The sequence below is a fragment of the Lepisosteus oculatus genome, chromosome 12 (genome assembly GCF_040954835.1).
Source record: "Lepisosteus oculatus isolate fLepOcu1 chromosome 12, fLepOcu1.hap2, whole genome shotgun sequence".
In the NCBI taxonomy this organism is placed as follows: domain Eukaryota; kingdom Metazoa; phylum Chordata; class Actinopteri; order Semionotiformes; family Lepisosteidae; genus Lepisosteus; species Lepisosteus oculatus.
Genome location: NC_090707.1, coordinates 16203701 through 16483569, shown reverse-complemented (window position 1 = coordinate 16483569; position 279869 = coordinate 16203701). Strand labels below are relative to the sequence as shown.

Here is a 279869-nt window from a genome sequence, read left to right as displayed (position 1 = left end):
ATAAATATTATGCCGGGGACATGGGTTTTCCTCATATTCACTTAAATCTAGAAATGACATAAAAAACTTAAGGTGTTTTAATAACTTTATAAATAATAAGACTATTATTAAGCAATCCCTATCATTTCAAAGGCTAGTATTGGCTACATTGTGATATTATTATAGCAACTATTTAGCAATCAAAAATATGTTGTAGGAACGGTGATCATAGAAAATACGAGGTTATTGCATACGGAAAGTTTATGAGTCGCAGGGGTCTCTGAATACATATCTTTGTTTTAGGATAGCCTACATGCAAATATGTAGTTAACCTCGGTTTCAAACATTGAATTTTAGATTTAAAAAAAACTAAAATAATGTCTAATTTCGTTCTACAGAAACAAAACGTGTATCGTTTGTGTAAGATGGCACAAGGCCTATTTAACAATGTAGGACGACAGACTGCTTACAAGTAAAAAAACGGGAATGAATTTAATTGATATGACAAATGATATAACACTAACAAATCTTAATGATATCAAATGAAAGAGGAAAAAGTTGCCAATAATTAAGCCGACTGATCCTTGGATGATTTACTTAGCCTAGACTATTGGTTTTGCAAGTACACCTTGTTTAAAGATAAAACGACAAAAAGTGAGTAAATGTATAAAACTATGACCGTGCAGTAGACCATTTGCAGTTTTAGAATAATCTGTGGTCTAAAGTCAGCCACAGTGATTGCTATCGGTTTTCTCCAGAACATGTTGTTACGTTTCCTGTTCTGACCATGTGAGTTCAAAAATACTGCGAATCTTTGTAGCCCACACAGGACGTATGTCAGAATTGGTCAGAATAATTATAGAAAGCCTCACATTCACTTAATATCAATAAAAAGTATTACAATTTGAACAAGCGCACAGGCAACTTAAAAGGCCGAAGTATCAAAAACGAAAATATATCTTTAAACCTGGATTTAACATACTTTAAATGTACCTTTATTTTTTTCTTCAGAAATTATGCAGCAACGACATGTAGGTTTGTTCCTTTTATGAGACCGAGTAAAAATAATGCACCAAGTATATTAACAAGCTTGATTCCAGAAATAAACTCATGTGGAAATTTGTTGGGAGAATTAACGCCCCTCCCCCATCAAATACACACAGCCTTCATTAAGCGTCTACTTAATAGCATATTTCTAAAACAAAAGACGTCTGAACATAGGCCTACGCATTAGCCTGATCACAGCAATAGGTGAGCAACCTCTTTTAAATGAGTTCACGCGGTTTTTCTTTTTCGCAAAACAAACTAACAATTACCAAACGTCTTCATTTATTTAAAGAAAAATCCCTAATGTACTTCATTTTAAACGGTCGGTATTTATCAGTCGCTGTCACATTTTCTCCTGTTGTTCTCTGCTCCTTAAAAAAAAATGCTGAAAAAGCGCAGTTCAGCCATCAGCCCAAACAAGAGCTCATTTGAACTTGTCACTTTTACTGATCCACATTTTAACTTTTTTCTCAACACATCGCTGTCTTTTCCTGCAGCACCTGCTTCTAGCCCAATTATTCACTTAACACACACCAGTGCTTTCCCCGTCATTCAATGATGAAAAGGGGGTTTATTGTAACCACAGAAGAGGAGAAAGGAGCTTATAGCGACTATAAATGAAAATGAAAAGAAACAAGCACCAGACTTGTTATGGGAATAAAGGCACAAACGATAGTGGAGGCACTGCAGGCGAATAAAGAAAGGGTCAGGCTAAATTGAGAAATTCTGTATTAAGAAAACAATTGCGGACAGAAAGACAATCAGACCCTACAGTCTGACAGATAAGCGGACACAGGCACCCTGTCTTGAGAGTGAGAATTCAAACGTGCGAGCAGTTTTCCTAAAACATCTCGAGATAAATTGTACGCGTTTTGTTTTTTGATCGAGTGTTTGCCTGTTTATTTAGTTTTGTGTCCTTGGAGATTTAACACCAACCACTTCACAGCAACTATACGCTATTGAAAGTTGTAGAAATGTATAATGCAGATTAGAATCAAAATTTAATTTACAAATAATCGTATTGTTTATTTTACTTTCAGTTGTGCTTGATTTAAAACTCATTTTTAAAATATTTTACAAATACAGTGCAACGGGGTGCCATTCGAAATTTAATAATAAAAACGTCGATAGTACAAAATCATTTTACCAGACGTGCTTGTAACCGTAAAATGACTCCGGTACCTTTCACGCTGTCCTTTTGAAATCATAGGTGAATTGCGTTCAGATTTTACACATTATGTACAGGGATTTTCTTTTAATGTAAATCAATAAATTAACGTGTTGAATATAAAACTAAACTTTGACATAGAACGCTAAACACATTAATTTTAATTAACACATTTTCAATATTCACAGGTAAAATCCCATTTCACAGTGCGTCAAGTATACAATCACACACACAAAAAAGCTGAATATATTGAGATTTAAATATGCTTATATACATCAGTCTGATCAGTGCACTTCCTCAGGGGAGTAACAGAACATGCTGGAATCTCTTGTCGAATTGAAACTGCTTTTCCTTCTTTAAAGCTGCGAAACCTCATTTCAACAAGATTTTCACATGCATCGATTTGTGGCAAATCCAGGGTTTTTTTTATAAGCCTTTCTTTCATAGGGCGCTAATTTCAGTGTTGTTTGCGTTAATGGAGCAGTACAAGAGCAGAAGTTGTTTTTTTTTTCAGCTGTTGTTGTTTTATTTAATACCTTAAGAACACACTCACGCTTTGTTTTAAAGAAAGCAACCGCACAACTGTTGTGGACATCTGATTTAAATAATTTAAATAAAGTTTAACACACATAAACAAACACAGTCTGTACCCGATATGTAACCTATATGTATACAGACACACATATATATATAGGTTAGAGGGTCATACATCTACTCTTACATATATCAAGAGGTCACGGAAATGGGGTACAGCAGCTTTAACGTACTATTGTTTTCGCTATCCTCTCCCTCTTTTTTGGATTAAGAGGACATAAAAAAGACATTCTTCTTGCCCTTCCGCACGGACGATGCCTGTGCAAGTCTTTCTGCTTCCAGGCTGTTCTCTGAACGGTCTAACGGTGTGGAGGCCGATAGCTCAGCTGTCAGCGTTTGGGAACAAAGCTCCGCATCACATCTGTGCTCGTCTGCAACGGACCAGGGTGCAGTGCATCGCTGGGGAGCTGGCCCAAAATCCCCCCATGGTGGACCGTCCACGGTCTTCGAGGGGGGCGGGGCGGGGTTAACAGTGTCTATTCACATCAACTGCGGCTGCTGCATAGCTTCTTGATGTGCCGAGGGGTACCACGATGTGTAGCCGGGGATGTAGGTGCCCGGGTTACCCGCTGGCGCTTTCCCGGAGGCTGAAGCGTTCCAAACTGGGGCGACAGAAGGCGAGCCTGTGGAGAGACCTCTTCCATTGGCTAACGCGTTTGTGTCTATCGCCCCCCCGCCTTGCTTCATCAATTTCTTGAACTTGGATCGCTTGTTCTGAAACCAGATCTTCACCTGCAAAAGAAAAGACTCTTGTCAGACAAAAGCCGCGGTGTTCACAGTCGCTATCACTAAGCAGTCGGCGCGGTCAATGTTATCGAAGTGTTTAGCTCGATAAATCCTGACAGCTGTGCATGAATCCAAACCGAGTATCCTGATCTTGAAAGAATACGGTCACTAGCCTATTTTGTTTTCACGGAACACAAAACATGATTAAATGTACACATCAACACAAAATAATAAACGGGTTAGTATCTTACGTGTTAATACATTGTGGGATATTAAAAATTAGTCGCCATCACGAAAAATAATGCTGAATCACAATGTGAAAATGAGCCACATAAAAATAAAAAATAAAATATTTTGCGGCTGAGTCAACAACGTGATTAAAAGAAGTCGGCACGCTATTAAACTAGATTATATTTAATATTCTCTTTATCTTTGGTACTGGTACGCATTTATAATCAAGTTCGAAACCTGACAGTTATCTTTGTGTGGTCAAGTAGGTTTGTATCATTGTTGCAAAACCTGATTTAACTTTACAGATCAATTCATAAAATAGCATGACATTTCATCTCCTTTTCCGATGGTGTTCGATTTTTATCTTCATGACAAAAAGACGGACAATATTATTATTATCACCAGCAGTAGCAGTTATTCTGTTGTGAAGTTAAAAGTACATAACGAAAAACCGGTGTGCATTAAAAAACAAACGTACCGACCTGTGTCTGTGTGAGTCCCAGCGAGGCAGCGAGTTCAGCTCTTTCCGGAAGAGCGAGATATTGCGTTTGCTGGAACCGTCTGTTCAAAGCTTGGAGCTGCAAGCTGGAATAAATAGTCCGGGGTTTGCGGATCTTTTTTCCTTTCCCGTTAAACCGAACTTCTCCTCCTTCCACAACTGTGTTTTTCTCTGTCTCCGTTGCTGAGAATCGAACAAACAAACAAAACCAAAAAAGGAGGAAAGAGAAACAAAACGTGTTCAGGAAAAGAGCCTTCACGACCGCTCCAGCAAAGCAGCGAACTTTGCTGTGCAAGTTTGCTATTTTTACCATGCTGCAGTTTAGGTATAATTACCCTTAATTGCATACATTGTTTATAGCATTACGCAATAAATAATTACCAAGACTAATACGTGAACATCTGGGCTGATTTTCCAATTCGGCGTACGTTCACTGGACTGCAAAAGCAAAGCTTCAGCGTCGCCCAGCGCTTTGCAAAAGTAGGAATTCGTCGACAAGAAATTCTGGCGGTCTTACCTGTGTCTTCTAACCGTGTCTGCGTTAAGGTCGAGCTGCTTTGGTAGGACTGTACAGAGCTGATATATGGACTTGAGGAATGACTGCCGACCGAGTTGACATATGGATAACCCAGAGACCTAGGGAAAGATGAGCCTGTGCTGTATGAACTTTCGTGTTGAGAATGACCAGCAGAATGTAAACAGTGCATGGAATAGTGTCCATGAGACATGGAAGAAGGCGACATTTGTTGGCTTGATGGCCCAAATTCCATGAAAACTGCTTTCCCTGAGACAGGGCTATTAAGACTTTCTGGCATTGTAGTCATTGTCATCTCTTCTGGCTGATCCCTTCTCTTCCTTTTTGTTTTCTTCTATGATCTCAGTGAAGGATGGATCCCAATTTAAGCTGATCTGATTTTTTCACTTTCCATTCATAAGAAAATGGAGTTTGTCTCTGTGAAAAGTCTAAGCATGATGCTGTGGATCTACACAAACTCGCCTCAAAGGTTTGAATCAGCGATTCATGAATATTCATCGAAGCCCGGCGCTGATTGGCCCGCCCGTGCCAAGAGCGGCTCCGATTGGCGATCCAGAGGTTGGGTCCGGAGAACCTTCGGAACTCAAGAAAAACAGCAAAGCCGAGACTAAATTTTGTGCATTTCCGAAAACCATAGTAAAAGGTACAGCAGATCTGTTTCGAACAGATGACAGTAAGAGAAAGAAGATCATTTTAAAGCCTACTGCCTGTCTTGAAAGAAGATAGGGATAATTGCTAAAATACACGTTGTAGCATCCTCCAATACCAGGCTGTATACATTCACTGTATGTAGTGTTTCTGCTCAGAACACTCAGGTGCAGTTCCTACTGACATTCTTCCTACTTTGTGCCATAAACCAGTGTGCCATAAACGACAACAACAATACACATATTTTAAAAATATATTTTTTAGGAAAATGGTTCCTTCACATCACGGAATAGGTTTCAGATTTTATGGAAATATATGTTGGTGGCCAATGTGAAATTAAAACGTTACGTTTCTAATTAAATTAATCATTCAATAAAGTGAAGTTTGAGCATTCTAAGAAAGCATTTCAAGATTTTGTCCGTAAAAGGAGAATATGTCAAACCATTGTTATCCGTTGTAAGGTTCTTTAATCGATTCCTCACAATTTGTACATTTATTTTTATTTAAATAAATATTGGCAGTAGAAAAGCACTAATTAGGGATTCAAATAAACGTCATGCCTTATGATACGTTGCCAAATGAACAACATTAAAACGTTTTAATATCTAAGTGCGTGACGTATGAAAAACTATAATGATGTGATACATTAATAATAATTGCAGTAGAAAACATCTACCATTTTCAGACATTTTTATTATGATTACTCATTTAGGACGCTATATGCGGTAATCATCTTTCACTATCAATAATAATTTATTTGACTAACGACTAATCCAAAACAACTTACATTTGCATCGCTTTATACAGCAAGGAAGGAAACTTGAATATGTAAGAAAAGCTTAATTCTGTACAGCTTGAACTGAAATCAGTTCAGGGCGGCTTGTCTCTCCCGGATCTTTAAAAAGACGCTGCCTGTTTTGAGACGGTCTCTTCGTGTGGACACCCACAACACTAATAATAATAGCCAGTGAAAGTAAACAAATTGAGAAAGTTGTAACTGTAACCTGTGTCTCTGGATTTGTGAGAGTTCACACGTGCAGATGTATTACTTACTGATTCATTTGATTAAATGCTGGTCTCGAGTGCTCTGATCCGCAGCTGAAGGCAGTCCTATTAGCATAACACTGATGTTTAATTTTCATACGCATAATTAGCCATATATTTAACACTTCCAGCGACACGCAGTCTGCTTTCATCATTAAACAGCCTGGGGACCTGAAGTGGCCTAGGCTGAACTACAACGGTGGACTACTGAACATTTGGAAATATGCGGGACTGTTCAATGTCAGATTGGCTAATAGCAATAAAACAAAACTGTGGCGTTCAACAGAATTGGGCTATCCTTTCTGCGTCATTTTTTGCTGTAATTAGCATTCCAAGAGAATCAGAAGTCGTTTATACCGGGTAATATTACATCCACTTTCATGGAACCTTTAAAGCAATAAAGCTCTAAATCTAGATTTTTAAAAAATAATATATTACATTTCCCCATTCTACCATCAAAATCGCTAATACACACTTATTCGAAAAGGGTTTATGATTAATGAACTTATACTTTCGGATTTTATGTATGTATTGTAGTTATTATCAAGGGAATGGAACTTAAACGTTAGTTTCACTTAGTAATGTGTACGTGTATGTGCTGTATACTGTACCACAATGTGAATTCTAATGTATAATGAACAGCTTGATATACGGCAGTATTTTTTCATAAATAAGGTCACTATTTATAGATGTAAATGGTTTATTACACCTATAATTTGAATCCTAAATAAAGATAGTCACTATCGTGGAACAATGCTAAGCGCGCCGGAAGCACTAACCTGTTAAAAAGATAACTAAAACGCATAATTGTATCAATAATTATTAGTGAATTAATGTAATGAGCTTAAAGATGTATTAATGTCGTTTTATATTAAAAAATTAATCTTATCACCTGACAATAACAGTATTTTTATCAGTTAAAATACCTTTCAGTTTTTAATCCCTCATAAATTACCGTATAATCAGGACACCGTTTTGAACGAAACACGGGCAGATTCTGTATAATCCTGAGCCCAGTATGCGATTGATTTTGACAGTATTTTTTACGATAATTTGTTTTTTAAACGATGCCATTATAAGCTCCTTTTAACGTTCTCTTTTGTTTTCACTGCAGGTTTCTCTCATATGCCCAGTTGTGACACCTGTTCTTAAATTCTTGCGTATTTTGTTTCTGCTTGTAGCTTCGATTTAACATTGCACAGAATCTAGTCTTATCTGGGGATCTGTAAATATTTTAAAGTAACCTGTTCTGAAACCCACAGGGGAACAGAAGGACAAAGCCGGTTTAAATGTTCTTTCATGCCTGTGATTGTAACCATATGTAAACCCATGTATACTGTGGAAAAAAATACTGAGTTGCTGTTTTTAGATTAGCATTAAAGTAACGGCCTTAAATCCAAAACAAATTCAATGTAATAGAATTCTAAGAAATGAAACATTATCGATGGAATGAGCGCCCCTAGATAGAACATGAATTGTTTAATCATGTTTTAGAATATGCACCATAAATAACATCACCTTACAGTAATTTGCACTACAGACGTCTCGTTACCACAGCAGTTGGTAAATCCTTCAGTCCTAATAAAATTATTCCGGGATAATCGTATGATGCCAACAGACATACAGAACTAATGTAAGAGTAATTGTATGTAATCGAATTGTTCCCGATTAACTGGAAAATGAAATTTCCCCTCTACGCTACGTCATAGAACGGTGTTCACGTTTATATGGGTATCTTACTGGTTTCCATTCCACACTGATATCATTACGTGATTGTTAAAACTCAGCTAGCGAATTACTTCAATTTGGTCTTTTGTAGACTGACATCGCAATAAATGATAATAATTATTATAATAGAAAAATATAGCAAAAGCAAACTATATGATAGTCCTTTTCTGAAATTCTTATCGCATGTGAAGCAGGTAAGTTGAACATAAACCTTACACAAAAAAGAGTTCAAACTCAAAAACAGGCTTGGATTTCATAGAACGCGAATTAAAAGTTTTTAAAAAAGCGTTCAGCTACACACAATCTTTAAAGGAAACCAGTCCTTATCGGCATTTTTAACAAATTCCACATTTTTGGTAGGGTGGAATATAGTACTCTATTATAAATATCTATTATAATATCAATAAATTGCCTGTATTGGTTTTCCTGATTCGGATCTGGCCAAATATTCAAATTCTATATCCTTAATTTTACTAGGCTACATTCCCGGTTAGCAATGGATGTAATAAATTCACAACCATCCATCTGTTCCTCTGCCTGCTCAGAATTTCCAGATGAATAACAAATTAAAGGCAGTTGAATTCCGTCACTGTGATTATCAACCTAATTACATAATTGAACTTCAAGATGCGAAACAGGGAACTTTTATACATGTTTAGCAAATACTTGTAGTGACAACATACGTCCGTAAACTGAATGTTAGACTGACGCACGGTTTCAGGTTTTGTAGTAATTGTGTCGCTAACTACGTAGCATGTTCTCGAATGACCGAATGTATTCCAGAATAATAGTACCCGAATTCAAACAATTTAGAATGGAATTTCCTTTTCTATAATGTGAGCATGTGCATAGCGTGTCACGTGGTTTTCCTGTTCTAAATTCAATGTAATCTTCATTCTATAGATAATAATAATAATAATAATAATAATAATATCTTTATCTTACCTGGAAATACTCAAAACACTATTGTCGACACAGCAGATATCATATTAACGACTTGTTTTTACACTGCGGTTGTGTTGAGATGCAAAAAAAAATAAAATGATGAGGAAAATAAGTCGGATGCGGAAATGAATACGTTACAAAAAAAATCTCGGACACGGGTTCCTATTTGAGCACGCTAATGGTACTTCTGTGACTCTATTAAGGATCCAGATCTTAGTAGGACCAACATACTGGTTTTATTTTAAAATACATTATATTATTAAACAAAATGGTGACTATAGGTTCCATTGGGATCCGGAATTTAGAAGAACATCAAAGCAAGATATTTTTTTTAACAAAGTGCACCCTGTTGCAAAAACAATATTTTCAAATTCGTAAGGTCTAATTCATGTCTTGCAAGATTCTGACAAAACCTCTATTGAAAATTGTGCCGATTGTATATTGCTTCTAGTTTTAAGTTTGCGTGTTCAGTTTTCCTTGACGTTTACTTGATGTGTACCATACCCAGTTCCGTATTTCACCAATCGTGTAATTTCTAACACGTTGAAAAAAAAGAGAGCATTTTTACTACTCGGTAAAAAGACAACGATTTTTTATTTAAATAACATCAAAGACTTCTGTACAGGTTGGGATTGTAAGTCTTGCTTGAGCTTCCCTGACTTTGCTCTGCATCCTTCTCAGTCTTCACAGGGTAGTTTTGTCAGAATCTCTGCTCCTTTTGATGTGATGACTACAGTGTGCTCAAATTGTGCTGATCTAGGAAAAAAGGAAAGTGATACATTAGGCACTGATTAGCAGGAGGGAAAAAAAACCAACAGGAGGATTTATGCAATGGTCTGTTTTAACACTTGTCAAACTTTACTTGATGTCATGTCTGCAAAGGAAAAGGTAGAGCACAATGAAAGGTAGTGAGGTTAAGTAATGTATGAGGCAGTTTTAGTCATCACTGCCTCCCCTATTGCTTGTCACCTAATCTGCCACTAACCAGAGAAAACTGCTCTGTATTATCTATGGAAAAAACACAATGCTTTAGATTTAATGTTCTAAATCATATGAATCTATGAGACTAATGCCATTTTAAACACCACAGAATCCATACAAAAAAGACCACTGGACCAATGCAGATGATTAATTCATGTTGTTAATGGGATCTAACTCACTAGCCACCTCGACCAGTTTTATTTCAACTGACAGGAGTGACTTCATCTTAGTTCATTATACTATATACTGAAAAGCAATGTTAAAATCTGAAATCAAGGCATCAAAGATGGAACTAAATATAATTGAGAAAAATATCTGTTATTAAAAGATCATAAATGATGGTTCCAATTACAGATTTAAATTATTATTATTAAAGTATAATTTCATGTTTCTATTTTGCTTTCCTTTTCAGAAAATACTTGTATTGAAAAGTCTAACTATGGTTGAAAAACAAAGCATAACATAATAACCTGGATATATATGAAAAAATATGTCAAATGCAAAACCCTGTCATCATGCATTAAAAAAGGTAAATGTTTTAATTGCACTTAGCAGAATTGTTAACTCTAGCATATTGTCTTGAACAGCATACAGTACTAGTTTACAGCCCCTAGGGACTATATTATGCAGAATATTTGAATGCAACTACATTTAAACTCCATTGTGATTGCATTGCGATTTTCCACGACTGTAACAGAACAGTGTTTTATATGTCATGACTAAGTACACTCTAAGACATAATCTTCTGAAAGCAACATGATTAAGGAATAGGTCTTAAATTAAGCACACACAGAGTACTAGAAACAAAATGAGCCTCGTCCCTTAATGAGATATTAAACACAAAAAGTGATAATTTCTTAATTTTGCTCATTTAATCATACTGTTATACACACAGTGTAATTAAAGTGCAGCAGAACGAAACTGAAATAAGGGTAGCTGATGAATTTTAAAGGTAGCTGTAGTGTATGGGGATGACCAAGATGCTCAGTGATGCTGTGGTTTGACATGGGACCCAGCATCTCAGGTATACGGGCTCTTGTTGATGAACAGCTTAAGAAATACAACACAAGTCTCTAGGGAGGAGGTCTTTTCTCAATAACCAAGGATTTTTCAGTTTTGCATAATATGTTGATCACTCATCTATTCTTAAGAGGATTTGGAGTCTGAGCGACTGATAGGCAAACGCACCATAAAACACTTACATGACAGGAGGTTTCTCACAGCTTAGACAGTAATCACACATTCAGATTGCTCAATTTCAATTTATGAGAAAAAAAGCCTCCCGAGCTTGAAATCACATGGCCAGTATAAACTGTATATAAAACCCCTTTTACCTTTTATTGTCAACAGAAACTGCAGTCCACTTATCTTCTAGGATTTTAAACTCAGATGACCCTTCCATGAGGATGGGCTCTGTATTTAAATAATAATAATAAAATAATAATAATTATAATCATCATCATCACACAATATTAGATATTATGCTTTGTGCAAAACAGAATAAATGATTTCAGCAACTGCTAAACTGTTAGGAGACATTTTTTATTGAAGTCTCATTGTTCACAATAAAAAAAGGTAAATATTGCTTCACAACATGTCTATGTAAGAATTATAACAAAAATATTGTAACCATTATTTGAGGCCTATACCAGATTTCTAAACAAGCCCATATCAGGAGACTAAATCAAGATATCACATTTTGTGTATTATACACGGAAATGGCCAAATTGCTTTAGAAATGAAAGTTGTGTGAAATTAAAACTATAGTAATTGATTTGTGATCAGGGCCCATTATGAAAACCAACAACTGCTGCAAGATCATTGTATTAATAAAAAGCTGCAATTATTTTCAGTCATCAGCTTTAAAACAGGCTTTGCATTAAATACTGTAGTTTCAGGTGACTAGAAATAACTATTTTATTGTATGGTGCTTTACAATACAGTGATGTGTATTGTAAAGGACTGGTGGCAGTTGTGTAAAATTTTGAATCATGCAGTGCAAGTATACTAAACAAAAAATATTACAGATATTTCTTTAGGCATAACGCTAATAATAGAAATTACTGACCTATTGTGAAAGCCATGCCTTCCTCCATCAAAATGTCATTTTCATTGACTGCAGAAAGAAAGAATATATATCATAAAACAGTTAGCTCTTTCTAAATATAAATGTTTTTCAATGGGCCTCACATTATAGCATGCAGGAAATTGTATTTTAACCTAAATGCATTTGAATGTTTAGGTTACTGCCAGTTTGAAATTTATGGCTTGCCTTTCCTATACTGCATTTGAAACAAAAAAGGCAAAAAGTCATTAATAATGTGTGTGTCATTTTTTTATCCATAGACACAGTGTGAGTATAACCTATACTAACACTTTTCAAGTAATCGTTCTGTAAATCTGTGGTTTTATAATCAACGTCTATTTAGCAATTGTATGTAAATGGCAAAGCTGAAGAAGACTGCAATTTAACTCAAGGGGAGGTAATTCCACAGGTTTGTAGTTATGTACTGTATGCTTGTTGAAAACACCAACTACCATGTCTTGGTAATGTACTGATAACACAGACTTTCTTCCAGGTACAGCCAACTTTGCTAAGACAGCCTAACGAGTTACCTGAACGCAAATGTTTTGTTATTCCCAACTGCAGGTTCTGAGATTTCATTTCTTCACACTTTGGATCAGAGTTTTTAAGTGCACCAGTTTTGTTTCCACAACAAACAGTTTCTGTCTATGTGACCTTCTGTAAAGACTCTTGGATCTGTGCCTATCTAGTAGGAAAATGAGTGATGTGATCACTGACTTTTACCTCCAGGAATAGATCTGATTTTTGACCAGAAACAACAGCCACATGAATTGTGTTCTGGTGGTCTCAACTAATTTCTTCATGGGCGCAAGTATTTTTACAGTTCAGAAAAAACAATGACCGAAAACTGAAACCAAGTGCAGATGTGGTGTTTCTACAATTCTTAAAGGACACTGCTCTTCGATGATGGCTTTACAAAAGAAGCATGATAGAGAAAAAATAAGAATAAAAATTATACTTCAGGTCAAACACATAAACGGTTGTAGTTCAAGTAGGTATCTACATCAGCATGCGTAGGCTGCAAAGGAACAAGTCCAGTTTTATTTCATGCTGAAAAGAGAAGAAAATAAAAACTTTTTGGCTGTGGAACACCCGAAGAAGGCTCCACAGCTGGAACATTGTGTTTCTTTTCTTTTCAGCATGGAATAAACCTGTACATAAACTGTTATGCTGAGCTTCATCGGTATTACCAACTTTGGTAAAATAACAACAGGAAATACATTTAAATAGACGTTTCCAGTCTTTCAAATTATATTTTATAGTAAAAGATGCCATAATGATGGACTATTTTTGGTAAATTTAACAATGAAAACTTGGAGATAACTCAAAGAAAGTGACATAAGACCAATTTTATCCTTATGGGTACAACACAAACTACAATTTAACTGAGTTCTGGCTTCCATAACCAGAACACTTTAAAATTTAAAGTTTAAATTGAACATGTTTTATAAACACTACAGGTCACTGAATTAATACAAGCTTAATGTTTTTCAAATTAAAACTGGCCTCACCATTTAGACTGGATGGTTGTACAAGTTCAAGACATACATACAACATACTGATTCTTGCAAAGGGAGAAAAGGGAGACAAAATATGCTGATAAGTATAAAGCAGAAATTGTTCATTGATTTTAATGTGCACACTGCTCTCACTATTGAATTCTTGAATGTCATGTGGCAATTTGTAAATGCACTGTAGGCCAAACACGTCACAGATCATGTACATCTTACCATGATGCCATATTTCAGGGTGACCATGGAAGTAGGTTCCAATCCCATGACCAATGAAGTATGGGCAGACTTGCAGTCCATAGGAATTAGCTCTCTGACTATGGTTTAAACAGAAAATTAAGAACATAAAAACTTAGTTGTGTAAAAAGCAAAGTACCATGTATATTCTCAAAACAGATAAAAAAAAATAATCAGCTTAGACTTAAACAAATTGGTGCCGTGAGCTACTATTTGTGTATTCAGGAACCATTATTTATAGGTCTGGAGCAGTTTTGCCTGTTTGCCAGATTCAACATTTCATTGTGTTATACTTGGAAACATTCAATTGACTTGATCAAAAGGCTACAAATCTCAAACAAGCCCAAAAGCACTTTTTTTCTACATTCACATTCTTTGGCTTAAACAATATTTATTATAGTACAGAAAACACTGATTGCTGTTCCTACTGTGATGAATTTAAACAGACAAGAAGCAGTTCTCACTCAAGCTAATCGGAAACGCTATAAGGAGACCATGTGATTTATTACTAATAATAACAATAATAAGGAATTACAAGTAGCTACATACATGCTGCAGCATCTTTATGTTATGCTTATTAAAAATAATTTGAATTAAGAGCACATCTTTAAAATTTGTACTTTTTTAAAGTACAAAGCAAATTAAATAAAAAACAAACATCAAATGGACACTAGCACTGCAGCTATAAAGAATCCTGGCAAAATGAAATACCTCTGGGCTTTACCATGTATGTTTTATAGACAAGCAGACTGAAGAATTTCAAAAGGTATTTAGTAGGTCTTATGTTCCTCCTGTGTTTTTAGTTTGTGTATACAGAACCTTTTCCAGCATATAAGATGTGGAACCATTCAAGAATCACAGCAGCTGCTGGTGAAGCAGTGCTACTTGGGGCTAAATTGTGCCAGCACAATGAGAGGGCTGGGTGTATTCTCTACACGAGTATCTCCAATTTCTGTGTTCTTGCAAAAATTAATCATGTTTCTCACCAGACAATTAAATCGCCAAAAAACTGTAGCACAGGCATAGACACTTTTGTCTCAATTTAGAATGTTTGAGCATGTACATGAGCGAAAATCACAGGTAGTCTTCTGATGAATGCCAGCATCTGTCTGTAATATTATTTTAAAATGATTATTGTTAGAATGTGATCCAAGAAGACTATAGATGTATACAAGAGTCTGGCTAGGAAGAATTACTTTTTGTATTTGAACATCTCACAAGCCAGATGTGTGTCCAAAGAGCGAACAAGGTTCAGGATAGTTTGCACCGCATCTCTTATGCCTGGAAGAAGACAAACGAAACCTCTGCCTAATCTTCACTCTGCATCAGAGACTGCTGGATTAAAAAGGATCCAACTGCAAAGCAGATGGACCTACTGAAGGGGGTCTTGAATAGCTGTCCAGAATTAAATTTGTATGTTATTTTGTTCCTATTTTATGTAGTAAAGAATGCTTGTCCTAATAAAGTCTTGAATGAGATGAACTCATACTGGTCCATTACTACTGCCTATGTCTGAATTCAACTTGCACATCAGCACAAGAAATAATATTATGAAAATGTCAATTGTTCGACAGAAGGAAAGGCTGAACATGCAACATTCAAAACACCCTCCTCCCATTTCAAAGAATATACACCAATAATCACAATAAAACAAATGGTGAAAATATATAGGAGTAATACAGTATGTATATTATCAAATGCCCCTTTCTTGTATTGGAATTAAAGTCTTATTAAAGGTAACTTTCAAAGATAACTCAATGGTGACTTTCACCTGGCATATCTCAGTTTCGTTGCGCCCATCTGCATAGCTCAGACAAACACCTGAGCGTTTGAACTGTCATCAGAATAAAGGTTAGTGCAAATTCATCTCAGCACAAGCCCTGTGGATCCCACACTGTGGTTAATCGCAGTTCAATGGGAGTCTGTGAAAGATGCTGCAGTAAAAACCAATACAGTCTACCTATTACAAAACCAGCAGGGGTCAGAGCACACTGGAAACCATAACACCTGCCTGAAATTGGTCTAAAAACGACCAATTACCTTTGAGTTAGACATTGTGGAAAAAGGTGTTTCAATAAATTGCTAGCACTTAATGCATCAACTGCGTATAAAGAAACCAGTTGCAAATATGAGCAAGCTCGGGTTTTCAGTTGCTGCCAGTTAGCAAAACCATCAGAAAGGAAGGTATTGCTTAAAACAAACCTGGCTCCAAATTAAAAAAAGGGGCTGAAAAATGAAATAAACACCGTCTCAAGAAAGGAGTAAAAAATGTAATAAAAGCCATGGCTTTTTTTGTTTCGAGCCAGCCTTTTGGCATAGCGAATGAGCACTGCACAAGGGGAAAAAAGATCCTTACAGGGAAGGCTGTGTCAACTAGGTATTTGGTTTTTTTTTCCCCCGATCTTTGTAACATAGCCTGATTAAATGGAGAACATGTCTCATGAAATGCATTCTCCCCTAAATGAGAAGCATGCAAATTTCCCAATTAAATACTTAGCTGTATTAGGGGCCGACTGGAGTTCAGCTGCATCCACGCCTTCAGAGTGGCACCCTCTTTAGTTTTTTTGTAAAGAGTTAAGTCGCAAACAAAGAGAGGAAGGAGGTCAGCACCCAGTCAACACCTGAATGTGAGTTTTTTTTTGTGTTCCCCTTGATCCACATAGTGCACGGTGTTATTAGCTTTAATGATGGAAAATTGTAATGTTGATACAAGTCTTTTTTTTAAGTAGTAGGCGGAAGCTCCATTTATTACTAAGTTCTTTGTGACTAAAAGCCGTGGACAGTACATTTATGCTGCAGAAAAAAAGGCCTAGATGCTCTTTCCATAGCACAGCTAATTATTCCTACTGTGACCTTAATGATCTGTGCTGTTCCCTCCACATCTCATCCACGCGCCTACCCCTCTATGGAGGATAGTGTCAGGGAATATGAAAAAACCTATAATGAAACCATTTTCATGATGGAGAAAGGCTACTGGAGCTGCACTTGCTACAAAGAAGGCTCAATTATATGAGTAATTGTGATAATTTTCCCCATTCATGGCCCTTTCTGAAAGAAAAAAAAATGAGAGAGACCTAGAAAGGAAAATTACTTGAACAATAAAGGGTGCAGAAAAAAAAAGATGAGACGTTGAAAAGGGGGGAATGCAATGCTATATATATACATATATATTTTACACGCACACACAAACAGTGGAATAACCACAGAGAACAACAAAAACGTGATAAAAGCTGATATGCAGCTGTGTCTCAAAATTAAACATTCTTTTCCCTTCCTATTGATGAATGCATCTCCAGCAAATGTGCCTCAGTAGTTAGCTATCATTTGTTGTTCCATGACAGGAAAAGGATAATTACCTCTCAGAGAGAATCAAAAGGCTGACATGCCCTTTAGACACAGCCATGAATGCAGAGCTTGATAGAATGCTTGAGTAAGAATGTAGTGCTTTCCCCTTTCTTTAGTGGAGAAAAAATTTTGTTAGACAGAATACAAGAACACCACCAGCAAATGCATTAAACCCTGGGTGTTCAAAAATATGAGGTGCCTCTGTCTATCAACTCTTTCCATTTGCAAAACTAAAACTGCATTCAAATTTCAATTCTATTATATTCACGGACAGGGAAGACAGTGAGATATGCATTACTTTTTTTGTTTCACAGTAGGGGTCGGATCCAACACTTCCTATGAAAGAATAGAAAGACGAGATTCCCTTCTCCTAGGAGGACTTAGCCTATAATTTGAATCTCAGAAGAAAAAAAAAAAACCCAATATGCTTCAATAATTGTACCCCACACATGGTCACAAGGGTATATTAACATTCTGCATCGATTGTAAGACTTAATGCTTTTGATGTATGGATTTACAGTATGTATGTGTCTGGATTTGTGGTAAAAATTGATGTGCCTAAATTGAAAGCTAATTGTACCTTCTTGTCAAAAAAAAAAGAAAAAGGCCTTATTAATCAAAACCATATTTTAGACATGCGATGGTCGGTAAAGCTTGTCCCTGAGGCAGAGAGATGGTCAAGACAAGCAAAAACAAAACACTGAATTGCATTTCTTCGTTGTGTATTTCCACTGCATCTCTTGTACAGCTGGATAAAGGCTAAATTACTACCTGTTTTTTACCCAATATATAATCTTAACTGCCTAAGCAATAATCTAGTCATTATATATATATATATTTTATTAGTATTTTGCTTAATAAGTTTCAAATGTAAACCTGCACGTTATCAATTTTGAGCAGAGTGTAAAATAAACATTCCCTGTAAAAGTGATATTTATTTTGACACATCATACGCTATCCTCTCAAATATGTTTGCTGACCCCTTAGGCTTGCAATCTTTCAGAAATCTTTCTGAGCAAGGGAATGACATTACAGCCTGGCAGTTCAAATACTCATATCAGGCTAAAATGATGACTCTCTGTCACAAAACATGTCATCAGCTTTACCCCAAACCACCAATAACTTCTGTCCCATTTGCCAGTCCTTCCAGAGGCTGTCAGACCTCTCGCCTACCTGATTGTGTTTCCAATAATGCAGAGAGGGGCTCCTGGCTCACAGGCTGCGATCGCATCATTTCGGCACCTCCGCGCTGCCTCCACCAGGACTCTGCCCCGCTCATCCACATTACCAACCAGGAACGTCTCGGAGGTGTCACCATGGTAACCATTCAAATAAACCTGCAAGTTCAGGACTGTCTGTCAACAGGGATGTTATGATCAACCCTATCAATGTCTTTAAAACACACAAACACTGGGGAGACTTAAACGCGAGATGTGTCAGTACGATTAAGCAGTCAGAGAGCAGGAAAACAAAATTTCAAAAACAGACCAAGTGAAGGAACTTCACAGCCGACATCATGCTTCTGCTTGGTTTCCAATCAGCAGCAGTTAAAAAGTAAAACAAGTTTTACTTGGTAAACTGCCACCGAGTTGAAATTTTCCAATTAAATCTCTCTAAGACACATGACCATCTGTAAAAATAAGAAGGATCTAAGATCGAATGGCCTTATCTTTAGAACTTAAGGACCTGGTAAGATGGCACTTCATCAGGAACCATGTTGAAATTTCGGTGGTTAAGTTGTCAACGATTGTCACAAATCCATTCACAAACCTAATACAAAATTCATAAATAACTTTCCAATATCTTAAAACCTATCTGGCAACAATAAGGTATAAAAGTAATGATTTCTAGGAGGACAAGGTCAAAAATACATTTTACTCTAAACAGTGAGTTTTTCTAACTATAATCACACAGAATATTAAGAAATGTAGCTGATTAAACTCCTGGGTATTCAACTAAAGTAATAACTGGTACAGTTTTACAGCTACAGTTTTTAATAAAACAAACAGCAGCAACAACAGTAACAAGAATGTTTGTGATATAATAACTACAGCAAATGTTCACACCACATATACAAAGTATATTTGTCACACATGTAAGCATTTTTATTAAATATGTATGCATTTATACATGTAAGTATAACTGTACCTTCTATGTAAATTAATACCATAATTAGATCTTGCTAGTATTTTCTTTCCAGAATACTGCTCAAGTGCATTTAAAGTGTTATCTGAAATCCTGTTCATTCTGCAAAATATTTACTGCAATGTCACCTTAATTTCATACCAGTAGTGCTGTATTCAAAACAGCAATAAAAGCAACTCTACAGATGTGGACATGTCTTGTATGGTTAAAAACTGCTCAGCATCAGATTGCTGTAACAGTGACATTGTCCAGATAGGCTGAAATTTGGTTGATGTGACCACAGACACGACAGTCAGTGAAGTCAGGCTGATTTACATTAAAACATCAATGATTGCAAGTGGCAAAAGCTGCTGAAGAGGTCTTCAATGCAGAGAGTCCTTAACAGAGTCAGGAAATGAGAAGCAACTGATTTGACTTCATGTTGGATGTAAAAAAAAAAGAAAAGAAATTGCCTGTTTTGAACCGACTCAACATTAAAACGTGTAAAGAACCAGAGACTAATTTGCTAATAATACCCTTAAACTAAGATGTTTTACTTCGTTAATATTTAAGTAAAAGAAAAGGACCGTGGTAAAAAGGATGAGTAGTGTTATGATGAAAGACATTTAAACAAAGCAAATAAAACAGATATGTCATTAAAGCTGAGAACCTAACCAGGAAAAGAGGACCAAAAATATCTGGATATATGGATGAAGTCATTTACATTTCCAATATTTTTTTTTATTTTGATTTTTACCTGTATTTGTTTTCAAAACATACTTTTAATAAGGATTAACAATGAGTGTTCTACAAAAGATGAACATGTTACTTTCTTCACCACCAGTACTTTATAATTAAAGATGTTTAATTTATAAATGATTAATGGTTAAACTACTTATCTCTGAAATTTTTCACAGTTTACCATTTAAGATCTATTTAATTAATTTAATCTCCGTATCGCTACACATTTTCACATTCATCTGGGGGTACAAACACTATCCATATCTAACATTATTTCAGGCAACTGTTAGTGACAATGGAATATCTCCTTCTCCATAAATTGAATGAATGCAGAGTGAAAGGAACAGGGTTTTTAAAAACTCATCCTTTTAACCAGAAGCGCACAATTTCTTTGGTAAAAAATACTTCAAGACAGTTGTCAAAATGTAGACTTTTTTTTTTTAAAAAAAAGACATCTTTAGTCAAATTTCTTGGCATTTGTCTTTGGCATTATTAAGCCCCAGAAAATGTTATACCTCTTTCGCAAAGCAGCGAATTTGCCAGTTTTAAATTACTTTCCGCATGAACACAGCGAACACAAAAAAAGCAATTGCTGCAGGAATTTAACTATAAAGGGTTCCGACTTTTTATTTCCCTGTGACTCCATTTCCAGTTGTATACATTATGTGAGTGCTTGACTCAGTGCGTGAGAGAGAGTGGGAGTGGGCGGTTGTGTGAAGCGATGTCCTGTGAGGCAGGTAAAAGCTCATTAGAGGGCTCTTCCCTTCACGGCTTTCACCTCATCGGTGACCTGCAAGGACCACCCCTGTCAGCTGAGAGGGCAGTTCATTCTTCTTAAGCACTCAATCCAGGGCCTCTGTTGAGAAATGATTGCCAATTGTGCCAAACTGTGTAATGGCTTTGTCATGTGGACTAGGGACTCAAGTGAAACACCAGAGCAACTCTAGCTTAACAGTGGAGGAAAAAAAAAAGAAAAAAGAAAAAGAAATTGCTACAACGTTACAGGAAAACACATTTGCCTTCCCCTCCACTCTCGCCCGCTCTTCGGCACTATCTGCCAGCTAAGCACTGCCCAGGACGGGCAAAGGGTTAAGGTGTTCATAACGGACTTTGAACACAGCAAACCGTCACAGATTTTAATAAATGTAGGGAACACTACAAGGGAAAAGTGTTGCTGTCTAAATAGAGTGACACATACAGGCCAAGGCTGTCAATGTAGCCTCTAATGACAGAGTAAGATAATGACAGACCCCACTCAGAATCAGCAGGAAGAGGAAGATCAATCTCGGCAGAGTGAAGGAAAAATGCCGGCTTTTTTCACGTTAGCTCATCTCATACATATCTATCTGCGGCAGCTGCCCGACACTGTGGAGCTCTGCATTAACTACACAGTGGATCAATAACAATTACACCTTCTCCAAAGCATGACACATAGCAGGGATAGGGCTGACATTTCACTCAGGACAGCATTGATCTCAGTGCATCTGATTCCAGACCCAAATTCATGTCAGACCCGGGGTCTGGCTAGAACGAACACAGAATGAAAAGCACAGAACAGAAAGATGTAACCAACTGCTTGGCCTGTACCTCACAAGTAAACAGCACACCCATCTGCACATTCCACATTTTCAATCTACTGTTTTTCCTGTCGCTACCGGCAATTCAAATGGAGATCAAAGATATGTATATACAGTGTGTGTGTGTGTGTGTGTGTGTGTGTGTGTGTGTGTGTGAAATACTCACTGTGACATCGATGTTGATGATATCTCCATCTTGGAGTGGCCGACTGAAATTTCAAAGCCGTGAAAAATAAAGATTTTTAAACCGTGGCGAGAGACAGGGAGTTTCTAAGAAAAAACGAACACCAGATAAACACAAAAACAGCTAGCCGGGCAAAATTAGCCCAGCAATTAAAGTTAATTTTTACAAACTGTCCACTGGGATGAAAGATTTTAATCTTGAGATCAGTCTGTTCACTGATGGTAATCAAATAAAATAGAAGGGGTGGCACTGCTGGAAAAAAATACAAAGTCTGCTTAATCACATGTCTGAGTCAGGGAAACGCCTTGATTTATTTGTGCCACTTTGAAAGCATCTGACTACGTACGTATATACACACATACAGACTCAGCTTTAATTATGCAGCACTCAAATTACCGCTTGCAACATTATTTCAATTCGACAAATATGTGCAATGCTGCCCTCAGTGGTGTGAAAAAATCAAGACAATCCTCGTGACAAACATGCATTCTCCACCTGTCAGTATCACGGATTGCCATGCTTATATGCAAATCATTACAGGAGGTGGGACATGCGATTTTAGATGAATGTGACAGAAAGACAATTCACCAAAGGCAAAGCCAGCATTCTGTTAATTTTAAATACTAAAATATATATGTTCTTAGAAAATATTCCTTTATCCACCCTACCCCCCCGAAAAACAAATAAAAGACAAAATAATAAAACAACTACCGTATAAATACAGATGAACTAAAATTTCAGAAGAACACTAAGCCCTGCGGTCTTTTTCCTTAGCCTTAGATAATTCTGTGTGTTCAGAACAAACGCATAACTATAATGCCTACCATCACGATAACTACTTTTGAATCCACAATGGCAATCCTATCATTATCAGGGGGTTTCCCGGCCAAGCACAGACTGCAGTATTAAAAAGACGTGAATACCTGTCAGGTATACCGTGACATACCACATTGTTCACAGAGGTGCAGACTGATTTTGGAAAGCCTCCATAACCCAAAGGAGAGGGATAGGCATTGTGCCTGATTGTTTCTTGATGAACAATACAGTCTATTTCTTCAGTCGTCATGCCAACCTGAAACCGGGGGAAAATGTTACAGATGACAAAGTTTTCAAATACGACTTTCAAGCAAGGAATCATTTTGCCATCTCAGCTTCTGAAGCATCAGTGCCATTTTTACAGTTGAAAAAAGACACGTAGCGTGTAGCCATCTTTAAGACAAGCAGTCTCGTACCGTGGACATGCAAACGCAAATAAGGGATGTGGAAGAAGTGGTGTCATCTGGCATCAAATGGGTTAATAACACTTAGAAGAAAATAGTGATATTCGAGTCAGACAATGGCCAAATGATAATCTAAAACAGCACCGATTCTTACGAATGTTTATGTTTCACTTCCATGAAGAAAAAAAATCATCCACTTTCACTCGAATGGAGTTTATTTCGTGGACTTCGCAACTGTAGATCATATTACACACCCTTGACTGACAGCTTTCACTTTTTTTTATTTAATTCCACACAAGGCACTTGACTAAAATTGAAATTTAATTTAAATAAAGCACAATAAACAAGCCGACGTCCTACTGCTTCTTAGATATGCTGAAAATGTTTGTCCCAAGTTTATATAATTTGTAAAATTATACAAATTTGTCCATCCAAAATATTTTCTGTATACGATATAATGTACATATAGAGTACAATAACTGTTCAGAAACAAGCACCGTGTTTTAATACTGTAAAGTATAACATAAAGCTTCCCATACAGGTAACATAAAAAAGCACAAGTCTAGTCTAATCTGCTGTAAATTGTAATTGTATGCTGCAGAAAATTAAAAGCAAACAAGGTTAAATTCTAAAAAATTTCGAAGTGATGTATTGGAGTATTACCAAAATATGTTTGCATAATGTGTATAAGATTAAGCGGGCATGCTCAAACCTCATGTTTCTGAGTACACTTGAAAATAAAATTCTGAATTTGCAATAATGTTCAGTTAGCCTTCTAGTTTAACTTCTAGTTAATCGCAATTTAAAAACAGATTAGAATTTCTGACCCTTGCATCATCTAATGAAATCTCTAGATTTTTAAATCTACACACATGTAATAAAACTATGCAAATGTTCCGAGCTGTACATCACTACTACAAATGCATTTAAAGCAGTCTCGTCTCTCAGGCTGCTGCTTTAGCTACAGTATGAGGGAGATTAACGGTTTAACAAAATATTCTCTTGTTTGACATCATCTAGTGGGGATTAACTGGTTTGTTTTTTTCCTCTGTGCGTTTAGCAGCAGACGCACAAACACATAAGCCTTTATGAACGTCTGCAGCGCTCTGAAGAGTACCTTCACGCTCCTCCCAGCCAGAAGCAGGATGTGGCGCGCCAACTGACAGGCCTGTCGAAGCCCCTGAATCTGATCTTCATCTTTAATTTCTATGTAGTCTCCCCAGTCTGGTATAATGCCTGTCGTCACATAGTCTGGCTTCATTATGTGCTTGAAGAAAAAAAAGATTGTACATGAAGATGAGAAAAGGCCAGGCGTGACAAAGGGATCATTTTGTGTGCTGGTGGCTCCTGCTCTGTGGCATCTTGCCCTCTGTGTCCCAGCCTGACCCCAGCTGTGCTTGAAGGCAAGACCCTGGGTTCTCATGATGTTCCGTCACTGGTGTCCCTTCACTGTACTATCTGCGCCGAGAGGCTCTCACATAATGTTAGTTTTGCACAAAATTACTACCCAGAGTCAATTTTGTTCGGTGCGCAATGTTTTTTTTTAAAAAAAATTTGTCCCTGGTACCTAAAATAAGCCGGTGTCAGCCCCATCTGAAAATATTTACTGTTTGCGTAAGGTGGCAGAATTGCTTTCGACTTATCCAGGATGTCACATGAAATCCTCGAAAAAAAATAAACCAAATGTCAAGAGCCCATGCAAGTTCAAGAAAAAAAAAATCAGTTTTATTACTACAGAAATCACACCAACAATAAATAATAAGCAAGTATGACAAGATTAATGAAACATCTCACGGCCAGTCTAAAATACACTTATGACTAGTGTCTTCAGTGACTTTATTGGCCTCTTACATCCTCTAAAGTCTGGAAAAATTACTGTAATTGTCCTGTTCGGCAATTGACTTCAAGTTTTAGGAACTAATATAAAATAGGATGTCGGCTCATGGCTGTTACTTTCTAGGAAAACACCAAATGATTTCACGTTTGTTAACAACAGCTGCAAAAGGGGTAATTTTTAGGCACCTGAGGAACAGGGTGGGCGGGCCCTACAACAGCTGGCTTTACCACGCTGTAAGAGGAGCTCTCCTGTCTTCTCCAGAAGAAACACCTGTGCTGCTGAAGGGAATGCTGGCTCTTCCAGACACTGGCTCCTTTCCGAAAGAGCACAGCACATCCTGAAAGACAAGCAACATCACATCAGAGAGGTTCGCCTTCCCTGTTCAAAGCTCTTCTGCCATTTTGAGGCCAGCTGTACAGGTGACAGTGAGCCTGCTGCTCTTAGGTGCTGTTTCGCATCCTAGAAAGTATGGCGAGTTTTAATGCATTTTCCCTTACCTTGAATTCATTACCGTCTGCAAATTGTGCTCTTTTCCTATTGCTTTCTCTTATAGTATAAAATTCCCATTTCTATGTCTCATCACAACAACCCACAAACATAGAAAAACCTCAGGCAATTCCCCTCTGACGCTATGAAACAACTTTGACAAAAAAGCTTTTTTGATTACCCCACTAAACTGCAGGGGTTAGCTCAAATGTACCAATTTGGTATGCAAGTATTCTGTTTTATAGTGTTAAAATATCAAATAATGCAAACATTCCCATGGAAAACCCTGTTAGCTCATAAACCTTTTTTTTTAAATTAAATGTCCTGTAAACTGACATTAGATCATTACAAAGGATTTAATGACATAAATACAACGGGTGGCGTGTATGCGTACATACAAAACCAAAAAGTTAAAAATCATTAGCACTGGCGGGCGCACGACCAGCCTGACTTGTTTAAACTCCATTTTGCACGAAGACAAACTGCAACGATGGAGCATGAAAAAATACAAAATAATGAGGAAGCAGCCTGCTAGCAAAAAAGCCTCAGTGGTCATAATCAGTATGAGTACATGGGAGCACCCTGGAGGGGAAAAGCCTGTGATCTTACAAGGGCAATCAAGACCTGAATGGAAACCCAGTAACATAGCAGACACAGCTTAACAGCGCAAGGCTGTGCCAGTCAGCATCCTGGACACACTGCAGGCCTCATCATTACTGCTTAACCCCTTCAGTGCCTGGGGCATACTCCTGCACTGTGCATGTCATTACATCACTGGGATTCAATCAGACTTTCGGCAAACAGCAGCAGGAAACGCGCTGAAGCTGGGCTTGTAAAAGCTTTTTTATGTTTTGAGGACAGCAGACATGTACTGTTTCTAAGAATTGCCACTACAGCAAACAGTGAGCGGGGACTACATTTAATCCAGTGGTGATGGTACATTTTGGCTGCCGGTTTAAATACGTGGTTTGCGTTTTACATTGAAGTTTCCAAAAACCAGACTGAAGAATGGAGAAATTCAAGAAGCACACCAGTAAAGACCACATTACTGCTGCAATCAATGCAGTTTGTAATACATCACTATTGTGAGTGAGCTTTGTCGTGGTTTCGTTCACATTTCATCACTTTACTACTACACAGTACTACATTACTGCTACATGTCATATAATACACACGTGTGGATTATACAGAAAGAAAGAGAAAGGAACAATTAAAAAATAGACTGCTGGCTCATGATTTCTTACTTTCTTTTAGATTTTAAGGGTTTTGGTACATAGGGCCGCCGAAGAAAGGAAGAAATAAGCAATACTGTCTTACAACACAGTGAAACGTTTTACCAAGGGTGGCATTGCTCTGACTCCTTCTGGTCAATGTAATCAAGAGCCCTTCACCGCAGGTAGGGTCAGTGTGAAACGTTGACTAGGGACCTTCTGATCACGCACATTCCTGGAGCAGGGCATTGCCCTCTTCAAAGGAAGGCTAAAACAACAACCTGCAGTTGACCACACATTAAAATCAGCGGTTTGCTGGATGAAAAATACAAAGAATGAAAAATGGGTTTAATTTGCCCAGGGGGTCCCTACCCCTCAAGTAAAACTCTATCGGACGCAAAGAGCACTTAGGGTTTACCTGAGGCTGACCTTGGATGCAAACAACAAGCTGTAGACCCTGACAGGGCTGGCCTACAGCTAGGAGAAGTCAATGGGAGAGCCCAGGTTTTATCAAGATGATCAACACTCTGTATTTCCTCCTCCGTGTAAGTCTGTCTTGCAGTTTTGGTAAAAATGCAGGAAATGCAGGGAGAAAGAAACTGCCCGGACCCTAAGCATTTGTACTAGTAAGCTTTTCAAAGACACCCCATGTCTAATCCCCCATCAAAACCTCCTCCAGCTGAACCACACTTTCCTCACCCACTGTATATGCTGTAAAGGTAAATTCAAACACTAAACCAAAGCTTGTTTTTACAATGTCACTCACCACCAAATTTGAAATGCACAGTATTTAAAATTACATTTCCTCTCAAATACTGATGGAGGTTTTAATCCCTTAAGTAAAAAAATACACAGGAGAAAAAGTTTAGCATTCTTTTAAAATAAGTGTTAAAAGGAGATGTGGAGCCCCTGGGATAAAATCCCCAAGGTGGGAAAGATTCTGTAAGTAGCGTTTCCTTTCCACACAAAATCATTTTATCACTGTATTTCTTCAGCAAAACCAAAGAGCTGCATCTTTACAGGCAAGATGATACACCAACATCATCAGTCACATCAGGCGTCCACAACCAAACCCACCCCACAACATTTTGTTTTGTACTGCAGTTTTTAGCCTCACAACTGAGGGAAGCAGGCAATTGAATTAAAAAAAAAATTACTCGGCAAGAAACTGAAAACTGGTTGGAAAATTAGAAGCCAAAAAAAGAATATAAACTTGAAGGAACAAGTAATAGGTTTATTCCATGCTGAAAAAAAGAAGATAAGAAACACAACATTTCAGCCATGGAGCCTTTTTCAGGTGTGAGAGAGACAGGGCAGTAAGCAAAATTAATTACCTTTGCTTACTGCCTCTCTTTCTCACACCTGAAGAAGGCTCCATGGCCGAAACGTTGCGTTTGCTTTCTTCTTTTTTCAGCATGGAATAAACCTATTACTTGTTCCTTTGCAGCCTACACATGCTGACGCAGCTACCCACCTGGACTATAAACCTGAAGGCTGAGGCAGTTGTTGTATTTCTGTCAGACTGATAAATATGAAACAGTTTATTAACACTCCAGATTGTTATCCCCTTCTAAGCTTTCAAAACATATTCAGTAAGTATGTAACATTGTAGAGAAGGATGTGATTTGATTTACAGTGATGTGCAAACCTGAGACTTTACTATATGACATTACAGCAGTGAGGATCCATTCTAAAACACTTTACCCTAACATTGCAAAATTGACAACGTTTGAAAATAGGAAAGGAACGTCCAAGATATATGCCGAGTTAAAACGAGGTGGTGCTAGGAGCTTGACATGCTTCTCATACGAAAGAAGTATGCTTTTGTAAAGATGCCATCAGAAAACAACACGAAAGTCTCCTACTGGTTGCAGTAATGCTAGACCTGGGTAATTTGGGCAGGAATAAAGAATAAAAACCTTTATGGTTATAAAAAGAGAAAGAAAAATGCATGCCTGAGAGCGAAAAAAATTACATTGTCTAAGGAGAAGAGGTTGGTTTAACAGCAGCATGTGAAACACAGAAATGCAGCAGTCCTCATTGGGTTGGCCATTTACAGTGAGAAGGAAAGCTTGACAAAGAAAAATATGGTCAATTTGAGTTTTGGTTGAAAATTCAGATCCACAGGAGGATAAACCTGGATAAGCCGCTGTACGATTCTTAACTTTAAAAAGAAACCATCCAAGGAACAGGCACTTGCAACCTCCTTACCTCCACTTTTTTACCTCCTAGCTGGGTCAGGTCCAAGCCCTCTGTGGAGCTGGGCTCTGAACCGTGGGCAGTGTGGAACAAGAGGGCTTTGAGAGACCACGTCTGAGCAGCGCGGCTGGTCACGGCGCCCCTGCCTCCTCATTCCAGGGGTTAACCTCTCCTGCTGCCAAGTAAAATACTGAGACAGCCGTGTAATTATGGGCACTGTCAAAGGGCAGCCGCAATTTGGAGATCTATTTGCATAGTCAAGAAAAACCCCCGCCACCACCCCCCCACCCAACTCTCCTCGATTTGACAGAGGGGCGATAACTGTGTTCTTCGTACATAACTTCAATCTGTCATACGAGACCGGATTGAAACAGGCAATCAGAAACATTTCAGGTACCACCTGTTCCAGTATGCAGAGCCCAATGGAGGAGAGCAGTAACAGAGAGTGTGTTACTTTAAGCATGGCTAAACGGGGTCTGCCGACTTTACAAACCCTCTGGCCTCATCTTTCCCGTTTCTTAGGCGTTACCCCTCACAAAACAAGACAAATGACAGTTATTGGGGCCTGGCTGATCTGTAAAAACACCTGAAAATGACTTTTAGTCCATATGACACCTTCAATAGATCTTAAAGTGTGAGTGGGAAGCTCTCCTCAATAAGGAACGTGCAGTTTCAATTCTAGTTATTTTAAGCTTTTCCATGGCTGTTTGTTTCTGTCACATGACACGAAAATATACCTTTGTTTTGCTTTAAAAAATATTTCAGGCCACTGCTATCTAAATCCAGCTGCAAAACATCATGAGTGTGTCTGTCTTACTCCATAAGGGCTGTAGCAGGTTGCACATCATAGTTTCTGTACTGTAGTTTTACAGTTTACCACTGCTACTCATAAACTAATCTGACTGGATAGTGTCATAATCACTCCTTGTCATACCTTCGTTACCCCGCAAACGTGTGTCTACGTATATTTATCTGTTCCTTAATAATCCTTGCCTCAACGCATTAGTAATCTTGATCTGAAAACAAAGCCCAAGTCGAGGATTAGGGTGAAATAAACTAGAGGGATATGAGCCAATCAGAAGACACTTTTAAAACGCCAGAAAACCTGATGGTTAACATGCAGTTTCAAAAGGGATAAACATACACAGGAAATTGTACTGCCAGATAGTATTTGGCTAGTAGTTCAGTTTTCTCCAAACACTCTAACGCTAGGGTGTGAACACTAATCACAAAAACATGATACAGTACTCCCAAGCTTTGTTAACTGCCTGTCAGTGTTCTAAAAATACCATTGCTATTTACTGCTGGATAAGGCGGCAGTGAATCGAGGCTCTGTGGATGCCATCCACACAGGCCTGTATAAATAGCCCGAGTTCCCTTCTCCCTCGGCCTCCGCGTCTGTTTCGCACAGCTCTCTCCCCCGGAGTAACGCGAGTGCAGGGGGCCCACCAGCACCCAGCACAGCTGTTCCCCAGCGCCGGAGCCGCAAGAAACCAAAAAAAAAAACCTGCCGGGTGTCTTTTTTGGAGGCTCAGGAAGTTTGCAAGAAGGATGGCAGCCTAGGGGCATGATGCAGTAATAATAACAACATTCAAGCCACAGCGCCCAGGTCATGACAAACCGTGACCCTCCCATCACAGGCCTGGAAGCTGGCCAGGAGCCAGCCTGAGTCCATCACTAATAGGGCTCCAGAACCGTACAAGGAACAGGAGGGGAGGGGGAGGGGGCACAGAGGTCTCCTTTCACTTCCTGCCCTGCTCTTTCTCCTTCCCTCACCAGCTCCAAGTGCTTGAGGGCTCCTCACACAACAGCACCGAGGGATGGAAGCAATGAGCACCTATTCATGGGTGTAAACTGCACATGATCGCCTTGTACCGAGAGCGCAACATGTGACACGCGTGTGTAACGTGCATCGGAATCAAGGTCGATAAGTATTTTTATTACGTGCCACAATTTAAAATCAAACCACGAAAGAGCAGATCTCGGCAAGGACGCTCTCTCTCTGTCCCTCCGAAACACAGAAAAATGATTCCTGGTTGACTATTGCTCGTGATCCCCAATAGATAAAAGCAAAACAAGAAACAAAGAATAAAGGCGTAATGACTGGTTTTCTTACAGGAACTACAATCACAGGTAGTGTGTAGGCAGCTGCTGTGAGGCTCTCTACAAGCAATATTTCGGACAACATCCACCCTGTTTGCAAAAGAGGGTGTGATCTCACATCAGTCTACAAAGGTTCTCCATCAACTAATTTCTTCATCTCTCACTGGCCAATTCAAAACACGTAACAATGGAAAGAGACCTCACAGCCGTTATTATATCTTACATATTAAAGGGAATCTTGGGTATTCCAATACGTTTTAAAAAGCAGCTTGTTTGAAAAGGCAGACAGATTTGTGTTTTCGAGTTGTAAGCTCTGCTGTGAGCAAAGAGAAAGAGAAACAGCTGTACCCTCGTAATGGGCATGTTGGAGTTCCTGGGTCCTTAATTACACGGCTCTGTGAAATGATTATGTAGCCACGCTGACTACAAGTTCTACAGGAGACTGGCCAGAGCCAGGTCATAACTTCCTCACAGGACGTGAGGTCTGGGAGTGATCTGCAGCTGACTGTGTTCCGTCAGCCCGCCAAAGCTGGTGGGCTCCAGGTGCAAAAAAAGGAGATTAGACCAGCGAACCAAGAGATCTCAGTCGCAGGAAGGCCAAAGAACCTTTAACAGCCTGCTGCACATGCACAACGAAAATTAAGATGTAATCAAAACATTTTTACTTTTAAATTCTATGAGCTAGGAGTGTTTCCACATCTGAGTTAAGAAAACAACATGCCATCTGTAGCTAAGGATTATTTTCACACATTTTATGAGTAACGTAAAAACAACTGCTTCACCTTGTTTTCTTTGTGATTGCTCGTGTGTTATTAGCTGCATAACAACCACCATAGGTATTCGATGTGATAACAAAAGTTGTCTCATCCTACTAGAGAGGCATTGTAACCCTAAGACAAGTGAATTTAATACTGCAAGCCTCATGGAGCCCCGTGGAAGGTATCTGTGCTGTGAGTTAGTGCGCTGCAGGAAGCTGAGGGGAGAAAAATGCATAGTTGTGGACGGAACCACCTGAGGAGGCAGCCACTGCTGTCCACCTGCCCCCACCTCAGCAGGGACCTAATGGAGGAACATCATACAGGGTACAGTACACAACAGCAGCAGAAATGCTGCGCACACAATACCATATTGGTTAATACTCCAAAAATGTTCCAGATGTCACATGTTCAGACACATTCATTTTAGCTTGCGTGGGGTGGGGGTTTGCCCCAGTCTGAATCCAATGCCTGAGCTGAACTTTAAAGCTTACTTCCCGTGAAAAACAAACAAACAAAACAATATTATGCAGCACTGTACATCCAAGAAGAAACCATTGTCTAAAATACATATTTACAGCACACCAAAATGACAGATCCTTTCTCTACAATAACATTATGGATTACAATACAAATAACAATTGCTGTTTAGAACATAAACACTGCTGGGCTCAACCAAGTCAGATTCAATACATTGAACACAGGCACATTTATGGTTTCTCACACACTTGATACCAGGGGAATACTTGGCTCTAATTAGCAGATAGCATCTGGCAAATTTCAGCATGTCTCACTGCAGCACAGGCAACATTCCTATTTACTTACTAAGCATTGGTTAAGCTGGAAAATATACTGAAGGTTTCAAAGTCTGAAGCAGCCAGACTGAGAGTGAACTCTTAATACACTGTACATTATACACATAATATGAAAGTATGTGCACTTTAGCCTGCTTTTTAGTCATAATCCTGATTTCTTCTAAAACCAATCCATGGCCATGTTTTTATTATTAGCACATATGTTTAACACTTCGCATTCAAACTTGAATCAAAACCTGCCAGGCGACTTTATGTTGGACATTTGCTTCTGAGTTAACTGGGCTTACTGAAATTATTTGTATTATTTAACTGGCATATACTCTCTCTGCACACAGAAACACCTCATACAAGGACCTGCATTGTTCAGAGGATGAGGGACTTTTGCATAAAGGAAGATTACAATCCACAGAAATGTTTCCTTACAGCCAAACCCATTACTTTCAATAGATTTTGTGGTTCAGACTGACAGTCAGAACTCAAGACTAGAAACTACAAAAAATTGTGATTCAGACTGGCAAAGTATTTAATTCTCTTTTTCTCCTTACACAGTGGTGATTTCACTTGTGAGGCAATATTCCTAATTCTGATAAATGACACCTCCCTTTAAAGCATGATTATTTACTAAAACTATTTAAGAATTATTTGTGTGTCACCTTCAATTCTTAACCTCAGGACAATTTCATTGTTGTATTTAAAGCTGTATCTGAAGAAGCTACCATCTTCTCTCTGGAGTGGGTTATGTCATAAATTCTACTAAGAACATGACTGCTGTCTATTATATTTCCCAAAACACATTAGCCTGATTTATACAGCCCATTGTGACTGAATTCAAATTTTAACTAGGTAAAATGGAATCCATGGTAACAATGTCATACAGTTCATTGCCAGTCAATTTAAAAGTTAAAAATTCAATTCCAGCTTAATTCAATACAATCAAAGCTGTAATACAAGCAAACAGAGAACCCAACCAATGCTGTGGGCTACTTTAAAGTTATCTTTTTTCTTCTTCTGAATCTTGTACAAAACAAACTATTCCAGTATTCTTCTCATAGGTCTTGCTAAAAAGTCTATACAAAAAATAAGAAGATTTTATTATTTTAAAAATTAAAATGAAGTCAGTGAGCTGACATGCACATCATGAGCACCACATCCAGACTTGAAATATTAAAATCTATTTAAAATAATCATTTTAATACTGTATTTGCATAAACATACAACTACAATTTGTTGTGAACACTGTACAGTACAAAACACAGTAAAGTACATACAAAAACAAAATATAACAGATTTGGGGGATTTTTGTAAATCTCTGTCATAGTTTGCAGTCTCTCCTTGATCTAATAAATTGATCCCAGGTATTTATAGATGCACATGCTAAAGTCAAGTCAATTACCAAGAATGTCTACAGAAAAATGTCATGTTTTCTTCCAGTCAAATTGTATCTGAAAATAAAGCTAAACAGCAACAATAATTACAAAATGCACTGGAGCAATGAATTCATTTTTATCAGTACAGTATTCGAAAATCTGCTAAATCTGTTCTTTTCCATTCAGTATGATTGGTATGAGTTTTCATATTTAATGTTTTTAATCTGTGTCCAGAAGACACTGGTAACACCTGGATACCTTTAAGTTTTATGTCACTCATTTCCCCCGCATCTGAAATTCAACAGATGTCAGCTAATAAAATAATCTGCTGAAAACTGGATAATGTATTACTAAAAACAGAAATTCAAAACAGAATGGGCTCACATGGAAATGAGAGGTCCTACCGCACAGATTAGCCACTTGACAAGATTACAAGGGCTTCCTGTCTCAAGACAGCGATGCTATCTCTGTCTGATTCTTCCAGTCCTGCGTTTTAACTGGAACCCCTGACAATTCTACACCAATTACAGCCTAATATCGGAGTTTTAATTAGAAAACAGCACTACGACAGACCGTGCTCCCTTACCTCAGAAGCACGGCTCGTTAAAAAAATGAATGCCTGCTCCTTGACCGCAGGGTTGTCAACTCAGTACAAGGAACGTTTCCTTCCACAGCTCCAAATATAGTTGTCTTTTTTTTCCCTCTCATTTTTAACATCACGTGGCTCGTGCCAGGCTCCAAGTAAATGAAAGCCAAATGCCACTGTAGGTTTGAATCACTATCATTAATGATCACAGATGTTCACTCTAATACAATATGGCCGTTAGCATTTGTTCAAATCAATTTACAAACCCAAAAGTTAAACCAAACAACTTTTATAAATGACCGTATTGGAACACAAAGACAAGAACCTTAAATATTTCACCTGAGCACAGACAAAGTCGGCTTTTGGGTATGAAATTTAAAGTTTATCGAGTTGTGATACAGGAAAGGGCTTGTTTACATTTCCAGCACTACCAACATACATCATTTGTGACAAAAAATAACAAGCACTGCAAAAGGACTGTTCAATCACTGTCAATCACTTACACCAAACTCAATATAAACAATGACTTGTTAAATCATACCTTAAAGATTCTATCTAAAAACTACTTTTAAAGTAATATTTAATAAAGACATATTTTCCCACCAGTAACGCCTTTATTATGTTTTTTTTAAACCTTCAGATTATGATATTCTATTTTATACTTACTGCAAACTAGACAGAAAGTCTGCAGCAAAGTGGAATTTTAATTTTAATGAAAAAGTGTACATATTTCTAGAAATACCTTGCCTATAGCTCACAAATAGTATTAAAGAATTTATAATAATAAAAAATATAATTTTGTTAAATTAATATATCCAGGTCAAATAAGTTGCTTCACTCTTAAAGGCTAAAATGTAGTGTTGCTGTGCCACATTTAGAGACCAGATAACAATAGCCAGTAGCAAAAACACTTTTAGTACTTACAGAATATTCACAAAGCAATACTATAAACTCGACATGTATTCTTGTAATTTGCAAATGCCTGTTACAGAAAAACAATTGTGGAACAGTTCATTTAAAACTATCAATAAAGAAAACACCACTACTTAAGCAAGACCATGACAATTACTGTGTTCTCAATTCTTTTCTGAAGAGACAAAAACTACGAAAAAAAAACTGTGGTAAGAAAATAGCATTAATTAAATAAAGGAGGAAAGCCTCCACTCATAATTACTAGGCTTAGAAACTGAAAACATTTAAACTCAGTACAGTCTGAGCTGCTTTTATTTCTCTGGACGCAAGTTATACCAAGCCAAGGTATAAACAGAACACCCTCTCAATTTAACGGCCCCAACTTTTTACGTAGAAAACCATATCAGCTGTAAGATCGTTGGTGGTTGAAGAAGGGCTGTCAGTCTTTTATAGGCATATGCCATTTAATAGATGTCAAACCAAGTTTTCCTCACAATGTTTGGTTTGACCTGTCAACACATCTAACATTATCTTAAAGAGGCCTCAATTAACAGAAAGACCCAGGGCAGGTTTCACTGAGGCTAAGGCAGGGCTGCCCCTGGGTTTCTGGAGAGCTAGCAGAACAATGGCTGAGAACACGATAAAGCAGGAGCCGGGGCCTGAACACAGCTTTCTTTCAGCCTCCTGGGAATCTGCGGAGCAAGAAGCTGGGATTCCTAGACACCAGTATCATGTTCATTAGTTACTACAGTTCAGCTGGGCCAAGGTCCAAACTGCCTGCTTGTCTAAGCTGTATGATACCACCGGCGCCATCAGGTAACAGTAGCAGATAAAGAACGTGCCAACAGGTGTAACTGGACACCTGAGCTCTGGGGTTTTTTTTTCTGTGCAGTACATAGTAAAATGATTTCCACCCCCACCCCCCCCACCCTAATTATAAGCAGGAAGAATAGTAATAAAAATGTTCCATACCATTTTGTTTCTGAATAGCAGTTTCACTTTCATCCTGATTCAAAAACACTCACTGTCATCAAGGCATTATCCAGTTCTTTTAGTTTTTGATCCCTCAATGTAAATGAAGATGTAAAATGTGAAAGTTTCTCTCTGTGCTGCACACATATTCCACAGTGTAAAGCCAGGATTATCTAGCATAAGAGGATCCTTTCTTCATACTTCCAAAGCAGATATGGTTTTCTGTTCAAGATGTACAACTCCGCCTCTCCGTTTAGGAAAAATACATTTATCTGGCCTACATTCTTCAACTTCCGCACTCTGTGATACATCCTAGAATACAGCTCACGGAATATACAGTATTCTGTGGAGACAGTAAGCAAAAAAATTGTCTCTAAACCAAGCTGTTCTTCTGAGAGGATTATGAGGAATTTCTGTCTTTGAGGAGACCGGTTCACATGTGGTATTAGTTTTGTATGTACAATCAAACCTAAGCAGCAGCATAATAACATAAGCTCATCAGAGAACAAGCTCCAACTAAGAGATGCAAGGCAATACAAACATCATAATATTTGAACTAAACAGAACTGAAAAGCACAGAAGTAAAGTACAAAAAGTACCAAATCCCTGTAATTCAGCTCCTGACTCACATCACTACTTGATGGACAGAGCACATTTTTTTCCATACCGCACACAAAAGGTGTTGTTGGTAAACTGAATCCACCATGATATCTGGAGACAACAGTTATACAAGTATGCAGTGCCCCCTCACAGAGCTACAATTCAATTCAAGTCTGAAAAGATGAATGACTGCAATCCGTGAATAATGTTCTATAACCTGCAACACTCAGCAGACAGTGCTCAAAGGCACTGGAATAAAGAACCTCTGAAAACACACTGGTTGTACTTCACACATTGCTCTGACGGAAACACAATAATAACTTTGACATTCAAAAGGAAAACAGGAGACATAACCAATATATAAAATGTCATATAAGAAAGTTCATAAAACGCTAAAACATAAAAGACATAATCATAAAAGTAAAATCCTGCAGGCCTACTTTTGGATTGGTTATCACTGTTTTCATCCCCTTCTTTTCCCTATTATTAGCTGGAAATAAAAAAAAAGCGGACTGTTTTGAGAACCATGAAAGATCTTAAACATTTACACCCATTATTTCTGGAAAGACAAATCCAAAAACCGGAGACACAGGGACCGACACAACATGCATACAGATCAAATTTATCTCAGCGTCGAAAATGATTAAAATTGGCAAGCTACCATCCACAATTAACCAGTGGCTGATAACTGGTTAACTGCAGCGTGACATAAACATCTTATTTTAAGTAATGCCTTCAGCTAAGAGCAGGTGCAAAGAGAAACTGAATGAGCAATCCCCAATCAAGTCGCTCCAGCATTTGAATAGCAGGAGTCTGAGGAAGTTCTGGCAAGGTTCCAGGAGAGAAATTATACTTTTTTTAAAAAAAAACACAGCACTGTGGACAAAAGTGAGCTGCATGGTCCCACAGCTCTTCAGTTCCAGGAACTAAACCAACACCAGGGTTTAAACCTCCACAGTATCCCGTCCCCTCCCAGCCAGGCAAACTCTGCTTCCCTCCTTCAGATCTGAATTGAAACTCCAAGGGTAGTTCTGAAGAACAGCCTCTCTGTACAAATAAGTATGTTAAAATGGTACAATCAGTGTTAATCTGGTTTTGTACATAAACTGAGCCGGAACTCAAGATTTCATTTGACTCCTGATTAGGTTTAGTTTGGATTTTTTAATTGTTTTCATGTGTTCTCAATTTGGGTATTTTTCCTTTTATCCTTAACAAACTGCAGGACCCATTCGGGATCTGCTGAAGAAGGCCAGCAGCCACCCCCCCACTCAAAAAAACAACAACTACTAAGCGCAACATTTTGATTCACAAATGAATCTGCCCATTAACTCCCAGACTTCAGAATAATGAATACCTGGAAATGAAGTGGACGTGCATTTGAAACTCAGAACCGGAGGCATTTCTTTACACAAAGGGATGTAGGAGATGTAACAAGCCAGCTGTCAAAGCCCATACTCTCTTGAAGGACAAGGGCCTCAGATTCATTAGCTACCAGAAACAAATTAAAAAGATGGGCAAAATGCTCTCCTCTCATTTGCAAACTTTCTTATATTTTTGTAAAGCAATCAAGTTTATCTCAAGGCACTGTAGTGAAAGACAATATTTAAGGTGTTACCCTTATTTTAACAAAGCTTTAGGAGTGCCAGGTGTGTTAATAAAATACTGACAACTCTAAAATTGCCCAAATATATACCCCACAAAAATATACACCCAAAACTGCACCACTGCTGTAAAAATCCCAAAGCTTTTATTCTGTGCACGTTATCAGTGAAAACAGTAAGATTTCAAGTTATTCCTATGTTTCCTTGAGAAATATGATAACGCCTACAGAAAACAATTATTAAAAAATGAGCATCCTGACTGGGCATTGAGACTTTGCTTTCTGGGGCAAAGTAATTAGTCCTGAGACATTTTAACTCCAGCATTCAGAAATGTCAGCAGTTACAACAGCCACAAGAGGGAGCCTATGAAGAATAACTGCAGTAATTGATATAACTCAAACTGACAACAACAATTGAATTAGGGGATATATTCTCTACACTTGAGGTCATTCAAGTCAACTAAAATTAAGTTCTTTACTGCAGTCTGGGCTTTTATTGGTTGTAATATTGTCAAATCAACCTCATTTCCTTATTGTTGTGTTGATAGGATTTTCTGCAAAAGTAGCACAGTAGACACACAATAGGTTTTTCTTCTCAAGTAGTTTAAGTCTTCGGTCCCTCTAAAACATATTCGGCCATCTGATTATGACTTGAGCAGAAAAAGCTGTCTATTTCACATCAATATTTCAATATGCTGATCTTCTAATTAAGATTTTTAATGTCAATCTTACTCACAACATTAGTTTCCTCCCAGTGGTATCTTCAAAATTCTGGAGCTCAACACAAGACATAATCTAGAATTTTAAACCTCACATAAGACTGAGCAGTAATTAACTGCACAACCCACAACACTACCATCATTTTCTCTTCTTTAGATAACCTGTAGTTATATTATAACAAAAACCCCTAGAGCATTTCTATTTCATGATGTTCATTGCTGAGATTAAAAATATTCATAGTGGAAACAATAACCATTTGTGGTTATTCCAATGTGTGGGGTATTTCTGTGCGATTATATCACAAATGCAGACTCACACAAAATAGCAATATTGTATCAGTCTCATATAATGGGTCACGATGCACAGTAGCATGGATTTATTATTATTGTGTACCCCATTATTTTATATCACAGGCCACTACATATGGCCACTCTACACTGAAGGGTCAGATTAGCTTTCCAAGTAGGTCCTTAGTATTTTTGTGTTCTGGGGGTGGGGTCTTGATATTTTTTCACATTTCAACTTGGGGTATTTGGTCATGTTTTAGCATTCAGAGGGGCTTTTCCACCTTCTGTTTTTTTTTCCCCTTATTTTTAAACTTATTATCTGTTTTACTTTTGGGGGCACACCAGCAAAAGATCTATAGGGGTTAGACACCATCTGGGGTTTATTCCTACCCAAAAGATTAACAAATGGTAATATTGTGCAGTCTAAAAAATATTTATTAGTCAATTGTGATATGTTTTTATTTTTTGTGTGCTTCTTATCACACAGAATGCCTACTGTACATAGAAGTAATGGATCACAGAATGAGTACCCAGACAGCTACAAAGTCAGTGCTATAATGCCTAGATAAACTGGCGTCCCTTTACTTCTTTGTGTCTGTTATTAACATCCAACGAGTCCTACTCTGTTTGGATTAAAACCCTGTTAGAAGTTATGCATACGAAGAGTAAAAAGCTAGAATTGTATCACACAAGTTTCAGCACGACCGGGAATTCACATGGAATCGAAAACAAATATATACTGCGCTTTAAGCAAAGCATTAGGAAAAAATGAAGAAATAAATATAAAGTAATATATTTAAAAAATCGTGCTTTTTGTGAGTAAAAAGGGACCTTCCGGACGAAATCCTACCTCTTTTCACAACACACTTCAAAGCAGAGGGCGCCGCCATGTTGGTTTAAAGTGCTGATCACGTGGTCTTTCAGTCTGGTAGGAGATCAGCAGTTCTTTGCACAAGTGCGTCTGTGTTCAGCGGTCTACACCAAGACCAAAAATGTAAAAACAAAGCTTTAAAATCTCTGTCAGAACAAGCCGCAGAGCTTTTTTGATTTAAAGACTAATGAAATAATGCTCCACAGTTCTTTCTTCTCTACAGAATACCTTACTATAACAATAAAGTTACAATGAAACTCCTTTAGATCTGATTTACATTATCAACAATCGCTTATAATCAGAGCTTTTGGTTGAATAAAACCGCAAGGATGTACAAAGGATGTACAATACTGAAAAAAGGATTGCGAATCCCCAGAATAACTATGAGAATTATTAGACCCTTGTTTAATCAAAACCAGTATTTTTTTAAAATACAATTTTTTATTAATTCAACGTTACCAGAGATGCCATGGTGTACGCGGTATTAATGGAATAATAAAGAAAGAGTGTATGGAAAATAATAAGTGAACTCCTAGGTTAATAGCATAGGTAAGTGGGTAATTAGAATCAGGTGATTAAATAAGTGCACTGCTTGTAAACAAGGACTGAGTTTGGGCAGCCCTGACCTAAATAATGGTCACGAACATTGTGTCTTTGGTTAGTTGAAACATGTTCAGCCATGATCAAAACAGATTTCACAGGACCTAGGAAAAAGTAGGTGATACTCATCAGTCAGGAGAGGGTTTGCCATCATTGATGGAATGTCACATTAGATGTTGTGACAGCAAATTCAGGAGAAAGATTTTAGGACATCCAGCTGTGAGCTGAAGGTGGATCATGCAGCATGACCGTCATCTTAAACATACAAGCAGAACTACAACAGATTGATTAAAGAATAAACTTAATATTTTTGATAGGCAAAGTCTGGATCTAAACCTCACTGGAATGTTAAGCCAGCACCTAGAGTGATCTGTTCATGCCAGGAAACTTTCAAATGTCACCAACTTCTTCTGTAGAACAATCGACGTGATCAGCACTCCTGATCAATTCAACAGTTTAAATTCTGGTGCGGTTAGCAAACTCGTTTAATCAATTTGCAGATGATGATGATGCAAAAATAGGTTGAGTGATGAACAGAAAGAGCAGCAAGCAGAGAAATTTACTTAAAGACTTAGATTAAATCATAAACTGGGCAGACATAGAAAAACCAAGCAGAATACCTGGGTATATACTGTAGCAATAAGTCTGTAATTTAAATCCTCGGAATTTATGTTCATGCTTTACAATATGCTAGGAAGACCTCAATCAGAATACTGTGTTCAGTTTTGCTCACCACACCCCAAAATGGATAGTATTTCTTCAGAAAGGGTTCAAAGAGGAGTGTTATTATAAGAATAATTCCTTGGCTCAGGGGAAATTTCATATACCAACAAGTTAATGGAGCTAAATTCTTTCAGTCTAGAACAAAGGAGATTGATCCATGAAGATTGGGTATCCAAATAAACATATCAATTATAACTGCAAGAAATTAACATTATTAGGAATATGGCAATCTTTTAGTGGCAGGTGTGCTGACATTTTATTGAACAGACTTGGAGGCAAACTCATTAAGCTGATTAACATTGTAATCAGCAGGGCTGCGCCACAGGGGGTCTACTGTGAAAGCCGCGGGCTAATGCTGTGTGCGGCCACTGCCTGTAGCCTGCTGGTTGCAGTGCGGGCTGTACATCTGCAATGCGTGCTTTGCGCCAGGTTGGAGATGCCGTCTTGTGGGATTATGTCCGATTCCTTCCTGACCATGGACCTTTTGGCTCTGGATGCCGGACGCCTTCCGTTGCTCATCCCACTAAATGTTCAATGGAGTTCAGATCTGAAGGTCCGTGGAATCACTGTCACATTTGCATCGCAAGAAAAACGTGGTTACACAAGCAGCACGAGGCTGTGTGTTGTCCTGTTAAAGTTAGGTGGAGTCCAAGGACCTCTCAAAGTCAGATTGCCTTGTATCAGTCCAAGTGCAGTTCTGTAGGACAAGACACTCAACCACACGGCGACCCCTTGGAACTTGCCGGTACATCTCCTCCAACTAATAATTAAAATTCCTTACACTTATATAGCGCTTTTCTGGGCACTCCACTCAAAGCGCTTTACAGGTAATGAGGATCCCCTCCACCCCCACCAATGTGTAGCCCCCACCTGGATGATGCGACGGCAGCCATAGTGTGCCAGTACGCTCACCACACACCAGCTATCAGTGGGGAGGAGAACAGAGTGATGAAGCCAATTCATAGAGTGATATGGCTACTGGTACAGAGCTGTGCTGCCTGTGACGTGTTTATAGACAACTGGCTTGAAGGTGTGGCAGCTTGGAGGGGTCTGCATACAGCTCCTCACTCTCCGCCGTAGGGTGATCATAGATGAGATTGGAGGTGTGGGGAGATTTCAGACAGGGTTCTTATATCAAAAATGTTTGGCTCAGAATCAAAACATCAAAAGTCATTCATACCTGATAAATTAACCAAAACGAATACAAAAAACCTTAATAAAAAATCCATGTACTTAGTTAAAAAAATCATACATGCATAAAGCGTTCTGTTTCCTTTGGTGCTTAGTATATATAGACTCCTAACAGGTATAGTGTGGGTCAATCCAGGGAAATAGTTCACACTCAGCAGTGAAGCAAGAACACAATAGAAGAAAAATGGAATTTGTTCAGGTCTGAGACTGAGGCTGGGAAATGGTTCTCTTCTCAAAGGGTTGTGGGTATCTGGGAACAGACGTCTCAGTCAGGTGGTTGAGGTCTAACAGATGAAGTAATCTTAGAGACAGCTGGATGAAGTTATAGATTGATTGGCTACTAAACTAATAAAAGAGTAAGATCTCTTTTGCAACCTCTCATATGCTCTTACCGTACGTCAGAGAGCATTTTGGTTTGGATGTAAAATGAGTAGCGGAAATAAAGATCCTTTCCAGAACAAAACCTAAAAGGGATGTAACCCTAGTGTAGTCAGGGGAGTTAATAACACAAGACAGAAATAAAGCTGACAGAAAAACTGCAGTCTCTTTAGTGAATATGTTCACTAGAAAAAGCTAGCCATGTTTTCTACAAATAACCCCATCAATCTACAGCACCCTTCATTGTAAAACAACAATGCATCCTCCGTTCTGTGAAATGAGGAACTCCTGTTCTGTTAAGTACACGTGACTACTTTAAATGTCTATTGACCACAACAGTATTTTATCTTTTTTTTTCAATTTGTTCATGTTTTCCTTTCTACAAATTCACCAGGTCTGGAGTTATTTTCAACGAGATATCTTTCCAACTTAGAACTGCACAGAGCAGCATTTAACATTGCAGTTTTAGAACCAAGAACTGTCTCTCATCAATTTCATGAAAAACTTACATCAGAGGATGGATGTGTACTGTAATGGTAAATTCTAAGGTATAAAGAACAAGAAAAAGGGGCAAAGATTTAACATTTCATAAACTTTCACTTATCAAAATGCATTAAACTGGCATATTTTCCATTTGTCCCTTTTTAATAGTGGACGGCAGAACAACTTTAGCAATGAATAATCCATGGAGAGTTCTCGTTTATTCTAATTGAGGTCTACAAAGGAAATAATCTAACAAAGTAATCATAGTGACAATTAAGAATTGGTCAAATTACTTTCAGATGTTAACAACCAGTTGTACAAATTAACTCCAAGTCTTGATTTAAGAATGTTCTTTTTGTAAAGGTATTAAAATAAGCTCTACCTATTGTTAAAAGACCTACTAAGTCTATTAGTATGGCTTCAGAAAGGATGGTGCTTTGTGCAGAAAATCATTGTAGAATAATGTATTCCAGTCCTTGTCCTAGGATAACCCTGTGCCTTGTTTCTTGTTCCAACTTAGTTTTAAAGTAAAATTATTGATCTCTTAATTTAACCAGTTGCTTTTAGTCTTCTATTAGTGTATATTCCAAAACATGTGCCAAACAAATCTCTATTTCAGCTTGGTTTAAAATTGGTGCTCTACCATAGTTAGCATAGTTTCTGAACAGTTCCTAATGAGCAATCAATTGAAGATTTAGCTGAAATGACAATGAGGCACACCCCACCAGAAAACATTCTTATTGATCCACAAACTCACTGCTTAATTTCCATCTAGTAATTCAAACAATGATCCTAAATGAGAGCAGTTCTATAACCTAGCTTCCAGCAGAGGTGTCATGCTCATTTCTAACACTTAAAGAGTAAACAAACTTCACTCAGATGCTTAACAAAGTAGAAATGAACATCATGCCTCAAGCAGAAGAAGGAAAAAGTTAAATAATATAAGAGAAAAGGCAAAAGTGTTACAAATACCAGAATTAATCAAATCTTCAGGGACTTATGTTATTCAACCAACTGCTTTTATTGAAATAACATAGTTATTCATAACCCAACATGTTCAGCAAAACACTTTGCTGGGAAAGCAGGGACATTTGCCAGAACCAAGTAATTATAGACCAATAAGTTCTGAGCTTACTAAAAGTTACATTTTGGAAATTAGAATTTAACTGAAATATCATCAGTATGGCAATAGGATTCTAGAGGAAAGTCAAAATGGATTTAGACTTTGCTGAAGTCTTTGCTTAAGGCAAGATCCGTAATGGATATAGAGAATGTATAATCTACGGTATAATATGGATATAGATCATATGTATCTACACTATAATATATTTAGAATTTCAGTAGGCTTTTAATAAAGACCCTCATTAAAGAATTCTCAAACTGCACCCAATAGCAATTAAGGAAATATACTGTATGTATTGAATTAGAAACTGGTTAGAAAACAGAAAACAGTGCCAGTAAAGAGTGAATCCTTATACTCGGGTAATGAAATAAACAGTATACATTAGGACCCCTTATTTTAGTGTTTCTTAATAATAATGGAGATTCTGGATAGCCTGTCAAAGAAGGCTCCACAGATGAAACGTTGTGTTTTCTTTCTTCTCTTTTCAGCATGGAATAAACCTATTACTTGTTCCTTTGCAGCCTACGCGTGCTGACGCAGCTTCCCACCTGGACTAAGTTAGTAGATGATTTCAAAATAGGACAATCTGCAAACCCCTTGAAAGAACATTTGATGGGATTAAGATGTACACTATAGCCAAGCATCACAAATGAAATAGGACTTCATTTGGCCCCTTCTAAATCAATTTGTTTTACTAGGATCTGAGACAACCATTTCTTAAAATCTGCTTTACTACAGTATATCAGCTTCAATCATATAGCTAGATGGCATGCTCCTGAATTTTATGTTCTCAGTCTTAACTATGCCTGATATATTGCCAGTTGTAAAAGAATGTCTTTACTCAGGCAGGCCAAAATAAGTAAAACTTTTGTCTTTAACTAAAGGAATCTGAGGGGAGGAATACAAACATTCCAAATCCTTAAAGGCATTAATTAACAAACATGACCTTACACATTCTTTAAAATGAAAAGTGAAACATTAACCTCATTCTTTACACAAAACATTGTGGGAGTCTGGAACAAGGTACCCAGTGAGATTGTTGTAGACAATATCTTGGCTTCCTTCAAGAAATGGCTGTGACAGATCAATTAGCAGATCAAATTGGATTACTTAGTGACTGTGCCAAATGATTGCCTTTTATCTCTAATCTTTCTTATGTTCTACATCCTATCCTACTTAACTACTTAAGATCTGAAAGCATTTTAACAGAACATGCTTCAAATAAAGGTTCAATACCCTTGAAAAAACAGCTCAGTTGCAAAGAAAACTAGAAGGCAGGGGTACTCCAGGACCTATGCTAGAAAATAAGCATTATGAGAGCTCCATTTTTGCTGTAGTTTTACTGTACCCATCCTTAGCTAATTCTGTGAAAAGTAACTTATCAAGCAACATTTAACATCACACAGAAAAATATTACTTCTCAGATACCAGAGCATGCTGTTTTCTTTATTGGTTTCTCAGCACAAACTGACAGTAATTGGTAATATACATGAGCACCTACTTACAGAAATATAGATAACACTCCAGGAAGTCATGGAGAGAAATTTGATTGCATTGATTGATATTCTTGCGTTTTGCTTCCATGTGGCAATTTTCTGTAAATAACGCCAAGAATGCAGAATTTCAACGACAGTTTAGAGTCCAGTCATTTTGTCATCATATTTGTCTTGAGACATTACTTCAGACGTGGAGTGTGGAAGAGAAATTAGCAGATTTTGTGTTCCAATGAGAGCATTTCAGGAGGCTTTTACCACCAATGCATGAGAAAAATCCATCTTGGAAGGGTAGAAATAGACATGAAAGTGGTGTTGTGAGGCATGTAATGCTTTAATTCGAAGTGGAAAAGGTTTGATTTAACACTTACATAATCTAAGCCAATTAATGCAATTAATATTTTGAAAAAGTACTTGAAAATACCGTGCACATGTATTTTCTTTTTAGACTATTATCTTTTCTCATAATTGATATTAAAATATGTCCAATGTTTAACCGCAAACAGTACCGGAGCCAATTGCTCATCACAAATGCCGGCGCCCTTTCACCTCTGCACACCGGGAGTATATCCATAGTGTTTTTCTATATGACCGCTTTGATGGTATCTCTTTGAAATCAATGATTACCGTCTTAGCCCTCGTTCCCCAGTTGAAAAGAACACAAGCACAATTAAGAATAATTGGCACCTCGTTCGGCAATTCCAGCTCTGAATGGCTAAAAAGTCTGAATGCTGGGAGGAAGAACAAGCAGTTGATGATATGGAGGCTGGGGCACCAGTTTGTCGACAGTAGTGAAGCGCTGCACTGAAACTTAATGAGCCCCAGTCACAAACACAGATCAGATATTTAATTACCACCTGCATTTCATCAAATGTGAAATATGAAAGACAAAAGCTGAAACAGAAGCGGTGGAAGTGCATCGAAAAATGAAGTGTTGAGGGGTTTAGGGGCATTTAAAAAATATGGTATATTTTTTGTATACTTAAGTGTGTTTTAGTCTGTCCCGTACAATGTAAAGTTTACACTCCGAAAAAAAAAAAAAAAAGAACATCCAAAGCTTTGTTATGCAATGTACAAAACTTTTATTAAGTGCTTCCAAACCTTGAATTTCTCAGTAAGAGAAGAACAGCTGAAAATCTACACAGATACCGAAAATTGTCACCCCAAGACACTATTTAGATCCTACCATTACATTAAGCACATTTCAGAAGCTATATTTTCCTCTTACATTTTGGAATTACTGAAACAACAGTAAGTCAATTCAATTAAGAAATATCACATTATACCAGACATGAGAACAAGAGGGAGCTGGATGTCCGCTGTAAATATACAAATGAACAACAGCCAGGAGAAAGTGATTTCTGATTTGATTTCGCACACAACACAGCAATCAGGCTTGAGCCAACCGTTCAATAACTCGTCTGTATTCACTCAGAAGCTCCTGGTAGCTCTTCTCCAGCTCCTCGTGTTGCATCTGAAGGTCCATTTGCCTCATCTGATTGCACAACTCCTCCGGCCTGAGACACCTCCTCATCTTGGCAAGTTCCCTCTGGTTTTTCTAATGATAAACAAGCAATACACAAGTATTAATCGCTTATTAGGAGAAACACTGATGCACCATCACAATAAGGCATCTTCATGATGGGCAGCTGAGATGTTCTGACTGCTAATCTGCCAGGATGTCAGTTTGACCACCACCTCCTTGAAAAACAAGATAACAAAAATAAAGGTTTAAAAACGCACTGTGTGCAATGCAATCCTGCATTAGGATTAGTGCGTGTACTCTTAAAACGGCTCAAGAAAACCATCAAATTCCATATAAAGAAAAAGGTTGAGCTAACCTTTCAAATACGATCATAACAGGCCATGTTGCACATTCACAAAGCATGCTTACATATTTTCCTCAATTATTTTCGTGTTTCATTGATGAGCAATTGCTAAAATTTGCATTCAAGCAACTGCACTGGAAAAAAAGAGGTCTGTTCATTTCTATTTATGAGACAGTTTCCTATAAGTCACATTTAAAAGTCCATTCTATTTGTTCTTTAGTTGATTCCATTACCAATAAGGCCAAAACAGTGGCAACAGTAGTATAGCAAACGAGCACAGTACAGTACTGTCACCTCCAAGCCACTGAAGGAACAAAGCCATGATATTTCACTGTAATACCGAAGCATATGCATTGGTTTCAGGACAGACATTGGTTGACGATTTTCAGAATTCCAAACCCTGTAAGGTTCATGCCAACGTCTGTAATTGAGGCAGTATGTTAGTGGTCACAGACTTTGGCAGCACACCAAGATGCCCTACAATACTTGCACCACAGACACATTTGGGGGTGAACCAGATAAATGCGTACGCTCAGAGAGTGCTGGTAGGGATGAAGGCTAATTCTCCTCAGCTTCCAACGACTGCCATCTCACACTGCCTCAAGCTCCGCCGGAGAACGGTTTCCAACACTAAAGAGCCCATCTGGAACCCAGATCTTTCCTTCCCACTTTCCCAGGGAACTTAAAAAAATGCAGTTAAATTGCTGTCAACAAATGACATGTCTAATGGGGCATCTGGGTGCAGTACTCCAGGTGCAAGCTCCCCCCAACCCATGAAATGCCAGGATGGAAACAGGAAACCTCCTCTTAGTTTTTTCTATCTAGGAATTCACTTCTCTCCTCTCATTTAAGGACACTGAATAGTTTTAGGAACAGCACAATAACACATGATAATAAATAGCAAATAATAATCATTCAAAACAATTCTCAAAAAGTTTTTATGTTGCTGTGAATCAAACTTAATAGCTTTTGCAGTGGGCCTAACTGAAGATCCTTGGAGGACCTCATTTGGGCTTTATCCACGCGTACAAAATTGTGAGTATTTACCGACAGAAATCAAAGATGCAGTATAACATACACGTAAACACACAGTGGTGGGAAAGCTGTAAATTGGTATTCTGTAACATTACCAAAAAGCAATTTTCCTGTAAAACACAAAAATGCTAATGAAACTTCCAAAACACACAGTGTTATCCGTAAATTAAAGTTTGGACAACTATGAAGTACCATCCGCACTGCTGTTACAAACATGACTGTGATCCCATATTGTTGCCATCACACCTCAAATTACTCTCCTGAATGAGATGCAAATCCTACAGATAAGGGAATCAAACGGAGTTGAATCCTAGGGAACTGCATACATTTTCACAGATATACAGCATGAAGCATTGCATTACCATTGATAAGGCCTTATTTCTATAAACGGTCCAGAAAAAAGCTTGGTATTCCTTGTCTAAATATCCTGCCATAACAATTACTGTAAGCCAACAACGTTGAGGTAGTAGGCATCTGCTACATGCAACTGCTGTGATTTTGAATCTATAATAAGTGAAGAAAAACAAAAACCAGATTTAAGTTCTCATTTAAAAACCTGAACGTTATGCATCTGTTATTTGTTGATTTCCTTCACCTTGACAACACACCTGTCCGCAAGATCAATTCTTTTGCAAATGCGGCCATTAAGCTGCCATAAATAACTGCCTGCCAAACACAACTTTTTCCCTTGCCTTCCTACAGCAGCCGCCAGGAAAAGCCTACACAACGGCATTTCTCTGGGACTTGACAGACAGAGAGAGAAAAGAGACGCCTAGACAAAGACATGCAAACCCTGCTGTGGGTACCTCATTAACTAGATTCAGGCAGCACATTCTAATGATAATTTATAATAGGCTGTGTGTCTTTGGGGGGAAAAAAAAAAAGAACAAGCACAAGGATCTTCAACATCCTCAGGGTTAAGCAGGGAAATCCTGGCTTTTCACCGTTACTTGTGGTCTAATTAACCCATGCAGCTTAATGCCACAGCTTTTCATTCATCAACTAAATGTCATCTTGCATGTGGCGCAGTGCATACAGGAAACCTCGCTTAATCGGAAAGAATGTTAATGTCAAACAAGCTGAAGAAAAATTTAAGTCTGCATTTTTCAATGCATGAACATGTGGACCTTCCACTTTTTTTCTTCAGGTCCCCAATTTGGGGCAAATTACACCGCAATGCCCCTCAGATAGGCTAAATGCTCTTTCGGCCCTGGAACGGCACATTCAGAATTTTGGAAATACGAACAACAAGGCCGAACGGGGAGTTCGGTTTCATGCATTCCTTTCAGGACAACTTGAATCCTCCTTTATCACTTAAAATGTTTTAATTCTTGAACGCACCTCGTTTTCAATGGCTGTGCAACATCACACAGTAATTAATGACAAAAAGCTCTGTTGTAAACCCTGGAGCAGTTAACATATTCAACCCTGACTCTAACATTACACAGAAAGTGCATGATCCCTTCCCTTTTTGGTCTTAAATTGTATGCTAATTTATTCAAGTTTGACCGCTCATAATTAGGTGGAAAAAACATATTTTTTGAGGGGGGAAGATGGGGGGGGGGGACTTTTCATGGGCTAAAAAGGCTTCTGCCAACACACATACCTTGTAGGGGCCGATCAGCCTCCTTTTAATTTCCAATCTGTATGTTCTTGCCTTCTCCAGGTCACTCATGTCTGTTGTTCTCAGGCGCATAATCTCATACACTCTCCTTGCATGTTTCTAATGGAAAAAAGCCACCACTTTCATCAGTGCATTTCAAATACCTCTGCAGCACGAAGGTTCAGGCAATTCCCGACTTATTGATTGAAGTCAGGCTGAGATTTATGGCAGAGGAAAAGATGAACTGCACAGAGGGAAGACACAGGCACAGGAGGGCAGGCATCCCCAGGAATTCTGAAATAGTGGTGGTGAAAGTCCTAGCCATTACGACTTCATGCTAAAGGCTCTCGGGCTTTGATAATGCAGAACCAAAGGTGCAACCTGTGTCCAACAGCTAAGAGATATACTAGAAAAAAAGCATTCTACATTCGCCTGCAACCTTTAATTTTTTAATCAAAGATGCAGTGCAAGAGACTGCTTTCTGAAAATCATGAAAATCAGTTTTCGTGTGAGCCCACTGGCAAAATTTAGCGACCTGGGAACACACACCGAACTTCATGTGTCAGAGCCCGGACGTGAAAAAGCAAACAGTTGTTGAAACGGTACGAAAACAAGTGTGATGTCAGCAAAGGTTCAAACTGCTGCCAAAACTCGGCACACAGCAAGCGTTGTAAAACACGACACAACTGTCAAGCTGTTGTGAACGAAGAGTTGTTTCTCCTTGACAAATAATATAAACAGAGACTGTTTTCTTTGCACGCCCTAAAGATCTATGTCTGTCATGAATGGAAATTAATGGGAACATAAACTGTAGGCTAAGTGACCATAAACTGTGCCTTCAACTGGCATACTACCCTGGTAAAATATTATGTTAATCCATGTCCTGTTTCTTCATGAAAGAAACTGTTAACTATACCTATGAACTACAATTCTGAAATTGTGAAAAACTTTGTAACATTCAGGTACAGCTCAGTGATAATAAAACCATCTAAAATGAGAAAATATCAAATAATTCGATTCACAGACAGGACAAATGCACTGGTAAGCAAGGTAGCTATGTAAGGACACTTTCAAGCTCATAAGACAACTTTCAGTTTTCAAATTTACCTTGTTTATCTTTAGCTTTTCCTGTGCCTCTGTTGCCATTTCCTGACTGAAGCCTTGAGCTAAATGTTCTGTGGAAAAGGATGGCAGTGCTTGGCACAGTTTTAACAGGACAAAGTCTCTCAGCCTGATGTAACTCTCAGACGGATCTTCCGCTGAAATGATAAAAAATGGGGTTATCCCACTGTGCTAGGTCACAAGATCTTGCACTCCAATTTGTACAATTTAACACAATCGTTAGGGCAGTTCAGCACAAATAAGAGGAATGCAGACATGTTCAAAAAGTATATGTTTTGTTATACTAAACGTGATACCTAAACACTCATGACACACCATCACAAAAAAAGCTTAGTGTTTCACTTTCAGATGTAATCCAAGTTATGGCTGCCCTGAAACAGGAAAATAATTATGCCGTTGTTTGAAAATGATTGTGCAGCATGTGGCGAACAGATTTCTGTTAAACCTACTTGCAATTTACATACATCCGGACTCAATTTGGCCCTGTGTCGAGGAAGTCAGCACAAAACTGCCTTCTTTACACAAAAAAGAGGGCTTCAATTTAGTATCAACAATACCCCTAAGGGGGATACTGTCACTCCTCCTTCAGAGGGATCACTGACAGTTTCTTCAGTTGTTTGAAATTAAAGGAATTATCTGAGAACACAGCAACACTCTAACTGCTTTAGACATTGGTATAAACTTGAAGACATGTTGAAAACCATTAAACAAGCGTTATTAAATTGCTTATGTTGTTACAACATTTAAAGCAACTTCTGCTAGTGCCCCTCCTTCATGTATGGGGCTCACAAAACCAAGGGCCAGTAGTAAAATATGCATTTGCTGTAAAATCCTCCATTCGCGGCCATTTTTTTACGAAGACATCCTTCAACACTTTACAACAAGGATTGAGATCCTTTAAAAAGGGAATTTAAAATGAAAGGAATTCATATTTTAATTAAACTTATTTAATATACATATTTAACTGCTTGATTTCAGTGTCCTGATCACTTGGAAAGTTTAGTTTTTTCAAGTGCTTAGAACCTTATTAGTCGGTACAAAATGTAATAAACAACCACGTACCAGTAATGTCCAAAACCTCAGGAATTGTGCAATAAAACCTGTGGACAGCTTCGAGCAGCTGAGCACCGTGACCCTCTCCTTGAAATGAGGGGAGGATCAGCATCTGGCTGAATGGAAACAAAGATATCAAAGCATCGTGTTAGATGCAAGAACCGACCTTTCGAGCCCAGCAAAGCAGATTTGAGTTATTTTAATGTGAATACATGAAACGTTTCCAAGACAAAACTGAGAGAGGCTGGTTAAGATTGGTACGACGAGCTAAGCAAAAAACTAAAAATTATTTTGAACAAACACTTTGTCTTTGGTGATTCGACGTTTACACGCCATATGGAATTCTCAAACTCACTTTGGCTATTAAGCATTTAACAGGAGAAAGCTTAACTTGTCATCTTTGACTTGAAATAAAATCGTCCAGTATATGATGGTGGATTTAGAAAACCTCCCTTATTTTCTGTCGGTGGGTAAAGAAGCTGATTTACGTGCTGCTCTATTTTATATAAATATATAAATAAATATAGAAAACATTTACAGTCATGATTATTATCGAAGAACAAGAGTGCAAATTACCTCCTGTGTGAGGAAGGATAAAAAAAAGAAGTACTCAAGACTGAACACAACCAATTTTCAGAAACGGGGTTAAATGAACAACCCACACCCTTCAAACGAAACCGTGCCACACCGTAAAAAGGAAAGGTGAAATAAAAGAGGTAACTGACTCCATGTTTTAGCCATTATTTTCTTTTCAGATTTCTGACCACTTGCTTCCATCTGATGACAAAGTGAGTTTGGTTGGTTAGTTAGTTAAGCCAGTAATTTAGGACAACAGGAAAAAAAAAAAGAGGAGGAAATGTGTAATTTTCTTTTTGTGTGCCCCAATAAAGGAGAGGCACGTGCTATACTACCAATTACCTTACACGTGGCCGGGTTTTGTCTGGGTACACATAGTAATTATAGACTGTCATGTAGCCAACAGTTGCGAAGAGTGTCTCCCCATCCTTATTATACTTCTCAAATCTGCAGATAAAACACACAGGCAAGCAGGTCAATTACAGCCACACTCCCATGCGGCTTCCATTTTCCCTCCATTCTCTGGCCGAGATTTCAGTGTCAGCATGCTGCATCAAGCTGGCGCAATTGGTACACCTGCTACGTTCTGAATGTACAATTCACTTAATTGGTGCACAGCAACTCTAGAAAAAAAAAAATCAGGCCTCTTTACTTCACTTCAGTCCATTTGCCTATTGTTAGGATGAATAGGTGACAAGCCAAAGAAAACACGGGCAGAGCTCATTTTACTATTTCAGCCCTTACATTCAACGTTTCAAAAGACAAAAGTATTCAATTCAACTCAAGCTCTATGAAAAAAAAAAGTCTTCTGAGGCACAAAGGGAGAGGGGAAAAAAAAAAAACTCCTCGGCCCCCGATAAACAATGACTGCCTTCCCTGGGAAAAATATCATTAAACTGGCCTGGTAACTGGCGAAACCACAAAGGAAGTCGTTGGGTTTATTGAGACAATACGGTCTAAATGTTGCTGAAGGGCTGCACTCACATAAGAAAGTAGTCCCATCTCTCATCGTCCACGTCGATGAAGCTGGCCGTTTCAATGAACCACATCAAGAAGGTCTGAAGCCTCTCGTGATACTCTCGAAAGCCAGGGCAGGACATGTCAGCCTATTGGAGGTGGGGGGGGCAGACAAGTAAAGTGGCTCAGTTATCACTTACAAGGGCTGCTGAATAAACCCAGACTCTCCCGGTGGGAAAGAGCCCAGGGCCACCTCTCTCGGGTCTATGATCGCACACGTTTAGTGTGGCAACAATTGCACCCCATAAGAAAGGGACCCTCGGATCGTCGCAGCTGGACTACACCGCTGCAAGACAAAACGAGGCGAGGGGGGGAGGGAGGCAAAACCAGAACAAACTCATACAGATCCGTTTGATACAAAAACGGTATTGTGAGAGATCCCCCTCTTCCCTACACAAAGCTGGAGAGCGAGATGAGACACTTACCTTGTAGATCTGATAGGTAATATCTTCACCGGCCTCTTCATTGTGCACATTGTATGTGTGAAGCAGAGTCCCAAAAGGCTTGAAATTAGCTTCTTTTTCCAACAAAGCAAGAAAGTCGTCCGTGTTGCTACAGAATCCAGCAGGGATCACTTCTCGGATTTTACCTTCAACGTCGTCAGGCTGATGGAAAACACACGCACAAAGAGCGGGGTTTTTACTCTTGCCAGTACAAAGCTGTGAAATCCACCGTTAAGATGCACAAAGTCCATTAAAAAAATTAAATATGCCATAACCAGTATCGCTTAACCTTTTTGATGGGGTATTATATCAGATAGATCGTTTAAGCAGTGAGTTGGTCTCTATTAACTGATTGGGGAAACAGTTATACATGGTGCAGGTCATAATCAATGACCTTCACATTATCAGAAACTTAGTACCACTATGTTGAAATATGTTTTCCTATAAAACATTAATTTCACATATTGAAGCAACCCTGTTACACAGATTTATTCCCCTTCCCAGATTTTGACTCCGGGAATATAGCACATTGAAACAAATGCATTCCAACTTGTAGCTGCATTAAGCTCTGTACACATACAGTTAGTGGATTAAATAAAAATGGACACCCCAATGCAAACTCACTAAATACTGTACAATTAACAGAGGTGAGGTGGAAAACGTCATCTCAGGCATTGTTCAGAATGTCCTGTCAATGATATTTATTTTAGGAATCAGATCTGGTGGCCAGGAAAGCCATGACATGTGAATACCATATCTGGATACCATCAGTGTCACGCTCATCAAACATAGGGGCATTATCGGCAACCCTCCTGGCATGAAAGAAATGCTGCAAGATGGGGTGAAGATGATCACTAAGTACAATTAACACTGACCTTGCCTTCTTAGGGAGTGAGTGTGCCCAAACCATGCCAGGAAAAAGCCCCCCGCAACTTCACAGATGCATCAGCCCATTCATTGCCTGTGCTCTTTGCACCACTGGTCTCACAAACTTCCATTGCCAGGGTTGATGAGCACCGCACTGCAACCCAACCATGCAGAGCTCTTTGCAGACCACTTTTGAGGAAACTGGCTGTTTGCATCCGAGGCTGCAAATCCGCAGACAATTGATCTGCCTGTGCTTGCCTGTTTTGCCTTGGAATGCACAGATATCACAATACTGGAGTAAACACTTCCATTTTTCGTCCATGAACTTTACGTCGCAATGCATAAAGTATTACCTATCTTAGAATTTGGAGCTGAAGTACTTGTATATCATGACAATTAGTGCTTTCGATTCTTACCACAACTTTTGATTATGAGTGTTACAAATACAGTTTGGTTTGGATGAGAAAAAAGCAAGCCTGTTAACCTGAATTAACACCGATCATAAAACCCTATCACAACAACTCAAGGTAGGTACTGTACACTACACATAAGTAATAAAAAAATATATTGTTATAGCAAACAAACCATCACATTCACCAGTTAAATCTAACTGACTTACTGTGAGGAGCTTCTCATCATTAACATCACCTGTTTCAGGTAATATTACCATGAAGCTAACAGGTTACTTTTTGTACTTAAAAGTAGAGATCCATGTGGAATATGGGTTACCTTTAACAAAAAAGGCTACAATTTTAATAGAAGATTGCCACATGTATATAAATACCAGCAATGAATAAGATTCAAATTAGTCTGCTATGAACATCCATTAAAAGTTGTTTTTTTAAAGGCTGACTGTGTTGGACTGTATTTCCCAGTACTTGTATTCAGTATAAACTACAACTGCTTGTGCTTGGAATTCCTGAAGTGGGATCACATATCCTCCAGTCAATTGCTCTTGCTGTAATTGTTTTTATCACACATAGCCACTTGGATTAAACTGCCAATGTTTTGATACCAAAATCGGTCTGCTATCAGCACTGTAAACAAGCGTAAAACAGGAAACGGTTAAAATGGTATGCTTTCACATTTCATTTTTAATTCAAGAATGACCTGCTAAGCAATGACCCATAAGAAGAAGTTGTATTTTCAGCAAAAAAAAACACCAGTATAACAGGAAAACTAATTATCTTTCTGTGGTTTTTTGAGATACTATTTAAATGACGAGATTTTGGAGAACAGTCATTTAAATGCCAAACCAAAACCGAAGAACATACCCATGAAAATTAAATATGGAGAGCAGAGAAAACTCTAGACCAAGACAAGCATCCTAATTCAATGTCATTAAAAATTAATCTTTTAATATCGTCCAACTCCTTACCACAAAGCCTCTGACTGACAATATGCATTTCATTCTTAGATTCAATAACTATATTTATGAATGCATTAAAGTGCTCACGGATTAGTACTGATATATTTTGGAGTTTTTTTGATCTGAAGATTTTTGCATTTTTTGCTCAAGCTTAAAAAACCTAACAGGAGAAAATGCCTAAAAATAAGCCTAAATGGGTTGAATAAACTCCTTGAATATGAAGGCATAACTTTTATTGCTTTTAAAGCATATTCAAAGGTACAAGAAGAACCCCAGATTCATTTGAGTCACCTAGAGGCAAATCAATGTGTTTTTTTTTAAACCTTGGCACCGTCTTGTCACCCAACACCAAAAACACAAAATAACCAAAATGCACCACAAGTGTTTATAAGCATTTAAATACATTTCACCTTAAAATAATCAGAAATATCAGCACAGTCTAAATATACAGTTCACAGACAGCATCTGCTTGCAATTGCTCGATATATTTTGACAGGACAAAAAAAGGGGGATTTTATGGTAATCAGATGTCTAATTAAAATTATGTAGAGGCGAGTTAATTTTTTTGAACTAAGATCTTTTCTATCACACAATCAATAAAGAAACATAATAAAATAAGCTTGCATTGTTCTTTCATTAGGAAATGCTTCATTCCTGATTAACAAAGACCATGTGGAATTAAAAGGAAAGAATACACATTTTTGTATCACAGAAAGGAAAACCATTAAGCATTCAAGGCTGTCAGCTGAGCAGACCTGAAATTCCCTTTTTTATACTCGATTGAAAGACCGCTTAATTGAATACATTTACTACTTATCTTAAACCATGAATATTTGATGAAGTTCCACAATAATGTATTTCTGCTTCTCACCAGGCAATAAAATTTAATGAATTGATCTCGACTTAACAAAACCCTGTACACCAATATGAGCCCCTCTCTAAGCCTGCCAGTGAACTCAATAAAATTAACTTGCCCCCAAATCAAAGATTTAGGGACAATAAGCCCTGGATTTTACTCAGTAGAATTTGTAGTTAGTTCAGCTGTAATGTTTGTATTGTATCCATTTCCACAAAGATTGACATAAGAACACTTTGTATTAACTTGCTAAGCAGCTCTTTCACACCATTTACATGCATGATGGCCATTAGTTCTATACCAAGACTCTTGCTGTTCAGCATTCAAAACAGGGAAATTAAGAAGCCCTGAACAAAATGCACTACAAAAGGCTAATACAACATGCTACTAATTCCTCTCTTTTCAGCCATCACCTCATATCTAAGTGGATGTAATGCACCTGCAGATGAATAGCACTTTACCATTATTATTGTTCAACTGCATTTTTGAGGAATAAGGACTATAAATAGAGGCCAAGGACAAACAAGTTATATTGTCAATGTTCTGCCCATGTACCACTTACAAATTGTTCTCGAGCTTAAAAGGAGCCATTACTTAGTTTAGATATAGCTTAACAATGCTCTTCTAGGGCTTTTTGTGCCTGTCCTAATATATTTTATCTTTGGAACAAAAACTATTAGAATAGTTAATAAGTGCATCTGTGAAAGCAACATCTTTAAATTTAAAAGTCTATTTGTTCTATTCTGTATATTAATGGATTGTTGGAAGATCACCTTTTCAAATAATAAAGAAACAGACTTACAGTTTAACAACAGACATTAAAATGCACAGCCATTCAGATTTAGAGGTATTTACAGGCCTAATCTGTATTCACTTTGCCTGTAAATTATAAACTGTTACTTGAAGTAAAGTCTCATAAATTAAAATTAACCAGCAAATAAAATTAAGATTTTTATTGACTGCCAAATGCAACCATTTTAGTTTCATATGCTTGGCTATGTCACATTTAAGTGGGTACTTTTTTTCTTCCTTACGAGTGTGTAGATACTGCATTTCAGGGTTTACTCCTTTCTAAAAGAGGGGAAAAAAAACTCCCAAGTGAACAGTCATTTTCGATCTCGGCCGCTGAAGTTATGATCCACACCTCCGTCCTCTACACCGATCAAAGACACCGCGAGGAAAAAAAAATTGCCCAGCAAAATCAAAAATCGACACCTCACAAAAGGATCTGCTTTTCTATTTCACCTGGTATGGGGACTGCAGCTTGTTTGTAACCACCACTTAATCTCCTGTGTGCGCTAAACGGGGAACACAAAAGCACAAATCCGCACACACTAAAACTGAACTCCATTATTAAAACATTTGCTTCTTCTGGGGAAAGGTGATCTCTAGTAGGAGCCTCCCCTCTGCATCCCATTAGAGAGGCAGCTGCACTGTGAACTCTGTCCTATTGCTCTACATTCCCAACTCCATCGCGCCAGCTGTATTCAAGTCAGTGGCAGTGCGCACATACAACAGGCACACACTGGAGCACATGGTATTGTGTCAAGACACAAAAATCCCCAAACCCAAATCAAAACACCCATCTGGGTCAACGGACAGTTTTAGTTTGTTTTTCCCCCCCCACATACCTAAAAGTACAGTTTTCATCTTCAAAGACCAAAAATTAACCTTGACAGGAGTCAGGGGGAGGGTGTGCGCTCACTTTCGATAAGAGGGCTGTCAACAACACTCTTTCGCTGATTAAAAGCTCAACACTTGTACGTTTTTCTTTCCCCCATAGTCCCATTATTACACGTCCAAGAGGAGAAGACTGAAACACTCATAAAAGTCTAATCTGCACCAAAAAAAAACAGCTAACAAATGTACTGAGCTTTAGGGTATTTCACATACACTATAAATCTAGCTCTTTAGATCTTTTGCTTTTCTGACCTTTGGACAGTAATCCATTAGCATGTAACCAAACATTTTAATTTAGATTACTACAAGTAATTCATGGCCATAGTCTGAAAGTGCAACATTTACTCCAAAATTGTAAAACAATTAGTACTTAAATAACACCATGAGAAATGGCAGGGAAGTTTTTAAAGGTGGTGTGGTCACAGAAAAAAACATTTTATGGTGCACTGCAATGTAAATCAACACAAAAGCCAATCATTTTATCTGACAGATTCACATAACGAATAGTTCAGTCTCTCAAAATGATAAGGATGTGTTCAAGTATTATGAAGGGAGATGGGTTTCCTTGGCTCCCTGGAAATAAAGCCCAGATTTGTTCCAACAGCTAATTTCTAACCGCAAGAAATGCGGAGTACTCCAACATGACACACCGGTGGTCTCTTTAGACATACAGAGAATTCCAGTTCGTGCTGACTGCTTTGTGGAGCCACTCAATTGAAAGTTTAATCTTGGACCCCCTATCTGAAAAGTGAAAAGCACTTCCCTTTGAGAAGGAAGATTAACGTTCGCCTCAAACAGAAGCCAGACTGAGATTAGCCTGTTACGGCTCGTGGTGCTTTGCATCTCTGCTGCATATCAATCTCCGGAGGTGCGGAGTTCAGCAATGACTCGGGGCCCTCACACTCCTGCGGCACCGGCAGGGACGCTCGGAAAGAGATTATGGAGAAGTCCGCCAATGTTCAGAAAACAATTAAAAATCAGCATTGTCAGCTGCTGCTTTTATTCCACTCTGATGGCGATGTAGCACCCCTGCCAAAAAGTAGCAGCTCTGCAGTTCTCAAAAATACAGTACAGTACACAGCGGACAACTACAACAAAACCACCAAAGAAAAAATGCTTTGGTTTACAGATTGCCCCGAAACCAGTTTGCATTGCAATCTGCGATGCAAAGCATTCCTCTTCTATAGCAACACCCGCATAAATTCTGGGGTTTTTAGATTCAGATTTAAATGTAATTGCTACGAGGAATAAGAGGCCGGGAAATAAAAAATACGTCAACATAAACGCACTATTCCAAATTGAAAATGCAAACCGTACAGCATCTGATAGGTTTCTAAAAAAACTCCCGGTTAATCATTTAAGAAATACAGTTGGCTGGGCTAAAAAACATTTGTCTGACACATTTTACTTTTACACATGATGACCAGCAGTATGGAATGGAGTCATTCGAGATGATGACTGTTTTATACTGAGCATGGTAAAGTGGTTTTTAAAAAGCGAGAACTGGTTCACCTACATGCAAACATTTTTTGAGATACAATTCCAAATAATAAATAGCTAGAGCAAAATATGTTGTTTATGGCGCAGATTTTCCAACAGCAAATGTATTTCTGAAAGTAACATGTCAGGCTTTTAAAGTCTAAAAGAATCCATTGTCGGAGCTTAAAAGATGGAGATTGTTTAATTCGGAAAGATGCAAATGATTATTTCAGTTTTGGTTGTTTTCAGGCAAACAAAGTTCAGGTGTCGTGGGTTCGACTTAAAGCGGAACTGCAGTCCCAATTTCTCAGTCCCGTTATTAAATCTCAGTTGCAGAAAAAATCCACTGATGGTATAAAAACATTTGTCTGGCACATTTTACTTTTACACATCTGAAGACCAGCAGAACGGAATGGAGTCACTGAAAATGATGAGTAATTTACACATTATATGAGACTGAACTATTTACAAATTCCAAATTAAGCTCAAAATCGGGAACTTAGTGAGAATACTTCAAGTCACCACGCTGTTGCAAACCCCTTGCCTTGCCACAGGTGAGAGAGCAAGTTCCCTCCAATTGCGATGTGAAGCGGCCCTTCCTGCTCACTAGTCCCTGTAATGACTAATGTCATGTGACTTACGAGCGAATAAGTACAGGCTGAGCAGCAGATATTTCACCGCAGACATCTTCCAACATGATCTGCTTGCAGAATTAAAAAGTAAGTAGTATTTGTCGGCCAATCAGTCTTAAAATCAAGAGCCATATTTCTATTGCATTAAGAGAAATGTATTCACAAGCTTGCTTGTCTACAATGTAATCAGGCCGCAACACGTCGGCAGACGTTTGGTTGCCTTGTTCTGAATTTCAGAATATGGTGCAGCCCATACCTGGAAATTTGCTCTACTGTGTGACGTAAACTGGAGGTTTTACAAGATACTGTGAACATTATACTTTTATTGTTTTGAAATGTACTCATCAGTGCCGATTCTTTCTCACCCCAAAATATAAAAAAAAATAGCACTGCAGTTCCCTTTTAACTGGGATTCCCTAAAATGGGGCGTTTAGCCAATTGTGCAAAAGTAGGATGGGTTAAGTCTGCTTGGGCTTTCTGGGCTCTCGGTGACACAGCGACCCCTACAGGCCTGCGGTGGGTGAGCAATGTGTTAAAAGACACAGGGGAGGGGTAAGTGGAGTCTGCCCTCACCTCCTCTTTCTCTCATGTGTGAGGTTCAGAACCTGACCCCAGAACTAAAAAACACACAACTGCCCCATTCGAAAATTGGGTGAGCACAGCAGTAATGGAAACACGGGCAAGTCAATAAAACATTTCTTTGAATTCAACTGTAGTAACAGAATTACCTCCACACAGTCAAACTTTTCAGTGACCTTTGCTGTGTACTTGATTTTAAACAGTGAATTCAGGTTCCCAGCAGTGTAGTACAACTGGATCTGAAGGCCTTTGTATCCGAATGCTACTTCACTGAAAGAAGAAAAAAAAAGAAAAGGGAATAGATTTATGCATTTTGATAAACTGTGTTCTAATCAAATTTCTTCACACTGTTTTTTTTAAAGCCCAACATCAGTAAATCTTACCTGTAATGTATTACTAAGCTGTTTTCGCTGTATGTCTAATTTCACTCTCAGATTCACTACCTCTTCATATTCCAAGCTTTAAGTGACAAATCCGTAGATGGTAACATGTTGCAAGATAGACACTATATTTCTGTTAGTGATTGCTTCTACTCAGTACTATAATTACCAATAACTCCTTAAAGCCAAGATCAAATAGTCCAGTTACATTAGTAAAAAAAAAAAAAGATTTTCTTTCTGCAATGGGCAAAGAACTGTCTACAAGTAATACTGCTTATAAAAGTAAAAAACTAATTACATGTAGGGCTCTTTACAAACGAAAATACATAAGAAACAGTCAATGTGTCAATATAAGGAATTATTATGAGTTCTCTAGTATTAATATTATTTATGCATTAAGGTAATAATCACGGTCCCAATATGATTCTGAATCTCCGATCTCTGCCAGAAAGGTCCCAGCAGTTTTCCCTGTTTTCCTTAACTCACACTACATGGTTTCACTCCGACTCCACCCACTTTCATGCTCTTTGTAACTACTCCAGTTCAGGATGTCTTAAAGAAACTCTGACCTACATCACCAGCTCTCCGCCTCCAACGCTACTACTGATCGGATCTGCTTAGCGCTTTCTGAACAATGGCATGAATGCTTTGGAAAAAAATATTTTTCCTCACCCCCCCCCCCCCCAAACAAAAATAAAACATCTTTAAAGGAGATCTTTGTAAAACTGTGATTGCACAGCAAATTGTTACAATAACACCAGATACTGTGGGAAAGCAGGATTGCCAGCAGCTACATTATGCCAGTGACCAGTGCATACAGCAAAATGAAAGGCTTCGAAGACTTGTGCGCTTTATAAATCGAGAAAGGTCAGAGAAAGGACAAGTGAAGACTGAAGCGAAAGAGTGCTGTGCATTTACTACAAATATAGAAAAGACTGATCAATCGGCAAACATTTGATTACCTAATTGACATTTTGACTTAGAAAAACCATCACCGTGTTCCATTAACATTTCTACCTCCTGAACCGCTCTGTCTCCTTTTTAATTACCCAGAAGTTTGATTTTGTGCACTGAAGCGTCCAGTGAAGAACACCATTAATTCCTAATCAATCTCTCTTCTTCCCTGAACTTTAAAAGCCTAATAGAGCAGCCAGGTGAAATTGCACTCATCACTGCTGAGCACAACAACATAATGGTGGCATTACCTATTGATATTGGACACTCTTATACGCTAAACAAGGCCAGGGTTAAGGAAAACTCAAGATGTCTTGCAAATAACCATTTCACCGATGTACTTCTTAACAGATTTCAAAATGAAGGTGTGTCACGGCCCAGTGGGACTAGTTTAATATTCCCCAAAGGGGCAATACATGCTAATGAAAGGGTAGCTACTCACTTGGGCAAAGCAAAAAAAAGAGATGGAAAAAATGCAAACCAACCACAGATCATCTTCAAGATGTTACATGTTCTTCCAAACATTTTACATCTAAATCCAGTTAAGGATGATAATACAACAGAATAATTAAAGAGGCAACGATCCATTTCAGGGGGAAAAACGCCTCTTAAGCTGTTTAAATCAGAGACATAACAAGGACCTAGAAAACCCACTCCAAACAACTATGACACCAAAGGAGAAGAAAGGCCGGCTCTGGACAGAAATCACCAGTTTTGCTTATCATGTCCCACTTAAATCACTCAATCATAAAAAAAATCAAACCAACTGGATGGGAGAGGAGGAGTTTACAAGGACAAGACTCTCGTGTGGATGTTGTGACTTACTCATCCCCGTAAAGTTGGTGACTGTATTCTGGGTGGAAAGTTGTGCCCTCATCTTCCAAGTCTTCTGGAAAGCGTGCTGTGGGACGGCAGGAGAGGGCTGCAATCAGTGGGGCTGCACTACAGAGCACCGTGTCAAAGCAAGCAACAACATGAAGCACTGCCATATTCAAAACAAACAGAACTTCGTCTAAAAGGCCGTTTAAATATTGCTCGCCATGCTTTCCACAGAGCTTCCTCATTTTACGATTGTGCAGGGATATGGTCATAAGAAAAGGAGAGCTTGCTTGCTGAAGACTTCACAGCCTGCTTCATTCTTGAACTGCAATTACGCTCAAAGAGTCTTTTTTTTCAGATGTAATTATTTTAAATTGTTTAAATACTGAAATAAGTGAAGAAATGTGCTGTGAAACATTTGTTCATTTTTCAAATTAGACATTTCCATTTACAAAACAATATATGGGATGGAGTAACAGACGCACCTAGCTTCAGACAAATAGCTTGGTTGGTATCACATTTGTACTCTGCCAGCTTCTTCTCCATAGCATTTATTCCTAGAAAGCAAAGTATTATTAATTAAACGTCACATCTTTAGAAACTTTAAAATGTTACTTCAGTCATGTCACGCTGATTTGAGAAACATTTAAGCACTCACAAGTAAATGCATAAAGACAGGAAGAAAAGATTAATGAAAGCTACTTTGATTTGGAACGCGTTTAATAATGAATTATGATTGATTTTTAAAACAAGGAACTGCGCTTTATTTTATTTATTTTTTTCTGAGACATTAACGTGCCGTTATACAGCTCTCTCCACTGTTACAGCTCATCCTCATCAATACTTCACGGAACATCACACTGCTTTTCTGAAAATGACTGAAAACCTAGACAAGTTACGATGAGGTGCACACTCCCAGCGCAGCAATTGATATTTCGCTGCTCTAATAGAGCGTCTCGTATTCTAATTGCAATTAATTACAACCATTTCTAATTCAAATAGGTGTTTTGCCCAACACAATGACACTCCGACGTTCAAATCGAATATAAACTGCAGTAACACCTAAAAGGAAGGGAATCTTTACATTATAATGAAGTGACACCGTGTTAATTATTTTACTTAAAGATAAGTTCGTGTGTTGTTTTCCCATACAGTGGAAGCTTTGTTTTCTGTTTAATCCGCCCTATACTGCTGCTACACACTGGTACACAAGTTCACTTAATCAATCCTGATGTACCCACACCATTAAGTGATATCGTCTTTACATGCGCACACTGCCTCGCTTGTGCTTATAAAGCTAATCAACACCTTTGTCACAGAAGACCTGTTTTTATTAATTATAAAACTTACCCGCCATTTCGGAACACTGCAGTAGGAGAAACGTAATAGACCCGCGCATAGCACGTTACTTCCTATTTACCCACGTGCTTCCGCTAGCCTGTGTATAGAGGGGTTCGGTTTGTAGTTGTGTGCTGGTGGATATTTTTTCCGCTTTTAAAGTTACATTTGTGCTAAAAATATTACAGCATTTGAATGTGTACGCTCAAGTCAAAATTCTGGGATAGTAACATACAAGGAGAGGATAAACAATATAAACGTACAGTTATGTCAAAATGCAGAAACTCTGGAACTGCAATTTTCCCCTTTAAGCAATTTTTGCTACACACGGCATGCAGTTTGTCAAACGACTTCCGTTTATTGCCTATACACTGTTGGTAACATCCCAGAGGATTTTAGAGCAATTTTGGTAGCAAGTCATTTCAATTGTCATAGAATATATAATTATTCTATTCTGGTATATTGAAACATTGATTGTTTAATTCTTCAATATTGAAAGGGAATTTAATAGGGGGAAAAAACGGTGTGTAATGTATCTGTGAGCAAGCTGAAAAAGAATCCGTGATGTTCCGATCTTTTCTGTAATCCCCAAAGAGACGGATGTGCAGTATACAGTAGACTATTGTTTGCCAATGTGTAAAAGTTCAGTTTTTGTTAAAGTATTTTTAGGACATTTTTTAGGATGTAAGGTTCATGGTGTATGTTACTTGAAAATAATTTATTAATAAAGTTAAAAACAACTTAAATGACTGCATGATTGGAAAACCCATAAGAATAAACTGAACCAATCCACCTTCCTTTCCCAAAGTGTTTTCAGTTACAGTATATCATTCAAATATTCTTGCCTGACCCTTGCACATGTTAACAGTGCCTTGTCTTGTTGTATTTACTTTTTATCGATTCTTCTATCACTTCTTTGTCTTCTGTGCAGTATTTGTGTGAGCTTCCTGGCCAGGTCATCTTTGAAAATGAGAATTTGTTCTCGACTGACTTATTCTATTAGTAAACTAGTCAAGTTTGTAGAATATATCAAAATATAATTACAAACTGCATAGTAGCAGCAATGAGAATTGCTGTATTGATCCAGGGATCTTGTTTTAGATCAAATGTAATGACCTGACAGCTGATGGCTTAATGTAGTCAAGTGCAGTTTATTACATCCAGGAGACAAAAAATATGAACTGTAGATATTAGATGGCAAACACAGAGCTTCAGGAAGCTATAAAAACTGTTTATGTTCATATCTCATCTGTTTTTCTTTTGCTCACCGTGTTACAAATGATATTTAATCTCTGGGATCATTCAGCATTAAAAAGGGCAAACAGAATGTTAGGAAGTATAGTTAAAAGGCACCTGGAGAAGGCTCCACGGCCGAAACGTTGTGTTTTCTTTCTTCTCTTTTCAGCATGGAATAAACCTATTACTTGTTCTGTTAAAAGGCAATGCAATATTTGGTGTTAAGAGTAACTGAGGTACAGTAAATAGACAGTAAAACACATGACATGGTTTATTTAGAACATTAAAAGCATACATAAGCCAATGGTAGAATAGAAACATACAGTAGTACCTAATTAGAGCTTCCACCACAAGTTTTAATACACTTGTCAAATACACCTATGACTGTAATCATTTTTCTACATTTATTTGAGCGTAGAGAAAACTTAACGTCATATTGATATGTAACCCCAAGAACAAGAACAAAGATGATGGTAGTAGTGGTGAGAGTTGGGGAAGTTTTCTCTAAGATCAATATACTCAAACACTATACATTACTGAGAAAGGCATTATAGGGTTGGAAAGAAAAAACATTTTAAAATGCTTTTAATTTGCCCATTCAGACAGAGGCAAACTGCCAAAACACCCTCAAAGAGAACATTGGAATTAATACTTCTGTGTCACTAAGAATCTTGACAGGTAACCTTTTTGGTGATCGATCAGTGACAGTTGTCAAGTGTTACTCACTGGTGATATTTACTGTTTAGAACTGTCTTATCACACTACAGGTGTTTTACAATTATTTAGTGAAGCCTGGCTGGATATACCCTGAACTAATGAAGCATTATATTGCCAATGCATTACTAACCCTGCGGAAGCAGTAGCTGAAATCACAGTAATTTGGTGTTGTCATTTTTGCAAACTGTCACTTGTGTAACAATCAATGCTGTCACGGAAAGTGTTGGTTTCTGCCTCTTGTCTATATTAAATGTAATATCTTGACATTTTGTTGTTTTAATCTGCATTTTTTCTCCCACTGGTAATTCACAATTTGGGTATTTTAGGCTCAACAACAGGTCAGCTACTAAATGAGACTATAGAAGAACAGACTCCTTATTTACTGTATAAAGATGAATATCGCCCCTGGCTTGAGCTAAGGAGCAACAGTATTTTTGTGACATTTTTAGGGCAAATTTTTGACATACTTTTGTACACAACCGCACTGCTGTCACCGATTTTGGCTGGTAATAAGAAACCACTATTATTAAAACTGAGTAAATTGGACATGTTCAACCTATAAACAAAGACAAAATTATGAAGATGAAAATTAGGAAAAAAGAAGACCATTTTAAGGTTCAGGGAAAAAAAATCTCAGCAGCAGATTAATTTTAAACACCCAGCACTTACAGCTGCCAGGCAATAGATTATTCTGCTGGCTAGAATTAGTCAGAGCAGGGAGAGTCTACGTACAGGTATTTTATGTTAAAAAATCTGGAATGAAAAAATGTTGAAAAGAAATCAGGATATTTATCCAAAAGTAGCAGTTTGTGTATACTAACCTAACAAGTAAAAAAGCATTTTTAGAGACAAATCACTGAATGTGTATTGTAGACACTCAATTGTATTGAATAATTGTATCAGACACATAATTGCTATGCTATCTGTCTGTGATTCAGGGTAATACACAGGTTCACTTTTTAAACAGCAATAAAAACATGCAGCCTGTGCTTAAGGGACAAGTGTTAGTCAGATTTTCTCATGTAAATAACCATTTATACTGTTTACATTCAGTGGGTCTTGCCTTCCTTTTCCAGTGACATTCTGTTTGATTTTTTTTAATGTCTGGTTTATTTCTGCACTTTTGGAATTCAGGGTGAGCAGTAATTTATTGTAGACAGAGAACATTTTTCAAAGACCGCAATAATAACACAGCACTTGCATTCATGCCTTGTTATTGCAAATCATATTTTATTTTTTGCCCAGTTTTAGAATGAATGTTTTGTTAGTAGAACGTTGAATTTGCCCTTTGTTACTCCAATTTCTAACACATGTAATGCAAAGCATTATATTAGCGGAATAAACAGAATTAAAAAACTCGGATGTTTATGCCATTAGAATTATTGGATAACAATCTAATTACAGATTGCACATTATTATGTTTATTATGTGGAAACACATATAAAAAAATATTACCAAAAGGCAAGTGTGGAATTTGTCCCAAAATGAAAAGTCAAAAAGCATGTTAAAAAAAACAGTTTGGGCAAATTGTAAGTCAAGAGAAAGTATGAAATTAATGCAGAATGTTTCTTAAATAGTGTCTTGGATTAGGACAGAAGTCAGCTGGAGCTGATTAATAAAAAAGTAACATAACATTATTTATATTTTGCAGATAAAATATTGAGAACCCTGCCTTCATTGAACATTTTATTTCTTTTTCCAAGGGCCTCCATCATATGGATGTGTGATAACCATCTTCTTTACTTCTTTTTGCAGTTTACCGCAGTAACTTCCAACAAAGAGTAACAATTAGTGAGGGCGATCAATATCACCATATCACCTTTTGCAAAGCTATTAAAAGCTTGCCACAAATCCTCTTGAACACTGGGACTACTGAGAAGGAGGGATATGGAATTAGAAACTCTCATAAATGAAAAAGATGAAAAAGTTTAAAAAGTAATTTTGATATCAACCACATTTTGATCAAACCAATATAATGTTTGTTTCTTTTCATGTAAAACATTTTTATTCTGAAGAATTACTGGACACTTGAATTATATGCCTTTCTGTTAGAAATGGTCTTTGCTTTTCTCTGCTCGTGTTCAGGTTCAACTATTAATCATTGCCATGGACCATTTAAAATCAAGGCAGCCTTCCAAAAATAACTGCAAAACACCATTACATCATAATGTAGGTCAGACAGGTGAACTTTGGTTATACTACAGATCAGGGATATTACTGTTGTTATCTCAGAAAAGATAACAAGGTAACTGTGACACATGGGGTATTCCCATGAGCATGGCACACTTTCAAATAATCTGCTGTCAAACACAAAAGAGACCCTTTACGGCCTATTAGCTCACTTCAGTGCAGTGCTGAATAAAGCGTTTAATCTTTAAAAAATGCTTCAAAATTGTGGATTACAGCAGAGTGAAAGCTCAATAAAAATAAATGACTGTGTTGGATTTGACTGCCCATACAGGACTCTATGAACTGTGGTAATGCTGTGTTATTATCTTTGCTATATCTTTGCTATTTCCCGGGAGATGCGCCTACTGTATGTATGACTTACACAACAGTCTAACTCATGATAATTTTACTTCTGCCATTGCTACAACACTAGATTATCCCTCTCCTATGTACAATACCTTGTGATCTCTCACAGTGTTTCTCGGTACATTGACAGTGAGAAAGGCGACACACAGTTTGATCTCTGAACTCTCAAAGTGTTGCTAAAGCTACAGTTCTTTTGGTAAATCAATCATCTGATTTTTGTCAACATTCTAAACAACAGTAACATATTTATACTGATTAAAGAAATCCAGGATGTTGTAGGGAAACAGAAAGGGTGGCAATATTTTATAAATGCTACTCTCCAGGTTCCAAGCTGATTTATATGCAGTCTATATCAATAACATTTTTGGCTTTCATTGATCCGCTACTGAATTAAACCCTCCCATGATTCTTTCACATCTCCTGCTGATAGATGCATGCATTTTAATTACCATTACATAAGATTTTAAATAGTTGAATGAAGTGTTGAATACTGTCTCCCCAGCTCAATAATTCTTTGCTCTGACATTTTGTAATTGTCCTACTATGACTCGGAGCAATCCATATTTGAGTTTTAAATACAAAACTCCATTGACAGAAATCTCACTTTTGTAAGGTTTATGAGTTTAAACACTCGATTTGGATTTTACAAGATGATTTTACAACAAAAGGTGAGAAATTAGTTGGAGAAATTGGGGAAGAGACGTTATGAATGAAAGGCTATAAACTAACAGAACGCTAACACTGTGTTATCTTAGGCTTCTGGTAACAAAACACAGCAGATCCAACCTTTTCCTATTGTACAGAACACAGGGGTTTCCCCCTTAAACAGACAATTGCAAAACCAAGCAAACTCTCTCTTTCGTCTAGAAAGATTTGATAGAATCAATGAACAGATCACCCAAAGTAAACGGGAAACCTTTAATAACATTTTACCCTGTTTTCTTTGGCATACTTATTTAATTTGCTTTGTTTCGTGTTAGGAAGGGCGTAAGAACCGATATGGAAAACGGTACTATATCTGCCCAAGAAAACAGTAAAACGATAAGCAAGAACAAAATTTGTCGAATAAAAAGGGGGTTCATTTACTGTATGTCATAAACCGTCTTATACAGTTTTTTAATCTCTGCAGAAAACATATACATGGAATATACATATACATGTTATATACATGGATTGATGTATGCATTTAAATTGCAACTTGTAACAAGGGAACATTACTCTGTTACATTGTCACAAATCCTGAATGCTTAATCAATTTAGAAATTTTTTAAATTGAGCTTTTTGACTAAACGATTTTCATTGCTTTTCTTGACACCTGTGGAAACGAAAGTATTGCTTTGAAAGCCTTTTTTAGGAGTTTGTAAGGTTATTTCCTTATGAAGGATAAAGAGGCGTTTGTTCCGGTCTTAACCTGAGGCATGCGTGAGGTTTTGAATAACGTTAGGTTTCACTTTTCCATGATACTTAACATACTGCTAACTGATAACCACACCTGAAGGCTCCACAGCCGAAACGTTGCGTTTCCTTTCTTTAATTTCCAGCATAGAATAAACCCATCACCTGTTGCTTTGCAGCCTACACATGCTGACGCAGCTACCTACTTGAACTACTATAATGCTAACTGTACTTGTATTCAAATTGGTATTGATAATAATTATTGTAAAGTCTTTCGATCGTGCTTTTTTTTTGTGAACACACCATTACCTTCCTAATTTATTGGATTCAAATAATTGGTTGAGCAATCTCCCGCGTGTAGCCACATGCCCTTGCAACATTCCTCGTCTTGAGGGCATTTGGAGAAAAGAAATGCAGTCTGCGTTTATCTTTCGAGTACAAGCAGGGTGGAATGCTGTTATTAATGCACGGCTGGAAAAAATAACGAGAGATGCCATGCGGCTTTCTAGTCTGACCTACAGGAACTTCCTGACGAATAAAGCGGCAACGGCAATAACCGAGGGCTCATTGAGCGTCTCAACCAATTTATTCCCACGCTTCTAGGGGGCTCACAGAGCACGGAGGAGCGCCTGCGCGAGTTGCCGTGACGTCACACCCAGCATGGCGGTCAAGGTGACTCTGGCTACTACATTTCACTTCTTGTACATTTTTAATGCTTTTGTTATGGGTTTTACTTTCTGGTATTGTAATATGTGTCATGTTAGAATACATACGCGCATTTAGTGTCATTTTTAATTGCAAAAAGGAATCACTGTAGGCAGGGATGTGAGCATCTCAGCACCTACGTTCGGCCTCTCGTTTGGCCTTGGAATAAGCATTATGTTTATTTTTCGCAGAGTTGCCTTGGTACATCACCTAGTTAATCAGTTATATAGCGGTGTACTGTGATTTTTATAATTCCGACTGCATTGAGAATTGTGCCAAGAGCGATAAGGTGTTTCGTTGAAATGCTGTGTACTGTGGAGCCTAGGGCTTGATGCTAAAGAGTTTGTATCGCAGCTACGGTCTTGCTGTTTCAGGCTTAACGAAAACAGACTTGTTCAGTTTTTTGTTTTTTCACGTATGATCAGATATGAGCAATTTTAGTGATAATTAGCAGACTCAACAGGGCATTTTCAGCTTTAAAACGTGCGGATCTGAAACGGTTTGGGTTGAGAAAACTAGTCGCAAGCTCAAGGATTGTTTAATAAGCAATTTTATCAGCAATATCTGTTCATGTACTAGGTCATGCATCAGAAATGTAATGTAGCAGGTAGGTGTGTATCTGAAAATACCGTACCAAATGAATTCCCTTTCATAAAAAGAGATGTCAGTGCAGATGTAGTTGCGTAATGTTACTTTGAAATTGCTTGAATAGGGATATCCGCTTAGTTGCTTTAGGAAATTTCAGTCTTAACAAAGACGTTAGTTAGTTTGCAGTGCATAGCTTCTGATTTTTGTAATTTCAGTGCAAAGCCTCTTGAATCGCGAGTTTAATTTTTGCCTGAAAATCTTTTTTTTCCAGGTGCAATCCACTAAAAGGGCTGACCCTAATGAACTGAAGGGTATATTTTTAAAGGTAAGTCTGTCCATAGTCGGTGCTCTCTTGTCTTTTATATTTAGTGGAAATTGACTGACATTTCAGTGTTGTGAAACATTTTTCGTGACAGTTTTTATTTTTTCTCATGCCCTTATACTGTTTCCTTTGTCCTTGCTGTAACCTTAAAAGCAAACAGAAGTCTTTCCCCTGTGGTGGAGTGATAAACAAGGAAGTTCGATTGTTGTGAAAGGACGTTGTATAAGGAAAAGGTGAATGTGACAGACGTTCTCTTGCTAAATAAAAGTGATATCCATTTTGCATTATTTGCTAGTAGTTTTCCTTTTATTGCTCTTGGTTCAGCATTTGTCTTTGGTTGGCATCTGTGTACTGTAGCGTTTCAAAGCCCCAAATTATCTGAGGCTCTTCCTTTATACAGTCCATTTTGATTTTTGACAAAGTTGGGGCTCCCTTTTAAAAGTTAATATGTTGAAACACATTCCTTTCACAGAGGAGTGCTGTCCTCTTTTTCCCCTATCGGTCAAAAGGCCCAAAGGCTATTGTTTACTACTAGTTTGACATGCTACTCGTGCTTCCCACGAATTGAGAGACCATGTGGCCCTTCCTGCTCACTAGTCACCAAAATGATGGATGTAATGCACGGTACAAGCTAATACAGGTTGTGCAGCAGAAATGTTCCACTGTGATCCGCATAACAAGTAAGTAATATTTGTCGCCAAAACCATCTCAAAGTCAAGAGCACTATTTCTATTGGGTTAAAAGCATGCATCAGCCTGCTTCTTTTCTGTGTAATAAGGACACTACATGTCACAGAGGTTTTGTTGCCTCATTCTGAATCTTAGAACATGGTGCTGCACATACCTGGAAATTTTGTCTATGTTGTGATGTAAATCGGGGGTTTTACAAGTTACTGTGTACGTTTGACTTTTATCGTGTTTTGAAATGCACTCATCCATGCGGATTCTTTCTAACCCTAAATATGAAAAAAAGTGTTGCAGCTCCCCTTTAATTGCTCAAGGGCAGGTGTTTCATACCGCCGAGAGCTGGTGTTTTTCTTTATTTTATGGAGTCTGCGTCATCTCCTCCCACTTGAGGCCCGCTTGTCTGCTGTCATTCTTCATGGTTCGTTTTTGACTTCAGCTCTTGTGTGTTTTGTTTTGCCACTTTCTGGTGCGCCTGTGCGTTTTCCTAACCTTCAGACAGAAGGGAGCTTGGATCTCTGAATGCTTCACTGCTTTAGTATGACTCTGGGAACCACTGTGTGGTATTGCAAGCTTGAGTTCTGTCAAGGTTGACAAAGGTCACGCTTTGGCATATACAGTTCCACACTAGTGTAGAGAATTGGCACCTTACCATCTCCAGCAGTGTTATCGACTAACTAATTAAGTGCATTAAATATTACTTGATCAGTGACAGTTCTCAAGTTACTGTTTAGCTTAAGGCCTGAGGCCTTCTGCTGATGGGTCTTGTAGCCAGAAAAAAAAAATCTTAAAAGATTAAGTGGAAGCTGGGGGTGTCTTTAGATTTTTTGTGAAAGTTCTTCTTTTCTATTTTTTATTGTTTTGAATAAATGTTTAACTTATCTGACCAAAGTGCTTGTTATTGGTTTGTTGAGCTCTTATTCATAGCTTTAGGACATGCAAACCTGTTTACCTACACAGAAGTCTGGCATTGTAGAAATAAGCATTCAAAACCAGTTTTAATTTCCAGCTTCCACTTTCTGGATCAAGTTTAGCAAACATTGAAGAGTTAATCGGATAAGTATATTTTTAGAACCCGTTTTGATTACAATAAATTATTTTGTTACGTTTCCACTGCTACAAAGCAACAATTATAAGACAACGCCAGATGCTTGATATTTCGGGCCTTTGCCTTTTTTTAAATGGATTTCAGTGGGGTTTTTTTCCCTGCTTCTGTCCAAAGATGCTAGCAAAACCTGAAACGTACCAGGCTGCTATGCAACAGGATCTCTATCTGTGACGCTTAACTCTCCATCTCTCAGTTCTCTTGTTTATCAAGTTGGCCTTTTTTATTTGCCTTAGCTCACTTCTGCAATGATATTTTTGGTGACCTTTACATACACTTTCTTACTGAAGCTGTTGAATACAAGGACAAGTTGAGAAGGAGGTGAAGGAATACCTCTTATTTTAAATAGTAGGCAGCAGTGTTAGAGCACAGTTCTAATTTTGTGTTGTGTAAAACTACTTCCTAAACTGTTGACAAAATATGTTTGTCTTCAGGCATACACTTTAGAATGTGTGAGCCAATTTAAATCCAAATTCCTTAAAACAATTTACTGTTCTATAATCCTTTTGTTCATGCATTGTAGAGGGAAGGGACTAGAACAAGTTGTGGTTGAAAGAAAATGTCCCATCTGTGCGACACAGGGTAGCGACTTGCACTGCAAAGTCCAGGTAGAAGCATTTGATCATTTAAAGACCAGGACAAGAAATGGAGATGGCCGTGCATTGAAGATGGTTTAACAGTTTAACCTACACCTAGAATGCATAGTCCCCTCTAATGAGATACCGGGGAAGGCTGTTACTGTAAGTTGGTCCAAGAGTGTGTGGAGGTGACTAGATTTAGTACCGATCTACTATGTTGCTGTTGTCATGTAGAGTAAAAAAACCTTAAGTGTCACACAACGAAAGGTCACTCACATTCCTGGACTAATTTGGGATCCCCTTGATAAGAGAATTTATCCTTGCGTGACCTGTTAGAAAACTGACCTTAGTGTAGGTCCATGGCTGTTTTTGAGATCTACAGAAAGCATATTGATTGAGGTGTTAAATTGGGAGCCAGAAAGTTTAAAGTTCCATTTAGATGAAGTTTGCTCGTTGAGTGCGTGATGCAGTGGTAGTTTTTCCAGTAGCTGTCGTGTGAAAAAGGCCTGGCTCTGAATTTTTTTAGACATTTAAAATTGTAATGGGAGCACTCGGATTAAGAGAGGAGACTCTTGCAGTGAGAGGAGGTTGCTGATGGTTAAACTCTTAATTTTGATCCTCTTTTAATGATGAGCTGACCCCCTTTTTTCTCTGTCTCTGACACGCTGGAGTTTGTTACCTGGATAGAAGTTCTGTTGGCTTGACCGGGAATTAAAAATGTGATAATGACCGATTAAAATGCCATTTTCATTTTTGTCCCCGTAGGTCATGTTATTGTAGCATAAAATAAATGGTTACAGTACGTTAGAGTACCATTTAGGCCAGTTATGAAAATGACAGTGTGGTTATTTGCTTAATTTAATGATTAACCACTTGAGATATACAGCATTGGGTAAATCATGCACAGTGGCTTAGTAAAGATGTTAATAAATTGGTTGGAATTAATACCTTCACTTAAAACATTAACTCATGACCATACAAATGTAGTGTCTGAAAGCTGTGTTGGTGAAGGGTTTTCCTCCGAGTCTGGCAGTGGACCTAGTGAATGGCCTTTCTTTCCTCCCTTCTGGCTGTGCGTGCTTTCGTTTTATGTGCTGTCTCTGCTAGTAATGTGACACCTTTTCAAATGTCCTCTGATCTTTCGGGTTGCTGCATTGAGGAGTATTTTTAAATCTTATACATGCTTTCGTATCTAATAGAGCAAGAGTTATTGTAATGCAGGGGTTGGAATTGAGGGTTAAAGAAAGTCTGTTTTTGAGGTTCTCCGGCTGACAGTTTGCGGGTTGCTTTTAGAGAAATGGATTTGAGCCAGTAGAATAGATGTTGTTAGATTGGCAGTAGCAGAGGTCACATGATCCTCCTGTAAGGAGGTTATGTTTTTGAAAACCGCTTGTTTTTGTAAAATCAGGCCTGGAAAATATCAAAATATCCTGATACACACATATATATATTAAACTGTAATAAAGCAATTTGTAATGATTCCCCTCACCCCCTCCCACCTTGCAAGATGAAAAGAATAGGAAATAAATTCTATTGAAAGCATTGGATAATTACAACTTTGTGTTTTAGATTTATCTTTCATAGAAACTTCCTGAAGTACAGATGAAGTGATTGATTTCATGTGAAATGAAACATCTAAACATGTTGCGGTCCAAAAATAAAAATCAATGCTATCGACGGCGCTGCACTAGTTGAATAAAGGCATGTAAAAGCAGTCAATTTCTCTCAGAATAAGTGCCTTTAAGCTATAAGCCACTTTCCGTGCAGACAGTGATTTCAGTTTGGGCTCCCTGTGTATTGTTCAGCTGTTGAAATGAATTTGTATTTTCTGATAAACACGGGGGAGACAGTGATACAAAAGAGACTGAGGTTTGACACTGAAGTCTGAAGGCGATAATATTAAAAGATCAGTGCTATTCAGGGTTTGGTCTCTGCTTAATTACCTACCTGCTTTACACCTGACGGTGTGATTTTCCTTATTGATGAGTGTTTTAACTGTTGTGAGAGAGAAACAACAACCAAATCATTTTTTTTCCGGTGTGTGACCTGCTCTGCATTGTGTGATTTCTGTGTGCGTGTATACGCTTTCACAGTAGGCGCGTGTTTGCATATCCACAAAATGTAATTTTGTTTTCAACAGCATGCCAGTGTCGAAAAGGATGGGGAGCGTTACATGACCCCCGGTGATTTTGTGCAGAAGTACCTGGGGCTCCACACACTGCCCCATCACAACCCCAAAACTGTGCAGCTCATAGCTGGAGTGGCTGATACAACTAAAGATGGGTAAGTCTGTTTGGAATTTGTGCGATTTATCTAACTGCTACTAGGTGGAGAAGTTAATCAATGACTCCCCTGCGGATGAGTATTTTTTTTTTTCCCCAGCAGCTTGGCAAAGTGAAAAGGAGTTCTGCTGATTTCTCTTTGAAATGTCTTGTCCCGTAGGGAAGTAATTGATATGTGGCAGGGGTATTCAGTAAGATGTCTGCTTCTTTTAACCATTAAATATCCTGAAGGAAGAATATAACTGAAAGAACACTGATGCAGTCCATTCATTTTAAGAAGCATTGTAATGAGAACCAACAAGATCCTTAGATCTTTCTTTTCCACTATGGGGGGGGGGGGATGTCTGCATCAGAGAAATAGGATGTGCCCATGGGTCTCTGACCAATATAATAGTAACCATGGCCGGAATTTGACGTGTGTCTGCATGTGTTTATTAACATGGTTAACTTGAAAATTTACCTGACCTGCCAATACCGCATTTGACTTTCACATTTTGGTGTGCAGCACATTAAACTCTTGTTGTGGTGGTTTGAAGTTTACATATTCCTTCAGCGTACGATATTGTCATGGGTCACACAGAGTTTAAAATGCCTTAACTGTAGGAAGCTACAATTATTACAACATAAAAAGGGATGCCCTGTCCTATAGTACATTTATGCCACTATCATAAGAAACGGAAATTAATTTACTAGCTTTGATGCATCAGGGGTTCTCTTTAATCATCACTGAGTTCTCAATATTTTTATAGCTATAATTTCCAGTTAAACCAGTGTAATTTTACCTCTGACGTTTTGGAGTGATGTAATCGGAGTTCAGTGAGGTTCAGACCCAGATCTGCTGATTTCGGAGTCTAGTGCGTTAGCCACTAGTGTCAGAATTTCCAGTTTTTTTTTCATGATCATTAATTAATGCTCTTTTGTTGTTTCCTACATACTGTGTCATTGTTATTGTCTTTGTGTTCCTTTATGTTCAATTGTTTCTTTCAGGGATCAGAAGCAAACGCCTGTTGCATTCAGAGCTTCTGTTAAAAAAGTAATGGCTTTCCAAGCTATTTTGACGGCAGTACATTTTAATTGCTAATTCAGTTTAGAACCTGCAATTCGTAGTTTTTGGCCATAAATAACTTTGGTCGCATGATATAGAATTGTATAAATAAAAAAAATGATAATGCTGCATGATTACAGACATTTGTTTCCTAATTTGTTGCGTGTGGAAATAATTATTTCAGATGTTATGAATGTTTTTTTTTGTAATTTTTGCATTAATTATGTTAATTATAACGCCTGTTTACAAATTGGTGGAATTTTATGCTGTCACAGGTCATTGTAATGTTTTTTTTTCTTCCCCTACACAGACTCATCTCCTTCCAAGAGTTTCTGGCCTTTGAGTCTGTCCTTTGTGCCCCTGATGCCATGTATATAGTGGCCTTTCAGTTATTTGACAAGAACGGCACTGGAGATGTGTCCTTTGGTAGGTACAGTGTGCTCTAATGCTAGGCCATTGCCGCGTTAGCTTGACAGGTGCCCTCTCTCATCTGTGGTCCAGATGTTTTTTTTTCTCAGCTCTGGTATTTTTGTACTCTTGAGCATTGATTCTGTTTCGTGGAAACAGATGCAAAAATGTGAGACCAAAGCAGGGTTTGTCTCTTCTAATACTATGTTGTCATGTTTTTTTTTAATCTGTGCTTTTCGTCCCCAAAGGATCCCCAAGCTTTTCACATACAGGTAGCAGTCATCGTGCACCAATAACCAAGCTGCCCAGCATATCAGCTGGAAAAGTAAGAAATGACTTCACGCCAATAAAAAATAGGATGAAGTGTCAGGAGGCCTTATTGTGCACGCCCAGAATGGAGTTTCCTCAGGAGACTGGGGTTAACACCCTTAATCTTTCAAAAAATGTGATTTGGGATCGTTAAACATTTAATGAAGCCAGATAGGCAGGACTTGTTTTGACCACTCTGATCCACCTACATAGCAGCTGCTCTGTAGGTACAGTATTTCCTTGAGGTCTCTTATCCCAGTAATGACCAGGCCCAATCTTGCTTACCAGAAGGGTCACTTCGTTGTTGCGAGCTTTTAGTTACTATTTCAATAGTATTTTTACACTGAATACAATTTTACACTGAAATTATTTTTTCCCCCCAAGATTATCACTACCTCTTACTGCAATCAAATAGCATCAAACGGATGATAAATGGAGATTTTATGTTTGGCCCAGTGTAGGGTGGGATCTGTAGTCGCAAAGATGAATATCTGTTAATGCTAAACCTCTGGAGGACCTGCCAGCTGAAAATGATGGTGGTAATGGAGCACACCTGGTTGTTGAAATCTGCGTTCTAGCATTAAGAACATGAAAAGTGAAATCAATGAAGAATATATATTTTCATAGTTTAGGGGATCCTTATAGTATTCTTGAGAGCTGAAATCTAACCAGTAGTTTGTCTTTTAAAATCAGAATCATTTTGAGACTTCTTGAAAAAGGTAAACCAGGTTTATTTGAAACAATGTCCAAAATAGACGGACTGAGAGAGTTTCAGGATCGTAGTTTCTAAACTGTAAATGTAACACAAAGATGATTGACCCAGCTCCATCTTGGTATATCGGCACTGCTTGCAAGTTACTTTCACTGTAGTGTTTCTTTTTGACTTTGTTTTACTCCTCAAGCTCCATTTTTTCCAGAGGTTCCTTTTGTAACTGTGCCATACATAATCGTTTCATCGTGGACTGGAATGTTGTAATCTCGACATGCTTGAGAGGATTGAAATGAGAACTTTTTATCGCACTCATTCCAGCCATTGAGATGGTGGGGAAAAAATAGGCTGCAAATATATGTAGGTTAAAAGAGAAACTCATTTTCTGGTAAAATGGGTATTTCATTTTTTTAATACCTTTCTCCTTGAGTTGCATTTGAGTTCAGTTCCAAAAGCTGTTCCCTAAGTTGGATTTCATATTTTCTGGTTTTTTATTTTATACTTTGGATGGTAGTATGTGCTGGTTAGCTCACAGCCCAGTGAGTTACATGAACAGTTTGTAATATAATGTATGTCGTATATTCTACAATAAACATCTGTCTAATCGACAGACTCGGTATTAATGGTTTAAATAGTGGAAGTTACTTAAGATATTTAAGAAAGTGTTATGCAAGTAGTCCCCACTTATGTATGCGGATTACAGATTATGAAAAATTTGCGTGAATTGAGATTTTAAAAATGTGCCTTATTTGTAAAATAAATTTGCTTGGTTTGTAAACTGGTGGAAGTGTCCGTATAAAAAAGCATAGCATTTCACTTAGGCATCAATTGTTTTGAGATGAGATGTCCATTTCATTTCAGTTGCATTTTTTCCCCTCTCATTGACTGACTGGCTGTTTTTAATTGATTAAACCGCAGAAATCCCCTTGATCCTGCCCCTGTTGATGTGTTCACACTTCTGCTCATGTGGCCCACTGGAGGGTGGCCATTTGGCATTTCGCTTGGTGTTATCCAAGACCAGATGAGGGGTCAGAGTACAGAAATACCTGTTGCTGTGGGTGGGGGAGCATAGCATACCTCCTCCTAAAAAAAGTCAGGATGCAGACAATGTGCCCAGATTCTTTGAAACCAAACCGTGGAAGGGGAAGAATTTTAAAATAGTTGATTTTACTGTGCAGGTGGGCCTGGGAAAATAAATCCCTGGACTGGCGGAGTGTTTCCAAAATACGGACGTGAAAGCAAAAGAGCAGAAGAAAATCCTCTGAATTTATCGTGCATCATCAGAACTAACCCGCCTGGAGAGTTTGCAGTGCAGTTGGATGTAATATTCCTCCATGTCATATTACTTTTGTGTTTGAATTTTCCTTAGAAAATGTCAGAGATATCTTTGGACAGACCATCATTCACCACCACATCCCTTTCAACTGGGACTGCGAGTTCATTAGGCTTCATTTCGGCCATGACCGAAAGAAGCACCTCAGCTACCCGGAGTTCACTCAGTTCTTGCAGGTAGGTTTTAAATTGGTTCACAAGCTCTCCTTTGGTGTTTTTACTCTTTTATTGCTTTGTTTGTATTATAAATATACATTTACTAGGGTGCTAAGATGTTTTTTTTCATCACTGCTGAGCTGTAAACCTTCTGGAGTTTTCCTTGTCATGGATTCTTGGGTTTTATGTGCATTGTAAACGCAGCAGCAGGAGTTAATCAGTTTTGATGTGTTTCAAGAGGTGCCTTACAGGCAAAGAGGACAGGGTGGTTATTGAGGGTAGTGTGCCAGGTTTAAAATTAATCCTGAGGACCAGCTGAGGGGGTAGGTAAGGCCAGCTGTAATGTGTGGTTTCGTTTTGTGGGACCCTGGTGTAGCACACGATAAGAGCAGCAGTGTTAATCCCGAGAAATTGGAAGCTGCTGTACAATACTTGGACATGTTTCACAGAAGTTGTGCCAGAATCAAACGAGTGTAAAATGCTGGAGTGAAGTTAGCTGGGGGTGGTCGGAGGGGGGTCTTCTTGGCGCACAATGCTGATAGTATTTACCGGTTGCTGTCCAGAAGTGTCTAATATGTTGGTGTTAAAAACAAAAAGTCTTATATATAAAGTGGTTTGGATTTTGGTGCCACAGGAAAAGGTTCTTAAAACCGTCAACCTGCCTCTCCTAGAGTGCTTGTGGATTTGTAAAGTCAGGTCATGTCGGACCAAAGCTAACTGTAGCTGTGACCCCTGGCTGGAAAATGTTGTGACTGCAGGCAACTCAAGACAAATTGCTTGTAACTGCTCTGGATGCACCTGTTTCCTATCCAGCCATTTGCCTGGAGATTGGTGTCCAGTGAAGCCCACTTTTTTTTTGTCCATATCGTTTTGAAATGCTGTGTTTAACTTTGCAACGTTGTCGAACTAGCGTGTGTCTTGTTCTGTCATTTTTATGTGAAGACTTACTACTACAATCAAACCTTGGACTGCGCAGCCTTTTCTTTTTGCGAGATGTGTAACCTCGCTCTGTCGTGGCGATCTGTTTACTAGTAGCACAAGAGCGCTGTCTGTATCTGCAGGAGCTGCAGCTGGAACATGCCAGGCAGGCTTTTGCCCAGAAGGACAAGAACAAAACTGGTGCCATCACAGCCTTAGACTTTAGTGACATCATGGCTACGATCCGCTCGCACATGCTGACTCCCTTTGTGGAAGAGAATCTCGTCTCGGTAAGTGCAGCAAAAAGAGTACCTCTTAAGATGGGGCATTAGGATAATATTCATACTTCAATAATCTTCCTTCTATTTTTTAGCTGCTTTATCCAGTTCAGGGCTATGGTGGTGAGGGGGGGAGACACTCTCACCAGGGCCAGTTTTCCCAGAAGACAATTAACCTACCAGTATGCATAGGGAGAACATGCAAACTCCACACAGATAATGTTAATAATGTTTCTTTATTAGCCCTGTACAATTTCTTGCATTAGGAATTCGTCTTTTCGCATACCCAGCTTTTCTCCATGGAGACACAGACACACAGACAGGGAGAGAAGCTTGCGGTCAGAGCGCAGGGTCTGCCATTGTACGGTGCCCCTGGAGCAGTTGGGGTTAAGGGCCTTGCTCAGGGGCCCAACGGAGTAGGATTCCTCTGCCGGCCGCGGGATTTGAACCGGCAACCTTCCAGTCACAGCCACAGAGCCACCGCTCCGCCAGCACCCCAGTTCCAGATTTGAACCCAGGGTCTCCACGCTGCAAAGCAGCAATGCTATCCACTGCAACACCATACTCCCCTTTAATGATCATGATATTTAGCCTTAATGATAATATTTTAGAGCAATGCTGCCCAGCCCTGATCTTAGCGAAACACATTGTCTTGTGGTTTGTGCTTCAGCTGAGGTCTTAATCCCTGGCTAATTGATTTCATCTGGGGCGTGTCTGTAAATGTCCTTTCAGCTGTAGAAAGGCCAAATGGGATTTGTAATCAAAATCATTCCTCCACCTGTTTCTGAGTTTGAGGACTGTCCTCTTTCAGGTGTGCTGCCTGAATTGTAACCAATTGGATCTCTGGTGAAGGTGAACTTTCTTGTGGGAGTTAATCTGATAACAGCATCATTCCCACCCCTGGGAATGTTCATCAGAAATTGATGGCAAGTATGCCAAGGAGAGGCTGTGTGAATTTCTGTTCGCTGAAGTGTTAGGAACATGTGTGGATTGACTGAAGAACAAGTAGATCAATTAGCACTGGAGACGTGGAGCTCAGCTGAAATGAAGACCAGCGGCGTACCTTCAGGATCAGAGACAGATGTATTATGATGATATTTTTTTTTACGTAAACTGAAACCTTTTAAAAAGAGGATGTTTTTGAATACATTTCATGTATTTGTTAATTTTGGCATTTTAAATTCTTGCTCCTGTTAAGGGCTTACAAGTTCTTAGTATTCAATTCATGTTTTTTCATGGGATGAAAACCCTTGAGATGCGCCATCTTGTTTTCAAGGGGGTCCTGTTAGAATACATAACAGTACAAAAAATAGATAAAATACAATAACAGTATCGCAAATACAAACATTATAGCTGCCATGAGAAGTAGCCTGAAGCCTTCCATCCAACCTAATATACTCAGGGAATCTTAAAATATCTTTGCTCAGATTGTCTTAGAAAATGCCCTATATTTTTCTTTGTTCTTCCACATAGGTATTCTTATAGATATTAACCATTTGTCATTTCTGTGGTTTACAAGTAATGTGCGGTAAACATGCAAATGGTCTTTCTGCAATGAGCTTGACGGGCTGTTACCTACATTTTCCATCTGTAATACTGTACTGGCATCACGCCAGTCAGCCTTTTGGAGTGGTTTTGCTCCAGTTATCCTTCCATAAGCTGCCCTCTGTAGAAGTGCCACCTTCTGCTGTCAGTGCCCATCACAGACTTGGTGAGATACTAAAAGACAACTTGTGCTTATTACATCCTCTTCAGTCACATTGATTTTAGGATCTCTTGCCCACTCCTGAGACAAGTGCTACCTGTCCTTGGTTCTGGTTGTCTTCTGCACCTCGCACAGTTACAGTTGTTACAAGAACAAATAAAATTAAACTTAGACAAAATATGCAGTACACTTTCTAATCTTTTAATGTCTAATACACTACAATATTTTAAAGGGTATTGTTAGGGTGTTGGGGCTTTGGGTTCAGTTCTAGACCTTGGGTGTTAACTCCTAGGGGTTTCTATATTTACTCTTGTGTTTGGGTGGTTTTCCTCGCGCAGTTCGAAGACATGCTGGTAGGTTAATTGGCCTCTGGGTAAACGAGCCCTGGCGTGAGTGTGTATGTGTGCCCTGCAATGAACTGGCATCCCATCCTGGGTGTATCCTGCCTTGTTTCTGTTGGTTGCCAGAATCGGCTCCAGCTCCCCCGCCACCCTGAACTGGAAGAACTGGACAGAAAATGGGTGGATGGATTTCCTAATTCATTTTTTTCTTTTCCCTTCAACAATGATGGTGTATATAGTGGATATCCAATATCTACACACCCTTTTGTTGTTGTGAAGGCTGAAATCAAGGCAAATCATGTCAGAACTTTTTCACATTTAATAAGGTGTTGTCACCAACAATATTTAAGTGAAAAACAAATGGATCATGTTTAAGAAAAATGATTAAGAATTAAAAAAACAACTTTAAATGCCAATACCTTTTCAATAAGGTTGTGTAGACTTTTGATATCCACTGTACATGTTATTCCACAGGAATTTCTGTATATTTCTGTGGGCTTAGGTGTACAGAGTGTTAAAATAGTGCTTCATTAATGGGAAGGATAAATAGTGTTTTGCCCCTTTCTGTGTTTTTTTTTTTTTTTACTCGGTGGTATCGGACTGTTTCTCTTTTCTCATGCAGGCAGCCGGTGGGAGCATCTCTCACCAGGTCAGCTTCTCCTACTTTAATGCATTTAACTCTCTGCTCAACAACATGGAACTGATCCTCAAAATATACAGCACACTAGCAGGCTCGCGGAAGGATATCCAAGTGACTAAAGGTAAAATCGGTCAGCCCCCACTGTACTGGACTGGACTGGTAGAAAATAAAACGTAGGAAGAAAATAATTTGCTTTCGCATGTGAAGTGAGCACAGATGAGCATGTTTTACAGGAAAAACAATAGCAAGGTCTAACTTTGGCTGTAAAATCGAAGGAGATCTTTGGAGCTCAATAATCTTTCATCTTCATGGGATCAGCTGTACCATCTTATGCTTTTCTTTTCTATACACTGTCCAATTTTACATTTCAAATAGACCTCTTATTTTGTTGTTGCTGTTTTGGTGGCTTTGTGTTTTTTCCCCCCTCATGTTTGCTTGGGCTTCAGAACGCTGCTGTAGAGGACACGTGTCGAGCTGTCTGACTTCCATAAAAGGAAACAGTTGGGGGAGGCAGTGTGACTTCACGCCTTCAAAAACAACAACAACAAAACAAGATTGCTAGACAACCATTTAAAGGGGTTTAGAATGCATCAAGAACATTATGCATTTTACATTGCATTGCCAGAGTAGCAATTTTGTCCTGCACAATAGAGTGTTAGGACCACAGGGAAAATAGCAATACTTGTACATGTTGTATGTCAGGCCCACTTTAAGAAATCATAAAGAGCTTGCTTTCCTGTTCTTATTTTCAAAGAGAAATGACAAGGATGAACAGTGATTTTAAAAGATGACGTCTTGAACAGTGTGTTGTAATGGAATGCAAAAGCTAATGTCTCCCTTTTCTTTACATGTCTTCAAAATGCTAAACAGAGGAGTTTGTTCATGTTGCCAATAAATTTGGTCAAATCACACCTTTGGAGATTGACATCCTCTTTCAGCTCTCTGATCTTTACACTCACTCTGGGTAATTATTTAATTTATTGTCCTCCACATCATGAAATTTGTTGCAATAATGGTGTCGTTTTGTTCTGAAGGAACACAAACTAAAATTTTCCGCATATGCATCTCATAAAGAAAAAATGAGGGCTATTATTTTTCCTAACTCATAAATAAAAAAAAATCTTTGAAACAGTGAATACATCTTTAGATTTATGTCTCCCTTTATTGGGTAGTATTGAAAATACATTTTCAGCAACTGCTTGTGGAGTTTTACCACAAAGTCTCTTGCGGTATATTTTTGCTTTGTACCAAACTTCATCACATAATTTGTCTCAAGGCAGCAGCTACGTATTTTGGCTCATTTGGATTTGACTTGATTATTTTTGCTTGCTTGAATTAAAAGAGCCATTTGTTTTAGCTTGTTTGATCGTTGTTGGCTCTTAATAGATTGTACAAGAATTTTGTTCACATTTGTTGTCTGTTGTATATGAGTACACATATTAAAGCAGCAGTAACTTGACAAAAAATGCAATAAAAAGTGTGGAAAATCTGACTTCATTCTCTGTCAGCAATATAGAGTAATAGCTCAGGATTGAGTTTCATTCACCAGTTTCTCTAATGAGATGTTTCTCTCCTGTGGTTTTTGACTGGAGGCGGCTGACTTTGGCTGACATTGAGAGAATAGCACCATTGGAGGAGGGAGCCCTACCCTACAACCTGGCCGAGATCCAGAGACAGGTAGGAGGTGATGACCAGCGATTCAGCTGGAGACAGACGGAGATCTTTCCGGAAGAAATGCAGTGTGCTCTAGAGCGCCCCCTATCTCAGATTCTTGGTATCTGCCCTGCTTTTCTCAACAGGCAGTTGCATGTTTATTTTGTACCTTAACTCAAGGTTTAAGATAAATCTATAATTGAACAAACATAGGTTAAAACTTTGCAGAAGAGCGAAGACCATAAATTGTGTGGCATTTGGACTGTGAAAGCCTTTTTTTCTGTTCATCATGAAATTAAGGTCTGCTTGTTCATTAGCAGCCTGTACACAAAAGAACGTTATAATGGATCCAAATGAAAGAAGGCCATTTGGTAGTTAGTGGCTAATTGATCCAAAGATCTCATCATAAATGTTCTTGAAAGAAGCCAGAGTATCATTTTTATCAACATGGCTGGGTAACTTATGCAAAGGGTTATGAATATATGAATAGCAACGTGCCCCCAGTTCACAGTTTTAAATGCACTTCTGCATGGTTTCCATGTGTCCCCTTTTTTATGGTTTATTCTGAAGATGTCCACAGCGTTAACTTTTTCAAAGCGTTTGCAGATTGATTTAAATAAGGTTCCCTCCTAATCTTTTCTGTTCAGGGGTGAAAAGGGTCAGTTCCTTCAGTCAGTCTGTGAATAATATTCCTTTAAGTCTCTAGATTTGAATTCTTTACTTTTGACTATACTCCTAACATTTTGTCTGCAAGATGTAAACAATGAGAGAAAGCAATAAAAAAGCAGTTTTTTTCCCCATTTATGGCATCTTCTATCTCAGTGTTTCCCTATTTGTTTTTGTAGTTTTTTATGTCTTTATAGTTCTTTATCTGCTAGCAAGATGCTTGTCTAAACTAAGTGTCTTCTACCATGTGTTTGCTCTTCACTTTCATTTGCTTCTTCAATCATCCTATTTTGGTATTATCTGCAGACATGACTAATTTTAGATCATTGATTTAGATTAGGAAGAGCAAGGGCTCTAGTATGGATCCCTGTGGTACTCCACTAATTACATCATCCCCATTTCAGCATTTATTTGTGCTCTCTGCATTCACACTAGTGCTTTTTTCTCATTCAAACCCCCTATAATCCAAACTTGTCACAAAGGTGCCCCCATTTTCTTTTAATTAAACGCCTCTCTGCTCTTTTTTTAAGCAAAAATAAATGTATGTATGTCAGGAATAACCTGACGATCATAATCTTCCTTACTCTTTCAACCCTAATTCAAATTTATAAGGGCATTAATTATAGCAGTGTGTTGTGGAGGTTATAAAGCTTATAGTGCACATAAATTCAAATTTTCACCCCATACCCTAAAAGAGCGGGTTTCTTTAATAGGTTCAGCATCGGTGATATAACAGCCAATGATTTTTTTCAACTTTTCTTAATGTGGAAATTCTGAAACCTAAAATGGGCTTAGCCATATATAAAAGCAATATTAAGAGATGTAGCTATATTACCTTTGTGCCTCGCAGTGAAAACTTTTAAATACTAATCTGTTGGGTAAGTTGGAGAGACAATTTCATACTGTAGGTCTGTAGTCATCCTGTCAGACTGCATCCAACAACATTACCACAAAGACATTACGCATAGTACAGGGAACCAAGTGCAACAATTTTGTTTCTATCTAGGTGTGTGGATTAATTTAATAACTGGGAATCGCCAAAAGTTGTTGTTCAATAAAACTAATTTCCTCATGGATTTATTACAGTAGGAATATATTTACAGGATTTAAACTCTACTGAATAGTCAATATTATTTTGCAATAATGAAATTACACAGACCTGTTTGTGTGAAGATGAACTGTTAGCTAGCATAACTTAACTGTGAAGAGTGCTTAAGCATTTTTATTTTACATTTGTGCGCTTGGCTTGAGGCAATCATTAAAATGCAGCCATCTCTTTTAAAATAGTCTCTTAAATATGTTGATGCTGCCCCTATGTCAAAAGTATATGGATTAGAGTGCATTTTGGAAAGTGGAAATTGCATACCTGAAACCCTGTAATAGTCTGTTAGAGGGTTTTAATGTTTTTAACTCGGAATAGCTTTTAAAAAAAGAAATGTGGAGTGTGCCGCAGCTTTTGGAAAGTCTGGTTCGTTGGAGGGAATGTAGTCTTTTCGGCAGAGGTGGTTTTGGGGTGTTTCCTAATGTACCTGCCTCAAAGATAATCGGGTGTTCTGAGAGTTTAAAAACCTTTCACAGCTCTGCCGAAACCTCCCAGGACATTTTAGAAGGGATTAAGATCAACCCCAGTGACTAAAAGTAGAGTTCTGGTATTTGTCCTTTATTAGGGGTACAAAAAAAACATGGCAATTCTACGGCTTTTTAAAACTGGGGCTTCTCTTAGGAGACTGTAATTGCTCGGGGACTTTGATCCTGCCCAAACTCCCGTTACCATTTTCCCTTTAGTGAAAACAGCTGTGTGCTGAAGATGATTTCTGCCTTGTAAAATGCAGCAGACGGCCTCAGGAGGGTAGACGTTGCTCACTCACACTTGGCCAGTGTAATAATTTATGCTAATGCCAGTCTCAACATCGAAAACGCTTGTACAACAAATTTGTTTAGCAATACAATAAAGCAAAGGAAGCGTGTTTAAACAAATCAGCCTTGCTTATTCAGACCGAGTTGAAAGATTGGAAATGAAAGCTTTATCTGTCACCATAGCAATTAGCTGTATTTAGCACTTTTAAAGGATCTTGTGCCTGTAATGGAGGATATACTCTCAAGCTAGGCCGTGTCAGTAATGTGCAATACCACAATGGGTGGGTTTGTAGACTTCCACAGCTCTCTTCCACATTCCTTGGCTTTCCCTTTGTGCTGAATTGTCTTTCCATTCTGCGTTGGGTACTGTATCTGTTAACACTACGGTTTTATATTAGTTGATTCATATGTCGTATTCTGATCCCCCCCCATCCTTCTCCAGATTCATTTATGTTAAGCTTTTATTTTCCCCCCACCCCACCCCACAGCAAGCTTATGGAGAAGCCAGCAGGCCCATCTGGCTCCAGGCTGCAGAGTCTGCTTACAGGTTCTCTCTGGGCTCAATTGCTGGAGGTGAGTGACATGTCTGTGTCCTGATCTCAGACCTCAGCTTGTGTAATCCTACACTGCCAGACTGCCGCACATCAGCTTAGGTGCGGGGCATTATACTGCAGAGACCGAGCTGGAATGATCTGTGTGCTGCCTTTTATTTCCTCCTGTGATCAGAGGATCCGGCATTGTGCTGCAGTGGCTCTGTGGCTCCAGACTGTCTTCAGGGCAAAACCCTCTGTAATGACACGGATCTTCCGGAACCATGCTGTAGCTGCTGCTAATTACACTTGATGGAAACGATAGCAGAAACGGAGCCTGAATCTTCCAAGTTGAAAGTGTACAGAGTTGCCCCTGAACAGTGCGTCTGTGCGACACTTGCAAACGTGTATGCTTTGGGATTTTTTCCTAAATTCCCATAAACGGACACAAAATCCTTCTGATTCAGTAAGGCACGTTTTTTTTTTAAATGCGGTATGTTTTCGTTTAGACTGAACGAAACCTAGAGCTCAGCATATTCCAAAGTGCTGGAGTCATTACGGACTCCCTTTGATGTCAGGCAAGAAGTGACAAGTCACCCGGGATGAAATCCGTGTTTATGGCTCCTGTTTGGTGCGGCCCTGCGCAGAAGTAAAGTTTTAAAAACAAAATGCTAAGAATACCTGCCACCAAGACGAGAAAAGATTTCAGACAGATTTGAATTGGCGATTTGTTGAAAAGAATTTTAGAAAGTCGAATTTCTATTTTTTCACATTTAGACAGTGAAACTTGTGTTTTGTGTACCGTATACTTTGAAGTGCATTTCCAAAGTGCCATTCCTCTTCCCCCAACCTACCAGCTACGGGGGCCACAGCAGTGTATCCCATTGACCTGGTGAAAACACGGATGCAGAACCAGCGATCCACCGGCTCCTTCGTAGGCGAACTGATGTACAAAAACAGCTTCGACTGCGCCAAGAAGGTTCTGAGATACGAGGGCTTCTTTGGGCTGTATAGAGGTACAGCGCCGTTTTCTTGCAGGCGAACGCTCGTGTTTCTCGTTTTGGGGGGAAAAAGTGGAAGATGCTCTTCCGTGATGCGGGAGGATAAGCCCGGTTAGAAAACACTGAGCAGAACGCAAAGAATTGCTGGAAGTGTAACGTTCGACAGCACTGATTGCAGTTTCACAAATAGCGTTCCTGCGAATGCTGGCTTTCTTGCTGCGCAGATAGTGCAAAATAAATAGAAAGCAAGATGCATCTTGTTGTAATCCCTGGCTTACAATGCAGATCATTTAACGGAGGGGATAATATTCCCCTGTGTATGTGGCTTTAATCAAAGGGCTTGTTCTGAGTGTGAGGCTCCTCGTGGAGGAAGTCAAGACTGCCATCTGCTGATCCTCTTGCCTGCACACTGTCAGTAGAGGATGTTCGTAGCAATTTTCACTCACTGATAAAGAGATCTGATTGAGAGCAACAGGAATGTTTGACGGTTTCCTGGCTGCCTACCATGCAGAGTCACTCAGCAGGCCCTTCTGAAGTTTATCTGATCTGATGAAGGACACGGAAACAGTGCAGTATTTATCGCTGCTCTAATGATTTTGATATCTACTGCTTTAGGCTGCCGTGCAGTTGAAATGCAGAAATGGAAGATGGAAAGACCTGTAAAATATAAGCCCTTTAAACTGTTACAAATTCAGTGGGAAAATGGAAAAACGCAATGTATGTAGTAGTTCTTGAAAGATCTTCATGAAACACAAGCAATAGAGAACACAATCCCTTCTGATGTACCACTGTTATAGTTCCCTCTGCAAACCTGCATTTTGTTGATATCTTTGCGGTATGGACTTCTGAGTGTCCAAGATCTGAAAGAACTGCTGTTTTTATTTCCAGGCTTATCTAAATGCTGTACATATTTTCTTCAGGTCTTTTGCCGCAGCTTGTAGGTGTCGCTCCTGAAAAGGCAATAAAACTTACTGTAAGTATTTTTGTTCAGTTTTTATCAGTGTTCTCGATCCTTTTATTTGTACTGATGTGACTGACTCAATGTGTGTTTTCTAATGCAGGTTAATGACTTTGTCAGAGACAAGTTCACTAAAAAAGATGGTTCCATCCCATTGTTTGCAGAAATCATGGCTGGTGGATGTGTGAGTATTGGGCCAGGGGTTTTCCTTGCTTATTTTCTGTACAGTGAAATCCTTTAGCTTCGGCCTCTTTTCCAACCCGAACAGCACTTGGTCAGGTTTTCCTGGGGGTGAGATGGTAACAGCTGCCACAGCGTGCAGCTGGAGTGTGGCTGACCAGGAGGCCAACATGGTAAAACCGATGCTTCCCGGTTTTTTAGGAAAAAACAATAAGCCTGTGACTTGAATTTTGGGTTAATTAAGATGTCATCGGGTTGAAGACCTCGACATCTACTTTGTTTTACTCGCAGCACAATGCTTGCGGCCCACTCTCTGTATAGCGGCAGCCAGAAGTTCAAGTTTTATTCTTATGTGCAGACATACCACAAACCCATGTAGGTTTTTGTAAAAAAAACCAGGAGGTTTGACTCTGTTTGGTCTCAGAACCCGCTAATTAGGACTGATTTTAAAATAGCAATACGCCCGTGAACGGCCTATTTATAACCTTGCTAATTCGGGTTTCAGAATTTGCCCAATGTTTGGTCACAGAATTGTAGGATTAAGGAAAGCTTATGCTGTTATGCTACCTGAGAGACTTAATAGCTCCCAGTAAACTGAAACTGACAGGCAGCCCTGGAAAACTGTGTCATACACTAGAGGGAACAGGGGCCAGGGGGTTATGACCTCTCCAAAGTTTAATTGAGAGAAGAAGCCCTGGAGGGTCACCGATATGGCTGCTTCCACTTCATTGTGATTAGGTTTGACAGTGCAGTACATACCTGAGCCCTCACCTGTCAATGCACCATGTGTAGCTCCAGAGCGACATTAGAAAGGACCTGTGTTTAGTACCAAGGCAGCAATCAGCGGGGATTACACATCCAACTTTAAAGGGCAACCTTAATTATTTTTGTGCAGACATATTAAGTAACATTATGCTTTCTCTTTTCCTTTAGTTTTAAAGGAACATTTGTTTTCTGTGTTGGAAGACAATTCAATGCCACATGGAAGCCAGAAACTGGGAACAATTCGGCACGTGCTGTGTTCTCTTTTAAATACATGTGGGAATAATGCTGTCTGCTCTACTAAAAATGAGTCATTCATACAATCCCAGGGAATGACAATGGAACGGAATGATGAATCCCTTACAAGAGGATTCCCACATGTGGTTTAGAAGCTCTGGAGCAGGGGCAAAGAAATCGGATGTTTATAGAGCAAAAATGTCTGCCTTGAGTATCACCAGTGGGCTTGATGTTCCTGATTAGATTGTTGCATGATAAATCAGGGCTTAGTCATAAAGGCTGTGCCTTGAGGCTGCACTGCTGAACCTCACGGCAGACAGAGATGGTCATGATTCAGTTCAGTCACTGGAGACTGCTCTGTGGTGTGGCTCCCGATAGGAAGTCAATGGGCAAGGCCAGGGTGGGCCACTCACCCTTCTGCAGGGGGCGCCTGGGGAGGAAGGGGGGTTGCGGAGGGCCGGCAGTGGGGTCAGGGCCTGCAGCCCAGAGCATGTCACATGGTGGGAAGCAGCAGCCTTCTAACCATGAATTGTGCTGCTTCTCAAGCCGAGCCTGACCTCCACAGTCAATGCCCATTTGTTCTTTTGTTTATGAAGGCATTTCCTGATTGCATTGGACTTTTTTTTTTTCCGTAAGCGCTTATTGTAATTTTCTCAGTCGTTTCTTTTGCATAAACTAAAGAAAAGGTCTCTCTCTATATATATATAATATTTCATACTAGTAGTTTTCATACTACTATATCTAAAATAGTGGTAGAACGCAAGACCCTTTTGAAAGTTATTTCTTAACCGTTTAAAAATGTTTTAAGAGGCACTTAGCTACTGAAACATCTTAAGCTTGACAGCATGTAAAATTTAATGTTCTCTAAATCATAGTCGCTTTAAACGTTTATGCTGGCGAATCACGATTAATTAACACACGTTGCTAATTTAACGATCTGCGTCCCTCCGAGGGAATGAAGTGGAGTAGACTGCAGAACTCAAAGGCCACGTTAACACATTGCAAAGAAGTAAAAGCACAGCATTCAAGCTGGGGTCTGTCGACCTCATGGTATTAACCAGTTTAACGCTGCGAGGGAGAATGGAGGAGGAGTCTGTAATTTACAATTCACCATAAATATTTGTACTTTATGAGAGTGTCTGACATTTCCCTAAGGGTAATTCATTGGGAAAGACTGGAGATGATCAATTTTGTGCACCAAAATGTTCCACTTATGATTAGTTCCTTAACCCGTGTTTGTGCTACACGGAGTGGGATTCGAGAGAGCTGTTGTCCCCTTTCCGTTCTGGAATTTTAGCATTGTGACAGTAGCCGTGTCAGTTTTGTAATACAGTATATTTTCTTTCCCCCGTTTTTAACCCTACCCCACCACCTCATGTGAATAATCCTCCAATCCTCCCCGTCTTTCCTGTGCCTGTCCAGGCCGGAGGCTCTCAGGTGATCTTCACTAACCCCCTGGAGATCGTGAAGATCCGGCTGCAGGTGGCGGGAGAGATCACCACCGGTCCCCGCGTCAGTGCCCTCAGTGTGGTGCGGGACCTGGGCTTCTTTGGCCTGTATAAGGTAGGTTTCCTTGTTTCGCAGGCTTTGAGTTTTAAACTTCTGTGTTCTGTCACCAAATATCTATCAAACCTGGTCATAGAATCAGTAGATGATTCTATGTAGAAAGGTCTTGTGCATGTTGAATTGAAAACCTCTTTACGAGCTGGAGTTCTTTAGTGCCTCATGATATATTACTGATATTCTGCTACATACGAGACAACAGAATGTATTGAATGATGTAAGCAAAACAATATTTAGATTACATCGCTTGCTGAACATGGGCCTTTCAGGAAGACGTAAGTCTTTATAATGCAGAGATGACTGCTGGCACAGAGAAACAGTGAATTAAGAAGATTTGCACTTTGACAGCTTGCTACTGCTCCTGTCCAAGTTTTTGTGGTTTTACTACATCTTGCGTAATACTGTTCTCTTGTTCCATATTTTAATGAGTTGCAGACAAAACAGTCCTTGTTCTACAAGCATTTCCTTTCCTTGAATTGATACAATAGACAAGGGCTTAGCATTATTGTGGCCCCAGTGTATCAGAAATACCCAGCACTGTGCTGTCAGGTCCAAAAGCTGTTCTGGGTCGAGCCACAGGGAGTCTTCCTCCTGCAGGCTTACTGTCTCCTGGCATGACCGCATTTTCTTTCTGTGGTTTTTTTAAAAGGCTCTAAGGATTTTTTCCTTGTGTAGCACATGCTGAAGAGCTGTAGTATCAGATTTTAACCAAGATGCATTGCTTTTCCACAGTCGCAGCTCTTTTAGCTTGCTTAAAATGTGATTTGTGGAAAATGCAATAAACATTCGCATCCTGGAGGTTTCATATGAAAGCTAGGCAAAACTGTATGTGGTGAAACCATGTGAATGAGCAAGTCATGTACCCCACCATACACGGGGTAGGTTGAGAAAGAATCAGTGCTTCATGTATAATTCGGCCCGGTGATCCAGTTGTTTAATGACTTTTAAAATATTAAACCCCTTTAATCCTGAATTCTTCTTGTATTTCTGTATTTTGGTTGCAGTGTAGATGGTAAATTAGAAGTGGCCAGGTAAAGCTCCCACAACAGATTTTGTTATGCTTTTCCTATTAGGAAGATTTAACTAACTGGTATCATTGATCTGTATTAGTGATGTAAGTCTACAACTGCCTTGATTTAAATGGAGTTAATGTCAAAGCAAACCTTTGGGGTCATTAGGAAGAACTCAAAAGCATGATTTATTTAAATGCAAGCTTGGGAGGTTTGTTGATCACCTGGCAAAACAAGAGGTTAGAAGAAAAGGGAGGTTAGCCGAGGCCCATGTAGCTCATTTGGTTGCCTGTAGCTTATTGATCCTGAATTGATATGTTCTGTTGCATTTGTGTCACAGGGAGCAAAAGCCTGTTTTCTACGTGACATCCCGTTTTCTGCAATTTACTTCCCTGTCTACGCTCACACCAAGACCAAGTTCGCTGATGAGAGTGGCAGATTGGGTGCCTTACAGCTGCTAGCTGCTGGTGCTATTGCTGGTAATTCCTAACTCTTGCCATTCATAAACAGATCATAAAAAGTGCTACGATTTCTAATCCGGGTTGATCTTTGGAGCATTATTTTGCTGTAAGTACCTAGGGGGCAACCTTGTTGTGAGAGGAGCTATATCAAAATAAATTGAATTATTTTAATTACTAGAACTGCCAGTTCATTTTCTCTTATTCCTTCCTAATTTGGGATTGCCGGTTGTCGCCCAGTTTAAAGCTCTCTGTGCCAGCTCAAAGTGGATTTCCTTTGAACCGCTGCTGATTCCTTTGCTGTTGGACACGCCGCAAACAGCACAGCACTTCATTTGAGCGCTCAGCATCAACTGGAGTAATGATGCACTGATGAATTGCTTTCACGGGTGCCCTTCCGTCTTGTGGCTAGCTGTTGCGTGGCAACCCGAGGATATCCTGACTAATTAGAAACAACTCTCCCCTGGTGGCGCTTTGCCACTTGTGCCCTGCCACCCTAGAAATTGGTAACAGCTGTCAAATGATATAGCCCAGGCTCAAATCAGCAGCGTCTGGTGCTTCCTATTTAAGACTCGTCACAAATGTTGCTTTATGTGTGCAGATGAACTGCTGGCGGTTCAGGTCAGTCCTTGATGTGGTCAAGTCTGATCTTTGCACTGCTGTAGAATCTGAACAGAGTGGAGTTTCTCATAAACCATTGTTTGGCTTGCATGACCATCTACATGAGAAATTTTAACTGATTTTTTTTTTTTAGAACTTGAATATTAGTAAAAAAAGAGAAACCTGTGCCTGCCTATTATTTCCTAGTTGGTAATTTTTTAAAAGTTTCTTTAATTGACCAGTTTAAATTGTTGTTCAGGAACTTCTAATACAACGGTTAATGCAGTCATGATTCTCTGTTGTGTTGTTTGTACCTTTTTCTCTGCTTTTTTTTACACTACCTTAAACAGCAGCAAGTAAACATTTTAAGCTGTGCAGAAAATTTTCAGCTGGTCACTTCAAAACTGGTAATTTCAAACCAATCTGTCCCTGTACAATAGTTAAGTAGGGTGTCATTTATAAAGCGTGAAATACTGTTTCTCAGGATGTTGTTCAAATCGCATGTTTCCAGGTGTGCCAGCTGCCTCTCTGGTAACCCCTGCTGATGTCATTAAGACGAGACTTCAGGTGGCTGCCCGCGCAGGGCAGACAACCTACACCGGAGTCATTGACTGTTTCAGAAAAATCCTCCAGGAAGAAGGTTTCAGAGCTCTTTGGAAAGGAGCGGGAGGTGAGCGACGACCTAAAGATACCATGGGATGATGGAACATAAAAGTTGGGTGTCTTTCGCGCATATTGATTTGTGAGTTAGAGGACTGGGAATTCCAGCGTTGTAATTTCATTCCTGTGGTTACAGCACGCGTCTTCCGCTCATCGCCACAGTTCGGCGTTACTCTGGTGACCTATGAACTTCTGCAGAGGTGGTTCTACGTTGATTTTGGAGGAAGGTTAGTGTTCACACAAACTGTACGCCTAACCAGCGCCCGCTGTTCTTGTCCTTTATTATTTGCTCATTCGTCTTGTTTTTTTTCTTTGAATGGTCCACCAGCCGCCCTGTAGGGTCGGAGCCTACCCCAAAATCCAGGATCCAGGAGCTGCCTCCGGTGAGCCCTGACCACGTGGGAGGATACAAGCTCGCCGCCGCCACCTTTGCCGGGATCGAAAACAAGTTTGGCCTTTATCTGCCGAAATTCAAGTCTTCGGGTGTTGTGTCCATCCATCCGGCAGCATCAAAGGAATCTCAGGGGTCTTAAATGGCAGCAGTGCGGTGTAGTTGAAGATGAGGCTGGGCTTTCATACCAGTACTGTATTGAACTGATTGGGCTGCATGTTTGTTGAGCCGAGATGTCTGCTAACCTTTTCTATATATGATTTTGTTTTGTCTTCAACTGCTTCAATGAAACTTCTGTATCAAGGCCTCATTTCTATGCATTTTTAACTTTATAGTTCTTTTTAAAAAGCTGCATGGATAGAGCTTTTACGATTTGCTTTGCACAGCTTGCACATATGTAACTGTACATATTGTACATCTTTGTACAGAGACATCATGGCGTTGAATGGATCATATGAGGCATTTCTGCAATCATGAGTAGTGGCTTAAAATGATGTACAGATGTTTTGAAAGTGTTTTATTAAAAATCATGACCAGAATATTAGTAAATAATTTAAATTAATCATTTTCTTGTTTTATTGCAATAAAGTATCAATATGGTTTAATTTTTAGCGGTGTGGAAACATACAGCGTTCAGTATGGAAATGAACATTGGACACAATTGTAACAGGTCGGTGTTAGGATGGGATTGTTGTACACACATAAAAGGTTAATTCCAGATCAAATATCATGCCTTTTCCTTCCAGATCTGTGTTATGGGGTGTCTTAAAGCACTGCTGTTTTTTTTTTAAGTTCCTAGAAATGCTTTGCACGGTCTTAGAAAACAATGTAACAAATTCGACATCCGTTGGGGCAAAAGACCTTAGATCCTGCCCATCAGTTTTGCAACGAGGGAATTAAATAATGCGGAGGGAGCTTTTGAACAGTGGGAAATACAGGGTTTGGGAATCTTGCTTTTATAGCTTAATAAAACAGGCTTCTACTATTACTATGGTGTACTTAAAGGAGGTTAACAGTTTAGGTTAGTTGACAAGAGAATACTACAATTATGCTTATAATGAAGAAATTATTAAATTACTATATTTTCATAGGGACTTAGCAGCAAAGGTAGTGAACACATCAATCATGACAGCAATTATGGGCCTGGGTATAATTAAAGCTACCACCAAACAAGGAATGCTAAACATAAGTAGAGTGTGCAGCAGCAGTGTTACATAGTAAGCAACTGAACCCAAAAAGCCATGATAAGTCTAATTTCTTCTAGTCAGCACAATGGATGTTGAATTTAAGGCTTTTGGTTTTTCGAGTGGTAATGTATAGCTGCTTTTTTTCGGCAGCACTGCTGCAAAACCACTTTGAAAAAAGGTAACCTTTGTGCATTTCAATAGCCCTACTCCGACTGTGCTTGGTTAAAACTTGCACAAAATCAGTTCAGCTAGAATTATAAATAACCAGCAGAAAAATAGTAAAAGGCAGAAGTATCTAAGTATACAGGTTATCTATGTTTGATTTATTAGAAAAGATGACCGAACAGTTTGCTGTACTGTTTCAAAAAAATTGGCGTCCACACATGCCTGGATAGTTTGAAATCATGCCTAGTAACCCAGCAGTACGATCTGTGTTTCCGTTTACAAAGGCCAGCTACTGGTCCCTACTCTCTCATGGCGGTTCTCCAGTAATCAGGCTGATAAACGTGCAGCAGCTTCCTCTTCAGCGTCAGCTCTGTTGGCATTAATTTCTGCCAGAGTGCGGGCAAAACGGGTCCATTCGTCATTGCGTGGAACGGCAATTTGCTGTGGAAACAAGGTAAAGCGTGTCATGGAGCAAAAGTGCACAGTAATTGAGGTGTACTATTTACCAAAGTTCTAAACAAAATGGATGTAAAACCATACATTCCCCTTCACTGCACAAAAGCTGAATTTTCTCCTCTCCTGCAGTCCCTTTAATGGTCATGGGATCAAACACAATTTTCTAACCATCACTGAGGTTTGACCCCCCTTACTGTGACAGATCACGATTCACATTTACCTTCTATCTGAAAGCTGGATTGTTAATGGAAGAATAAGTGCCAGAGACATTTGAACTTTTCTAGACTATTCCCCATGAGGTTTCCTTCTGATAAGGGTTAACTGTGCTCAAATGAAAACTGATACAGGATCTACTCTTTTGCTTCAGTACAGACATACAAACCTAGCCCAAGTCCCGCTGTTAAGAATACCAGTACACATGTACAGTGTTTTTTCTGTTATGCAAAGGGAAATATTTGCTTGGAATGACAGGGGGAACTGTTTTTCCATTTAAGTAAGTGTGTATATATATTACTGGACCAAACTAAGAAAAGACACCAAAAATAAAATCATGCATATAAACTGGTATTTTAATACCTTCACAGAGAAATTCTGAAAGTGCAGAAGTGCTTTGAGAACCTGAACTTGTAAATTATTTTTCTTTTGAATCATTTCCTTAAAATATACTGAGCATAAAAAAGAACAGCACTCTGAACTGCAACAAGTTCATAAAGGTGTCGGGAAACCTTTGTATTGGGTGCACTGACATTTTATTATTAATTACAGATAACTGAATTCTGATCAGTATTTGTCATCAACAGGAGTTTACTTTTAGTGCTTTCTGCATCTATAGACTAGATACTCCTACCCTCACAATTGAACCTCCCCATTCATTAGTCAGTGTATAAAACTATTAACAAATCAGTTTGCATGTCCACACTGCACTCATTGATACACAATTTAGCAATCTATTCCAGTAGGTTTTCTACAGAAGTCATCAATAAAAAGAACTATAACCCACTGATGGCGAGTCCACCTGAGGTGTCACTCCAATAAAGCACAGACACAAAGGCATTATTCTAAGTGGGACATATTGATTTCTTTCTGTCTGTTTCAACAGATTTAACATTCAACAGGTTAAATCACCTGTATCTAACCAGCTCTTTCACTAATAAGGTGTTTTAGTGCTTACGCATGTTAGTCACTTCAGTGTATCATGATCAGTCATGAATGATCAATTACCCAAAATCTGTATAGAGTACCTTATTTTTTAAAATGTGTACAAGCATAAAGAGCAATGTTATTTCTGATGTTCAATGTAAGCACTTCATATGATTCTCCTCTTATGAGTCTTGAATTTACATTACTAGACTTTAGCACTTTAAATATCTCACATTGTTAAAGTTAAAAGTTTTTTTTGTATGCATAATCAGAGTTGTAGTTTCATCTCTCGTTAACAATTACTAGGGCACTACTTACCTCTCCAACATCATAAATAAGTATCTGACCATCTGAATCTCCAACAGCAATCTCTCTTCCTGAGTGGGCCCATCTGACACGGTTCAAAGCAGGGTTTCCTTCCACCATTACACTCGCTGTAGGAACCTAAAAACAGGTGGATTTTCACTCATTTCCCTTAGGAAAATAGTGCTAGTGAAAACACCACTGTGACACTAGGATACATGCATCAAAATGCCAAATTCACAAACAACATATCCACATAAGCGTGAAAAGCTAGCACATCATAAACATCTCTCAAATCTGTATAAACTCCTGTGGAACATGGTAACAGTTTACAAAGACTTCATCCTCTGGGCTTTTTAAACTTTTCTCAAAATGCATCTTGCTGATGTTCTAGATTAAATGAATCCTACCCAACGTACTCTCAAATGGACAACCAAAGAAATGTAGAAACCTTAGATAATGTGGAGCTACATCCTTATTATTGGAAACGTATTTGGAAACTCATACTTGGGTGTGAAAAAAGTAAACTAAAACGAATCCCACCTACTTGTTTCCAATAGAGAACCAAAGAAATGTGTAAATCCTAGATAATTTGCAGTATATTCATGAATTTTGGACAAAAAGAAGTAAATGATACATCAGGCTTGTGTAGACTAGAAACTAGTGTTTTTCTCCCTTCGTCAAGGACAGCCATGTCAGCTGCTTTCTTCCAAAGCGTGAATGGATTTTTGTGCCCTGAGCTGGCGGCTTTTTCCTCCAAGCAGGCGCGGAGGGCTCAGCCCTGAACGAGTCACCTGGCCAGGGGCCTGTCCGTGCCCGGGCGAGCGGCGCCGGTTACCTCGGTGTCGTTGTTGAGGTTCCACAGGTCGAGTCGGCCCACACCGTCCACACAGGCAAACAGGGCCGGGTGGGTGGGGGACCACATGACATCATACACGTAGTCCGAGTTGTCCTCGAACGAGTACAATGGCTTGTTGTTCTGCAAGGCAAAAATAAATGCGAGTTGTAAACAAGGGCCGCGGGCAGGAATTACGTCAGCTCTCATTGTTGCTCCCGCAGAGCCCACCAGCATCGAATTAAGAGCCAGATACACCAGCAGCCTCCACATAAGAGCTCTATTTAAAACCTGAAGGGAAAACGCAGCTGGCTCATCCCTGAAATGCAGGGCTGCTTCCAATTTCATATCTGATCATTTGCATTCGCTTCCAGGATCTTTTTTTCTTAATTGATCTTACTGTAATTCTTAGGATTTTACGAGTCGTCCAGAAGCATTCACTATTTCAAGGCAGTTCTAATGCAATGGCTTTTTTCCTGTTTTCCACAGTTCTGATGTTGCTTTACACAGGAACTGGCACAGGGCGATCTTATGAAATACACACTGAATGACATGAGCCTAAAGCATATGTGAGACACACATGTAAAAAACAGATGTCTGAACATCACCCTGTCTTTTCTGATCCATTATTAGCCTGAAACTCTGTGTAATTATTTGTCATCTGTCCTGCATCCGAACACCCGTTAAAGGGAATTTTAAGATTAAGGAGGTATCGTGTGACTTCCTCTGGCTTTGACAATCTCAATCTCTCTATAAATATATATCAGGTTGAAACAAAATCACATTTGAGTTCCCTGGCATCAGAGCTCTCGTACCTTAGTGGTCCACAGTTTCACTGTCCAGTCAAAAGATGAGGTGACAAACAAGTGGGAGAAATCAATGGGTCCTGCTGCAGTGTGACAGTGGATACCTGTGATAGGTCCTTGGTGGCCTTCGAACATCTCACTGATGCCCGCTTTGCTGGAAAATGACAGAAACTGAAAGCTAATTGCGGTCGATCCCATTTTATAAATGCTTACAGTTCTGAACCTGGATTAAGGGTTCCAGGGTTATCCAGCTGAAGGAGATAATGACCTTATATAAGGATTACTGAAACTAGCTGTGTATTTCTTTGGATTCCAGCACTGAAAGAGTATTTTTCTATTCCACACAACATGATGTATGAATTCTTGTTGCTACCAAATTAAGCATACACAGCAATGGTAAAGAGCAGCAAATGAAACATTTTTCCTTCACAAAGTATCAGACCTCACAGAGTAACAAGTTAACGTGCTGTTAAAAGACTCTTACTCATAATATTCCTGAAAGGTAAATACCCCACATGAGTGATGCTTGTGGGTTATTAATCTGGATGAGACTGTTATGCTACTGGAAATGAAGTGGAAAATCACTCCCTCAATTAAGGGAGTTAAACCTGCAATGCAAAACCTAGCAACCATTCCTGAGCCTCAGGCATTAAAAAGGACATTATACTGCCATCAAAGAGAGGACCTGGGAAACTTGGCATCAACACAGGTCACTTTGATTTGAGCCCCTCTAAAATATAATTTACGAAAAAATCCGTGTAGTCCCACCACCACCACCACAACTTTTATTTTTGTGTCCTCTGGGACTTAATCCACTGAAAACATCAGCCGTGACCTGGTTGCCCTAGAAGCGACTGGGTAACAGGAACTTAGGACAGGGCTCCTAAACTATCTCTTGAGGAGACCTTTGCCGCAAACCTAACTTCAGACGCACGGCAAAAAAATAAGAAGACGCTGCAGATGTAGAAGCGATTCGTTTACGTTGCAAGAGAGCACGGCAATTCTCTGTGGCTTTTTAGGATAAAGATGATGACATCACAAATGAGAGACTCTCTTCGTTATTTAAAATGGCATCTCATATGATTACGTGTTTAAAAAATTCTAGCTATCTGAGGAAAGGGAATCAACGTAGTTGAATAGTTGTATTGGCCTGGGTAAAAAACTCAAATAGTTATTTTTCCTGGGCCACCCCTGGCGCTGCAGAGCCCTGCGATATCAGAGGACGTGTCGGTGATGTACCTTCCATGACGGCAGGCTGTGTAAACGGAGCCCTCCTCACTTCCTACCACAAAGTTATTGACGTCTCCAAGTGGGAAAGACATGCTGGTGACAGCCACAGCCTTGGACTGCTTGTGAACGAGCTCCATGCTGTCCTGTCAGAAAGAAGCACAACGAGACGTCAGCCTCCTTACCTGCCAAACATGCTCAGACATCACACCACATAAATTCACTCGACACACTGTTGGGCGTTTGTGCTCAAATGAAATTCAGCTAACCGTTCATAAGCGATTAACATTTGACATGGGACTTTCGTGGCAAGAGATTTGGAATGAAACATGGTACACTTCCTAAGAAACTGACATTCCCTTAATGAAAACCATTATGTGTTCTCATGACAGCAGGAACGTTAAATTAGCTTTTGAAAGGAAACCTAAACAAAAGTCGATTTTACGGGCTTGTGAAAATGCAATTTGTCCAAAAAGCTTATGGATCACAGTTCTTCGGTAATTACATTTTACAGCCCTTTAGCTACAGAGTAAGAACTCGCAGCTCTGCGGCCGCTGGCCAGGCATGTGTAGAAGGAATGCTTATTTTGAATGCCCATACCTGTGGCTGGGACAGCATGTCCAGACTCCAGGAGCACATCTTCCCATCAGTGGAGATGCTGATAAGGTTGTGGGCATTTTGCGTGCCTACCACATTCACACAGTACACTGGGTGCTGCATTCAAACACATTCGATAAAAGGAAAACAAAGTGCAAAGACAGTTAAACAGCAGAAGACGGGGCACAGACAATGGCAGAATACGGGCTTCATGACAAATAACAGCTTGTTCTATAAATCGCACTTTTTCCTTGGACCTCCGTGTCTGTCAGTTCATCTATCTATGATCCCACCATCTAAATCTTTCTGGTGATCACAGCTGGAGTTCATGCAGTATGTACAAGGGATCAGGGAGGAGCAGGAGAAGATGCTGGATTCCCAACAGACTGACGAGTCTGTCCTCAACATACCGTGTGTGCTGCTGCCGACAGCGGAGTCCTCTGCACGGGGGTCCTCTTGCTGCTGCGGTTATCCCACAGCACGATCTGCCCAGAGTAAGTGCCTCCCACCACCAGGTTGGGGTGAAATTTTGCAAAGGCGGCGGACATCACGGCTGACTGTGAGGGGAAAAGCAAACAAACCCAAAAAAAAAACGACCCCAAACCTCAACATGGGGTATTTTTAAAACTGATGACTGCGGAGCGCAGAAGTGACAGGCTTCTGGAAAATGACTTCAGCGAGGCCGTGTACGTTAGTGTCACATCCAATCCGTGCGCTCGGCCGAACGCGTGCGATAACTTGCTAAAAATAATATACAACCCCCTTCGATTCAAAGACATGCTCTTTTCCTTAAAATAGCAGCTGGCATGCTGCTTGTTTTTATTTTATGTTTCGCGCATACATTTCCATGACTCAGACCAGGCCATTCAACACACTTTTCTAGTAGAAGCTGAGTTATGACAGGGTATATCAAGTATGATTTATGTCTACATTACTCATGCACGTTTTCTGCCTGTTGAATTTTTGGGGGCTGCCAGTTTAAAGCAATTACTTAAGACTTAAGCTTCTCGGTAATCTTACAACGTCTGATCATACGTTTGGTTTAATTTACGCAAGTGATTGTTCAAAAAACTGACATTGGGGAAAGAAAAAAAAACTCCTTTCCCCACTTAAAATGAATACTTGGGAGTTCACACTTTTTTTGGTTTTGTCTGAGAAAGACGTTTCTAACTACATCCGTTTTTGAGGGAGCACATATGTTTCTACTCAGTGTCTTGTTCTATGTATCCCGGGGCACGTACTTAAAAAAAAAAAAGAGGCTGCCAACTACAAAGCTACATGTTCTTCATATTTCAAGCAATCATTTTTTTTCCCCTCAGCAGTTAAACTGGGCTCTTGTTATGTTACACAATGGCAAGTTAACTTTTTAAAGCATGTTTAAACATCCTCAGCGCTGGCAGAAAGGCAGCTCAAGGCTTCCTTTTGAACTGCTAGGCTTGAGGTCCTCCATCAGCATGTGTTTGCAAATAGATGTGGTCGAGGCGCATGCCAGCCCAGTGAAATCACTATGCGGAGAAGCTGAAGGAAATGACTGGCAGGGGCCCAAACTCATCAGCTCAAACCACCCATTTGGCGCGACAGGATCTCGCATCATACCTGGCAATGAAAGACATACTCTGGTGTGGTTTTCTTGTACTTCATGTTCCACACAAGGGCCACACCATCTGGCTCATGGGGGGCATCCTCGTTGTTGTTGTATGAGGCAACAAGCAGCTCAGGATACTGGTGACAGAAAAATCAGTAAAAATGAATGTCAAGAGGAAGTCAGGATAGCCTCAAGGCCTGACTCCTAACCAAAAAAAAAACGTTACCCTCTGTGGTGTTAGTGAATGCTTGGCTACAGGCGGCAACCACCCGTACAACAAGATTTATTGCTGAGAAACTCTGTCTCAGCACCAGCCTCTTTCTTGCTCATGTGGTTGCTATGCTAAACCTTAAAGTGACTTTTATGTAGATTCTTTGGTTCTGATTTTATTCACCGTGGCAGGGAAGTGCCTCCATGGCTACTATTTGAAGTCACCTATGATAAAAGGCGTTTGAAACTCAAGACTAGCTTACTTATTATAATGGACATCATATATTTCTGAACTCCTTCCAGGAAAAATTACTCTCTCTCTCTCTCGAAAAAGCTGAATGCTTTTAAACACTTACCTGAGGTAAACAAAAAGGATTAACCTCTATTTCTCTAGTTTGTATCATCATGATATGTTTAGAATTTCTGCCATGAAAAGTCCCTAGAACAAAGACTTTCAATGTTTTAATATTATCTGCAATTCTAAATATTTGACTTTGGTATGCACGTATAAAATACCTAATAGTTAAACAATTTAAAGTGCTAGACAAACATTGAACACTGTCATTTTCTACTTTATTTTGTAACTAAAAACCCTTAAGCTGATATTTAGAAAATTAGGCTGTCTTTCTCAGTTGTACACATAGCTGAAAGAAGCTCATAAGCTGCTTTGTTTTTGGAATTAACCTATACAGCCATTTCTGCTCCAATGCAATAGCTGTAATGCTGAAAAACACCGTTATAGAAAATCAGGCTACAGAATCTACTGGCTCAATGGGAATTAAGGGGCAAAGGGGCAGAGAGTTCAGATTCCCATTAACAAAGGTGTTTATTTTCAATAGTAATTGGCCATATTATTAGTTTGAATGCATTGTTTCGGCATAACATGTTTTTGTGTAACTTTTCAACAGAAAACTGAGAAAATAGATAAAATGAGACATAATACATCGCTAATACATCGTTTTACATCGCTAAGCAGTGCAAAATTCTGCAGCAGAAGAAATTTCGTAAAAAAACACACCACTAAGCCCAGTAGTGTGAATGAAATCACATTTTTTGCTCTTTGGTTTCTTTCGTACCGCTTTATAACATTAAGCTTTTTCTCCCAGAAAAATCGCTGTCTTCTTCACAAGAACCAGACACTGAACGCTTCGTATCTTTGCCATTCATTGTAACGGCAATATTTCTACTACTGCTCCCAAAGAATGAAAAAATACACCCTGTCGCATAGGCAGATGGATGAAGACTGACGCAGATGGGTGAGAGAATATGCCAGTATCCCAAGCTTGTGTCGCTGCGCTGAGGCTGCGCAGACGTTTTTACTCCACGTTTGTGACTAGTTCTAGTACACTTGAATTGCATTAAAGCCCACATGACCCGCGTTAAGGCTAAAGCATTCCTTAATAAATCAATGGCATTATAGCAGCCAAGTTGCCTTAAGGAAACTCACGCTATAGTAGAGATGATTGTACCTGTACTTTCATAGCTCACACATCGATGTGGAATTCCACCCTAACTTCATTCTAAAAACAAAACCCGGCAAATTTAAATTGTGTTTTGTATCGTTTAGATCGGCATCTGTCCATCCACCTGGCAACCAAAAGCTCGTCGGAGCCTCTCTCTAAATGACAGTACGATGTATTTTACCTGAGGAGACCAATCAAGGCAGGTGACAACACGGTGTTTGGACCAACGCTCATCCATGAACTGCCTGTTCAAAGACAGCTTAGTCCCGGCTTGGATCTCTCTGTAAGATAAATGCACAGTCAGACTACTGGCAGGCAGGCTCACTAGCACACAGCGTGTGTCCATCTGTCTCTGTTACGATGTAGAAAACTTTTTTGTAATCAGTTAGATGACCTTCATACAGATTTTATAATCATGTGACCAAATTATGATGTATAATTTGGACATGTTTTAATCTGTCGCATTCACTCTATTTCCAAACAGAGCTTGAATAATTATTTTTCCTTAAGATAATCATTACAAAATACATCTGGATCAGGGACAGGAGACACTTCAAGCCTTAATGCATGCAATGTACTGAGATAAGCACAACATTAAACCCTATAAATTAGGCTCAGTCGTTTTAAAAGCAAACTCTTCAGCTGAAGGCTCAATTTTGTCTGCTTAAGTCATTTTAAAGAGTTTTTGAAGGACTTCGTGTAATTAGCTTTGATCTGACAATGATCAAATGTAAAACAATCTTTTAATGTGATCATGGTTATTCTTAGAATTTTGAACATGCTTCTTTTGTGTGTGTAGAGATTAAAGACAAGACTAATTAGGTGACCATGGCATCCACAAATACACAAAAACCTGGCCTATGAGCATTTCTCCTATCGATATACAGGCATCCAAACATTATAATTCACTTCATTGCATTCTCCTATTCCTTTCGACTATTTCTAGCTCTGCCACAATGTTATGAGTTTATGGACATAAAACGAATTGGTTGAAATCAGCCACCCATGTGCCAGGACAACTTTCCCTTTAATATTCCTATTAAGTAGCTGTCCTAAGGTTTTAATGATTTGGGTATTAAGATCCCCTCTACCCTTCCAGGAAATTCATTCGGAATATGTCTGAGATCATTAAAATAAAAGCAGATGTGGCTAGACTCATCTCCATTACAGGTTAAATTACATGGCAGAAATACGTCCTTGAGTTCATTTGTTATTTTGCATTATCCCCATGTCATTCCTTCTACTGCATTTAGAATAAATGAATTCTATTGTGACTAGTTTTACTCAGAGAATTAAGTAACCAAGAATTTTGCCAGCCTCACTGCAGCACTCCAAAGTTTACGGTAGTCTGGCTCTACCCAATTTTAAACATTACTGATGCCTTCTCGGCTGCGAACATGGTTTCATCTAGGTACACCAGCGTTACGGTACTCGTTTGAGGAGCTGTTAGTGAATCCAGTCAGTACAGGATTCTTTATTTCCTGGGCCTACAAGCTGACCTGGAATATATTCCCTTTTCTGACTGGCTCCCAGCTCTTTATCTGTCCACCCCGGCCTACAATAAGTATTCAGATTCCTGGCAAGATGGCGCCTGCACATAGCAGACTAAAAGGAAACTTCTGAACTCCCTGGTTTTCCCAGTTTACATGTCTCAGACTGCTCGGCCTTTTGCTCTGATGCACATCCAGGGGAACTGCTTTGTCTGTCTCTATAGAAGTTCTTTCTAAGGCCTAAAAGCAGTCCTGGAAAAGAGGACTAGACACAGTGGATGGTAGTCCATTTTAGGATGCAGTCTGAGATAATGTCTTCTCTTCTTCTTCATAAAAAAACATTTTTAGCACACCATTAATTCAATTTAAATTTGTGCACAGATCACATGCAACACCAGACCAGTAATGTCACAGGTGGATCGCACTTGATCCTCTCTACCCTTCACGCACTTAGAAAGTGCTCACCACCTATCTACATGTTTTGGGAATATCCTGAGAAATTGCTCTTGGGTGTACTTAAGAGGTGTGTTTTCACCTATGCCAATAAGCCCCAGACTATTCCTACTCAATGATGATTCCTGGATTACTGTAAATCTTCAGACACAATGTCTCTTGCTGGTAAGGCTTACTGCAGCAAAAAAAAATGATTCTGCAAGGCTGACTAGAGATCGACTTACCCTTCAAACGCACTTGGTGGCATTGTGTGAAAAACACTGTTCTAATGGAAACAGTAAACTGCACTGTGGCTGGGCAAAAGCCTTTTTAATTTTGGTTGAGCCTTTTTGTTTTTCATAACCCACTTTGTTTTTTCTTTGTTTTTATCTTCCTGTAGGCTTCCAGATTATTAAGGTGTATTTTGCACATTCATTGTTTTAGTAGCATTCGCCTTTTTGCTAGAACTGGCGCACTTTCTGAAAACGCGCCGTTAAAAAATCGAAATGCGGCCTCCGCCGGCTCCGTACCCCTCCTTCTCCTCCAGGTCCCGGCCGCTGTAGTCGAAGAAGACGTCCACCCGCTCGGACAGGGCGCGCTCCAGGATGCGGGTGCTGTGATCGAAGAAGGACAGGAACTCCTCAGAGTGCAGGATCTGCAGCTTCTCCTCCTCGGTCAGCTCGTGGGGGGGAGCTGGGAGACACCGCAGAAGCCCGTCACTCAGATGCTCGTGTCCAGGGAGAGCGTCAGTAACAATAATTGCTTACACATCTATAGCGCTTTTCTGGACACTCCACTCAGAGCCCATCACAGGTAATGGGGACTCCCCTCCACCACCACCTCCGCCCCCACCTGGATGATGCACCTGTCTGCTCACCGCACATCAGCTATCGGTGGGGAGGAAAACAGAGTGATGAAGCCAATTCAGAGATGGGGATTATTAGGAGGCCATGATTGGTAAAGGCCAGGGGGAAATTTGGCCAGCACGCCAGTTTAACACCCCTGCTGTTTTCGAGAAACACCCTGGGATTTTTAAAGACCAAAGAGAGTCAAGACATCGGTTTTATGTCTCATCTGAAGGACGGCGTCTTTTTACAGTATAGTGTCCCCGTCACTACAACGGGGCATTAGGACCCACACAGACCACGGGGAGAGCGCCCCCTACCTGCTCCACTAACACCTCTTCCAGCAGCAACCTTAGCTTTCCCAGGAGATCTCCCATCCAAGTACTGACCAGGCTCACACCTACTGAGCTTCAGTGGGTTGCCAGTTGTGAGTTGCAGAGTGATATAGCTGCTGGCTATAACATGGCAGGGCTGCCCTCTGGGGTTTGCATGCAGTTAACGATTTCAGTCTACAAGCAGAGAGCACAGTACCGCAGCTGGATTCATTCTAGAGCCCTGAAGTATTAAAATGGGATTCCCCCACCCAAATTGGCATATACATCTTTCAGTTTTCCTGCAGTCCTTCTGCACCATTTACATGGATATCAGTCCTTGAGAACTGCACAAAGCAGAAAGCCATAAGCTAAACATATGCTTCTTCTGCGTCCGCTACATTTTGTATTTGGACTTTTGTTGTATTAAACAGCAGACAAGCGTTTTACACAAAATATTTGTAGGCAAATTTGTGTATACACGTGTCGGCGTTGAACAAATAAATGCGGGAAATTTCACAGATTCAGATGTGGCGGGGCACATTGTTGAGCCTATAGCACGCTGGTGCTTTCGTGATCGTGTGGCATCACTCTCGATACGGCTCATAAACCGAAAACAAGTACGAAGGCAAAAAAAAATAAGTAGGAAGGGGGAAGGCAAGGCTAGAAAAGTGACTGATATAGAGTTACAATCGAGATTTTGAAGTTGAGGGGAGGGATGATAGTGACCAGTTTGGCACATATATATGGCAAGAATGAATCTTCAATTTGTGCAATTGGAGACAGAGAGAAAGCTATTCAATAGAGCTATGCATCTACTGTTTTCAGTGCATTTTATTATTCAATTTTATTGGATCTACTTTGTATACTGTAGGGCACTGCTTTTGCTGTATTACTCTTTTCATAATACTTTAAACTACATACACACATACTAATACACTTACCATTGGTTTTACTTGTTTAAGGCAGGGAAATAGGAGGGTCTAAGGGCAGTGTTCTGATTATAAGTGATTTTAGGTATACACAATATGTCAGGAAACTAACTACTGCTAACATAACATGTACTTAAAGTTGCTCATTTCAACATGGAAGAGTTCTACAATTACAGAGGGCCCTCAAGAAATTCAGTAGCTGCACCACATATCATAATATGACCTTGTACTGGTCTCAATACAGCTGGAACATATAGATTATAATAAACTATGTGGAACATAATCTATATAGCATGTGATCCCTTAAAGATACATCACAACATTTCTGAAAACTGTAAGTGAAATGTCACTCACAAAAAGATCTAAAGAAACTGATTCTTTGAGACCTAAAAAAATCTAAAGAGTAGAACATATAGTAATATTCAGAAGCATTACTGGATAGCATGTGAATTCATATAGGACGCGTGAAAGAAAAATACTCGGACGTCAATAAATAATCAATCTCATACTTTGCCTCCCAAAAATTTAGAAAACAAGTATCGGAGAGCTAAATGGAGGCTTGAGACTGTGAATGATCTGAAGTCAGAATCTACATTTAGTAAAAGTGAATATGACAAATGGAGAGATGTCTCTTATAGGGTTAGGGTTCTCCCAGTCTAGTACAAGCAGAGGAGTTTGGTCTCACCTTCCTCTTCCTCATTCTGCTGAGGTTTCTCCTCCTGGAGTGCCACCACTGGTTTGGGAGGGGCGATCTCCTCCTCTTCATCTTCTTCTGCACAATATAAGCACACCAGCATCAGAGCTCACATTCACACTGCTTGACGCATCTAGTGTTCGTGTCATTCGGACAATAGCTTAACACCTTAGCATCTTTTAAATCTTGCCCAGTTGATGTCCTAAGTCTTTGGATATTTGTGTGGTATTTTTAAATGTCAGTGTAAATGTGGTGATTTCAGAGCTACTCAACCCTTGGTCCTGTCGATTTTGTTCATCACAGAATGTTGGTCCAAACAGAACATTCATTTTTCAAATGAATCTGACTGTCCCCCCCTAGATACAGGCATTTTGATAAATACATTCCACATACTGACATTCAGCATTTCCAAATACATAACATTATTTGACACTGCACTAGATATCACCATACTGACAAGTTCAAATTCAGTACAATACAGAAAGTCACCTCCTACATACAGTACAGAAGAATCAATCGCGTTAACTGCAAAATATGCCAGGACTATATACTGTATGTGTTCCTACCTGAATGCTAAGTTGTTTTCACAAACTTTAAGCTGCATAATCACAATAAATATATGCTCCTAGCAAAACAGCTCTATATCAGGCAGATCAGGAAAATCACGGCTAACTGATGTGCAGACTTCTGTTCTTCAAAACCAGCAATGAATCACTGTGACTGACAAGCTGCTAGGACCAGAGGTAGTGGAGGAGCTCAGGATTAATAAATGTGTTGGTCCTGATGGTATTCTCCATTGGACTTTAGGCAACAAGAGATATTGCCTATAGACCTGGGCCTTTAACAAATCTTCCAAAGGCCACTCAAAAAGGGGGGTAAAAATTGTACCTTTGCACTTACAAAGGAATGCTGAACATCATAGATAATCATTTAAATTATATTTTTAACAGGTATGGTGTAATTATTCCTGTACCTCCACTAAACTAATCTAAATTGCCATCACTGCTGTATACCCTCATCAAGACACAAGACATATAGACATGATAAAAGGCACCGCACAAGCTGACAGTTTTTGCCAGGTGAATGGCTGACAACAGCTCCTGCAAACATGTAAAAGAAAACACAAAAAAAATCAATGCAGATTCTGTCCTCAAAATCTTAACTCGCAGGATGTGGAGGACAAGTCAGTACTTTATCAGAAAGTCTGTTTAGCTTGCCGCCCGTTACAGGACAAAGCCACAGCTGAGTGGAAGCCAAGGTCAGCTCTCTGAGGCATCATTTCTGAATGACTGTATATCGCATTACAGCAACACATCAAAACAGCAGAAACATTCTGAAAACGTGCATTTCAAACCTAACACGAACATACTTTTAACTACGGGAAGCTCCATTACTAAAACGATGGAATCAGTACTGCCTGCTTCACTTTTGTGGCAAAGAGTGGCACAAATGCATGTGAAGATGATCTTTTCTTGCGCCTCCTTTTAAAAAGCACGGTTTCTGAATACTTTAGAAAGCACCAACCCCACGTTGTTGGCATCAGCGGTCCAGATATAACTGAACAAAAGGGAGCTCATGGACACCGAAATATCAACCGGATAAAAACATTACAGCACTTTTACACGTTTAATATTTAGTTGGAATGGATCGGCAGTCATTTTCACAGCACCATTTCCTTCGTGCGCTCGGAATACTCCTATGGGAGTGATCTTTTCAATTACGCTGTTCCATCCCGGAGAGCCTACAATGTGTAAATTGAATATTGCTGTGTGCCTGCCTTGCATTTGTTTGGCTTGCCTACACAATATCAGTTCCTTGAAAGATCCTGTTCTTAAAGAAGCAAGGCTGTCATTTGTGAAGAGCAGGAACAGCAGGGGTCTGACTCTCAACAACTGCTTCCCTGTGTTTAATAGGACGCCAGCTATTCAACAGGGAGTTCACTTGTTAGTACAGCCATCTCCTCCATGTCCCAGTAACAAGTTGCCCTTCCACATGAGGGGTGATGGGATAGAGGATGGGAACCAGCTGCCTAAGCCTGGTCCCAGCATCCAGGCCAGCTGACAAGACAGCACACACCAGATGGTAGTGCTGGGATTGTCTTTTTCCGCTATGAGGTGGCACTGGGATGGCACAGAGGTTTTCCGCCTGACTGCCTCCAGTCATGTCTCTCCCCAAAACAGTAAGCCTGTGCAATTACCGACCCACTGGGGGGTCTTAAGACAACTATTCAACCCAAGGACTTATAACAAAATACAGCTTGTAGGGCTTACCAGCTGCCCTACCACACACAGGCAGAAAATATCAAATCTTCTCTAACTGCCAAGGATTCAAGAGTTTCTGGACAAAAAAGCACGCATATTTACTTGTACACACACCTATTTTATTAACGCTCTGTATACATCAAACGCGTGCGTGTACAGGTCCGAAAATGGAAAAACGCTTCCTGCGCGAGGAGAACGCCCCTGTTTAAATTAACTTAATCTGGAGCAAACTGTCATCTGCCAATTCATTATGAAAAGGGAACAGTGTTTTTTTTTTTTCCTCTTCTGGGGGGGGTGGTGGTGCTGGTGGGGAGGGGGGCGCATTCTGACAAGTTTACAGAACTGGGTTAATGGCATGAGCGATTTCAATATATGCTCATACTTTCAAACCAAATGGAGAAGGTTAAAATCTTTCCTTTCAAGGGCCTCAATCAGCCTTAAAGGAAAACAGTAATCACTGTCTTTCAGCCAGCCCAGCCGCATTTGTCAGCCCTTTCCCGTCAATGCAGCCAGTGCAATCAACCTGCCAAGCATTCAGAACGGAAAGACAATCTGAAAATAAAGGGTATAATGCACCTGCCAGTGAAAATGGCCATTTCAAGAAAAGCTAGTGATCTTGGTGACCCCGCTGAGGAGGCGGTAGTGCAAAGGGGAAAGAACGCTTAAAAGAATTCTCAGTGATCTCCGATCTCTTGCACGCTGACACTTCCCCACAAAGCGTGCCAATTATAGCTTTTGTGCCACTTAAGAAATGAAAGCTTTTTTTTTTTTGGGGGGGGGGGAGGACGGGAGGGGGAGAAATAATCACATAGAGCAATAGAAAGACGTTCGTTCTTTGTCGCCGGACAATATATTAATGCAAACGCAGCCTCGGCTCGTGGGGGTCTGGCGTTGTTCAAGTACAAAACTCACGTCCTTTACACCCCACTCTGCAGGTGTGTGCGCACCTCCAAAAAATCCGCCTCTGAAGACGCACCAAAAGGCTCCGAAAAATCTGACTTCGACATCTTGATTTCATTTATTAAGAAGACAAAACAGACCCGTAGATAATCTAGGCATCTTTTCGGAATGAATATAATTTGAAACACATGCATGCTGTACGCACACACTCCAAAATACAATCTGCTTGACTAGAGATTCCGTTTTCAAAAAGCAGTTTGGAGGGCTGACATGTTTTTAAGCCAGGGTTTACACGCAGTGCCCCCCGCTTATGAACAAAACTGTTCGTTTCCCATCATGTGTATCATTTCCATTCATGTCATCATGTGTATGGGTTTTTTTGTAATTCATGATTAAATGCTTAATTTCCATAACATTTAAAAGTCATTTACACTGGACCCAGTTTGAAACTAAAATTAGATCATTGAAGGAAAAAATAATTTGCTTGCTATTTGATTTGATTTGCATGTTACCTTTAGACTCGCAGTCTACTAGGATCGCTTTTTTGTTTGATGCTTACAGAATGAATGCAAAAACATTACATGACTGGAGAAATGAAAATAATTTAAATAAACTTAATTGGGCTTTAAAAAGGAAATAAAAACTCCCTCCGAACATCTATACACTTCAAGTTCAATTTAAAGAACGGAAGCTGAAATATATTGGTTTCGAATTCAAAATTACAGTACTGTGCTCCTTACTTGGTGATGCTGTGTGAATTGTCAGCAAATTATCATCAATGAATCTGTGAAAGGTCAAACATATGTGCAGATGGAAGGATATTTTAATTGGTCTTCTGAAAATCTATGAAATGTTTTAAAGCCGCACCATCTGTGATGCTAATTTGGCTAAAGCCATAGTCAGTTATGTAATGGCAATAACCATGAATGACATAAGTATCAAACTTACATGCAAAAAGAAAGTGTCATGGAGCTTTTCATTTGCCTTTGGAGAGTGAAATATAATAGCGCACAAGCTGATATGTGTAACCCACAGGGTGATGGTTGACCCTTTTCATTTAAATAATGACATGAATAAAAAGAATCTACATTTTAATAAAGTTATTGTCAGTTTTGCTCCTACGATACATAGTGCTTTAACGACAGTATGTTATACACTTAACACCTGAATTCTTTGCCGTGAGATTTAGAGTCAGACTGGAAAGCATCACAGATAGTAGTAGTTAGAATTTCCCCACCTCTCACCTCTTTGTCAATGAATGCCAATGACAAGGTTAATGAACCACCAAGGTTTTCTCTTATTCTTTTCGAAAATGTATTTCAACGTCAAAATTGTGACACTGTTGTAGAAAGATGGAAAGAAAAGCTGGGCTGTAAATTAGGATGTACCCAGCAATAACGCTAGAGCCAAGTTCCAGTTGTCTGAGTAATGTGTTTCTGTGAAGCAGGTTAATCAAAGTTAAATCATCTGTGAAATAGGTGGCTTTTGTTAAGCTGAGTTTCCACACTTCCAGTGTTAGTTATGTTTCAGGATAAACTTGGCAGAACAAGGAGACATGTTAAAAAACAACCTCTAGGAGGCAGAGAGAAGTAATGTTTGTAAAACATTTCTCAGTGTGTTTTACGAAACAGAACAAAAGGTCTATATAGCACAACCTGGGATTTGAGAATCTGAAACAAGTTAAATAAATTGTGTTTATCAGTTTTTTAAATTGCTGCATCAGTAATGCCTTTAACGATTGGGCTTCAGAAAGGTTTAGCATTACTGATCAGTGAAGGGGAATTAGGTAGTTTCTGTATGATAGAGGACTGGCACTTCTTTAGGCATTTTGACAATGTGAAGACACTCAGCAGTTAATGGAGTGGTTGAGCTCTTCATCACTGGTACCACAGTACTCCTCCACTCTGACGTGTCCCACACTCACCACATACTTATTTATCTGAAACGGGCTGACAGTGATTCGTGACTTCTTCTTCCAGACAATTCACATGTTCAGGAAACAGTATGGGGCTGGACTCCCATTCAGCGAATGTCAAACATGAAGAGGTGAAAGTGCTCTGCTAAACATATGGTGTAAGACAACAAATTCTTAGTTTGTTTTCACATAACATGATCAGCTCAAACACGTCTTGATGTTAACCAGTGACGCTAGCACACTGCACAAGGCATCTTGCTCCGAACTTCAGTCTACTTTTCTATTTTTTGCAAGTGTAGCCTTTTGTTTTCGTGCATTTTTAAAAAGACATACTCATCAGTAAATCTAATTTTTGCAACCAGACGCTTCACTGTGTCCTGCTGTATATTTAAAAACATGGAAAACTATACACAAGAATATTTTAAAATAGTATTAAAACAAAGGACCCAAAGTATACTTTTTCTACCCCGCAGACCTGATGCAGAATTTCAAAAGAAGAAAAATGCACAGGAATACAGCCTCTGTTTTACATGTTCATCTTTCAGTGCTGTCTTAATAAAAGGAGACTGTCTTGGGCTCTCAAAAGGATGACAAGGAATCAGACCTACTCTGCTACTTGCATGCATCTTGACTGTCTTCAAGGAATCCAAGTTATTTTCCATGGACTGTGTCCTGAAGTATCAGAACTGAGATCAAACTAACACGTCAGTGTACGTAGCATCCTTTTTACTCTGAAGTGACCAATCATCTCTGAAGTGACACTGCGAAGGGCAAAAATCAGCCTTTTGAATTGCGAATTAATACCCCTCAACATTTCCAAAGTTCACGTTTTAATTACCTACACTTTTCGTATCATACTTTGTATACTGTATTTTGGATCCACCAAACCATCAACAGCAACACCTGCAAGAGACATTGTTAGAGTTAAAAATGTATTTTGCTTTCTTTTTCTTTCAGTAGTCTCTTGATTGCTTTTTAAAATGTAATTTATTTTTAAAAATGTCCTTTTTCTCCCTTTCCTTGCTAGAAAAGAAAAGGCTTAGAAGCTCTGGAAATGGCAGTGGTCTCGGTTTTCAAATGACTAGAAAGATATGCTATTTTAAACTAAAAAAACATAAGAAAAATACCATTTCATGAATGTACAGCACAGAAGTGGTGGCATCAATTACTGTACACATCCAAGGAAACAGTGCAGCTACATTTGTATGTATGTCCAGTGACAGATCATTTATTGAAACAATACAGAAATGAGATGTGAGAGCAAAAGGCCAATTAGAACATAAAAAATAGTGATTACATTTAAAGTAAGACACTTGTGACAAGAGGCAATTGAATTCTTTCAATGGTAAAAACTGTATTAACCTCATTTTGAAGTCCAAGTGATTAAAATAATCAAATTTAATTAAATATCAAATTTAAACACTCCACAACCTCTTTTACTCCAGAAATGTATGCAAAACGCTGTTCCATATATTACATAGCCTATCACTTCCTATGATTTCTATTTTTTGCATTTTTTCATTAAAATCTTCGATTCAATCAGCTGGGATATATAAAAAAAACTGCACCACGATATAGCAAATGTTTGAGAACATTCCCGGGTTTGTAGACTTATTGACTGGATGTAGATAATTTTATTTTATTATCTTGTTTTTCTTTTCATTCCCAAATGTCATTGAACTGTGCACCTCATTTTGACAAAACCGACACCGGAATTATTCGACCACAGAAAATTCACTTTTCTTCATCTGTACGTCACAGGCACAACGAGGTGGGATTTATAGCCGCTGCAGAAACATAAAAGGCAAATAAAGGCAAATAATAAGGTGAGCCTGCAGTAGCCCTCCGAAAAAGAGATGCAACCCTACTTTCGCAGAACATATTAATAACAAGAGTCCAAAACAGCTAAACTTTCTGCCTTTTAGATCTCATCTTGACATTTAAATGTACTTGACGAGACTGTTCACTTCCTGACAGAAAAGTCTATTAGAACCAGCCCAGTGAATCTCACATTAACGGTACATCGAACAAGTTCTGCCTTCTGTACACAGTAGCAATTAGGAGCCGTAATCAGCTGTCTGAGCCTTCAGAAGGAAGCCACCTGACTAGACCGCCTCTCCCTCAGTGCAGTCTTTGTCTCACTACATTCTACTCCCCCTGCCGCCTGCTGACCTTGAGAGCTCACCAACGTCTGCTCTACTTGACAATATGATGAATCACTCAACCAGTTGATCTATGTGGTGCCACACAGAATATCAAGCGTGTGCTATGATAATTCATCTTTCTGCGTCTCGTGGAGGATGTCCACAGACCACAACTGCCTGATCTTTCAGTCAGATCAGCTTGAGGGACTGCAAGGCATGAGTTCCAATGTACAGGCCTAAAAAAGTTGGATGCCCTACTTACAGTACTTAACAACGAGTCTGTATGTATGTATATAACAGGGAACAAAGAAAATGGAGCCAGAAAGGGGGATAAAATCAGTCAGTGTTTATATGGACAGGCAACCTGAATGAACTGAAATACTGTTTAAAAAATTCAATGGTATAACAGAATGTGATAGAGACCTACATATAAGATAAGAGATCAGTTTATTATCCATATTCGGTTTCTTGCATTAGGATTTTGTCTTTTCACATACCCCATCTTGCTCTCCATGAGACACACAGAAAGGGAGAGAAGCTTGGGGTCAGAGCACAGGGTCAGCCATTGTACAGCACCCCTGGAGCAGTTGGGGTTCAGGGCCTTGCTCAGGGACCCAACGGAGATTCCTCTGCCGGCCGCGGGATTTGAACCATCAACCTTCGAGCCACAGGCGCAGATCCTTAGCCACAGAACCACCGCTCCACCCCTTTGTGTATTGATGTATCAATTACATATTGATGTAATGGCAAAACCCTTCCAGCTAAAGTTAAACAACTTTTACGGATGTCTTTTGAACACAATAAGGCTAACTTTACTCCAAACACTTCACGACGAGACTGCGGATCCAGCTCCAAAAGCCCTTTCTGCGTGAATACTAGCGCCAGTCTCTATATCTGTGGATTCACTTACAATTTCGATGGAACTGCACTGTGTTTTTGTCCACGGTCTGAATGGAGAAAAGGCAACTCGCATTCCTCAAAGACAGTTTACCACAAACAATCTGGCTGGTTCCGAGTGGAAAAAAAGAATCACAATCTTCAGAAGTCGGAAATGTAAACCCAGCTGAAACGTGTCCAACGTTTCGATGCCAAAAACCTTTCTGAGAGCAAATGTGGTTTAGGACCAGTACCAGAACAGATCTCTACCACAGGATCAGCATTCTGTGGTCAAGGGTACTCTCAAAGTGCAGGGATCAAAACTCACTCAGCAATAGTAATAAACACATTCTTTCAAAACAGGTTTAGCACTCTAAATATTAAGTTTAATTTTAAAAATAATTTGTTTAAATAACATGAAATACAAGAAGACCACAATGCTCCTATCAGTTGATTCTCACTGCATTTGATGGTCGGTCTGCTCAAATTCTGACACATTTCCAAATGACTGTTAACAGAAATGTGCGCTGTCTAAAATATCTGCCATATGACTGTTTCCATCCCTAGTCCCTGGGGTTTTTAAAATCACCTCCTCAGCAACACATTGATGGATATGGAAGTTCATCATACAACAGCCAAACACAGGATCCATAATCACAGCAACAGTCTGTCCTCAAAGTGGAACTGTGCTACACTGTGTTTGCCTTATCACACAAGCAACTGCACCACGCCAGTACAATCCTGACACCGATTCCCTAAGGAATCAGATTTTGAGGAACAAAAACCCCCACAAATCTTCCTATTTCATCTAGGTGTTCAAACATTTTTAACTGCCTTACAGTTTTCTTTACACACAAGTAAAATACTCCTTCGACAACTCCACTACTCTAATAAAATTCCACTCTAAAAAACAGGTTTTTTTAGACGAACATGTCATGAATGGACTCTGAATGAATTAAAAAAGAGTTTTACTAGTTATCAATAGTTATAGTATTAGTTAATAATCTAAGGTCTGCACAGCAATTTATTACGGTAATTTAAAAATTAATTTGCATATAGAATCACAAAGGACGTGTTTTTAACAAAACAATTACAAATATTCACACAAGCATAACAAAGATCTGTATTAGGTTACAGTGAACACTTGAAATTAAAAAGCCAAGTTCCCCTCCCAAACACTCATACATGACACTTATTCCAGTACTGCTCCAAGTATGTACTGAGACTGTGACAGACATTAGCAGAGAATACATACATAAAATTACTAATCACGACCACCTTTCTTTCTAATACTGAAAACTAATTGCATAGTGAGCCACAGGACGCTTCGTCTTTTGGGGGTGGCCGGTAATTGTGGACCTGTGTGCAAATTTAATCTTCCCTTTGCCTTCCTACATATCCCCTGGCCTCCGCAATTTTCTTTAGCTTTCATCTTTCTGTATGGAGAGGGCAGATAATTTCCACTCAATGTATGCTTCCTGCTTCCATTTGTATGATCATATAAAATGGGTAGCCACGACCACAGCAAAGAGCTATAAATATTTAGTTCAAAAACACTGGAGAAAGACAGAGCTGTCCTGATTGTTCTCTGGGTCTCCTACTTTTGCTATTAGATGGCTGGCGTTAGCAGCCGTTCAAAAAAAAATGCAAGTCTGAGAAGAATGTTGAAGTCACCCATGTTTAACGTAAGCCTTAACTAGATGGATACCTACCTTCCTTCTGCTCCGTCATGACGGGTGTTTGAGTTTCTTTGGTGTAGGACACAATTTCACGTGGCGGAAAGTCCACATGAGTGACTTTAGCCATTCCCAGCTTAAGGGGACCTCGCCTAAAACAATGCAGAAATATGAAACAAATATGACAAAGAACACCAAGTGAATAGCATTTAAACATCAATTTGCTTGGAACACAGCAGGACACAAAGTAATGCCAAAAATATGGTACATGGGATACAACAATTAATTCTGTCTTTCTTTGACTTTTACCAAAACTAGGCAAAACAGACATGCTAATAGCAATGCAGAAAAGCTTAGGAAAGTTAGTATTCGCCATGGTCTCAAATGAAACCTCTTTGATGGGCTTCAAACTTGCCCGAAGTGCACGGACTTAACTGACGGAAAAACAAGAGCAGACAAAGACATTGGAGGTCTGAAAAGGAAGGAAGACAGGTACCCCAGATCAGAATCAGAGTGAAGCTGCAGAACTGATGGATCAGTGTCCCAGTGCAGCGTCCTGATTAGAGGCACAGCGACAAGGCAGCGTTAGTAAGACAAGCTGGATATTAGTGAAAAAGGAAAACATTTCACGGATACTTAGAACTAACAGAATCAATTTTTTTCATTGAAGAATATTTAAGTTTAAGTTACAACACCCCATTCAAATGTTAAGAGAAGCTTTTGTCTTTAATCCAAGCGTGTCTAAAATACGTAGAAACAGTCAAAAGTTCATTTTTTCTTTAATAGTGTTACTTATTTGTCTCAAAAAGAGACACGGACACCCCAGCTCACAAATGAATTGATTAAACAGTGTACAGCATTAGAACGACTTGAAAGGGGTTTCCAAACTCATCCGGTTTCGAATGCAAAAAAAGACACAAGACTGGTTTGTTGTGCGCTACATGTATTATATGATTGCCTTGGGCACAAAACATGCACCCATGTGCACAGGAAATTGACATATTGGTAAAGGAAATGAGTCAACACGTAACCCTTTAGGTAAAGGAAGAGCTGTGTGGCCCCGGTGGGACAAAGGGGAGAGCTCGAGTTACCACAGGGGGACGCAACTATAATTATAGGTTAAGCACAGCCCAAGGCATTCATATATATATTTTATTTTTAATTCGTTTAGCACCTTCTGCTAATTCAATAAGCACTTTTTAAAAAGCTTGATCTTAAACCGAAAACGGCAGGTTGTGTACGAAATCTAAAGCCATTAGTAACTAATATTAAACAGAATTTCTTTGCAATTTCAAATCTACATGAGTTTTTAAATGATGCAATCAGTATGGGTATAAGCAGGAAGGTGGGGGGGGGGGGAGAGAAGAATTCTTTAATCGCATAAAATTTAATGCGAAATTCAGCCTTATTTACAAATTTCGCCCATTTATCTCACAGGAGGAAAACTCTCAGGCACCGGGAGGCAGTTACCAATTGTGAACAAAAAAAAACAATGTTGTGGAAAAATGTACTGCATGCAACGCAGGGAGAAACTTGTTGAATATAAAGACACAAGCGGCTACGTTCGTCTTCTGCAATTTGAGATAACCACAATTACTGCCGGCATTACTACACCCATATTTTCTACAATACAAATGTAGTATCAGTATTAAATCAGAAAAAATACTGACATTCATGATTAAATGCTAACTCGTATAAGCACACCGTATTTATTATCATGTCACATACTGCTCTTTTAAGTATTTTTCCAGAGGGAAAAAATCCTATTATACCTCTATAACCTAAACCCTTGATTAAGACCTGCTCAGGAATGTCACTTGAACAGTGTATTTGAGACACTCAGGGATGTGTAAACTTACTGAAACTTCTGTATGATCCATACAAGTGGCAGTACGACTCTGACCCTGCCGTGCCCTGATGTCACGATTAGCAACGACACCGACTCTGAAACAAGCGCTACAGACTTGCCTCCGTGTCAGAAAGTTAGAAAAGGCAAAGGCGACGCCAATCCTTTTTACACGGGGATTATTCTTAAACATAAGCTGCCGGCGTGATGATGGGAGACAAAACTCCGACTTAGTCAGAAAATTAAGCAGGAGGGAAGGGGAGGGGAAGCAAACATAAACGCACATAATCCTTCAGCTTCGTCCAAACTTACAGGGGGGCGTCTTCTTAAACCCGTGTGTGTGTGTGTGTGTGTGGAGGAGGAGGGAGGTCAAAGACATACTGTAAAAGAATAACTTCTCCCTTTTGCGTAAAGACAGTACTGCAATGAGAATACCCCCTGCCTGCCAGTCACGGTGTGGCATGTTGGCTTGCCCTTTGGCACACGCCTCCCTAGAGGAGGAAAGCATTATGTCATTAAAATATTACACCGAGATTACCATACCTAGCTCCAACGGCGCCATCGCCTGAGTCTTGGCTTCCAGTCTCGCTGGGCGTGCTCACAGACTTGGAGGATGGAGACATAGGTGGAGGGACTAAATAGTGAAACAGACAGGTATCCGCTGTTACTACTCGGAGTGGCTGCGCTGTGCGGAAAGTTGCAAACGTAATTTCACATGGGGAGGATCAAATGAGAAGGAGATGAGCCCAACAGGCAAAAGAAAAGGGAAAGAAAAACCATGGAAGGGGAATGAGTAGCAGAAAAGAGAAGGAAAAAGAAACATGGTTATATTCCATGCTGACGTCTCCATGCCAAGTGTGCAGTTAAGGCAATACAGACAACAGGCTTCACTCACAAACAGCTCCGTTAAACAGTCACCGTCTACTTTATAGTTAACAGTTACTATTCACAGAAAAGTAACAAAGAGAGGAAAACAGTCAGCAAGTAAGGGCATTTTAATGCTGGTACTCCAGAGTAAATAACTTATTTGCGTTCAATGGAAGAGAAACTCATGGGAAGTAAATTAAGTTCAGCATTTCTAGATTGTTTAAAAAATTGGTTTTGATGCTGAAGCACAAAACAAAGGAACTCAAAAATACTCTTTAGTACATATCTAATTCAGTAGTATGACTTGCAGGTCAAATAACACATAACTAGTAAAAGGAATCTGCCAAATTTTGTGTACCAGCATTAAACAGAAAGCTGACAAAATGTCACCTGACTTATGTGTGAGGTTTCTATACAGATTCTGATGTAGTGATATGAATGCATGCAGCACTGTGCTTCTCATGCTAAATCATTCACATCTAGCATTTAGAGAAATACTGAACAAAAGCAGGAGATAATTTTTTACAGTAATAATGTCCCACTTCAATGTATTAAATAACCTCTTTGCTTAAAAATCCCAGGTAGAAAAGTGCCATTTCTATATAATGATGTTGTAAAACTGTGGCTTAAATGGTAACCAATGTGCTAAAATAGCAAAACAATAAAAATGCACAAGTGACTGTAAATTAACATGAAAAATAAACCTGTTTTTCAGACAGATATGTAACATGAAGGCAAAAGAGTTTTAAATTTAAAACAAACGTTGCTCCTAATTTACTGTTTTAACACAGTGGTACTACATTGGGCTACTCCTTCTAATCTTACTCTTAAATTCCACTAGTTGTATAATTATAATTCATAAACCTTTGTTTTGCATTTAGTACTACAGCCACTCCAGAGGACTGGACTATAGTGGTACTATGAAGCACTTCTGCCATCTACTGGTGACACTCTAAACTTCTTACTAATGTGATGGAAATGGCAATGATCCCTCAATACATCATTTATTCAGTGTTGCACTAAAGTGAGCAAAAAAGACTACACGATATCCCCGTTTACACTTCTGAGCAATAACCCTCCCATTTTTTAAATAACTTTTATTGAGCAAAAAAACAAACAAACACCAAAATCTGGAAAGAAACAGTTATTTAAAACAGAATTTGCATTACAACACTCCTCGATACGTATGCGCTTACAAGCAAGCCCACAGCTGCTGTGCCCTGGCGAGATAATTAGGCAGATGGGCGCGCAGAACTCTTACCAACTGGCACATCGGGAGTGATGCCCATGCTCTGCAGCAGCGCTTCAGCCTCTCGCCGTTTCTTCTCCAGGTCAGAGTCATCGGGGGGAGGAGCTGCATCCTTCTTCTGATCGGCCTGAGCGGACAGAACAGCGCATCTCAGCACAGCGAGGCGGCGTGGAACAGCGCTCTGCCCTCAGGGTTCCCAGGAGCCACCAGGCGCATTCCACCGAGGGGCAGATTTATCGAGACTACCGACCGTTTTGTTTCTTCCGTAGTGACTAGTAAGGCGCTTACACCTGGGGTGCTGCCTGTGTGGGGTTTGCGTGTTCTCCCCTGTGTTCTGGTGGGTTTCCTCCAGGTGCTCTGGTTTCCTCCCACAGTCCAAAGACATGCTGGCAGGTGAATTTGCTGCCTGGAAAACTGGCCCTGGTGTGAGTGTGTGCCTGTCTGTGTTTGTGTCAGGGGGAGCCCTGTGATGGACTGGTGTCCCATCCAAGGTGTATCCTGCCCTGCTCCCATTGCTCACCGGATTTGGCTCAGGCTATCCTGCAATCCTGAATTGCATGAAGCTGTTAGAAACTGGAGGGCTGGATAGTGACGAGCACAAGGGAAGACAGGAGTTCTTCAAAGAGGAAAAGCCTACTCCAGAAATGACAAAGGAGGTCACAACGCTACAAAGTCAATTATTTCTCTCCGAGTCGGTGACAAAACGCTGACAACACTGAGGTGACGGTATTTCTTTCCCATTCTCACGAACGTCCACCATTCAGACTTTAAAAACTGCCAAAAGGTTTCGTGCCATCAGAAAGGGAAGTCATTAGAGGCACCACCAGTGGTGTGCTGAGTGGGTGCAGTGGCAGCTTGCACCGCAATGCTGTCTTTAATTAACATGAATCACTGCGAAGGACCAGCAGGGCGAAGTGTTCTCCAGGCCGCGGCCCTCTGGGTGGGGGACCCACCTCTTTCTTCTTGCGCTCCTCCTCTTTCCTCTTCTTCTCCTCCCTGATCTGAGCCAGGCGCTGCTTCTTCCGCTCCAGCTCGGCCTTCAGCTCGCTTTTGTCCGACATGGCGCCACACCTGGGAAGGCGACAGCGCACACGGGGGAGAATCAGCGCGAGGATCGGGAGGAACGGCAAAGCACGCCGCCCAAGAGGTTCGTCGTTCTGATCGGCCCAGAAGCCTGAAGCATCTGAGAAGCCCAGATCTGGTTCCATCTGACACGTGTGGCACCAAAAATACTTTCCCACATGAATTCTAAGTCATAATAGGAGGTTTGTTTTAATGACGTACTGGCTAATGAACGGCCCATTCTTCCTTTCTATGCTGGGAACTGCAAGAGATCATCAGACAATCATTCACTCCAATGGGCCAATTTGCTCTGGGTTACTGCACTGCCTAGATCTGAACAGATTTCTGTTCTCGGGCTTAAAGCTCATCCGCAAGGTTAAAGAAGGATCACCGAGAGAAGCATCGTTATATCAGATACGCCCCTCGAAAAAGATACAGGCGAGGTCTACGTCAACCAGCACAGAAATAAAAAAACACTCCGCTTCTTGATTCAGGCAGAGCATTCAGCTCTCTAGCGCTGCAACACACGTCTACATAAGAATTTCTGCTACAAAGAAAAAAAAACATCATAACTCCTGCTGTATTCAGAGAAAAGACTATTCTGTTAACCAGTGAGTTCTCCATCGCTCACATTTAAAAGTTCTCAAGGTGGCTCCTGGGTTCTTGAAATAAAGCGCATCTAGGAAGGCTCAAGAGCGCCCCCTGGTGCCCAAACCATTCCCCTTGCTCCTTCCACTTAGCCCCACTGACAGCGGGCTGAGAGTGCACAGGTGGCCAGAGAAATCACCGCTGAGTTTCCTGTCTTAAATGGCTCCATTCAGATTCTTTTGTCTGCACTGCTTTAGCCTCCAGCTAAATAATATCTCCTTAAGGGATTAGATGCGTATTGTGAACAGAGGCATTGTCTTTTCTCCAACAGAATTTGAACAGCCCAAATCATGAGGCACCATCTGACCTTTTCAGCATCATGTATACTGTCCAGCTCGTTTTAATTGCCAACGTTGCTGAAAACATAATTAATCTGATTCTAACAAACCACTGAATAAATACACTCAAAGAGGTATCATCTGTAAAACCCTATTAAATAAAACTACTACTACTAATAACACATTTTAAGACTTATATTTACTCAAGATTTAGATGACTGTCCCTCCCAGTCATAACACGATAAATATTGCTAAACTACAAACACACCTGTTTGTTTTAAAAATAACGTTACTTATATTACGCAAACACTGTAAGATAAGATTATTAACACAGCAGACAGAACCTAAGCGCTGATGAACCTTTTTTATTCCCCCATTTTAAACCCACAATCCAAATCATCTGGCCTCTGTGAACGACAATCTGTTTAACATATAAGCAAATGATCTTTTTGAGAAATCCCCCAACATGACCATCCACAAATGATGTCCTAATCTCTTTAAACTTCAGTAACAGATCTCTCCAGACCCCTTGAAATACACTTTAAAATCCAACTGTCCCCAAAAGGAGACTGGAGAATGAACAGCAAAGTTAGGATTTCTAAAAGCAGATGGCAAGTGGATTCATTCCAGGGTTTTTTTTCCACGCAGTTTAATTCTCAATTGGCCCCGGTGACTTCTCAAATCAGGGTTTATGCTGCTGTTTAGGAGATTAATTGTGCGATGCAGGATGAGGGCTTTGCCACATTCATCCTCTCTGCAAAGATTTCTTTATTTTTTATCCAAAAAATGTAAATCGGACAAGAAGACAGGCTGTCTGTCATGGACACAAAGGCCAGGCCTGTAGCTCTGCATTTTGGTTTTGGAGAAACTCACTGTGGTCCCTGTACACAAATAAAGCACGACAAGTAGAACAGGTACTGGAAACACCTAAGGCATTCCATGCATCAAAATCAGTTGTGCCATTTTATCATCTGAAGTTGAGTCTGAGAGTTTTCTGTCTTTCAACAACCGTGCAGAATAAGAAACACAAAACAATGTCGATATATGCATTACAGACAGGACATGGACAAACAAATTGAGGTCTTTACTCATTTACTAGCCACAATACAAAAGTCAACCTTAAAAATTAAAAGGTTATACTTTTCTTATCATCATACAAACCCCAGAACAAGAACTAATAACACACACTAGGCTCTGTTATTTACAAACAGAGCTGCAGAAATCTCAAATCACACCGCTATAGTTTACAGCATTTCCACAGTTTGCAGCCCACTGCGATGAATGTCTCTCATTTGACAAAGACATGCTGCTTTCTATTAATGTTGAATGGCAATAGGTTGGCCACAATATGTAATCTATAACAACCACAATAATAACAATGACAATAACAGAATGGTACTCAATACTAAAGTAATGTTACAAACTAATATTGTAGTAAGACCCCCTATCCCCCAAAATGACCATTTTCTTCAAGAAATGGTTGGAATATAATAAACACTGGTGGTAGTAAAGAAATAAGGCTGAAAAACTGTAATTCAGGATAGTTAAAGCAAGTACTGTGCATGCTGAGGTGGAGGAGAGATTGTACTTTCAGGTTTTTCTAAATTACATCCATACAAGTACTGTTATGAATTATTATTTATTAATATCACACAAAAACACAAATAAAAAAACAACAACAACCAGCCAGTCAGCATAGCCCTGGAAGGTGGGAGAGAAACCGGATCAGCTCGAGAAAACCAACACAGACCAGAAGAGACCATGCAAACTCCGCACAGAAGGTGCCTGAGCCCAGATTATAGCTCGGACTCCAGATCAGTGAAGCAGCAGCGTCGTGCCGCCACACAGCGACGCCTTTGGCCAACCTGGCGCGACGCTACATTTGCTTTTCGGGGCGCTCCGTCAGACGGGAGGATTATATTCTCCCGGGCCAGAACGGTTCCCAGACCAGTTTTAAACACATGATGCTCAATGGCGGTTGGATGAGGCCACGGCCGAGCATAACGTACTTGCGTGTCAAGGAACCTTTCAGGTAGCCACCAGCCACGGGGGGATATTAGAGGGTGAGAAATGAAAGAAAACTTATTTCATAAGAAATTCGAAAACGTGGGAACAGGCTGTTCCTACTCTTCCCATCAAAGACGATGAAATAATGACGCAAACACACGAACACTCGCCGAGAGCTAATTTTCCCAAACCAAATTTTCTGACTTGAATTACTGTCATACAATCCTGCACACCCATGCCACCTGCGTGGGGAACAAGCCACAGTCAAGCTGATCGGTGTTACAAACATAAATCCCCAAAATGAACTGGGGTCAATTACTGTCATCACTGGCATCATTTAAGCACTGACTGGGGCGAACTACACGAAAAGGACACGGTCGTAGTTGATCAGACGTTTAAAGCGTGGAGGTCAATTGAAAGTTCATATTATTTCGACGCCGGGAGAAGCGTTTCTGGAGTGCTTCGTGCATGATCAAGTGTGCCCCACCCGTCTCCATCTGACAATACAGAGCAAACTCCGGGACATGTCAGCAACGACCGCTTCCAAACCGGACAAAGAGCGAGCGGCAAGTGCCTTTCTGTGACCACCGCCATCGCCAGGGTGTTGCGGCGGAGACCATCTTAAAGTGCCACTCGTTTTTGACAAGAAAAGGCGAAGGGCTGACTGTCACTGCGACCGCTTTTGTCGTGAAATAAATAATTAAATGCATCCAATCCCGGTGAGCCACCGACCCGGCCTTCTGCGGCTGGGAGTAGATGTCAAATAAAACAGTTCCTACGACAGCAAAGACGCTTATACCATGTGGAGCTTCTTAAGAATAGTTGCAGCCAGATTATGTTAATATTAATATTCGTGGCTGGGCACTAACCTGAAAGAGTTCCCTGGATTTTACCGTCAAAACCCCGTCCAGCTATGAATAAACTGCCTTCCCCTTTACCGTGTACACAAAGATGGAGAAGAACTACGGCCACTGCCGAAGGACATACAGGCTCTGGCGAACTCAAAAGAGGATCCCGTTCAGTGGGATCTGGCGCGCCCCCTTGTGGCCATGAAAACGTCTGACCGCACCCCTATCTCACCTTTTCGAAACCAAAGGGACAAAATTATTTCCATCTGTAGTGAATACATAGCGTGTTATCTAGTCTTCAGGCGTGTGCAGTCCACAGATCAGAGTTGTGTTATAGAATGAGTTTTGGTAAGGAAAGGCAATGGAAAAGGCCATTAAAAGGCGACCCAGAGACAACAATAACAAGTAAGAAACATTGTAAAGTAAGTCATATATAATCATGGAAATTGTTAAATCAAACGAACAAACCAAAGAAGCTGTAAAAGGTTTGTTTTTGTAAATGTTGCTAAAGTCGTACCGTAAAGTATTATTACTGTAGCTATATTATTGCCACCAATCTGGAAGAAAGATGGCGCTTCTCAGAAAACTGAAACACGGACTCAGCCTGTTCCCTCTTCCCAATAACGTATCTTGTCAATTTTTGTTAACATTTTTGTTAGGTTACGCAATGACAGAAAATACCCGAAGACATTAAGGTTTATGTCAGTTCAATAAGCATCATTTTGGCTGCTGTAAAGATGAACAACTTCCAAGACACAAAGCACATCTGAGCCCAAATTTCAATCCTTCTCATCAGCACAACCTTGAAAATCCAGGTATTTAAAACATATAAGGAAGCAACACATTATATTATTTACTTTGTCCACTTGTCAAAAGAGGAAAAAGTCAAGTTAAAAAAAATTACTGCCTGGGAACAGTGTGAAACAAAAAAAGTGCTCTGTCTTAGGAAAGCTCCCTATCACCTTGTCTGTTTGCAGACAACTCTCTAGCAAATAATCCAGAAGGAGCAACACCCCCTCACCCCCATCAAATAAATAGTTAGATTCTGAGATAAGTTTTTTTAGAAACAGTAATTATTCCTTCTAATGAAAAAATAATTGAATTGCTATGTATAAATGTACATATATCATATACAGTATCATACTGTATATATATATATCATATATCATTTATCATATGTTGGATATATTTTGGAATCAAATACTATATAAACCAGCAATAGAACATGCAGGTAGTTGTACAGCCTGTATATATTGTGGCATGGGGTCTACAAGCCTCTGGTGTTCTACAGGAGGGATGTGGCACCACTCTTCCATGGGAAAGTCAGGCTGGGTTGATGGAGGTGGAAAACGTGGAGTCAGGCCTCCTTTCAGAATGTCCCATAAATTCTCAAATGGGTTCAGACCTGTTGACTGAAAAGGGCATGGCAGGTGCATAACATCAAGCCTCCATGCTGCGCAGATGGGAGCATTTATTAATTTCTTAACCGAAGTTACGATCACATGCGTTTTACTACATACGGCATATTCACTACTTGTTTTGCAAAGTCCCAGCCATTTTTTTGCCAATTCACTGCAGGAATTGCTCTTGGTAGATCTGAACTGGACACCAAACCATGGCATCGGGAAACGTGACGCACCCATTCGCTTTGTTAGCCTGAGGCATGGTGATGAGGTGTTCACTGCTGCTAGTTTGCAGGTTCTGCTCATGGGAGAGTGGCTTCCCACTGGTGCTCCGATATCTTACCACCTTCCAGAGACCTCGGAAATAGGCTACTCTAAACCGCACTGTTGTGTGTGTCTGCCCTGAACAAGATGGGTGTCCTATCTAGGACGAAGTCCCTCCTTGCAGTCTGTGCTTCTGGGATAGGCATAGGGTTTCGGCAACTCTTACGAAGTGGCTTTCTGATAATGGATAGATGGATATTTTAAGATTCCATTTGCATAGACAATATGAGCTGCACATCATGTCATGCCTGAATTCAGCAGAAGACTAGTGCACAAAAAGTAGTACCTAAAAAGAGACGAGCCCTTTGTTTAAACAGGTGTAAAATAGAAGAGGATTCCTCAATATCCCTTCTATTCCACCATAATAAAAATGCAAATAGCCAGATGTGGTTTTAAGTATGTCGTCCCACTGGCATTGAAAGAGTCATTACAGAGTTCGCTGAGAAGGCAATTCCTTCATTTAAATTCACTCCAGGATAAACATGCCACAGTATTACAGTGAAGAAGGGGTTCTAGCCTTATAACTGCTTATTGACTGTAACCTTGAGGTTTTGTGACTGATTGAAATCCTAGGTGATTTACCAGACTCTATGATGAACACACGACCGTCTCTCGTTTTTGGAGGGCAAGACAAGCATTTTGGACCCCACTATTTTTTTCTCCTAGGAAAATTTCAATTGAGGGTTTTCATATCCTTTGAGATATTAAATGGACTCATCTGTGTGATTCCCGAATTGTGATATGTTTGACATCCTCTGTCCGTGAGCTAGAGTCGGAGCGATCCTTTCATTTTAATGGAGTCTTTTATACAATATTGAGTTGTACAAAATGAAATCACCACAATTCAGCTCACGGCGAGATATCAAAGGTCATGAATTGAAATCACTTCCTAATATAGACAGCATTCTGTATCTACAGTATAGCTAATTTCTGGAGGACATGTCCACATAGAGTGATTCAAAAACAAGAAAAGTTCCTTAGAAGATGATACTGAAAGGACAGCAACCAGATTATTATTAGTCTACAATTTAAGTAGGAACCAAAACCATATCAAAACAACAAAATATTGCTTACACATGTAAATAAATCTCCAACAGAATTTGCTGATATTAGTGCAGCTGGAGAATATCTAAAAGGAGTAGTATGAGGTTTATCTACAATCAAGACTCCATAATGTTAAAACTAATTGAAAGTGATAAATTCAAACTGTGTGTTGGGATTAGCCAGGCTGAAAGAAAGCCATCGGATAATTTGACAGACTGTGTTCCTTCATTTAGAAATTTCTTACTTGTCAAACAGTAAGTTTTCAGAAAAGCTGCAGAATTAATATTCCTAAAACATTTGTTTTGATCAATTAAGATGGAAAGCAGATGCATTTTAATTCAATTACTCTGTCAGTGCACTTGACAGGAAAATTAAATGGAAATGAGAAAACTCGTGAGTTGAAATCATCTGAGACACAGCCAGTGTGTCTCAGCATGAGAGTCCATGTGCCCCCAGCACAATGAATAGAATTAACGTCGCAAATGTTGAGCTCACCCTTTCTATTCTTATTTTTTTATATTTCACAATGTATCACTTTCTAGAAATGAAAGCTGTATCTTTACTCAAAATATACCACATCCTAGAAGTGAAAGGTGCATCTTTATTTTGGAATCCAGAACATCACAGGGCAATTTTTCCAGGTGATCAGTGATATACGATATACGGAATTACATTTATCTCATCCAGAAATAATAAAGTAGGACCTCACAAGGCAAAATACTCTTTTTCTTCAGTTTTTCAAATGTATGACATTTGAATGCATTACAGACAGTGGTCCTCAGAATGTGTCACGTCAAGCGCCCGTGCTCTTAGCTCACAATTTGATTACTTGAGCTGTCATTCACAACCGAAGAAACCCATTGCATTTGTAGGCTTCTTCCAAACACAGCAAAATCTCTTGTTGCTAAGATAATCAAGCTTTATATTGGAATCGCCGTGTATTGCCGATAATTACTTCCTTATATATTTTTAAGTGAATTTAAAAGAGTTCAAAAGAGTTACCCTGCAACTCACAACTCATTGAAGCTCAGCAGGTGTGAGCCTGGTCAGTACCTGGATGGGAGACTCCTGGGAAAAACTAAGGTTGCTGCTGGTAGTGGTGTTAGTGGGCCAGAAGGGGGTGTTCACCTTGCGGTCCACATGGGTCCTAATGCCCCCAGTATAGTGACGGGGACACTATGTTGTGAACAGGTGGTGTCCTTTGCATTAAACATGAAATCGAGGTCTTGACTGTCTGTGGTCAATAAAAATCTCAGGGCTTTTCTCGAAACGAGAAGGGGAGGTACCCCGCCATCCTGGCCAAATTTCCAATTGGCCTATTCCTTTATCAATCATAGCCTCCTAATAATCCCCTTCTCTGAACTGGCTGCATTACTCTGTTCTCCTCCCCACTGATAGCTGATGTGCGGTGAGCATACTGGCGCACTATGGCTGCCGTCACATCATTCAGGTGGGGGCTACACACTGGTGGTGGTGGTGGAAGGGAGTCCCCATTACCTGTTAAGCACGGAGTGTTTGACTGGAGTGTCCAGAAAAGCGCTATATAAGTGGAAGGATTTTTTTTATTATTCTTATTATTACTATATTACTGTTATTAGTTTTCTACTAATCACTTCACCGTCTCTCTGGAATGAATGTTTGAACCTTTCCTTTACTCTCAGCCCTTTCTGTACCTTTCTAGGTACTCTCTTCTCGTGGTTCCTGCTGTCATTTATCTTATTTAATTTATTCACTCCTGTGTATACTGGTTGACATCGACTACAAGTAAAAGACGGGTGAATCATGCTGTCTGGGGTGCTTAGCCTTCTTCAGGTGTCGCCTGCAGTCAACCCACACTGACGCACCTCCCCATCCAATATCTCCTATAGAAACATCTTTCTGTTAATTCGCACTTAGTGGAAATTGACTCACGACACGGGTTATTTTTCTAATTTATTATTAGATCATGTTATTGTTCACTCCTTCATTTGCTGTATTACACATTCTGCACCTTGTGTTCTGCTGTATTTCTCATTCAGCAGGCTGGACTCCATCACTGTCTTATTCAAAACATGCTATGTATAGCACTATGTAAATCATTCTAATGTTATAAAAATGACCATAAATAAAGCTATCAATTAAGTAATGTTCCCTAAAGGATTCAGACCAGAAAGATACTGTCAAACCCTGAAAAAGCCCAGGACTAGAGCTGTCCTAGTACCCTTTACTATTTGCTTTGCTTTAAAATATCATTGATTATCCATTTACTATTGCAAATACTATTAGTTATCATTTAATATCTGAGATGGTTAATACACCAGTCTTCATCATTAGATTATGTTTGGTAGTGTTGAACACTTCAAAATAAGAACTCTTCTTCTTTCAAAGTAATTATCCTCTCTTCACAGCCCGTATGGCGTGATGAACAATAGGCCGTGATTGCAGAACTATCTACATTATGTTGATTAAGTGTGAGAAGGCCTGAAAGGTGCTGTCATGACAGAAGTGTCTCAGCATTGCAAGCAATCTGTCACTGGAAAATGTGCGCGGGGGTTTTAATTGAATTTGCAGCGTAAGAGATACCTTTGATTCCTTACGCACCACATATGCTCTTGAATGCATTTAAAACCTGTGCTTACAGTCCAAATGGTTTGTCAGCTGCACATGACAGTGTAGGTCTCAGTCCAACATATTTGAATCATCACACAATCAATAAAAGGTTTTCTCTCAATATATACTTTGATTCGGTGTTTAAGATCCTGGCATGAAAGCCCTGTAGTATTGAGGAGTGCAGAGATGGTGACAGGTTTAAAGTTTTAGGGGTGAAGAATAAGAACTGTGGGGGTCAAAGCCTCTCCCACAGTGACAAAGGAGAGAGGAGAGGTCCCCTGAAGTCCTTTTTTGCTGATTTGTCACAAGCGCTGAGCACGGGAACGGGCACTGGCCCAACATCTAGTCTGTTCCTATCCGATGTCAGAAGCTAGCAAAAGTCTGGATCTGGTCAGTACCGAGATGGGAGGACTGTAAGTACAGTAAATACCTGGTACTGGAAATCTAGGCTACTGTATGGCCTTTGTTTAAGATGCAAAAGATGTTGGGAAGACAACATCTGCACCCCTAACCCCAACAACATGGCTCATCCTAAAGCTAGCTCTAGATCTACCCCAGACCCAAATCTAGCTAACCAGAGCTTGATCCCAAACTAACTCTAGCCCTAGTGCTAATCCCAAACCTAAAACCTAAATGCTAACGCTAAACCTAAACAAAATCAAACAAGAACTATCTGTATCCCCTTATCCTTTTAGGCCTTTCTTCCCCCTTAGGAAATGTTTTCCTATAAAACACAGAATGTAAACCTCAGGCTTAACCTAGTCCCAAATGTAACCCTAAGGCTAACCCTAGCACCAGCCCTAACCCTAAAGTTCCAACGATAACCCTAATTTTACAATAGGTCCAAAACTAAGATAAGTTTCAGTCCTAAAACTAACCATACTCCTACCTCCAAAAATAACCCTAACCTAATCCTCATCTTAGCTCCAAAACCTGCAGATATAAGATGGTATTAAATCCTAAACCTATCGCAAACATAAATCTAGCCTAATCTAGTTCTAACTGTAACTATAGCTCAAACCCTAAATAATTAATTTAGTTAAATAATTAACTTTGACATATGTTTCCAGAATGCAAAAATTCCAGGCTCTCACACTAAGCCATCGGTTCCAGTTAACAATCAGTGAACGTTTGCACAACACAAAGAATAAGCAACTTCAAAATGTCTTCTTATTATGACAAAACAACATTAACCATGAATCTTTTTCATGCATCTTGATTGGGTAATGATAAAAAACAAATGCCAATAATGTAGGTTTGGTTTTGTATGATTTAAGTTAAATTAAATACACCTGCAATACGTTTCTAATGGAAGTCATTATTTATATACATAACAAGTTATGAATGGATGTCTGGAATATGTTATTCATTTACCTGATAACTAAACCCTTTTTAGTTAGATATGTGCTTCACTATAAGAACACAAGAAAACATGCCATGCATTTTAATTCATGTTAACAGTGATTTTATGCAGACTCGTTCTAATTGTAATTAGAAAAAACAGATTTTGAAAGCAAAAAATAGGAATTTCAGAGAATTTTCAAAGCACTGCAATAATTGATTATTACATAAGCCTACTTGAAATTTATGAAATCTTGCTCTGAATCTAAAGTAGGTCAAGCATTCTATAATGGTTTTTCACATATCATTATGATCATGTTTAAAATACGGTCTCTAGTATTCTATTAATCCCGAAAAGTTTTATTAGTATCAAAAGAAACACAGAATAATAATTATTTTTTTCTTTGATGTGTTAGTTATATAAACACATATATCAGAACGGCTGTTTAAAAAGAGCCCTTCAGGTGTCAGACTGTCGTAATTTATTTATTAGCACACACAAAACCATACATTTTGATGACTAAATTCTTAGAATTAGAATAAACCTTTTAATTAGCTTCATTTATACTATTGTAGTGAGAAAAATAAGAACATTTCCAATCATATTGATATTATCACTCTTCATTGATATATTCATGTGCATTTGAAACTATATAATGTCATCGTGTGTTCATTCTGTTCTTTATTTTGTATTATTTCAAACATTAAAGTTGTAAACTTACACACAAATACTTCACTTTCCATTCGGAGCCACAGCCTGTCCCAGGAAGCAATGGGCACAAGACAATATACGCCCTGGATGGGACGCCAGTCCATTGCAGGACAGGCACAAACATGCCCACACACACTCAGGCCAATTTTCCCAGAAACCAGCTAATATACCAGTATGTCATTGGACTGTGAGAGGAAACCATAGCACCCAGAGGAAACCCACACAAACATGTAGAGAACGTACAGATCCCACACAAGCAGTGCCACAGGAATTGAACCCAGTGCCCCAGCACTATAAGGCAGCAATGCTAACCATTGCACAACCATCTAACCTATTATCATAATGATTTTATTTAAAGTATACGAATATGAAAAATATTAGCCATTCTTAGAGACAAGCACGTTTTACTTTCTAAATATTATCTGCATACAAATTTACTTAATTAATAATAATCCATACACTTACAGTATATGCTGTAGCTCTGGACACTCCACTCAAAGCGCTTTACAGGTAATGGAGACTCTTCTCCACCACCACCAATGTGCAGCCCCACCTGGATGATGCACCTGTCTGCTCACCACACATCAGCTGTCAGTGGGGAGGAGAACAGAGTGATGAAGCCAGTTCAGAGATGGGGATTATTAGGAGGCCATGATTGGTAAAGGCCAGGGGTAAATTTGGCCAGGACACCCCTACTCTTTTTGAGAAACACCCTGGGATTTTTAATGACCACGGAGAGTCAGGACCTTGGTTGTATGTCTCCACCGACAGACAGTGCCTTTTTTACAGTATCAGTTACTGTTTTATACTATACTGGGACATTAGGACCCACATAGACCACAGGGTCTTTGGATTAGCGTTCCCTAGTGGTCTCATTAACACATCCTCCAACAGCAACCTTAGCTTTCCCAGGAGATCTCTCATCCAGGTGTAATTTTTTAAAATTACATCTTTTAGCTTCAGTGGGTTACCAGTTGTGTTTTGCAAGGTGTTTTGCTGGCTATGACTAGTGTTTATATCAAACCTTTATAAATCTTTACAAATCCAACTGACTCATGGACAGGCGTCTCTCATCATTAATATTATATTTATTTCTTAACAACTGTAAACCTAAAGGTAAAAATCAGCAAATACTGTACAGATCTTTCAAAACTATCTGTTAAAAACAAATTGACTACAATTTTATATTATTTTGAGGTATGCCATTAAATAGTGTTCCTACAGGAAGAAGTAAAATCACTGGATGAAAAGATCAGAACAACAATGCAAAAAGTCTAAGACATTTTCCCAGTAGTGGATCTGACATATTTCAATCTATATACACCGTTTTACAAGAACAATATTAATAGATAGTTTCAGGACCTGAGATGCATTTGGTATAGATGTGTTATAATAAGCACTGCGCTCATTTCCACTAATTGCTTGTTTTCACCTGAGAATTTAAAAGAGATTAATTGTTCCAGAAATACATGCCCTGTCGTGATTTCCCAGCAAACTGTGAGCATACAGTGTTGTACTTGTACAGGCAGACAACTAGACCTACAGTAAGTCTGTTCGATGTGTGAATATACTGTATCTGCACTTTACCTGTGCTTAACACTGTTGTACAGTATCAGTGTCATTATACTGCTGAGTAAAATGTGCCATCCATGCTTTAAGAAATACCATTTAAAACATTTTGGTAATACAAAACTGACTGACAACAAGTAGTATGTAGTCATACTGTAGTTGTTAAGTGCAGGTTATTATGTACTCTCATAATATTGGATGACGTTGAGTTCTATATAAAAAAATGTATGAATGTCTGCAAGACTATTGGATTCATATATTATACAATGTTGTTTTTATAGAAAAACTTTATATAGGAAATACCTTGCACTACAGAATTTTAGAAATCGAAGAAGAAGCAACGATAGACGTTCGAATATATACTGCACAGTACATGCCGTTCATAACAGCGTCTGCCTCTGACCCATTTTTGAACACATATAGGACAAGCACTTAGAAGAGCACTTCAGGACTATATAACAGCAGGAATATAAAGACCTGAGATGTTTCTATCAGCCATCAATACATTTTTGTTTTCTAGAAAAGTAAAATAGTAAACCGAGTAGTGTAATATTTGACACCAGCAATTAAGAACAGCCACGCAGTTTTGGACTACTGTACTGTTATAAGGGTAGACAAAAGATATTTGCTGACTTGTATCTAATGTGGAAAAGCAAGTATGAGACGCATTTTTTCATTTAGTCTTCTTCCAATAACTCAAAACATAACAATAATAATAGTTATTATTGTTAATAGTTATTTTCCTCTTTTTTTTACAACGTACAATTATTGGAATTATTACGTAGATAAAACAGCATCTATATGAAGTGTTATGTTCACACAATTTTTTTGTATTAATTTCTGAGTCTGTACTACTTTCTAATCGGTACTAAAAAAAATGCACTGAGCGTGGTGTTGTTATTCAACGATCACGACAAGAGGTCCTTCAACTGTCCTTCGTTTCATCTTTTCACTATTGTGAAAGTTATAAAACGAAAACGTCACTCAGAGAGGCAATTCATTGGAGTCCTAAAAATCTCCTGTAGATGTCGCATTCTCTAATTGGTTTGAAATTACTATAAAAGGGACATTTTTCGACCATAGGTAGACGGATTGAGTTTTAAGTAAAATACATTTTTTTTTTACAAAACAGTAGTCATTAAAACATAAAAAAAACATTTGAAAACGTCGACATTTACAGTATATAGTACCTGGCAGACACTTTAAAAGGTAGCTTTCAGTTGTTGGAGTGCCTCTACAGTAGATTTATTACACAAGGGAAGATGAAATGTATACCTTTAGTGATGTTATTAGTACTCATCCTGAGAACTGGAAATGCGAAAGAGACAGACAAGAAAGAAAGCGCGGTTAACACCCATGAAACAAAGGTGAGTACAGGTAATTTTGTGCATTCAAAATGCAATACGTTTTGGATTGGCTATACTTTTCTGGTATAGTTAAAATAATACTTTTTAAATACTATGCTAGTAAAGCAAAAAACCCTTGTTGGCCTTAACCTAATTTATGTAAAATATCTCCTCTTGAAGCATTCTTCTGAGCATTGTATCGGATGCTCTAGACTGGAGCTTATTTTAAAGAATACATTATTTACACATCCTCTGGAGAACCCTGGATAAAACTTTTAGCAGGCTAACAGACACCTATTTAATCCGAATGTTCAAATGTTTTTACTGTTATCAACAACCTGAAAATAATAATTCTTTGATTTTCCTATCTGTTTTTGTATTATTGTACTATTTGTATTTTGTTTTTGTAACTTTCATGTTTCTTGTTTAAAATTACTAACACTTTGGATCTGTTGTGCAATTTTAAGCATACGTAAACTCGTGACTTGTGTTTTCAATGCATATGTCATTGACGAGATGAACTAGAAGTTAAGATTACCGTCTTCGGCTATGGATGTTAGTGTTAATTGTATTGATTGGTGTACATGAATGTTAAACAGATACCAGCTTATATATGCTACAGACACGTAAACCTTGACGAGACAGAGGAAGTGAAAACAAAAAATCTAGAGAAATAATTGAAGTAGAAGGAACAAAAAGCTGCTTTTGACCATAATTACTCTATTAATTGTACATGGACATTCATAACTATTTTTAATATGTAACCATTCTGCTATCTCCCCTCACTGTGTATTTTCTTCTCTCTGTAAAGCGCTTTGAAAATTTAATAAAGAAATAAAACTTATTATTATGATGTCATAATGATACCTCATAGCTATTGATTCGGTTTAATATAAGAGCTACATAAAATGGAACTGAAAATGATGTTCTTTTAGGAAGGACTATAAATGCTAAAATAAAATGAAGGTCTATCAAGTAACTAGAGGGACTTTGGTTTAACGTCTGTCTGTATCCATTAGTGTGATTAAGAAACTAATCACGTTTTTTTGTTTCTATAAGACTAACAATTGCCCAGGGTAATTGTATCTGTCATATCATAAACAATAAGCTAAGCTAGTAGCCTTTATATTTATGTATAACATAATATATAATTGACTGTACTATTTCTTAATAGACTTTTACTATTTAATCACTTTAAGTTGTTACAAGAAGTATTTCTTACCTGATACATCTAGTTCTTCTTCTTAGGTCTAAATTTTGCCCAATGCATAACACACATGTTATCTAATATATATTTAGATACATCATATTGGATCTGTTGTGTGATGTGATGAGGAACAATAATAACCCCTTAGAAAGTCAAAGATTCAGCCCTGCTCCTTGACTGTGTGCAGCACACACATGCAAAGGAACAAAGGTTTATTCCATACTGAAAAGAGAAGAAAAGAAACACAACTTTTCAGGCTCCACAGCTAAAACGTTGTGTTTTTTTCACTTCTTTTTCAGCACGGAATAAATCTTTACTTGTTCCTTTGCAGCCAACGCATGCTGACATAGCCGTCTAGATGAGCTACTTCATGACACACAGGAGATGTGTGACATGGAGATTTTGTGATCTCTGGTTTCTTTTCTTTCCATAATCCTTAACCTGTGTTCTGCAGATAGATGACTGGCAATAGCTAACTCTCAGCTCAGCCCTTATATGAACTGTATGTTTTCCAGAGTTTTTATACGTATATATATTTTCCAAAGCCCTTATACTGTACATTTGTGTTTTCCAGAGTACTTATGTGCCTATGTTTTCCAGCTAGGCTTGGGTTTCCATTCTGTGAGCCGTGATACTGACAGAGGCCAACATCGCTGGGAAACTCCGGCACCAGTACGGGACACCAGGTTTTGGGCGCCAGGAGCAAGTGACTTTGTGGGATTGATGGGAAGGCGAGCAATGAAGAGGATTGCAGGTAAATTTGTGGAAAATATTTTTTTTAAAGACATTTGGACTCAAATGTAGCTGTCAGTGTTGCTGCCAGTCTGCGCACGTATGCCCTGTCTTCAATGGCACTGCCAGACGCCGATTTGCAGAAGAAACCACTCACCCCCTGGTAAGCACGTTCCTTTAAAGGCAGAAACTTGCAAGCTGAGGAACCTGAAAGGAACAAAAAGATGTTATAAGAGACGCCATAACCCTGACCTTATTCCAGCCTTCACTGCAGTCTGTAAATCAGGCTTTCAGCACCCCCTTGTGGAAGCAAGAAGATTGCATACTATTGTCTTACATTTTTACTGAGCTAGGAGTATAATTTTCACTAATGGCAATAACCAATTCAGGGTCACAGTGGGCAGGAGCCCACCCTAGGAAGCACTGGGTACTGGGCACAAGACGGGATACTCCCTGGATGGGGAGCAAGCCACACACAGACACAAACACACAGGCACTCACATTAGTGTCAGTTTTTACAGAAGCCAATTCACCTACCAGCATGTCTTTGAATTATGCCACCCAGAGAAAACCCCATGTGAAAACAAACAGATACAAACTCCATACAGATAACACCTCAGGAATTGAACCCAGGGCCCAAGAGCTGCAAGGCAGCAATGCAAACCACTGCCACCCCACCTGAGTAATACTGTTTCATAAACATCACACCTTGAGTAAGTTATGTAAAGACTTCTTTGACTGTTTCTAAGACACCACTCAAAGCAGCCTTTAAATGCTAAATGCATTTTTTTTCTTCTGTCCATGGATGTTAGGATTTATAGCCAATAATGTTATTTTACTGTTTTTGTACGCAGTATCGGATTTTCCATTAGGCACAGTGCCTAGGGAATACGACATTTTTATGGAGGGAAACACTAGTGACTAATGAGAAATGAGCTGAAATATCATGCTTGAGATCGACTTCAGGTGCTCCAAATCAATAATCATGCGCTATCTAGCGGCTGTTCTAGAAACTAGAAGTATCGAAGTGATGGTTGCTCGACTCGGTCCATCAATCACGTGGTTTAGCGTTAGAATAGTTTTAAGTGCATCATGTCAATCGATGTAATTCAATTGGCGTTCACCTCTCTTTTTGCACATTTTGCAGTGAAAGTGCCTAGGGCCTACAAACACCAAAATCCGGCCTTTTTGTAAGTTTGTCTTACATTCGAAATGTGACATTTAAAGATCAGGGTCAGTACAACAACAAACCTGATATGGTGTCTAATTGTAGCTGAGGTCAAAACAAATATGAAGGGATCCCTGATGAGCTCAGTTTAATTACATTTGAACAGCCCTAAACAGAAATGTGTTCTGAATTGTGCACGGCACTGTTTTTATTTATTTATTTATTTATTTATTTAAATAGACAGAATTTATGACAAATGACCATTAAACATGCTCTGTTTTGTTTCCTAGCAATCCACAAGTATGAAGATTTGGGGAAAACAAAAAGTAAGTATGAAACAGTATTTATCACAAGTGATTACCACATATAAAAGAACAGCAAATAGCATCTCTTGTAATTATTTGTCACCACTCCCTCGATCTGCTGTGCAGTGGGGTTACTGGTGCAAACTGGTCACCCAGGTGAAGGCTGCTCTGTAGTGGTGGATGAAGTGGGTCCCCTCTTCTACGTGAAGTGTTTTGGGATCGTACTTTGGGGTTAAGAAGCTCAATTTAAGGGCAAGCAAGTATTATTACTCAGCAATATTTGAGAGCACAGGATCCTGATGGTATATTAAAGTCAACCAATATGTTGGACTAGAATGCTGTGCATATATAGTACATTGCTGAAGAGGTTAAGAACGAACATATTAGTGCCAGCAGCTATATCACCCTGCAACTCACAACTGGCAGCCATCTGAAGACCTCCTGGGAAAAACTAAGATTGCAGCTGGATGATGTGTTAGTGGGGCCAGTATGGGGTGCTCTGTGTGGGTCCCCATGCCCCAATATAGTGATGGGGACACTATATTGTAAAAAGCATAAGACGTAGAACCAAGGTCATTTTTTTTCTGCCGTCATTAAAAATCACAGGGTGTTTTTCGAAAAGAGTAGGAGTGTTTCCCTGGTGTTCTGGCTAAATTTCCCATTGGCCTTTACGAATCATGGCCTCCTAGTAAGCCTCATTTATGAACTGGCTTCATCCCTCTGTTCTCCTCCCCACTACTAGCTGATCTGTGGGTTCTGCACATTGGTGTTGGTGGAGGGGAGTCCACATTACCTGTATTGTGCTTTGAATGAAGTGCCCACAAAAGCTTTAGATAAGTGTAAGAATGTTATTATATTATTATTTACATCTTCTGAACTGTACTGTACATCTTATTGTAATAAGAAATCATATTTTTTATGTCTAAATGTACATCAGATATTACTTTCTAAACCATTTGCTTTAGACTTAAATGCTCCTTTCTTTATTTAGAAATCATATTTGGGCAGTTACAAAGGATCAACAATCAATGTTTTCAAATTGTCCTACTAGTATAGCAGTTCTTCTAGCCTTTACTACACAGGGGAAATTTCCTTGTTTAATGGAACACTCTTTTTCAGAATTTATGGATGACATGTTTATTGGACTGCTGGGAAAGAGAGCAGTAGACTCAGGTACATTTCCAATTCTAAAAACTAGATTTGAATTTGACAAATATTTGAGAAATACATATTGACACACCTTAAAAACAAGGTTATTCACTAGCTTAGAAAGATCCAGCAGTATATTTTTGTAACATCGTGACTAAAATTATACACAGTATTCTAAATTAGGTCTTCCTAGTGCATTAAACAGTTTTGCCTCAAGATCATTTAATTTACCTGCTGCACATTTAACAATATTCCCTAACATTGTTCACCTTCCCCATGCTCATCGTAGGAAAACAGACACACCTTTTTCAAAGTAGCTTTTTCAGGCCAGTGCTTCACATCTTATATTTAAAGGTTAATTTTCACTAACTGCATGCAACACTCCACTTGGCTGTATTTAATGTTTTTGAATGTCTTTTGATGCTTGTAGCGTATGTTGATTTTCCTGTTCTGATATTATCTGCAAACTTCAAAAGATTGCACAGTGTCCCAGAATGTAGATTACTGATGTTAATGGTCCTAATACAGATCCACATCTACTCCACATTAGTGGAGTGTTACTATTGTGGAGTGTTACTCCACTAATTACAAGACTCAATCTGAGCATTTACACCTTAACTGTACTCTGCTTTTCTACACTAACCAGTCCTTAATTCCAAAAACATGCATTACCTGGAATTCCTATAGCCCTTAATGCAAAAATAAAAGCTTTTCTGTGGAAAAGATTTAATTTTATCAAAAACCCTCTGAAAACCTAGATATTTCATATACTCTGTCTGTATCTATTACCACTATTGCTTCTTTAGTCCCATTAATAAATAAATGTGCTCCCTGAAACGTCTGTGAACGCACTGTCCTTCTTTAAGGCAGACAACAGTGTTTGAGAAGCCTGCCCTCCTACTCTTCATGGGAATCCTGTAGTGGTGTTGCTAGAGCACAGTGCAGCTTCTCTTGCTTTTACTTTGAATACCACATCTAATATCTGTAATACTTCTGTATCTAATGTACTTATAGTTTAAATATGGAACTTCTTACATCAACTTGTTTAATAAGTTCCTTGGAAACACATTTTCATGTTGTATATATTTTCCATTGTTGTCTCTTACGCTTTAATTACTATGCTTTTGTTGCTGTAGTACTGAAAAAAGCTTAGCCTCTTTTATAGAGCTTTTTCCCCACAATGCCTTATAGTTTGTCATTGCAGGACTGAATACAGAGTAATGTATCTATCCCAAATAACCTGCAGATTCTTTCCGTTTCTGCTTCAGAATCTCCAACAATGGAAACCATTTATCAAAGATGAAGATGACAGTGCCAAAACAGAAGATGAGTCTGTTCCAATCGCAGATATTTGAAGTACAGTACAGATGTATTCTATTTGTATCCACTGGAATTTCTGAAAATCAAGTCCAGATCATCTTGATTTCCCGTTGTTTTGAGCTCTGTCAAGCATTTCGTATAAAGCATCAAAGAAATTGATTAATTGAAACAGAATTTTATTAACCTACAAATGACATAAAAAAGCATTAGCAGAAAGTCGGACACTGAAAAGAAGCCAATCCAAATTCAATGCTACAACCATTGCCTTTTAATAAAATAGTACATTCTGCATAACAAAATATAGTGCCGTCTATCATTTTATATGAAATAACAAATATTCAAAGGTTGCTATAAGTTACATTTCACCTCCAACAAAAATACTACTACAGCATAAACCACTGAAAATGCACTGCAGAATTGTTTTCTTAAGCAATGCTGTAAACAATTCATGTACAAATTTACAAACTAAACCCATGTTTTTTTAACCATAAAATTTGAGTTGTATGTTTAGTCTCAGTGGAAATATTCATCCAACCTGAATAGCAGTTATTTTCATATAAAAATACATCCATTTTCTGCAGGAATGTTTTAGAACAAAAAATATATACTGAGCATCAAAGAAAATGTCACTTTTAACTACAACAAATTCACAGTTATTGACATCAGACAAATACCCCAAATTTGTATAGTAGGTCACTAACCAGAAATGACCTAAGTAAATTAATCAGGCTGATTAACTGATTGGTCTGCTGTGGAAGTCTTAGTCTAGAAGCCTGTGTAGCAACAAGACACTCCTGACCAACACATTACACACAGAACCTCCCAGTCTTAGTGAGGTCTTGTGTGGTTTCCCAGAATGTGACTTGATATTGATGTAATGTGTTTGACTAAGAGTTTGCTCGATTAGAAACTGCTAGCTGTGAACACCCAAGTCCACATGCAGCAGTGCTTTGACTTAGTAAGCCTTCAACATACCAATAGCATAAAATCAAAGTTCCCCTGATAAGAGGGGCTTACTGACTCTCTGTGACTGCGTTTTTCTTTCTCAGCTTTCATATTGACATTCAATGGCCTGAGGTCAATAAACTCTATCTTTAATGAGTTGATTTTGTAAGTAAGCATTGGTCAAAGTCACTCAAGGGTATCACCATAATCAATTATTTTAAATGATGCCAAAAAATCTTTAATCGAGGTTCCAAACACGCATGCACGTTTATATGCCATATACTACATGCTGTAAACATACACGTGTTTCTTTGAATGCTGAGTATACAGTATAAAAAGTACCTTTCTTTAAAAACGCAAGCTCACTGCTCTTGCAACTTCAGTACCTCTCCTGCTTGTAAAATTATGCAAAAACAACAAGCTTGTACATATTCTACAATGCTTTTAACTGCACGCCTAAACATAGGGATAGTATGAGAATGTTAGTTTGTGACACTAAGTTATCACGTGGAATGCACTTGGTGATCTTGGTCCACAAGGCAGAGCCTTGAAACATTTCATGGTATTATACAATATGTCCTGTAACAGTGTTTCGAGACCCGGAGTACTCCTGTGCCTTCTGTCTGGTTTTTAAATGGACTCCGTACTGTCTCGACATGTATTATTTCCAAGAAAAGTTGCCCACAGACTTATTTCAGCTAGGTTTAATGTTTTCTAAACAACTGATTCGTTATCCATTACTGATGTGCTAAGCTAATGACCCTGTCATTATAAGCTCAAACTCATAGTTTGTGTGCTGTCACATGAGAATCCAAGTCACAGTCAGCTAGTGACATGATCCAGAGTTGAATCCGGGATCATAGAGCTCAACTTTGGTTCAGGTGACATGATTTGCTGGTTCAGTCCCTCAGGAGGTTCAGTTAAGAACCTTTTATTTTCAGTAGGGCAGAGGTCAGCACCCTGGACTGAAGGCCAGTCCATATACACATGTACTGGGGTTTACTTTCTATACACCAATCAACTTGGACAGCATGTCTTTGGACTGTGGGAAGACACTAGCATACCAGTATAAATGCATGGGCAAAATCCCTACAAAAGGCACCCCAGGCTGGAATCTAATCTTCCCCAGACTATATAAATTTCCTATTTATTGCTTAAAATATCTGAACGTCAATGTAATTCAATAACACCAGCTGTGCAACAGTTGCTAATAAGGAATAATGGATGGAATGCAATTCTAATAAATTCAGTAAGGAGCTGTAAATGTATTTATAAAAGTACTGGAATGTGACGCTGAGGCTGTCTGTTCAATAAATGCAATGCAGTAAACAAACCGAAGTCTGAGCTGGAGAACTGGTGCACAGTGTTTCAGAACGCTGGCTAAGAAATGGGATTTGTGTCCTCCTCTGGTCTTGGCAAAGATGGAATTTCGGCACGTCAAGCAAAGTTTCTGTCCACCGTAGGCTGCGGATCTTGTCGGAGGCAGCGCAGGCTGCCCTACATGGTTGACCTTTGCCCTGCCTCGTCCTGGTTGGGGTTCCTCCTGCGGGCCTCGCTGCTGGGATCCGGCTCGTTTCGGACCTCGGCGACGGAGTCGGACATGGTCAGCCCCTCCCGGTCACTTTTACACCCGCCTCCGTTCGTGAGCCTGGCCGGAGCCGACTGCTCGCTGGGGCGCTTCCAGGGGGAGCGGGTGGCTATCCAGAGAATAAGAGCCCCGTACAGCAGGAGCAACAAGCCCAGCACGTTGACAAAGATGGCTTCTGGGGGGGAGCTGCTGTACTTGGGGTTATTTCTGAGGCAGACAATAAAACAAGCAGTCAGTGACAAGACGCACAGCCAACGAGACTTTGAAGAAAGCCAGTCTGACAGGCTGAAGAGAAACAAGGCAGACTTAAAAATATGAATTCTTGCGTGACAAGATGACAATCTCCTCCCATACTTACAAGCTGAAAATGAGCTTTTCTGTGATTCCCATCAAGGCAGCAGCAATAACGGATGCAAAGATGAAAAGGCCACTGAACACATGTATGGGCATGAACGCAGCTCTGATGGACACGGGGGTAATGGGGACCAAGTAGATACAGAGACCTAGAAGAAGCTGTTGACACATGTGATAGGAGGGTTTTTGACCATGTCTTTTAAACATGACGGTCCTGCTTTACAACCAATGACATTTCAGCGGCAATTACGCTTCTGCCCACTAGGGGGTACTAATACCTCATTTTCACCTCATGACCTACTCGCTATTTATATTAAAAGAATTCCGGTTTTAGGCTTAGTAAAAATCAATACTAAAATTTGTACTACTCATCCCCAGGAAGGTGTCTTACATCATAAATAATCAATGTAAGCTTAAATAAATCCATTCTCTCTCCTGCATCAGGAGAAGACAAAAACATCTTCAAACAAAACGGCTGAAGAAGCAATTGCACGCCTTCTGTTTTTGAGAATAACCAGTTTTGTTTTCCGAAGAGTTTCTGCCACACTTGCAGCTTAAATACGTGCATAACAAATGAAATACGCATTTATTACGGTCGCAATATGTGCTCACAATCTAAAATAAACAAAAAGGATATACTGATATGAAAGCACTTCGGTTTATGTATTTTAAACGTGGTGTATTATTCCCTCAAAACCTATGCAGCTTCCAGATATTAACGGAAATATATGCAGAAAACGTGATTTAAAACACGCAGGGATTACTGACAGTAGTTTCTTTCCATGCAGAATTCCACAACACTCACCTGCAGAGCATACAGTATGACAGCAGCCAACCCAACCCAGCTGTGCAAACTGTACATATTGGGAATATTTTTGGTGTTGTGAAAATCAAACACTGCCACCAGCGAAATGATGGCGATAATGAAGGCCAGGGTATTTAAACCAGCGTGAATGAATTTCATCATCAGTTTACTGCACTTCCACGTCCATGGTAGTCTGTACACCACAATAGCTGTAAAAATGGACATTGTTATGTTAGATTACAACGCAGTTCATCAACAGAACTTGGCTGCACGCAGTCGGATTACAAAGAAGCCCACTGCGAGGCGTCTGCAAACATCTCTTTCCATCAGAAAATTAATCTCGTACAAATTATCTCCTGTTGTTTTAGGTGTCAATACCTGAGAATGAATAAGCTTAAGCAGTCAGATTTCCAATTAAAGATGTACAATTTAATCTACAGCATTAATAAATAGAGGGTAAAGGGAGATTCATCCAGCGCTCTGTTTCAGGAATTAACCAGCACCTAACTATGTTGAAAAAAATCAGATTTCCAAGTGAATTAATGTTCTAGTGGCACTCCAAAGTATTAACGAATGCACTGTGATGGTGCAGGCTTTAACTCCAGGGGGTCTGAACTTTTTTTTAAGTCAACCTCCTTACAATTCTAAATTGTTACCATAAAGCCATGGTAATACCGAGCAAGCCATTGTAGTTTTCCTAATATCTAACTTAATGAATCAGCTTGATATCTATCCATTTAATAACTTTTACTCACAAAAATCAAGCTCATTAAAATAGCGCTATTAAGAACAACGGCGAAAAAACAGCGTTGCGCAACTTGATTTACAACCCTGAGAGTTGTTTTTGAAGGCGTGTTTTACTGTACACTGTCAACTGTGAAAACTTTTCAATGCACGTTTCATTTTTAGTTTAGGACAAATGTCATGGAACACCGAAACGAGTAAAATGTTATGCAAACTACGCAATGAACCATTAATTCATGCACACAGCTCAAAAGCCACAGGAAAAAGAAACTCTCACCGATTCCCTGAATGAAAATAAACCCCGTCACGGTAAGAACTGGATGCCAGTTAAATTCTGCCTGGTCTCCGTCCCATGCCAAACCCCCTCTAAAATAGAGGACCCAACGCAGCACGAAAACAACGGCGACGAAGCCCACAGACAGTGAGGTCGCTAAGAAAAACAAAAACTGTTTGTAATTCTCCATCGCCATCTCTGCCGCTCGCAAAAGTGCAGCAGCTGGAGTGAACGGAAGAAGTGACGGACTTCCTCAGAAGTCAGGAGCGGCGAGCAGAGGAATTCTAGCGGTCACTGGGGGATGGGAGACTTGGAAACTTGTCTGAACTGCGAACGCTACTCGATTTTATGCGCCAAGCGCCCGTGACGCTGCGTTTTATTCAAACCTAGTATTTGGTTTTTAAACAAAGTTCGTTACGCAAACCTACACGCAGCAGTTATGAAACGAAAGAATTTTCGTAGCTGAGAGACATTACCTTGAGAGCCCATAGGTGACTAACAGGATGTGTTCTGTTTATGGCTTTACATAATTAGATGTTATTATTACCAGGGTATCACAAATAATAACATGTAATTTTGCAATCTACTTGGCTATTATTAAAATTAATCAAACTCAATACCATAGTAAATGCCCTGTGTTTAGTTGAACTATTTTCGATAAATATATTATGCGTAATATGTTCCCCGTTGATTTTTAATTTAATTCAACATTTTAATCAATTCGAAGTAACTGTTAGGACTTTTGTAATAAGATATTTTTAATACTTTTATGGCACAAAGTCAAAGGCAGGACTTCAAAACACCCTTTTGTGATGAGTAGCAAGTCCACAGTTCAGAGGTTAATATCATGGCAAATAAAAAAGTTTTTGTGTGTTTTCAAGATGAAATATACATGTCTGTAATTGTTGACTTTAACCTTAAAGCTTTCCCTTGAAAAAATGAGGATTTCCAACGAAAGGTACAGTAGGACCATGGTAGGAACTTGTCTATGAAGCCAAACGGTCTTCCATGTTGTGTAACGTACACAGCACAGAATCTAAACTGTATGTGTGGTTCTTCAGAGAAGAAAAACTTAACTTATTCCTGAAAAATAATTAGACATTTTGGAAATGCTGGGAGAAGAAGTCTTTTGCTTTATTTAAAAACATCCAAGATTTTAAAACTATCAAATATATTATCTCAGCTGCATGGAAATGTTGCCTCTATTAACTCTTCAGGACAGGATTTTGAACACACTTTACAAAAACAGACAAAATAACAGTTTGATGCTAATGCAGAATTTTAAGGTGGGTGGATGAAAGCCACCAGATGATAATACAATTTCTGACAAAACGCAGAAAACATTGCACCTATGAAAATACACTGCATTTGGTAATGGTACAGTACTTCAACCGCAAAGTGTATTTTGCCAAAGATCAATCAGAAACTGAGCACCAATAAGTAGTTTAGTGTCCCCTCTTCCATTGTTATTCATTATCCTCTTGGCAGCGGGTCATTTTGTAGACATGACAGCAAAATTTGTGGTTTTTCTCCTGTTCAATGTGGATTATTGTGTCGCAGTCAAAGAAAAATTGGTGACCGTAGGTCTAGAAGAAGAAAAGGGGAAAAGGCTGTCAGCGGCAACTGATACAATTTCAAGAGCACAGTGTATTGCCCAGTTTTACTCAGTTGAAATCTTGTTTTGATATTAACTGTAAGGTCAAGGCAAGATGTTTTTTTTTAGGTGCACTGTTACCGTTGTCTTCTCATTTCCAACCGTTGACAGTACAAAAGGGAAACACAAACCAATTAGAACAGCATTAGGAAAACTAGTCACTACCTGCTTTTGTAATGAAGGTTTTTTTTTACTTATATTTTTTTATTAACATAACACAAAGGTAACCAGAAACAAAAAGAGCTGCCAGTCAAATCAAAATCTCAAGTCCTACAAATATGAGTATAAAGTCTGTTATTTATCATTTTTTTGCATTTTTACAGGGGGTATAGTGCTGTGGAGAAAGGGGGGTGAAAAACGAAAAACTTCCAGAAACATAAAGTCATGATCATTGGGTTATATAAATAATCCACATCTCCCAAAAACCTCCTTCTGGGGTCTTAACAGGAAAGTTAATTTTTCCATTTCATAAATCTCTGAAACAATAACAATCCAGTTTTCTTTGGTTAGGGGGTGGGGTGGGGGGATCTCTTTGTAACCATGTATGTGTTAAACCTTACTTGCTTGATGGCAAAAATACTTTTAGCAAGAATTAATCTCTTCCCACAACCTCGTCAGGCAGATTACCCAGCTTCAGAACAGGACTTTGGAATTTCTAAGCATACTATATCTTGAATCAGAGTTGTGAATGAAGATTACAGTTCCAGGGTCGCACAATGGCACAGCGTTTGGCATTGCTGCCTCACAGCACTGTAGCCCTGGGCTCAATTCCAGAACCGAGGTGCTGTCTTTGTGGAGTTTGTATGTTCTCTCTCAGTTTTGCATGGGCTTCCTCCCGTAGTCTAATAACATACCGGTAGGCTTACTAGCTTCTGTGAAAATTGGCTCTGGGGTAAGTGTTCGTGTCTGTTCACCCTGCAATGCACTAGTGTCCCATCCAGGGTGTACACTCAGAGCTGTTTGTCGAGATACTCTCTGACTCCCCCATGAATCTGAATTGTAAGAAGCAGTTAGAAGATGGATGGAATACACTTCCACACACAGAACCATAAACCATTTCACATACTGTATATGCTTTGTCTTTTGGGAACATGAGCTCTACATTTTACGGAAGCGTGTTGCCGCCACCAAGGGGAAAAAAATGTGCCCCCTTATCTCGCAATTACGAGATAGTAATTCTCGCGTACTTTATGTGATCATAATCTATACTATTACGTGCGGACTTACAGTTTTAAGCAGTGGAACTGATTGCACGTACTGTATAATTGTTCATAATGGAACCATCACTGCTTTGATCTCTAAATCCCACAAAACCGGTCCGCTTGCTTTTAATGATTCTGTTCATATTTGCTAAAAATGGCAAGATTTAATTCTGACTAAACCCCGGTCGAAAGTAAATCCACGCAAATTCTGCAGCGCTGGACATTAGCACAATCATTAAACTGAAAGTGCCAGCCAAGTTCACAGTAGCTTCTAGATACATTCAGTGCACAGCATAACAGGTTGTACATACGCTAATGTAATCATTGCTATCTCGTAATTACAAGATACTTCGTTATCTCGTAATTACAAGATACTTTTCAGGTAATTATGAGATAAGGGGGCAAATTGTTTTTTCCTTGGTAGCAGCATTGCCCTTCCATAACATTTTAATTACAATTTTAACTTCAAAACAATATATCAGGTTCACGGTAAATGACTTATCGGCTACCTATTTCCACAACATATTCTCCTGAAAAGCAATTTAAAATGTAGCATTGACTGACCACATCCCAGGACTCTACTAGTGGAACACTTTTCATCAAAACGCCACTCCAGTTGTCGTAGATACCAACGTGGGCCTTTCCTTCAGACTCTGTTTGGGTCACAGATACAACTGCCAACAGGTCAAGTTCATCTTCGTATTCTACACACTGGAAAGTCTAACAAAAAACAAGACAAACATCCAGTTCAATGCAGTAAAAAGATTTAACAAAGAGCACAGTCATTTACAGTTAAAAATGCTGTAGCAGTAGCTTGGTACTGTAGTTAAAACACCAAAAGAACAGAACAAAATGTCGCCAAGATAAAAACAAATCAAATTTTCAGAAAATGAAAGGCAAATGACTGATGTATTATATTAACATTTCACTCAGGTGTTCACAGAGTGGAAAAGGCAGAAATGCTACATACTGTAGCTGTGAATGACAGTATTGTTCAACCAGAGATACATGAACTTATCCACAATGTAAGCTAGATCCTAAAAATCCCAAACCAGATCGATATTTAGATTAACTCTTTAGCTGTTGTCAGGATTTAAATGTAAAAGGTCTTTTGAGACCATGAATAGTTTTTAATGTTTTTGATGCGTATAAAGTTCTACAAAGAAGAAATATCATCAAAGTTATCAGAAGGGTGCTATTTAGCACTCCATCTTTGCATGTGAAGCATGGTCATGCAGACCTTATGCAGTAAAGGGATACATACATAAAGGGCTTCTATAACAGCTGTAGAAATCTGTTCAAAAGCTTTCTTTGATAATTAGGCTTTCTTTTTATGTGAGAAATTTACTTTACTCAATAGCTTTTGAGCAACCAGCAATGCTGCTTTTCCACCCCTTTTAGGAGCTATAGGAAATCTTCACAGATTGTTGTTCCAAATACTACAGAATGTAAAATGTTACAGACCGTACTGGTACCAAGATATTAAATAAAAAAAAACATGAAATCAGATGAGCCATCAATGCACTTCAAGCGTTTAACAAATTTAACACTTTCCTAAAATTGTATATAATTTTAGGAAAGACTTAAGATTGGGAGGAGATTTTATTATTTATGGCTTCAAGAATGTAATTTTGAAACTGAGACATTAACATCTTTTCTTTAAAAAGAATAGGGGTGGTACCCCGGCATCATGGCCAAATTTCCTATTGGCCTTTATCAATCATGGCCTCCTAATAATCCCCTTCTCTGAACTGGCTGCATCAGTCTGTTCTCCTCCCCATTGATAGCTGATGTGTGGTGAGCGTACTGGCACACTATGGCTGCCGTCACAGCATCCAGGTGGGGGCTACACACTGTTGGTGGTGGAGGGGATCCTCATTACCTGTAAAGTACTTATACCTATATAGTGCTAAAGAGCTGTATATAAGTGTAAGAATGACGATGATGATGATGGTTATTATTATATTGGCTTTCAGGCAAGTTTCATAAGGGTGGAGTTTCGTAGGTTCCATGGGACACATTAAGCATATTCTTGGTGGAAGTCTAATTTCAATTCAAACGAATTTGCTATTTCTCCTCAAATACCTCTTGTTCTGGGTCGTCATCCAGCTGGTGCAATCTCCTCCTCACTGTTCGACCAGAAGCTGTGACAGTGACCAGAGAATCTGCCTGTGGTAAAAAGCGGATGAATTATTCATTTATCTCTTCTGCATGAAAGGTTGTTCTTGAAGCTCGGGAATCCACAGGGGCTGTCTTCAATTGCAGACCCACCTCTCCAATTAAACATAGTGCAAGAGAGTAGAGTCCCAGAAGAAAGAATACACTAACGCTTCATATGCAAATGATCCTAACTTCTTATTAGCTGATGCAAGCAGGTTGTCACAGAGACCACAGATAAATCCAACATAAAACACTTGATGCATCTTACAAGCTCACAAGATTTATATTTAAAAGGAAGAGACGTTTATTTAAATGCAAAAACACAAGATACTATAAATACACATTACACAAAGGAATTTCCTTACCTTATTTTCTCGATGAGCCTCAATAGAATATTCCTGTATGACCTCAAACTGAAGAAGATTTTCTTGTGTTTCCGCTATTTTAAGTACACTGGAGGACAAAAAATACATAAACAGCTAGCTAATTAGCTCCTTTTACTGCATAGCATTTTCATTTCATATAAAATTACCAAAGTCAACAGACCATTTCACCTGAAGCAGTGAAGATATCAAGACTGCTTGAATACTAATGGCAGTCATACAAGTATATGTTCTTGTATATTTAAGCTGGACTTAAATATATTGGTAAATTACGAACAGCAACTCTTCCAAATACCTCTCTTTTAAAAAGAATGTCAAGCACTTTACTTTGACTACAATGCAAAGCTGTGGAACACTGTAAAAGACAAGTCATGGGTGAAGCTAATAAATATTAAAGTAAAAGATTGCTTTAATATTGGTTGTATTTATGATTGATCTCCAGATTAAGAAACTTGCATAACTGAAAAGGCATTTCTGTTACTTACTTAACTTTACTTGGCCCAACATGGATGATTCTTCCAGAATCTCCAGGATGAAAATAGATCCAATCAGATTCCAGTGAACAACAATTCATATCTTGAATTCCATTCTTTGCCTATGACATCAATATAAGATTGAACTACTGAACTACAATACAGTTAAAGGTATTCTAAATAACTTGTTTTCTTTACAAAAAATCACATTTATAAAATGAATTTAAAGTAATGTTACCAGAATTACATCAAAGGATAGTAAAGGTGACAATAGTAGATAACTAGGGTTTTTTTCTGAGATACTATACCTAAATTATGTATTCCAGTCCACCATTATTGTTTTAAAGTTTCATTTTTTATTAAAGTAAACCCCACAACTAGATAGTAAACCCTATTTTTAACTTAAATGGAACTACAGATTTGAATTGGGAACACAAACATTTTGGTGCCTCTTGATTTGCATGATTCCTAATTTTGCACAAAGTTCAGCAGGAACCGGAATTTAATTTATATGTTATAGGCTACATTTACATTGTAGCTACTTAATTTTACAGTGACACTCTCATACGGTGTTTAAATACATGTGCCACAAACACCTGCACAGGATTCTAAAAGTGGCATCTTGAAAAAACATTAACCTACTTAGGAACAGACACTGCTCTACACTTCAAATGTCTCAAAACCACCACAGGGGCTTTATTATTTTTTAAAGTCAAACAGAGTTTGCCGCACACTAAAGAGCTTAATTACCAACTGGCCATCCTTCAATGAACAAATGTGATAGGTGCCTTTGTGTTTCTTGCTCCTTGGAGTGTAAATGTAGTGCCAGGGGTGACCTCCTATCTGAAATCCACTTTCCAAACATGACACCTCAAACATCAAAGTGGGGCTATCTGTATAAAAGAAATTAATGTTTTCCATTTAATGTTTTCAGGTGATTCTAAGTTAAAGACTTTATTACATTTGCCAGTTTTTGTAATGCAACTACCGGCCAACAACCCTTCTTCCAACTGCTTACTCCTGGGGAGGGCTGCAGTGATAACAGGCTGAGCAGAACAGACTACACATCCCTTTCCCCAGCTGCTGGGGCACTCCCAGATGCTCCCAGGCCAGATGAGAGATAATAATAATAATAATAATAATAATAATAATAATAATAATAATAATAATAAACTTTATTTTATATAGCACCTTTAAAGGTAGCTTCCCCAAGCGCTTTATAGGATGACAACAACAATAAATAAGAAGAATACACAAGATAAAACACAATTACAATATAGAGAGGAGACCATGGATGGTGGTACTACTGTAGGAAAAGCAGAGGGGTGAAGAATGGAACCAGTTAAGTTAAGGCTTTTCTGAAGAAGAAGGTTTTGAGTCTGGATTTGAAGGAGTTTAGAGAAGGTGACTCTCCGATATCCTTGGGGAGAGAGTTCCAGAGTTTGGGGGCATAACAGGAGAAGGCCCTGTCGCCCATACAATGTAGAGGGGCTTGGGGGACAGTAAGGAGAGCAAAATTAGAAGAGCGAAGGTTGCGAGGTGGGGAGTAGGGCGATAATAGTTCAGACAGGTACTGAGGTGCCAAGCCATGCAGAGCCTAATAGGTGAGCATGAGGATTTTAAAGTCTACATGGAATTTGACCGGAAGCCAAATTACTCCAGGATAGGAGTAATGCGAACACTTGCACTAGACCTGGTCAGGATTCTGGCTGCTGAATTCTGGACATACTGCAGTTTGTTCAGAGTAGATTTAGATACCCCAGCCAGTAGAGCATTAGAGTAGTCAATTCGAGAGAACACAAATGTGTAGATCAGCTTTTCGGCCACAGTTAGTGATAGCATAGGACATAGTCTAGCAATATTTCTTAGGTGAAAAAAAAAGATGTTTTGACAGTATGCTGCACATGTGGGTCGATATACTCCCTCCAGCGAGTCCTGGGTCTGTCCTGGGGTCTCTTCCCAGTGAGCCGTGCCCGGTACACCTCCAAAGGGAGGTACCCCGCGGGCACCCTCCCCCAGATGCCCAAGCCACCTTAACTGGCTCCTCCCAATCCAGAGCAGTGACTCCCCTCCAAGGAGGCATGGAAGTTTGTCACCCTTATCTACACATGTAATGCAACCAGAGAAAATCATCTGGCTTCAGCATTAGTCTGCGTCACAAAGAAACTTCCTTCCTTTACTACATATGCAGTCTTCCATTACCTGTGATCTGGATGTTGAAGGGGATGCCCAATGGAGATTCTCCAACAGAGCCCTGAATTCCATTCCATTCACATTTCTCGCCAAGCGTCAGTTTCTTAATCATAAACTATAAAGAAAAAAAAAACAGTATTGCATCATAGGTTAATACTGCTTAAATGTGTGTTTTTCTGAACTTAGTGTAAACACTAAAGCACTGACCTTTTTTAGTGAGACAAGTGAAAATATAAAACTAAGAAGTGACATACAGTAAGTCAACAATTTGCACTGACAGGACATAAAGACTAAGAATTGCTAATACTCTCAAGACCAACTATCTGAAAGTAATAAAAATGGATTTTGTATCTGGGAGGCGCAGTGGTCCAATTCCGGTGCTTGGCTGTTATCTATGTGGAGTTTGTACTGTATTTTTTCCAAGTGTTTGCATGGGTTTCCTCCAGGTGCTCAGGTTTCCTCCCACAGTCCAAAGACACACTAGTAGGTTAATCGGCTTCTGGGAAAATTGGCTCTGGTGTGAGTGTGTGTGTCTGTGTGGGCCCTATGATGGACTAATGTCTTATCTAGGGTGGACCCTGCCTTGCGCCTGTTGCTTGCTGGGATAGGCTCCGGCTCACCCCCTAAACCCTGAATTGATGATGCAGCTACAGAAATACCACTATAGAAAGAACTAGAAAATGAGCGCATCGATTTTGTATTTGTATTTCCAAAACACACAAAATGGAATTCTATTTCTAAATCAAAAAGACACTTCACAAGACATGTTCTATGGGTTTAAATCTCCCCGATTTACCTTCTCTACAATATTTTCAAAGCTATATAGCTTCACCATGCCAGTGCTGTGAGAAATGGCCAGAATCCCTTGAGAAAGCATAACATCGACAACATTGTTCCCAAACACCTGCAAACAAAAGCATAATAAGAGATTAACACAGCACATTCCTGCGATATTTATGGTTTTACAGGCTCCGTTGTATACACCAGCCGTGCTGTCAAAGTAATCAAACAGGCTAGAAGGGCAGAATGACCCTTTCCTGTCTGTAACCTTGCCTATGTTCTTATCTGGAAATGATTTTGCTCTTACTCTTCTGCTGATCTCCAACATGCCCAGCAGTTCCAGGGGCAGAACTCTGAAGACCGCCAGGCACATCAAAGTATCCTGTCCAGGCCCTGTCTGGGGGGAAAAAAAAAACAGAATTAAAAGCCAGGATTTCTCTTATCTACTTAAATTCAGATTTACACATCTTCCAACAGTTATTACTAAATAAATTACAGGGACAGAAAAAACAGTTGCATTGCTTGCAAAAAATAGAAAATATTTGATACCCCTTCCAAAAAGTAATTAAACAATATTCAATGCTTTACAAAATATTTTGTACACAACGTTTTAACCATTAATTAGATAAAAGGAGCCAATTGTATGATTAATAATTATTAAAAATAAGCAAGGTTTGCCAATAATATGTTCATGTAAAAAATTAACATGCATATTCATATAAATACATGTATCCCTAATTGAAAAGTGGAAACCTACAAACCTGGGTTTGTGATCTGCAACTTGAGAATTCCTTCAATCTGGGACTACATTAGAGACCATTTATGGTTCATAAACCTTTGCAAGCACATCATAAAAAAGACTTGTAGCATCCCAACAACACATTGTTGCACAGTTTCAATTTTTCCTTTAAAGAAATTAAATCAATTGTCCTCACCTGCCTAGCTATGGATGTCTGTTTATTTTGAACAGACTTAATGCAGAGAGTTTCCTGGGGAACATCCCAGCACAGGTATCTATAACACAACAACAATATAATGTTGAAAGTCTCATGCATTTTCCTACGGCTTTACCTCATGAAAACTAACTTTCCAACTGACACATATTTTAGGATAGATAAAATAACTCAAAGGCTTCCAGTGTGGAAAATAGCCAGCGCTGCACTACCCTAGACATAACAAATTAATCAGTCCAGGCCAGCTCCCTAGTTACTGCTGCAAAATCTATTAAAGAGCTCTTGCCAGATTTGCATTATAAAACACCTGATCGGCTTGATATAGCAAACATCACATACAGTAACATTCTATTTCATTCATCATTTACTCCACCGTATCCTCACATTCATTGCCACAAAACACATATGATAGTTACCGTACTAATTCAGTGCTATCATGGCTTAACATAGGAGTCATGGGACATAAAGGCAAGACTCCTATGCTTTGTTTCATGCCTCTATAGTTCTATCACCTAGGGTTGGGATTACAGTTATGACACTATTTCGGTTTGTTGTGAAGAAATCACAATTACCGCAACATTGAATTAATTCCAAACTTTTCACCAGTGATACTGTAAAAGTAATCATATCAGAAACAGAAATGTCAACACTGATCTACGAGGCCCATGAGCCATATTAATAGAATATATGTAATAGTAACCACCATTCCACCAGTCTCAAGTTAAATCTACAGCACTCTTTCGTTTATATTGTATATTTCCATGTTGGTGACTATAAATAGACTAAACTAAGACATACTCCAAGGATGCATAAACAACATTTTGTGTAATATTTTGTACTTAACATTAACAGTTTTTGCTTTTCTAAAGAAAATGCAAAGGTAGGTTTTAAAGAACGTTTTAAAAGTTCTGTAGAGTGCAGATTCAAGTCAAGTACCATACAATCTATAGGTTTCCTTCTTTAAGCCTAACACTGACACATCTGCTAACAGCTTTCTTGATACTGTATGTTTCAAGTTTTAAATGTCCCTCCACTTATCTGTTGATGAGAAACTTGCTATTTTTATGATTTATTCCTAAAACTAAAGATGTAAATCACTCACAGTGGTGTACATGCAATTTTGCAAAGTAAGGATGGTAGTGAGATGATCAAACACACATATTATGAAAATTACATTTAACGCTTTAAACCTGTTATTAGTTTTAAAGGATGAAAAATAAATTGCTTAATGCTCACACTTTGGATCTTTAAACGGGTGACAAAAGCTAATTAACGTAAACCCTTCACATTACAGGGTTGGTGTTTTCCAGTATTCTGCAGACTACAAAACTATAACTTCAAACCCAAAAAGGGAGAAGGTTTGTTTACAGCTTGCATATAGACAACTTCAACCAAATCTACAATACTGCTTTAGGGGAACGTTTGACAAACTATTCTGAAGTTTCATGATCTGTCGATCTCATTTATCCACATAAAGTGATCCACCTAATGTCTCTTAGAACAGTAGGACAGTCAGCCCACATCTGCTTTAAATGTGGGCACGGACCTACGTTCCTATCTGTACAGGGTATATAGTGCCAGATCGGGATTCCCTGTTCACATTCCTATCGAACTCAAACAAATTTAAGGTACGCAGTACATAATTAGATAATCCTTTTTTGGCAATGGTATATATAAATATATATATATGGTATATATAAATATACATATATAAAATAGGAGGTTAGCACAAAATGTAATATACTTGAACAAGTCTAAAATCCGTGCTTGACCAAAGGTCAATCAGTCTTCATGTATTTGCTACGGTATACTGTGTTGAATGTAGTAAAAAATTATTATCTTTTCCTTAAAAAATCAAGTGACTGAAATTGAGATTATTTAATTCGAATAATCCTTACAAACACTGTACTTTAAAAAAAAAGTTTGTTTGCTTCCGCGTGTATTACATTGTGTAGCCTAAAGCCAGGCACTGCAGTGAAGGAGAAAATTTGAGAAATGGCCTCTTACCTAAATTTATAGCGTGGAGACAAATAGACCTTTTCCAGTTGTTCTCCTGTCATTGCTGAATAGCAATACAACCAGTTACTTGCGTTAAGAGCCAGAAGGCATGGGTTACGGTCTGAAGGACTTGGCAGTGTTCTATCCTACAGAAAAACAGAACATTTTATAATTTATAATTTATCATTCCACAGACTGTTCAAGTCCCCAATCCCTCTACGGTGCCATCACTTAGCATTGAAGTTACAGCTATGACACTATTTTGGTTTGCTATGAAGGAATGTTAATCATTACAAAATTGAATTCATTCCAAACTTTTCACCAGTAATACATTTCCTCTTTTCTGCAAAGCCTTGAGGAAGAGCATTTTCCTCCCAGCACAGGGAGCATTTCCATAGTTAAAACGTCCCGAGGTGATGCCTGAAGAGGCCAGCTGGTAGAAACTCATCGAGACCAGTCTTGTCTGGAATCTCTCAAATAAGGTATTGAAATTCTTACCAGTGTCCTCCTGAAACTAACGATTTCAACTCACTAATATTAGGCCTCCAAACCCTTTTCAATTTCAGCAAGACCACTGCACTGTTTTTCAAAATTATGTTTTTTTTTATAGGCAAAATTCTTATTACTTACTTCTTTCGTATTTTCATAGAAATTACAAAAAAGGTACAAAGTGTGAATGCAATTGTAGGTCAAACCCCTAAAACATCTTTAGTGATACTTCTATACAGCCTTTTCAGTATTTAAGACACTTTCACACATAATTGAAAATTTAAACCACACTGACAAACATTTTTTGATCCACCCATTTTCTAACCAGTTCTTCCAATTTAGGGTCACGGGGGTGCCAGAGCCTAGCCGGGCAAACAACAGGCGCAGGCCTGGGTACACCCTGGAGGGCACACCGGTCCCTCACAGTGCAGACACAAACGCACACACTCACACCAGGATCAATTTCCCAGAAGCCATTTAACCTACCAGCATGCTTTTGGACTGTGGGAAGACACCGGAGCACCTAGAGGAATCCCGCACGAATGCAGGGAGAACACATGAACTCTGCACAGACAGCACCCCAGGAACTCCAGTGTATGAGGCAGCAGTGCTAGTTACTGTACTGCCATGCTGTCCAAAACATTTTACCTTGATACTGAAACTAATGAATTGTAAACAGTGCTTTCCCTTATCTTGCAGAAACATGAAATGCATACGCACAGCACTGAGAACAACTTAAAAACTTACGAGCGGGCACTGACAAATCAACGCATCTTCGATCTTCTGCGACTTGGAGCAATTAGGCAGCTCGTACAGGCACTGTGGCTTTGGAGGAATACTGTTAATACAGGAAGTGGATCAAAACATACGTATCAACTTACTGCATGTGAGGCTGTATTCATTACACATTCATCACATTGTCTACTACCATTAAGAAAGGAAATAGTTTGAACTTCACTGTTCTTGCACATTACACCATAAGCATGATCTGTGTCTATATCTCACAGTATAGACTATCACATGGCCTGCAACTAGTAGATGTTGAATACTTAGATCTAAAGTATAGGGACTTCCTTTCTATCCTACTGGAAATAAAGTTAATGTTGAGATGTCTATAAGATAAAGGTGAAAGAAAAGCGCACCTTACCTGCTATAGCAACTTCGGTAATTTTCAAAGTATATTTTTCCATGCTCATAATCAATTGGGCCTTTTGAATGCTTTCTCCAAACATTTGTGAAATTAGTGGTATCCTAAAAAGAAAGGATATGGGTGATCTGAAATTCAGCATTGCCAACTACAAGTATTCAGAGACAGGCCAACATACACACAAAAGTCGACAAAAAGTTATCAGCTTAAAAAAGTCAGTGTCATGCCTCACAGCTACCCCTTCATTTACATGAGCGATGAACGGCGATACAACAGCACACAGCAAAACCATATTTCGACCAAAATATAGCTGTCATTGTTTCAATACCCATTTCTCACTCACCATGTAAAAACACAAAAAATAAGAAAAGGAAACATGAATTCCTCTGCGAACATTCGTAAATACTGAAGTTAACCCAACAAGATACAGTAATTAAAACATTCGGTTCAAGTCATGTTTAAACACACCTACCAACCGCAAAACTATTAACGTTACCTGTAGCAAAATGTGACGAAGCATTCTCATATTTTTTCGGTACAATGTTCCAGCATCACGGGAAAACAAGCCAATCGACCTAGAGCTCAGGTAGAAATGGGCATTTCTCCACTTCGGTGTCGTCGCGGTTCGAGGGCTGTAGTGTTTATACGAGTTCTGTGTGGGCACCTCATTTTGTGTTGAGCACGAAGCCATTTCAGCGGTCTGGAAACAGCATCTATTTCTCCACTAACAGTTTCTAAAAGTGCATTTGAGAAACAATCGTTATATCCCCAATATCAAATGAAACTTCAAAACAACAGTCCAGTATTTTTATTTCGACCGTGTTATAAAAAATTCTAATGCATTTTCAATTAATTAAACGTACAACTATATATTTTTGATAGAAAAGTAATTACACCATCGGAAAACTCCGGCCATGCAAAAGCAACACACGATTTGCAGAAACTAAGAAAATTAAACAGAACTTATAACAGCTGTTGATATAACTTTATAAAATCATTTGCTGCCCTACTATTTTATATTTTATTAAAATGTCTACCGATATCTAGTGAACAGAAGTTCTTTATCGATATGTTTTAAAAAATTGCTTTACCTTTTAAAGATACTTTGGGTATACTTATCGTCTACTGGGTATATATAAAGTATAGTTTTCATGTTGAAAAAATAAACAATTCCACAGTTTCACTGTTACATCAGCATCATATTATTTCATAAGCACGCGTCATTAAAAAAATACTAAATATTATAAAACTACCAATGCGGCGTTCAAACCACGATAGTTAAAACTACACCGGAAAAACGTTCACCTCGCCCGTTGGAAGATGGAACTTGTAGTGCGACCATGAAGTTTTATTTTTTTAAGCAAAACTTGCGTTCTGGGGTTGCTATTGCGGCGTTGTGCATTTTTGTCCCGTTAAACGGTAACGGAGCACCAGCACTTATCAGGGTCGATTTAGAAAGCGTCGGCTCTGCGAACCCCAAAGCCGCAAAAACACTTACAAATAGACTATGCTGGGCTTCGCGCAAAGAATCAATGGACGTACGGTATCAAACAGCATTTGAGATCACTAATTACAATATTCTAATTGTTTTGTCTCTTTCATAAACAGATCGCAAAACACAGTCAACAACACGAAATGCTTTATTGCTACTCCGTCGTGCGTCCGCTAAACATGTATCTCCCAAGCAAGATGGCGATTCTCTGTGAATACTTTGTAGATAATCTTTCCTTTTCCCCCCACATCTATGGTTTGACATGCCTACGAGAGTTGCCTTATTCGTTTCCGAGTGACAAGTTCAAAGCATGGCGGCACCCAGGTCTGGATGTAGGGCATTGCAGGCATGTTATTCATTCATATTTTTTAACCAAACCATTCAGTTTTGTCTTGCTTTTCCTTCACTCCGCGATTTTTGGGGTAAATGACGAGATTTGTACCCAGGGTTTTAACTACATTGTTTACAATTTTGAATGAGCAGGGTGAGTAAATGATTCGTGGAGTAATAACTTATATGTTGTTTTAAAACAACAACAACAACAACAACAACAAAAGATTCACCTACCAGCCTATTCTGATTGCAGTGATAAATTAAATGTCAGATTACCAAAATTGCCATATGTGAGACCCATAGTCTCAGATTGGTTTTACTAAGAAATTGGGTAGTGTTACTTCAGGCTTGCACATTGTTCGTATTAACTGTTCTTGTGCTCCGGATGGTTACGTTAAACGCAATTAAGGTGGAATTCGCATTTTAGTGATTAGTTAATATCAATTATGCCACAGAAGAAGGTATCAAATTTATGAAAATGTTACTATAATTTGGTTTGCCAAGGAGAAACCGACCGGCGCCAGGGGGCGTGGTCGTAACAAACCACTTCGCCACAATTATGAAACCGAATTTGACTTCTTATACTGTAACATCAAAACAAGTATACAGTATATGTACAATACACAGAACAGTACACAGAACATCGTCAGGGGTACAAAATACAGATGCGTTTTACTAAAAAAAAAGATCAAATGAAGTAAATAAAACGGAGGTACGCACAGATTTCATGTTCTTAAATTTAGAAATAGTCTGAAGATACTGTATGCCCTCCACAGATGCCTTTCTGTATGTTTGAGCTGCTCAAATGTGGGTCTCTTCCCACAACATTTCGTTTCCAAATGTGTCTTCATGGAGTTTGCCGATTTAAGGGTTTACCATTGACTACAGAAGTATGTCTCCTCTGTCTGTCTGTGCTAGTTCCATAGTGGTACATGGAACTTGGAGATTTCAATATACTATGAAACACTTCCATACACAGAAGGCTAACAATTATAATACTCCTTTTTACAGATTGCAGGGATTCTCTGCCTAGAAAACAAAACATTTTTTTTCTATTCCTATCTAAATGCGTTATTAAAATATAGTATATGTTGGCAACTCTATCACAGTGCAGTTAACAACTGGCAAGCCATTAAAGCTTTGCAGGAATGAGCTTGGTCAGTACCTGGATGGGAGACCTCCTGGGAAAGCTAGGTTGCTGCTGGAAAGAGGTGTCAGTGGGACCAGTAGGGGGCGTTCACCCTGTGTGAGTCCTGATGCCCAGTATAGTGACGGGGACACAAACCGTAAAAAAAGGCAACAAGGTGTTACCCTGGTGTCCTGGCAAAATTTTTCCCTGGCCAATTACCTGTAAAGCGCATTGAGTGAAGTGTAAGGAATTATTATTATTATTATTATTATTATTATTATTATTATTATTATTATTATTATTATTATTATTAAAATGAAACTCTAAAAACTTTAATGCAATGCAGGCCAATCAGAACACCACAATGCATGATAAATAATGGTTTGTACAAATTACAACATGCATTAACTGGTACACTTTGGCCTTATTATTTCTTGTTTTTAACTTGAGATGTTGACATTCTGTATGATGGTTAGATAATCTGGGCCAGGAATCAAATCTGGGCAGCTAGCATTTCAGGCGATTTTATTAAAGCATTTCTAATAGCCCCACACTGCTTGGCCCGCTGTAGCTTTTTAAGAGGGCAGTTGTTCATAATTTCAGCTCTATGTACAGTACAGTTAAAGTAAGGACAAGTCATTATTCTGAGTATCAAACTACTGACATGTTTGATTAGATTTCATAAACATGGTTATTTTAATGTTTTACATAAACTAATATCGTAAAGCATTCAGCAAAGGTCTAGCCAGAGAACAAACCATTGGCACCATCCATTCATTTTCAAACTGCTTCATCCAGTTCAGGGTTACAGTGGAGTTGGTACTGTATCTATCCCAGCAAGCAATGGGGGCAAGGCAAAATGCGAGTCCATCATAGGGCAGACAGGTACTCCAGGACCAATTTTCCCAGATGCCAGTTGATGTACTAGTATGTCTTTTAGACTGTGGGAGGAAACCAGAGCACCCAGAAGGAAACCTATACAAATGCACCGAGAACCTACAAATTCCAAGTAGAAAACGTCTCAGGATTTGAACCCAGGGCCCCAAGCACTGCAAGGCAGCAGTGCTAACTACTGTGTCACTGTGGAACCATTCTTCGCTAATTTCTAAGATTTTAAGATCATGTGGAGCATAGCTGCAGTTTACACATCTACTGTATACTGAGTGTTTATTTGTTTGATTTTAGTACTGAATTTGAAAAGAAATTCTAGTTTTTTAGAAAAAACAGGTTTTAAGGGTATTTGAATAAGCATGATTAAAGATAATTTTGAGATTGTTTACATTCTATAACACCAGTAATTTAACAAATTGATTTATTCAATTCCCAGAATTTTTTGATTCTGTGTCTTTTCCATTTCAAGTAATAAAATAAGTTCACAGCAGTTTACTGCAGTTGTGGTAAACTTTTGCCTTGTATTAGTCACAGCCATTTTCCTTTTTCCTTTTTATCTTCTTCTTTACTTGAACTTTGCTGTCAGAATTTGTAAAAGAGCTACTTCAGAGAAGGATTAATGATGTAGGGCCCCCAGTTCTGTACCTCATGGAACAGGCAATTGAATATGTCTTTGGGGAGTGGGAGGTATCTATTGTACTTTAAAAAAAGCCCTCATGAACACAGGGAGAACTTACAGGCTCCATACGGAAGGTCGCCCATCCCAGAATTGAACCCCACACACTACAGCTGTGAGGCAGAAGTACTAGCTTCCATAGGACCTTGCTGCCCTTGTTTTTAATTATTTACCTGTTTAATATCCAATTACATACACAGTTCTTTCTACAGTTACAAGGAAATGTATTCTTACAGCTACATGCTTCTGTATACTGGAGACAAACACATAAAGGTTAATTCCATGCGTAACAGTAAAAATAAAATTATAGTTTGGCAGTAGAGCCTTCTTCAAGTGGATCCACAATGGTTTTGCTTTGCTACTTTTGTTTTTCATTTTTTGTGGCGGAATGGCCCTCTTTAAGTTCCCTTGCAGCGTGCATGATGAGAAAGCACCAAATTCCAACCTCCTTTGCAATGTGTTCTTGTGTATGGAAATAAAAATGTGATGATAACCACTTGGTTTTATCGTTTAGTTGTTCAAATGGGATAATGTAACAGTGGACATGAAGTCTGGAGCAGGCATTGAACCTGGGTGGCTGAGATGCCCACACCTCCTGCACTTGTGAATGTCTTGCATGAGGTTAGACGATCACGCCAGTGAGAAGACTGTTGTTTTTCACAGAATTCTAAAAGATGGCGTTAGATGTTCAAGCAATGGAGGTGATTCTGTGGCCAGTTTGCTTTTGGCATCTGAACAAGCAAGCAAGCAAACTTCCTCTTCCTGCTTGTTGCCTTTAGTCTCTCACCTACTATGTGAGGTTCTCTGTGAGACAAAGACAGTTTAACCTCTGGACAGGTTCTCAGGAAGGTTTTAGGTTTAGCTATCTAAATTGGCTTCTCAGATCTACGGAATAGTGGCTATCTAGGATTATAGATGTCAGTCATAGGTTGTGAAACTCATTACAAATACTTGTAACTGGTAAGGGGCTAATATGTCCATGTTAAAAGGCAGAACACACAAATTCGTTCAGGGATAAATCAATATTTAGTCAGCAGGACAGGACGGTGAGATCTAATCGAAAGCCCCAACTCCAAGGGCTGAAAACAAACAGGGTTGTTGTGTGACTTTTCCATTTTACTCCCTTGCCATAGAAATCTAACAGTTTCTGGTTCAGAAGTAAAGTTTGACTAAACCAAAACTGAAAACCCCAGCTGGCTGTTGGCATCTGCACTGTTCTGCATTAAAGGTGACTAGTTTGAAGAAGGCGAAAGTGATTAACATTGCTGCCCAGCAGCTTGCGCAGAATTCCAGGGGGTGCTGTCTGTGTGGAGTTTGCAGGTTCTCCTTGTGTTTGCATGCGTTTCCTCCAGGGGGCTCTGGTTTCCTCCCACAGTCCAAAAACATACTGGTAGGTTAACTGGCATCTGGGAAAATTGCCCATGGTGTGTGTGATTATGTGTACTTGTGTTTGTGTCTGTGTGTGCCCTGAGACGGCATGGCCTCGTGCCCGTTGCTTGCCAGGATAGGCTTTGGCATCTCTGTGACCCTGAATGGGATAAAGTACTTAGAAGATAGATCAATGGATGGATGAAAATAATAAATCTGAAACAAGCTGCGTCGAGAAGTTGTCACTGATGGGTTTTTTCCTTCTGAAGGGAGTGAGTATGAGAGGCGTGTGTGGTCTCTTCCTGTCACTCTGGAAGAAGACAGGGACACACTGCAGAAGGAGGATAACTAGCAGACCCCCTGTTCCTCTTGGAGGAAGGATATTAACCAACCCTGATGATGTCTTCCAACATAACACGTGGTATGGCACCATCGATTTTGCCTAAAAATGTTATTATTCAAGTATCCTCAGAAGACGGAACTTGCACACAGAGAAAAACATTCCAAAACCAGATACAACAAAATAGTTTTATATGTATTTACGAATTGTACTTTTGCTAGAATTAAATCCTGTGATGAACTAAACTGTTGTGCCAGTAACAATGTTGCTGATGGGTCTATTGGACTGTACTGTGCTGGATAGCATGAAATGTATCAGCGTCAGCTTAATAATTTGTGTTACAGTGTTTTTAATAGTTATTTGCACAGGTCAAGGAAATTGTGTTCTGATTGGTGTTGTTTTCAATCAGAAGTAACATGAGTAAATGTTTCAATGAAAGATTCCAAGGCTGTTTAGTTTGAGACCTCAGCTTTGAGGCCACTGAAGACTGTATTCTGAGTAAAAAGGAAATTGAAGATGCTTCTTGCTTCCAAAAGTACTGCAGTGTTTTTCTGTTTCTCATACTTCTTTGTTGATGGATGATAAATGGTTTTCAAACCTACTTACATTGTAGTAATTTAACCTAATGCATGAGTTAGGGAAAACCATTACCAAGAAGATGGAATGGATTTTTAAAGCATCTACAGTAAAGTGCATATCTCAGTATTGTTTGACTTAATGTTGCTTGTTAAAAATATACCAAAATATATATTTTTTCCACAAATATCTTGAGAGGGTCAGGTTGATTTTCGCAGGGATCATGTTCAGTGGTCAGAGGAAGAAAAAGAACATGCAAGAAAGAAAGCTGAAGAAAATTCAATTGTACAAGTTCCTGTCGAGGAGCAGGGTAAGCAGACAGCTTCTCTCAGACCAGCAAAGATTCTTTTTGAATCATTCGCAAAACTCTCAGCATACAGTAAGCTGCCTAATGAACATTGTTTTATAACATGTTGTTAAAACATAGTTTCTTAATACCATGTTTTAATGCGTACAAAAGAAAACAGGAGATGCTGTTTCTCATAAAACAAGATTGAACACTATTATGTGTAGCAATACAATGGGTACTCTTTTTGTTTTGGCAGTAGTAATCCGATCAAAGAGCATAATAATTGTAGGTAAACAACCAAGAACTATTAATATGCGTGAGACGGATCTACCTGAAGCCTTTTAAGATTTCTCAGGTGTTTTTATTTCTTCTTCAACCAGTAAAATACGACAAAGATGCTTCCGGATACTGGGATGGATTTTATAAGACCCATCAGAACAAGTTTTTCAAAGATAGGAACTGGCTGTTCCAGGAGTTTCCGGAGATTCTGTCGGCAAGGACTAGCTGCGCTGAGGATTTAGCAGCTCCTCTTGCTGGATCGCACTTGTCCGGCGCCAGCCGGGGAGAAGTGGTTTCTGCGCTAGGCCGTGCACATACAGCACACGGGGGAGGTGAGAACCGTCACTTGTGTCAAAGAATGGCAGTAGAACAAGAGGAAGGAAGGAGGACTGACATCTTCCCAGGACGTCATGCAACATTCAGGATCTTTGAGGTATATCAAACATTTTAGGTTCAGTAGGCAAAAAAAGACATGGGTATGCACTTAATGATGTCTGAAATGTGGTGGAAAAGTGAAGATCAACCTTGTAATGTTCAGTGTATAAGGGCACTGGAGCGTGTACAGTTATGAGGGATGACTTACATTTCTAAGTTGTTTTAGAAACGATCACAGATTTCTTTCTTGTAGGTGGGATGTGGACCTGGAAACAGTGTGTTCCCTATCTTGAATTCCATGAAGTAAGTGTGGCTAGGAAACTGCTGTATTTTAAGATATTTAATGTTGTGTTGCTTGTTGCCACTGTGGTATTTATTTAAAAGGCTACTTCACAAACTTTCAGTTTGAATTGTGTGCCAAGAAAGATGCCTAAGCTATCTGTTTATGTCCTTTTGTAGCAATATTCGTATGTGCTGTTCCTATTCTGTTTATCTTTGCTGTCTGTTTGAGTAACAAAACATCTGTTAATGTTCTTATATAAACCCCATGAGGATATTAAAACCTTCTTACCTACTGATCAGGATGCAGGCTTGTTATAGTACCTCTATTTTTTAGTTATAAAATTGCATTCTGTAGTTCTTTTTGAAAAAGCTCTGCATGTGAAAGGGTCTCATGTTGTACAGCAGGTATACCTACAGTATTATGATGATAGTGATGAAGAAATTGATTTATTTTTCCCAGAGAGAATTGTAAATGCGAGGTGTTCTTTAGCAGAAGTGACATTTATTGGCCACAAGGAGCATTTTGTCTAAGGACACTTATTCAGAGTATGAATCACACGGATAGTTTTTTTCAGAACTGTTCATCTATATTTCATATAAGAAATAATAAAATGGGCTTCAGTCAGTGTTAGTATGATATTTATTTTTACATGTAATATGACAAGGAGCTGAATACATTGCAAAACTAATTCCATGCTATTCACTCTCTTGTTAAAATTGCTGTTAAAGATATTTTAACCACTTCAAAAGGAGGTGAAGGAAATTAGCAAGCAGTGTTTTCAGAACGGATGTATGGTCAGCATGCCTAATACTGTATATATCTAACGGATATAAGTGAAGTCTTTGCTGTGTCTGGTAGAACATGCTTTTAAATGATCTAGGACACAACCAATTGATTTTTAACCTTATCAATAAAAATCATTTTGTAATGTTGAAGAACAAAACTTGATGCATTACACGTTATCAATTCCTGCAATAATCTTGGGTATTTCAATCCCACTTTATATTTCTGAGATAGGGTCTGGATTACTGTTACAGGACATTCTCTAGGATAAGCAGGCTTCTGATCATGGATAGACTGACTGTTGACATAACTTGATTGATTTCAATACAAAAATGATCTTCTCCAATATGCTTAGTTTTTTTTTGCTGTATACAGTATATGTATGCTTGTATTGCTGCTATAAGGTGATGAAAATGCATTAGTTAAGCCAGTTTGATGTTTGTAACTTTAGAAGTGATAAGAATGAATGGAGTGTGAAAAGCTTGTAGTAAGGACTGAGAGCTGTTGATCTGGACTGAGACTGACCTTTGCACAAACCCAGTTGAATTAGTTTATGAACGAATGTACTTTCATTACAACCTCTGGCTTATGTCCATTAAGTGTTTTTCTTTCAGCTGAACAGAACCATATTGAAATAGGTCTACCCCCAAAATCTTCGAATTCTGGAGACATTCAAATGTCGTTCCTTGCTATTTGCATTTTTGTTACAGCCACAAAGGGAAATAAATATTTCATAGCTAGAATACTGAATGCCCAAATGTCTGAGCTGCTCAAAATAATCTCATTAATGACTAAGACATATGGTTATTATACTGTAGCAAAAGGGAGGAAATTATCATACAAAAAAAAGTACTAACTTTGGCAGGTTATAGCAGCCATATCACCCTGCAACTTACAACTGGCAACCCACTGAAGCTAAACAGGTGTGAGCCTGGCAGAGTACAGAGACTTCCTGGGAAAAACTAAGGTTACTACTGGAAGAGGTGTTAGTGGGGCCAGTAGAGGGCGCTCACCCTGCGGTCTGTGAGGGTCCTAATGCCCCAGTATAGTGACGGGGACACTATATGTAAAAAGGCTTCGTCCTTCAGATGATACATAAAACTGAGGTCATGACTCTCTGTGGTCATTGAAAATCCCAGGGCGTTCCTCGAAAAGAGTAGGGGTGTAACCCTGGCGTCCTGGCCAAATTTCCCATTGGCCTTTACCAATCATGACTTCCTAATAATCCCCATCTATGAATTGGCTTCATTACTCTGCTCTCCTCCCCACTGATAGCTGGTGTGTGGGGAGCGTTCTGGTGCACTTTGGCTGCCGTCGCATCATCCAGGTTTGTTGCTGCACATGGTGGTGGAGGGGAGTCCTCATCACCTGTAAAGAGTGAGTGGAGTGTTCAGAAAAGCGCTATATAAGGTTAAGCAATTATTATCATTTATTATTTGATGAGTTATGTATACAATTACAGTGTTTAGATGGATGTTAAATATCCAGAAATGCTGTAGTTACATAAAAGTCAGACCAATCTGTATCACTCCTTCTGACAAAAAAGTTTAATTACTATTATCTGTTAGCAGTTAATCTTACAGCAGGTTTCGTGCATTGTTTTGAATATATTTGTACTTCATTGTTCTGCACATTTTTATTTCTCTGACACTTATTATGTAGGTAACATTTTCAAATTACGTTTAGGTCTTTCTCAAATACAACACAATATTAGCTGCATTACAAAGCATCTGTTAATAAAATGTACTGATGAAATATTAATTAATGTTAAATCTTCTTGTAATTGAAACAGCTGCCTGGCAGAGGTCCAATAATCCATCCTTAAGGCTATTAGTTTTATAGCTTTCAGCTCTTGGTAGGAAGTGCCTGTGATTATAATATTGCATATGCATTAGCCTCATTGTTTAAGAAGACTTCACAGCAAGAAAGTAAAGAAACAGTGTAATGGCAAGGGCTATGTTTTAGTTGACACATTAAGTGTTAGCATTTTAATACTAACACTTTTCGTTCGGGAACTGTCGCAGTAAATATTGCAGGCAGAGAAGCACATTTCTGTAAAACCACAGCTGAGAGAGTAAAAGCCAAGTGCTTCACATTCAACTACGTGAAATATTTGGACGTTTTGTTCACCACAGGAATGATTTCTTAAGCCTTTTTGCTCACCTATGAACCCGAACTTCAGTTTTAATGTAAACCCTAGAAGTAAGCTAGGCATTTTTGTAATGTTTTTTTTTTACTGAGCCTTTTTTAAATAAAGCGAGTTCAAGCCGTTAGAGTTCCAGTGCTGTTAGATGTGATTTTAGAACTGCTTGACACTGTCCAGTTGATTTTTACCACGGGGATACAGTCAATGTGTCAATGTGAAGCAGGGTTCTGTGAATGACGTAAATAGAGATGGGACTGTTCTCCCTGCTTATCAAGAAGGTGCTGGCTCTAATTTTTTTGTGAATGAAATAGCTGACTTGTTCACTTTTTACATAACTTGGATTAGTTGCAGAGACCCAGTGCCAGGCTTTGATGTCACTGCATAGAACATTTTGTCCTGAGATCTTGGCCAGGCAGGGGACAGAATCATGTGTAGTGGGTTTTGCCTTTTTTTTTACATACACAGAGGAAGTTTTTAACCTTGACCTTCACACATAATTATAGGAACGAAACCTCAGATGAAGAACCACTTACTTAAGTCTTAAGTGCATGAGCAGAGAGCACAGGGTTTTGGTTGCAGTGGCTGAGTGGTTAGAACTGTTTAAGAATAGTGTGTGGTGAAGCACAGCCAGTACTTTGCCAGTCTTCAGTTTTTACATGGTGGTACACTGCTGCATGTTCGTGATTGTGCGAAGGGTAAAAGAAAAAACATCAAGGAAAGCAATATGATTTATTGAATGCCAGAATAAGCATTTTTGTCTTCGTTTTGTCTTAGGATAGTTCTTGGAAAAATAAGTTTCCAAAGAGGTTGTGATAAACCGTCTATCGTTATATTATGCTATACTTTGGGAACATCTTAGTGTACAGTATATAGCTGCAGAAATCTCCCTTCTTGCTAAACACAGACATGATTGTGTCTTTCATGTCTAATTCCTTATAAAAAATCCACTCAATATCAAAGCAATGACATATAAAGCAAGTAATATTTATTTTCTTCTCACTGACATTACTGCTATTAATATCTAACTCCATAAGAAGTAAAATACTGTTCTAAACTTTGCTGAGCCCAGCACAGATGTATATTATATCCATGAGCTTTTGTTAATTTATTTTTCCTAGAGACACAGGAGCATTCCTGTACTGCTGTGATTTCTCATCCCATGCTGTCAAGCTGGTAAAGGTAAGTGCTGATGCAGTGTCAAACATCTCTCGTAATAGTAGCGTATAAAATCGAAATGACTATTTTCCTGTCGAAGACCTATAGTTTCTTTAGTTTATCGTGTCCGGGCTACGCTTTCGAGTGAAGCTTAGATCATATGTTTGAAGTATCTGATGTGCACTATCTCTCTCTCTCGTTGATTTAAGCTCCTGGTTGATGTCAAATTGTGCTTTTCTGGACTCTCCTGTGTTTAGTACAGATGAAAGCAAAGTTTGGAATTGTTTCTTAATTTAAAATGATTGGGAAAGAACGAACAAAATTAATTCTTTGTCAAGGTAAAAGGCTACTTTCTGCACTGCGTGATACACATCTGTCAGGATTAACACCTAATAAAACAGTTCAGTAGATTAGCATACATTTCTGTGTAAAGGAAATATGTTAATTGCGAACAATACAAGATGTCTTAAGATATTTGCTCAGCAGTATGTTCACAAAACATTTAAAGAATATTTTTGCTGTGTAAAATATGATGAATGTAAACTTGTATTACATGCACATCATTTTTTTGTGGGCTCCTTGCCTTATTTCCTTTATTCCTACAAATACGTCTTTCATTAAGTATTACTGCCTTAAATTGAGGCATAACACTCATTGCAGACATTAACTCAATTGTCAGTACATTCGTCTGTATCATCGAAAGTTACAAAATATAGTACATTACCATTTGTAGAAAAAAGTAGCATAAATTTAGAATATCCCATATCTCATTTTGTTCAAGCAAAATAACATTTCAGCCTTTTTAAGGTTCAGAGTAATTTGATAAAGACATGCTTATTCTTATTATTCTTGCTTATCGAGACACTTTTACAGGCAGCCATTTTCAAGATACAATCATTCAGACAGAATGCCAGAATGAGTGCAGCCTTTGGTGTTGGTTAAGCCTCACAATGTCAGCTGTGAGAACCTTTTTCTGTGTTGAACACGTTTTGTTGTGCACTGTTTCTTTTTTAGATTGTGCACTCATTTTTGTGTTGTGCAGGCTTTGCATTTTAGTTTTTGTTTGTGTTGTGTCACTTTTTTGGTTGTGCTCTCGTTTTTTGTTTGTGTGTTTTGCACGTCTGGGCCACCGCGCTTTAGTTACTTTGGAGGACCCTGAACTGCTGTGCAACTAGCATGCAATCTTATTAACTGCAGCAAAGATTTTCTAAAAAGTAGTTCTTCGGAAGAATCTTTAGATTTTTGCCGTAGCCTGTGGGAGGAAAAAAAAGAGATGTAATATTTATGTAATATTGTAAGACGTAATATTCTTTTTGCATCAGAAGCGCGGGGGGGCGTGTATAGATATATGATGGGATTTTTCATGCTCCAGAAGTAGCTGAACACAGGAATAACCTGCTCCAAACACTTTAAAACACCAGGTAATGGGACCCAGCTAATAAAGCTCGACGCAGGCCCTGAAGTTCTCAGTCCAACACAGAGTGTAATCTACAGTACATTTTAATACCTCCTTGATAGCGGTATGTAGGTTTATACTCCAGATTTCCGATTTTGCATGTGTCCATCTTGAGTCACTTTGCCACCAAGCGTGTTAAGACTGTCAAAATGGATGCCAGCACCTTCCCTGGTTCCTTGTCTCACAGACATCTGATGCTCCTGGAAAGTTCAGCCCTTTGATCAAATGACAGCAGCAGGCAAGCCAACGGTCTTAATTATGTGTATCACATTAATATACTGTGTCTCAGTGGTACAGAGGGCTCATGCACAGAACTGACAGTTTAGTACAAAGATGTGGCTAAAATCAGAGGTCCTACTAGGAAAGCCTATGTATGTAATTCATAACGTAGCTGTTGTGGTGCTTTGCTCCCATGTAGGAACCCATGGACTGGAAAAGGGTACAGTAGGTGATTGTTAGAAATTTCAGCTTTATGTGTTTTAATTTACTAGTTCCTTTTTTATCTGCTTGCAGTTAGTAACCTAATTATTCTTTCTATTTGTGTCCTATATGGAGAGTGCCCATAACAGAAGCAAGGTGAAACTAAACACAGATTAATCTCTGTCAGTTTGCAAACCATTTGTGTTCATACATGTGATATTTTAGTGAATTAAGCTTTGGTATCTAAAGTAGGGTTTAGTGTAAAAAGTGTTAATTTGTGTTTTAATCTAGATTTTTTTAGTATTTTTTCATTGCGATACCAGGCAATTTGGAATCGCCAGTTGTGCCTTTGTGTAGTGGCTAACAGTAACGATCTCTGTGGCCACAAAACGAGAATGACTGCAAAATGAAGGAGCTACGAAATTAAATTTGCTGATGTTTATTAAACTTAATTTTTAGAACATGGCCTGTTTTAACAGAGTGTAGAAATGCCTGTTTCTTACTGTAAATTTTAAATAGTCCCCAAAGATTACCTCTTTAAATGAAGTAAACATAATGAGCAGTATTGTGCTGCTCATTGCAATTACTCAGGTTCTGTCTGATATGAAATTGACAGCGTTGAACCAAAGAAGTGCCAGTGCAACCATCAGTTTGTGCCTAATATGTTCAGTACTGAAGATTTACCATCGTGATTTACTGTTATGTTTTGAATAGGACTGACTTGGATGATGTCTTTCTGGGTATATAGCTCAGGGTTTCCATAGAAACACTACTTATGACTTAAAATCAGGTTATCTGTCTGCAGGTGCATGCAAGTGTTTTCATTTAAAAAAAACAACAACAAACTGAATTTGGCTTTTGATGTAATCTCGCCGAACAGCTGAATTGAGATGGAAGCAACATACCAAACCTTTTACCCCAAAACCGCAGTGGCAATTTATGTTTCTTAAAGGAGAGTAACACATATTTTTCATAGAAAATATGAAATATTCAACTTTGGATTTTTATTCAGGGCTCTAGCATAATTTATTTATGTTCTATGTGTCTTCAGGAAGCACTGAGTCTGTGACATTTAAATAAGTGGTTTGTGTAGTACCTTCGGCACGTTCTATGTTCACTGTACAGTATTTCTGTGCTCTGATTTTGTGCGATTTGATGTTAAATAATGCACCTTTTTTTACTGAAGTACATATGCGCTATGTAATTATGTAACCAAAAAGCAACAAAGATATTACCACAAGCAATGGGTTTAAGTAAGAGTTGGATCCCTGCATTTACGTTTATGGTGAAATAGAACACAGTCTCATGTTAATTGTCCTTTGCGGATTACTCACCTGAGATCATTTTTCTAGTTTGGGCACGGTAAAATAAGGTATGATAAAAGAACATTGTGCAGTTTTCTGATATGTTGCTGGTCGCCGTTTTCTCTGTGCAGGCTCACCCAAGATACTGCCCTGCTCAGTGTCACGTCTTTGTCCATGATGTCTGCGATGAAACCGCCACCTTCCCATTTCCACCCAAGAGCTTAGACATCATTCTTGTCGTCTTTGTGCTGTCGTCCATTCACCCTGAGCGGTAGGTCAAAGTCAGAGGGCAAGGGAAAAAAGCATTCAGTCTCATTCATCACCAGGCATCTCCCAGCATTCTCATCAGTTATATATCCATTCCATTATTCTGATTTAAAACACTGCCTGCTTGTTTTCAAGTCATGTGCAAAATGTGCATTGAAAGACATGCACTCTATCGTCACATGCTATTTTTTAAATGCAACATTATAAGAACCGTTGAACAAAATTGAGAGAAAATTCTGCTGCTCAGTGGGGCAATGCTTGGGGTGTGCTTTGAGACAAAATTGGCTGAAGTTTGGAAATGCCTGTATGGTCGTGTTGTTGTTGTGCATGACATTTCTGTATGTTTAATTCCAGATGATGATAATTTTCGTTAGACCCAAACAGGGCAAAGAGTTCAATGTGGACAATGGGCAGGAATATAGCAGTAGTATACAATCACAGGGAGGCTCAAAGTGTATGATGCATGTTGTGTTTTTACAAAATACTGGATTACCAAAAGTTTAACGTGCGGATTATGAATCATAAAATAAAGTACGCCTATTTACTTATGAATTGATAGATATTGCTGGTGGGTGTTACTGTTTTCAAAGAACTGGTAGTCAAATGAAGTCAGAGAACAAAGCCTCTTGCTGAAAGAGCTTAGTCTGCTGCTCTTTGTAACAAGCAGTGACATTTCACTACATCAGGAGCCTGTAGTAGATATCAGCTGATTAGAATTCAGGGTGCGGATTGGCTGCCAGCCAAATCTCACAGCAGGCAGTAATAGATTTTTCGCTATTCTATTTTGATGTGTTTTTTTTCTTTGTACAGATCTTAAAATGGACTGGCCAGAAATGAGCAATTTCAATTTACTGTATCAGTTTTTGCACTAAATGTGTAAACAAAGCAATTGTTTTGTATACATTGGTTGCATAAGAAAGTTTATCTTACTGTATATATTATATGGCATTGTCAAATGCATTGTACATATCTACTTAGCAATGTCTTATTGATTCTAAATGAAGGAAGCATCGCATAATTTGTGCACCCAGAATAGTCTGACTGCTCTTTTTATGATTAGTCTTCTTATGTACTGTTCACTTTCAATACGATGAAATGTGCTTGGAATGATCCACCTATTATGGGTATGTGTTGTAATCAGTTATCTGAGGAAAGCTACCCACATTGATGTTGTACGCACTTAATAGACAAACCTTGACCACTAGATTGGAACCTTAAGGCTTCTTGCAGTGTTTTAGGTGCAGCTCATAATACCTAGAAATGTGTCTGCTCATGTTGAGTTCAAAATGATGTCATTGTGTGCAGACAAAGGAAAGAAGACTTCCTAGTCGTCTTTGAGAAATTGTGCCGCTGTCTTGCGCAAACGTGCCTATACTTTTAAGGTGAATCTTTCTATTGTGTGCTGAGGTTTCCTGCATTTGCACAATTTGCTAGCAGCACCGGACTGTGGGAGCCTGTTGAATGCATGGTTGAAAAAAATGGTTTGTTTGTTTACGTACTTGTGCTTTAACTAGGATATTCTTCACTTCATTTTTTAAGTTGTTTTTTTTTTCTCGATCATTGCTGCTGTAATACAAAATTAGTTGTGTGTTTTTTCTCCTTACAGAATGCAAGGAGTTGTAAAGAGATTGACCCAGTTCCTGAAGCCCGGGGGGGTGTTCTTATTCCGAGATTATGGCAGATACGATATGTCACAACTTCGATTTAAGCAAGGTGCTCCTGTGGTTCCTCGTTGCGTTCCTCAGTTAATTTGTCAGTGTGTTTAAATTAGAAGATTACTGCTTTTCAGTTAAGCACCATGCTTTTACGTGCATCACCTTTGCCATTGTGACCTGAACAAAACTTTGAAAATCCATTGGCTTTTGTTTTGTTTTTTTTCTGGTGTGAAAAAAAAACAAAGACTGGGATCGCCCACCCACATCAGTTAACAACAGACCAACACAGCCTATTGATACTGCCATCCTGAGTTCTCATTTCTGCCTTATCAGTTGGTAAAATATTTTTCCTTATCGCATGCACATACAACATCACAAGAAGAGGAACAGTCAAGTGTTACTTTCTTTGTATTTTAATGGTTGATCCCTTGCTTGTATTGTGAGTATAATCATCACCAGAAGTACCACTAAATAACATTCAAGTCTTTTAATGTCCCATTGGGCACTGTGTATTCTAGCTTTCTCTTATCCAATTGTTTTACAATAATTCTACACAATAAGAAAAACACTAGTCAAACACTTTCCTCACACTTTCAGGATTGGCTGCTCCAAAGCAGTTTTTTAACATCATTGTCTTAATGGCATGCATTATACTTCCATGACAAATATTAGAAATTTATTTCTAGTCTATAATTTTTGCACAAAATGCACACCCTCAGAAGAAAAAATGCTGGAAAATGAATGTCATATATTTGGGGGGTTTATTACATGTTGTGGTTACTGGAAAATATCTTATTGTTATTATTCTGTGTAGTTAACCCATTGGGTTTTTCATCTAAATCTCAGTGTTATTTTTGCGTCTATGTTGTGATGTGGTATTTTTACAGCTCAGTCGAACTAACACGGCTATCTTGATCATTTCCCAGGCCGTTGCCTGTCTGAAAACTTCTATGCCAGAGGAGATGGTACCTGTGTCTACTTTTTTACAAGAGGTGACATGCATATGGACCTTAACAACAGTTGATGCTTTTGCACTGTTTGGAAAATGTTTGCGGCTTCTTTTTTTAAAAAAAAAAACAAGAACAAAAAGTTGTCAAAACTTCAAATATGCTTAAGTGGTATAGAAAACCAGCTCAGTAGGACCGCAGCTGCACGATGACAGACTAGACATGACTAGAAAGGATCACAGAGTGTTCTGTTCCTGTGTGTCAGATGTTTTGCAAACAGACGGTTTGACTTGTGGCAAGAGCTTTTGAATGGGTGAAGGCTAATGTGCTGCTTTTGTGCTCGTCTCCTGCAACAGATGAAGTCCACCATTTGTTTGTGAGTGCTGGTTTACAAGAAATCCAGAACCTGGAAGACAGGAGGCTCCAGGTGAACAGGAAGAAAGGAGTGGTAATGCGCCGCGTTTGGGTGCAAAGCAAGTATCAGAAGCCATGGGATACTGACGTTTGACAAAGCAACTCACCGGCTATGAGCCCTGCATTGGACAGCAAGATGCTGACATCAGCACGGATTGAGTTCTGCAGGTCTCTTACAGCATCATTCAGATTTCTGTGGATGTGATAAGCACTTATCGAAACAAGCAGAATCAGATGTGGCAGAAACTGTTGACAGGGCATCCAAGCATGATAAAGTGTGCATGTCCAAAGAACAGGAGTTGCCAATGGCCTGTTTCCACTGCACCCTCATGTTTCCTATTTCTCTTGCGTCACTCATTTTAAAAGAGCTTTTAATCAAGACTAATAGTTTGAGAGAAGAATGTGCAAAACTGATATTATTCATAAGGAAATGATTTTATTATATTTGCGTCTGGAAACCTGGAATATGTTACTGGCTGTGAGACAAGACATAAATAAAAAGCGAATCAGATCGAAATAATATGCCAGCTTTCTGAAGAATGCAAAAGGTTTCCCTTGATACGCAATTCATGATCATAAAAGCCTTAAATGAACCTGCAAATATAAGAATGGATGCCATTCTGTCTGCTATACTAAAATGTTGTCCATCTCTTTCTTGGAGGACCCGACAGTCTGGTCCTCAACCTTATGTTCCAGACAACCATCACTCTTTATGTAAAGAAGTGTTGCCTATTTTCCATCCTAAATAAATTCCCTTTGTTGCCATGTTTCCTTGGTTTTTTACTGAAGATGTCAAACTGGGTTGACCCTTTCTGTAGACCTTAGAATGTATATGTTTCAGCTTATTCTTTTAATGTACAGTACATTTCTGTAGCTTGGCATTGTTCCCATCTTTTTATAGAGATTCTAACATGCACTAACATACTACATACTGTACATCTAGACTGTACAGACAGTCTTATTAATCTTCTCAGTTTTTTGTAATCAGTGATGGAATTTTTTACTTATTCAAATGTTTATCTTTCACATTAGTAAGTAATCATTGTTATTTTAAGTACTTTACATTTTCCAAAAGATCATTAATGAGTGTTTAAATTTGAACTTCATAGCCATTTAAAGACAATTAAAGTGAAAACAGATGAGGTCATGATACAGTGAGATGTTAATTCACCAGTTGAAGTGAGAGGGACATTTACTGAGGTAAGACTGTCCAAACCTGAAGTGGAATTTAGCCAATATACTGGGGTACACCTATTCTAATATGACTAGTCTTATGAACAGATGAAGTAGTCAGGACCTCTCCTGAAACTCTCAACAAAAGGACAGCACACTGCCTACAGATCTATGTCCCTTGTCACCATGCTGTAGATTGGAAATTGTAGTCCAGAGAGAAGATTGCCACTTATTCCAGCAAGGCCACTCACTGTACCAACCTGGATTTCTTTGGAAGTCTCCAGTATCATTACTGACATGGACCAAGCTTGCTTAGGTTGTGAGATTTGACAAGACTGAGCTACAAAGAAAGCCAGTGACTTGAAAGGCTCATATGTTATACTGAGAAGGTTCTTAAAAATGCATGATTCACAAAATGATGATGAATGCTTGAGTGGTACAGTTCTTTACAATCAAATAGCAGTTTTATTCAATTAAAGTTTTTTTTAATATTTTGTTTGGGTATCACAAGGATCTGTATTCAGACCACTGTTCTTTTGAACTTACAGTATATCAGTTGTCCTACATTTTGGACATTTGTGAACTAGTCAATTTTGCAAATGGTACAAGTCATAGGATGACTACCAAATCACTCTATATGTTTTAAGGAAATAATACATCATTTGATGATGGAACAAGTAATAGGTTTATTCCATGCTGAAAAAAAGAAGAAAGAGAACACAACGTTTTGGCCGTGGAGCCTTCTTCAGATGTGAGCCTGACACCTTATTCAGCATGGAATAAACTTGTTCCTTTGCAGCCTACGCATGCTGACGCAGCTACCCACCCGAACTATCATTTGATGATGATAATAATACAATCTAATTGAAGAGTTTTTTTTTCGTATCCACCAAAAAAGTATGAATGTGAGATTGGAAACAGGCAGCTATGGAAAAAGCAAAGTATTGACACATCATTTTCCTTCAATAAGGTGGATAAGCAATAAAAGGCCAAACAGATCATTAGATGTGTAAAATGTCAATACTGACCTCATTTAGAATGTTGTGTACAGCTGTGGTTACCATAATGGTGCAAAAAAAAAATATTGCTGCTTTGCAATTATTTCAGAGAATGGGGACCACATGTATTTCAGACTTAAAGGTTCACCCTTCATGCAATCTTTTTCATCTTGAACATAAAAGACTATTTTAGGGACCAATACCAGGACATGAACCAAGGAATTACTATTCCAATTACTACTGAGGGGACACTTTCTTACACAGAATGGACTGGAATAAGATACCCAGGCATGATTTGAAGCTGATTTCTTTTAAGACGTCACTGGACAGTCTAGATGTGCCTTATAGCCTCTTATTTTTAAACTTTCTTGTGTTGGGCACTATCAGTGATCTCTTAAGTCCTGCATATGCCTTTTTGCAGTGCACAAATCTAAAAGCAGTTTACAAGGACAGGTTCCAATAAGAAGAATAGAAAGTTCACAATGCAACAAATTGCAAAAGCACTTATCTGTTCAAGGTATTAGTCTGTTTCAGGTCATAATACTGAGACAAATTAGGAAGGTTCACAATAAGAGCAAATGACAACTACCAGAGCTACACAATGTGAAGAACAGATATCAGAATTTTTAGTAGGAGTCAAATCAGACAGGTTCAGATTTTTTATCCTGAATTAAGATTATTTTCCCTAGTTGGATGTAAATTTGAGTAACTAATTTTTCATATTGCATGTTGACTTGAGCACCAGATGTAAATTTGAGTCCCGAACAAAACAAATAGTATATCTGAGGTAAATTTCCATGCCCAGTGTTTCATTTGGGCTGTGCACCGGTGTTAGAATTTTATCTAAGGAAAAATTATGCATACTCAATCCTGAACCAGTCATTCACAGCAAGTGGAAAATTCCAGGATGTAGCACATTAATATGCCTTCGTTTTAGTAGTAAAAAAAGAAAACAAATAAAATGCCCTGAATGAAAACGAAAGCTGCATTCCAACAAATATTTTAAAAATGCCTCTATAATTATTTTGATTGCTTCCTAATTGAATTTTTAAATGCCTACTATTGACCCACATGACTTGCTTTTCTGGGGTGGTATAATGCACTGAATCAGTTCTGAAGCATGCTATTGTGAGACAAAGGCTTGTGCCAAAGGATTTGCTGGTCTGGGCTGTGTGTTGAAAAGGGAAGCTTAGCTTGGTGTGTGAAAAAGAAGGCCGGGATGTTTCTACTGAGAGGAGGCATCACAGTCATTTCAATGAACTCTGAACAGCCATCTGTGCATAGCAAGTGCATAGAACAACAAGTGAGCCATCACTGGCTGAGAACATTCTCTATGCCTTTACCATCTAAAAGATCAGATTGGGAGATGCAACAGGAAATTATTAACCCCTGTGTTTTAATGCTGTTTGACCCCAGTTGGGTTCTTATTTTAGGGACTCTGTTATGTCTTTGTTGTTAGGAGTAGATATTTTATTTTTCTAAAAGACCACTGGGAAAAACAACAACAATCTTTTGTCTCCATTACACTGCTACCACACGGTCTACTGATTTGAAAACAAATATTTTGTTGATCTACTTAAAAAAATTCTAAATTCCATACATATATTTGAAAAATAAATGTATTGCATATATATAATAAAATAGAATTCTTAAACTCTTCTGATTTATAGGTGTATGCTATATTTAAATTATTTAAAATCTGTAACAAACTACCCTTTTCTAAGCCTGTTATTGATTTTTTTTTCCCAGCATTAAGTGAATGTAATTACATAAAAAGTGGAAAATGTGTGAAAACGAACGGTTACTCTAAGGAACTACCTTAACAATTTAATAATTTTCCTTCTCTGAAATGCATGGCTCTTGGATGGACAAAAAACATATACAGTAAAACCGAATGTTCCAGCTCCTGAGGAAACTATGGACATTTAAAAGTGTGCTGAATGTGAATAATGCACAAAAATAACGTGAACCTGGTTGTTTCTAATTTTGCATCTGAAAATTATCTTCGGTATAAACCAACAGCTAATACAATACAATGTTACTTGCTTTATTTTATTACATAAAAATCCAGATGTTTGTTTCCCAGTTTCTAATTGAGAACTCTCCATAAGAGACTCACACTCATAAACTGCTGCAACAACAATCTTACCATTACATGTAATCCAAAATCAATTCTTCATGATCAATCAATGGAGACAAATACAAAAAGTGCAATATGACCTTCAACCTAAAATACCCAGTTAATGGTTGACCTAATCGGCAAACGGAACTGCAAAATAATTCCTGGTTGCTGTCTACACTTTTTTTGCTTTGTCGTATTTAAACGCCAATACATTGTCATGCTTTATATTTTTCCACTCTACAGCAAATATTATGCTATTAATATGCTTCTTATACTTCCATTTTATTAATATACACCTTTAAATTAATTTTTCATTGACCTTTTAAAATTTATTTTTTAACAATACCGATGCCGACCCCCCAACAACAACAAAACAACATTGAACTAAAATGATTGACCCTTCTTAGGACCTCAAAGGTGCAAATAATCTTTTTCTTCACTGCACGATGTTCACGAAGTACAGTAGGTGCTTTAATGTTGTGTGAAACGTTTTTACAGTTGAGAGGAGAGTATATAGGCAACCCAAAATAGTACATTCATTTAACCAAATTTCTTTTCACTTATCAAAGGTCACAATATTTAAAAGTGATAAATACCACTTCAAACAATATTTTCACTTATCCCAGTTTATAAAGAATTGTTATATCAATACATTGATATAGTTACTTAATACGATTAATGTATTAAGTAAATATACATCAATTTATTTTTGCAATATTTTAGGATTTTTATTAGATTTACTTTATGCTTAATTATCAGCTAATTTTCATATTAAACTATTCTATTACATAAACGCCACAAACACATCCTAATTATCGTAATTAGTGATCGCGGTTTGATTGACAGCTTGAACAACTAGCAAGTCCGCCGCAAAGGGTTAAACCTACGTCACTTAAAACCACCATAATGAATTGTGGGAAGGCGAAAACTATGTTCGTGTGTATGTACATTAAAGTTTTTATTTCGCGATATGAGATTTTTTTTCAAACAAAGTTCTTACGTTATTCTACGTTACCGATAAGGAATTGGAAATGGCATCGTAGTGCATCAGGAAATTGAAATAGCGCCAGGGAACTGTCTTTATTTTTATTAATATGATAATAGTGTCTGCATATTTTAATCCTCATGCGGTGATGAAATAAAATGTCCCCTATAAAATTTGGGAGGAATGCACAGGTAGCACGGAGCACAGTTACCCTGCAGTTTACACATTTTTTTTTTATGAATGAGAAATGAAAATATTAATGCATTCAAAGCCTCTGATGAAGAGCGTGCGACTTGGGAAGTATTTCATACAATTTGGGATGGCCTCTTTGTTTTGCCGTTTCCATCAGTAGAATTTTTTGCCTGAGGTGTACGAGCCTCGCGATAGTGTTTGCACAAGCGATGCGTGACGCCTAATGCAAAGGTTACACACACAGGCTACTTCAAGACGCACTGCAGAGGTATAGGGAGGTTTGTGTTTAAAAAATGTTAAATTTTACAATTTGGGCCGGATCATACGAGATGATTGATTGATGCCAGAGGCTTGCAGGTTACAGAAATCACGAGGTTTCACTGCCATTGACGCCTGTGTTTGTTTGCTTTCTCGTTCCAAAAAGTAGCTTGATGAGTGTCCAAAGTAACAGTGGAAGTGGTGGAAGTTTGGAGGGGACGCCATCTTGGTCCCGGCTCTCCACGTCCCCAACACCGGGCTTGCTTTCTCAGCAACATATCACGGCACCTGTGAAAACCAAGGAAGGTAATCTAAAACTATATTAATCTTAGAAGTATCTTCTTTAGAAATGGCTAAGTGTTTTTGTTATGCGGGCGACGAGCCGTCTGGAAATATGAGTCCCAAGCGGGTTACGCTGAGGCCGTGGGTTAGGTACTGTACAGTGCAGCCAGTCAATAGGTGTCTGCTTGATATGGAGTATCAAGAAAAAATCTCAAGAGGCCATACGGAGAAAAAAAGAACAGCTACATTTATTTACACTTTGGGTGCATTAGCTGACGACTCTCAGCTAGACGGTATTGAAATCGCTCACAGTTTTGTGTTTTTTTTTAGCGGCTTCCGTTTTGAAAAGCAATGGGAAAATAAAAAAAAAGTGCCTCCTCTTTTTTTTTTATTTGCTAAGATGTCTGATAATAAAAAGGGTCGGGTCTTTTGACATCATGGAGGACCCATGGATTTTGTTTCGAGAAGAAGAGTTTGGCGAGATTGATCAGTGTGCAGAATGCCAGGTATCCGAGTTTAATAACGTAACTAAGGGTAGCAACTTCCTTCGCCTTTTTTGGTATCAAGTCTGGGATGACACATTTTTATTGCAGTAAGTAAACTGTGTCATATACACAATACATAGTATGATGGTGGTGTGCGGGTGCACGGAGACACGTCTTTTTTGGGGGCTGCGCACAGAACTGCATTGCTCGGTGAATTTATTTTTAATTTAAATGCACAAATGTTCCATGATGGTGTTATGCAGTCTGTGCAATCGGGTGCCTTGAGCGTAGTTATTTGTCTGGATGCAGGTAATTACAGTACGTAACCACAGTTGATGGAGTCTCTGGTTGAACAAACACTACTTTTAAAATAATGCCTAGCGTTGGCTAAAATGGTGGGGAAACGTTCTAGATAACCAAGTTATTGGGGTGGAGTTTATATGTGTCTAGGCTTACTATTCCGAGCAGTTTTGAGTGTCCGGTTCTAATTAGTTTACCTAGTGTGAGTTTCAAATTAGTGCTTAATTGTGTTTCTGTGTTTTCTATATAAGCAAGTCATCCCCAGAGAGGGACGTGCAGACTGCTTGGCAATGCTCTATGTATTATGGGCAATTGAAGATGCCCTTGAGGTTTTAAGGTGATATGGTAACGAGGTTTACCTCCGTCCTTAATCAACCCGTCGTGCTTGAAGCAAAAAGATCTCGCATACAAGTTCTTATGTAATTTGCAATTAGTCTCCCTGACCCAAAATATGTTCTGTTGAGGAGCTTAAGGTCGATAAGGTACCTGCATGTTATGAAAAATTCCATATTAATAAACCAGTTCTTATGTTAAATTAGTTTTTTTTTCAGCTTTACAGTATAGGCTCCTATGTAAAGTTTGCTATTTTTTTTCTGTAGGTGGTGTAATTAACTTGATATCTGTCTCCTGCCTTGGTTGTGCTTGAAAAGGGGAGCCAGGAATGTGAAGTAGTTATGAGTTAGGAGCTAAGTTATAGATCAATATGTGTTCTTTCCTCAGTTTAAAAGCTGTTTTTTGTGTGTGTGTGTGTGCCCTTATGAAGAAAAGTTTTAAACTGACAGGATCTGATCTCATCGCACATATCAGTGGGGTCTTGCATTATATTGTGCTGGCCAGTCCAAAAGTGTCAAGTTGCTGCAAAGCATGATGATTCTTTTTAATTTGGTCATTTTAGAGAGTTAGGCTCAGGTGGACCTACTACAGCCACGAACTGCATGGAGCTAAAATGTCCTGTGTTCTTAGGGTTCAACCAGTAGCTTTTGCAGGGGCTTAATGTTTAGTGGCTCTGACAGTATTCAGGTCTTGTTTATGCAGAATTGTAAAGAGTTCTTCACTGCATTTGAGTTAGTTCTCTGTAAGCCACTTTTCGTCTGTTTCCTCTTGTAGAGAGCTTGGAGAAATTTCCAAAATGCATTATGTGCATCATATTGACCTCTAGGGTTAGAAAGGTGCCCAATTAAAATGACATCAGTTTTTTTTTTATCCGTGTTCTGTTATTTTAAGGGTACCAGCATTAAAATTTAAAAACTTTAACTTTAATACAGTATGCTGTATAAATTAAGCCTACAGGGTGATCTCATCAGTACATGCCATAAGATACTCGCAAGCTTTTTTCACAGACCATCTTTTTCTTCTGAAATTTCATGTGTAAGACTATCAAAGTGTCAGCAGGCGTAAGACTTTATGGTGTTGCTCCATAGTGATACTTCAAAACTGCTGCGTTTAAACCCATAATCCTTGACCTGTCTGGCATCCCTCTTCGAGTCCCAAGATGTGGGCACTTAGTAGCATTCAGTTTTGATAGGCCTCATATGTGCGCCTGAGTTAATCTCAGTTGACTGGCATAGCCCCTGCCAGGTTGGGATGCCCATTTCCGTTGGCATAATCCTCTGTCCGAGACAACTAACCAGTTTAAATTTTGCCCGAATCCGGTTTCCATTCTGAAGGAAAGGAGGGTGTGACAAAGCACAGTTTTTGAAACTTTTCGCAGAACCCAGGGAAAGAAAAAACGTTTGTCGCTGTGACCCCAGAACAACATCTGAGAACTTTAGTTTTCATAAAGTAACGATAGGGCAGTTTGTGCCGTGTCAAGTCGACTCGCATACAAAATGAAAACAAAACATCATTGCGAACGTAAGGTGTTTTCAAGAGCTTTATAAAAATAATCGGGTTGAATTTCACCTAAAAAAGGTTAGGCAGGCCTGTGTGATGGGCCTTACTCCTATCAGGATCATAAGATAAAAGGGTTTCCCACCTTTCAAGTGTGCTGTTGAGTGGGGTTTTTCGTTTTTGTTTTTAACCTTATCAAAGTTGAAAATCGCTTTTCGCACATTAAGGTTGTTGTGAATGGCAGCAACAACTGAACACTTACAGTATCATACTCAACAGTTGATATTCTTTGAAGACGTTGACTCAAAAATATGACAAATTTAATGGCTTGTGGCACATTTTCAGTGTGCTTTCACAGGTTAGTTGCAGTAGCTTCTTCTCTTAGTTAGGCGTAATGTATAGATTAGGGATTGATGAAAGAGGAAGGATCTTTTGCACTTTTTCTTCAAATTGTCAATCCTCATCTTCTGGAAGTAGCTACCAAATTCTTGAGACAGGTAGTAAATAATTACCATTTCTCTGTGTAATCTCACAGTATTGGTTATCTGTAATAACCTGGGCAAATACTTTTCGATGATGTGTGCCACAGTGCCAGAGACTTCAGGAATGCTTGTATCTGTTCACTGTGTTGAAGCAAATTGTCGCCTCTTTCCTGTAAGTTCATTTTCAGTTTGTTTAAAATTGAGAAAATGTCAGCTAAATATGACAACTTTATTAACCAGCTGTCATTTTTCAGATTTGCCAAATTTGATTATTTTCTAGAACAGCGCAAATCTTTTCCTGAACTGAGACACACTGGTAAATACCAGGGCTGTCACAGGACAGGGGGTTTAAATGTGAATTATTAAATAGTTATTCTTGTACCTGTTTCTGAAGAAATCACTTCAAAAATTCTGCTGTTCGGTGAGCTAACTTTAATGAAATTCACAATTCTAACTACTTCCTTCAGTATGGCTGTAAGATCTTGGAATACCATTGGATGCAAAAGCTTTGATTTAATCATGACAGTGTTTCCAAACAACACTGTCAGGTACTTTTGATATTTTTGTTGAAACTAGAATGTTTCTATCTGTCGTTTTTTGCTACACCATCACTTGTAATTCCTTTGTATTTATTAGGTAGTGTAATTCATTTTCCACCTACAAATTCATTAAGAGCTTCACTTTAAGACATCAGTATTAGCAGCTTCTAGTCTGATCACAGGAGCTAAGCAAGGCTGGGCCTAGTTAGTGGGATAAGAGGTCGCTTAAGGAAAACGAGGCTGGTGCTGTAAGCGGGGTTGGTGGACCAGTAGGTGGTGCTTTTGTATACCAGAATTTCCAAACCATCACCCTGCGGACGTGGTTCACTGTGATCTGGGATGTGCCATTTTTCATATGAGATGCTGAACTCAGGTCCTGACTATGTGGTCTTTAAATAAATATCCCATGACACTGTTTGTAAGAATAGGAGTGTTAAGCTCAGTGTCCTGGCTAAATTCCACTCCCTGAAGTTACCCCTTAATTAAATTGGTGAAGGAGTTTCCCCTTTCTCCATCTGTTCTGCAGTGTAATGGGACCACCAGCGCATAATGACTGCATCACACCCCCCTTGGGTGTTGCTCTTCAGGTCTGTATGAAGCGGGTTCCCTTGTAGGTAAAACATGTGATAAATGCAAGGAATTGCTGTTAATCTGTGTTTTTGTCGTATGTTAGATACGAACTAAAAATTCTTCATAAGACTTTGACGTATGTCTCCTAAATTGTTGCATAACTTGACGCATTGGTACTCTCGAAAAGCGTTTGCAAAATCCCTAACCGACAGTGGCCAAATAATAGATTTTGAAATCCTCTTCACTATTGTGTTTCAATGAGAAGGATACTTTGGAGATGTCCATCTTCCTGATGAAAAGTGTACATGCTGAATTTTGAGATGCCGGAAAAACAGGTTTTTCGGCATCTGTTGGCCATTTTTTTTTGCCACACGGTTTGCAGTCAGATATGCCTTATCATTCAAAGTAGTTGACCAGCTAAGAACTTGAGCTGATAACATTAGGTCAGGGTGCTGCCATCAAAAGTATTCAAGAGGCTTATCCACAATGTTGCTGGTTTTGTTTCTGAATAACTTTTCAGTTTTGTGGGGCTGCAACTCTTGTTTTCACACAGCCTGATGCAAGGAACACACTGGGGCTTTGGGTCTTCTTTTGTATTGGAACAGTTAACGAATCTGTATTGCATGAAAACATCGCAACGGTGCTTCGTCCATTTCTTTTTTGTAGAGGTCGACATGGCAGAAGTCTTTGTCTTTACTGCCGGAATTCTCCGGTGCAGGTGGCGGGAGTTGAGATTTCATTTCCAGGGTCTCATTTTATTTACCTGTAAGGTTTATTAAGCATCACAACTGTGCCTCCTACAATGAAAGCGTACGGAAAGCATTGTCTTTACTGATTGTGTAGAAAAAGCTATGTAACATACATTGTCCATGCATAGTTCATAAGAAAATACTAAAAGTCAGTGCAAACAAGTGAGCCTTAATCAGAAATAAGTACAGTAAGTAAGCATGAAGCAAATTATTTAGAATGTGTAGCAAGAGACATTTAAAGAGACAATTTACATATATAACCAGTTAGCCAAGAGTGTTCCATTGGAACAACTAATAGGTTTATTCCGTGCTGAAAAAAAGAAGAAAGAAAACACAATGTTTTGGCCGTGGAGCCTTCTTCAGGTGTCTTGCCCAGTAATGAGTCGTAACCCTTCCTTGAAAACCATTGCGAAAGAGTAGATCTCATGTTTCCATCATTGTGGTGTGTGCTATGTGCCTCATTCTGTTGTCTTATTTTTTTTATGTTTGTCGGCCACACCGCAGCCGGTTGTAGTTGTCGGACTTGAACTGGACAGTCGCCCTCTAATAAGTGAATACCCAGTGGCTTTGAAATCTGTCTGGTTTCTGCCCGTGTTCAGTGGGCAAACTGCACGCTTCCTTTACGAGCCCATCACTCATCCTGACCGGATTCGCGGCAAGGCTGTCTGCAGACTGATACCCAGTTTCTGCTAGCTACTTTGAGGTGCACCTCAGCCAGACCATCTGTCTGTAGGGCATTTCCAATTGCACGCTGAGGTGTCAGTGTGGTCCGAACAGGTCTGTCTAGGGTATAGTTTGCTATGTGGTACTCTTTGAATCGCGTCCGACTGTGTTTTTGGATTGCCTTTTCAGCAATGGGCAGAGAAAGTGCAGTGAGAGCCATAAGCAGAGGTGGGTGTGCTTGCAGTGAGAACGAAAATAAAAAAAAAAATACTGCCCAACGCATGGGGCGTTGAGTGGTATACCAAGTTTTAACCAAGGTCTTTGAAATCTGAATGCACCTTAAAGGATTTAAAAATAGCGGCCTGCAGAAAATAGAATTAAAGTACAGTTTTTTCTTGCAAAGGTACCTTTCCCTTTGTTCACAGATGTAATGAACTAGGTAAGAGCTAAGCGTCACCACCAAGATGCTTTCACGGAGCATGCATGTCTATGGTAAAAGTTCCCGAAATTGTTTTTGCTCGGAACGATGGCCATTTGCCCAATTATTACAATTAACCTAGGCCAGATTTCCATTGATCTTTGTTTCAAAACAGTTTTGATTGGCTTCCTTGTTTTAGTGTGGTGTATTTGAAGTTACAACGGACTCTCAAAACCTTCTACATTTGTATTCATCGAAAATTGTTTTTTTCTTACAAGTGCTTGTGGGTCTGTTGTGTCTGCCATGAGAAAATGTAGAAAAACTGGAGTTTATTCCTCTGAATTAATAAAACCCCAAATCTACATAGGCTAAAAATACCCAAAGCCATATTAATACTAAAATATAGCTTTCCGTATTCTTTCCATAGCTTAAAATGTATAACTTTCCATCAACGTTTTTGGTCTTAATTTCATTTTAATATCTGTCTACAAAATATTAGTATTTTTTTTGTTATGACTGAGAAACAGGTTAGAGGTGTACTTGAAGTGCAAATATAAATTCAGTCTATTAAACTGGGGGGATTCTCTGAATTCCCTCCCCATTTTGTAATTGTTTTAATAAAATACCTGTTAAATGTTTCTGTCTTTAGGCGATTCAGTGGAATAATTTTAAGTACATCACTGCTGAAATGGCCCTATCTTGTGTGGCAATATTTGTTTAGAGTGTGCTTTACATTACTTTCCCTGTGCAGAATAATTTAAAGCACTGAACCAGATGTGACCATTTTAAACTGAAACTGTCTCAAGCTATATGAAGTCAAGACAGCCCTGATTAGGTATGCATTAGTGGATTTGTGGTGGTTTTTAGGAGATGACTGAAAAAGGAAATGTGCACTATTTACAAAGGGGAAGAATATTGAAATAGAATAATTTGTCAGCGTATACAGGGATGTAATGCATGGATGACTTTCATATTGTTCTCTAGTATATAAAATGAGTACTAAGGTCAAGAGAATGTTTGGCAGTAAACACCCCTGTTTTGACAGTAACAGGATTTTTGAGCTTATTTTCTTAAGTTTCAATTATTAGGCTTGAATAACTTGCTTTATTACTTTGTAAGCTGTAATCCTTTATATATATATGTATAATTTGAGATACTTGCATCAGTTAAGCTTCCAAACAAGCCAGATGGGCCAAATGGCCGCCTCTCGTTTGTAACCTTTTTGTGTGTGTGATGTACTTTTGAAAGTGTGAAAAATTCATAGCTGATCTGAGGAGCCCAGCGTCATTCTGAAAAAAACGGGGAAGTGCTCAAGTCAACAGAAAATGTCGCAGGGATAAAACGCATTAAAAGATGACCTCAAATCACGTTTAAATGATCACGGCTCTTTTCTCTTCACTGAAACTGAATTTATTGATTCAGATAAGCTGACAATGTGACTGCATCCTTCGAAATGGTAATGTATCAGTACAGTTAAATTACCTAGACTGGTCCATAGATTTGCATTTGCTGCTGCATTTTTTTTTCTAGAATATTGTCTCCATTGCCTTATTTTTAAGTTGTTTCCTGATAACTTGTGACCGATATCCTCCGTAAAGATGCGGTAAAATCCATTGAAATTGAGTTTGGGCAGCGCGTAGTAATCATTTATTGAGCACATTAGCTGCTCTCGTGCGTTATTATTTCTAGTCTGTAAAAGGCAGGGTGTTTTTTCAGTGTAGAATCTAGACTGTTTTCTGTTGTGTTCTGCTGTATGGGCCTGTATGTGAGTGTATGTGAAGAGGGAAGGGAGTGAGGTTTCTGTTTCCTAAGGAAATTGATCCTTGTCACAAAGCCACTGCAGCTGGCACCTGATTCTATATTCTTGGCTCCAAAAGGCAGAAAGGACGGGACAAGGAAAATGAGACTGCATATCTGATGCAGGAATTTTCTGCGTTAAGGATGGGGCTTCTATGGGGCAAGCTTATGAATGGGGCCTCACTGTTAGACTGTACTGCGCCTGGCCTTCACAGAGTTTTCATCCTGTGCTTTGTGGTTAAGATGTGTGTTCTGTGAGATGTTTTTTTTTTTTTTGGGTTATTATGTGGCTCCCATTTACGTTAACTGGTACAACTTTGTGCTTTTTGTTTTAAAATTCAGTGCATTTTCCCGTTTTGCATCCATTAAAATGAAAAGGCAAGCCTGTGTAATTGCTGGTTTTCTTTTTAAGTGACTCCCGCATTTGTTTTCTCTCACAATAATGGGTGTTGTACACGTTGCCCAACTGTCGTTTGAAACACAATTCAGTGTGCAATGTGTAGTGCAAGGTAGACAATGTGAACAGAGCACACAGCACCTCAGTTCATTGTTAACCTTTGCCATTGTTTGAAGTGTTTTCTCTACTTTGTAAGCTTGATTAGTTTTTGCAGTACACCAGAATAGGGTATAATACTGTTTTAAGCCAGAACAGTGTCTGACGTATAAATGAGTTTCGTGGAATGTTGTATTCATAGGCCATTTTAAAATATCCTCACTGGTGGAGTGGCTGATCAATGGGATTTTTTTAGAAACATTATGTAATATCCTAACTGCTTCCTCTAAATGCATCTTTAAGTAAAATAAACTCCAGCCCTATTTCACCAAGAAACTATGATGTTCCATTTAATCTCTTGTAGTAAATAAGATGTTGTTGTAAGTACGGTCATTTCCACAATGCACATGAAATCTATTAATAAAATCGGCTCCAATCATTGTCCGCAAAGAAAGTACAGTGTTTCATCTGTTGTAGCGAACAAGATGCATGTGTTGTCCATCTTTCTAGTGTATTATTTCAGGATGTAACGCACAATGTATTAATACAAGGTATCTTCGTTATTGACATACGGAACTATGGAACTATTTAAAAACGTCACTTGAATGCTGACATTACATTTCTGGTTCTAATTAGTCAAATTCATGGAGCTCCGTAGATGGTAATAATGATTTAAATGAAACCTAATGTGAGGATGACTGAGTGGTAACTGGGTATGTGATTTCAATGTTCACTTCATTTTGTTCAAAATTACATACCAATTACATATTCACCATTTACTGTTCTTTTATGAAATAGCAGAATGTTAGTGTTTGTGAAGGGATCATTTATTTCTTCACCTTCTCAAATACATGTAAGAATGCAGTAAAACACCTGTCTGTCCGTGTTTATATCTCTTCCACTGGGCAATGCTGCCTGTGACAGTGGCTGAATACTGCGTATTTTAAATGTTGCATCATAAAACGCGTCATATGTTTGTTTTAAACCCCCTCAATGAACTGATGTGTTTACAGTGGGGGAAAAAAACATTAATGAAACTATGCAGCATTTCTAGTAAGGAGAAGTTTTTTACAAGTTATTCTTATATAGAGCTTGTAGTGTTGAGCATGCATATCCATCTTCTCCTCCAGTTATCATGGGTCAAAGCAGAACTGGAAACTGAAAGTGTGGCATCATCATATATTCAGACATTCTGATTTTGAAGAAGATCTATCATTTGCGAACTTTGATATTACAAAAAAAATCCCTTGACCCTTAAAGGGATCGAAAAACATATACATGTTTATAATCTATAAATCAAATAAGTACTGTATTTGAATCTATAAGTATGTAAATATACAAGCGCTAAACAAATTTTTATTGGTATCAATACATTTAATCGATGTCCAGGTGAAATCCATACTTTAGAAAAAAGTTTACAGAGTTCACAGCAGAAATGTTGCGGATAATGCTCCACACACAGATGTGTTGCCGAGAATTAAGTGATTGGTGGGTTTATCTTCTCCATGTTGGTTTCAGACTGGTATTTACCAGTTAACAGCTAAAGCACTGAACTCTGCAAGCCATTCACCAGTTGTAGGAGGAAAAAGCAGAGGAAAAACAGCGCTTTGTTTTTGTTTCTTCTGAGTGAATGGATCTGCTACCTACGTCTAAAGTTGATTCACAGTAAAAATTAGTTTGCCTTTGTGGTGGTACTAACGTTATTCAAAAAGCCAAAATATTGATCAGCCTATCATTGTAGGATCTATTATTCGTCTAGGTGTTCTGCTCATAAATATCTGACAAAGACAAAGCAGAACATTACCAGAAATTAAAATAAGCCAATCAAATAAGCCATTAATGTCTATTTGTTTTTTAGGTTAAGATGTTTATTTTTAAACATTATTAAGCTATGTCGTTTTTGAAAAGCACTCTGTCATTCATCAAAAAACTTTCTAAACATCTTAGTATCCCCAAAGTCAGCCCTCAATAAGAAGAGTAACACTTATTTAATCTGCTTCAGAGTGTATTGAATTACAAGTGTATGGCTGTCTGTTTAAGAAGCAGTGTAGCTGTGTTGATGGACGTCTTTGAAATATCCCGTGCAGTTGTGGCTGTAATACAGCATTCCAAAGGTTGAAGTATGCTGACTCTTACCAGACCACACCTGTTTTAAGGACAGAAGGGGATACATTCTTTTTGCTCTATCTTTAGTGTGAGGAAAACTATTTTTAGCGTTTTGGCCATATTAGAAAGTGAGACTTAGACAACAGTCAGTAAAAATATATGATTGGTTAAATGGGGAACTGCAGTACCATTTTTTTCATAAGGGCTATCGAATCTTGGTAACGAAATAAATTCACTGGCGGTATAGAAAAATTTGACGAATTTCTAACTAAGCACAAAATCGTGAATTTTATTAAAGTACCGTACATCACTAAATTGTTGCAAACTCTTGGTCTTGCCACAGGTGAGAGTAAGAGTTCCCAAGCATTGATGTGAAGTGGCCCTTCCTGCTCACTAGTCACTATAATGACTAATGTAATGCGAGGTACAAGCCAATAAATACAGGTTGTGCTGCAGACATTTAACCACAGAAATGTTCCATCTTGATCTGCAGCAGAGTTAACCAGTAGCACTTTCTTGGGAAGCCATCTCAAAGTCGAGAGCAATATTTCTGTTGAATCAATAGAGATGTATTCACAAGGCTGCTGCTTTACCACGTAATAAGGCTGCTTCACCCAACCAGAAGTATTGTTCGTCTCATTCTGAATTGCAGAAAATAGTGCTGTACACAACTGGAAATGTTGTCTATTCTGTAATGTAAATTGGAAGTTTTACAAGTTACTGTGTACATTTTACCTTTATTGTGGTTTGAAATGCACTCTTTGATGCTGATTCTTTCTAACCCCGAAATATAAAAATAATGTTGCAGCTCCCCTTTAATGTGTCATTGTAGTTTTATTTTGGTATTGATTCTGATAGCAACGGCATTGTTTTTGCTTTTATAACTGCATACCTTGTCCACAGTCTAGTTTTCCTATATTTCTGCACAAGTTTATTCCTTGTTAAAGTTGTTCCTTATGTTAATACCACTTAAAAGCTCAATTAAATTTGTTCAGAAGCCCTCTGCTCTGGATGATTTTTTGTGCTTCATAATTCTTATGGGGTTATTTTAAAAACTCAACAGAATAAAGTGTCTACGTTGTCATTACAACGTGAGCAATGGGGTCATCAATGATGGCAACTTACAGTATTTTAAATTAACTGTTCTATAGACTTTCAGTATTTTTATTTTGGTCCCTATGGAACTTGAAAGAAATTTAAATACTTTCACTGAAACTTGGGTGGGAAGCAAGAAATAACTTAGTAAATATCAACAAATTAGCAACAGTAGGCCTTTTTCTTTAAAATAAAACCCCTTAAGCATCTGACAGATTTAATTCAAGTGCTATTAAATAAAGCAGAAATATTAAAATAGAATGCATTAGTAAATATCTTACGATGAGTCTGTTTAATGTGGACCACATTCAAAACTGCATATTGGTTTATTTCAGTATCATTTCAGGGACACAAAGATTAGCAAAACTTCAGTATCAGTATGATTTATTGTGGTTATTCTCTTATTGGTCTTACATTCTGTGTGCTTTTCACTTTTTTAGTATTGTTCAAGAAGTTAGGTCAGTATTTCAGTTTTACTGGTGCCCGTTTGATCAGAAAGTCGAAATTGTGTACAAGAACGAGACATTTGAAAACTTGGAGGTCTCTGGATCTGCACAGCAGCCAAACTGCGCTTTTGGTCTTTTCCGTCTCTAGTATGCAACATCTGAAGATGTGGTCCAAGTAAAACTGAGTTCCCTTCACTAGCCATAACACTGCTTTGCAAGTTGATAAATATTTTGTTGTGATGCCTGTAGTAGATATCCTTCTCATATGTTTTGTTAGAATGTAATGCAAATGCTAAATTACACCACCACGCTCTACTGTTAGAATAACCTTTAAAATGAAATTGGAATGGCCATTATCTAAGATCCATGGAATATAAATAAGAATCCTAGCTTCTTTAATTGTGATGGCCCTTTCCACTTTGTCTTGCACAGTGGGTTTGTCAAAACAAAAGCGCCAATGAGATATGGAGGCAGCGGAGAACTTTAGCATGGCGTTGGGTAATGGAATCTTTTGAGACAAAGTGAAAATAGGACTTACTGGAAATACAGTTTCCTGGATACTGTTGATTTACATTTACTGCCTTCAGGCCAAAGTTTCCTCCCATTACCCATAGGTAATGGTGACTCAGTTGAAATTCAAATGGATTTCAAGGATAAGGGAAAGCAAAATATAGCTGGATCTCCATCAAAGATTTGAATTTAATGCATCGCAATGTATTTTACTTACAGTCCATTTTCACATCTTCTGGTCCTTAAAACTCATCTTGTCCACTGTATAATTTAATCTTTCAGTCAGCCTAAAGAAGAGCTATGAGGTAAATATCTAAGCATTCTGCACCTGAATGCAGCCAGGAGTTTGTGAATTCAGGCCACCGTTTCTTGACAACGAGAAGTTACAAGTTCTGACATTAAGAACATTTTCATATAAAATATTTACTTATTTAAGACTGCTAGTTTTTTTTGCTTGGTCATTTCACAACATTGAAGTGTTTCAGATATGCACATTATGTGCTTTTGAAAAAAAAATGTTTTTGAATGACTTGCTCTATTTACAGACAAAATCAAGATGAAAACTTCAGTGTTGAAGTTTGCACGAGGAGGCATTTAAACGCAAGTACTGTAAGGTGGCTTTCCAAATGGAGTGCTGATATTTCACCCAGCAGTGGCGATGTGAAAGAGTATGCTAATGGAATTAAACATTAACGCTCAGAAAGACAGATGTCACAATACCCATTATTGCTAATAATTAGTGTTGCGTTTTGCACTGCCATTTATAAATGCAGAAAAAAAGTACAAAAGCAGAATAAATGTATATTAAGTGTTTCCAATGTTCTTTGCACCTATAAGCAACTGAGTAATATGTAGGTCTTTTACAGTTCTGTAAAGCCTAATTTTAAGGAAGTATGCAAGTAACGTTGGTATATGTCACAGGGTTTTTAAAGAAAGCAATGAATATGCTACAGATCCGTTCAACGTTTCACGGAAATGGATCACATTTTTAACTTTTGATATTTCCGATGTAAAGGGTAGACTTTTCTTTTCAAAGCTAAAAGATATTTGGTATCTGGTATGATAAAAGTTGCGACTCTCTTCCAGCATAGTTTGTTAGTATGTTAGGCAGTGTTGTCTTGGAGCTAGAAGTCCCCGAGGAGATGGAAAAACACTGGGACGCCTGTTTTGCAACTGAGGAAAGCCTTATTTTGACTTTTTTTATTTTATAAATTACTTATGCAGTTTGTACGATGTAAATGTAAAGGTTTAAATCTCCACTACACACCTGAAACCCTATCATAGAAAACAAGCTATTGTAAATACAGCTGCATCTCAGCCCTAGTTTTCAGTAGTACAATACGCTGAAGTATACCTCTACCTTAATTAACTGTTTTATTTTATATGCTGAAATACTTGTTTCTCTGCAATGTAATAGCATTGTAAGATACAATTCAACATGTTGAAAACCTTAACAGGAATTAAAAAATATAGTTAACCCTTTAGTGCCTCAGGTGTCATCCTATTATTTATATTGGTCCCCGATTAACATTTTCCATGTTAAATTACTTGATCCTATTAAATAGGATGTGTTTTATGGGTGTTAAGAGTATGTCAGTCAGCATTTTAACTGATTGTTTTAGTTTCGAGTCTTGGTCATTCAATAACTGTTTCCTGCATTTGTGTAGCACTTTTCTTTCCAAAAGATCCCAAAGCTCTTTCGTATAGGAGGACACCCACTTCATTTGCCACTGTAGTGCCGCACCTATCTGAGTGTAGCCCTTTTGTGCGGTTGATGGTGTGGCTTCACCTGTTGAATTCAGAGTGGAAATTAGGGAGGCCGGATTGTTACAGTAGATGCCCAGAATTGTGTTCAACTGTCATCACAAATACAAACTAGAGTATATCACGTAGTTTTGTAGGCTTCCGTGCAAATCCCTGCCCGCTTAATTTAACAGTGTGAGTGCACTGCAAGTAACCTGAGGGGAAACTAGAATGATACCTACTGAGTTGGGAGTTAATTGGCCAAACAGTACTTGAATGGGATCAGTTGGCTTAAGAGGCCATGTTTCTCCAGGCTGGTGACCCCGTGTGGGTGGGAACTTATCACAGCAGTTTGGGAGTTTCAAATGAGAAGCAGTATTTGGCTGTTTCGCAAAATCTGCCAGGTTCTCCACATAAAGCCAATTGTGAGTTAGAGATGATAATGGCGCCCAGGCAGCAAATCCCAGCGCATCACTTGTGAAATGTATGCAGGCTGTACAGTAATACTAAGTTTGAACTTAATTCCGTCTTAACGGAATTTAAAGAGCATGCATTAGTGTATGGGTCATATCCCACCAACAAAAAGAACTGGTGGCCGGGCGGCTGTCTTGCACAAGAATCCCATTTTCACTTGCGTTCATCCTTTTGGTATTAAAATTATACCCAGAACGTTAGGGGTTAATTAGCCACACAGGTTATGGGCAGGAACAGTTTTTGTGATGTGATGGAAGAGTAAAAAAAAATATCAGAACATCTCATGAGTTGAGGAATTGGCCGATATGCAACAACTGAGAAGGAATAATTTAAAAGGGGCAAACAGGAAAGTCATACTGCAATTGTGGTTGACCTAGGACACATTTTACCGAAGATTAACTGCCTTATCCGTTACAATATACCTCACATAGTGTGAAGTTTCTCAGCTGTCTGGTGTTCAAGTATGAACAGTTTAAAAAATGGGAAGAAAAAAATCCTTTCTATATAAAAGTATATGTATTTTTGATATATAAAATCAACAAATCATGTAGTTCTTTTCTGAATATGTGCATCATAGTTTGATACAAGGTAGAAGCTGATATTTTACTGTTTGCGGTCTCATCTGTTTTGACCATTTATTTTGGTTTCAAATTGTTTTCTTTAGGTACTGTAGGAAGATGATGCAGACTTCATCTCGGGCCACCTGAATGTGCTGCAGCAGTGTAATTCTGAGCTGAAGCCTGTATTGCGTTAGCCTGTGAACTATAGAATCCCCATTTATTTTGCTGCATTTCTACAAATGTGGAAGTGGTATCCATCTTAGATGTCTTGAAGCCTACAGTACCTGAACCTCTGCGTCTCTTGGGTGTTTTGATTCTGATATTCAACAGCAGTAAAGGCACAAGAGAATACCTGGTTTGACTGCGGCTTCATTTCAAGCCTATGTGGATTTTTATGTTCTACCTTCTGACAAGAGAAGAATCATGTACAGCAAACCAAATGTTTTTTGTGACACAGTACACTTTATGTGTAGCTTACATATGATTTCTGTGTATTCATCTATGGAGAAAATTAGGTTAGGGACTAACAAGGACTTAATAAACCTCTTCTTAAAATGGCAGCTGTTCACAAGCTAAGTAATCCATTAGGCTTACTGTACTGTTGCATTTATATTTGGATTCTCTATCCTTAGTTTTGACGCCGTTCTGCTCCTTTCTGTCACCCCTGCTTTTGGTTGGTATTTATGGTCTTTGGCGTGTTGGAATTAATGTAAACATCAGGAAAGGACTGGGCAGAATTCAGTTTCTTCTGACCCAAAGCTGAACAGGATAGTCTCTGGGAGACAGAGTGTAAAGACTTGCTGACTCCATGATGATCTTGGCTGTGTAATCCTGTATGGTTTAAACATTTGGCACTTTGCAGTTCCATTTCTTAAATCAATCTGTTCATTACATATTATGACTGCTAAAGAAGAAATATTTAATCCCATTATTTATTAGTTCATATGAAACTAGCACAGCCTGTTGTCTCCACAATAAAAATAACTACTGACCTCTGTCTTTCTCAACTGTAGTTATTTTTAATTGGAGCTATTCTGGAACCACTTGGAGCGTGTTTACAACGTGCAGAACGTTTCTATTCTATTAAGCATTTTATTTTAAGAAAGGGGATTTATTGTGCTCTCTTGGCAAAAGTTAACATGAGGTGGTATACCCGGATCAGAATGATCTTATGAGGATCTTTTCTTCTCACTGAATCATTTCAGCTCGGGTTAACCACAGGAAGTGCTCAATAAGTGAAAACAACCAGGTCATCTTGTACTGTTTCTGCCAAACTAAAAAAATAAATGCTCACCTCAAGATTTTGATTTGATCCATTTGACAACTCACTTGTGTGTAAGGATTATACAGAATTTATGGGTCTAGGTTTATAAATATATTCATATATATTTTTTGTTTTTTATTGTTTACACTGTTTGCTAATATCATACAGTACAGTCTGTCGACATAAACTATTCATTGATGTATGCTTATTATATTCACTAATTGCCAAGTCAGTTAATTTTACTGTAAGTCTTTTAAATCTACATCTGTAAGTCCATTAAAGGTTAGTTCAATTCTTATCTCATGAGGGGTTTCAGCCTTTCGATACCATTGTCCATAAACTGTTATGTGGGATCGTAAAATCAGACTGTAATGACTTTAGCAGAGGTGTGTGCAGAAACGTATCTAGCAGCTCATGAGAGCATTGGTATTGCTTTTGCTTTAGAATGAACAAGCTGTTTAATTTTTCAGGAATTGACAATTTGATAATTTTCAATTTTAAGGACATCCAACTGCATTAAATTAATAAAGTAGATGTATTGCTTAAGTTTATCTGGTTATCTGTATAGAACCATTCTTGATGTGGTAAATGTCATTTTCAGATCCTCAACCCCTCTGAAATGAGATGCATTATATCTATTGCATAGCACCACCATAAAAGGGGATATATCCCCGCAAATCCTCAATGTGTGGCCTGGTTTTATAGTTGATCTCTATCTTCCAATAGGCAAAATAAAAATCTTGATTTGGAAAGCACTTTTGTTGAAACTTCTTGATCCAATGTATTGTTGTTTGCAGGGTTTTTCAAATGCTTTTAGGTGCATGAAACAATTATTTATTGTCTAATTTTGCATTCATGAGTTGTTTGTACCACTTACAATTTGTATGCCTTAGCTAATTGGGAGTAAGTTCTATTGGGTACTTGTGAATCTTGTCTGTGTTATATGGTACTTTGTTTACATGACATACTAGACTAGTGGTCAGAGTTGTTCACTACTAATAATAGCTTTGTCAGCGTCTGAATTTTGGGACCGTGTTTTGTATTTCTGCCAGCATAAATATCTTGAATTACCCTTGGAAAATCAAAAGAGCAGTACCTGCCGTGAAATAATTTGGGTGAAATACCAGAATCCAACCTGGCAGTCTTTAAGCTGTTTTTGAAAAGTTGTGCATTGGGGTTCAGTAAAATTTAAAATCTGGGTCAAAAATGTAAGTTTTTCAACAACTTGAGGAAAGTTTTCCTTTAACAAGTCTATTGTTGTCTTTATTCTACAAATTTCTCTTTGACATAATTTGTGTCTTTGACAATTTGGCAGATTTTAGTTGATTCTTTTAAAGTAAATTTGCCTTTTCCAGGACCACAATAATAATGTTTTTCATATTATACTCTTAAATTAAGCCATAGTTAATCCTTAAAATTATCCTTTGAATTTTTCTAGCGTTTATAAATACCTTAGAAGTACAGTAGTGCAATCAATTTGAAGGTGCATCTCCTTGCTGGCATGTTACTGTTTTTGGCAATGGCACAGGGTAGCGAGTTAGGGCTCTGAACTCTGGAGCTGAGGGTTGTCAGTTGAAATCCTGAGGGAAATTTTTCTTTTGTATGCTTAGACCAGATATTTCACTATGGTTTTTCCAGTTAACACTACTTGATAAAATAATGCAGTACTTCTACCTGTTATTGCTTTGACAACATTGTAACTCATTGGTCATGCCAGTCAACCTCTTTTGAATTTTAATTTGAATTGAAGGAATAAAGTAGAGGTGATGTTGCCCAAGTCTGTTCATTTGATTTCACTATTGTGATTATCCTTATCGTCTCAGTTTTATTTATACAGGGTATTCTGGCGCTAATTGTAAATTTTTGGGTGAAATGGACACTGGACTTCTGAGTGTCAGATTTAGCTTGGAGGTCCATTGAAAGCCTTGGATTTTGCCAGGAATCTTTGTTTATTTGCGATGCATTGTAGTGATAATTGCACCTGCCTAACCAGAAGGGTCTCAGGTTGCACTAAAGCACTCCTTTCTGGAGGAGACGCTTCCAAGCCTGGTGCGTGATTTCTGTAGACTGGTTCATAAAATACACAGCCCTTTGTCCGGCCTCTCGGAAGAAAACAATGAAGATTTACATGCAGCAGAATGCCTTTTCTGTAGAATGTGCGAAATGCCCTACTTACAGTGATAATCGTGACATGAAACATCCAAAATGCTGGCCAATCTAAACTGCAAATGTCATGCTTTTGGCTGATGCACAGTGTCTAAAGTATTTTATTTAGGTGCTCCTTCTGAGTGCATTTATTAGTGCAGAGGTTGGCAGGAATGCAACTGCAAGCAGAAGGCTGTGGACTTAGGTTTAATTCGAGTACGGATGCTCTGGCACTCTTTGTGTCAAAGCTAAGTAAAGCAGCCAGTCTTTAAGCTCCCCCAGGCCTGTTTTTTTTCTTCTGGCAGTTTTTCTTTCTTCTGGGATCTTCACAGAAAGACCTTCATTGTTCCTGGGGCCCGTTATGTTAAATGTAGAGGGGTTACTGGTTTCTCTGTAGATGCTGCTATAGAACGAACACAGAGGTAGACATAACAGTAATTTAATGTTTAGTGGCAGAGTCTGAGAATCTGGGGGAGTGTCCTACAGCTCAGCCAACATGTTTTCTATAGAAGGGATTTACAGTGTTGTGATCAGAGCTTTGCAGCCCCTCCTGGACTTATCTAGAGTCCACAAGTGCCGTGTGTTCATGAAGTGACTGGCAAAATAGCGGTGATCTGTTGGAAGTCCCTGGTGTCCTTTGAATCTTATTGAGTTAATCGTTGTCAGCTTGATGGGTCTTTTTAGTTTTTATCCAATTTATTTGGAACCACCTTGCCTTTTTAAAGTCATTGGGTATGCTGGGAATTTATGACCTGCAACATGCAAGCTATTAAGAATTGTCCCGTGTATTTCTTCTCGTCTAATGTGTTTTTTGCTTCTGTATGAAAAGGGCTCTGTAACTGTGAAGCTTTGTGTCTCTGAATGCAGAGGTTTTCGTTTGTCACCCTTGGATACTGTTGTGTGGACTGCTGGGGTCTGTGATGATAGGATTGCGTCAGGTCGATGGTGACAGTTGGTACAGCAGACCTGTCTTGAGTTAAAAAGCGTTTGAAGGAATATTTTTTGCCAGAAAGAGAGGATGCTTAGCAGGGTAGTTTCCTGGGAGGAGTGCCTCAGACTGCCCTTTCCATTAGTTGTCCTTTTAACGGCAAAAGACTATAGCTTGGGTTTGGTTTCAAACATAGTCGGGAAATAGGTTTTAAATCACAAAACTTTTTTCTTACTGTTAAATAATGTGGATTCTTAACAGCTCTGGGCAGTTCAAAAATGAAACCTATGAATATCGTTTCAGATGGTATGTTGGGAAATTTGCGGAATGTTTTTTTTTTAAATACTCAGTAGCTTTAAAACATCTGTTGTAAGAACCAACAGGTTAGCAAGTGCATGGGTGTTCTGTTTTTAATAGTTTTTCCATTTCTGTACAATATAGACATCAAATAGAAAACCATACAAGGGATATGAGGGCATACAAAAAATGAATTAAATAAATTCTTAAGGTGAAACTGAGCACGCGCACTCGTCTCATCAAAGCCAAATTATAGAGGTAACTGTTGCTTTGTAATGGTTCACAGTCCTTTCTGGCAAAAATTAAACCCTTCTGTATCTGATTAAGAGGTGACTTTAATGATTCTTGTGGACCTATGATGCCAGTTATTGTTTGTTTGTTTGTTTCCTCAGGTGTTAATTTCTCTGCTTCGGTAGTGCGTATTGTTTTCAAACGTTTTGTAGCTGTAAGTGTCGGGATATCCTAAATTATTGAAAATGAAATTAAGAACAATATTTTGCTTGTCAAAATGTTAAATTTAAGAGGATTTTGTATGCGGCATCATAGGGAAAAAATTGTTTTGATTCAGACATGAACTGGATATTTCTTTTTTTAACTTTTTATTCAGACATGAACTAACTAGATATTTTACCCTATTAAAAATTGCAGACAGAGGAAATGACTTTCAGCTGTTCTTTCTAAGCAACTGGGGAACAATCATCTCATTAAGATTACTTTATCAAAACCTTATTTTAAAGTGAAATGAACAGCCTTGTTAAAACCCTGTGCTTCATTTACTGTTTTCTGTGTCGCCATGTCAAATTATCAGTTGCTTTCTCTTCAGAAGCTTTAGGGAACTATTCCAAAAACGTGTCGAAAAATTAAATCTGAGTTTTTCTCAGCTGCAGTGCCCCAGTGGTTAAATTTTAAAAATTATATATCGTAAGTTACGCTTATGCTTTGGTACGTTTTTTCACCTTTTAAGTGTCTTTGAAGCTGTAGGCTACAGACTTGGTGGGGAAAGTAATCAGCCCTTTCAGTATTCCAGCTTTCTTTTTTTAAGTGCTATAAAAAAGTGCAATAGCTTTTTAAAGATTAAGTGCCAAGTGCTTTAATTAAGTTTTAGTGTTTTATAATATGTATTAATAAAAAAAGAATATACATTTTAGCAGTGCAGTGCCTGGGGCCCTGGGTTCAACTCTGGATCTGGGGTGCTATCTGCGTGGAGTTTGTATGTTCTCTCTGTGTTCTTGTGGGTTTCCTCTGGGTGTCCCATTTTCATCCCAAAGTCCAAAGACATACTGGTAGATTAATTGGCGTAAAGGAGAATTGGCCCTGGTGTGAATGTATGCGTGTCTGTGATTGCGTCTGTGTGTTCTTCCCATTTGGGGTCATGGGGGAGCCAGAGCCTATTTTGGCAAGCAACAGGAGCAAGGGAGGATCCACCCTGCATGGGAAGCCATTCCATCACAGGGCAGGCTCACAGACTCAGACGTACACAGCTGCATTGGTAGAGTTTAGAAATCATTTTGGGTTTACTTGTCAGTTTTGCTCATTTTAAGTGCCTTTCCTTTGTTTAAAAGCTTTTGATTTTATTAAGAAAAGGAATATGGCAATTAATTTGTAAAGAGAAGGCATATGATTAATCTTCCTCATAGGAGCGTGATGAGTCTCTTAAACTATCCTGTTGAGTCGAGGACTAAAATCCATCAATAAAGAAATTACTCTATTTCGAAACGTGCAGTATTGTCCAATTCAGATAAAAAGCTTTCTCATTATTACTGATTGGAAATTAAAAATCTGTGGATTGCCGGATTGATGATAATGAAAAAGATAGGAAATCTTATCTTTTTTTTTTAAACGTTTTTAATCGGGTCTTATCTACTTCAAGAGACTGGTACCTGTCAGCTCAGCATTTAGCAAAAAGGGCGAAATTTGTTGGGAAATGACATTGAGAAGTCTTTTCAGGGAAAACAGCTGTTGTTCATCAGTTTGTTTTGAACCTTGCCCCCTCTTGAGTTCTAAGCGTGTAATGATATTGTAACAGCATAGTAATTGTTTGACTTGTACTGAGAGTAAGTATATTTAATCTTAAACACACCAAGCAGCAACCTGTTAGGAGAAGCTCACTCTTTTTGCAGGCTTTGCTCCTTTAGTGGGCATTGTCGCGGCATAAAATTATACAATGGCCTACCAGGCCAGTGAGCTGGGGGTCGTTTTTAGAATTTGAGCCAGTACGGGTCTGTAAGAAGGGACGTGCTGCATGGGTGCAGTCCAGCTGTCAATGTGGAATCTGCTGATTCAGGTCAGATTTCGTGCTCTGCCGAAGATCGGGCTCTCCATGTGATGGGCCATCTTGTGCAGCCGAGTCGGGGACCTCACTACAAAAATCCTTCAGAGACTCTGTGGGGAAAAAATATTTTAGTTTGGCTTGAATTTTGAATGTATCATTTAGATTTGTTCCTTTCTGTGTACCGTGCATGTTAATGTTCTTTGCTTTTGAGTCTATTTGAGTTATGGTTTTCTGACATTACCTTTCCTTACGGCTCCGCAGTCTAGATGTCAGATTCAGTTCCCGTTCTTGCGCAGATTTGTGATCGGCAAGGCGTGCTGGTTTTTTTTTTTTGTTTCGTAGACTCCGCGGTCCGCGGCGCGAGCCCGTCGGGGACGTTCCGTGCCCTTGGCTTCTGGTCTCGGTGGTTGACGGCATCCGTGATCCTCTTGCAGGTGCGATGGACGAGCTCCACAGCCTTGACCCCAGGCGACAGGAGCTGCTAGAAGCCCGGTTCACCGGTGGGGTGAGCGGCAGCACGGGGGGCAGCACAGGAAGCGGCAGCGCTGGAGCGAAGGTGAGTGCCACAGGTGGGCGGGGACAGGGGGCGTGTCCAGCAGCAGGAAGGTGGGGGGTGGGGGCGTGTCCAGAAGGTGGGGTGGGGGCGTGGTCAGCTGCAGGTGGGTGGGGACAGGAGGGGCATGGTCAGCAGCAGGTGGGTGGGGACAGGGGGCGTGTCCAGCAGCAGGAAGGTGGGGGTGGGGCGTGGTCAGCTGCAGGTGGGTGGGGACAGGAGGGGCATGGTCAGCAGCAGGTGGGTGGGTGGGGACAGGGGGCGTGGTCAACAGCAGGTGGGTGGGGACCGGGGGCTTGACTAGCAGCAGACTGGCAGGGGGGTGGTGGCGCGGTACTGCTGGCTGCAGTGTTTTTTTTTACTGTCAGGAAAAAGGGGGTGAAGTGGATCAATATTCTCTAATTTTACCATTCAGCAGCTAAATTTTGCCATTTGGCACTGTGTGTACTATTAACAGCACATTGCAGTTCAGTTCTGGTCTCTTAACTGCTTTGAAGCAGTTTAATAGATTAATAGACCTGAAAGTAGTATATAATGTACGGAGCTCATCACCACAGATTTTGCAGCAGCCTAGGTTGTGTAAAAGAATCAGTTGATTATGGGAGACCCCCTCACCCCCAATAAAATATTTTTATTTATGTTCATTTATGATTTTTAATATTAAGTATAAAGACATGACCTGTTATTCTGTCATAGAAAGTAGACACACTTTGAAATAATTATTATGGTCACTCTTTTTTTTTATTTTACTTGATCTTCTTACACTGTTGTGTTTTTTTTGTTTTTAGTTTGTGCGTTTCCTGTAGATGTGTATCATTTAAATGCTGCGGCTTGCTAATTAAGTGTTCAGCAGGTCTTATACTTCTATGTAATAAATCTACAACTTTATAGTGTTGCAGTCAGTGTAAGATGCAGTTCACTGATGCATCCTTGTTCTTCTTTTTCTCTCTAGGCCTTGACAAACAATGAATGTTCGAATCACAGCTTTGGAAGTATTGGTTCCCTAAGTGATAAGGAGTCGGAGGTACATGTTTCTTTTAACTAAAGTGTTCCCATTTTGTCCCACCACCACCACTACAGTTCTGATCTGCATCATTTTAAGCTGGGGTCTTTGAATGAGATGTTCTTTAAAGTTGTATATTTAAAAAAAAAATCATTTTGCACACTGTAAGCCAAGACTTATCATATGGGCAGCACACTGCTTGTTGTATTTTGAGCATCTGCTAGATGGTGAAGTGTATATTTGTAGACAGTGCCTGATTTTTTCATGCTAAACAACAGCTCCAGTGACTGATCTTGACATGGTTCTGCACCAGTCAGTGCTGGTTCATGCCAAGTTGATTTGTCACACATCCTTGATAACGAATTGCTCTCGATACATCCCAGAAGAGAACATGTTTTTTTCTGATATGTTAAACATCAAATTTGCACAAGCTTGTTTTGTTTAAGAGGCCTAATTTTCTGTTCGGTTCTATGGTTGCCTCTTCTCTTAATCATAAGGTTGGAAGAAAATTAAGTTTGCAGATTAAAATCCTTAAATGTTGTTTAACAGCTCTGCTGCATTAGGAATTACCATCCTCTGTACAAGCCTTTACTAAATTGTTCTCTGAATGGCTTTACTGTTTACTGTATACACTGCACCACTGGGTATTGAGAACATTGGAACTGGGTTTTTAATGTAGCAAGGTGCGTGTTGTATAAACACTGCATTTGGTAATTTTGCTTTCATCATTCACTTGTAATTTAATCTGGATTTAACAAATTATCTGCAACAAACAGCCTTAATCATTTAATTTTTCAGTATTCATACTTTTTAAATCTTTAAAAAAATCACTGATTACTTTTTACCACATAAATAATTCCAAAGATAAGTATTTAAGTTATATGCAAGTGCTTTGATGTATCTAGTTTTCAGAATTAAAATTGACACTGCTGCTTTTATTTGTAAATTTGGTGACAGTATGTTTGTTATAAGTGTTAATTTGTGTTTTTAAACATGTGCCCTTAAAAAATACTCCAGAGTGTCAAATACATTCTTGGGTATTGTATGAGAGTTACGTTCTTTTTCAGATTCACTTACACATAGCATTGAATTAGGTGAATGAATTGGGGAAATTGACAATGATGCATAATTTGATCTTCCTGCTTTAAACAGTACATGCCACCAGTGGTTTACTAATCACATGACTGCAACATTGTTTTGACCAATCATCTCCATTCAGTGCAGTGTGTAAAGATATTCTTCATGTTTTGCCTTTATTTAGCATTAGGTAGGTGGGCAATAGAAGCAGTGCTTGATGGCCTCTTGAGAGACTTTGTGCTCAGTAAATCACAGTCAGCCAGTTAAGTGTGAAGTGGACTCCAGCAGAGCTTTGTTAGAATTAACATAAGAATTTAGCACGCCAATCTAGAGCGGGCATTAAGAACCTTATTGCTCAGGTCAGTGTCTCTCCTCTCTTCCTTTGCGGTAGCACACCTGCTGGTGTAATAAATCACTGACTGAGGCTTCTGTTGGGATAGAATAAACAGGCTCTGTCCTCCCTGTGCCGAGCTGCTGAATGTGCACAGATGTCACAGGCACAGATGCTAGCCATACGTCACAGCATCTCTAATGATGCGCCGTTAATGTTCTCAATCAAAGTAACACCTGTCATGATTGTCATTTTGAAAGTCATTCCAAACTGTTTAAATCTGTTTAGCACTGACTTGTAGTAAACATAAAATTTGGTTAGCTCGACTGTATGTATTTATTTGAAAGAATCCCTGTGGAGTTCCTTGCTGTCTAGGAATGTAATGTGTGGATGGGCTGACTTTTCATATGAAGTAGTGGGAATTACGATGTTATTGCCACTTGATACCGTGTTCATGTGAGCTGTGGAAAATCTGGAATTTTGGGGGGTTTCCTTTCTTTCGAATGAGCGCAGAGCAAGGGTCAATCTGCTGTTGGTGTCTGTTCTCGGCAAGGTTCTTGACTGTCCTTCTCCAGCCATTGCCCAAGGCCAGGACCATAAAAATAAAGGCAGAGATGGTGTAGGTCATTCACGAGCCTCCTTTCTGCCCTGTGATTAGTTTTTTCTTGCCTTCAGGTTTTATAAAACATTTTTTAAAGCCCTTTCTTTTTCTGTTCAGGGCTCAGATGTGAAGAGGGGGAGCTCTCCGGCATATTCAGTATGTATTACTTTGACTTTCCCTTCTCATTCAGTAGGGTTACGGTCATTTGGTCTCTATTTTATCCTGGCTAGAGAGAGCACAAATGTCAAGAAAGATTAATCTATTCACGTTTTTATGTTTCATAAAAGAACTGTAGGTGGAGGTGGTATAGAAATAGGTTTTTATTTTCCATCAGTTTTTCATGATTATTTGGATTGCAGTTAAGAATTTAAGGATTCTCATTCTGTAAATGAATGACTATTATCTTCATTTTCTTGGAACTCTATATAAAGTAGTACAAATAACTAGCTGTTTGTTAGTTTTAAAAAGTGTAATTAATCTGTCATTAAAAGTTTTGCCTCTGGAAAAATTGATAATTCAATATACTGTTCATTTTTATACCATTCACTTACATATAAAAAATACGTACCATTTGGAATGATCCCTCTGAGCCTATAAATAAAAGATTATGGAAACCTTACAAAATGAAAACTGCATGTGAATGTGCAAGGAGAATGCTAAGCATTTCTGAGAATTGTGATTTAGGAGAGGAGAAGAAAACAGAGAACAGACTGGTTTAAGTCTATAAATATTGAAATTTAGGATGCAGTCATGGAGCAGTGCAGGGGAATAATATTTGTGATCATCTCTATAGTAATTAGTAAAAATGCAGGTGCTCCTGTATATTGGAGTTAACTGAAAGTACTGAATATATCATTAACTAGATGATTGCTGTGCTGTTAGTGGAGATGTGTTGCTTATCAATGTGATGTGAACAGCACCACGATGAGCTGCCACTTATCACGCTGGGTCTCACACATTTCCCTCTGAATGTGTGTGTACACTTGATCTCTCATAGCCATGAAAAAACATCCATCTTGTCAGTCTCCGTATAAGTCTCGTGAATATGTTACGGCCCTTTCCTGTCTATTTACGAGCACTGCCTGACAGCAGTGATGCTACTTTCTGGCCTGGAGTTGTCAGATCTCAGATGCTGAGCAGAACTAGACCAGCTCAGTAGTGGATTGTGATAGATCTAAGGGAAACTAGTTTAAGATACGGTATAATTTTACTGTCCATCCAAATGGATGGGAATTTGTTTTTGGCATCACCATAAAAGACTACAAAAACAAATAATTAACAAATTTAAATGCACGTTAAAAATAAACATGTTTAAACAAACATTAAAAACATGTCTTAGACATGCAACAATACATATACACACATCACACTGACAATATTACAGTACCATTACACATACTCCAATAGCTCCGTGGAGGAAACTTAGTTGTGTCTAATATACCAGCTGCACAGGGAATAAATGATTTTTTGTATATATTTTTCTTGGACACGGGCATTCTAAAACACCTCCCTGAAGATAGCAGTTGGAAATGGGAATGAAGAGACTGGGAGAGGTCATCAGCAATAAACAGAGCTTTCTTTTCAACTGCAGTATAATGCAGCTCTTTAAGCTGTTTCTATGGTTGACCAATTATTTTACTAGCAAAATTGGGAATCCTGACCAATTTCCCATTACGGTTTATACTCGGGCTACTTTACAATAATGAGATACCAAAAGTAAGGATGCTTTCTACTAGCATCTTATAATCCCTCATGAAATGTTTTCACTCCCCCCAAACATTTTCAGCTTTTGGATCAAAAATATGCCCAGACGACCCTTCTTAAAAATGCAATTAGTATTATCGGCAAAGTTCATCTGTTACTTTGAAATACTAAACAACCTCCACAAGCAGTTTAATAAGGAAGAGAGGTTGAAAGTCTAGTGCATTACTATCCCAAGTAGCCAGGTCTTTGGTTTAATCAACATTAATATGACACGTGCTTGACTGACACCACCATTCCAGTTTATCTATTCAGAGTTATTCTCCACCCCTTTTCTATCATCCCCAGTAAGCAATCTTACCAGTCCTGCTAAAATACGCTAGGGCCATATCATTTGTGTACTTTAATAGAATGACAGAAGTTCCCTACATTTTCATTTCATTCGAACAGATGGGAAAAAATTAGAAGTGACAAAGCACAGCCCCGGGGAACACCAGTATTTGAAACAGTTTTATTTTAAATTATGTTGTTCATAAATGTATTGTTTGCCACTTTAAGTGGTGTCACTTAACCAGTAGGTGGCACACTTGCAACTAGATCATTATTTTCAAACTACTGCCCCACTATGGTGTCAGAAGACCTAAGCTGAAGTTCCGACTACATGGACATGTACGGACTTCACTGTTCTTAAAGATTAAAGTTTTTGGCCCTGGTGTCCTGGTCAAAGTCCTCTCTGAGATAACAGTCTGGGCTACCTAAATTCCACCCTTAATTGATAAAGCAGTTTTTGATTTCTCCAACTGATTTGCTGCTATGTAATGGCTGCCACACATTACCCCGGTGGGTGCTGCATTTTAGTGGGTCCCTCCTGTACATAAAGCTTTTTGAGATGAAAGAAAAAATAAAGTGCCATTATTAACAGTTGGCGAGTGATATCCAGAGCTGTTATAAACCTGTATTGGTAACAAAAATATCTTTTACAGTCTTCTTTACAGCAAATATTAATATAATTTAACGAACAGATCTTGTATCAGTTTGGTACAGAAGTAGGGAGTTTCTGCCCCCCAGATAGTACAGGAACTATTAAACTTGTTTAGATATTGGGCTGAGAAGGTTTAGATTCAAGGACCAAAAAGGGTGGAATTAACATTTGTTGGATTTGACTAGTACAGAATGGAGGGTTTTGATTTTTTTTTCCCCCCTTTTGGACAGTGACCTGACTGTGACAATATAACTATGTAACCTCTGCATGTTAAGCTCATACGAATAATAATAAGTGTCTCGCCATTACCATTTGAATCTCTTCAGTGCCTCATTTGAAACCTTCGTAGTCAATTAAAACAATAATTAAAAGTGCAACTACTTTTTAAGCCAGTGTGACTCTCGCTTCAAAAGCTTGGATGACAAACTTTCAAAGTGTAATAGCAAGGACTCTTGTCCACTGTTCAAGCAGCGTAAGAGCCCCATAATAGCAACTATTTTAGATCTGCAACACTGTGAAATAAGACTGGTCTTCAACTAGACTTCTGGGCCAAAGAATTATTCCTACCGAGCTAAAGGAAGATGTCAATCCATTACTTGAACAGTAGTCTTAACCTTGTAACACAGTTGTAAAAGCTAGATCAAACCCTTTGCTCTCTTCCTAGAAAAAGTGCTGATATTATAAATGGTGACTGTAGCTTGTTACCCAGTTGCACTTCATGTTTGCCGTTTCATTGGCCTGTCCTCCTAGAATTGAGTAAACGAGGCCTCTTTGTTGTTTCGCGTTGTCATTCTTTCCACTAACAAGACCTTGCCAAAGAACCTGAGGTTGTTTAATTCGATATGTTTGAAAGGTTACGGCCCACATCAGCCTACATTGTTTTTGTGAACTCTGTGTGTAGTAATGTTTACGCAATAAATTGTTCTTCCTCCATTGCAGAGCTGTAGATTAGATTATAGTTTTTGAATAGTTCATGTGCATATGGAGAGTTTTGTGGTGTGTATAATGGCCATAGTGTTTTGAAACTCTTTCATCTAGAGCTCGATAGAAATTTAAAACTTATGTATTGGTGAAATACTGTAAAATTGTTTCGAAGTGTGGATTTGGGGTCTTGATTTTTAAATTTTAAGAATGTACATTTTTAAACAAAAAGCAGCATTTATATTATTCCTTTCAACTCGGCACACTTGGAAGGTTGTTATTAACGTACCCTAAGATATGTAAATGGGCCAAATTTGTCCCTGTCACCTTTGCATTGCAGGCATTGTAGTGTACTACTTAATATCTAGCCTTCATTTTATCTGTTCATAAATAAAATCCTCACATGATTCATTTGCTGACATATTGAAGGTGGATATAAAATACCTTCACCAAACCTAACATTTCCAAATAGAGCCTCTTGGTTGAAGGTAAACATTCCAGATAAGGCATGTCTTTGGTTATTTACTGGGTAAATAATCTTTAACTATAAGACAGTGATATTACCGGCCTGTTGAAGAGAAGTTAGTACAGGAGGTACATTTTCTTTTAACCACTACAGTCTCTGTGATATTAAGACTGATGAGTGACAAGTTACAAAGACCTGTGTCAAATGGTAATTCTTTAGCATCTTTTAAAAACATAATCACAACAACACCACATGAACACCATATGAGCAGCCAATATGTAGTGTAGTACAGTAGTATCAATATTATAGAACAGAATCGGTCATTTTGTACTCTATACCAACATACAAAGCTATATAGCACCCTTTCTGTCCTCAAAAATACAGATCCGTCTGGAGTAATGTTCATCTGAACATAGTCTACACGAAGATAGCACCACACGCCTGGATTCAATCCTGTGAGGAATCCAGCACTGTGAGGCAGCAATGCTAACCCCTGTTGTCTTGGAATAGTTGAATTTGAATTGATTAAATTGTTTCTGCAAAAAGAAGAGAAAAAAGAATAAATGAATAAAATCTTGCAATGGAAAATATAAACGTTTTTTTGCCAGTAGTGATTATGTATCCATATCTGAATTTTGGCTGATGTAGGTTTTACATACGAAGACAAATGCACAGATGGAGGAATACGGTCGCACTAAGGCAGTGTTCACACAGGTCCTTGAGACCCTTGAAAGGCATGGAATTAAGTTGCAAATGCAAGGTCTTAAAGGTGTTGGAAAATTGGATGTTTTTATACAGGTGCTTTATGGTACTTACATTTTTCATGCCTGTTATCATTTGTAACCTTTTAAAATATTTCCAAAACGTCAGCCGCGCAAATGCATTTCCTGCCAGCGCTCCAATGAAGTCCCGGCCCACCAGCGGGTTTTTTTGTGAGTACAATGTTGCAGTTTGCAGTGGTTCTTTATCTGATTGAATCCTGTTCCTACTGTAAAAGAAAGAGCAGCACTGAAGTTTTTGTTTGTGGGAGATTATACCCTGATACAAGAAACGCTTGAGATGGTGTCTGAGAGGCGTGAAGTCGGTGTGTCATGAAGCTCAGCTGAGAGCCGTCTCATTTTTTTTTTCAACTGACATGACAGTCGTGCAGGTGGATTTTAGAGGTTTGTGTAGGAAAATCATTCTTTTCAGCAGAAAGGTGAAGAAACGTGACTAGCGGTTGCTTTAGTTTTCAATAGCGGTGGAGAATGTGAGCAGGATGTTGGCCAAAGGGGTCAAAAGTACGCTGCTGTCTGAAATTCTAATACTTAAATCATCAGTAGAACCTTTTTGGAGTAATTGTATTCAACTACATTATTACCAGGTGTCACTGTGGTAGTGACTGTATATTATATACACCTATCCAGAGATTTGTGAATGCACTTACTGTATTTGGAGAGCTCAGTGGGTTCTGTACCACTCAGTGAATGAGTGAAATTTGTCAAAAATTGTAATATAAGAAAATGAAACGGTGTATTTTAACTCTTCTGTTATTATTTGTGAGGGGAATATTTTACTTTCTGCTACTCTAAAATGAGAGATGCATGCATACATATTTTAATATACGAGGTAAATCCCCTGCTAATATGAGCTCCAGACGTGTAGCTCATTCTTCCATTTTTATTTTGCAGTCATATAGGCTGCCATCGTCTTAACTATCTTGACAGAAATTGTAAGGTATAATACTTATCATGGTGTCGAAAAATATTTTGGAAATATAATATTTATTCAAAAATTTTAATATATACAATGCGGTAGATTATTTGGTTATGCATACTATGGTACCGAGATCACCTAACAGCTTGCCTTACTTTTACAGAGTTATTCTGTCTTTGACTGCACAATTTTCATTAACTATCATGATAAAAATAATTGTTTAGTAAGAAATTTGAATTTGTTCATGTCACATTTTTTTCATGTGTATTTTTAGAGATAATTTTATTTCCACATAAATGGTTTATAATCCTTTCAAACAACAGCTTGCATAAAAAGTAGTTGACAAAATCCACATTTTTCTAACGTATTCTTCATTTACGGTGCCTAATTATTCAAGTGCATCAGAAAAGCATCTAAACCCACCCGTAGGTTATGTCCAGTTACAAGTGCTTGGAACAAATTGAAAAATTCTATATGTATTTTAATGGAAATTCACTGTGACTTTTGTAAGTGTTTGCCTACAGGCAGAAACTTTGGAACCGATTGTGCTTGTATAGTGAGGGAGGTGTGTAATCATCACGCTTACAGTACTGCTGAGTAGTCTCCCAACCACTTTTATGGCACCTTTACGTTCTTAAACTGTGTTTTGTCTCTCTTATGTTAGTAGCCATTAATGAATTTATAGTTTGGGTTTGATGCCTTTTCTTTCTCTGGTCGATTGTAAAAGGTCTTGAAGGAGACGCTTCAAAACTGTTCTTGCCGCCTCCGCACAAATTATTTCTTTGGATTTTTATATCCTAAGATACAGATTGCTTTTTTGCACATGTGTTGCCTTCTGATCCTGTCCAGGATAAGGGCTTTTCCCAGCCTTTATGGAGGGCTTTCGCTGTAAATCACACGGGCTGGTCAAACAGTGGTGGCTGAGAAAGCTCTGTGCTCGTTGACTGGTTAAGACGCGTTTCATTTCATTTTTACGAAAAGAGGCCTCCTGGGCCACACTACTTCTTAGCTACTGAGTTAGCAGGGACAAAGCGCGATTTAAGAAATTGTAAGCTGACATGAAAGTGAAGGGATGACTGTTCAAGTTTGGGCATTAGCCGATACACAAAGAGTAATGAATAAAAACATGTATTTTCCAGGATGATTTTACTTTGATATCCAACAGTACAACAAGTGGGATGCTTATAGTTTCTCCTCTATATCAGCACCCTCCTCTATAAAGGAGCCTCATTACTAGAGGTGTTACCGTACATGACTGGGGCAGCCAATTACTGAATAAGGGGATAAAGACTCCACTGAGGGTGCAGAGAAAAACTTGGCGAAAAACGACCACTGTATGCATGAAGTCGAGCAGCAATAGTAAAGAAAACATGAAGTGAAACATCCAGCAACTCTAAATACAAAGTCAGAAAGAAAAACAAAGCTTTTAAAGGAAAATAAAAATGCAAATAAAGATCCTTGTCAGCAGAGAGGCTGGGCCTGGTTAGAGCTGATGTGCGGTGAGCGTTCTGGCGCACTATGGCTGCCGTCGCATCATCCAGGTGGGGCTGCACATTGGTGGTGGTAGAGGGGAGACCCCATTACCTGTAAAGCGCTTTGAGTGGAGTGTCCAGAAAAGCGCTATATAAGTGTAAGCAATTATTAATTATTATTATAACTACTGGGATGGGAGACCTCTAAGGAAAATCAGGCTTCTGCTGTTGACCAGCTGGTATAGTGGATCTGCAGGCACAGTAATAGCTTCTATGCATCACTCAGGTGGGTGCTGCACCTCAGTGGCGATGAGGTGGATCTCCTGGTATATGTGAAGTGCTTTTGGACTCTTTGGGCCGACCATGGCTGTACAAATGTAAATTGCTGTTATTAGTATCATAAAATTGCTTTAAAAAAGTTGTATATAAGGCCCTGGGGGTTCTTTCTGTGTTTGGGTTTTAATTCCAAGAGCCAAGCAAGGTATCTCTAATGAATCCAGCCTGTATTTAAATTGTTTTGTATACTCTGGCTTATGTACTGTATATGTGAGTATTTAAAAAGGAAAAAGATTCATCATGCTGAAATGCACATAAGGTGCGAATTGTAAACCCACAGACCATTAAGGACACAAAGATTCTCATTAGTATCTTGTTTAAACCTAAAATTAAGAAAGATCTTCTAATGGCAGTTTTACTGCGAAAGTCATTTGTCAATGTGTCCAGCGTACAGAGATGGGGTTTGTAGTGAATAACAAATGTGAACAAACTTATTCGAGTCCTGAAGTGCGTCCTGATATTGCATGGCATGCTAACACAGCACTATACAGCACACAAGATGTAATGGTTTGAAACGTAGCATTCATAGTTTTAAAGTTCAAGTGTTCAAGGAAAGTTAAAGGATTTATCAGAAATGAAACTTAATATTAGTATATACATGTCAAAGACAGCTGTTGTGATAACTTTTGTTATGGGGTTAATGTGTGAAAACATTGTTTGTGAAAAGACATTTTTGTATAAAACATTGAACAATGCTTCCGATAAATAAAATGGCTTACATTATTATTCTGCTTAGGAAAATTGAAATTTCCACATATTTCACTTTGTTATAGTGTAGTATAGATCACAAAGCACAAGCAGCTATTCTGTGTAGGCTATTAACAATATTACTGCCATCTCATCCATGCTCCTACACAGCAGTTGTGTTTAAAGAAAAACTTGCTTTAGTGTGTTTCCTATATTATTAAACGCTCAGAAAAATGAAACAAATGTAAATCAATACTTTGGACAGGAAATTTAAATGATCTTTTCCAGGATTCATACATATACATTGTCTATAACTTTAAATACAATTTTTTTGGTTGCAATAAATACTACAACAGCTTTATTTTAGTACTGGTGAGTTCATATCAGCATTAGAAACTCCATCAGACAGAATTATATCCTTGCTAATTGTCAGAATGGTCCCTGGAAGTCTTTGAAAGCACTTGGTTTGCTTCTGGAAAAAGCATACAGATCCTCTAAAATGTTGTTTCGTAGTTTTACCATTTAGCATAGTATTGTCTTCAGTGTGAGTAGTGATAATTCTATTCATTTTAGTTTTGCAATGTTAAGTTAGGAATTGTTTTCTTTACACTTTACTTAGGCTCAAGAGGGGTATCCAGTTCATTTGCATGAAGAAGTTACTTTATGAAACTTGTTTTGCTGTAAGAAAAATCAGTTTTAACTCTTAGGTTACTGTAATGTGACCAGATTTGCATCACTTATTGATTTAAATCTCAAACATCAGAATTCAGTGTCACCTAAAGCTGGGTAAACTGCTCAACTTCGTGACTAATCTCAGTTACATTAAGTTTTATTTAGATTTGAGCTGATGTTATTTATAGGTTGGTTTTTATAAGCATTCTTACCGAACATTTGACCAAATTGTTTTTTTTTTTAAATGACGCAGCGATGTAGGTTTTGTGGAATGTGAATTTCACATTTGCACTTGAGTGTGATGATCAACCTCTTTTATGAGCCAGACCTTTTGTGTTTTCTTATTTTCAGTTTTTGAACATAATTTTATATTTTAGACTCCTGAAAAGAAGCTCTCTGAGTCCTCAAGAGGAAGAAAAAGGAAGGCAGAAAATCAGACAGAAAGCAACCAAGGTGACTCTTTCACACTTCAGTTATCTCTCTTTATATAAATGCCAAATTGTGAGCTAAAATAAAGATGGCAATTTTCTTACTTTCTATTTTCTCTTCTTGTGGGACAGGAAAAGGTGTACGTGGGCCCAAAATCAGTGATTATTTCGATGTAAGTTGTCTGTTTTTTATGATTTAATGTTAAAGTGGGGCTCTCGTGTGTTACACTGGTGAATTTTTTACATTTAAATAATTCTTTGCTTTTTAGGATAAACTGGAAGAATATTAAATATTTATCAATTTATTTTAATATATCTGTTTCAAAAGAAATCTTAAAGTGCTTTATGTTACAAAGTAAACTTTTGAAATCAAAAGTAACATTTGCTGTTCTTGAATCATTGTTACATGAAGGATTTGTATTTCCTCCATTTGTTCCCATATTTATGTCTTATGAATGTGTATTTGTTTGGTTAAACTGTTAAGAGCAGATTTTTTTAAAGATATTTATGAAGTGTTGTAAGAAGGCATGACTTTTAATTTCCTGTTTGCACCAGTATATTCTGTATTCTGTTGATCTGGGTAAGCTGAAAATTGTTTGCATGTTTACACAGAAGCTGAAGGATGAGTGATTCAGGAAACTGAGTTTTGAACAAAACGCAGTGTGCCTTATTCACGCAAGCCCCCCCAAAAAATGATTTCCAATTTTGCACAAAGTAGAGGAAGTTGTCATTTGTTTTTTTTCCTTACATCGATCATCTCTGGACAGTTGCAGGGAGGGAATGGATCCAGTCCAGTGAGGGGCGTGCCTCCTGCAATCCGCTCGCCTCAGAACTCGCACTCACATTCCACTCCCGGCTCCAATGTGAGTCCCACCACTCATTCTGCGCTCCTGGGCAGAAGTGAAGTGCACCATGAGCGCACGTTATAGCAGTGCTGATCAATCCGTTTCTGCCACTGAGACTCGAATTGAGAAATCTAGGATGCCTATGTCTTCTACTTTTTAGACTCATTCCCTACTTCTAAGAATGTCTGATCCATTCTTTTTGGGTACAGATAATGTTTTGGACATACTTTCTGCGTATGAAAAATAAATAATGTAGTATAAATATTTCTAAGTTCTAAGTTGGGGAATAAAGCTGATTTTTTTTCTTTCTCTGGTAATAGAGATTGTTTTTTTTTCAAGTCTATTGAAAGTGTGCTAAATCTATTTCTGTTTTCTTTCAGATTAGACAAAATAGCCCGTCCCCTACTAGTCTGACTTTCGTGGACCATATGGTAGTACATCCAAAACAGTTATCCATAAAATGTGTTCAGGTAATTGGGAACAAAATCACCTTTTAAATATATATTTTTTTAACTTCAGTGTGCAAATGACAGAACGGTTGTAAAAATGTTTTTTATTTCTTTGCAGACGGACCTGACAGTGCTGAAGTTAGCTGCCCTTGAAAGTAATAAGAATTTGGACCTAGAAAAAAAAGAAGGGAGGATAGATGATTTGCTTAGGGTAAGGAAACAATGGTATCTGTTATTTAAAAAAATAAAAAAAAGCTTGAACTCAATTCAAGAGAGTGTATATTCTGCATTTGTAGAAGATGGAAAAAATGCGTTCTCTAGATCTAGTTTTTGAATAGAAATCATTCATTTTTAAGTATTGGTTCAAAAAAAGGAATTTATTTTGCTGTTACCTTTAAAATTAAGCATTAGAATATTATAAGACTGAAATGGTTGTAAGAAGGATTTTGGCTTGGTTGCTTTGGCTTGAAATGCAAAATTTGTAATGTGTGTTTTAAATTCAGTGCTCAAATTTAAATTTAAATTTCAGCACAGCATTTCAGTGTGTTTAAATTTCAGTAACAAAATAGTTTTTGATGCATGACACATTGCATTTCTGGAATGATGCTCTTAAATTTGTTTTAACATTGTTATCTTTCTCCCACAGGCAAATTGTGATCTCAGGAGACAAATAGACGAACAACAGAAATTACTTGAAAAGTATAAGGAACGCCTAAATAAATGCATCACCATGAGCAAAAAATTGCTGATTGAAAAGGCAGGTGTACTGCTCCTCAAAATTCTTGATTGCACAGCAAACATGAAAACACCGATACAGTGACTGCACATAAGCATTAATACAAAATTGAAAATGCTTCAGAAAATGAGATGGAAAAGATGTTAATTGCTTTAGAGAAACAGAACCCATGTTTAAAAAACGTTTCATTTAGAAAGGAAGATAGCATCCATATTTGTCTTTAACTTGAATGAACATTGAGAAAATTGAAGAAATTGTATACTTTTAATCAACCTAAAAAGCAATGGGTTATGGTATGGTGTAACCTGTGGCATAAGCGGTCTTCATTGGGATTGCACAAAGATTCCAATTAAGTGAAAGTTTTATCAGCCTGTCCTAGATAATGTCATTGAGAGGGACCAGAATACCCACTGAAGCAGTACTTTTCTATGGGCTTAATCAACACCTTGAAGAATACACTAATCTTGAAAGTGGAGGTGGTTTTCAATCTTAGAGCAGTAGTCGGAATTTCAAATCAGTATTTCTTAATCGCTAAACTAAGCAGTTTATTTTTTAAAGTATTTTGTAGCTACAAAAGTAAAAATCACTCTGGTCTTACAAAAATGGATCTTTAGTTTACCGCTAGCATCTCCTAATCTAACAGGTAAGCTGTTCACCTGTGTTATTTAACTGTATTATACTTTTCCATCCTGTATGACAGTTTGGACAGAGGTGCTGATGGTATACCATAGTAGTGAGCCATTTCCCCCCCCTATTTCCTTTCTAACGAATCCTGCTTGGAACCCAGGAGTGTCCAGACCTTGTCCTGGAGGGCTGGGGTGTCTTTGAGTGTTCTAGACATTTTTACAGCACTAGTAACAGCTGGTAAAGTTTAATTAATCCAAGTAAGTCAGTACTGAGCTGCTTTAGGTAAAGAGCTGAGCTGGGAAGAAAACGTGAAGATATACCAAGAGACACCTCTTTTCTGACCACTTTTCCTGTGCTACATTTCTTTCATGGAGTAACAGTAGTGCAACCACAGTTGAGCCTACGCTATAAGGCTGACAACTGATCTGGTTCATGACCTCTACTTCCACAGACATTTTTGTTTTATCCTGTCCTAAGGAATTATTATTTGTAGTGAAAACTCGGTACAGGACCAAAGTAATGCTTCATGTATTAACTTTGTTTACAGATTAGTTTATTTTTCCTTTTCTTGGAATAGCTGGTAAATTTAAATTACTCCACTCTCTTTTTCAGAGTACGCAGGAAAAGCAGGCATGTAGGGAGAAGAGTATGCAGGACAGGTTGCGACTTGGCCATTTCACCACAGTCCGGCATGGGGCTTCGTTCACAGAGCAGTGGACAGATGGCTTTGCCTTTCAAAATCTTGTAAAGTGAGTGCTGCCATTTTCCAAACGTGACTAATATGTTTTGTTATAAGTGCCATAGAAATGCTAAAAATTATTGATATATTTCATTGAAAGATGTATTTTCTGTAAAGTTCTGTACACATTTTGTAAAGAAAAGTCAGTTCTGAAGGTGTTAGTTTTCAGGCATTTTATTCCACATACTACCTTCATAGACAATAATGAAAATGCGCTAGTTTAAAGGATCCTTTTAATTGCTGCATGTCTCTGCAAAAATAAAGCTTAAGCAGCAGTCACTTTAGACATTGTGAAAATTTGCAAATGTCACTTGCCTTGCCACTTAAACATTAAAGTGAGGATAATGCTGAGTCTAGTGGTTTTTCTGAGAATGAATCTTGTCTATCCTGACTTTTTCTCTTTGCTTTCCTATGTCAGAAATAAGTAAAAATGTTACTAAGCATTTTACTTTAGCACACTTTTAGGTGATATCTAGCACTTGATTGTTTGTGTCTTCCTGATTTAATATCGTAAGTGTAGCATGTGTATGTACTAACACATGAAATAACAGTACTTAAAATAGATAAGAATAACAATTCATATATGTACCTGACTTCTGGAAGTCCCAGGATAAATCTTATTATTATCATGTTCATAGACTATTAAAATCTGCACCGTGTAGAGTTATGGTTGGTCAAAGTAACATTAGGATTGAAATTGTTTCCCAGGCAACAGGAATGGATAAATCAACAGAGAGAGGAAATTGAAAGGCAGAGAAAGCTATTAGCCAAGAGGAAACCTCCAACGACAAACAACTCTCAGACCCCAACCACAAATTCTGAGCCAAAGCAGAGGAAGACCAAGGCAGTGAATGGTGCAGAGAACGATCCTTTCCTCAAACCCAGCCTACCTCAGCTGTAAGCACTGTTTCTGGTGTTATTGATGTTGCGGTTCTAATGAACCTTAAGCTTTCTTTGTTACACGTATCACAATGTCCTTGAGGGTAATTAGAAGGTAAAGTTCTTGGCACTAAAATTCTTTCACAGGTTTTGGACAAAAATATTGGAAACGCCAGCATGTGTAACATAACGGGGCATTGTGCCAGTATGGTGTGTACGCAGCCTGAAATGGTCTACCGGCGTCCAAAATTCTGCAGGAGGGGTGTGGCGCCAGTCTTTCACAAGAAAGTCAATTAACTTGCTTGATGGAGGTGGAAGACACTTGTCTCTGGCATCTTTCCAGAATATTGTATTAACATTTTATTGGGTACATATCTGATGGCTGAGAAGGCCCTGACGTATGGATAACATCAGTGTCACGCTCATCAAACTACTGGGCCACCGTACATGCACTGCCTATGGGGGCAATGTCACCCCTCCTGGCTGGAAAGAAATGCTACAACATGGAGTAAAGATGATCACTCAGTATGTTTAAATAGGGATTAGCATTGACCTTGCCTTCTTAGAGAGTGAATGCACCCAAACCAAGCCAGGAAAATGTGTCCCACAACATTATGGGACTACCAGAATCCCTCACAGTTGCAGTCAAGCACTCTCACAGTGCTGTAGAGATGATGAGATGCATTTGTCTGTCTGTGAAGTAAATGCAGGAGGATGAGTCGTTTTATTCATCCCATTTCGTCATGACCTGCTCGTGAGTCCAGTGCCTGTGCTCTTTGTGCCACTGGACTTGCAAGCACACGCTGTCGTGTTGGTGGGTGGATCCTGTACTACAACCCGACTGCGGTATCCCGTTCTATCAAGTTCTTGGCGTATTGTCTCTGATGCAACATGCCACTCCCATATCCCATAGTGGCTCTGTGGCTAAGCATCTGAGCCTGTGGCTGGAAAGTTGACGGTTCAAATCCCGCGGCTGGTGGAGGAATCCTACTCTGTTGGGCCCCTGAGCAAGGCCCTTAACCCCAGCTGTTCCAGGGGTGCCATATAAATGGCTGACCCTGCGCTCTGACCCCAAGCTTCTCTCTCCCCGTCTGTGTGCCCGTGTGTCTGCTGGAGAGCAAGCTGGGATATGCGAAAAGACAAATTCCTAAAGCAAGAAATTGTATATGGCCAATTAAGTGATCTTGTCTTATCATTAATGGTTAAGATAAAACAATGTAATTCCGCTCTTTCTTGAAAAGCGCCTATAATAGTAAAGTACTGTTTTATTATTGTGTATTTTATTAATGTTTTTCCCATTCTATGTTTTTATTTTCTCTTTAAAGGTTGACAGTAGCTGAGTACCACGAACAGGAAGAAATCTTCAAACTCAGACTAGGTCATCTCAAAAAGGTCAGAATCCAGCAAGTGTTAATATTGTATTGATTGGTGACGTTTCATATAAACACAGTCCTAGAATCCAGAAAACAAAAGCTTCCATTTCCTTGAAACTGTGAAACTTCTTTGTAAAAGGTTTCTTTCATCCTGTGCTAAGAATTCATTGTTTTGTCCTCTTTAAATAACTATTTTATAGAAATTCTATTTTTTCTAAATCACTTAAAGGACAGCCCCAGTCAATAGCTGTCGGGTGAACCATTAAGATGTGTGAAGATTAGTTTTTGATGAATGGCCTCATATTGTGGTTGTTAGTAAGCGCTTTCTGTTTCCAAATTTTAGGAAGAAGCTGAAATCCAAGCTGAACTTGAACGTCTTGAGAGAGTCCGCAATCTTCATATACGGGAATTGAAAAGAATAAATAATGAAGATAATTCCCAGTAAGTCACAAAGTGTTTCGCTTACAGTTTGAGTGTCTGAGTTATGCATACATTTCACTGCTGAAGAAATATTCTCTTTTGATATTACAGATTTTTTTAAAAAAATGCTTATTACATCAAATTACTTTTCAGCTCTGTCATTTTTTAAAATAAAAGCAGCGTTCTTGAAATTTGTGAGATCATGGTAAGTAGGTAACAATGTTCAAAATTATTGACTAGGTTCTGATAGGTTCCTATCATCTTTCACTTCTATCATTGTAGGTTGTTTAAATCCATATTAAAACCTGCTACATGTCCGTGCCTCTTTCCAATTTTAAAGCGGTGCACAAAAAGTTTTTTTTGGGTCCCAGTTAATAATTAGGTGAACCCTTTATAATGATATACAATAGGGTGTTGTGAAAGCATGCTTGATTTCTTCTTCGAGTCTAATTTAGGAGGGTGAAAGTGATATGGAAGCTCTTGAGGAGCTCAAGCTGCAGAGGCACTCAACCGGAGTGGAACATGAGCTTTGTGGCACATCCATTGTCAGTCTGAGTCATTAGTCGACTGTGACCAGGATTTCCCAATTGATGGCCAGTCAGTCACAAGAGAAAAGCATGACTCAGAACTCTTTCTACTCTAGGCCCTGGGGGAATCGCTGTGAAACATGGGCGTTTCCAGCATGGGGTCATGGCAGTAACGCCAAGGTGTTTCACAATTTGGAAGAGATGTAAAGAAAAATTAGGAGATTTCATTTTTTTTATGCAGCTTGCTAATGGTGCTTAATTACTTTCATGACTGAAAAGGCTAATGGGCAGTAGTTTCATAATGACTGATTGGTTGAAGTAGAATCCTTTTTAGAACTAATTTGTCAAAAAGATGGGTAGAGCAAGAATTAAAAAAAAATGCACAAGTAAATCCATGCCATTCTTGTTTTTAAGGTTTAAGGATCATCCCACTTTGAACGAGAGGTATCTATTATTGCATCTTCTGGGAAGAGGAGGCTTTAGTGAAGTATATAAGGTATGCTGACTTAGAACCGTCATGTTGAATTAAATCTTTTTTCTAAATTTAAGAGGTCATGTGACAGAATTAATGGAAATTTTGTTTATACTTCTATTAAAAGTGCCATATCTATTGAATCATTTATTTTTTTTAGAAAAAACAAGTTTCACAAGCCTAGGTTAATGGGGAAGTATCTGTTTTTAAAATTAAATGTATTTTTAAAAATCGGTTTGAGTAAATTTCCATTTGTTCATTGGTGCTGCTTTAAAGGGGAACTTCAGTCCCCGTTTCTCGGGCTGGTTATTAAATCTTGGTAACAAAATGAATAAATTGACGGCCTCGCAAAATTTGACAAATTCCGAATTATGCACAAAATTGTTCCCACGGAAATGTTCTAACCTCATGTGCATGCCGAGTTAACAAGCAAGTAGTATTTGTTGGCAAAACCGTCTCAAAATCGAGGGCAATATATCTATCGGGTTAAGAGAGATGTGTGCTGCTTTACAATACGGTTGCATAATGGTCACCACACGTTTTGTTGCCTCGTTCTGAATCCCAGAATATGCTGCTGTGCGTACCTGGAAATTTCAGCGGTTTTGTGATGTAAACTGGAGGTTTTACTTGTTACTGTGTACATTTGTCTTTCATTGTAGTTTGAAATGCACCTGTCAAAGCCAATTCTTTTAACCGCGAAATAAAAAAAATAGTGTTGCAGTTCCCCTTTCACGTGCACAAATTTAGTTTGTAGCCTTTAGATCCAATCCTAGACCACAAAGTACTGTAACGTGACTCATCAGGGTGGGCAGAAACTTTAGGGTGTTTGGATGAGAAGCAGCAGAGGCAATGTAAGAAAGCAGTCATTCCCTCTGTCCATTTCTGCTCTGATGCCTAATAAGACTTCCCATCTTGTTCTTCAGACACCTTGTATGTAGTAGCATCTGTCAGGCGCATCGTGTGAGACTCCTTTGAAGCGCATCGTAATATCCATTTTCTGATTAAGCTATGAAATCTTTTTCTTGACACCCCCTTTTCACTAGGCCTTTGACCTGTTTGAACAACGGTACGCCGCAGTGAAGATCCATCAACTCAATAAAAACTGGAGAGAAGAGAAAAAGGAAAACTATCACAAGTATGTCGCTCTGCGGCGATGTTTCAACAGATCCTTGCAATAGATTTAGCGGTGACATGGGCCTACAAACACCTTTATGAAATCTTCATGAGATAACATGCATAAAAACCGCATAGTTAGTAAAGTTCCACACACGCATGCTGGGACCACAGCTACTGAACTGCCTGTGTCTTAAATGTCAGTTCTCCAGTACATGGAGTTCTGTTCTGTGCCTCATTGTGAACCCTAACACATAATTGTGCCCCCACAATAATATTTTCACAAATCATTGAAAAGGTTTATGTGGGTTGTTATATTATGTAACAGTGTTTATGAAAGTGTTATAATGGTGTTACACAATTCTTTTCAAAGAAAACATTGCAGATGATATCTTTCTGAGTATAACTTATGAATGTAAAAAATACTTGGGTGTTGTAAAAACCATAGCATTTACTATATATTTTGCTACACATTTACTTTATAAAGGCACATGTCCTAGGCTACATTGTACACCTTTTTGGTCCTTTACATTTTATTCTCATTATTGTAGCTTTTGTTGTTTTTTCTGTCCTGTTTTGTTGTTTTTAATGGTTCCTGTTTTGAATAGCCCTGTCTTGAAACCTACGCTGGTTATATTATGATCTCACCGTATAGCTTGCTGTTGGGGCCCTGAGTAACATGGTTGTGTTCACATTTCAGACATGCCTGTCGAGAATATAGAATTCACAAGGAGTTAGATCATCCTAGAATAGTGAAGTTGTATGACTATTTCTCTCTGGACACTGACACGTAAGTAATGTGTAGTAGTCTAAGCAATTATTATTTTTAGAATTATTGCCTTTTCATTTGTTTTTGCTGGTGTTGATGTAGTAGCCAGTCTTTTTTAGAATCAATGCTTTTGGGGATTTTGAAAAAAGCAATATTACAATTATTGTTAAAGCATATAAATTGTCTGTACTCATTATTTAGTAAAAAAAAGTCGACTAGGTGACTTTTACCTTTGTAGCACTTTGTATGCCTGTAGCTCAGTTTTTGAGTACATTTATGTGAATTTTGTAGCTCAGACTTTTTAGAGATCAAGTTTGCAAGTTTAAAGTCAAAGTTTCTTTGTAGCTGATCAGTGTTTTCCATCTGCAGGTTTTGTACAGTGTTAGAATACTGTGAAGGCAATGACTTAGACTTCTACTTGAAACAGCATAAGCTAATGTCTGAGAAAGAAGCCAGATCAATTGTCATGCAGATTGTGAATGCACTACGATACCTGAATGAAATCAAGCCACCTATCATACACTATGATCTTAAGCCAGGTACGTACAAGTGGGAACTTTTTTTTTCCTGTCTGAACCAAATAAACCATAGGACAGGTTAATAGTAATACAGTGTTTCCATTCAATAGTAGTTTTTCTGAGTGGAAGTCACTAGACTATTTTGGTGTTGGGGTGTCACTTGGTACTCTGGGCTGTACTCAAGTGTGCAAATGTCCTTGTATTGTATTAGATGTGTCATCACTTAACATCAGTTCGAAAGTATTGATCTGCATTTGATATACAGCTTATCTATGTGCCACTCCCAACACCCAGTTTTCCTTGATATTTATGTTCGTATTAATACTGGATTCTTCTTAAAAGGTAACATCCTGCTTGTTGATGGGACAGCCTGTGGCGAGATCAAAATTACAGACTTTGGTCTATCCAAAATCATGGACGACGATAATTATGGCGTAGATGGGATGGATTTAACATCACAAGGAGCTGGCACCTACTGGTAAAGATATGAGACTGCATTCCAAAAAGCACTGATAAGTATTGGGCAAAAGCTACTACCGGTATCTATATTAAAGGCTGACTTGTAGGTCAGCAGAGCTCGAGCCACTGTGTGTTGACCGAGTGTTGATTATGGACACAGCCAGACTGGGGGAGAAAAGGGTTTTGGGGGGATGCTCTGAAGTTAGTGAAGGCCCCCTGTGGTCTCCATGCCCTCCTGTACTAGAAAGTCTTTACTTGCAAGCACGATCACATGTTCAGGGAGCATCTCCAGCTTTTTTCAGATATAGGGTCTCTCTAACTCTGTGTAGTTTAGAAGCTGTTGTAGTGTTTTACTTATATTCTTTCTGTGTAAACTGGGACTTTTATATGATATGGTGGCATTTTGCATGCATTGTTAAAGAATGATGATTGTGTAAATTCACTTAGGAGCATTGCTGTATTGCTAAATGAGAGCATTCACTTTTTTTAAATACAAGCATCTGAACAAGCTGATGGTTTTCTATGTAATAATGAAAATGAATTATGTTTTTAGGTACCTGCCCCCTGAGTGTTTTGTAGTTGGCAAGGAACCTCCCAAGATCTCCAACAAGGTTGATGTGTGGTCTGTCGGAGTCATTTTTTTCCAGTGTCTGTATGGAAGAAAGGTATTTGGAACTTTGCTAATGTTCTTGAAACAGCATTTTTGATTAAGTGTATTTCAAATACCTGACACATTTTTGTGCTTTTCTTTCAGCCATTTGGCCACAACCAGTCTCAGCAGGATATCTTGCAGGAAAACACAATATTAAAAGCTACTGAAGTTCAGTTTCCGGTCAAGCCAGTTGTTAGCAGTGAAGCAAAGGTGAAGTGTTTTAATTTGATGTTTGTTTTAATTATGACCTTACTACTTGTTACATATACACACTAAAGATAATTAATCAGTGAAGACTGTTACTTCAAGATTATAATCTACCGTGGTGTATGTATCCCAATTACTACAATGCCAAATGTCACTTTTTCTAAACACTAGACGTTTAGTGTTAAAACTAATTAAGTTTGTGAATTACCATTATTTTAATATAAGTTTACAGTAAATCGTATTTAAGTGAAGTGTTATTTTAAGAACTACAAACAGCAGATTAAGCCAAGGTCAATGTGCCGATACTGACTTCTTTCAGTCTGCTTTATTTTGTGCCTGTGCTGACATCTAGTGGACAAAGGGCATGTGAATGTGCACCACATTTATATGTACTGTAATCATCCAAAAACGCTACAGAGGATATGCCATAGTTTACCCTCTAATACATCTGATTTTAATTTGAGAGTAGTGGCTGAGTTGCCATTTTCTGTACTGTAGTTTTGTATGAAGGGCTGAAATGAGCTGGTAACAAACTAGGACAAGGGGTGCTGCATATTCAAGATGCGGATGGTCTCTCAAACTGCATGAAATTGTCTACTTTTAAGGAGACCATTTGATTCATATTGCTCTTGCATCTTGCTGGCTAGTAGTTAATGGAAGCTGCGCCTTGCAGTTTTGTTTAATGATGAAAGGTGTTCATATTTCATTTCCATCTTTGTTCCAGGCCTTTATAAGACGTTGCTTGGCATACCGAAAGGAGGATCGGTTTGACGTTCACCAGCTGGCTAGTGATTCCTACCTTCTTCCTCACATGAGGAGATCAAATTCTTCAGGGAATTTGCACATGGGAGGCTCAGGTCCTCCTGTGCCTCCCTCTTCGAGCATTATTTCCTACTGAGGATCTCTCCTGGCGACTGAAGTCTGGTGTGATGTTCTGAGCAGCTTTCTCCTGCTGGACGTGGGAGTACGTGTAGGAAAAGAGTCGCCTGTGCGTGTTTGAAATGTCTGGGGCCCCGGCAGTAGTTTTGGGATTTGAGAAGAATGGGACTGCACTAGCCCCCTGCTTGTACTGCACTGAGGTGGATTCAGGTGACTCCACAGAAGAGGGGGAAGGGGGCGACATTGGTTTCAAAGCTGAGGACGTTTCGCAGGTAAAGAACTCTAGAGCACTGCGATAAAAACAGCCTGACATGGGACTAGTAACTTGAATTCTGTTGCTGGTTGGTTGAACAGTGCCGGATATGGCACAAAAACTTGACACAGGAGGCAAAAGGGAGAAGTGGCAGTCTGCAGTTTAGATTAAGTGAAATTAAGCCTGCCTGGACATGAATGATAGAACTGCTAGAGTTTATTTAATGAACTGTTGTCCCGTAGTTTTGACTGCATAATTCTAGTTCAGTAGCATTTCCTTTAACATCATGGCGGTTGTGTTCTTGTTGGTTTCTAACAAAAGCACTTGCTTTTAGTTTGTATTCTTGGGTTTCAGCCATTAAATAGCCATGGGACTTACCTGATAAAATGTGAGTGAGCAGGTTACAGCTGGCATTATTTATGCCCAGGCAGAATCATATTTGCAGAATGCACAGAAAGTAACCAAATGTTGACAAACAGCAATGTACAGTATCCTATGCAGGATGATTTTAAAAATCCCTCTTAGAAAACAACAATTGTATATTTATTGTACAGATTTCAATTTCAGTTATTCTTAAATTTCAGCAGTTAAATTCTGTACAAAGTGTTAAAAAGAAATCTGCTTTTTTTTCTTACTGGAAATTCTTTTTTATGTCTCCTGGATTATTTTCATTTGCTGCTATTGATGTTGCTTTTATTTTTAATAAAGCAGGCTGTATGATCTACTTGAGGTACAAATTGTACAGTTAAAAAAAATAACAAAACCAAGGCATGTTATAACTGATTTATTAGGGGACAATTCTTAAAAAGTAAGAGGCCATTGTGCTTTTTGGCAAATAGGCTGTTTAGGTGTCTGTCCTAGGTGATCATTCCCTTAGAGGTGGCGATATCCAGCTGCCTGCTGGGAAATTATGCTGTAGTTTAAAGTGTCTTGTATGGCACCTCTTCAGTCTGGCACTAATAAAGTTTAGTACTTTTTCTTCTTAATCTGCTAAGAAGCCATTGCTGTGAAATTACAAAGAATGCCTTGTCCAGCACAATCCAGTAACTCTGTACATGGTAAATCTGTTCTGTACATTATCCTCGTCGATGTCATGTCCATGATACTGAATGAGTGCTTGTTTGTAATTTCTGCAAAGGTGATCCTGTTGCTGCAGGGTTCACTTTAATGTTCAGAAGATAAGCTTTTGCTAATGTTTTTGATGTTGCAAGCTTTTTTTTCCACTGTACATACAAACAGAATAACTGTCTCTGAAGGTGCTGCTGAAATTGTAGAGAATGTAGCCAAAAGAGTAATAAACATTAAAAAAATTTGATTTTAATACATCATTGCTTCATGTGTTTTTGGATACTAAGTTGATTTTACTGTGGGGTGTGAAGGGTAATTTCAGAATTTCAGAATTTCAGGAGCAAGAGTTTTGAGACAACAGTAATGCTTTTTTATACTGTGTAGGTTTTTAAGATTGGGTGTGAAAAAATAATGAAGACCTGGAAGAATTTTATATTCACTTGGGCCAAATAGTCTTTTGCACTGTACAAGCAGTTTTTGGCTTGTGTGTCTTGGGATCATGTGCAAATGAAGATTGAATTGAATGGTTCTTGTAGGTTTTACTTGTATTGTTCTGAACCTATGAGCACTTAGAACATAAAGAAATAACATCACCATAGCCAGATATGCACCTTGTTACTTTAAGATATATTGTGAGTGGGCTAAGTTGGTTTTAATTTACAAATAAAATTGAAGTCACTGCATTAAACATGACCCTTTAAACAGCTTTTTTGCAAAGGTTTGATTTCTTAATACCCTGTGAGTTTTATACCATAACATTTCTGTATATGTTTTCGTTGTTTTGTGCCACCCTTGAACCAGTCCCCATTTGTCATCACAACAATACTGGTGTTTTTTTCTAATTGACATTAACATTAATCATATACTACTGTATTAAAATTCCAAATGTGCTGGTTAGAACAGCTAGTTATTAAAAACAAGAAACTATTTTATTGCATTGTCTGCTTGTCCACAAGGTGGCATATTGCTTTAGTTCAGTATTCCTACTAATGTCCCATGTTAACACCAGACAGGGTGTGTGCCCAACAGACATTTTGATCTCTAGGAATGAAAAGGTGAACTTGAAACTGTTTTGCAGTGCTGAATGAGATAAAAGGTTTTTCAAATCCGAGTTTTATCTCCTAATGTTTCAGCATAATTTACATACCTAAACTGCATAATTATTGCATATAACTGGTCATATAAGAGTGTGTATAAGGTGATACGAAATGAGGGGATACTTGTACAGTGTTGAATCTTTCAGTGTAATATTAAATAGAAAATGTGGTCTTAGAGGCTGTGCACAGTTTTAATTATATTACTTATGAAATGTAAAAAGCTTTTTTTTCATCATTATGGCTGTCTTCCAATATTGTAAATGGTTTTTAGGACTATGTTTTCTTCTCAGGGAGCACTAAAATGTAATGACTTACTCACATGAAGATTTAGTCCATCATCTTGAACTCTGCAGAATAATTTCTTCATAGGTGGCCAATAAATCAGTTCCCTGGGTTTTTGGAATTAAATTGAACTTATTAATCTATTCTGTTTTGTAAGAGGCTGAAGTCCTTTTAAGTATGTTTAATTCAGATGACACCATAAAGAACTGGACTGCAAGAGTATGCAGTAAAGTTCAACATTGTTTAAAAAAAGAGCTCAAAATTCAACCCAGTGGGTTTATTCAGAATTAACAATGAAACATAAAACAGAGAACACAATGTGGATAAAGCATTTAAAACCAAAAACAGGAGGCTCTCCTTTATGTAAAGGGTTGTGGGAGTATGGAACAAGCTACCTTGATTCAAGGACTTCATCCAGGTATTTCTTGAAATAGATCAATTAGCTACTGGTAGATGTGCTGAAAGGCCTCCTCTTATTTGTAATCTTTGTGTTGCATGAATTTAAGTTATTAAATGGTCCAGAAGCCTTAAAAAACAACGTCTGTGTTTTTTTAGTCAATTGCACTATGTATTATTCAAGTGGCATATTTTGTGCAGGAAGGTTAATTCCTTTGTCTTAAGGCAAAGTGCATTTGTAAATGCCTACTGCAGTATTACTTCAGAATAATGCAAACAATTACAGAATGTTTGGCTTTTTTTGTGTTAACTCTACCATTGAATGCAGAGAATGAAGAACTTTTATATTTAGTGCTGATTTCAAACTCAAATTGTGATCAGTTGTGTTCGCAGCTATACTGACAGGTAAAATATTTTTAATGACCTTAAAATGGCTTTTCTTGTCCTTATAGGCTACTGTGGGATAATTACTGAACATGATCAAAAAATGAAAAAGAAAATGAAAAGGGAGGAAAGTCTTTTCCTCTATAAATGTCGTCACATCAGTTGATATTTAAACCTGTATAGCAGGTGGTTAGGACCATTTACAATATCAAAGCAGCTAACTCAAAATGAAAGCTTTTGTATATTCTAGTTCTATGTTTTATCTATGCTTATTTTTTTAAGCTGTTGACCAAACTCCTCGTCTATGAACTGATTTGTAATGTTATTAGAGTGCTCAGTGTTGCCAAGGTAAGCTTTTGATTTACTACTCTAGATCAGTGGATTCCTACCTGTCTGTAGGGATCCTATAAAGATATGCTGACTGACTGCCACAGTTAGTATGTGTTGAGGAATTGTCTGAAATCACAGTTACAGCATGAGGGACAGGGTATTGCGGATGCCACCTTGATGGGCAAAAACAAAAGATGTGTCTAATTGCAAGCATTTGACACGGAGGAAGTGTTTCAGGTATCCGCTCTGTAAATCCAGTATTAGCACAGGTGCTAAAAACAGGATTTTTTTATCAGCAGATACCAGGAACAAAGAGCAAACGTCATCCTTACATGCGAGAGCAGGTCTCAAGTAAATAAGAGAACCCTTTCTGCTGAACATTTCTCTTCGCTTCTTTGGTAAGGCGTCTTGAGGCCAAGTGCCATATTTTGTTATTAATCATTTTTGTGTTATGTTCTCTTAGGTTGAAGAGGGAGAAAAATCACTATTTTAGGAGCTCACAGGGTGTAGTTTTAAAACCCTCTGCCACTACGCATGTCAGAAGATGGAAACGACCGGACTGGATTTGAAAACGTGCTCAATTAACCCTCCCCCCCCTTCGGTAGAAAAGAGCTCTGATGAACAGCCCGAGATCAATGTGCAAGACTCTGAAGGTGATGCCTTTAAGCAGTGGGACTCCCGAGCTGAGCTGCAGAATCACCGAGCTGCAGCTGTGAGTGCAGAATCGCTGGCGACCACCGCGCTGATGTCTGTCTGGTTTCTCGTCCGACGAAGGCCTTTGCTGACGGGGCCCATCACCATGTTCGTCTCCCCCCCGGAGCTGCTGCCACCAGCAGCCCTCTCACAGGAGGAGCCTAACGGCTTACGAGGCTGGAAACGGACGTTGTGGGGAGTTATCATCAACCACAGCTACTGTCCATCAAAAGCAAGCATATACAGAAAACGTTTTTATGGATTTATTCATTAAAACACTTTGAAGATTCTAAGTTAATTTTAATTTGCAATGCAAGTTCTCAGATATTGCTATTTTAGAGATGGAGATTTCCAGCAGCTCAGAATATAATACTAATTTTGACCCTGTACCCAGTACATATTAAGTTCTGACAAATTCTCCATACCAGACCTACAAGACCAGTAAAGGTCACATTGACAAAAATGGCTAATTTGTTATACTGTAACTACATTTCTGCATGATTATATGTGCGGAAATACATACATTTGGATTATTTATCTAAATGCAAGCACAGAAGAAAACAGAGGGAAAAACAAAGTATCTGTCATCTGAGTTTCTGACTTACCTTGGTTTTTTTACTCAATGTTTGGATGTTTTCGTCACAAAAACCTTCTCTTGGGATGATGCCCCCTCCACACTTCTTGATGGCTTAGGAAAATAGAAGAAAAGAAGGGGTTTGCTTCTAATATAAAACAAAGAAATTCACATTCTCCCAGAGACAAAAGCTAAGCATGCAGGGATATTAAAGAAATCGTACAAGAAATCAACAAAGTTGAGACAATATATAATGAAAAACAGAATAATACTATCTATAATCCACTTTTTAAATTCATTTATTAATCTTTAAATCTGAAAACAAAAATATAAAAATACAAATTAAATGCTAACATTCCTCATTTCTAATAGATTGATGCTGCGTATCTATATCAAGAGCAGTGTGGAGTTGACGTACTTTGTGTGCATACCTTCTGTGTTGGTGGCTTAAAAGCAATCCTGAATGTTGATACAGGAATAAATCTGACTTAACCTTTCAGACTTCCTTTTCCATCGCAATGACATACCGTCTTGCCCACATCCATCCGAGTCGCTCCTCTGAAGCCTGGGAGACACGGGAATGGACTGTGTGGTGGAGCTTTGGCGCCCAGGAAACTCATCCACAGCCTGGAAGAAAGAAACACAACTCTGCGGTCAGGGAAGCTAGCAGTGTATAAGGGACTCCGGCCGTAAGAAGAAATCTTTGGGGCTTGCATTAGTCGGGTCTGGCTCTAGTTTCTATGGCGAATCGGTTCAGTTCAATGATAAAAAGGGGGGAAAAAACTACATTGAACGGAATGGCAGGAGACAGTCCAGAGAAACTATACAGGAGGACTTTGCTGTGACTGGACAGACGCTGAGAGGTTGTATTTGAACAAAGTGGCTAAAAAGCGTGCTGTACCATTTCCTGCGCAGTGTGAGTTTTTCAGGGGTGTCTGTGGTCACCTGGAGGGTATTAAGGGTGGGTAAGGCTAAGAGTGGGAGCCCTGAGATGCAGGTTTGGATGGGAAAGACTGTCCCTCCTGTAGCTGGATGAGGAGCCACACACACCCACAAAACAGCAGAGAACAGGAAAAGTAAGGTAGTTTTCCTTATTGTAACCTATGCCATCCATACATGAATATCTAGAATGATATTTTTTAGAACTAACAATACAGTATTATCTAATAAACAACACAGGACGTCCTGGAATTAGCAGGGAAGGTTTCATTTAAAATCCTAAAACTATTTCCAGAACTGAAAGAAATACCTGCTGTGCGCACAGCCTTGGAACTGGTTAAATACCATCTGTTTCTTTAAAATAAGTGTTTGTTGTCAAAATGCTAGCAATGTTTGGAACATATTTTGAGGCATATAAATGAGACAGAGCATTTTTAATAGGTAGCCTACAGGAAGTTACACAATAGGGAAGCGAATTACCAGTGCTGCATTGCCTCATGATTTATTGTTCAGAATTCTCATCAGAACAATTCCAAAAATAACAGACCATGAGTATTTTTTAAACTGGCTGTGAATTTATAGCATGCAAAGAGAGAACAGTTTTTAGTTTGATGCCTAAAGTGAACAGTATGTCCTGAACGGTACAATAGTGTAATATTATCTCATCACTCTTACTCCAGCAAAGATGTTGGGATAGTGTCTGACGCAAAGAATGTACAACAACAGGCAATGACCAATTTACTAAAATATAATAAAATGAATTGCCAATATGATGCCTTGTAGCTTTGTACTATACACTTTCACAGGGAGACCAGTTAAGGTTTTAATATATGAGCTGACACATTTCGTCTTAGTGCTCATTGAGTCCTTTACAGAAGAAGATGTCACCCTCCCCTTGAAACCTAGGTACTGTAGAAGACTTTTCTGGGAGGAGACCTGTTCTGTTGGGGTAGCAGTGTGGTAAATCCCCCCCCCCACACACCTTTCATCCTCTCTCCACTGCCCCAGGAGAGTGGTGCTTCACTAGACACGGCTTCATAACTGCTCAGACATAGCAAGGAACTCATGGTCTCATCAAGGACTGGTACAAAACAATTCGAATTCCAATTGCACAAAGAACTTCCAGTTACTTTCTTAAGGTTAGAAAAATGTCTGTTGGTATAAATTAAGGGGATACATATTACATTTAACATATCTAAAATATCTAATATTTTTTCTGGCCTGAAATCCTGATGAAAAAGACTTATAATAATTTAAAAAGTGCCCTTCTATTGCTAGACTCACTTCTACTTCAGACAAGTGGAACTTGAAGTACGCTTCCACTAATACATTGTATAAAAAGAAACGCTCTTTTAACATTAAACTGCTATAAGGCAACTAGTGGTCAGACAGTAATTGCTCACAAGGGATTCCTGCTGTTGAGACCAACAGCTTTTGTTGATTAACCTTTGAAACACAATGATCACATAGCTACACAGATCATCCTTACAAGGTTAAGCATGGCATCTGTTTCTTAAGAATCACTTGGGAGAACCTTTCTCCATGTTTCATGTTCAAGCTCTGCCCAATCTGCCCAAGAGATGTGAAAAAGGAGTCCCTTTTTGGAATCCCTGAGGTTGTATCTTGGGATTTTCGTGGAAGTGTCTTTGCCTCAGCGTGTGTTTGGGGGGAGTACAAACCTGGCAAGAGGAGAGGGTGAGAGAGGAGGAAGAATGGCGGTAGGAGCTGTAGGCCGTGTTACTATGACAACTGGTGGAGACAGGGCCTCTGCAAGCAAAACACTTGTTCTTCAGCTCTGCAATCAATCTGCTCTGAGCTTCTACGGTTCTCTGTAAACTGACAAGAAGTCTTTGTGTTATATTTTTATGTCATTTACATCAAAATGTTTAAGATAAAAAATATTTCAGATGATCAATTCTTTGGCCTATGTATGATATTAATGCTCTCACAGCTCTGAAGAGAAAATTTTAAAAGATTTCAAAAATGTTTTTCAACCTCTACAAGGGTAGGACAAATTTTTACAAAGCAAACTTAAAAAAAAGAATCTAAAAATATATGGACAACTACTCAGCTACAAAACCTATTGCTAGGAAAGAAAACATGGTCTAATAAATCAATTACAAATAAATAATAAGTAAGAATTTGAACTAATAAGACCAAAATGCAGGTGACGAAAATGAACTTTCAGAATTGCAAGCAGAGGCGAAAAGAGGTGGTGAGAAAAAAGAGGGGATAGGTCAAGAGAGATGGAAAATATTTTGGTCAAATTTACAACAGCAAAAGAATAGCAAAGACAACAAGGTTTCGCAGACATACTGTATGTCTTTTTTTCTCATGCTGAAGAAAGACAAAGTTCTTTGTTAATTAATATTAGCATAGACAAATCAGGATTAGTATAGGTAATAGAAACACTTAAAACAAATTCCCAGGGTCTAGTGCGATTGTATTAAGTATACTTAAAAAAATAGTTTAATTCATAGGAAACTAACTTTTTAAACAGACTCATTAGGCAGACCAACCATAAAAAAGCCCATTCATAAACTGAAACAAGCAATTACCAGCTCCTGAGTCTTCCTTCTATTCCATCTACAGTTATGGAAAAGAAACTGTTACAGCTAAACTAGAGCATCTACAGTTACCTCTAAAATTATTGACACGCTTAAAAATGAGCAAGAAACGCTGTATAGAATAAACAAGACAAGTAATGAGCCATATTGTAATGTTCCATACATGTGAAATGTATTTATTAGTGATTCAATGAAATAAACTTAAATTCTACATTTCCTACTTTATACATTTATTTCCAAAATAAATGAAGTGCCGTAATAATTGTCATCTCTGTTTTCAGAACTTTGTGCTTCATTCCCTCGCAAGGACAACAGCACGGAGCCTTTTTCTATAATGTTTATTTTCAATTCAAACCACAGGTGGACTAAGATGCAGTTTTATTGGGGTCATTATTTTGGTGGAAAATCCATTTTCGGCTGTGTTAGCCTTTGACTAAAATGTCCTGATGCGTGGGAGAGTTCATGATATCATCTTATGATACCATGATATCACCAGGTGGATGCTGCACATTGGTGGTGGTGGAGGGGAGACCCCATTACCTGTAAAGCGCTTTGAGTGGAGTGTCCAGAATGATAATAATAATAATGTAAGTTATTATTATTATTATTATTATTATTATTATTATTATTATTATTATTATCTTGATTACTCCGACAAGGGTTCCAGGACCAACTGAAGCAATACGACCCCACAAACATCCCAGATTTGCCACCATATTTTACAGCAGGTGTGATGTTTTTTTCTGCCTATACATCCTGCTTTTCATGCTAATCTCATCCCTGTGATGGCATTGACCAAAGAAATATTTAATCTCACCACAACACCAGGTTCCCATCAAAGTGGTTGGAGTTTGCTAAAAGGCATCGGCTTTTAAGTTTATTGGTAAGTCTCAGAGGATTTATTTCTAGCAACCCTTACAATCAGCCTGTTGTAAAGGAGCTAGCATCTAATTGTAGATCTGGAGACTTGGTGACCCCAAGATGCAACCAAGTTGTGTAATTCTCTAGCTGTGGCCCTTGGGTTTTTCTTTGCCTGAAGAACTATCCTCCACACTGTGTTTCTTCTACCGGGCACGTTTACCACTGGTCCAATGGTTTTGAGCTTCTCAGTTATTGACCAAATTGGTCAAGCAGTATATTGTATCTATTTTCTGTTCCTTTTTGTATCCATTTCCCGACTTATGAGGTCTTTTCATTTGTGAGTTCTTTGCCTTTCCCCATGGTGATGGATGTCAAGGGAATTCAAAGACATGCGTGTTACCTCATTTTTATCCCCTGGGGAAACAGGAAGACATGGACGGCCACAATTTAGTTCCGTAAGACTGAGATTAACATAAAAGCAGAATGTTAACGCACATTTACTTTTGTTTGATTTTATCTAGGGTCGGCACAGCAGCTCAGTGGTTAGCCATAGCTGCCTCCCAGTGGCCTTGGGTTCAATTCCAGAATTCAGGTGCTATGCCTCTGGACCTTGCATGTTCTCCCCATGTTCGTGCGAGTTTCTTCCCAGAGTCCAAAGACATACTGGAATGGTAACTGGCATCAGGGAAATTGCCCCCGATGTGAAAGTGTGTGAGGGCCCTGTCGTTTGTCCGCTGCTTTCTGGGATAGGCTAGGGCTCCCCCACGACTCTGTACTGGATAAAGAGATTAGAAAATGATGGCTGGATGTTTTCATTTATAAGAATCTTCGGAGGTAATTTTGACACCTACCTTTTTGAGAATGGCATTTGTGTTAGAATAAAAGAATATAGTTTTTCCATATTTTTGAGCACTACCTGTGTTGTTACCTCATTGTTTTTTTTGCTCATCTTTATCAAGGGTGCCAATAATTTTGGAGTTGACTGTAAAGGGAAATAAAATTCTAGGAAATGGTCAATGGATTTAGAAAAGGCTGAGTGTGCCTAACCAACGTGTTAGAACTATAAATAAGCAAAAATGGTAGTGGATATGCAAAGAGCATATATGATATAGTGTATTTACTGCAGATTTACAGAAGGCTTCTGATAATGTTCCTTGCACAAGATGGATTTTCAAATTGCAGGCAGTAGGTATTCAAGGAAATACCTGTATTTGGATAAACTGGTTATTGGATAGAAGTATTGGTGAATCCTCAAATTTGGATGATATAAACAGAAGTGTACTTCAGGGCTCTTTTTTCCAATAACATCTCTTCCTAATTTCTATCAATGATTTAGATTCTGCTATGATGTAACCTAGTCAGATTTTCAGATTGTACTAAAATAGGATTATAGGAAACACCATAGAAGCTGCATAGAAAATTCAAAAAGACCTAGACAAAATTCAAGACTGGACAAACACTTGCTAGATTGTATTTAAAGCAAAGTATCATGAACAATTATTGGCACATGTAAACTTTACATATAAAATGGGGAATACAGATCTTGAAGAAACTATGAAAAATACTAGGTGTTTATTTTGACATTTACATTTTTTCATCCTAAGTCTAGACAATGTGGGAAAATGATAAAAAAGGGACTTATCAATTACCTACCAAGTTACTAAGCCAAAAGAGCTACAGTAGGAAACGTACCTTTTTATCTGCAAAATTGTGTAAATTCTTCTAATTAAGTCACACAGAAAGGCATGCAAAGGGCCTTCATATGAAATTGATTGGTGACTCCAAGTTAGGATTCTCAACAGCACTATTAAAACAAATGTTGAAAGCTGTTGTGAAAAACAGCCAATTGTTATTAAATAAAAGTTTGTTTTATTTTCTGTTTTATCTGATATTTTATATATTTTATAAAGATATTATTTTATCTGTTTTATTATCTGTTACACAATTTTAGAACTTAATTCAATTTAACTCAATTCTTGCATTCATGACAGTTTTAACTAGTTTTTAAAAGTTCCTCTTCACCCAAAACCTTGGTTTTGATCATTCTCTTCCCTTCTGAAGAATTAACCCAATGCTAAAGTTAATAATCCCCTCTCCCTACAAGGGAAAAGCTTTACTTGTTTTTATGGCTCCTAAACATGCTGAGTACAAAACTGCCAAGGACATAGAAAACTAATAATCGACATGTTCAACCATTAAGGCTTCTGAACATCTAAGTGAAGACACATCTGATTGTTGCTAGTCTGAAATGTTAATTTGTTTTTTTCGTTTCCAATTAAATTGACATGGAAGGGGAGTTAATGTTCAGTAGCAGAGCACAGTAGGAGGCGGCACCAGCTCACAGTTGTCAGAGTGATTAGAAAAACACTAACTGAAGTAGGAGAAAGTTCTTATCACTGACTGTATCTTTACAACTTGTCTAGCAACATTAGGCACATCTCTGCAGTCTCATTTAAGCACCAACACACTCAAACATCAAAAATGTTTTGAAGGAGACTTTTCCTTCGGGGAACAAGACCAACATTGTTTCATTTAGATTGCATTTGCCTCTCTCTTGTTTTTCTATCATTCAAGCCTTCAGGAAAATTCCAATAATAACTCTGAAAGTTTGCCGCAGGTTCAAGATAACAGCTCGTAATCAGTACAAACTTGCTCACAATCAGGTCCCCAAGAAAAGGCAGGCATATTCATACTTCAATGCAATTACAGCTTGGATTTGCTGTACGTATAAGAAACATCTGTATAACTTCAGCACAGCTTGAAAGAAAAGAATGATAAAAAGCATTCACAGTGATTCCGAATAAAATTATCTGTGACAAAACATGGTGTGTACAATCTTCTGATATCCGTTGCCTATAACGTGCATATCATATACATATTTTTTGCTCATTAACTATAAATATGATATGCATGGTGATAACTTTGCACAATGCGTTGAGTATGAAAAGTTTATAGAAGGTACTAGCATGAGTTATATTAGAAATGTTTGTATTGTGATCTTTGAGGAATAATGCTTTTTTGTTCAGGCTTCTCAATTTAACATTTGGGTCCAAGAAAAGATTAAGATCATTTATTACATTTCTTAAAACACGAATTAGGTCCATTCAAACAAGTAACTTGTGTCTGTCTACTCAATCCTAGTTTTAAACAATAACTAAGCCACTAAACATTATGACAACAGCTTCACAAGGCAGGAATTTCCTTAGCAGAGACATTAAGTTCAAATACAGTCCTCAATTTTACATGCGTCTTTGCAGTGTTTTGGCTTTACCGGTTACCAATTAGTTATCAAAACAGACAGGGTGGATCACAGGCATTTAATTTGGATTGTGAACAAATTGATCATGCCCAAGTGTTCCCTAAAAAAGAGGAATCCAGAGTGACAAACAGTATATGAGACAAACTATCCAGGAACAGGGTTCAAAAGCCTTTGTTGTAAAGGACATCACAAAGATATTGAAGAAAATATTCCTGGAGCACAATAATTCCAGATAATCTGCTGATTTGATCAGGATGCAAAAATGAGATATTAAGAAGAGAAATACCATACACAAAAAAAATCCCAAGGTACCAACTTAAAATAATCAAATAAAACTTCAGTACTTTTAACTATGTGTGTACTGTTTGCACATTTAAGAAGCAGCAGTGCTAATCTTAACTGTGACAAGACTGAAGTCATGCTTATTGGTACCCCCCATCAACTTCGTAAAGCCAGTCCTGTAACCCTGTCTGTAGATGGCTCTGTACTTGAGCTCCAATCAAAATTGAAAAACCTTGGGGTTATATTCGATTCTGGCTTAACATTCGACCCACATGTACAGCATACTGTCAAAACATCTTTTTTTCACCTTAGAAATATCGCAAGACTACGCCCTATGCTATCATTAACTGTGGCTGAAAAGCTGATCAACATATTTGTATTCTCTCGAATTGACTACTGCAATGCTCTGCTCCCTGGGGTATCTAAATCTACTCTGAACAAGCTGCAGTATGTCCAAAATTCAGCAGCCAGAATCCTGACCAGATCTAGTGCAAGTGTTCACATTACTCCTATCCTGGAGTCCTTGCACTGGCTTCCGGTCAAATTCCGCGTAGACTTTAAAATCCTCATGCTCACCTACAAGGCTTTACATGGCTTGGCACCTCAATACCTGTCTGAACTTTTATCGCCCTACTCCCCACCTCGCAACCTCCGCTCTTCAAATTCTGCCCTCCTTACTGTCCCCCAAGCCCGTCTACATTGTATGGGCGACAGGGCCTTCTCCTGCTATGCCCCCAAGCTCTGAAACTCCTTGCCCAAGGATATTAGAGAGTCACCTTCTCTAAACTCCTTCAAATCCAGACTCAAAACCCTCCTTTTCAGAAAAGCCTTTACTTAACTGCTTCCATTCTTCACCCCTCTGCTCTTCTTAATACCATCTTCCACGGTCTCCTCTATTGTTATTGTTGTAATTATAATTGTGTCCTGTCTTGTGAAATTTTCTTATTTATTGTTGTAGTCTTCTTATTTATTGTTATTGTCATCCTGTAAAGCGCTTTGAGAAGCCACCTTTAAAGGCGCTATATAAAATAAAGTTTATTATTATTATTATAATCTTTCACCAGTAATGACCAGCCTTGACTCAGCAGATCATCTACCCATGTGTTGCAACTCTCCTCATGCAGCTTGTGACCCTGCTTTCCTGAAAAGGCACTTTAGGCCTGGGGAAGTCCATTTGTCTCTCTTGCAGAGAGGAAAGATCAACTACAGTCTGTGACCACATAGAGAAATCTGTTCTGCTGCAGTCATGCGACGACCTTTGACCTGTGAATGGCATGTACTGACATTCTCTCTTTACAACACAGCTCTCGGGGTGCTCGATGTTAAATCTTACCGCTGAATCTCGCGGAGCAGTTCGGCGATACTAGAGCACAAGGGAACAGCTCCTTTTCTCACAGCACGTATGACAAACTGAACTGCCTTCGAAGCTATCTCCTTATTTTCTTCCAGACCATCTGCTTCAGAGCCACCGCCTGAAAACACACAGTAATATATAACAAGATAATAACTGTATAAAATACTTAACTGGATACATCAGACTCATTTTGCACATAATAAATGGAGATTGGTTATGTGAAAACTCCTAGGAGTATTGACAATGATGGTTATGATGGGTATATAAAAAGATGTCTAAAACAGAATACTTCAAAAGTACAAAACTGGAAGCCATCATTGTGTGAGGAAAAAACATTGATTCTAGTAGCAGAAATTCAAAAATAGCAAACATCTAATTGTTGCTCATTTTCTGCTAGCTACAATTGATTTTTTTTGTGTAACTGTCCTTCAGGTTAACTATTGTAAATGACTGTGGAAGTAATTGAATTATTTGATTTAGGTATTATTTTATTTTAATTAAGTGAGTCAATTGAATAAATTGAATGAACAACTTCTGACCTGCATAGTACCACCCAAAAAATAAACCAATGCATTCTGCATGACTTGGACTTCAGGCCTGCTCTAAGGGCAATGTGGGCAATGCTGTTCCTGGAGAGATAATCCAGTAGGCTTCTTCATTCCCTCTTAAACTCCTAAATTTCTAAAGATTAGGAAGGATTTCATTTTTACCACTTATGCCAAGTAATCTCTTCAATTAATTTTGAAGAGAGCACTACATGTATAGTAGGCTTAGTCGAACTACAGGTAATACATTTACGATTTTCATCAAAACTTAGACATAATCAGGGACTCTAGACTCACAACTGGAAAGTTGTACTGTATGTTCAAATCTGAGGTGGGGCACTGCTCTTTTACCGTTAAGTCTCCATTAACTCCACTGCGATAGCTTCCGTGGAATGCCCAGCTGGTACAAATGTGCGTAGCTGTGGCTTATGGAGTAAGAGAGAGAATTAACAATGACAATAAAAGTGAGATAAGGCCTGCTGTATGGTAACTGTGCAGCACCAGGGTCAGCAACCGCTAATGTATTGTTTCATTAAGTTATGAATATTATATTAAACAGGGAGATCATAAAGATTATACTCCCAGCATTTCCTAGCAATATCTCTTTTCTCATTCTAACCTCTCTGTTTTTGCCAGTGGTATTTCACCTGTCATACCTTATTTCCCTAGTCAATGGACTGCTTCAGGGTAAACAGTGAAACAAACCGTTACCCAAAGGGCTTTTGGGGTGTGGAACAAGCTACCCTGCACCCAGTTTAGTTAAGTAAAGCCAACACTGTGTCTTCTTTCTAGGAAACCTCTGGACGAGATCTTTGGATCAATTGTTTACCAGATGGTCTCCTCTCCTAACCTACGTGTGCGCTACCAGTAAGGTATGCTCAGCGTTAAGACCTATTGCAGCTATCGGGAAAAAAACGACGTACTTCATTCATTGCTACGTTTTTCACGAGGATAAGTTATTTTATGTTTATTTGCTTAACATTCTTATAAATCCGCGCAGAAATCACATGATATAAATAAAATCTAAAATAACGTCTCGCTTACTTGCAGCAAAAAATAACTGCATTTTTAAATGAAGATTTAAAAGGAAGCATTCAGAGAGAAAGGTGTTTAATATTAGATGTTATATATAAATAGGGATCTATTCTGTACTACTATATTATTTTAATACATTTTTTTTTGAAAAAACATTGCTTCGCAACAATAGCTTCTCGTAAATTACATAAAACTAAAACGAAGTTGATGATTCCATGTGACGTGAGCCAAGAAAGCACAAGCGCTTTTCTACTTGTGCGTTTGTTTTGGGTGATGTTTTCCTCCGTATCTAGCGATTTTCTCCATTCGCAGGGTCCATGATGAGACATTTCAGTCGATGTTTCGAAAGGGAAAGGGTGTTTTTCTCGCTCAGGTAATCGTCTTGGAGTTAACGCTGACTTAAGCGGGCAGTTACAACTGCACTTGTCGGCCATATTTTAAAGCGTCCGGACTCTGTCCTGCTAGCAGTACTAGCATCATTATCCGAAAGGGAGGGAACCACCATACACCTGTTGTATGAAGAATTTAGTACAGGCGAATTGAGGTATTTAGAAGTACTGTATATTTTGTATTTAACTGAATACCGACTTGATTGACACAGGTATAATACACATATCAAAACACGTTTTGCCTTCCCAGTGAAAGTGCAGTAATACGGGTGGATTACAGGTCGAATACAGATGGAAAAAGCAAAACATTTAGACCGCAGTTGTTGATATTTAAGAACCGAAAGGATCATCCCATCTTTTTAACCTAGTAAATATTTTTGTAAAACCATTTTATAAACCCCAATGGGGTTTAAATATTAAAGGCCTCGCGAACTTAAACATCTGCAAGTGCAGCTCAGTTGATCACTTTCTCAACTAATTTGTGATGCTTTCAAAGCATCCAGGAAATGTCAACTTGCATGCTTAATTTTAAAATAAGAACATTGATACATCGCACAATTGGCTAAATGGAATTGACTAAATTAAGATACGATTTCTGCCAGGACGCAGTTATTTGCAGGGCGATTTATCTTTACAATTAAATTTTACGAGACTGAATCATTACTAGTAAAAGCCAGGACAGATTCTGCCCGTTAAAACTACAAGGCTGTAGGTAAACTGGACAAGAGAGGAAGCATCAGTAGAAAAAAAATAACCCCGCCTTGGAAATGTATTCGCTGCTCTTATTTTCTAGTATCTAATGTCACAACGTGCGACATCCGTACCTCTTATTTGAATGTATTCCAAGAACAATGGAATCGGTTGAGCACAAGTTGCAGAACACCACTTTGTTCCTTGAGTCTTTTGTCAGCTCTTATTAATCTAGGCTCAGTAAGAAACTCTTCTGAATACTTACCACACAGAGCTTCTTAAGAATAATGTTCCAGGAGGCGTCCTGAAAGCTGCAAAGATGTATCCCCAAAAAATTGTTTTCTGAAAAACCATGAGTGGAAGACTGGCATGCTTACCATCTAACTTCCTCTTGGTTACATTTCAAGTCCTATTAAAAACATTAGAATGCAGCAGATATCAGAAACAGCTTTGTGCTTGTGGACAGCAGGTAACAACCAGAAAAAAAATGGAATTCAGATGAAAAGAATCAACTTCACTTCATTATTCTTCACTCTTACTCCATCAAAAAAATGCAAAAAAGATGTAACTTTTAAAATGAAGAATAAAATATCCTAAAATAAATCTAAAAAATGTTATATAATTAATTTAGTGTAACTGGCTACATATGTGTGGCCTAAGACTGCTCACATCACTTGATATAAAACCATTAAATATCCTCTCAGCACAGAAAGATTTTTAAAATGTTAAAGATACCCAGTGGACTCAAGAAGTTGTATAGTCAACCATATAATCAAAACCAGAACAGAAATAAAGTTAAACTGAAATATGAATGCTGAACAGGTACAATGTAAAATTCCATTATTTTATTGCTTGAGTATGTGAACATTTTTTTATTTTTATGACCGGTAGCCTTACAGTGCCACCTTCTGGCTTCAACCTATACAGCAGTTTTGTTTCGTTTTCTACTCTTCCAAACCAATTCACACTGGATTGCTGAAACACAGCAGCTACAGGAAACGATGGTCTTGTTTTTATTGAATAAAAAGACAGACTGAAATTGAACTGTACATGGAGATACATGATGTACATGCCAAATAATAAAAACCATGTTGGAAAAGCAAAAAAGCAATAAAACTTTTACGATCCATTTGAACAAAATAAATGTGTATATTACCACCAGACAGCAATCTTTCACCAAAATATTGTTAAAGAATGGAACAGTCTTAGGGGTAGAATGGAAAAGATAAAATTAAAATAAATCTGTGAGGAAATATATACCTACATCTATGCTGTATAGGAACATATGCTGGAGGCTTCCTTGAACATACTTGTGCATTCATTATCTTTCATTTTACCTTTTGGATCTTAGCCATTCTTACTCTCTCCACAATTTATGAGATGAATCCAAATCCCATCTGGCTGCTCTTACACTGTACAATCTTGAGAGTTTCAGGATCTCGCTTGTGGCTAAATAAATAAACACAACCCGGCCCTGTGTGGCGCTTATCGTTAGGAGGACTCAGAAGAAACTTGTGCGTCTGTAGTCTCAGAAGAGTGCATTTCACTGGTTACCGATGTCTCTGTCATTGCTGCACTAACTGGGGTCTTGGAAACTGAGGTTGCGTCCAAGATGAGGGCTGGAGTTTGTTCTACTGTGGCTGCTGCAGTAGCAGAAATAGAAACCATAGGGGGGATGAAGTCAGAGGGAAGGGGTGTTACACCTGGGACCAGGGGCAACTGAGTCGGAAATACAGTAGGCATTGGAAGGGAAGCTATTCCAGGCAGGTTTATTGGTGGCAGTTGAGCGAGTGGTGCAAATCCTATAAAAAAAAAAAAAAGATATTGTGGAGACAGGGATGAGTTCATTTATTGCACCTTCCATTGCAAAAATAAACAAGCACAGCATAATGCACAACACACACTGGGACGATCACAATGTACACACATTACCTTGCCTATCAAATAAAATGATCACAGTAAAATCACTTTTGGAACTAACATACCCATTTTCAACACAAGGTCATGGGGGAGCCAGAGTCTGTCCGTCCCATGCAATGGACACAATGCAGGATAAACCCTGGACAGGATGCCAGTCCATTGCAGGGCAGACAGACATACATACGCACTCATACCAGGGCCAACCTTACCAGAAGTCAATTGACCCTACCAGTATGTTTTTAGAACTGTGGGAGGAAACTGGAGCACCAAAAGGAAATTTCACACGGACACGGGGAGAACATACAAACTCCACGCAGATAGCACCCCAGGAATTGAACCCAGAGCCCCAGCGCTGCGAGCCAGCAATGCTAACCATTGTGCCACCATGCCATCTTAGGTGTGAACTAGTGCTCCCAAAATCCAATTTAAACATTGGCTGAATACAACCTCAATAAAGAAGAAAAATATTTCCTATTCTACCAAAGCATCCAATTGTACATTTTAACATTTTTCACCAAAGCATCAGATTAAGGGTTTCTGCTAAAAATCAATGTACAAGTACATGTGAGATCCTTAACACAAAAGGCCTTATAGTTTACTTCCTTGAGACATCCTCACGATACTCAGAATACAGGTGATATTCAACTGTTGAAGCAAGCTGCAGTTTGTCAAAAGAGCCCTGCAGTTTTAGAATATGAAGGTGAAATTACAATTAGAAAATGCATTTGTATCAATCTGAAACATTTTAGATAAATACTTGAACTTATGTTCATTAATTTTCAAGGGAGTAGTACATGATAAAATCTGACGACCATTTTACAGATCAAAACATTGCTGAGTAACAAGTAGTGTTTCTGAAAAGACAATATGGTACATTTCAATATGCCATTATAAAATCTATTTTTTGCATAAACTAGCTTATCTTTTGTATGTACTGCAGCTGAAGAAGATTGAAAGCAGTAAAAAGTGTAGTTATATTAAATTTAGCTTTGGGAAAAAGAACAGCAGTTTCCCTGAACCATGTCTTCAGAAGTCATCTCTATAAACTCTGAAACCCCTCTTGAAAAATAAAAGCAGCTCATGTCCTCCATTCTCTATGAAAACTACAGCTGGAGAGGAGGTTTCCTGATGCACTTAATGAACCATGGGTACTTTTCACTGACGTATTTGGTATTTCTAACAGAAGCTTTCATCCTGTAAATGACTATATGAAAAGCTCTAATGAGTTTCCTCACTCATTTTTTCCTGTCACTTGCTGCTGCCAAATTTAAAACTTATATAATGCACAAAATTAAATTAAAAAAACAAATAAAAAATGGAAGACTTCTGATACAGCGTGAGCTCTAAACAGACATTGCGTAATCAGATCTTGACACCTGATGTCAAATAGTTTTTTTCAATATTCTTCCTGTCACTGCTGGTATTACTCTAGGGGATTGTTTCCCTGAAATGTGGGTATCTGTATATAGTCATACTGTTTGTAAAATATAAATAACCTTTATCATCATTTTAGTCACTCAATGTATACAGAATCTTTATTATCTGAATAACTCAAACAGTAACACCAACATTAAAACTAAACTGAAAGGTTTAAAAGGTGTATTCGAGCCTCGGTTTTTAAACCTACCTGTTGTTGGAGGATTGCCACCAGAGACTCCTGGTAAGGACACTGGAGTCAAGTTTGGTAGAGTGATATTCAAGTTTGACAAATTGGGTATCGTCTGTAGACCTGCTGGTAAGGGTATCAAACCTGCAAGTACAAGAAAATGAAATCATTGGATAAAGAGGATAGCAAATGGATGTCTGCACAATGAAAGTGTTCCCGCTGAAAACGAGATCATCTTATTAATTTAATTTCTTGAAAAGAGAATGCCTAAAAAGTTTAAGCTCCTATAATACCAACTTTAAAATACAAACTCACCAGGTAATGTGGCAGCTGGATTAACTGATGGCACTGCACTCCCGGAGACACTGGTTTGAGGAGGCAACAGTGGAACAGTTGGGACTCCTTGAAGAAGAAAACAGTGAAACATCTGCTGTCATTTTGAAAACATAGCGATGACATGATGTCATCTAGAACTTTCAAAATGCAAAGCTTTTAGCGAACCAAACCTATAGGCAAAGAACATGACAAAACAACAAATAAAGAGTCAGACCCCATGAATTTTGCTATATTATGCAAATCCAACTTCCTACTAAAATGACTAAGCATTTTATATATACCCATGTCCACAGATAGCGCCAACAGCAAGGCAACAACTTCAAAGGATTATTTTGTTTACTAAGGTTTCCTCTGCCATACATCAGCCTTGAATATAGGTTCAGAGTGCTTTGCTAGCATAAAGAAAATTAATAAGACCCCGTAACAGCAGACAGTTAAATACCCATTGATGAAAACTGCAAATTAGACTTGTCAGAAATGACATCTTCTAAAACACTTTTTTACTAATACATTTTAGAGCAGCGGATATCAGCATTTTATTTTATGTGAAAACTGGACTTGAAACTACATTTCACAATAGACGATAGCTAGATCAATTTCTTGATTGGCTCAAGGGACCCACATTCGTTTAGGGGTAGTTACAACACCTCATGAGAAGGCAAGATATGCGATAGCACCATCATCATCAAGTTCTTGTACTTCAGGCATTTCACAATTTTTCAAAATCGGTTAGAACGCTTTGTATGGTGACCTTTAAGATGCAAAGAGCAGCCATTCACACATCCATTTTCAGCACTTAAATCACCCTTAAAGAGTTGCAGTGGGCAACCGTGGCACCATGACACGGAATCACACCCTGGACTGGATACCAGTCTGTCGTAGAGCACATACATTCATTCACACACGCAAAGGGGGTGGGACAGTTTAGAGACACCAATTAACCTGAACAGGACGTATTTGCATTGTAAGAGGAAATCAAAGCATATGGAAGAACTTGCAAACTCCCCACAGAAGGACCATCCAGACAAAATAAACTCCAGAATACCCGTCATTGGACGGCCATGCTGACCACCTGTATCATTGTGCCGTCCTTACAAAGAACTACAGCAGTCAAAGCAATCCACGTGAAAAAATAAAAAAAAACATGTTCCAAGGACAATGAGATCTTTCTCAACAACAAATTAGAAGCTATGTCTTCCATAGTTACCTGTATGGAGTACGTTTGGAACAGCAGAGGGAGCCGGACTGATGGACAAGCCTGCCATTCCCTGCTCCAATCCAGCAGGAGCGGAGGACACAGCAGGGGGTGGACTCACAGCAGAAAGCTGCACCTAAGATAGACGTGGATTTTGATGATAAATGGCAAAGGTCATCAACATCAAATGAAGCGGTGTAATTAATATCTTGTTTTCGAGTCATGGTTTTCTGTGCAACCTGCATTGGAACGAGTCTTGTAACTACCCTCCTTATAAAAACAGTATGCAGTGCTATCTTCATTGTGCAGGAGAAACCAGAAAATTATCATAAACGACTTGAATCCCATGAAAAATGTCTTGAAGAAAATCTGGATATTAACAATTTATGTACATTAAATGGCGCATCTTTTAATGTGCCTTGCAACACATCATTATCTCTTAGCTTCAATGCATTAGCAGGATGGCAGGATTGTTCTCATCGCCACGTAGAATATCAATTAATATATTAAATCAGAACTTAAGACAGGAGAGTCTTCTTTTGAGAGCCTGGAGTCCGTTTACATTTGTAATCTCCCGGTAAGGCAGAAGGTCTTACCTCCGTAAAGCCATCTTTAAGTGGACTGACAGGTGCACTAGGTATCTGGCCAGGAAAACTGATCTTCTTTCCCTCTTCAAATGGACGTGTGGGTATCCTATGTAAATAGCCATAGCCAATGCCACAGCCTAAGCTTTAAAAAAAAGAAAATTTACATGTTTATCATCTCCTCATTATTTCTTCCTTGCACTTACTTTGAGGTAAAAAAAGTATCTTGTACCTTCCCTCTCCACCCCACGCTGTGTTTGGTGTAATGACCACTTCTCGACAATTGTCCGTGTCGGTGTTATATACGTATAGTTTCAGGCCTTTTCCTTCATGCGATTCAATGAGCGAGAATAGATCTTCAGACTACAAGAAAGGAATCCACATAAAAAAACAAAGGTAAAAACCCAGCCTAGTACAGCTACTGTATATCACGCCAATTATAACATCATATCCTTATTCGTGAATTTAACTGATAGGATTTTTTTAAATTAAACTTAAAATATGGGTTGAAATAGAAAAAGCTAAACTGAAGGCATTTGCCTTCTAAAATGAAGAATTCCCTTCATGAAGAGGATCTTTTACATTGAGCTGCAAGTTTCTCCATAGTGCAAACTACTGCAATTCAACAACTTCTGTGAGCAGCTTCACCTCATAATGGAAATGGCCTTCTACAGATTTCTGTAGGAATAAATATATATTCAAATCCAAATCTGGATGAGAAATGTAAGGCCTCTTGCTAGGATGACTGAGCATTTTCATTTCAAATCCAACATGTATAGTGTAACACTCTTTTTATGTCAATATGTGACCAAAACTTCTAAACATGGAGGGTGACACCAATGCTCACTTGAGTCTAGTACCATTCAAACACATATGTACACACAACAGACAAAAAAAAAAAACTAAAATGTCTTCCAACACTTGCTTCGCACCTCATTCATCACAGTGTCTGCCCCGATAATATAATCAGTGTGAGGTCGCAGGCCTGCTAGGGCAGCAGGGGAATTTGGCTCCACTTCCTGGTAACAAAAAAAGAAAACTTTAGAGAACGTAAAGTACCCAAGTTTTGTCTCAAGCAGTTATGGTAGAATACAAAGAGTGGCGAAGACATTTTTATCCAACGCGAAGCATGCCGATTTATAGGCAAGCTATGTTTTTCTTCCTCAAAGCTGGATGCAGGCTGATAACGGCCAAATATTTATAAGCAACAACAGTAAATTAAACAGATGGTGCAATTAGCCCATGACGCGGTTCGTTTGATCAAGGCTGGAGTCCAAATATCTTGCACATTAGACTATCATGAGTCCTATTTTGAGTTTTGTTTTGAGGCAGGATTTTGAAAAAGTGGGAGAACAACCTCAGTGATCCCAGTGCCTAACATTAACACTTTTCTTCAAACCCCACTGCCACACACACATTAACTGTACATACATCGCTAGTGAACAGAACATAATAATCCATATTATTTCATTATATACAACCTATAAATATGTGAAAAAATAAGAGCATTACATCAGAAATTATCATACCAGTATAGAAAATATTGTGAGACCACAATTATAGCAAAAGCTATGACTGAGCACAAAACAGAACTGCCAGAGAGTTGGGCTAACACCTTATACTGTTTAAATAAACCCAACAGACACAAATTGGACAAATTAAAGATATTAAGAGAAAATGACATCAATGACCTACCAATAATCAAGTGAGCAAAATGACCTCTCGTTTACAACCTCTAATGTTCATATGCATTTTAATACATAAAATAATGACTGCAAGGTATAGTTTTGTTGTCATTTGTGCTGTTAGTTACTTGCAACTCTAATAATATTAAAATGCCCACAATATTTAAATTCCATGTTTATTACCTAGTGACGCTTGTACACACAAGGCACATTAAGAATTGGTTGAAGGGTTGGGTTGCATCAACTAATCTATGCATCTGATGATATACTTTCCAGGGGTGCCTGAGTGGTTCAGCCATTTAAGGACTCTTGCCAGAGCACAGATTGAGCTAAGCAATTCATCATCATGGGTCAAGCCTGAATCATGTCACTAGCTGCCCGACTGAGAATCTCCAAGATGCTGAGAGGTTTGGGATAAGTCAGTCAGGCTCTTGACTCCCAGTAGCATGGTGTCCCCTGTGGGAGGGACACACCACATCTCTTCTGTATGTGTCTGAATGGCCTATAACATGTTAAAAAATGAACACTTCCTCTTTGTCCCCATGTGTGTATGCAGGGTTTCTTACTGTAAGCCAAGACGTAAACACATTCTCAACTCCAAATTGAGTGCAGTGAACAAAAATAATTATAGATAACATCTATGAAATAATTCCCCATTTGTGAAAATTCCAAGTACATGAACACTAAAGGGAGTGTGATAGTAAGTTTGCAAAATTTTGGGTTTCCAGTAATTCAGGACACTACACCCAAGGTATAGACCTGGCATGCTTCTCTTTAAAAACATCCTATATCTTATTCTTTTTAATTATTAATTCAGATTCAGCAAACTGATACTATAAGGAAAAACAGGAAATTGGTTATGGGATTGGGGAACTCATACAATAGCTTCTGTCAAGAAATGACTGGATGACTGTCCTAATCTCATTTGTAACCCCAATGTATTTCATTTAATTAAATCATTCATTCAAATTATTTACTCACTACTAAAACACATCAGAAACAAAAATAAGGCACGGAAAAAAAAAATTAGTTGTTCTTTTCACAGAGAAATTATCATGGTCGTGACTTAAGACATCGCTAAACAATCAATGAGCCTAAAGATCAGCCAAAGCAACTATTGGTCAATTTACCAACGAAGCAGCTGGTAATGTCTGAAACTTGGTTTGCCTGAAATGTCATCTAAGTCGACAAAAAGTCGGAATCTGTTCTTCACCGCCAGTCAGAATACTTACTAGCACATGCCAGACGTTTTCATTGGCACCCTCAAAGCTGCAGAAGCGTATGCTGACTCCGAGCAGGCCCTGCCCACCCCACATGTTGCTGGGGGTGACTGTGGTCTCTCTCAGTTCAAGCGTCTTGCTGCTGTATACCAGCATTTTCACCGGCTTCTCGACATTCGCTTTCAGAAGATCTTTCAGAGTGTCATTGTCTTTATTCTGCAAGAAAATCATTGAAAACATAGCAACGCAAAACGTTGATGGAAACCATATAGCACGACCTGTAAACATCTCACTTGAACTTCTCATATGTAACTGACAAGAAATTGCATTTCTTACTTACAGAGCATTTATCATTCTATAAAAGATGCAAAGACTCTGAACAGAAATTTGTGTAATTTCGTGTAAAGAATGTATTTAAAATGAATATTTGGAATGTTTAAGTCTTCCTAAAAAACAAGCTGAGTAAACCTGTGAAACACTACCTTTCTGAACCTTTCATTTTTGGGAGCAGAGGAAAGTATATCCCTTCAAATTTAAGTCTATACAATTAAGTCTATAAAAAGTCTGCAATTTCCCTCACGGGATCAATAAAGTATCCATCTAGCAGAACTGGTCTCTTGTACATTAAAGCAAACAAATCTGCTGAGATGTTCACAGTGTTGTGGCCTGGACCAATGTTAAAGGCAAAACAGGATGTGCAGAGTACCTAGAGTAGACAACTCACTCATTAAAACAGTGCTTGCAAAGTCAAATTAATTAAAATGCATAAATACTTTCATTAGAATACACTTATGCAAAATGCAAAAAAGTGTTCAAGGATCTAATGTCAATGTTCAGACAAATCTAAATCTTTACTGCCTCCTTGGGCACTTTCACCTAATTAAAGATATTTCTGCAACTGAACTTCACAAGTGCAATTTTTAGAAACTTCACTCTACAGAGAAGAAAACTATTTCTAGGGACTGTAAAACAAATTCCGCCTCGCTACTGAAAAATAAAGGCCTTTGCCTCGTTCTAACTTATTTTCTAGTTGAAACGATATGATAGAGAACTTTACTTGCCTGTAAAAGCTTATTCTACTCCAACAGACACCATTATCGATCACAGCTAATGGTTTTCTTGGAGTTTTAAAGGGGTCGTGACAATCACTGCTATCTGCTCATGCTCTCTGTCACATCGTCACTTGAAACAGCAGTGTAGGCTTATCAGCAATAGCCTAGAGTCATGTGTTAAGGCTCCGGGGTGTTTGTCTTGAGATGGCCAAATCATGGAGAAACCTGTAATATCCACAGCTGCCTACCCTACAAGCCCTGTTCACCAAGATTACTTTCATTATCTTGACTTGGAGAAGACCAAACCTAAACTTTTAAAAACCAAGGATTATCCATCATCTTTTTATACACTAAAAGGCTAGACTTCCTGGTTTTGCAAGGCCAGAATGGAGCCAACTGTGGTGCAACTCACAGGTGCCCTAACAGGTTTAAGATCAACTCTAAAGATGGTCCAAATTCACATTTATTATACAATCAGTAAAGGAGGCATTACAATTAACAGCTCAATTACACTAATTTAGGCAACAGCAACTTCTCTATGTAAAACAGAAAAATAACACTAGGAAAAGGCAGACTGAAGAGGACTCCATAAGAGAGTAAAGGCTCAGTTGTACAAACTTACCAATCTTGTATTATTAATGGAAACAATGAAGTCAAAGAATGGTTCAAGTCCTGCCCTGTGTCCTGGAGAATTCTCCTGCACCTGAAGAACAACAGAAAAATGGTAACAAAGTGCCCTATTTCTAATGTCCTCAAAGCTTTACAGTCATTACAATGAAATTAAATAATAGTTAAATAATTAGTTTCCCACCCATATAGCAAGCACATTCATTTTAGTAGACAGGTGAAACCTTTGGAGTATTTTACATGGTTATTATCAAGACACAAGCCTCATTCAATGCCTGTCTTAAGAGTATAAGCATCAAAATACTCATTTTTAGCATATGGAGGAAACGCAGTGCTTTAAAGTAGAATTTAAAATAATACAATGCTATAACGAACACTTCAGATGGTAAGATTCTTAGTGAAAAGTCTTCTACAACTTCAATGGACTACATACCCAGGACTACTGTTTTAATTTTCACAATAATTATCTTCAGAAAGTAGGCTATATCGGCAGCAGCAACCACATATCAATCATAAAATTAAGTTAAACTTCCTGTGTACCCATTAAAAAGTAAAAAAAAGCTCACATATCACACATTTTTCTGATCACAAAGTTTTCTACTAAAATAAATTGCTATTTTAATTAGTAGAAATTGCATACAAATTAGGTTCACTTTTCATTTGTCTTGCATGCATAGCAATTAATTTGACATAGCTATTTCAATATGATAAAATCATATAGAAAGCATAATTATTAAGCTAACCGCACTACAATAGGACACTTAGATCTTGAGATTTTTAAGTGTCTTTTATTTAAAATTTTAATTCAGGGAAACAGAAAATAATTTAAACAGGTTCTATTTGGAAATACAAGCAGCCCAAGGTTCTGTTAACTCCAGCTCCATAAAGACAGTGGCTTGGCTTATTTTCAACTATTTGGCTTTTCAGTTAAGTGTCTTTAGGGCCAGGATAGACCCAGGTACCTCAGTGCTCACTGAACAAGAATAAACCAATTAAAATCCAGGACCTTCGATATTCTACCTCTAAAGACATGACTGTTTCTCTTCAAACAGGCCCTGTTTTAGCAAATATCACTGGACATTTGGGAAAAAAACAACAACCAGCTGATTTCACAAGTTCTTACTTATCTGAAAAAGAATCTTATCTTACACCGGTTCTCAACCTGTTATACATTTATCAGGCTTCTCTAAGAAACTTTCATGTTCCCAGAGGCAGCTGTGATCATGGGCTGTACACATTATGAGCTCTAAAGGTGTTAGAAATTCATATACAGTATCTTCTACAGGGAGTATTGCCTCCTCTCTATACAATATTAGTCCTCTCTCATTTGCCTTCATATGAAAAGAGAACTAGACAACCTGGATGGTGAAACTGAGTGAGCTACCGTCTGGGCAAACACTTTCTTCTAAAAACACACCAGCGGATCTGGCTTGAACTTACACAGAAAAGCTAAATTACACAAAATACAGGTGGTTTCATATGAAGTTTGCATTTAATCTTCTCTCTCACAGACACTTGAGAGTGAGAACTACAGACTGACCAAAAGCGTGGGACACTATTTTCAAGTTGTGTTGCTAACCCCACCTTCATCAAGCATTGTGTGTACAATAGGCACAGGGATGCTGAGTAATTTGACATTTGATGACAGATTTGAAGTGCTCAAAACTAATGCCAGACATCACCTCTACCATCTCTAATAAATGAGTTTCACAACAGTACACTCATTTTCAATGTCAGTTTAACACACAACGGGATAGGCCTTGATTAAGTGAGCTTATGAATAAAGATGAAAAGCGGTTATTTTACTCAGAGTGCTTTTTGACCACTGGGAAAAACCCCACCCAGTGTTCTTCTATGTGTTACAGCTAGCCATTACAAAAGCTACATGAAAACAATTGCTAGACTCCCGTCTCCTTATAAACGCTGTCACCTGGAAGCAGTATCTATGTTTCATTACAAACTTCTTTTCACCACAAGGCAAAACTGACATTGGGTACACATCGTCACTCCGTTCTCAGTACCAGAAAACTCACTCAACTCGTCGCAAAGCAAGCAAATTATTTTGACTTTCTCTCATTTCACGGGCGCAAATGTAGAACTTTAAGAAAAGGCTTTTAGTAGTAAACCAATTTTTTGTCACTATCAGTTACATTTTTTCGACATTATCCTATCACGAATTTTCTTGAGTTCACTGAATCTCATTTTTTTTTGCTGCGTAGTCCTTTACTAGAATTCGGGAGACTCTATACGACCAATTAGATCCCAATTCGAAATCAAAATAAAAAACAGAGCTGATGAGATTACATATGAGTGGTTAAAAGCTAAAGCAACTAGAGGCGTAAACGCCTTTTCCCGATACCTTCTTGCATGCTTAAAAATAGTTTTATTTAGCACGTTCATTGACCGGTTTTACAGGTGTTGAATGTCGGTCAACAGATGACTGACTTTAAACACGGTGCGTGAGAAATTCACGCGCAATTAAAAAAAAAAAACACTGAAGTACCTTCTTCGATTTTTATATATTTTGTTGTACATTATGACATTAGACCCGTCCACTGCACTCTACGGTATTACATCCTCCATCATATGCATTACACGAACAGTTCTCCGAAAATGCACGCCTAAGTACACAATAGTTCCTGTGAAGTTTATTTATATGTACCAGACAGTATTCCAGAATGACAGAAATATGCAAGGATCATTTCTCTAATGGCTGCGTACGTTTCAGATAGAGCACAGCTCACAAAAAAGTATTAGCAGTGCAAAGGAATTAATAACGACCATTAAATAAGTGTGCATCTTCTAAACCCTCTGTATTATTTTCACTAAATAATCAAAATTACCCTCAACGATAACGTGGTGAAATGAAGACCTGGGCGCCGGGCTACTCTCTTTTTCTACTAGGCCGCAGCAACATCCAGGGCCTCGGGTTGGTGGCTCTGCCTATTTCTACTGCGGTGGAGGACGGGGTCGTGCAAACTTCCCCCTTCCTAGGCTTCAGATCTTATCTTTTGGAAAAAAGCAAATCGCATACTCTGAGAACGTGGTAACCCTCGGAACCTCCGCCGGGTATCTCAACACTCTGCGATCCCCCCATGCCTCCCGGATTCCTGAATGTTTATAGCACAGATGTAATCCTCCTCGGATCCTGACCGCTCGCAGCGCAGAAGCCAACTTCTCCGTCAGCAGCAGCCAGTCAGGGCTCTTGTTACGTGGCACTCGGATTGAGGACCGAGGGAATGCTGGGATCGTGGAGCCTCAACCTTATCCCCCTGGCGTGTACCGCGAGTTCACCCGTAGTTGGTGCTACACCGTCATTGATCAACGATGTACCGTAAGTATTATTTTAAGGAAGCCTGGATGAATTATTTACTCCACAATTGTAGCGTATGAGGATTTTTAAACCCCTTATAAGGAATGGGATTTAGGACAAATTGCATAGTGGCATATAGAATTAAAAAAAAAACGCTTATTCATTAGCCCCACTGCATCTTAATTTGTTTTTGATAACGAAAAAAACCCTCAACAGCTCAGTTTGGTTTATTTGTCCTATGCACAAGTGCAATGAAATGCTTATTTGCAGGTATGCTTCAATGAAAAGAAATGAGCGAAACACCAAAACTTCAACACAGAACAGCAGCAACAACACCAAAGCCTAGCCTGATCTCGTCATATCTCGGACGCTCCACAAGACCATAGGCACGGGTCAGCGCTGGGATGTGATGGGAGACCTCCAAGGCAGACTCCAGGTTGCTGCTCTCGGTAGTGGTGACAGGTCAGGAAGTGCTCTTCTCTGGCACAGAAATTCCATAACCTGTACCCCATATGTGAGGGGACACTCTGCTATAACAGGTGCCATCTTTTGACTGAGACATTAAAGCAATCTCCCGCCTGCTTAGTCATTAAAAATTCTGTGGCACTGCCTGAAAAGGGTGTGACCTGGCTAAACTCGACTCTGGACTTACACAACTTGGAATCCCTATATTTCCCTATATTTCCTGTTGCTTGTGCACAATGGTTTCTCTGCATCACCCTGAGTAGCACTGACCTCTTTGGTCTCTTTTATCACCTCTCTCTTCAGTTATAGAGACATATAGAGTCTCTATATTTAAAGCAGTTCAAGATCCTCCAGGATGATATACATGATATGCAGATTCAGCTGATTCTGATTATTTTATTATGGAAAGATAATGTTCAATTATTAAAAGCAAAGCCTAAGTTTAAAGCGACCAATATCGGAGTTGAATCACAGTTATAAAAGGCACACAAATACCAATATCTCATAAACGTGTTGCTGTACACTAATACTCTAATACCTTTTCAATGCTTGTTTTTGTGCACACATAAGTAATGAGCATGTGATCCCATGAGTGAATGCCAACTGTACCATCTATAGCTCTGATATTTTAAAGGAGACCAAGGATTTCTTTGAAAGAATGTCAGTTACTTCTGAGTGGAGTAGAATGTGGAGTAGCAGATTTATACAAAGGTAATTTCTGACTTCTTTGGTTGCATTTGTGCAAGAATAGTGTTTGGCATGTTCTTATTTTTACTGGTTTCATTTTTACTAACATTTTTCATCCAGTCTGAATGCCTTTGCTTCAAAGTGAACTTTACATTCTAATGCTATGATCCAAGCATGTTTTGGAGTCCTCCCATTGTAATCTGTTGAAGAACCTGGTGCGGTAAAGTCTTTCTTCGGTTGAACTTATTACAGATCAAACCAGCAACGAAGGACTTACTCTTGAAGTGAAATTAATTGCAAACCTCCAATTTTATAGCCTATTCTTAAATTTCAAAATCATGTCCAGTCACAATATTGTAAACCCCTGGGCAAACAACAACAGAAAAGCATAAAACATTTAGCATTATTTGTTTAGAATTATTATTGAAGGGAAATTTGCAGTCTTAGTTAAAGGGATAGAAAAGTGTTGAGTAACCTGGGATTGTATTGTTACTGGATCTTATGATTTAAAAAAAATGTAATATAGCACAAGCCCTTGTTCAGAGGTTTGGGAAGTGAAATAGGCTTGTGCTAAAGACAGACTGTAAAGGAAAGTATGGGGCTAAATTACTATTAATTACTAAGTAATTTAATTGCCAATGTACAATTTACAGTAGATGTTCAGAATGACCTTGAGTTGTGTAAAATGAAATAGTTATTTAAAAATGATTTGCCTTCAAAATAAGACAAAGGGTCTATTAGTATCTTCTGAATATGCAAAATGCTTTGTGTTATATTCAAATAATATGGTAAGATAGCACTAATATGCATACAGTGTTCGGCACACCACGCTAACCGTGGTTTAAATTTTGTGCTACGTAAGACCAATAGGAAGCAGATGTTATGCAGTATATGTCTTTTGGATGGAAAACCTTTCGTGTCAGGTGTTTTTAGCTCGTGATGGAGGAACTTCTTGTTAACAGAGAAAGCACCATTTTCAAAGAAAAAAAAGAAAAAAGCCTTCGAATCAGAGAGGCAGCAATTACCCAGAAATTTCAGGACAAAGCAGGAACCTTTTAGACTAAGCACAAATACGGTACCTTCAGGTGTTTCATTTTCAGGCTTCTCTGCCTGGTGTGAAAGTTCAATAATTAAAATAATTTCTTCAGTGGCCTTAAAGGTACGATTGCACAGCAACAAATGTTTGTGCTTTCTCTCATAATGTTCAGCTCATATTCTATAAATAATGCATTTCATGGCACATTAACTTGGTGGATGTTTAAGAATCTCAGAATCAATGAAAATCATTTGTGTTTTGTAGTATGTTTTACGCTTCAAAACACAATTGCTTCCAACTGCTTTCTCTCCTTTACGTCCTCACACTTTCTTTATAGTCAGCTGTCCTGAAGTATTAAATGATTTTTTAGAAGTGCTTTACGTTCAGATATACATTGTTGTGCTGATATTTGACATGTACTTTAAGGTAATGTTTGTTTTGTTATGCCTTTTCACTGCTAAGTGTATGCCTTAAGAAGGGGAATTCACTTTAGTCAAGACCACTTATTATGGGATAGTGTTAACTCATATCTTACATCAATGTCTAAGAACCTCTAGAGAATCAGGCCCATGACAGTGATAAAGAAATCAGTAAAAAAAACCAACAAGATCAACCAACCAAACCAGCAGATCAATAAAATCAACAAACTGTCTCATGAAATCACCAAGAACATGAACATTTATTTTTCATTTTGTAAAGGAACTACTTTCTATAATTGTTATAAAAAATGTATTTTTATAATATTTTACAACATCAGTACAGTGCACCTCTTCTGGTAGATTAAACCTTTTCTCTGTAGAAACATCATCTTTATCCTGGACAGAACAGAATGTAGAATAAAATAGGAAATAATATTGCATAGCTTGGCACAGAATAACAGAATTTGTTTTTGTTTCCGATCTCATTATATGTTGAGGCCACTAACTCTCCAAATGGTGAACACTTACTGTAGAATAACACACAGCAATCAAACTGAAAAGCACAGGTTGAGTTTCACTTCATGAGTAACGTGTGAATGCAAATGGTCATTTAAAGCTTTCTCAGTAATTTTCCTATTGGACATTTTTGAGCTGTAGTAGTTAGGAATTCCTAAACACACAGCAAAAAAACATTTGAATTTGCAACATAATTGTCACATCCAGCTGCACTTTAGCATGATAAAGCACGATAGTTGTCCATTACTAATAAGAGCAATATGGGAGTAATGAAACTGAACTGCGTTGTATACAGTCTGTGAAAACCCCTCTCCTCACAGAGCAGTCAGGATGTATCTGTTGGAACCTGGAAATAAAACAAAAGGTAATACTGTAGGAGATGAATAATGTGACTGTTAAATCTTTTGTTACAAATTATCGTTTTATAATCAGATTTAAATCTGAGCATACATTTATAGAAAATAGTGTTTAATAAAAATAACTTTGAGATAATTGATGCTTATTTCTCAAATTGTCATTATTCATGCTGTTGCATATGAATAATAATATCTAGAGAGGCACCTGCTTTCTAAGCAATATGTTTTCTTTGCTATTTGCTTCCTAGGTCTCATTGTGATTGGAAGGTGATTGTATACCAAATAAAAAATGTAAATTCACTGACAGAAGGGTTCATAGAGAATGTCTTTGGTTATGCGGTACTCTGATGTATAGTGTTGGTTAGATCCAGTTACTCCATCCATCCATTTTCTAACTGTTTTATCCAATTCAGCGTCACAGGGGAACCAATGCCTACCACAGCAAGCAACAGGTGCAAGGCAGGATACGCTTTGGACAGGATGCCTGTCTGTGCACACACAGACACTAACATGTACAATCACACCAATATCCTAGATGCCAGTTAGCCTACCAGTAGGTCTCTGGACTGTGGGAGGAAGACCATACAAACACAGGGAGAACATACTGTACAAGCTCCATGCAGATAGCACCCTAGGAATTGAACCCAGGGCCTCAGATCTACGGGACTGCAATGCTAACCATTGCACCCACCTTGTCACTCCAGGTCTCCACAACATTCTAGAAAACACCTATATTTTAAGATGACCAAATATCCAAATATTAAAAGCATATCTGCTAGGACCAGTAACATACAATATGTATTCAAAAGTGTGTCTGAGTTAACAATGTATTTTGTTTTTAGATTTAATATGAGACAGGGTTGAATAAATTGTGAATTTTCTATCCCTCTCTTTGCATGGCATCAGAATCTCATGTAGCAGAAGCACAGAGGATATGAGATCCCGCATTTGTGAGTGTTGTTAGTACACACACAAATAAATACATTTGTATACAGTAGCAATGTTCCAGTGCTCAGTGAACCCAGCTGTTTTAAATCCGTTCCACCTTCAGGCACTGACCATAACATCATCATCCAGCCAGGTCTCGGCCGTTTCCACCATCTCCAGCCATTCTTCCAAGTCCTCTGAGTTGCAGGTGGACAGTCTGTCACGGTGAAAGGCTTACGCAAAAGAGGAAAAGGGAAGGAAAAAGGAAGAAATAACCATTGACACCCTGAGCAGCCAAAACCCGGGTGTTTCTTTGATGAAATAGGAATGTGCAAAGCTAGATATTAAAAACATGAGCAGCTTGGGGAAGGATCAATCAGAGTGGTTTTTCTGTGAGCATATAAATCTGTGACAAGTTACGTGGTGATGAAGCCATTCTAACTGGTTGTGTCTGAATTGCAGCTTCACATTTGCTTGAATGCATTGATAATGGAATGTGAAGCTTTTCCCTTGTAGGTCATTAGATCAATCGAAGCTCTGGCCTGCACTGATTGAATGTCACTACGCCTGAAGGCCGCTGGTGGCCTATGGTGTAGATCACTACAGCACCAAACGGCACCGCCGGGACAAGGGATAGAAGTGTTGACTATTATTGACAGTGCTTCAGGAGGGCTATTGAATTGGATGAACACAGGCACTGCACTAGTGACCCTTAAAATACTTCTCTGTCTTAACCTGACTAAACGTGATGCATTATTAATGTAAGCAGGCAGTACTTTGACCACTGTTTCGTTCTGGTGATTGATGTTCTCGCGCTGGCTGTGTGAACAATAGAAAGGTGTGCATGAACACAGTATCGAACTGTGAGGAACTACGGTATACGTGAGACATTTCCATCAGAAAGGGAGATATAAGAACATATACTGTACACTTCTCTATTTCCATCACCAGCATTTTGGTAGGGTGAATATGTAAATGGTGAAATGGAAGAATTTGCAAACTTCCAATGAACAAAACAGGCCTTCCTGCATCACTTCAGTACTGTTTAGTGGAAGCGAGCTAGATCTCACCCTTGATAATCTCCGAATTCTCCTTTTCGCTTTCTTTTCTCATTCGGGTCACGCCACATTCCAGAGGTTTGGCATCCCACATCGAGGTTTTATATACATTCGAAACATGCTTTGGCTCCTGCAATTACAAAGTGATATGGGATTACAAGTAAACTTCCTGCACTTCCAGAATGTTGTTTAAAGGCTTTTACAAGCTGTAGAAGAACATGGCAGTTTAGAAAAAAAAAGATATTGGTGTACAAGGCTTTATTATTCTTAAATATTGAAGACAGGCAGCAGAGCAGCTTGGTGGTTAGCTGTTGCCTCACAGATCTGAACTGGCATGGAGTTTCTATGCTCCTCAAGTCTATGTGAGTTTTCTCACATACTGTAGCATCCTGAAGGCATGCTGGCAAGCCCTGCAATGGAATGGCACCCCTTCCAGCATCTGGTCTTACCTTCTGCCCCAAGGTTACTGGGAGCCTTACCAGAAAAAGAAGTTTTCTGATAACAGATGGAAAGATGGATGGAAATATTGTACATAATGTGATTATGCCACTGTCCTCCAAATAGATCAAAACTCCCCAATAGGCAGGCAGTAGAACACAAAGTCCACACAAAAGGATGTTTTCAATGTACACCAAAGGCGTTCTTGTGTTAAAAGAGATTCCTCCTCACATCTTCACACCTCTGCCATTTTACTAATTGCCTTGAAGAACACAACAGTCAGATTATAAAGGCAAATACTAAGACGGATAAAGACATCTCCACACATGTAGCATTCATCAGTGAATAAAACATGAACCTTAGTGTACAGCTTTTCATGCAGAAGGCAAGCTACAGACATTCTAATAATGTGCTTGTCATTTCCTCCTGGAATTTCCCATGCTTTAGACACTGCACCCTGAAACCTTATATAGAGGATTCTGGTAGAAGCGAGGGTCTTGGGACAGTGTCATGACCCTCTGCCTATCAGGATGTGGCCTGTCTCTCACTAAACCAGCTTCCTGCTCTGTCTGGACTTGTTTGCTGGTCGTTGGAGCAGAACATCTCATTTTCCGGTCAACTTCTCTCACAGACAGACCATCTTCAATCATGCCAGTAGCATCCAGACGATCATTACTCAGCTGGGGCATGGTCATATCTTCTGCTGTTCTTCCATTAATTAAACTCTCTTCTCAAAATGTCATTTTTTGAACGGGTATTTAGACATGTCCTTAATCAGATCTTCTTGGCAATCTTAACTCAAATACCAAACGCTGAGCTTCTGACATTTTTATGAATTCATATGACCTGAGCTTCATGTTCTGTTATCCTAAGGGGCAATTTTACTTAAACAATTGAAAATCTTATCTGCTCACAATTCATAATGTATATTATATTATGTATGTGCCCGATGAGTTATAGAAGTGAAATGTAAGCAGCTTCCATTATACTGCATGTCAGTAAACCAGTATCTCCTGAAAATGTAATTTCTTTTTTTATTCTGGGATTTTTTTCCAAGATCTTCCACATTTATGCTGAAGAATTGAAATGTTATTTTAAGACTTCTGATAAAAATAAAATTCAAGTAGTAAGAAATGACTTTGTTGAACCAATACAATTTGAAACTTGATATAGTGCTTTCAATGTTAGGTGATACCAATATCTTGACTGTACCTGCTTTTTTCTCTAGAGGATGTAAAGTGTAAAACAATGGGGCAAGTGTCAGTTGAACCTTGATTTTTGCATGGAAAATATGGTAAAATACAATTTCCTAACTATAAAAAGAACATCATGGATGACCTAGTTCTTACATTCCCAATTTAAATAGATAACAAATTAGGAAAAGGTCAGAAATCTCCTAAAATAAAATTTGTGAGCTTTGATTTATTAATCCATCCATTTTGTAACTGCTGTATCTCATTCAGGGTTGCAGTAAGCAACAGGCACAAGTTGGAATACACCCTGGATGAGACACCAGTCCGTCACAGGGCACACACACTCACAACAGGGCCTAATTTTCCCAGAAGCCAATTTTAAATGGACTGTAGGATGAAACCAGAGCACCCGGAGAAAACCCACATCAGCAAACTCCATGCAGATAGCACTCCAGGTCTGGAATTGAACCCAGGGGTCTTGCGCTGTGAGGAAGCCCCACTAACCTCTGCACCACTGTATCAGCTTTGATTAATGCTAAAGGCAAAATGTCAATGAGTCATCGTCATCCGTTGTGATTTTAACACGAAAACCAGTGGTGCAAAAGTATTCTTATCTTGGCACTTGGAGTCTGTAGTTCCAAGAATTAAAGTTCTCAGATGAAGACAGATTTTTAAACAATTCACTCCTTCGTTACCTTTTTTTCTTCTCCCTCTGGAGGGTGAGGCAATGGAGGAGGTGTGTTCAGGGTGAAAGAGGGCTCAGTTGTAGACTCAGAGGGTGGGGGGCCGAAGCTCTCTGGGGGGCTGGATTGCAGCTTTTTTATGTTATTTTCAAAGCAAGAGGGTGACGGATATCCCACTGGAAGAAAAATACAAGCCTGTAAATTGTCCGCAATTAAGACAATAACAAGGCTAAGAATGAAACCTAAATCCAGCACCTGAAGAGTTGAAAGAAGCTGTTAAATGATTCCAATTAAGCCACTAATGAGGCCATTACGAGCAGAATTCAAATGATAAACCTGCTCCCCCATCCCTAGAAGAGCAGGATTGGACACCTCTACTTTGGAGTGTGAGAGAAGGCTTCACTAATTCTTCCTTACGGTTCAGCAGGACGGCGTGGACCTCATCGCGCAGAGCTGCTGCCTGTGGACGTTTCTGAGGATTCACTGTGAGGCCTCTTTCGATGAGCCTCCTTGCGTCGTCATGGCAGCCTTTGGGGATTTCAAACAACGGCGGGCTGTGTTTTGCAATCTGGTATGAATACAGTACATTAAGACAGTAAATTGCGTTTAAAAGATATTTGAACTCTGACAGTTATATTTAGACATTTCCAGTAGAAAATACCAGGGCTTTAGGAGTTCAGCGCTCCACAGGAGATTAATAAAACTGAAGCAACGATTTGAACAGAACAGCGGCCTTGGATGTCCAGGCCTGATGGTTTCAAACAAGGCCCTCACCACGATATCCAGAGAGGGCAGATGGTTATATTCTTTGATCCAGGGGTGCCTGGCGTTCATCATGTGGAGAAGGGTGCAGGTGGCGCTCCACACATCGGCCCTGGTGTCATGTTCCTCTTGTGATGCCACTTCCGGTGCCATGTGTGTCTGAGTTCTCCCTTTCAATCTGCCTTTGGGGAATAAAAACAGGGCCCGTAAGATCTATACAGTAAGGGTGCATCTTCCAGGTTGCTGGGAGCCTTACCAGAAAAAGCAGTTTTCTGATAACGGATGAAAAGATGGACAGAAATGTTGTAGATAACGTGACTATAGGATTGTCCTGCAAGAAGATCAAAATTCCCCGATTGGCAGGCAATACAAAATTAATCTATCACTGCACACTGAGGTTGTTCTCAAAAGCACCAAAGGCGTTTTTGCGTTAAAAAGAGATTCTTCCTCACGTCTTCACACTTCTGCCGTTCTACCAGTCTCCTTGAAGAGCACAACAGTCAGATAATAAAGGCAAATACTAAGACAGAGATGAAGACATCTCCACACATGTAGTATTCATCAGTGAATAAAACATAAACTATAGTGTCCAGGTCATTTCCATGCATGAGGCAAGCTGCAGACATTCTAATAATGTCGTAGTGTGCTCTCTGAAGGCACCAGTTCTGTAGGGTTTGGGCATTTACTGGGACAATTATTAATTGTAGCAGTAAATCACAAAATGATTCTTTTGATGGCTTTAGAATCCAACCATGCGACATAACTCATAACGCACACACACAGGTACTAATACACGAGGATACATTTATTAATACATAGAATATGCATGTAAAACTAACAGATCTTATCGAGAGGGTTATCAGAATACAAAAGATATATATTCAGTCAGTTACAAAGAGTTACATATATCAAGAGGACATACATTCAGTATATCATTCATTTAGACCGTTTCGTAAATGAACTTGGTTATAACTTCTACATTAGATACTCAAAACATAACTCTTAGGAATTAAATTGATATCAACTGGTTGGGATAACAATTGAATTCTCGAGCTGTAATGCATTGAAGTTGAATACTCATCCAATCTCTGGGGATTCAGATCTCCTGCGGGCACAAAGAAACAGTTCGGTCCCAGGCTGTGCTGTGCGGCTTGCGACGGTGCGCTGCTGATGCTCACTGACCGGCTAGTTAGTGTTGGCTTTAACTAGCACAGTTTGCGCACAGGAGAAAAGATGACTGTGGGTCCCAGCAAGTCAGGAAGTGGACCGGTTCGTTCCTGATGAAGAGCTAGTTCTGAATAGTGATTCAGCTGTCCCCAGTTCCGACCTGTTCACGAGGCCTGATGCTGGTGCTAACCTCGGGTGGATCCTCTGGTTACTCTCTGGCAACCTCCGCTCTCGACTCTTAGAACAAAGGAAAGTTCTGGCACTCGGACACATTGGCCGTTCCGTGGTTGTCCGGGCTGAGTCTCAGGATGGTCAGGATGCGCGCTGCGAGAATGTCCTGCCCTTGGGAGCCTTCTGCTCCTGGGCCATCCTGCCCTGGAATTCTCCTTTGAATTCCCTTTAGAAAAGTCCACAGAATTCTCCACTGAATCCCTCAGGCTCTCTGTGTTGCCTGTTTTTACCTGGAGGAACTTCAGCTTGTTGATTGGCTGAAAGTTCAGAGTCCCACGTGGTCCCACGTGGGTTACTCGGCCCTACCAGACCCTGATTGGTTGATCAAGGTGAGATGTGAGTCACTTACTCCTGACACTTAGGAATGCAATCCAGATGTCCATCTGGCACTCCCTAGACAGATAGGCGCCAATGGATGACCATTGATCATGATAGCCAGGCTTAGCTAAGTGCATCCCCGTCTGGGAGCTTGTTCCTTATCAAAAGAAAACATCTTAAATCAGCCTGCATGAATACTTTCTCTGTGGCTGCACCACAGAGATGGAGGGTGAGATGGGGCCTCCTTTAGGAAAGCATACCAACGCTTAATTCTTTCTTATTAATAAGCCTCGCCGCTACAATGTATAATATCAAATTCCTTTGAATCTTGCATAAAAACACTTCAATTAATTGATATTTATTGGGGTTATGAGAAAATGACCATATTTTGTCATTTTTTTGGTGACTCGGCACTATCATTCATTCTAATCAATCTTAACTTCTCTTTGGAACTCTCTTCAGATTACCTCAAGCCTGAATGTGCTGTGTTTGTTGAAATTCTCTTTACCACCTGTGTCAATACATTGCAGCTCATTGTCCAAGTCACGGGCGTCGTGTGAAAAAAAATTTAATTGTATTCCATGGCTTTTTTTTCAGATGACCATGACTTTTCCAGTCATGGGGAAATCCCAGACAAGACTCCTCTGGCCCATGGGTGAGTGCCTTAGAAGCTTAAACCAGTCACAATCCCCTTTCAAAAGTGATTCAACGAAGGAAAGATGTTTTAAAAATTAGGACCTTAGTGCACGTTTGTCTTTTATTGTGACTCTCACCTTTCGGAATGAACTCCTGCCCAGGACGAAGCTTCTCAGCAAAAGAAAAATCACAAAGAACAAGTCCCCGAGTTGTATCGTTGAGCAGGATATTGTCGCCTAACATTGAAAACAAACAGGTGTGGTCACTAAGGCATCTAGAGGACAAAAATATTAAAGTTTGACACATATTAAAACATTTAGATAATTGTTCACAGCCCTTTGGTGGTTAAAATTCTTTCACATTCATTTTTGATAAGCATTTACTGAATAAAGAATATTGTATTACTTTCAATCACACAATTAAATAGAATAAACAATAGTTAATATTGTATCTACATTGTATGGCCATGTATCTTTTATAGGAAAAGGAATCAAGTGATACATGTGAATCAGGAAAAATACATTTGAGTTAATATTATACTAACCAAAAACAATTCGTGCAGTTACTCAAAAATAACAATATCACACAGTGAGGTAACAAAATCTGTATATGAACTTAAACGTAAGCTTCTGGTTTACCTTTGACATCATTGTGAATAATACCTTGTCTATGCAAATACTCCAGAGCATCTAAAATCATTCTGAAATAATATAGAGCTACATTTTCAGACAAGCCTCCATATTTTATAAGTCCACTGAGAGATCCTCCTGTGCAGGGAGAAGAAAAATATTTGTTGAAAAAATTAATACTGCTCTGTTCCCTTTTTCATTGACTAAGTCAATAACTGTTTTGTTAAAATGGTGTCTCTAATTGATAATTGACTGAG

The 279869-nt window shown here is 38.6% G+C and overlaps 12 protein-coding genes across 35 annotated transcripts; 3 read left to right on the top strand and 9 right to left on the bottom strand.

Annotated features, from left to right (window-relative positions):
- Positions 1 to 2335: 2335 nt before the first annotated feature.
- Positions 2336 to 5074, bottom strand: dlx1a (distal-less homeobox 1a). 2 transcript variants are annotated; one of them, XM_015359007.2, is made up of 3 exons: positions 4762 to 5074; positions 4224 to 4427; positions 2336 to 3520 (listed from the first exon to the last, which is right to left on the bottom strand). In XM_015359007.2, the coding sequence occupies exons 1-3, from the start codon at positions 5072 to 5074 to the stop codon at positions 3351 to 3353; spliced, it is 687 nt and encodes a 228-aa protein (XP_015214493.1). In that variant the 3' UTR covers positions 2336 to 3350. The 2 variants fall into 2 exon arrangements, with proteins under 2 accessions (XP_015214493.1, XP_006636571.1); XM_006636508.3 differs by having other exon boundaries at positions 4228 to 4427.
- Positions 5075 to 9719: 4645 nt separating this feature from the next.
- metap1d (methionyl aminopeptidase type 1D (mitochondrial)) lies at positions 9720 to 40539 on the bottom strand. 7 transcript variants are annotated; one of them, XM_015359004.2, is made up of 12 exons: positions 40451 to 40477; positions 36394 to 36736; positions 25173 to 25324; positions 24268 to 24417; positions 22854 to 23002; positions 21913 to 21955; positions 18478 to 18641; positions 17316 to 17414; positions 13942 to 14039; positions 12194 to 12241; positions 11460 to 11538; positions 9720 to 9900 (listed from the first exon to the last, which is right to left on the bottom strand). In XM_015359004.2, the coding sequence occupies exons 4-12, from the start codon at positions 24409 to 24411 to the stop codon at positions 9822 to 9824; spliced, it is 903 nt and encodes a 300-aa protein (XP_015214490.1). In that variant the 5' UTR covers positions 24412 to 24417; positions 25173 to 25324; positions 36394 to 36736; positions 40451 to 40477; the 3' UTR covers positions 9720 to 9821. The 7 variants fall into 7 exon arrangements, 6 of the variants coding, with proteins under 6 accessions (XP_015214490.1, XP_015214487.1, XP_006636654.1 ...); XM_015359001.2 differs by lacking the exon at positions 36394 to 36736 and having other exon boundaries at positions 40451 to 40539; XM_006636591.3 differs by lacking the exons at positions 17316 to 17414; positions 36394 to 36736 and having other exon boundaries at positions 40451 to 40538.
- A 6981-nt stretch (positions 40540 to 47520) lies between these two features.
- Positions 47521 to 66195, bottom strand: hat1 (histone acetyltransferase 1). The gene is made up of 11 exons (XM_006636509.3): positions 66106 to 66195; positions 65241 to 65312; positions 64762 to 64837; positions 62752 to 62872; positions 55123 to 55302; positions 54665 to 54786; positions 54023 to 54127; positions 53114 to 53220; positions 52037 to 52188; positions 50933 to 51049; positions 47521 to 48020 (listed from the first exon to the last, which is right to left on the bottom strand). The coding sequence occupies exons 1-11, from the start codon at positions 66152 to 66154 to the stop codon at positions 47853 to 47855; spliced, it is 1269 nt and encodes a 422-aa protein (XP_006636572.3). The 5' UTR covers positions 66155 to 66195; the 3' UTR covers positions 47521 to 47852.
- Positions 66196 to 72462: 6267 nt separating this feature from the next.
- slc25a12 (solute carrier family 25 member 12) lies at positions 72463 to 99168 on the top strand. The gene is made up of 18 exons (XM_006636510.3): positions 72463 to 72648; positions 73541 to 73594; positions 78098 to 78240; positions 79595 to 79710; positions 82080 to 82219; positions 83260 to 83406; positions 86063 to 86201; positions 86951 to 87044; positions 87673 to 87757; positions 90745 to 90829; positions 91644 to 91802; positions 92708 to 92760; positions 92849 to 92929; positions 95347 to 95487; positions 96838 to 96976; positions 98067 to 98225; positions 98352 to 98442; positions 98544 to 99168. The coding sequence occupies exons 1-18, from the start codon at positions 72637 to 72639 to the stop codon at positions 98746 to 98748; spliced, it is 2043 nt and encodes a 680-aa protein (XP_006636573.1). The 5' UTR covers positions 72463 to 72636; the 3' UTR covers positions 98749 to 99168.
- Positions 99156 to 131991, bottom strand: dync1i2a (dynein, cytoplasmic 1, intermediate chain 2a). Of its 5 annotated transcripts, none has more exons than XM_006636511.3 (17): positions 131883 to 131991; positions 127972 to 128089; positions 127031 to 127145; positions 125446 to 125587; positions 123553 to 123612; positions 123093 to 123208; positions 113276 to 113362; positions 111033 to 111195; positions 108762 to 108861; positions 106919 to 107044; positions 105733 to 105879; positions 105326 to 105439; positions 104738 to 104871; positions 103508 to 103652; positions 102696 to 102836; positions 101873 to 101998; positions 99156 to 100399 (listed from the first exon to the last, which is right to left on the bottom strand). In XM_006636511.3, the coding sequence occupies exons 2-17, from the start codon at positions 128077 to 128079 to the stop codon at positions 100286 to 100288; spliced, it is 1938 nt and encodes a 645-aa protein (XP_006636574.1). In that variant the 5' UTR covers positions 128080 to 128089; positions 131883 to 131991; the 3' UTR covers positions 99156 to 100285. The 5 variants fall into 5 exon arrangements, with proteins under 5 accessions (XP_006636574.1, XP_006636578.1, XP_006636577.1 ...); XM_006636515.3 differs by having other exon boundaries at positions 125446 to 125536; XM_006636514.3 differs by lacking the exon at positions 123553 to 123612.
- A 16238-nt stretch (positions 131992 to 148229) lies between these two features.
- On the bottom strand, positions 148230 to 153126 carry cybrd1 (cytochrome b reductase 1). The gene is made up of 4 exons (XM_006636592.3): positions 152784 to 153126; positions 151763 to 151971; positions 150962 to 151116; positions 148230 to 150810 (listed from the first exon to the last, which is right to left on the bottom strand). Exons 1-4 carry the CDS (start codon positions 152974 to 152976, stop codon positions 150513 to 150515), a joined length of 855 nt encoding a protein of 284 aa, XP_006636655.1. The 5' UTR covers positions 152977 to 153126; the 3' UTR covers positions 148230 to 150512.
- Positions 153127 to 153898: 772 nt separating this feature from the next.
- dcaf17 (ddb1 and cul4 associated factor 17) lies at positions 153899 to 167909 on the bottom strand. Of its 3 annotated transcripts, none has more exons than XM_006636593.3 (15): positions 167304 to 167909; positions 166709 to 166946; positions 166213 to 166316; positions 165813 to 165903; positions 164586 to 164722; positions 162561 to 162639; positions 161933 to 162022; positions 161642 to 161749; positions 160855 to 160960; positions 159403 to 159545; positions 158665 to 158774; positions 158162 to 158249; positions 157722 to 157805; positions 156201 to 156356; positions 153899 to 154366 (listed from the first exon to the last, which is right to left on the bottom strand). In XM_006636593.3, exons 2-15 carry the CDS (start codon positions 166901 to 166903, stop codon positions 154247 to 154249), a joined length of 1611 nt encoding a protein of 536 aa, XP_006636656.1. In that variant the 5' UTR covers positions 166904 to 166946; positions 167304 to 167909; the 3' UTR covers positions 153899 to 154246. The 3 variants fall into 3 exon arrangements, with proteins under 3 accessions (XP_006636656.1, XP_015214453.1, XP_015214454.1); XM_015358967.2 differs by having other exon boundaries at positions 167518 to 167909; XM_015358968.2 differs by having other exon boundaries at positions 167711 to 167909.
- Positions 167910 to 168008: 99 nt separating this feature from the next.
- Positions 168009 to 185557, top strand: mettl8 (methyltransferase 8, methylcytidine). Of its 2 annotated transcripts, XR_011191289.1 has the most exons (11): positions 168009 to 168188; positions 172371 to 172522; positions 173236 to 173327; positions 173687 to 174018; positions 174214 to 174263; positions 178291 to 178351; positions 181639 to 181778; positions 183381 to 183487; positions 183675 to 183765; positions 184356 to 184421; positions 184733 to 184819. XR_011191289.1 is itself a non-coding variant. In XM_015358838.2 (10 exons), the coding sequence occupies exons 1-10, from the start codon at positions 168180 to 168182 to the stop codon at positions 184882 to 184884; spliced, it is 1161 nt and encodes a 386-aa protein (XP_015214324.2). In that variant the 5' UTR covers positions 168009 to 168179; the 3' UTR covers positions 184885 to 185557. The 2 variants fall into 2 exon arrangements, 1 of the variants encoding a protein (XP_015214324.2); XM_015358838.2 differs by lacking the exon at positions 183675 to 183765 and having other exon boundaries at positions 184733 to 185557.
- Positions 185558 to 189984: 4427 nt separating this feature from the next.
- Positions 189985 to 239133, top strand: tlk1a (tousled-like kinase 1a). Of its 9 annotated transcripts, none has more exons than XM_015358929.2 (23): positions 189985 to 190023; positions 190685 to 190824; positions 213401 to 213522; positions 214472 to 214543; positions 216649 to 216687; positions 225841 to 225916; positions 226024 to 226064; positions 226659 to 226754; positions 227117 to 227206; positions 227304 to 227396; positions 227832 to 227942; positions 229161 to 229297; positions 229996 to 230184; positions 231492 to 231558; positions 231883 to 231980; positions 232901 to 232982; positions 234002 to 234093; positions 234772 to 234861; positions 235210 to 235379; positions 235701 to 235836; positions 236371 to 236482; positions 236572 to 236679; positions 237401 to 239133. In XM_015358929.2, the coding sequence occupies exons 2-23, from the start codon at positions 190692 to 190694 to the stop codon at positions 237572 to 237574; spliced, it is 2328 nt and encodes a 775-aa protein (XP_015214415.1). In that variant the 5' UTR covers positions 189985 to 190023; positions 190685 to 190691; the 3' UTR covers positions 237575 to 239133. The 9 variants fall into 9 exon arrangements, with proteins under 9 accessions (XP_015214415.1, XP_015214413.1, XP_006636582.1 ...); XM_015358927.2 differs by lacking the exon at positions 189985 to 190023 and adding an exon at positions 190425 to 190528; XM_006636519.3 differs by lacking the exon at positions 189985 to 190023 and adding an exon at positions 190426 to 190538 and having other exon boundaries at positions 190688 to 190824.
- A 1384-nt stretch (positions 239134 to 240517) lies between these two features.
- LOC107078786 (uncharacterized) lies at positions 240518 to 255908 on the bottom strand. The gene is made up of 6 exons (XM_069196719.1): positions 255891 to 255908; positions 251874 to 252064; positions 245251 to 245407; positions 243160 to 243259; positions 242664 to 242746; positions 240518 to 242235 (listed from the first exon to the last, which is right to left on the bottom strand). The coding sequence occupies exons 1-6, from the start codon at positions 255906 to 255908 to the stop codon at positions 242062 to 242064; spliced, it is 723 nt and encodes a 240-aa protein (XP_069052820.1). The 3' UTR covers positions 240518 to 242061.
- gorasp2 (golgi reassembly stacking protein 2) lies at positions 255384 to 267968 on the bottom strand. 2 transcript variants are annotated; one of them, XM_006636595.3, is made up of 10 exons: positions 267813 to 267968; positions 264774 to 264854; positions 263112 to 263315; positions 261127 to 261213; positions 260427 to 260557; positions 260207 to 260339; positions 259623 to 259746; positions 258395 to 258481; positions 258101 to 258223; positions 255384 to 256355 (listed from the first exon to the last, which is right to left on the bottom strand). In XM_006636595.3, exons 1-10 carry the CDS (start codon positions 267873 to 267875, stop codon positions 256045 to 256047), a joined length of 1344 nt encoding a protein of 447 aa, XP_006636658.1. In that variant the 5' UTR covers positions 267876 to 267968; the 3' UTR covers positions 255384 to 256044. The 2 variants fall into 2 exon arrangements, with proteins under 2 accessions (XP_006636658.1, XP_015214421.1); XM_015358935.2 differs by lacking the exon at positions 267813 to 267968 and adding an exon at positions 267622 to 267773.
- A 3081-nt stretch (positions 267969 to 271049) lies between these two features.
- Positions 271050 to 279198, bottom strand: LOC107078787 (mitogen-activated protein kinase kinase kinase 14-like). Its single transcript, XM_015358871.2, has 7 exons — positions 279121 to 279198; positions 276644 to 276813; positions 276287 to 276437; positions 275882 to 276045; positions 273568 to 273685; positions 272630 to 272730; positions 271050 to 271560 (listed from the first exon to the last, which is right to left on the bottom strand). Exons 2-7 carry the CDS (start codon positions 276782 to 276784, stop codon positions 271540 to 271542), a joined length of 696 nt encoding a protein of 231 aa, XP_015214357.2. The 5' UTR covers positions 276785 to 276813; positions 279121 to 279198; the 3' UTR covers positions 271050 to 271539.
- Positions 279199 to 279869: the final 671 nt, after the last annotated feature.

Excerpts from the sequence above, each read along its gene's own strand:
- slc25a12 (XM_006636510.3), top strand. Across the intron at positions 92,761-92,848 it reads AAAAGGCAATAAAACTTACT|GTTAATGACTTTGTCAGAGA; the intron begins GTAAGTATTTTT and ends TTTCTAATGCAG. Across the intron at positions 92,930-95,346 it reads AAATCATGGCTGGTGGATGT|GCCGGAGGCTCTCAGGTGAT; the intron begins GTGAGTATTGGG and ends GTGCCTGTCCAG.
- metap1d (XM_015359001.2), bottom strand. The coding sequence starts at position 40,490 with ATGGCGGCGCCCTCTGCTTTGAAGTGTGTTGTGAAAAGAG. Across the intron at positions 21,956-22,853 it reads TGTCACGGTATACCTGACAG|TCGGCCACTCCAAGATGGAG; the intron begins GTATTCACGTCT and ends TTGAAATTTCAG. Across the intron at positions 18,642-21,912 it reads TCATCAACATCGATGTCACA|GTTTATTTGAATGGTTACCA; the intron begins GTGAGTATTTCA and ends CTGAACTTGCAG.
- dlx1a (XM_006636508.3), bottom strand. The coding sequence starts at position 5,074 with ATGACAATGACTACAATGCCAGAAAGTCTTAATAGCCCTGTCTCAGGG. Across the intron at positions 4,428-4,761 it reads GACACGGTTAGAAGACACAG|CAACGGAGACAGAGAAAAAC; the intron begins GTAAGACCGCCA and ends TTCGATTCTCAG. Across the intron at positions 3,521-4,227 it reads TGGGACTCACACAGACACAG|GTGAAGATCTGGTTTCAGAA; the intron begins GTCGGTACGTTT and ends TTTCTTTTGCAG.
- LOC107078786 (XM_069196719.1), bottom strand. Across the intron at positions 243,260-245,250 it reads TCACCCTCTCCTCTTGCCAG|GCTGTGGATGAGTTTCCTGG; the intron begins GTTTGTACTCCC and ends TCTTTCTTCCAG. Across the intron at positions 242,747-243,159 it reads GGATGGATGTGGGCAAGACG|CCATCAAGAAGTGTGGAGGG; the intron begins GTATGTCATTGC and ends TATTTTCCTAAG.
- hat1 (XM_006636509.3), bottom strand. The coding sequence starts at position 66,154 with ATGCGCGGGTCTATTACGTTTCTCCTACTGCAGTGTTCCGAAATGGCG. Across the intron at positions 65,313-66,105 it reads GCAGTGTTCCGAAATGGCGG|GAATAAATGCTATGGAGAAG; the intron begins GTAAGTTTTATA and ends TTTGCTTTCTAG. Across the intron at positions 54,787-55,122 it reads TTACCTATCAGATCTACAAG|GCTGACATGTCCTGCCCTGG; the intron begins GTAAGTGTCTCA and ends CACCTCCAATAG.
- LOC107078787 (XM_015358871.2), bottom strand. The coding sequence starts at position 276,784 with ATGGCACCGGAAGTGGCATCACAAGAGGAACATGACACCAGGGCCGAT. Across the intron at positions 276,438-276,643 it reads TGCCCTCTCTGGATATCGTG|ATTGCAAAACACAGCCCGCC; the intron begins GTGAGGGCCTTG and ends TATTCATACCAG. Across the intron at positions 276,046-276,286 it reads CCACGCCGTCCTGCTGAACC|TGGGATATCCGTCACCCTCT; the intron begins GTAAGGAAGAAT and ends TTTTTCTTCCAG.
- cybrd1 (XM_006636592.3), bottom strand. The coding sequence starts at position 152,976 with ATGGCGATGGAGAATTACAAACAGTTTTTGTTTTTCTTAGCGACCTCA. Across the intron at positions 151,117-151,762 it reads TCATACTGTATGCTCTGCAG|CTTCTTCTAGGTCTCTGTAT; the intron begins GTGAGTGTTGTG and ends ATGTGTCAACAG. Across the intron at positions 150,811-150,961 it reads GAAAAGCTCATTTTCAGCTT|AAATAACCCCAAGTACAGCA; the intron begins GTAAGTATGGGA and ends TGTCTGCCTCAG.
- dync1i2a (XM_006636511.3), bottom strand. The coding sequence starts at position 128,079 with ATGTCGGACAAAAGCGAGCTGAAGGCCGAGCTGGAGCGGAAGAAGCAG. Across the intron at positions 127,146-127,971 it reads AGGAGCGCAAGAAGAAAGAG|GCCGATCAGAAGAAGGATGC; the intron begins GTGGGTCCCCCA and ends CTGTCCGCTCAG. Across the intron at positions 100,400-101,872 it reads TTATTTATGATGTTGGAGAG|CAAATTGCCGTTCCACGCAA; the intron begins GTAAGTAGTGCC and ends TTGTTTCCACAG.
- mettl8 (XM_015358838.2), top strand. Across the intron at positions 172,523-173,235 it reads GTCTTCCAACATAACACGTG|GGATCATGTTCAGTGGTCAG; the intron begins GTATGGCACCAT and ends TGATTTTCGCAG. Across the intron at positions 173,328-173,686 it reads AGTTCCTGTCGAGGAGCAGG|TAAAATACGACAAAGATGCT; the intron begins GTAAGCAGACAG and ends TTCTTCAACCAG.
- gorasp2 (XM_006636595.3), bottom strand. The coding sequence starts at position 267,875 with ATGGGGGGATCGCAGAGTGTTGAGATACCCGGCGGAGGTTCCGAGGGT. Across the intron at positions 260,558-261,126 it reads CAGACACTGTGATGAATGAG|TCTGAAGATCTATTCTCGCT; the intron begins GTGCGAAGCAAG and ends CCTTTCTTGTAG. Across the intron at positions 259,747-260,206 it reads TTAAAGATGGCTTTACGGAG|GTGCAGCTTTCTGCTGTGAG; the intron begins GTAAGACCTTCT and ends CGTCTATCTTAG.
- dcaf17 (XM_006636593.3), bottom strand. The coding sequence starts at position 166,903 with ATGGCTTCGTGCTCAACACAAAATGAGGTGCCCACACAGAACTCGTAT. Across the intron at positions 161,750-161,932 it reads TGTTGGAGATCAGCAGAAGA|GTGTTTGGGAACAATGTTGT; the intron begins GTAAGAGCAAAA and ends TTTTGTTTGCAG. Across the intron at positions 159,546-160,854 it reads CTTCAACATCCAGATCACAG|ATAGCCCCACTTTGATGTTT; the intron begins GTAATGGAAGAC and ends TCTTTTATACAG.
- tlk1a (XM_015358929.2), top strand. The coding sequence starts at position 190,692 with ATGAGTGTCCAAAGTAACAGTGGAAGTGGTGGAAGTTTGGAGGGGACG. Across the intron at positions 225,917-226,023 it reads TCAGACAGAAAGCAACCAAG|GAAAAGGTGTACGTGGGCCC; the intron begins GTGACTCTTTCA and ends CTTGTGGGACAG. Across the intron at positions 226,065-226,658 it reads AAATCAGTGATTATTTCGAT|TTGCAGGGAGGGAATGGATC; the intron begins GTAAGTTGTCTG and ends ATCTCTGGACAG.